Below are 288,358 nucleotides of genomic sequence, written 5' to 3'. Positions count from 1 at the left end.
ATATATGCTGTGCTTGCAGTTGCAATACAAACTATTGCTACTATTCATGGTAGTATTGGACAAATTTACAATTTCTTTTCCTTGCCTTCCCTACACTGGAACGGACGTGCGGGTGCGGTGTTACATGCTCTTCAAGGTAACACTTAGTTCATCCAGTGACCATCTACTCTCTCTAGATACACATGTGCTATCTAAGAGTCAGATAATACCATGCTCCAGGCATCCATCCATTCAAAGTATATGCACACATACAGTTTATGTTTCACCCACCCAGGCTGTTGTCTTCCACCCATCCTTGCTTCATCATTGACCCAGCCATGCCCCATACCATATTCTTTCCTTCCCAGCCACCTCGGGGGCCAAGCAAACACATATCATTCTTCTTTGCCAGCCATCATAAAATTTCTCGTCCTTCCACACTTACTTACACCCTTCTTTCGCTTTTCGAATATATAGCTTACCTGTGCCCGCCACCACCGTGTCAACCCTCACAGGCACATTGGTGTCGTCCGGCACTCGCACCGCCTCCTCCCCAGAAGTGTTGTCCTCCTCATCCACCACCTCCGCGCTGGCCCCACCACCAGATGTTCCACCTACAAAGTACATTTAAGAATGTTAGAATACACCACTCACTACTATATAATATTTGGTCTAGGAGGAATAAAGAAAGTTAAAAAAAACGAAATACAATGTAATAATTTGTAACTGTATACTCTACAGTAAAAATGTCCCTTTTTCCAGGGAAGGCTGTTGTCTTGCTGCACTTTTTGGCACAACTGATGAATGCTTGCTTTTTATTTTTAACACACAACACTTTTTCTCCTAACAGAAGCTTGACTTCTAAGAACACGATCAGGGTCAAGCTCAAGTTCAAACCAGGTGAGAGCCCAGCTCGACCACAAGAAATGTGTCCAATTAATCGTTGGCACTAAGCACTTTTCCATTTTCAGTTAAACGGTTACTTTTATGACAAAGTTGATTTTAATAAATGTGTTTAGTTTTAATAAAGCTTTTAAACTTAAATAGACTCTGTGGTTTTTGGTCCTCCAGACTAGAGTGGATGAGCTAAAGGTTTTGGAATTTTTGCAAGCATGAGTGCCTCTGACACTTCTTGACTGTGACTCCGTACTCTTGCCCTGCGTAGGATAATCTAATGATCATTGGGGATCAATCATCGGTGACTTAGGGAGCTAAATGACTCTGCCACACTATCTAGTCAGTAAGGAGATTGGGGGTTCTTCAAAGTCTGATATCACTGAGGTATGTGGAAAGAAAGTCTACCTGCGCCTATTATAATTGATAAACAATGCACTATTTAGTTTTCATAGTTCGGTTTGTGCAGATTTGTCCCTGATTGTCCTCCTATCCAAAACAAAAGTAAAGTAGAATCTTATTCTTTCTTGGTGGTCATTCACCTTTTTATTGTTGGCAATTGTCAAAGCATAAACATTTAGGAGACTTGAAAAGACATTATGGACAATCCCAGAAGACTGCACTCAGTGCATAGAGCTATTGCTGACTAGAATGGGAGTCCAATGGAATTGCCAAATGTGCAATCTTAGTTAGCTACACACACAGACTAATAATCTAGTAATACCACAGGGAGTCATAGTCGAGGCAGGATAAGAATTTAGATCCAGTCTACAAGAAGATCAAAGACGATTTAGAAAAAATCGAATGAGGAACGCTAGGAAAAAATAGGTACTCTTTATTAAAATTAAAACTTACTGGGGCCAGCAAAGGAGCCCTCGCCTGCCCGATCCTGGCCTGCATCCTCCTGAACAGCACCCTCCTCATGTGTCCTCTTGCCCTTGGGGGGAGCTGATGTACAACATGAAAGAAAGAAAGACCAGAAAACATGGATGAGATTTGTCAACCAAATCAAACATTTCAAAAGAACTATAACAAAATATTTTTGAGAAATAGCAAATAGATAGACAACTATTCCACGGGATATATTGACCTATCTCATGTGGTATACTACGTTATTCGTATTGCCTGATTTGCGGACCGTTGACTTTCAAAGTTCCTATGTAACTCAATAAACAGACTACTAAAAAGGTTTGCCTAGGCCTGGCAGGCAGCAGTCCGCAGCACGCAAAGTGACAGACAAAGTCCATCCTGCTTGCAGATCAGTGAATACTCAAACTATCAATCCACCGACCACCACCACTATTTCTTCTTATAGCCATGTGTCTTAAGGAAGGACTGGACTTCAGTCTGTTGGGGCTGATTTAGAAGTCCCTTGCGGCTCATTTTCCTCCATTGTTGCGTGACTTTTGTGACGCAGCGGCAGAACAAAAGAGTCGCCATGGTGCGACGTATATATTAAAAAAAAAACGCATATGGGAGATGCATCACGTTGTAAAGCCCTGCACCATCAGGGGGCGTTCCGGCGCAAGGGAGGGCGTTCCTGCGCAGGAACGAATCCTAAAAGTGGGTGAGGGAAATCTACAAGATGTCAATCAGTCACTTTTAGGACAATGATGCGTGACTCAAACCCTGCACCTGCTTGAAGCCGACGTACGGCTTGATGCAGCATTGGGGAGATAGGGCACCCCAGAGCATTGCTGGAGCTGCGCCATCGTTGGCACGCAACTCCAGCAATGCGCCGCCTTTACGCCACAGATGCGTAAGGCTTCTGTGACGTTTTGGGCCAATGGGTGGTGGTGGCATGGCGCACAATTACTGCCGCATCCCTGCTACTTTGCAGGGATGCGCCGGTAATTGAAAATATGACCCTTAGTGTCTAGCATTACGCAGTTCTTTACACTACACTCATACATAATTTCTCAGGTCAATGAAATGAACACAAAATACAAAACAAATAGGCATAGTAGCAAGCAAGGCTACTGAGAAGGAGAGCAGTGCACCTGAAATGCATAGAAGATTTTGAAATATAATTTACCTAATGTAATCGGCAGCATTATTGCTCTTGGTAAAGAACAAAGATTTGCAAATAACAGAGCCGGATAAAACAGATTAGTGATGAAATAGCTAGAAATGGCTACTACTACTCACAAAGCCCGGGGACCTCTACGCCGAGCACGTCCAGCAAGTCCCGTTCCCGGTCCATGACATCCGTCCAGCGGTGGGTGGCCTGGTTATAGGTGCGCCGGACCCCAGAGAGCTTAAACATGGCCCGGCACACCTTCTCCCACCGCTTCCGGCGCTCCCGGATGCCATTGCCGGTTGCGATCTTGCCGCCTCCCAGGATCGTCTTGGGGAGGCGGCGCTGGATGTGGAAGATGAGTGCGGCCACCTCCTCCACGCTAAAGATCTCCCGTGGCATCACTTGCTCCCCCCTCAAACGCCCGCACGGGAGCCGGGCACGGGGTGGCGGACCCTTCCCCTTCTCAGGGTGCTTCCCGGCTCCCTTTACCATGGTCTGGGCAGAAATGAGTTAAATAATAAAGAAGAAATAGAATAGGGAAGAAGAAAATAAAAGAGTTTAAAAAAGTAGTTTAAAATTAACAAAAAGTAGCAGAAAACACAAAAATATAGAGCTAGAAAAATAGAGGGATAGATAATAAGTAAAATAGATCAAATAGACTTCAAAAAAAGCAAAGGATGGCAGAGATTCAGGGAGGATACAGAAAGCATGCCCAGAACCATAGCAATGAATGAGAAACAAAATGGCCGCGCCCATTCACGACCGCGTGGGTAAGTTCGCGCGAGATTTTCCTCGCGATCACGCGCGAAATTGTACTAGCGAGCAGCACACTTTGCGAGATTACACATAGCGGCCGGAAACGGAATTACGTCACGCAAACAAGATGGCCGCGCCCGTGTACGACCGCTAGGGTAACTTCGCAAACGTATAGCTACAAGCGCCTTGCGAACACGCAAAAAATCACGCGAACATACACGCCGCAAAAATAAAATTGTATTCGCACGCATTCGCGGCTTCCGAAATCGATCTCGCACGGATTCGCGCCCCGCAAATCACGCGAAATTGCAGAAAAACGATTTTTGCTAAACTGAAAGCAATCAGCAGGTGCAAAAGTTCAAACTTAACATTAGTAACCATTCACTCTAGTGCTTCCTGAGGGGCCCCTCCAGAGTTCAGTTGCCTATTTGCAACTATTCCATGACCCTGCTATGACCCAAACAGCAGGCTCATAGAATAGCTACAAGTAGACCATAAAGGTCCTGTGAAAAAAAATTGCACTGCAACAGAAAGCAAATTACAGATAAGGAAGGAAGCAGGTGCCAGCCAGACTGGAAGTTTCAAAATTACTGACACATTAATCACCCCCAAATTAATTCATGGCAGTTGAAGAAGGGCAGGTGTGCTTGCTTTCACTGCAACAGAAAGCAAATTACAGATAAGGAAGGAAGCAGGTGCCAGCCAGACTGGAATTTTCAAAATCACTGACACATTAATCAACCCCAAATTAATTCATGGCAGTTGAAGCAGGGCAGGTGTGCTTGCTTTTTTTCACCCCCATAATCTACAGTGATAAACAAACCTAATGGGTGGCAGTGAGGATGTACCAGAGGGTGGCATGGGTGTACCAGAGGGTGGCAGTGGTGAAACAGAGGGTGCTGTGAACCTGTGATCATAAACCAGACGTAGAAACAACATAGTCGCCGCCGTTGCGAGCCGAAAAGTAAGTTCGCAATTGCGAAATGGTCCACAAATCCTCGCGAACGCTCGCCAACACAAAAAACGTAAAAATCCGCAAATCCGCGAGAGTTCGCGGATCTTGCGTATTGCGAATCCGTAAATACGCAAATTCGCGTACGCGAGATCCGCTAGATCCGCCCATGCTTACCAAGGACAATGTAAGAGGTGGAGACAGGACCTTACATTTAAGACAGATGGAATTCCGATGGATTTGTAGGCTTAGATGTGTGACACTTGGCCTTAACATCAATAATGAATTTCATTATTTCCTATAAGTAATTGTAACCCTTTGTCCTCAACGTTAATCATGAATTTCATTATTTCCGATAGGTGACAAACCTTGAGCTTTGAGATATATTGCTATAAAATGTAATGCGTCCATAGTGACTGATTTAATGTGCATTACCCAAATTTGGTTTATCCCAAGCGTTATTAATGCATGATGTATAAATTAAACATGAAATTTTAATTTTGTTTAATAATACTTGCTCAAAAATGTTGGCTTAGAGTGATTATATAATATAAACTACGCATATGTCCACTCTCTAAAACACGCCCTTCCTTTTGGTCTCTTGTATATATCAAGCCACTTTTCCTCCAAGATAGCGCACATAATATAAACAACGTATATATCCATTTCCTTTTACATGGACTCTTCGTATAAATATCTCGTTTTTATTTTCTTAAGATGGCGCCCACACGCGTCCATGTATAATAATATGGGTTTGAGACCAGTCCGGCGCACATAAACTTTTAGCGTGAGGATTCGTGCGTACATCATGCTCCATTTTTTAAGATGGCACCCATAAAATTTAAACAACTTATATGCTTGTTCTCGAAGCCACACTTCCTTTGTACATATATCACAATTAATTTCCTTACGTTGGCGTGCATACAATATTAATCAAAGTAATTTTGGTTTCTGAAATACATTCCTCCTTTTATCTAGACTTACGTTCAAATATCACGGTTTACTCTTCCAAGATGGCGCTCATGTACGTCTGTGTATGACGAAATGTTTGTGAGACGAGCTTGGTTTAAATCTACCTACTTACTACAGAATTCGCTGTACGTAAAGCAGTGTAAACAATTCTGATTGACTAGATGTGGGCCAAACTATATATTACTATTCAGGATTTATAAATCAAAATGGGAGTCCATCTTCGTTTACAGTAATTAATGTAATTGGTTGGACTCTCATATTCTTACATGCAAATAATATATACTAAGATAAGATAAGCGGATTGATGAACAATGGACACGAGAGCGTCCATAATACGGGAATTGCACAATAACAGCACCGCTTAAAGATGGCGCTGATGTTACTACGTCTAGTATACGAGCAGGTGAGCGGACAAAAGTACGGATTATTTCAATTGGTAAACCTAATTTGATAGTTTACCAATTAACTAACATATATGAGGACTGCCCTTTTGTGCAGTCCCTATGCACCATCCCGATTTTGCTGAGGGCTGACATTGCGGAGGACTACTTGGACTGGAACCACTTATCCGGGTGAGTTACAATAAGAAGTTTGTGTTCCTGAGTGGTGGTGGGGGTCCCGCACCAAATGGGGAGGCTGTACACACTAATGAGTTATTAGCTCATGTTTGACTTAGGCGGCCTTTTATTTTAACTACCGCCTGAATATATCCTCACGGTCTTTCTGCGCTAATGGCGCATTACTATACTGTTGTGCGCATTGCTGCGGTGTCCATATTATGACCGCCGCTCTGATGCGCCCTTAAAAAATGGCCACCAGTTTTGTTGTGTCTACAGTTGCTTAGAAACAATTGGAACCAAGTACGTCTTAATAAGAGCGGGCCTCTAGCGGTTTTATAAGTCTCGTTGTAAAACTTATGGAACCTATGTATTGACAGCTGCTTTTTGTTTTACTATGAATGCCGCTCCACTACCTGTTCGCAGAATGGCCACTCCTATGTTTCTGTGTGTTTTTGCCACAGTTCCCAATTTGATCATTGTTTTTAAGCACCATTTAAGTGAACCACTTTAAAACGGTTATTGCTGGCAATCGGCGTTCATAGTTAATCATTGTACTACTGTGTACATTGCTGCGGGGTGTTTAAGCTGATCGCCGCCTTCACAGACCCCTTAAAAGTGGCTGCCATTGTTGTAGTTACGGGGCGAGAAGTAACAACCAAGGCACTTGAGTAACGAATTGATAATATTGATCAAGGATTACACAAAAGGTGAAGGAATGTAAGTAGGTCTGAAGACAAATTTTATTACTATTTCGATTAAAAAGGAAAACACATACAATAATACAATTCATATATATCAAAAAGACTTTAAAATATTACATAATGGTTTTATAAAATTGTTTAAAGATGATAACTTTTTGTGAATAAGTTATAGGTCAGTATTATTTTTAAATTTGATTTTTTTCCTCCCTTTTTTGTTTTTAGCAAACAGGATACACGTGGCTACTCCAGAAGAAGGCGCTGGTCGCCGAAACGCGCGTAGAGAATTCATTAGTTAATGCCACAGTTTTATAAAGTTTTCCCATTTTATGTTTGAGAACTAATTTGTTTGAGATTTAATAATTATGTTTTGAATGTTTCTTTTTCTGATTCTATTGATTTGATTATGAAACAATGTCTTCTCCCTTTTTAAAGTCTTTTTGATATATATGAATTGTATTATTGTATGTGTTTTCCTTTTTAATCGAAAAAGTAATAAAATTTGTCTTCAGACCTACTTACATTCCTTCACCTTTTGTGTAATCCTTGATCAATATTATCAATTCGTTACTCAAGTGCCTTGGTTGTTACTTCTCGCTCTGTTAATCCCTGACCTAGGACTTACAATATCAATTTGTTCAGGGGGTCCTTGTTACCTTTACGCCATTGTTGTAGTTACGCACAGTTGCTTTTAGAAAGAAATGGAACTAAGTGCGATCTAATAAGAACACTAGCGGCTGTGGAAGTCGCTTTGCAAAAATTATGGAATTTGTGTACTGCCAGCCGCGTATGCTTTACCATGAACGCCATTCTACTGCCCCTTTGCAGAATGGCCATTCCTGTGTTTTTGTGTGCTTTGGCTAGAGCTTTCTAATTTGATAGCTGCTTCTATACACCCTTTAAATATGGCCGACATAGCAGTATGAATAAACGTTTGTCACCAATAGCGCTTGTAGAAGTTTAACCACGAAATCTATGGAAGGGACTATATTGTACACCCAAGGCTACACTGGCGGTCCCTGACCATTTATGTCGCAAATTAAAAGTGATTAAATATGATTATATTCAAAGTAGTTTGACACTTTGTTGTACATACTGTGAATACCATTGTTACCATTAGTCTTTCCTTAATAAGATTGTAGGTAACAAGGTAGATAAGAAGAGATTTGAGCTATACCAAACAATCAGTAAAAGATATGTGAGGATAGTGGCTTGATGAGGCTTCCCCGCAATGGCTATATATTAAATTATGCACTTGAATATATTATGGTATAACTACCAGCATTGAGTGATGTAAACTTGTTTATTTGTAGGATACGGTGTTTACTAAAGAAAAATTACCTGTTAAATCTACATGGAATATAAACCTATGGGGAGGCGCACAAACTGATTCTAAAAGTAAGTGGCTTGAACTTAACCAGATATGTCATAATATACCCAACATAGGTCTTCTGTTAACTAATTAGATATACAATTTTTAGCACTACATTACAGAACTACCCATCCCTAATACTTGAGGAATTATTACCACAGGACCCATCTTTTACTCATTATAAGGTGTGCCTCCTTTTGAATAAACGCAGAGTCTATGTCAAGGGTCGATAGATGGAGTTGTTCCTCCCTTCTCCATTTTGCGTTCAATCTCTTGATATGGTCTGGGTCTCAAAAATGTAACTTTATGAAAATGAAACAAAAGAAATGGGATACTGTTAAAATGGATAATTGTACATATATATATATATTGATACACTTATGAGAAATAACTTTTTCGCCCTAAAAAGTCGATGTTGGGAATTTTGTTTTAACTGTTTTTGTATAAATTGTAAATAGTTCTTTTTTATGTGTACTTTTGTAGCCCTGAAGAAGTCCCTGGATGGGACGAAACGCGTTCGCGGTTTCAAAAGTTTTTTAACAATGAAAAATAAAGGATGAATTGGAACATAACATCGACTCGTCTTTGAAACAACATTGCATTTCTTGACTGTATATTCATCACATTTCATGTATAAAGTGTGCTGGGCTATTTTTGTGTGTATATATATATATATATATATATATATATATATATATATTTCAGCTGTGAAACGGGATTGGAGGTTGATATTGGGCGGCAGGCGGCGCTGCATACTGACACGCCTCTCGTTCTGGAGCACCGCATCTTGCCGGCAACTGCTGGAGTAGTGCAGGATGTTGCACATTGCGGCGCCCCCCGGATGTAATACCTTGCGGTGATTGTGGCACTGGGGAGAGAGCAGCAGATGGACTGCTGGATGGGAAGTTTCTTGGTGAGGCAAATCACCATTTGATCCTGCCTCAGCGAGGAGTAGGCGGATCAACAGCTGACTTTGTCGGGATATTGTTGTGTGCACGTGCAGGTTACTGAACCTAGCTTGCAAATTTGGATTGCTTGCACCCGCTACTGCTAGGAGTTTGGACAGTATTTCAAAGCTGCACATCGGGGGCTTTGAAATACTATTGAGAACAGTACTATATGTGGGCTAAGACTCTCATCATCTGCTCTCAGTGATTGCATAATAAAGCTCCAATAGGATTGCAGCAGTTGGTATTTTAAAGATACCCAGTGAAAACCAAATTGGTAAATACGAAGCTGGCATTGAAAAAGACATTTGCCGAAACACGTCTGCCAGGTGCTTTCAACATGTAATGCATTCAATCTGCTATGCCAAGTGGTGAATTAAAATCTTACCTTGAGGCGACCCAACATGTGTCAGACCCGTTTTTCAGCTGTGAAGCGGGATTATAATATATATATTACCTACTGGCGGTCGCCAGCAGGTATATATAGTTAGGACCTAGTTTCAATAGGAAATCCCCAACATTCTATTGGGAATAACTTTGCCGCCGGTTGATGAATCTTCGCAAATTTCTCAAAGAAGATGGCCCGCTCCTTCCCTGAAAGTTTTGGGGGGATTCGTCAAGTGGGGGCTGAGAAAAAAGGGGGGTCCCAAAACGTGTTTTCCCCATGTTATTTTCCATAGGATGATTAGACACAGCTACAGCCCGAAGGGCTGAACGGAATTACAAGAAATTTGGCAAAATGGTAGAGTCTGATCCGCAGATCGCCCTTTTGTTTAAATGGTATAAATCCCTCCAGTAGTTGTTGAGAAAATCGAATTTGCAAAAAATGTATACATCTATAAGTGGGACCCCCTGAGCAGGCCTAGAGGGTCAGGGTGCTTCTACCCTGCCCCCTTTTTGAGTTCTACACGTTTGTTTTTCTGCTTTCCTGTGCCTAAGTCTACCGAGGCTAAAGATGGCTGCCAACAATTTCTGTTTTGGAGTGTTGACAGACAGTGGCAGCCAATCAGCATGCTTTCCAGAGAAAGCTGCATGCTCATTGGCTGTCAACACTTCAAACCTGGAATTGTTGGCATCCATCTTGTGCTCGGTAGACTGAGGCACAAGAAAGCAGAAAAACAAACATGTAGAACACAAAAAGGGGGCAGGGTAGACATACCCTGACCCCCTAGGCCTGCCCAGGTGGTCACACAAGGACCCCAAGGCCCCAATGTTTTTTTTTAAAAACCTTCCTGGGGGACAAAATCACGGGGGCATAGTGATAAAGAAGTGTGGGGGGTCCCCAACCCCCCACACTGCCCCGGTGACAGCCGCCCCCGGGGCAAAGCAACGCAGCCCCCTGGCGCATACTGGAGGCTCCTTGTGGGCAAGTTGGCACCCAGGAACCCCCAGTATGCAAGGGGAATTAGTTCCCCCTCTGCAAATGCGCAAGGGGGCTGCGTTGCAGACAGCTGTAAAAAGGGGCAAAGCCTCATCACACCTCTCTGCAATGCAGCCCCCTGGCGCATACTGGAGGTTCCAGGTGGACTAGTTGGCCCCCGGGGACCCCCAGTATGCAAGGGGAATTAGTTTCCCCTCTGCAAACGCGCCAGGGGGCTGCGTGGCAGAGAGGTGTATTTATATTAAAAATATGTAATGTAATTTAAAAAATAAAATATCTAAAAAAAAATGTTTTAAATAATGTAGTAAATCAGTATAAAAATATAACTATTAATACATTTAGAAATTATCATTTACAAAACCATTGAAATTCACTGAAAAAACCATAGGTTTCAGCCACGTTATAGTTAGGAATTACCATTTAAAAAACCTTTGAAATTCCCTGTAAAAACCATAGGTTTCAGCCACGTTATAGTTAGGAATTACCATTTAAAAAACCTTGCAAATTCACTGACAAAACCATAGGTTTCAGGCCTTATATAGTTAGGAATTAGCATTTAAAAAACCTTTGAAATTCACTGAAAAAACTATAAGTTTTAGGGGGGTTATAGTTAGCTGGACATTTCACTCATACAAAACCATTGAAATTGCTCCAATATAGTTAGTTGTACTAACTATATTTCGCGCACCCGCAATCCACTGCTGATGATGTCACATATTACATCATTCATGACATGGTCAGTGACATCACTGATGACATCTCAAATGACATCACTGATGACATCACTGATGACATCAACCACGTGACAATCACATACACCTTTTCATACACTTGTAAAATCTTTCATCACTCTTTGTAAAATACAGAGTATCATATTTGAATCCATTGACACAGCAATACAAGTATCTAAAAACCCACTAAGAGATTCCTAGTTGTTTTGGGAGAGATTTGCTGTGTGTGGCAGTCTGCTGAGCGGAGCTGCTCGTGAGCTGGGGCCTGCGCTGCCTGGGTGGGCCGGGTGCACTTCTCTGAAGACACTGCTGGTAATAGTGGCAATCAGTGGATGTACAGTGGATATACACAGCGACGGGACCGTACATATGAGTGTGTATTGCTGCCTCCGAACTTGAGAAACGGGCATTCTTAGTGGCTGGCTGGGGGCCTGTGCCGGTGCTGACTGGTCGATTTGGAGGTGTGCACGCATAGTGGCGTATAACTGAAACTGCTCGGCACGGGAATACTAGTTGGGTGCACTGAGTCCCCCTCTTGAGCACATTGCACAGCGGGCCGGGGGGTGATCTGCTACTGGGGGTCTTGGCGTTACCTCTGGCGGATACTCTACTCAATCACCGCGTGGGACCATGGGCAAGCCGGAGAAAAATCAGCCTAAACTCACCTTTGAGTTGCACAAAGGGAGTAAGACGCAACAAAACGCAGCTTCGGACTCTGAGATGGATTCTGCTACGCAGGCCCCATCCGCATTGGAGAAGACGCTCTCTGCCATTCAGGCTAGCCTGCAATCTATAGATGGCAAGATAGAAGCACTGAGTGGGCGAATGGACCATATGTCCGCTAAACTTGATAAGCAGGTGGCGCGCATTGGCGAGGCTGAACAACGTATTTCAGACACAGAAGATGGTCTCCAGCAAGTGGTGGCAAAAACCAATGATATAACGCAGCTCCTGGAAGTGATTCAGGCCAAAAATGACTACATCAAAGCGCGATCGAGGAGCAACAACATGCGCATTTTGGGTCTGCCGGAATCCACAAACGTTGGGAGACTGGAGGACTATGTGGAGTCAATGATTCAAGACATTTACGGGTCTGAGGGCCTCTCTTCCACATTCGCTGTCGAGCACGCGCACAGGTCCCTAGCGCCGCGTCCAAAACCTGAAGCCCCACCTCGCCCCATTATTGCGAGGTTGTTAAACTTCAGGGACCGAGACAGTATACTGCGTATCACCCGGCAGAAGGGCACTATCAATCACCAGGGCAACATCCTGTCCTTCTTTCCGGACTTCACGGCCACGGTGCAGGCAGCTCGAAAAGAATTCCAGGCCGTCAAGAAACTTCTTATGAAGGAGCAGATACCATATACCATGCTGTACCCGGCTAGATTGCGGATAGGCGCAGACCGTGACGCTAAGATTTTCTCGAACCCGAAGGTTGCCATGGATCACGCCAAACTGTTGAAAAGAAATCAACGCGCCCCTGTGCAGACATCGGATATTGATGAATGATTGAAACAGGTTTTCTTCTTCTTTGTTTCATATCATATCCTTTGTCCCCCTCAGGTGGTTGTATAATGACTAATGGCCTTGTGCTTCTTCTCTCCTTTTTTTTTTTTTGCTTCTATTTACTTCCCATTGTAGGATGATGTATGCTATGTTGGAGGTTTACTATTATGGCTGGGAAGTGTTTTGGGATATGCCATTTGATTTTGTGCATCTTGATGGCCCGGTGTAATTTAACGCAGCTAAGTTGTAACTGGCACCATCAGGCACACACAGGACCATCCGTAGCGCATTGGTGGCAATGGATGGCACGGACTTCCGGGACGCTACTTCCTTTTGATCTGCTTGTTTTACTGGGGATTCTGTAATGTCCTGTGTGACAGGAGGTTTCCAAACTGCTTTCAAGTTACACCGGTAGTGTTGGCACGGTGAATGAGTGGGCAAGGGCGACGGATCTTCTGGGGCGGCCCCTCCCTGGCACTGCTGGGAGTGGTTGCGGCGTCTGCGTCCCCTATTGTGTGTTCCCCACTACCACTGCTTTGTTCTGTAGTTTAAATATGTTACAGGGATATGTCTTTGGCAAGATTGGGTTGCTGGAGTGGGTGGGGGGTGTATTTGGGGGGTTCTGAGAATGTCATGTGTGTGAGCAGTGTGTGTGTCAAGGTTCTGTTTGCAGTAGGGTTGATCGGTGGGTGTAGCTGGCTGATTCCTCGACATGCACTAGGGTTCTTTGCAAATGGTAACGATGGGTGAGGAATATCGTTGCATGACATGGAATGTTCGGGGTCTTAACTCACCGAAGAAGATAAGGCAGGTACTAGCATACCTGGACAGACAGGCTGTGCAGATCGCATTACTGCAGGAGACCCACCTGAATAGACATGCCGAGTCCAGGGTGGCCTGTAGGTGGTCGGTGTTTCGTCTTGCATCATCATATTCTTCTTATGCGCGGGGTGTGCTTCTTTTGGTTAGGAGGGGTATCCCCTTTCATCCCACGTACACTTACACAGACACGGAACGCCGCTGCGCTATGGTACAGGGGAAGTTGGGTGTGACTACTCTAGCTATTATTAACATGTACGGGCCTGTGGTTGATGATCCAACTCCCTTCACACAGATGCTCACCATTCTGCGGTCCTGGCCCGAGACACTGGTGCTCTGGGGTGGAGACCATAATACACATCTAGATCCGCAGGTAGACAAGTCTAACCCGTCAGGGGCCCGCACACTTAAGATTGCCCAGTGTATTCGTGACGCCATGTCAGAATTAGGACTATTGGATGTTTGGAGATTGCGCAATGAACATGTTCAGGAAGGCACACATATCACTCCCGCCCGTAATAGCTGGTCCTGATTGGACTATTGGTTGCTAAATAGAGGTGCAAATGAATGGGTTCTGCACATACACACACTCCCCTATGCTCTGTCAGATCATAATCCGGTAGCTTTGCGACTGCGTATTCCTACCAACCCACACCGTCTGTTCACATGGCGCTTCCGCGCCGAACCACTGCTTGGTCCAGTTTTTAATGAGGCTATTAGATCTGCCATAGTTCACTACTTTGAGGAGAATACAGGATCTGTGGATAGTCAGGAATCCCTTTGGGAAGCGTTTAAAGTGACGATCAGAGGAGTCTGCATTGGCACCTCGTCGGGGATACTGAAGGATATAAGAGGACAACTCTCCATAGTGGAAAAGGAGCTGGAGGGACTGGAGAGGGAATATTGGACAGCAACGTCGACTGCGGTGCTTGCCCGCATTAGAAAAGTTTTGAAAAATTACAACGAAATGGCTGCAACGGAGGCGCGCTATAGGGGCGAGAAATATGTGGCCAGGGCGTTCGGAGAGGGGGGCAGACCCGGCAGGGCTCTGGCCACCAAATTGTTGTTTCGGAAGCAACATCTTCAGATAGACAAGATTTTGGACAGCAATGGTTCGGAACACTTCACCCCGCAGGCGATCGCAGACCAGTTCAGTGAATACTATGAGGCACTGTACACAACTCGGGGCTGTGAAGGGGAGGGAGCTATGGCAGACTACCTTTCAGATTTCGCATATGCGTGGCTCTCGGACATACATCGTAAATACCTCTCCCTTCCTATTGATGAGACGGATGTCAAAGATGCTATCCTTTCCCGTCCAAATGGCAAGGCCCTGGGGCCAGACGACTGAAGGCAGAATTTTATAAAGCGTACACCGGCCTCCTTGTGCCCCACCTTTTAGAAATGTATGCGGAGGCACACAAGACTGGGTATCTTCCCCCTCCCTTCGTCAGGCCCTGATTATAACGCTTTTAAAAAAGGATAAACCATCTACTTCTGTTGAGTCATACAGTCCCCTATCGCTCATCAATCTGGATATAAAAATCTTGGCAAAAATATTGGCCACCAAGATTCAGCCGCTTATGCCTCTTCTGGTGTTTTCAGATCAGTCTGGCTTTATACCAGTCAGGTCCACTTCCCATAATTTGCCCACTATATTCTCTATGTTTCATGTCAATGATCCGGATCTGCCTGCGGCCGCGGTCTTGCTTGACGCGGCAAAGGCATTTGACTCCATTGAGTGGGCATACATGTTCCACATATTATGTAAAATGGGGTTCCTTAGTGTTATACTGCAATGGATCAAGATTCTGTACACGGACACGACAGCCAGGGTACGTGTGGGCGGTCACACGTCGGTGCCGCTGAATATACTTAAACAACAGGGGGTGGTGAATATACAGCGTGGCACCAGGCGGGGTTGCCCTCAATCCCCCCTCCTTTTCGCATTGGTATTGGAACCGCTTGCCTGCAAGCTTCGTCAAAAGCAAAGAGCAACTGCCCTCAACTTTCAGCACAGACCGGTCAACATCTTGATGTATGCAGATGACATGGTCCTATTCATTAGACATCCCCAGCAGCATCCGTCCCCTGTCCTGCGCGAATATGTACGGTTTGGGCGGATGTCGGGTCTCATGATAAATTGGGATAAGTCGGTCATTATCCCGCTCACCACGATAACATCTCAGCCATCTTTAGACTATCCACTGCACTGGACAACAGACCCAGTTAAGTACTTGGGTATCTGGGTACACCGTGACCCTGAAGTAGTGGTCAGGGAGAATTATGGCCTGGCACAAGACACGTTGGAACAGCAGGTGAATAGATGGATGCTCATAACACAAATTATATCTAGGGGTCAAACAAATGTGACGCTCAACTGAACAAAACTACGACCACGATATGTCAAACAAAGAATAAATTAATAACCAGTTGTTAATTGTGATGAGAGAGCCCAAACCATGCACCTGTGTGTGACAAATGCTAAGTGAACTCAGGCTCAAAAGCATGGGGGTGAATTTTCCCATCAGTAGCCGTTCTGTACTGCCTTTGACCTCGTATTGAAGGTGTTAACGAATGTGATCCTGTTAGATTTTTCTTTAGGCATCGTTATTTCAAGCAGGGCCTCACGATTGGTATTCGATGCTCGCTTTTTTGATTGGCGGATTATTCTCTTAGGGTAGTTCTTATCAAGAAGTTGTTCTTCCAATCTCTTTGAGTGTGTCAAAAATGCCTCTTTATTAGAGCAGTTTCTCTGTACCCTAAGGAACTGGCCAAACGGCAAGTTGTTTTGAAGTGCCCTAGGGTGACAGCTCTCATAGCTCAATAAAGCGTTTCTTCGGGCGATGGGCTTCCGGTAGAGTTCTGATTCTAGACCTGTTTCTGTGGCTTTGATGGTAAGGTCAAGAAATGCTAGTTGGGTCTTACTATATTCTATGGTGAATCTTAAATAGATGTTTCGCCTGTTTAACCACTGGTGGAAAGCTAGTAGATCTTCTTCAGTACCACGCCAGACCACGAATATGTCGTCAATGTATCGCTTCCAGGTACGAAGCGATACAAAGAAAGGGTTAGTCGATGTCAAAACTTCTGTCTGCTCGAAATGATGCACATACAGATTATTATTATTTTTTTCCTGTTTCCAACCCTTTTAAAAGCTTTTTTTTTTTATTGAAATAAGCAACATAAATGACATTCCATCCATTTAACATGAATAATACACAATTATACAAACAAAGGGAACACTAAAGACAACTAAAGGCAAAAAATGAAAGGTAAGTTGACATCCCTATTTAGACAGATTCACGCCCCTACCGATCCCCCTATCGCAGCCAGCAGTCAACATACAAAGTCTATAACGTTACATAGCCCTGTAGCGACAGTGGGACCAGCGGCCACCTGGCAATAAACAGTATGATACCTTATCATTTCAATTAATTCAAAAGAAAAAAGCAAAATCTAGAACTGAAAAAAAAAGAAAATAAAGGCAATCCACAGAGAGGTCTGCAGTCATCTTGCTGGCACTGATGTCCCTTCCCGACCAACCAACCAGGACAAAATCCACCCCACCACTTTGAGATTATGGCAGTACTCAAGCTTCCCCCCCCAACTGTCTCATGGTTGTTGTGTCCCATCGATTCAGTAATTAAATACAATCTCAACGGTTCCCAGATGTCTCTCGGGCGTGACCGGACCGGCAGCTCCTCCACATACGTGGCAATGTTGTCTCTGCAGTAGACTAAGTCCGACAACCAAGACTTGAGCGTGGGCCTAGATCTGCCACCCCATGTGACCGTCACTCTCCGCACAGCAAGTAACAATGCAAGCCTCACAAAGGTACCAGTCACTCCACGAAGATGCAGAACATAGCAGAGCAGGCACACCAACGGCATGCATTGCACATCCACCGCTACCATCTTCCGGATGCCATCTACCACAGTGCCCCAGAACTCACCCACCGTCCGACAGTTCCATGCCAGATGCATAAAATCTGCTTCATCCTGACCACATCTGACACAGCAGGCACTCTCCCTTAACCCGTACTGAAACAGTCTCACTGGAGTATGATAAACCTGATGTAAAAACTTAAAATGGATAATCCGAAGATTACCATTCATAGAAAGAGTCCCTGTTAAGGCACAGACATGTATCCAATTCTCTTCTGTAATGGGATTCGGCAAACAATCATTCCATCGTTCCCAGCTTTTATCAGGTGCCACGACTGCCTCACCCCTAACCATCTTATACAATTTGGAGCCCAGTTTCTTATTAGTCGGTGTAGATTTCAGAAAATGTAGAGAGGTCAAACCAGGGGGCTCCTGCGAGCCTGTAGGGTAATGTGTCCGGATCGCGTGCCTCAGGCGATGTAATGCAAATCTGAAAAGAAGAGACTGAATGCTAATATATTGCAGCGCCTCCGAGTCTATAAGGACTCCCAGCGGGTAAATATCGCGCATACGCTCAAACCCAGCCCCCAGCGGCAATCTCATGGAGGGGGCCTCGTGTGTAACCGACAGTGCAGGGTGATGCTCCAGATGCATAAGCGACGCATAAAGCGGCAGCTTCCCCGCCAGGCACCCGATACTGCCCCAGGCCGCTATTGTGGCGTCCACTGCGTTAATTTCTGATTTCGGAGTACCTCGAGCACTATGTGTGATAATACTAAGAAGCGGTATCGGAGCAGCGTCACCTTCTTCAACTGCGACATGGGGCGTGAAGGCGTGCTGCCTGTACCAGTAGTAAGCATACTGAGCTTGGTCACTTAAATAATAGACATAAAAGTCTGGCGCATCAAAGCCCCCTTTGTCATAACACTTCGTGAGAACTAACCACCACACTCTTGCACTCTTGCCTCCCCATATCAGTCGAATTAACTGGCTTCGGAGGGACTTAAAAAAGGACTTGGTAAGGACTACAGGAATATTCACAAATATATAAAGGAATCGTGGCAACACTACCATCTTGACCAGCGCAATGCGGTCTGCCAGCGAGAGAGGCAGCCCGATCCAAACATCCACCCAATCTTCCAGTTTCGAGCACGCCTTGCCGTAGTTCTCGCGGACTACAACTACAGGGTCCCGGTGGATCCAGACTCCCAGATATTTGATGGGATCAGTTGTCCACAGTAGTGGAAACTCAAGGCTAGGCTTAGGCGTGCATTCCATTGGTGGGATGACGTATGATTTATCCCAGTTGATGTGTAGTCCCGATATATACCCGAACCGGACATATTCTCGGAGCAGTTGTGTTAAAAATTTGGCTGGCTCCCGCACGTAGAGAACCATATCCTCGGCATATAAGGATATCGCCACTGGCCTGTGATTAAAATTAAGCGCAGCTTCCCTGTGTCTTTGTCAGACCACACAAGCCAGCGGCTCCTGGACTATCGCGAACAGCAATGGCGACAGTGGACAGCCCTGCCTAGTGCCTCTCTTGATCTGAAATGGCTCGGACGTTAGCCCACCCACACGTACCCTCGCAGTCGGCGCTGTGTATAGCACTTTGATCCACTGCACGAAAAGCGGGGGGAAGCCCATGCGCCGCAACACTCAATACTGAATCAAATGCCTTGGCCGCGTCCAGCAGTACCGCCACCGCCTCCAGACTGGGATCTAGCACATGAAACATTGAAAAAATAGTGCGCAGGTTATGTGAAGTGGACCTGTCCGGACGAAGCCCGCCTGGTCAGGCAGCAACAGACCCTGCAGTAGAGGCTGCAACTTGTCCACCAGGATCTTGGCCAAGATCTTGGCATCGATGTTAATAAGTGATAGCAGTCGATAGGATTCACACCGCTCTGGAATCTTATCTTTTTTAAGGAGCGTGATGACTAGTGCCTCTCTTAAAGAGGACAGAAGTACCCCGCTCTCATATGCCTCTGCGTACATTTCCAGGAGGTATGGAGCTAGCAAATCGGCATACTTCTTATAGAATTCAGCTGTAAGTCCGTCGGGACCAGGAGCCTTGCCACTTGTCAGCGCAGCTATCGCCGCCTTGATATCTTGTTCATCTATGGGTAAGCATAAATATTTTCTCTGCATGTCAGAGAGCCAGGCGCATGCAATGCCATCCAGGTAGGTCTCAAAATCCTGTGTCATAGCCGAGCAACGCGACGCGTAAAGTCCTGCATAGAAACTATGGAACTGTTCCACAATATCTTCAGGTTTATAATGTTCGCCCCCCATGCCATCGACTATCCTATCCACTCTGGGCTGGTCCATTCTCTCCTTAATCTTGAGCACAAGCGTGCGACCCGGTCTACCTGCCTCACCATAACGTCTCGCCGTGTGTCTTCTAGATAAGTATTTTATCTCTGTGTTGGCTAGGTCTTCATACTCACTGACCAGCCCCTGTATGTTAACCAACATCACCTCCAGCATACGTAATTGAATTTCCACGCGCTGAAGCTGCGTGCGTGTATCTTTTAGTATGCCCGCCGCCGTCCCTATGCAAATAATTGTAACTTTGAAGGCTTCCCACAGGGTAGTGGTTTCTTTCACAGAGCCTTTGTTTAATGTAAAATACTGTACTATGGCCTCTCTCACCGCAGACTCAAAGAGTGGGTCGAGGAGCGCCTCGGAGCGCAACCTCCAAGTGAAGGGACGTCTGACCGCCCCGGGCACTGTCACCTCCAGGACAACCGGACTGTGGTCCGATAGCGTCCGAGCCATGGGTATCACCTCAGCCACCCAGTCCATCACGTCCCCCCCAACCAGCCAGTAGTCCAGACGCGACCAGCTACCATGAATAGGCGTGGCATGCGTGCCCTCTCTCGCCCGTGGGTGCCGTTCTCTCCAGGCGTCATAGAGACCAAATTCCGCCATGGCTCTGACTATGCTCCTGGCTACCTTAGGAGTTCTATGCGAAATTGGGCTAGATTTGTCTAACGTCACATTTAGAAAGGTATTAAGATCCCCTCCCCATATTACAGCAGAGGTCGGCCACTCACGCAGCTTACCACATTTGCGGTCCACACACACCGGATCATCTAAGATTGGTCCATACATATTGACAACAGATATCAGCGCACCATGTAATTTACCACACACCATAGCACATCTCCCTTCATCATCAGTATATGTGTGTAACGGCGTAAAGTCTGTCCCCCTCTTGACCAATATCAGCACACCTCGTGCAAAAGAGGAGTATGACGCAGCAAGTCGGAACACAGCCCATCTACGTGCCACCTCCCTCTCAGTGTGTTTAGTCAAGTGCATCTCCAGCAGTAAAGCAACATGTATCTGGTGCCTATTCAGGTATGCCACCACCTGCCGTAATTTTTTAGGCGAGTTGAGACCTCGCACATTCCAGGTTAATAACCTACAGCTACCTGCCATGTAGTAGGGTAAAGATCATAATAGAATGCCAACTGGTCAGTGCTTCAAGGACCCAGCCCAAAGTAGCGCCCAACATTGAATCCATCTCATTCAGACATCCAAGACCTGTGAAGTGCCTACAAACAAACATAACTAAACACAAAGCATACAACAATGCCCCTTCGCTCTCCATCCCATCCCGCCCGCCGCCTACTCCAACCTCCCAATCAGGTCGGAACCATTGACCCTCCCCCAACATAGTCGCCGTGCACCCAGTAGCCCCAGATGCCATATGGGGATCACCCAATTGGGGGAGAAGCACGGCACGTACGCACGCACCAAGGTGCGGTTGCCGGAATCACTATTGAACCCCCCTGCTTATCTCTTACACAAGTGATGCTAACAATGATAATGAACTTCCGCTAGTGACAGAGGAATCCTGTCCAGAAACAGTAACAGATCTACGGTCCCCCAACAGCCCTTTCACAACAAGGCCCCCCATGTTCTCCGTACAGCCGCTGAGAGTCCCCAGCCTGAACTGGAGGTCACCAATGCATCCCTCGTCCTCTCAGTCCGCATCCTCTAGACTCGACTCCAACATTGACAGTTCAGTGGACTGCTTCTTGGATTTCTTCTTGCATATGTGTTTAGTAAACTTTAGAGCCGATTTTGCATCTGTGAAAAAATGCGATTGTTCCTCATATGTGATGTTTAACTTGGTGGGATACAACATAGCATTCTCTCAGTATCTTTTTTGTCGGTACAAATTCTTTGCGCGCTGCTTGCGCCGCAGGCGTATAGTCAGGGAAACATGATAGTTTGTCTCCCTTGTAGATCACCGGTTCCTTAGCACGAGCCTCCCTGAGGATGACATCTCTGTCAGCGTAGTTTAGGATCCGTGCAATGATGGGTCGTGGAGGCGCTCCCGGCTGGGGCCGCGGTCCCAGCGAGCGATGGGCCCTCTCAACTATCATCACTGACGACAGGGCCGGCCCGAACAGTTTGCGGAGCAGTCCATCTACAAAGGACTCCATTCTGTTTATGGGTGTGGACTCCGAAAGGCCGAGTATGCGAACGTTGTTCCTGCGCGAACGCGCCTCCAAGTCCTCGTTCTAGGCACTTATCACCGCCAACACCTTCTCCATCTGGAGGAACTGTGTTCGCATATCAGCCTGCGTATCATGTCCATCCGACACTCTGTTTTAAAGTACGTCGAGCCAGTGTTCATGTTTCTCAACTTTCTTTTTCACGACGTCAAGACCTACTGCCAGGGCATCTATCTTGGTGTCTATTGTTTTCATTCCCGCCCGTAGTTCCAGAAGGATGGTTCTCATGTCATCTTCCGCCCCCTCAGCTTGGCCCGTGCCACTCGTGGTGTCCTCCGAGTCACCCGAACCATCCGCAGCTCTCGTCAGTCTCTTGTTCTCGAACTGAAGCTTCGCTTGCCTCGGCTCGGATTTGCCCATTGTGAATCAAGAGCAGGCCTCGTCCTCCAGTAGTGCCCCACCGCTGTTCCGGACTCAATGGGAAGCTCCAGCAGTCGGCGCACCAGGTGGCCCAGCACCTTGTCGTCCCCACAGTTACCCTCGCTCTCTCCGGCAGGGACGCGCCCCACTCTCAGCCAATCTGTGCCGGGAAGCTCTCTCCGCCGTCTATCTACGCGGTAGCGCTAGGGACTGTTATGACCCAGCTGGGCCCACACACGTGCAATTAGCAGGACCCCACCACCAGGGCCTCCTGAGGGATCACGGCTCGTGCCCCGGACCTAGAACTGCACCCCCAGCACCACTCCCATGTGAGGGACACCCGCCGGAACCCACCTCCCCACTCGTCCTATGGAAGGACAGCAGTGGGGCACAGTCGGCCCCAAGGAGCAACACCAGAGACGGGAGATAGCGCCAGGGCCCGCCAGTCGGGGCGTGGAGCTCAGCCAGAGCCGCCACCCGCAGCAGCCGCCCCACATGGACAGCCGAGGCACCAGCCCTCAACCGGGCCAAGCGCCCCGCCCAACCTACGCAGGCAAGGCCCACCAGGCACCGCCCGACTAGCTCCCTGCTTAACTCCGGCCAGCAGGCCCACTCAGCGTCAGGTAATCCAAGCCGGTCCGCCGCCGCAACTCCGCTCGTCCAGGACTTGATAGTCTGTGTCGCGGGTCCCCCGCAGAGCAGCACCACGGGCGTCCGCCCCTTCTAGCAACGGCAAGTGCACACCGATGTCCGGCGCGCCTCCGCTGATGCCGCGCTCGATAGTGTCCGTCGATTCTACCACTGCTTCAGCTAGTGATCTCAAGCCGTAGACCGGAGGGAGCCCACCAACGTCCAGAGGCCCCCAAGGGTCGTCACAGCCCTGCAGGCGCCGAGCCGGACCAGTCTGCGTCCGCCGCTGCTCCGCACCCACAGTCCGATCACAGGAGCGCCGCCATTTTCTGGCCTCACCCGCCTGAGCTTTCTTGGAGGTCCTCAAGGCAGAATACAGGGGCACAAGGCACCAAAGTTCATTTTTTTTGTCGCACTTTTCGGTTGGAAACACTTGGTGTGTGCACTATTTTCACCTCATTGAATGTGTTTAGTGTTGTGTTTGTTCAGTCTGTTTGACTATATGTTGGCTTAAGAGAAATTTATTATTTTTTCCTCCTCCCTTATGCTCCGTCCTGTGTGGGGTACACCAGGGCGTATTGTAAGCAGGCCCAATGATGAAGCATGTCACATACCTCGGTATGTGAGTGAGGGCAGTATTTTCAAATAGAGTGATATGCCCTATTGGGGCTTGCTCTATCCCTTACCGTATTAGTATATATGGTTTTATGATTTACTCTATCCACCCCTTTTGTGTGTACAACTATAGGTTTTCGGGGGTTCGGGGTGGCAGAGTTTAAACTTATTTGACCCTCGCCCCTTTTTTGTGATTGTATGTGTATACCAAAGTTCATCAGCCTGCTCTGTCGATCATCCCCAGTGCCTCGGGGGAAATTCAGCACCCGCAGGGGAGGGCGAAAAGGATGGTATTAGCTCCGGTAGAATTCCGGCATGCGGAGCTCGCTCAAATGGCAGCCATTCCGCAACGCGCCTTAGCCACGCACCCCGATGCACATACAGATTAGCGAGACTGGGAGCAAAGACACTACCCATGCTGGTCCCTGATGTTTGTATGTAGGTAGTGTCTTCAAATATAAAATAATTCTCCTTCATCGCTATTTCTGCCAGGCCCATGATGAATGGTACAGGCATTATGGATTGCAGGTCTCTCTGCTCCAACAGGTTACCAACCACTTCCAATGTTTCTGTCTGGGGTATCGAGGTGTAAAGTGACTCTACGTCAAAAGAGACAAGAATGTCAGTAGTAGAATCAAAATGTATCCCGGGCAACATCCTCAAGACGTCCTTTGCATCTTTAAGAAAAGTGGGCATTTTTCTGACCATCGGATTCAGGAAAAAATCAACAAAAGTGGATAGGGGTTCTAAAACAGAACCAATTCCCGAAATGATTGGTCATCCCACGGGAGGTCTTTGGGGTTTGTGCACTTTGGGAAGACAATAAAAGTAAGGGATAGTGGGATGAGAGGTCTGAAGATATTGACCTTCTTGTGATGTTATCCACCCTTCTGAAGTAGCCTCTTCCACTAGGTGCCCAATGGTGGTCTGTAATCGTTTGGTAGGGTCCTCCTGTCGAGGACGATAGGCATTGCGATCCCGCAATTGCCTAAGACATTCACTACGATAGACCTCAGTGTCAAGTATAACAATTGCTCCGCCTTTGTTGGCGGGCTTGACTATGATATTGTCGTTAGATGTTAATGTGCGTAAGGCGTCTTGGTCCTTCCTCGGTAAGTTCATGAAAGGCTTGTTAGGAGTATTAACCACTTGGCTGCTAAGGGGTGTGTGCGAGGTCCATTGACTTTCCATTGAAATCAATGGAAAGTCCATGACGAGTTACCCTTGTCATTAGCGCTGAAGGGGTTAAAGAGATTTTTCATGTCATTCTCAACAGCCTCTTCGACAGTTAAAACTTTCGTCGGCAAGCCCACTGCTGGTGGATTAAATGTAGACGGTTTCTTTAAACCTGTATTTTTATCCACCAATTCCATTTCTGTATTGGTTTCTTTGCCAAAAAAATAGTGGAGTCTAATTTTTCTGAAGAATTTGGCAAGTTCGATCTGTGCCGTGAATGGGTCTCCTGGTTGAGTGGCCACAAAACCTAGTTCTCCATTTAGAAGACTCTCTTCGTCATCAGTAAGTGTGTGAGAACTCAAGTTAATCACAAGACTGTTGTTTTGCTTAGTCCCGCTGACTCCTGTTGTACCTGAGGTACCTTCTTCCCATTCCGTAGGTCCATTGTCGAAGCTGGTCCCCAGTGTACTTGTTGCACCGGTCCCTGTCCTCTTCTTCTGCCTCTTGTTCGTCTTGGGCCAAACCCTAAAAAAGGATGTAAACTTGGATCTTGTTGCATTTGTGGCGGGCAGAAAGGTCCCATCTGCTGAGGAAAAGTCGGTCCCTACATCCATGGGTTGGGCTGCCACCATGGTTGGAACTGGATTTGATTTTGATTTTGGAAATTGCCCCTCCAGCTTCTATAGAATAGAATAGATGGATGCACCTGCCTCTGTCCCTAGCTTATCGCATTGCTGTGATAAAGATGGTTGTGCTGCCTCGTTTCCTCTACCTCTTTAGCAATATACCCATTAAAATAACGCAGCATTTTTTTAGAGCATTGAGGTATTTGCGACTGATCTGGGGCACGGGGCAGCCAAGAATTAGCTGGCAGACGCTGACGCTCTCCTATGATAGGGGTGGGTTCACAGCGCCAGATTTTTATGTGTACTATCTTTGCGCCCAGACGCAGTATGCTTATTACTGGGTCAGGCCGCCTGCCTTTACACCACACGTAGCAGTGGAAGATGGAGATGCCCATCCGACACCCCACCGGTAGCTAGACAAACTCTGACTGAAATTAATAAAATAGACATGACAGTAGCAGCTTGGAAGGCGATAGGCGCACGGACGGGGAAACTACCTCTGTACGCACCTGCACCTCTGTATGCACCTGCACTCCCGCTGGCTCATTACGCTACGTTGTCGGTCACCCGGGAGGCAGGGCCTATTAAGTCTCTCAAGGAGGCAGGCATCGCGCAGATGGGCGATCTTCACCCAGATGGGCAATATTTAGCACATAGCTACTTGGAATACGTACAGAACCCTACATCATTATTTTTGTATACCTGTTACCGCCTCAGACGGGCCATAAAGGATCACTACCCTGACTTCCCGGCGGAGCCTCCGACACTTAAGTTGTTGCAGTTGTTATTGGTACTACCCACAAAGAAAAAACTGATTACTAGACTCTACAAAGCTGTCCAGGAGGAGACTAACAGAGGCTCTGACAAGAGTCTGGATAAGTGGAACGCACTTTTAGACCCTCAAATTACTGGGGATGACCTCCAACGGGAATTTAGAAATTATTCATTTCAAATTTCTGCACCAGACATATCACACCCCCTCCAAATTGCTCTGAATGGGCCTCAGGGAATCAGATCACTGCAAGCGCTTTAAACTCCCAGGTGCAGACTTTATACATCTGGCCTAGAGTTGTGGCCCTGTTTGCAGGTACTGGGAGGAAGTGCTGAACCGTTTACACATCATGACCGGCACACTATTGCCATGTACACCATTGGTTTGCTTGTTGCACCACGTCACACACGTTAAAGGCATCATGGGTAGATGTGTTAGGGTTGCTCTTTTGCTAGCAAAACGCCGCATATTATTCACATGGGACAGTGCATTGACTCCCAAGCCAGATGATTGGGTGAAGGATATGGTTTACTGTAAAGAGCATCTCGCAACTTATGTCCAGGCCAAAAGACATCTGGGGCCCGCTTGACCAATATCTTGCTATTCCAGACCCCAGAGGTGATGATAAATCTATTGGTAGGTCTGAGTGAATGATGATTATGGGTGTGGTCGTGTCACCTGAATTGTGCCAGCGAGCATTTCATGCTATAGTTTTTGACATACCCTGTTTGTAATATTGTGCATGTACTGCTGTCACTGACATCTCATGTTTTTGTTTTTGTTTTGTTACAGTGCGCTGCCACAGTTGGCAATGAGGTATTTCATAATGTGAAACAATAAAAAGACATTAAAAAAAAACGATTCTCCCCACTGGCCTCCGGATGTAGGTGGTGGCTAATGTTCTATTTGCAAAACTTAATAAAAAAGATTAAACCATAAAAAAAGTTTTAAAAAGTGTTGCATGTTAGAAATGTATTTAATGTCCTGTGCTCTTTTAGACCTGGTATTTTGTTTGTGAGCGTTCTTTTGCTGGCTGTACACGCCATACATTTTCCACATGGGAAAAATCCCTTCATCTCTTTTAGGGTTCCCATTAAATTAGAGTTCATCTTGAGGTGACTGTGTACAAGACAATCTCTCAATGGCCTCGCTTTTTTTTAAGGTTATTTGGGGAGTTGCAGGTATATCTGGCCCAATGACACTATCCGTCTTAAGGATGTGCTAATTCTTCTTCAATATCGTCATAAGCTGGTTCGCATTCTCAGTGAAAGTTGTTATCATTCTGAACTGTGTTATGTTTTCATTTCCGCTTTTCTTGTCTTTGTCTTTCAACAGCTTTTCTCTGAAGATATTCTCAACCCTACACAGGGTTGTGTTTAATAGGCCCTCATCGTAACCTTTTCTTTTGAATCTATCATAACTTACTTGTTCTGCAATTTTAAAAGCACTGTCTATTTCTTTTTACCCATAAGAATTCTCGGTAAGATATACTCTTCATCAAACTAGGGGATGACTACTTTTCGCATGCAACGTTGAATTGCCTGCAGTAGACTTCCGATATATTGACATGCTTGGTGACCCCTCATTTATACTGACAATAAGATCAAGAAAATTGTCTGTCTCCGAACTTACGCCCCCAGTAAACTTTAAGTTTATGTCATTATTATTAACATGTTTAATGAATTCCATAGCCAATTCTGTGGACCCACTCCATGCTATACATAAATCATGAATATAGCAAGACCAAGATATTACATTAGCCATTCACACATCATTGTCTGGCGAGCTGGACACCTGCTTCTCCCACTAGCCCACAAACAAGTTTGTGTAGCTGGGGGCTAAGCGGGTGCCCATTGTTGTTCCAGAGACCTGCCTATAGCAGTCTTCTCCGAACACAAAAATATTATTCGTCAGACAGAATTCAGTAAATTGCAGTAACATTTTGTTATGCTCCATAAGTTTTAGTGATCTTTTTGACAAAAAGTAACTTACAGCGTGGAGACCATGATCATGATTAATGAAAGTATATAAACTTGTAATGTCCAAGACAATCTATTTGCAGCTGGTATCCCAATGCAGTGCTTCCATGCAACAAAGAAAGTCCTTTGAGTCTTTAATGTACGATGCTAGCTCGGTCACAAATTTGAATAAGACGTGATCGTTAAATATAGACTCGTTTTCAGTCTGATGACACTATTGGTCTTCCTGGCAGTTTTTCACAGTTCTTATGAATTTTAGGGATATGATAAAAAGTTGGAACAATTGGGTTGAAGCATCGGAGGAAAAGGTCTGTATCAACATCAATTTATCATAACAGATTTTTATCAATTCATGATATTGGGATATACTTTCTTCATAGACTTCTTTAGTTATCTTCTTGTAGCAAGTTTCATCCGAAAGTTGCCTGTGGGCTTCTGCACAATATTGTTCTCTAGTCTGGAGAACAATATTACCTCCTTTGTCTGAAGGTTTACATATGATCAACGCATCATATTGAAAATTAATCACAGCTTTTTGTTGTTCTTTTGTTACATTATACTCTCGCCTTTTTCTTGTTTGTGTTCTCAATATTAGAAGATCTTTATAGACAGCCTTCGAGAAAATGTCTATGGCATCCATCGGTAGTTGGGGTAGAAACTGTGATGTTGGCTTGAAAGGGCTAGAGCCCTTTTCTTGTACTATCCCTAATTTGACAGTTCTTTCTACAATATCTAATGTTGATTGTTCTTCCTCATTATTATCTGTTCTCAATGCCTCCATATCTTCCAAGGCTGCTAGATCGTTACCAGTTAATGCGTCAGTTCCCATATGTTTCTTCTGCGGCTTTACTTGTTTGATGATATTGGGTTTCAATTTAAAGAATTTATGTAGCTTTAATTTTCTTATCATTTTGAAGAGATCGATCCGGGTCTGAGGGTATTCTAATCTGTTGGAGGGACAGTGAATGAGGCCGAACCTTAACACTGACTCTTCGTTAGTTGTTAATAACGTAGGTGTAAGGTTTATAATGGTAACATTTTCTACTTCCATTTGTTGCCTCTCTTTCTGCACGTTATTCTTGGTGACATGTTTGTTTCTCCAGTTCCAGCCACCCCTTCTTGTTTTTCTGTTGCCCTCTCTGGTGGTCTGCTCTTTCCTCCTCTTAACCATATTTGGCACATCAGTCAAAATTCCTCCTGAAAAGCAGTCTTCCTTTGTTGTTCCATCGAGGTGCTGGCACTTTCATCCCCTGAAGACTCACTACCCGTCACTTCTGACTCTGATGTTTCAACCCGGTCTGCTGCAGAAGTTGTCTTTTTTGCTGTCAGTTCCCTTCTTGGTCCACCAAACTTCTTAGCAAAGGTTAAGACTCAACCTTGGGCATAATCACGCTCCTCTCTCTCGAATTTTTCTTGCTTTCTTTGCTTAATTGTCAGTTTGTACTTCATTAAAGTTTTTTCATTTGTTCTCTTAATTCCTCTGTTTTTGTTTTGTCCTCATCTTTTTCAATTTCACCTTCCAACTTTTCAATATTATGCAGAGCTTTGTCTAGATACCATCAAATGGCAGCAAAGCAAAGGTTCATTGAAAGAGGTTATAATCCTAACAAATTGGATATAGCGATCAGAAAGGCCAACAGCAAAGTTAGGTGGTTACTGTTGAGTGGTGATAGTAGAAAACAACATTAGATGTCTCTTTGGATAACACTGTGTCTGCAAATGTTTCATCCAATAGTTTGGAAACTACGCACTGTAGGCTAATAACCACCTACAGCAAGCAGGTGAACGCCATTCAATCTATTATTAATACACAATGGTCTATTGTTCTCACAGACACCACACTCAAGCAAATACTACCTGATGGACCTAATCTGACCTTTCACAAAGCATATTCCATGCACAATGACCTAGTCAAAACAAGTCCAGAAATTGACAAAAAAACGAGCTGGTTACCACACAAAAAAGGCTTCTACAAGTGTACTTCTTGTTGTGAGTGCAAATTTGGAATTAATACCTCCACATATTCCACTGATGTATCTAACGCTCATATAGAACTTGAAGGCCACTACACGATTAGATCCGAATATGCTACACTGTAAATGTGGGTTGCGTTACATAGGTAGCACAAAACTACAGGTATATGTACGCATACTACAACATCTATGTGCTATAGTGAATTCCGACCTAGCTTACCCATGGCTCGACACTTCAATTTGGAACACAATAACAATCTTGATTGTCATCAATACTTTGTGATCGACACTGTACCAGCTAGTAAGAGAGGTGGTAATCTAGAAAAAAAGTTAAGACAATTAGAATCAAGATATATTGTCGAACTCAATACTAAGTCCCCCCAGGGTCTTAAACTTCGCAAAGATTTACATAACAATCTGTAGTAGTATTCAGCTTTAGGCTACCTATTATATGATAAGTGGACCCTGATAAACATTTTATTGGTTGTTTTCTGATTTACAACATAATGCTCGAGCATGCAACCGATGAATATGTTAACTAGAATGTGGTTCTAATCAATAAGCACTTTACTGAAAGGGGCTCCCTTACGACTATGAAAATGAGTCAAAACACAACATCAAATTGTTTATATCTTTAAAAATGTTTTTCATCTTCAGCTGCCATTAGTATTTTCTTTTTCCTAGCACTTTTAGACACCAGCAATATTAGCACACTTTTGCCCTTATCTTGCACATTAGTTCCGCACGATTGACAATAATGTTTACATTGCAGTATTTGCACTGGGTATTTTATTGACATATTTATTTTTTAGGTATGAGACAAATTGGTAGTTTTTCTCTTAAAATAAGTGCTCCGGAGCGCGAACCGAGGCGCGAAGCGCAGCGAGCCGGAAGCGATCCGGGGCGCGTTCCGCAGCGCGTAACATAAGCGTAAGAGGTCATGTGACTTGTTAATAAAACTTTTCATTGGTTCATTTCACTTTTGGTTTCATAATGATGTAAGGTTAGGTCAGGTGACCTAAAAATAACACTTTTCATTGGTTTAGAACTATTGTTTTTCCCAAATGATGAAAACCCCTCCTTCTTTCCTCACTCTGACTTTCATCTTTGTGAGAGGAAGACCTTATTTCATACTTGAGCAATGGCTTCAGTAGTTGCTTCAGCTGGTGCACCCCCACCACCACCTCCACCTCCTCATGGGAAGAGAGGACCACCTCCCCAGGTCATCACCAACACAGAGGAGGAAGAGGAAGAACTAGAGGAAGAGGAGACAGAAGGACCACAGTTCTTGGAAGAGGTGCCCCGGGTTTCCCATAGGAAAGCCAGTTTAATTTGGCAGTTTTTTTCACTCCCTCCAGGGCAGAAGAAAGTAAATGCGAGGTATGTCACCTGCCTCATTTGCAAAGACAAGTTATCAAGAGGGACTGATAAAAAGTATAGCTATGGGAACTATACCATGCATCGGCACATGAACAGGTGGCATCCATTGAATTACAGCCGGGCAGAGATACGTGACCTGCAGGAGAACCCAACAACAACTCCTGTGGCCAGGTCAACTTCTCAAATATCGTTGTCAGGAGCAGAGGCACGGGAAACCGTGCCAAACATTCAAGAGAACTTAGCACACATCAAGTTCACCTGTTTGTATTGCGGTGCATTGCTTTCCTGTGGTAACATGAGCATAACGTTAATCAACGTAGCTTATGAAAATCATAATTGCCCTAACCGCCCCAGACAGTAATTTTTTTTTTGCTCCTGTTGAGCCCTTTTCAATGCCTGTTTTTTGTTGTTTCCCCCCCCAAAAAAACCAAAAAATATATAAAATTGTTCAAAAAATACAAAAAAAATAAAAAATGTTCAGAAAAATAAAAAAAAATATAAAACAACAAAAACATAAAAAAAGTTCTTTTCAGAACTACCTTCCCTTTCAAAAAAAATTGCTAGAATGTTTAGCACTCTGGCAAGCTCTATTTCTTTTGGTTCGCTTCCCCGTTCGCTTCCCGGTTCGCGAACCGGGAGCGAACCAAAAAAAAAAAAAAAAAAAAAAAAGAAGAGTAAGTATAAGGAAAGTAAACAGAGAGTGATGTTAAAAGAAAGACAGCTATAGGTAGTAAACCAGAGATACTGTTTAATAGATCTATTTACCGAAGAAAAGATGGAAGAGGGTATAATTGTGAAAAACAAAATAGATAAGGAAGTGAAAGAAAAAAAAGAGAGTAGAACAATAACAAAGAAGAGTTTCTTGGAGAATGTGAGTGAATGTTCAAAATAAGATTAAAACATGTGGAATAACAGAGAGAAAAAATAGAAAACAGAAAACAAAAAATAACAGAAAAAGATTAATTGAAACAGCAAAGAAATGTAAATAACATAGAGCCATATCATCAACATAGGCAATACAAGTTTTGCAGCTTTTATCGGCAGAAATATGTCACCAAAGCCGCTTTTGCGGCAGAAAACTGCCGCTAAAACCACTTTTGCACCAGTTTTCTGCCAATAAAAACAGCAATAATTTTATTGGCTGTGTTCATAATTTCCCCCGTTAGTGTGCTTCAACTACACAGAGAAAGCATTATGAACAAGTAGTGAAAGAGTGATCAGTCAAAGACACTAAGAGTAATAGAGACGGAGTGAGTGAACAAGAGTGAGGAACTATGAGAAGAGAGGGACTGAGAAAAAGAGTGGAAGGAGTTGAGTAAGAAGGTAATAGAGAAAGTAATGAGGAAAGTAGCAAAGGCAGGAAATTGAGGGTTAAAGAAATGAAGCTGTCGAACTACTAGTAGGTGAATGTGATAGAAATGTAACGAAAAGACTACAAAACATTTACCTTATAATTGTCGTTAAATTACTCACTTTTTTTTTTTATACTTTCAATGTGTGAAAGAGAGAACAAACATTTGAAAAATATTAAAACATGTATTTAAAAATTAGAAAAGACAAGGGAAAAGATTGAAGGACAAACAGTTTTTCAACAACTTTGACACTGACAGAAGCTTCTGCTTCTCCAGGCCCCCTACACAGTCCTAAAGATATACATTTTAAACTAACAGTATCTTGATGCAGATGAAGTGAGGCCTATCTTAAAACATGGTGCATCTTTTGCACTGCTGTTGTCTCACAAAAGTGTCGCAAGACACTAACATTTAAATGATTGCTTCAGGATGCCAATAAGATGTGTCCTATCCAGAGGTTTGTTTGAGGTGAGACCTACTACATGTGAAGGCCTAGCAATGAAGTAAGTCATGTCCACTTCACTCTTGAACAAAGGCCAGACCTCTTCTGTGTCCGTGGACAGACCTAAACTTCATCTGCACAATGTCATTCATAAACTTAGGAAACACAGGTGATGTAATTGAAAAATGTGGAGTTTCTTTTCCTCATTTCACAATCACATCACCTGTGTTGCCTTTGCTTAGGTATCTCATAGTGCAGATGTAGTCCAGCATATTAAACAGTACCTAGAAGTGCAGCACTGCATGCAACAACTTTGACACTTATAAAAGCTTTTGCTTCTGCATGCCCCCTACACAATGCTAATTATATACATTTTAAACTGATGGTATCTTGCTGGAGATGAACTGAAACCTATCTTGCAACATGGTGCATCTTTTACACAAAAGTGACCCACAATGGAGCAAAAGAGGCGCATGGCCACCATAAATCTGACCCTAACATTTTAAATGATTGTTTCAAGATGCCAATAAGGTGTAACCTATCCACAGATTTGTTTCAGGTAAGTCCTACTCAGGGTTGCAGATGGAATTTAGGTTTGTTGAAGAATACAGAGAAGATAATACATGTGGAGGCCTACCAACGAAGTGAGTAATGTCCACTGCACTCTTGAACAAATGTCAGACCTCCTCTGTCTCCAAGAACAGGCCTAAACCTCATCTACACAATGTGGTGTGTAATGTTAGGAAACACAGGTAATATAATTGAAAAATATGCAATTTTTTTTGCTCATTCCACAATCATATGACCTGTGTTTCCTTTGCTTAGGTATCTCATTGTGGAAATGTAGTCTATCATATGAAAGACTACGTAGAATATGAGCACTGTATGCAAGAACTTTGACACTTACAGAAGCCTCTCCTTCTCCATGCCTCCTACACAGTTCTAAATGTACATCATAAATGGAAACAGTACAGAATTAATTATACATGTTAAATGGTTTATTTTTGCTGTTCTCAGAATGTATAAAATTTCACTAAAAACAGTGACTTGAAGGTATTCATCATATAACAGCGGGGAAAAAAAACACAATAAAAATGATTGTGTTTAAAAAACCCATACAACATAACAAATCAGAATTCAGAACTCCTTAAAGTTAACTTACTTTCCATGACGTCGAAGGATGTCCTATGAACAGCTTACACTCTGTTGTGCTGTTATTACTTTCAGCCCGCCACTTTCTGAAAGAAAACCTCCATCGTTTTGAAAAACATGTTACATACAATAAATGACTTCTTGCTCTCTACCACAAGTTTCCACAAGGCCAAATCTTGTCAGAGCCATTTATAACTCTTGGATTTCTTGTAAGCCAATCCCGTCATTTGGCATTTCCGCAACTTTCAGAATTAAAATGTTGAAGATCATTTTCACAATCCTGGACTAGTAATATATTCCCCTTCTTCCTCAGTCATGTTCTACATTTCCTATGACACTGATACTGCTTACTATGAAGCAGATTTACACTACCTCTATGACTACTACAATTATTTAATTCTCTACATCACTTTTAATCACAAAGCAATATAAAACAGTAGACAGCATTGCAGACTTACATTCCCTCTACTCCATGTTTTGATTGGCTGCTTCAATTAGCTTATAAAAAGAATCAGTTTTTCTGAACTCATTCAAAGTGCAGTTATTTTTCGATGATGTCAACTGTTATGGTAAGAAGTTATGTCTCTGTACTACACTTATCCTCAAGGCCAAATTGTGTAGGAGCCATTAGAACTTCTTGAAATTCCTCAGAGCACATCCCGAGATTGTTTCCCTAAAATTTTGGTTTTAAAAACACCAGGTAAGAGTTTTTAAGGTACTATGGCAATTTTTTTGTGAAAATTAAAACAGAATCATTGCAGAATGACCAGCCATTTCTAGACTTTAAATAAGCTGTGTAATGTCCTGATGTTATTGAAGGACCGTCATGATATATAATTGCTGCAGTTACAAAAGTCCTTCCTGATATTGACAACTGTGAAGCCACAAAATTTTTAATTAAAGTTGTCAATTTTGTTCCATCAGGCCTACATCGTTGGAACATTAAAATGATATACTGGCCATATGTTCGTATAAATAATGTGGACATCATTTCAGATTTACATTGGCTACACTCCATGTTGTGATCAGCTGCTTTTACTAGCTTATTAAAAGAGACTGATTTACTGTCTGGCAAAGTTAAATATATAAATCTTTTTGAGTCTACACTAGTAGTACTTGATACCCTACAGTTCTCGCAGTCATGCTGCCATTGATAAGAAAGCCCAAACAGGTGATCTACATCTACACCTTCAGCATGCAATACATCAAGCATATACATTAAAAACTCCTGACAATCTTGCTGAATATTTTGAGAGAATTGTGTTTGGCCTGAACATCTGTCTAACAGATTTCGAATTTCAGACACACTTTCTATGTTTGTTCTATCAGTGCTACAGTTCTCTAACACAGAATTTAACAAACTGCAAAATCTTTGATCAGAATTGACTACAATCTCTTCTTTTACATTTTCTAGAGAAAACAAAACATTAACCACTACATTAGCATAGCAGTTGACACCAGAACTGTTTTCAAATTGAAAACCAACAACATCTTCAACAGAATCCTTTTTGTTTCTGCTTATAATTTCAGGTTCATCGACTTTTCGTCTTTTTGCTACAACCTCCCCAGTATTGGTCAAATTTCTTCGTTTCCGGCCTACCACACGTTTCTCAAACAAAGGATACTGAGGCAAATGTGGCGCATACTCTCTTCTTAACCTATTGTATTCCTTAACACAATCTAGATCCGCACAAATGTTTGTGACATCACACTCAATCAAGTACAATCCCGATAAAGTTCTAACTCGTGACAATGCCACATATGCCATACCCTCCTTGAACACAGAACTGCCAATATTCACCAATGCACTGTCTACACTTAAACCTTGCGATTTATGGATTGTCACCGCATATGCCAAGCAAACAGGAAACTGCTTACGGCGAACATATAAGTCTTTTACAAGCAAAAATCTAGCAGAACAACGACCAATTAGCTGTACTTCCTCAATGTCATCAAATTTAATTTTTAAAAATTCAATTCCATCTCTATTTCTGTATTTCACAAAATCAACAACATTACCCATTGATCCATTTACCAGACCTCTTTCAACATGTAAATTCCTTCTTAAAATTATACGGCAGTTCAAGCACACATTCAGAGTCTTTTCAAAACCTGCAGTTTTAGATATACTCTTCTCTAATGAATCCAATTTTGTTTTCAAATTCTCAGACAAAATAATTGTTGATCCCATATGCTCTACTCTGTCAATAGCTTCCAGTTTCACAATCTCTTGTTTTTCTAAATGCAACATTTTGTTGTTGAATTTGGCACATTCTGCAAGAGTTGGCATCAAACATATTCCAGATTTGTTCTCAGTAATTTTCTGAAAAATATTCTCATGCACAACATCTTGTTCTGGATATAAATTTGACAGTAATCGTGCATGTAAAGCTTCTTTCCCATGCTCTGTCACTTTTCCAATTCTAACATCTTGTAGAATAGTCTTGTAAACTTCATCCTTCGCCTGACGCATATTTTCATGCAGTTCAGCATAATTGAAGTTTAACCAAATATTGACGTTGCCAATGCTCCCTAGGCACTTCCTGGTATCTTCATGCGTGAGCATTTTGAACACAGGTTGCCCTTTCACTGGTGTCAGCTGCAGAAGATCTCCGAAAACAATGATGTGTTTGCCACCAAATAACACATCATACTCTGTTTTGAGAACTTCTTGCATTCTCAAATGCACAAAAGCAAGCATGACATTGGAAACCATGCTTACTTCGTCAATGATAAGAAGTTTCATTTTCCTCAAGACTCTTGAAACTTCACAACAAGCATCTCCAGATAGCTTGTGATATTGTAATTTGTTGTCATGCTCCACTGGCAGCATCAGTAAACGATGTAAAGTAATCCCTTTAATGTTATGTGCTGCCAGTCCAGTTGGAGCGGTGACAACACAAGACAGCGATGACTCTGTCCTTTCCTGCAAATAACATGAAATTGCTTTAATAAGGAAACTTTTTCCAGTTCCCGCTTCTCCACTCACGTACAGTCGGACAGGCTTCAACGACGTACATGAGCACTCTTTCTTGTCATGACTTAATCCATGATCAATTTGCATGGTAACTTCGTCATATATTTTCCTCTGCTCAACGTTGAGTTGTCTTTCCAACTCTTCTAAGTTAACCGCGTCCTCCTGAGCATGTGCCATGGCTCTTTCCACTTCATTCATAGCAGTGGCAGCTTCATTTTCGATAACAGGTCCTCCTAGTGGATCCTGACTCAATGAAGCAGAACTCTGACTGTCCTGAGAACTGTCTCTGGCAATCTCGGCTGCAATCGTTGCTTCCTGCTCGATTTCCACATTCAACATTTCTACATATTTGGGAAAAGCAGGACATTCTATGGTCTCCTTGGCGGCATTGAAAGAGTCTTCGTAACAGAGGAAATCTCCAAGCAGTTCCTCTTCTGCACGGCAAGGCTTGAAAAGTTGCAAAAGTGCTAAATAGAAAAACTCCTTTTTTTCAGGAGATTCGCCACTCAATTTTCGATGGTTTATCAAGTGGCATTTTCTTTGCTTGACCAGACATCCCTCACTTCCTATTACAGCATACACTCCTTTCTCAGTATCTTCTTTGATGTTCCTCTTGAATATGTAATTTTGAAGAACCTCATACAGACAAACATTCTCGAGGTGACTGCTTCGATTTGGATAATATGTATCCAACATGTTGGTCTTCAAAATGTCGGTACTGTTTGGCTCCTTTTCCGCCAAATACTCCATTTCCCGCACAGGTTTGAGAACTCGATTACGCGTTGCAGCAAGACCAAGACTCGCCCAAACGATACTCCTGGACTTGGCATAGAGACTTGCTGAAGACAACCGGTCAGAACATTCGTAAGCTCCGATTTCTCGATGCGACAACATCTTCAGACTGAAACTGTACAACTTCTTGCTGAGGCTCTTTTCATGGGAAATGTCCTCCCACATATCCTTCAATTCTGTCTTCTCTTTTTTGGTGATGTAAGATGTCACATACCGAGCCACAGCCATACAGTTATCAGCCACAAACTGTATATCCATGTTAGCATTCCACATGGACAAAATCACCGGGTTGTAGTCGTTAATGTACTTAGACTCTTCGTTCCTCTTCATATTGTATGTGTTTGTAGGTGATTTCTTCATCACATTATGTCGCAGCGAAGACATCAAACTGTTCACTCTTCCTTTAGAAATCACCGGTCGTGGAAAGCCGAAACGACATTTGGTGTAGAACTTGTCTTTGTTTCGGAATTTACGACGACAGTACTTTCCACATCGATGGCTTTGGAAACGTAGAACTTTTTCTCTTAGGCTTTTCTTCTCCTTTGCGTTTGGAACAGCACACGTAGAATACTGTTGTATGAAACTCATCACTGAGTCTTCTGGATCCGTTCCAAATTTAGGTGCATCCTTGATCCACAGCAACATATGTATATGAGGAGCACCTCTTGCTTGGTACTCCTTTCTCCAGAAGAAATCCAACACCTCTCCAAGAGGTGGATTCTTCTTATTCATGATGAAAGACATCATAGCTTCAAATCTATGATTGAAGTACCTACATACATTGACTGGATCCAAAGAGCACAGTTCTCCGGGTGTCTTGAATTCGATGTTTTCTACGTTAGCATTTGCCTCTCATAGAAATTCAAGTAAGTCTTCCCAGCCATACTCGGCACAGCTCAGAGTGAGGAACCATGTGGGAGTTCCTAAATTCCTCAGCATACATTTTAAATCACCATGACGACGGTACCAGTACTCATTAGTACCACGCTGACACGCCATGAGATTAATCAGGTGAGAATCCAAAATACTGTCTTGGACATTGACTTTATCCATAAAGTCACTTGCCGAGATGTTTTGCATGTGTATACCACTTTTCAAGATGTGGTTCACTGCATATGACAGTCCAGACAGATCGCTTTCAAACAGGAGATGAAACAAATAAGGAATGCATTTTCGAAACCTAGCATCTCCTGCATACAATCGCAAAGTCCGGTATTCAGAAGCAGGAATTTGATGAGGTCGCTCATCATATCTTCCTCCCTGACCTGTTGGAAAAAGCTGTGGGAAACACCGAGCTTCCAAACTTTCCTCCCAAACACTAATGGGACTCCCTTTGGCTTGTTTCATTTGAAACAACTCAATAGCATTCCCCATGACTTCCTTGGAATGCAAAGGATGAACACTATAATGTTCATATATTTCTTCACTAGTAGAGGGTTCTACTTTCTCAATTTGACCAGCACACAAATCACTATGCTCTTCCTCACTTACTTCCTCTTCTGCAACATATACATTCTTATAGTATTTATTATTTTTTTTCAAATACAATGTTGCCTTTTTAACTTTCCTAACATCCACTAAATCTTGCCATATTTTCTTATTCTTTGTCGGAACCCCATTAACTAAGATAACCAGAGGTTCCTCTTCCACTTTTTCTACTCCAATTGTGTTAATGTTTTTCTTCAAATCTAGAGGCAAATAAACAACTCTTCCCTTTAATCCTCTCTGTAAATCTGATGGAGGCAATTTCCCTGTCTTTGGCTCCATTCTTACAATAGCCTGAAAGGGATGGATACTTTGAATCAAAATAGATTCATAAGTATTTAAATCCTTCAATTCAGAAGGAATCTCAACCAATTCCAGATTATTATGAACTGCTCTAGCAGGCATCTGGTTTTTATTTAATTTATTACAACAATAAGTACACACACGTTGATCCTATCCCAAATCAAAACAATTTTCTACCATCAAGTATGTTGTGAAATCCTTCCATTCACTATTATTTTCCCTTTCACTTTTTGCATATAAATCCACTAACTTAGTCTGATTCTTATAATAAGTGCGTCGACAACACACACAAGTGAAATTTGGCCTCTCACTTGATTTGACCTGAAACGTCGCAATTTCCCTCTGGAAATTATCTGTACTGGAAACCTGTACACTATCTTCCACATTACCCGCTTCTTCTTGGTCAATTTCAACATTCTCCTCTTTACTTCCAAAGTAACAAAACTCAATTTCTTCACATATATTCTTCACATCTATTTCAGAACCATGCAAAAGAGCAGCGCATAATTGTTTAAGCATAATTGCTGGACTCTTAGCATAATACAACATTCTAACTAATTTCCTCACTTTATTATGATGCACTGCTAGCATCCTGAAATGATGAAAAACACTCTGGCATACTCTCCTGGAAAGACAAGCCAGTGAATGACCATGCAAACCTGTCACTTCTCTCACTCTGCAAGGATCTAATTCTTGCAACAACTTCATTTTCTGCTTCAAACTTTTCTTATTAAATGACCGTACAAAATCACAAAGCAAATTGATGGAATCCTGTCGCACACTGCAAATACTACTACACTTCCAGGTGTACACAGGACCCTTAGGACGTCTTCCTAAAACCTCATTACCTAACACCTCTTCTGCCTCTGTTGTCACAAGTTTTTCTTTTTCAACTGGACAACCATCTTTCACTTCATAAGCACGACCACTGGTGTCAACTGCATGCACCAAATCATTATCCTGGAAATAACTCTCCTCATTAAAAAATGCCTCACAGCTTGAACTATGCATCCATTCTCCAGAAAAAACTTCACGAAAATTACTACGATTAACTATTCTCTTCCATCTACTATTTCTTTTGAAATCATAAATTGCCTTGTTTAGCTTCCTAATTCTATTGATTATCAAAATAAATAACTTACGTTTAATTTCAAATGCCTGATCAATAACTTTCTCAACTATTTTTTTTCTCTTATAAAAAACCACTTTCTGTTGACCTTTCTTAATATTTTTTAACAAATTGCCAATTATCCTGTTGCGGAACATTCGTTTACGAATGTCCCTAAACTGTTGTTTCCTTCTACTATCATGCACAGAGTTATCTCTTGCTCTAGCAGTAACATTTTTCATTGGCCTTTCCTTTCCGTTTGAATTGCTTGTCTTTTTCTGGACTGAAACATTTTCTGTAGTAATATTTTTTTTACTACAGATATTTCTTATGAATGTTTTTGTACTCTTACCCGGTGCTTTCTTGGTGACTTGAGAAATCTTTTTGTTAGAGGACTGCTGCTTTTTTTCATTGACCTGCTGTCTTTGACGTTTTGCAGCCTTTCTCAGTCTTTCTTTAGTTGGCATGCTGAAATCTTGAAATGATCTGCAGTTGAATCTGTGGTAAAATATATTAAAAAATGTTATTAACCACTATTACCCAACAGTAAATCAATAACAGTAATCAAAAACTTAAAACACTACTTGACATTTTTACATAGAAGATTTTTTAGTGCTTGGCAAATTTAGAATACAGAAATAGCAGAAAAGAAATGGAATTCATATTCATTTTACCTGTGCTGTTTTATATGTGAATCTGATCTAATTTTATGAGCATATTTTAATATTTTATTGAAGACACTACACATAACCTGTTTTTGAAGGTGTCTTTATTTTTAAATTAAACGGTTTACATTTTTACTTTTTATTTATTATAAATTTTTAAAATAAATGTTTATAGTTCCATAGGCTCAAGCACGTCAGCTTCCCATCCTATGTCATACAATTCTGACAAATCTGCATCCTCATCACGTTCTTCTTCATCCTCAGGATTTAAATCATCCAAGGGATCAACATCCACTGATGTTTCAATTACGAGTTCAATGATGAGGTCGAAATCAACTGATTGCTGATTGTCGCTCATGTTGATGTTGTCTTTATCTTTAAAGAAAGATAACAACAATGAGATGTTGCAGAGTAAGAGACAAATCTCAGAGATTATAATAGTAAAATTGTTTAACAAGAGTAACATTTTGCAGCTATTATTTAGCCATGTCCAGTGATGCTGAGGAGGTGAAGCCTATGTCCAATTTTTCAGTGAACAGGACTCATCTCTTCTTAACCTTGGATAAGCCTCACCGACTCTGTGTCCCCTGCACATACTTAAATGTAAAGGGGCAGATTTATATTAACTGGCACATCCCCAGGGATGCACCAGTTAATGTGCACCGCTGCTCTGCCAGCCATGGTGTGCCGCATTTACAATCAGATAGGACAATGCTGCGTCAAAACCCTGCGCCTGCTTGAAACAGGCATAGGTCTTGACGCAGCATTGTGGAGATGGGGCACCCCTGAGCCTTGCTGGAGCTGCATCGCACTTGCGATACAACTCCAGCAATGCGCCACTTTTACGGCACAGATGCGTCACGCATCTGTGCCATTTTTGCCCCATGCTGCGCCGCATTGTAAATGCAGCACACCATGGGTGGCGGAACAGCGGCGCAGGATGACTGGCACATCCCTGGTGATGCGCCAGTCATCATAAATCTATACCTAAGCTTCTTATCTTGTTAGAGATGAACTGCCATATGTATCATCAAACTATTTTGCATTTCCTAAATAGCGAATTTTAAGGAATAAATAGCGATTCTTTACCATTCCTAATTTGCGATGAGCAAATTGCTAATTGCAAATTACCCATTCATTTCCATGGGCCAGGAGGCCCATAGGAATGAAGGTGCAATTTGCGATTAGCAATTAGCTCATCACAAATTAGGAATTTTTCCAAGGGTGCAGGAGTGTCTCAAGAACACCCTGCTGCACCCCTGAAAAAGAAATTTGGGGGCATATGGCGCACATACATGCCCTAAGGGCATTTATGGGCATCATAGGGCACCTTTTGTTTTTTGGAAAAAAAGCTTTTTCAAAAGAATTCGCAAATTACCACCAACTAGAAGTTGGTGGTAATTTGCAAATCCTTAATGGCATTTTTTGCATATTTTTTGTTTGATACATTGCATTTAAGAAATTGCAAAATTTGCAAATCCTTCAGTGCAATCAGAAAATAAGGAATAGCAAATTTTGCTATTCCTTATTTTGCATCAAACTTGTTTGATACATACCATTTGTCTAATTAGCATTCGCAAAGGCCGAAATTCACAGAATTTCGGCCTTTGCAAATGCTAATTAGCTTGATACATATGGCCCCAAGTGAGGCCTATCTTGCAACATGGTGCATCTTTTGCATCACTGCTGCATCGGTTTCATGTGGCATGGTGTTTTTTACACCATGACACATCTGCCTAAATGCATCAATTTGTAATTTTGTCGCCTCATAGCAAATCTTTTGCACCGCCGCTGCATCACAAAAGTGACGCACATTGGCACAAAAGAGGCATACACCTATCATAAATCTGTCCCTAGCATTTTAAATGATTAATTCAGGATGAGGATAAAGTGTGGCCTATCCAGAGGTTTGTTTAAGGTGAGGCCTACTCAGGATTGCAGATCAAAGTTACGCTTGATGAAGAATACAGAGGAGATAATACATGTAAAGGTCTACCAATGAAGTAAGTGATGTCCACTTCATTGCACCAGTCATCATAAATGTATCCCTAAGCTTCTTATCTTGTTAGAGATGAACCGCCATATGTATCATCAAACTATTTTGCATTTCCTAAATAGCGAATTTTAAGGAATAAATAGCGATTCTTTACCATTCCTAATTTGCAATGAGCAAATTGCTAATTGCAAATTACCCATTCATTTCCATGGGCCAGGAGGCCCATAGCAATGAAGGTGCAATTTGCGATTAGCAATTAGCTCATCGCAAATTAGGAATTTTTCCAAGGGTGCAGGGGTGTCTCAAGAAGACCCTGCTGCACCCCTGAAAAAGAAATTTGGGGGCATATGGCGCACATACATGCCCTAAGGGCATGTATGGGCGTCATATGGCACCTTTTGTTTTTTGGAAAAAAAGCTTTTTCAAAAGAATTCGCAAATTACCACCAACTAGAAGTTGGTGGTAATTTGCAAATCCTTAATGGCATTTTTTGCATATTTTTTGTTTGATACATTGCATTTAAGAAATTGCAAAATTTGCAAATCCTTCAATGCAATCAGAAAATAAGGAATAGCAAATTTTGCTATTCCTTATTTTGCATCAAACTTGTTTGATACATACCATTTGTCTAATTAGCATTCGCAAAGGCCGAAATTCACAGAATTTCGGCCTTTGCAAATGCTAATTAGCTTGATACATATGGCCCCAAGTGAGGCCTGTCTTGCAACATGGTGCATCTTTTGCATCACTGCTGCATCGGTTTCATGTGGCACGGTGTTTTTTACACCATGACACATCTGCCTAAATGCATCAATTTGTAATTTTGTCGCCTCATAGCAAATCTTTTGCACCGCCGCTGCATCACAAAAGTGACGCACATTGGCGCAAAAGAGGCATACACCTATCATAAATCTGTCCCTAGCATTTTAAATGATTAATTCAGGATGAGGATAAAGTGTGGCCTATCCAGAGGTTTGTTTAAGGTGAGGCCTACTCAGGATTGCAGATCAAAGTTACGCTTGATGAAGAATACAGAGGAGATAATACATGTAAAGGTCTACCAATGAAGTAAGTGATGTCCACTTCATTGCACCAGTCATCATAAATGTATCCCTAAGCTTCTTATCTTGTTAGAGATGAACCGCCATATGTATCATCAAACTATTTTGCATTTCCTAAATAGCGAATTTTAAGGAATAAATAGCGATTCTTTACCATTCCTAATTTGCAATGAGCAAATTGCTAATTGCAAATTACCCATTCATTTCCATGGGCCAGGAGGCCCATAGCAATGAAGGTGCAATTTGCGATTAGCAATTAGCTCATCGCAAATTAGGAGTTTTTCTAAGGGTGCAGGGGTGTCTCAAGAAGACCCTACTGCACCCCTGAAAAAGAAATTTGGGGGCATATGGCGCCCATACATGCCCTAAGGGCATGTATGGGCGTCATATGGCACCTTTTGTTTTTTGGAAAAAAAGCTTTTTCAAAAGAATTCGCAAATTACCACCAACTAGAAGTTGGTGGTAATTTGCAAATCCTTAATGGCATTTTTTGCATATTTTTTGTTTGATACATTGCATTTAAGAAATTGCAAAATTTGCAAATCCTTCAGTGCAATCAGAAAATAAGGAATAGCAAATTTTGCTATTCCTTATTTTGCATCAAACTTGTTTGATACATACCATTTGTCTAATTAGCATTCGCAAAGGCCGAAATTCACAGAATTTCGGCCTTTGCAAATGCTAATTAGCTTGATACATATGGCCCCAAGTGAGGCCTGTCTTGCAACATGGTGCATCTTTTGCATCACTGCTGCATCGGTTTCATGTGGCACGGTGTTTTTTACACCATGACACATCTGCCTAAATGCATCAATTTGTAATTTTGTCGCCTCATAGCAAATCTTTTGCACCGCCGCTGCATCACAAAAGTGACGCACAGTGGCGCAAAAGAGGCATACACCTATCATAAATCTGTCCCTAGCATTTTAAATGATTAATTCAGGATGAGGATAAAGTGTGGCCTATCCAGAGGTTTGTTTAAGGTGAGGCCTACTCAGGATTGCAGATCAAAGTTACGCTTGATGAAGAATACAGAGGAGATAATACATGTAAAGGTCTACCAATGAAGTAAGTGATGTCCACTTCATTGCACCAGTCATCATAAATGTATCCCTAAGCTTCTTATCTTGTTAGAGATGAACCGCCATATGTATCATCAAACTATTTTGCATTTCCTAAATAGCGAATTTTAAGGAATAAATAGCGATTCTTTACCATTCCTAATTTGCAATGAGCAAATTGCTAATTGCAAATTACCCATTCATTTCCATGGGCCAGGAGGCCCATAGCAATGAAGGTGCAATTTGCGATTAGCAATTAGCTCATCGCAGATTAGGAGTTTTTCCAAAGGTGCAGGGGTGTCTCAAGAACACCCTGCTGCACCCCTGAAAAAGAAATTTGGGGGCATATGGCGCACATACATTTTAACAACATTCCTTTACCTCAAAAACGATTTTCAAGTCATAATTTGAAAACACTGCACATGGGGAAATGACTTACAATGTCCTTAAGACACATGGAAACGTTTTTTGATTGCCTTTGCAGCATGTTTGGGTCACTTTTAACATGGCTATGTAACGCAAACATTCAAAATCTAAATTTGCCATGCACAGGTGTGAGCATATTTACAAGCAATTTGCTCCACAGGGAAAGGTCTTACATTAAAATGGGAAAAATAACATCAGAGACACTCAATTGCCTTATAAAGAAGCATACACCATTATGTCCTTGTCATAAATATTAAAACCATCCTTTTCCTCAAAAACGATTTACAAGCCATAATTTGAAAACACTCCACATTGGGAAATGACTTAAAATGTCCTTAAGACACATGAACGCCTTTTTTGATTGCCGTTGCAGCATGTTTGGGTCACTTTTAACATGGCTATGTAACACAAACATTCAAAATCTAAATTTGCCATGCACAGGTGGGAGCATATTTACAAGCAATTTGCTCCACAGGGAAAGGTCTTACATTAAAATGGGAAAAATAACATCAGAGACACTCAATTGCCTTATAAAGAAGCATACACCATTATGTCCTTGTCATAAATATTAAAACCATTCCTTTTCCTCAAAAACGATTTACAAGTCATAATTTGAAAACACTCCACAGCTCCTATGCGCAAAAAAACCCTGTCAGTACTAATACTTCACATTTTCTCCAATTACAATTTCTCAAAGAAACAAAATCTATTTGTAAAACAGTTGAGACTAAGCAACATTTTAAAAACACAACTTTCTTCATAATGTTCTCCTTAAAGCACACTATTCTTTATCTAAATTAAAGAAATCTTTTCTCACCTTAGCAAATACTTTGAGTTTCAAAACAGTCTCAGAAACACACCAATTTGTCTTCAGCAGAGCAAAAGGTATGCACTCCAGAGTCTGCAGCTATCAAAAGCACAGAAATGCTGTAATTCTTCACACATATCTCTCATGTCACCCAATCAAAACTCTTCCCTCACTTTTTTTCAAATCAAAACCCTGCCCCCCTCTGCCCTCTCTGCTTTTTTTGCATAGCAACCACCTCTTGGAAGACCTCTGGTGTTTGCAAGTTCACACAACAATGTTGCAATTGAACTCTGAACTCTCAGTGCACCTGCATATCCAGTGCATTCTTTCATTTAATGATTTTTTCTTGACCACTCAAAATACATCTTTCAAAGAACTCATCCATGCACCCTAACTTTCTGTTTTCAGCAATCAAAATCCACCAATCACTCTTACTGCTTCATTAACACAGAAACTCCACCGTTTTTTTCATTTTACACTCTTATTTTTTCAACTGCCATTTCATTGCCACACTTCATCTGACTGCAGCAGAACCTTCTCTCACCATGTTTTCTGTCTGGATTGTTGGACATAGTTATATCCACTGGGCTCACAGGTATGCTGAGAACAGAAATTTACCTAACCTCAATTTACAAGATGTGGAAATTAAGTGGTTTGGCCACAGAGGATTAAAATGTCACCAATTGATACCATTGGTGAAAACCTTTATGCATTTGCCAAAACCTGACCTGTTAATTGTGCACTGTGGAGGTAATTATTTGGGCACTTTGACTGGGGTAGGTCTGGAAATGCTTTTAAAGGACACCTTTGAGCAATTGATGGCACTTTTTCCTCAAACTGCCTTGGTATATTCAAATATATGCCAAAGACAGAAATGGAGGTGGTCAAACCAATTTTGTCCACAAATTGAGAAGTCGAGGAAGCATGTAAACAAATCTGTTTCAGATTACATGAGAGACCATGGAATGGGCTCCGTGTACAACAATAACTTGCGTTACTACATGCAAGATATCTACAGAGGAGATGGAGTTCACTTCTCAGATGAGGGCAACAGAATTTTCATTCTGAATTTAAGACTGTGCATTGGTACCTACTTATAAGTACCTAAATGTACCATAAACCCAAAAGCTCTTCTCAGAGCTACCCTACATCTGATCACTCACAATTATTATTTTTCTCTAACTTTTTTCACAAATTTTCAACAAAGTACGCTCCCCGGGGCGCTACCCGGTACGCGAACCGGAAGCTAACCTCGCGAAATTTAAAAAAAAAATGTTTTTTTTTCGCACATATAAGCCTCCTCAGCCACCCTCAGAAAACCTAGGGGGTCAAGATAAGTCTACCGTGCCCCCTTCTACCCATTCTGAACATTATTTGCCCTCCATCTTGTATCTTAAGTCGACCGAAACACAAAATGGTGGACTCCCGTAACGCTTAAGGTTCGCGTACCGGGGCGCTCACCAGTTCGCGTACCGGGGCGCTCCCTGGGAAGTGCACCATCAAAAAAGGTGGGAAATTAATTTACAGAAAAGCGACTGGAGACAATTTCACCAAATATAGATTAGCTCATACTACATACCAATCCCTACCATTTTCACAAATTTGATTGAAATTCCATTTAGCCATTTAGCCTGTAGACCTCTCTAAATACCCTGAGGTAAATTACTTCACAAAACACATCTGAAGTGTTGGAATTGACAACCAATGAAAATGTTACTTTCATTTTCTACTTTTTTTACCTGACATTTCATTGGTTATATACCTGAATATATATAAAGGAAGAGAAGGAAACACAGCCATTTTGACTACTACTTCCTGGTGTACATTTCAATAGGATTTTCACTAATCACTTCAACTTCTTTGTAAAGGTAAGTTATTATTTTAAAAACTGAAGTATATTGTGCACTATAAGTTAATATGGTAAACATTTTCAGATAGTTATATACTATGCCTCTGTAAGAGTTAGACATTGAGAAAGGCTTCTTTATTATAATTATGGATTGATTTAGGTTTCTGTGGTATAATTTTCACAGGCACTTTTTAATAGTACTACTTCACGCCTGAAACCATACAGTGCCCATAGATTACTTCCCTCTGTAAGAGTTAGACATTGAGAAAGGCTTCTTTATTATAATTATGGATTGATTTAGGTTTCTGTGGTATAATTTTCACAGGCACTTTTTAATAGTACTACTTCACGCCTGAAACCATACAGTGCCCATAGATTACTTCTCTGTTATAAACTCACTAGTACCTGTCTGAACTTAAACCCAACAGTGCCCTATCTCTACTGATATATTTATTTTTTATGCAAATTACAGCAAGAAAATGGAAGGAGAGCAGAATATTTCCTTCAAAATTGTTCTGGAGAACAACACAGAAAAAGATATTGAGGACAATGATGACTCAGATTTCATGGATGAATCACGGGACCATGAATTAGTTCAATGTGTAGAATCTGTGGATCATTTACTTCATTATGATGACGGTCAAATGTGGGAACTTATGTTCACTCAACAAGAGGACATATCGGACAGTCAAATGCTAGACGTTCTATTAAATTTTGAAAAACAATCCGAAAAATAAAATTGTATGTAATATTAAAAAATTGTTTGAGTCTTTAATCATTTTTATATGTAATTCATAAACTAGTTAAATGTTAGAAATGTTATTAAATTTTGAAACACAATCACAATAATAAATAATTGCTTAAAAAATAAAAAAATTAAAAAATAATCAACAAAACCAACAATCAATTAACATACAGTATTTGAAAAGTCTATCATTCTTTTTTCCTTATAGTACGCTGCCCAGAACGCTTCCCGTTTTTTTTTTTTTGCCCCGCGGGGCCCTTTTAAAGCCTCCACATCAAACCTAGGGGGTCAGGGAGGATCTACTATGCCCCCTTATGGTCATTTCCCCCTTTGTTTTGGCCTCCTCTTGTCTCTCAATCCTACCAAGAGACAAGATGGCGGCCGCTCCGGACTGTTTAGAATGTTGACAGAAACCGGAGAGCCAATCAGCTTCGCTACGCGAAGTTCCGTTACGCGTAAAGTACGCAAACCGGAGCGCTGCCCAGAGCGCGCTTACAGATATATATCTTTTTTTGAACGTTAATTTCTCAAAATCCACTGAAGCACATATATTGAGACCTAGCAAAGGCACATCGGGCTACCAGTCCCTACAATTTTGCCAAGTTTCGTGGAAATCCATTCAGCGGTTCGGGCTAAAAGTGAGGCCAACCGCCCTATGGAAAACTCAATGTTAAAAACACGTTTTGGGACCCCCCTTTTTTCTCGGCCCCCCCTTGACGAACCCCCCCCCCAAATTTCCAGGGGCTGCTCAGAAACAAAATGTTCCATTTTCCAGAAAATTTCAGCCAATTCCGTCCACAAACGCCAAAGTTATTAGACATAGAATTTTCAAAAATCCCATAGGGAAAAAATCCTAACTATATATACCTACTGGCGACCGCCAGTAGGTAATATATATATATATATATATATATATATATATATGGTCCAGTTGAAGGCATCCGCCGAAACGCGTTGACCGTCCTCTTATGTTGCACTAATGGTGTTGTAATGAAATAAAATACCTCAATTTTGAAGAAACGTCTGGATTCCGTCTGTACTGGTGGAGAATCTGGGCTGCTGACAGGAGCCTGGCTGGGTTCTTTCTTTGAGAATGTATATATATATATATATATATATATATATATATATATATATATATATATATATATATATATTCACTGAAAAAACCATAGGTTATAGACCATATATAGTTAGGAATTAGCATTTAAAAAACCTTATTTTACTCACACAAAACCATTGAAATTCCATATATAGTTAGTTGCACTAACTATATATCGCGCACCTGCAATCCACTGCTGATGATGTCACATATTACATCATTCATGACATGGTCAGTGACATCACTGATGACATCACTGATGACATCTCAAATGACATCACTGATGACATCACTGATGACATCTCATTTGACATCAATGACCACATCACTGATGATATCATTCATGTGACAATACAATGCATCTCCTCACATTTTAATATAACCTCTGTTTCACCCAGTGTTAAATACAGAATATAATTTTTGAAACCATTGACACACCAATACTAGTTACTACATACGCACTCACTGATTCCTACGTCTACACACACCTTCACTCATTCACCCATACTATCATTCATACATACAATCACTCATCTTTACAACACTATCATATGCACTCATACACCTATACAGACACTCACAGTCTGCCACTCATCCATGGAGTTACTCACACACCTAGTCAGTCCTGTAAAGAATCAATGACACTTCCATTTTCTTGTCTATACAGTTAAACATAGAGCACCTTACATTTTCAAACATATACTAACACATACTTACCTTGTTATACAATCATTGATACAAGTACACATTGATCTGCACAGAGTCACACACCTCCCAGCCAGCCACACACACACTCAGTCTCCCATACAAATACTTGGACAATCAATCAGTAACCCATATAGTTAATCATATAGCTACTGATCAAAACATGCAGCAGTTTACAGAACAACAGACATAATGATGCACAAATTAAGACACTTTAGTCACTAACCCATGCACTCAGTGAGACACATTTAATCACTCACTCATGCATTCAGTCATGCACCTACTAAATCCTTTGTCCAGACACTTATACTTCCACTCATTCTTCAATATGTAAGACACATTTTAACTTTACAGAAACATACAGTCACTGGATGTTGTCATCAGTGATGTCATCAGTGATGTCATTTGAGATGTCATCAGTGATGTCATCAGTGATGTCACTGACCATGTCATGAATGATGTAATATGTGACATCATCAGCAGTGGATTGCAGGTGCGCGATATATAGTTAGTGCAACTAACTATATATGGAATTTCAATGGTTTTGTGTGAGTAAAATAAGGTTTTTTAAATGCTAATTCCTAACTATATATGGTCTATAACCTATGGTTTTTTCAGTGAATTTTCAAGGTTTTGTAAATGCTAATTCCTAACTATATATGGTCTATAACCTATGGTTTTTTCAGTGAATTTCAATGGTTTTTTAATAGCAAATATCATAAGCTGTCGAATGTCAAGTACGTGGTAAGTGAAAACATTTTCGTGTTTATGCACACTGATCTGCTTTGAATGGTGCCCCCCCCCCCTCATTTCTATTAGGAGTACTCTCTCTTTGCAGATAGTGAAAGGTAGTTAACGCAGGTCTTTGCCCCCATTGTAATCCGTCGTGCCTGCTTCTCTCTCCATTTGATTCATTGTTATCCAAGTATTTACTGTTTTAGAATTAGTTCTCTTTGGTTCATTCTCTATTTACAAACAAACACAGAGTCGCAATACTCTGTTTAGTCTTTGCAGATAACGAAAAATCGTGTAAAAAAAAAGAAAAGGAATCGAGCAAAATCAGTAGGCCACTAATGGGATCTCTTTTTGACCTCGCTAAAATAGAAACATTAGGAACAACCCCTCATGACAAATACAAAACTAGTGAGATGAACTGAACTCCACACAATGATGGCTGCAAAACAGCTCGGCTCCGCCACCCACCCCGCCCAAAATAACGATAAAGAACGGCTGCCATGATTGGTTGCGGAATGACCACGACGGAGCTACGAAATGGTGCTGCTCTCCTGCTAACCCCAGCTTCAGTCTGAAACATCCAGAAACACTGTAGACTACCAATTCGATCAGTTCCGGTAGCGCCCCAATGTAACCCGGTAGAGAAGAACTAGCCCTCCCCTCTTTGACTGATGGTTCTTGTTGCCTGTCCCTTCTGTTGTCATTTAACAGAACTATTTAGCCTGCTGAAAGGGGTTGTGTTCCGACCGCTGGTTGGTGGAGACATTTTGACTATATTCTGTACCTGCGTTGTCGCGTAATGCGTCATATGACGCGCCGCGTTAGCGCATCCGGAAGTCATCCGGGGCGCGCAGCGCGTAACGTAAGCATAACAAGTCATGTGACTTGTTAATAAAACTTTTCATTGGTTCATTTTACTTTTCTTATTGTAATGATGAAAGGCTTGGTCATATGACCTAAAAATTACGCTTTTCATTACTTCCGAACATTATTTTTTCTTAAATATATGTTATAATGTTCCAGGCTAATGTACTTTCCCGGAAATTTTACAACTGTCCTGCAAGTAAAATATATTCTTTTTTCGAGAAAAAGAGCGTTTCTTCGTCCCATGACGGAGCCGTTGAGCAAAAGAGGGTCGACCTGCTGTCTTAGTCGCCGATACGCCTGAATATGAGATTCTTATCGATCACTTTATGTTGCAGGAATAGAAAACACAACAGCCCTTGACCATTTATCTTTACTGCGTTCCTTCGTATTATACCTTTTACCCTTCATGTAATTGGTCTGCTTTATTTCACTTGCCTTTTAATGATTCTAAAACAGTGACTATTATTAAAAACTTTACCAATGTATATACTACTACCATGTTTTCTTTTAAAAACCTTTATTGTGAAAATTTCATTATTCAAATACGAGCCTATAACCACGTGGGCCGGCCACGGAGCAAACTGTAATCGTATATGATGAATAGACATTTACACTGTAGAGGAACGTAACGGGCGGGCCATTAGGTTGCAAGAACTAAGGTGTCTAACAGTTACGGAATCGGTGGACGTACATTTTATAATTAAAATACGACAGGGCCAGTTACAATAAAATTATCTAGATATACATTTGCGGGCAAGTACCATGGGTGACGTTAATTCGAACTTTCAACAGTACAGTAATCAATAACACATCAGAACTTAATATCAATAGGGATGTCGAAATATTCAATCAATTCTCGTCCCCGCCCGCCATGTGCTTCAAAACTGCATACGTATCTCGTGATTTCAAGGTTCTGCAACCAGTACACAACAAGGAGTTACGAGTCCCATTTATTCTGGCGCCATTTTGGGCGAGGACGGGCAGGTCCAGGATATAGTCAAAATGTCTCTACCAACCATCGACTATGATGATGTTCATATGCTGTATTTATTAGAGTAACACTCATCTGTCCACATGAAATTAATTTGCCACAATCTAAACATGTCATTTTAATCTTTCCAAAGTTCTTCTAAATATTTGGGACCGTTTCCCTTGCCTCTGAAGCTCTCAGTGCCACTTCTTTGATGAATGTACTAGCAGGTCAGGGGTTCTCCTCCAAATCTCTCTTTTATGCAGCACTATAATTAATTGGTGCCACCTCTCCATATGACGATGCATGGTATAGTTACCACAACTATATTTTTTTTCGGTTCCTCTGGAGAGTTCATCGTGGCAGATGAAGCGTGTAACGTACCGGGCATTTACCTTTTTTTGCATGTACAGGAAAGGAAAAAAAAATCGAGCGTCCGAGTTCTAAGGTGTCCCAGGGCCATTTTAGTGGACCAGGCCCAAATCCAAAGAACAGGCCGCCATTTTGAGAGTCCTGTTGCAGCCGCCTGTCGCTGTAGCATCAAGAGCAGCCGAAACTCAGCTGAATGGCAACTGAAACGGTAAAGGGGCGCCCCACTACAGCAGACGAGCCAGGCCCAAATCCAAAGAACAGCTATCTCACAGGCTAATGGGGCGACCCACGCCGAGTTTCAGCATTGTAGGATGACCACACAAGTACAGCAACTTGCTAGACATCACCTCGGTGCCATCCGGATCTCGGCGCCCCACTGCAGATGAAGTGCCTCTCAACTATGAAACCACCACGGTGACATCCGGATCTTGGCGCGTTGTGCTGCCTTCGGCCTATTCGCACATCGGTCCGCTACTGACGCCATCTCACAGGCTAATGGGGCGACCCACGCCGAGTTTCAGCATTGTAGGATGACCACACCAGTACAGCAACTTGCTAGACATCACCTCGGTGCCATCCGGATCTCGGCGCCCCACTGCAGATGAAGTGCCTCTCAACTATGAAACCACCACGGTGACATCCGGATCTTGGCGCGTTGTGCTGCCTTCGGCCTATTCGCACATCGGTCCGCTACTGACGCCATCTCACAGGCTAATGGGGCGACCCACGCCGAGTTTCAGCATTGTAGGATGACCACACCAGTACAGCAACTTGCTAGACATCACCTCGGTGCCATCCGGATCTCGGCGCCCCACTGCAGATGAAGTGCCTCTCAACTATGAAACCACCACGGTGACATCCGGATCTTGGCGCGTTGTGCTGCCTTCGGCCTATTCGCACATCGGTCCGCTACTGACGCCATCTCACAGGCTAATGGGGTGACCCACGCCGAGTTTCAGCATTGTAGGATGACCACACCAACTTGCTAGACATCACCTCAGTGCCATCCGAATCTTGGCATCTCAACGCCTAGTGGTATCTTCCATACAAAAAATATTGTTACGCTGCCTTTGGCCCCATTCGCACATCAGTCCGCAACTTAGACATCACCTCGGTGCCATCCGGATCTTGGCATCTCAGCGCCTTGTGGTGTCAGTCAGAAAATATTGTTGTGCTGCCTTCGGCCTATTCGCACATCGGTCCGCTACTGACGCCATCTCACAGGCCAACGGGGCGCCCCACGCCGACTTTCAGCATTGTAGGATGGCCACACCAGTGCGGCAACTTGCTACACACCACCTCGGTGCCATCCGGATCTTGGCATCTCAGCGCCTTGTGGTCTCTTCTACACCGGAAATATAGTAGAAAATATTGTTGCGCTGCCTTTGGCCCCATTCACACATCAGTCCGCTACTGACACCATCTCACAGGCCAACGGGGCGCCCCACGCCGACTTTCAACATTGTAGGATGGCCACAGAAGTGCGACAACTTACTAGACACCACCTCGGTGCCATCCGGATCTTGGCGCGTTGTGCTGCCTTCGGCCTATTCGCACATCGGTCCGCTACTGACGCAAACTCACAGGCCAACGGGGCGCCCCACGCCGACTTTCAGCATTGTAGGATGGCCACACCAGTGCGGCAACTTCCTACACACCACCTCGGTGCCATCCGGATCTTGGCGCGTAGTGAAGCTGCAGCAGCTGCAAATAAGCTTCAGACAGTGTTACAACCGCTGCTCAGAACTCTCAACTATGACACCACCTCGATGCCATCCGGATCTTGGCGCGTTGTATTGCCTTCGGCCTATTCGCACATCGGTCCGCTACTGACGCCGCCTCACGTGCCAACGTATTTTCTCCGCATTTTATACCCTATGCCGCATAACAGGTCATGTGACTTGTTTATAAAACTTTTCATTGGTTCATTTTACTTTTGGTTTCCTAATGATGGAAGGCTTGATCATATGACCTAAAAACAACACTTTTCATTGGATGAAAACTTTTTTTTTCCCCCAAACGATGAAAGCCCCACCTTGTTTCTGGATGTTTCAGACTGAAGCTGGCGTCACCATGAGAGCACCACCATCTCGTAGCTCCGTCGTGGTCATTCCGCGAGCAATCATGGCAGCCGCTCCCCACCAGAAGCCTGCAGGAGTCGGGGCCCCCAAAACTTTTGATGAATTCTCAAGGCGGAGGGGACGCTTTCGAGAATGGGGTCCAAGACCTAGCAGACAAGCGTCCGATTTCCAAGGTGTCCCAGGGCCATTTCAGTGGACCAGGCCCAAAAAGGAAACAGCCTGCCGCCATTTTGAGAGTCCTGTGACAGCCGCCTATCGCTGCACCGCAAGAGTGGGCGCAACTCAGCTGAATGGCGGATTTTGACACAGTGGACCAAAAGCGGACGGAATGGCAACTGAAACGGTAAAGGGGCGCCCCACTACAACAGACGAGACTCCACCTGGAGAGGCCCGTTCACGCCGCCTCCCCCGGGGCGCTCCACGCCGTTATTCGGAGCAGCATTGTAGGATACCAAAACCAGTGCGGCAACTTACTGGACATCACCTTGGTGCCATCGTTCTGCTGCCTTGGAACTATTCGCACAACAGTTTGCTACTGATGACCCACCCCCCGCGACGCCCCACGCCGTTATTTGCTGGGTGGCAACTTACTAGACATCACTTTTGTGTCATCTAGATTTCGGCGCGTTCTGCTGCCTTGGAACTATTCGCACAACAGTTTGCTACTGATCACCCACCCCCCGCGACGCCCCACGCCGGAAATCTGGACGTTGTGCTGCGTTGGGACTATTCGCACAGCCGACCGCTACTTCGTTGTTTTTCTCTAAAAATGTTTATATGTTATTACTATTTTTGTTTTCTTGTATATATTTATAAATTATTAAAGTTTTATAATCTTACTACTTTGTCGGAGTGCTATATATTTTTAATGTGACACATAATTGTAAAAACTTTGATGTACAAAGAGTCATCCCTGGAATCTTCCGCTTCACGCTCGGTCCCCTCCCCAATCACAATACAGGATGGTTTTCAGATAATAGCAACGCTTCTGCTGTGACGGATCTCATCGAGTGTGGGCCTTGATCTACTATAACTCCTTTGAAGACGGGTGATTCTTTACAGCTGTGGCCATAAACTACATCTGCAGGGCTAGCTGATAGCCTAGGACCGGCCTGGACAATCGGACACAGAGGAAAAGGAGTGTCAGAGGGTGCGGTAGTGAATAGGGCGAAAGGGAGGTGTCGGGCGGGCACAGGGTGTGATTCTCAGGGAAGAACAGCGCAGATGGGGGGAGGTTTATTACCCATGCATAAAACAGAGAGCGGGGGTGACCACTGCCTGGGGGAGATGCTTGCGAGGGTGGGGAGCCATGCTAAGGATCGACAGCGTGCACAGAGTGGATCTGGTCAAGGCATCTAAAATGGCTGCCGTGCACGACAAAAGTGTGGCATTTGAAAAAAGACAAGATGGCGCACTCAATGTTTTTCAACAATTCCTGATTTCCTTCGAATCGAACGTTAACAGACGTTGGGGCATATTACCAAAGTTAAGCGATATTTATCCCTAAAGATGCATTGCAAAGATTTTTTTACCGTCAGAAATTATCGCAGATAAACCTTGCTATTATCAAGGTTTATCGCAAATACGATAAAAAACGAGCGCAATGCATTAATATCGCTGAAAACTCCGCGATATTCATGCATTACCGAGCTAATGCTCTTAGCCATGTTATCCACCTCCCATTGGATAACATGGCTAAGAACTGCTCAGGGCAGCTGTTACTTTTTGGAGATATTCGCGCTTATCTCGAATATTTCCAAAAGTTGATAATAGGAGATAGCGATGTTAGCGACTGTTTCCAGTCGCTAACATCTTGGCATGCCCACTTTGCATGTCATTAGTGATAAATATCACTCACATGCAAAGTGGGACCCAAGATGGTCGCTATCTCCTACTAGCCGTCGCTAACTGGTGTTAGCAACAGCTAGGTAATACACATATAATTTTATCTCCGCGAAGCGGAGCGCTGTTACAGATATATATCTTGTTTTTGAACGTTAATTTCTCAAAATGCACTGAAGCACATATATTGAGACATAGCAAAGGCACATCGGGCTACCAGTCCCTAATATTTTACCAAGTTTCGTGCAAATCCATTCAGCCGTTCGATTATTATTATTATTTTTTTTTTTTGCCCCGCGGGGCCCTTTTAAAACCTCCACATCAAACCTAGGGGGTCAGCGAGGATCTACTATGCCCCCTTATGGTCATCAGCCGTTCGATTATTATTAATATTTTTTTTTTTTGCCCCGCGGGGCCCTTTTAAAACCTCCACATCAAACCTAGGGGGTCAGCGAGGATCTACTATGCCCCCTTATGGTCATTTGCCCCTTCGCTTTGGCCTCCTCTTGTCTCTCGATCCTACCGAGAGACAAGATGGCGGCCGCTACGTACTGTTTGGAATGTTTACAGACACCGGAGAGCCAATCAGCTTCGCTTCGCAAAGCTCCGTAACGCGAAAAGTACGCGAAGCGGTGCGCTGTTACAGATATATATCTTTTTTTGAACGTTAATTTCTCAAAATCCACTGAAGCACATATATTGAGACCTAGCAAAGGCACATCGGGCTACCAGTCCCTACAATTTTGCCAAGTTTCGTGCAAATCCATTCAGCCGTTCGATTATTATTATTATTATTTTTTTTTGCCCCGCGGTGCCCTTTTAAAACCTCCACATCAAACCTAGGGGGTCAGCGAGGATCTACTATGCCCCCTTATAGTTATTTCCCCCTTTGTTTTGACCTCCTCTTGTCTCTCGATCCTACCGAGAGACAAGATGGCGGCCGCTACGGACTGTTTGGAATGTTGACAGACGCCGGAGAACCAATCAGCTTCGCTTCACAAAGCTCCGTTGCGCGAAAAGTCCGCGAACCAGAGCGCTAACCGGTCCGCTGTTACAGATATATATCTTTTTTTAAACGTTAATTTCTCAAAATCCACTGGAGCACATATATTGAGACCTACAAAAGGCACATCGGGCTACCAGTCCCTACAATTTTGCCAAGTTTCGTGCAAATCCATTCAGCCGTTCGGGCTAAAAGTGAGGCCAACCGCCCTATGGAAAACTCAATGTTAAAAACACGTTTTGGGACCCCCCTTTTTTCTCGGCCCCCACTGGACGAACCCCCCCCAAATTTTCAAGGGCTGCTCAGAAACAAAATGTGCCATTTTCCTGAAAATTTCAGCCGATTCCGTCCACAAACGCCAAAGTTATTAGACATAGAATTTTCAAAAAACCCATAGAGAAAAAATCCTAACTATATATACCTACTGGCGACCGCCAGTAGGTAATATATATATATATATATAATTACCTACTGGCGGTCGCCAGTAGGTATATATAGTTAGGATTTTTTCCCTATGGGATTTTTGAAAATTCTATGTCTAATAACTTTGGCGTTTGTGGACGGAATTGGCTGAAATTTTCTGGAAAATGGAACATTTTGTTTCTGAGCAGCCCTTGGAAATTTGGGGGGGTTTCGTCGAGGGGGGGCCGAGAAAAAAGGGGGGTCCCTAAACGTGTTTTTAACATTGAGTTTTCCATAGGGCGGTTGGCCTCACTTTTAGCCCGAACGGCTGAATGGATTTGCATGAAACTTGGCAAAATTGTAGGGACTGGTAGCCCGATGTGCCTTTTCTAGGTCTCAATATATGTGCTCCAGTGGATTTTGAGAAATTAACGTTTAAAAAAAGATATATATCTGTAAGCGCGCTCTGGGCAGCGCTCCGGTCCGCGGACCTTAAGCGTACCGGAACTTCGCGTAGCTAAGCTGATTGGCTCTCCGGTGTCTGTCAACATTCTAAACAGTCCGGAGCGGCCGCCATCTTGTCTCTCGGTAGGATTGAGAGACAAGAGGAGGCCAAAACAAAGGCGAAAATGACCATAAGGGGGCATACTAGATCCTCCCTGACCCCCTAGGTTTAATGTGGAGGTTTTAAAAGGGCCCCGCGGGGCAAAAAAAACAAAAAAATGTTTTTGTTTTTTTTTGCGTGGGGAGCGCCCGGTCCGCGAACCGGGAAGCGTTCTGGGCAGCGTACTGCAATGAAAAATGAATGATAGACTTTTCAAATGCTGTATGTTAATTGATTGTTGTTTTTGTTGATTATTTTTTATTTTCTTTATTTTTTAAGCATTTTTTTATTGTGATTGTGTTTCATAATTTATTAAACTCTCTAACATTTCATTGTCAGAAATTTCATAATTATCATTGAATATACATTGTAGTCTCTGAGGGTGTAAAATGTCCTCATTTTCAAGGAGGTTATCTACTGCTTGTACACATTGCAGTAGTTCTTTGTCTAAAGTTTCATCGAAAAATTCAATATCATTTTCATCATTGATTTCTTGGCTGCTCTCTTGCAGGACAATTTGAAATTCAACTTTCTGTTCGCCTTCCATTTTGCCTGAAATTTAGATTAAAAAAATATATATTAGTAGAGATAGGGCACTGTTGGGATTAATTTTGGGCAGTGTATAGTATCAGAGTGGAAGTAGGAATATAAAAAAGTGTATGTGATTTAACGTAAGTAAATTCATAATTATACAAGAGAAGCCTAACTCCATCCATAACTATAACAGAGAAGTCTATCTAAATCTATAACTACTACAGAGGGATAGTATATAACTATCAGAAAAAGTTTACCATATTAACTTATAGTGCACAATATACTTCAGTTTTAAAAATAAAAACTTACCTTTAGATAGAAGTTGAAGGAATTAGTGAAAATCCTATTGAAATGTACACCAAGAAGTAGTAGTCAAAATGGCTGTGTTTTCTTCTCTTCCTTTATATATATTCAGGTATATAACCAATCAAATGTCAGGTAAAAAAAGTAGAAAATGAAAGTAACATTTTAATTGGTTGTCAATTCCAACACTTCAGATGTGTTTTGTGAAGTAATTTACCTCACGGTATTTAGAGAGGTCTACAGGCTAAATGGCTAAATGGAATTCCAATCAAATTTGTGAAAATGGTAGGGATTGGTATGTAGTATGAGCTAGTCTATATTTGGTGAAATTGTCTCCAGTGGCTTTTCTGTGAACTACTTTCCCACCTTTTTTGATGGTGCGCTTCCCAGGGAGCGACCCGGTACGCGAACCGTTGAGCGCCCCGGTTCGCCAACCTTAAGCGTAACGGGAGTCCACCATTTTGTGTTTCGGTCGAATTAAGATACAAGATGGAGGGCAAATAATGTTCAGAATGGGTAGAAGGGGGCACGGTAGACTTATCTTGACCCCCTAGGTTTTGTGAGGGTGGCTGAGGAGGCCCATATGTGCGAAAAAAAAACATTTTTTTTAAAAATTTCGCGAGGTTAGCTCCCGGTTCGCGTACCGGGTAGCGCCCCAGGGAGCGTACTTTGTTGAAAATTAGTGAAAAATGTTAGAGTAAAATAATAATTGTGAGTGATCAGATGTAGGGTAGCTCTGAGAAGAGCTTTTGGGTTTATGGTACATTTAGGTACTTATAAGTAGGTACCAATGCACATTCTTAAATTCAGAGTGAAAATTCTGTTGCCCTCATCTGAGAAGTGAACTCCATCTCCTCTGTAGATATCTTGCATGTAGTAACGCAAGTTATTGTTGTACAGGGAGCCCATTCCATGGTCTCTCATGTAAGCTGAAACAGATTTGTTTACATGCTTCCTCGACTTCTCAATTTGTGGACAAAATTGGTTTGACCACCTCCATTTCTGTCTTTGGCATATATTTGAATATACCAAGGCAGTCTGAGGAAAAAGTGCCATTAATTGCTCAAAGGTGTCCTTTAAAAGCATTTCCAGACCTACACCAGTCAAAGTGCCCAAGTCATTACCTCCACAGTGCACAATTAACAGGTCAGGTTTGGGCAAATGCATAAAGGTTTTCACCAATGGTATCAATTGGTGACATTTTAATCCTCTGTGGCCAAACCACTTAATTTCCACATCTTGTAAATTGAGGTTAGGTAAATTCCTGTTTTCAGTGTACCTTTGAGCCCAGTGAATATAACTATGTCCAACAATCCAGACAGAAAACATGGTGAGAGAAGGTTCTCCTGCAGTCAGATGAAGTGTGGCAATGAAATGGCAGTTGAAAAAATGAGAGTTTAAAATGAAAAAAACTGTGGAGTTTCTGTGTTCATGAAGCAGTAACAGTGATTGGTGGATTTTGATTGCTGAAAACAGAAAGTTAGGGTGCACGGATGAGTTATTTGAAAGATGTATTTTGAATGGTCAATAAAAAATCATTAAATGAAAGAATGCACTGGATATGCAGGTGCACTGAGAGTTCAGAGTTCAATTGCAACATTGTTGTGTGAACTTGCAAACACCAGAAGTCTTCCAAGAGGTGGTTGCTATGCAGAAAAGGCATGAAATGGCAGAGGGGGGAAGGGTTTTCATTTGAAAAAAAGTGAGGGAAGAGTTTTGATTGGGTGACATGAGAGATATGTGTGAAGAATTACAGCATTTCTGTGCTTTTGATAGCTGCAGACTCTGGAGTGCATACCTTTTGCTCTGCTGAAGACAAATTGGTGTGTTTCTGAGACTGTTTTCAAACTCAAAGTATTTGCTAAGGTGAGAAAATATTTCTTTAATTTAGATAGAGAATAGTGTGCTTTAAGGAGAAAATTATGAATTATGTGGCGCAAATTGCTTGTAAATATGCTCCCACCTGTGCAAGGAAAATTTAGATTTTTAATGTTTGTGTTACATAGCCATGTTAAAAGTGATACAAACATGCTGCAAAGGCAATTAAAAAACGCTTTTATGTGTCTTAAGGACATTTTAAGTAATTTTCCCATGTGCAGTGTTTTGAAATTATGATTTGAAAATCGTTTTTGGGGAAAAGGAATTGTTTTTAAATTTATGACAAGGACATAATGGTGTATGCTTCTTTATAAGGCAATTGACTGTCCCTGATGTTATTTTTCCCATTTTAATGTAAGACCTTTCTCTGTGGCGCAAATTGCTTGTAAATATGCTCCCACCTGTGCATGGCAAATTTAGATTTTAAATGTTTGTGTTACATAGCCATGTTAAAAGTGACCCAACCATGCTGGAAAGGCAATAAAAAAACACTTTCATGTGTCTTAAGGACATTTTAAGTAATTTCCCTGTGGGCAGTGTTTTCAAATTATGAATTGAAAATCGTTTTTGAGGTAAAGGAATGTTGTTAAAATTTATGTGCGCCATATGCCCCCAAATTTCTTTTTCAGGGGTGCGGCAGGGTGTTATTGAGACACCCCTACACCTTTGGAAAAATTCCTAATTTGCGATGAGCTAATTGCTAATTGCAAATTGCACCTTCTTTCATATGGACATCCTGGCGCATGGAAATGAATGGGTAATTTGCAATTAGCAATTTGCTCATCGCAAATTTGGAATGGTAAAGAATCGCTATTTATTCCTTAAAATTCGCTATTTTGGAAATGCAAAATAGTTATATGATACATATGGCGGTTGATGTCTAACAAGATAAGAAGCTTAGGGATAGATTTATGATGACTGGCGCAATGAAGTGGACATCACTTACTTCATTGGTAGAGCTTTACATGTATTATGTCCTCTGTATTCTTCATCAAGCGTAACTTTAATCTGCAATCCTGAGTAGGCCTCACCTTAAACAAACCTCTGGATAGGCCACATCTTATCGTCATCCTGAATTAATCATTTAAAATGCTAGGGACATATTTATGATAGGTGTATGCCTCTTTTGCGCCACTTACAAAACACTGTCCATGGGGAAATGACTTAAAATGTCCTTAAGACACATGAATGTGTTTTTTTAAAGCGTTTGCAATTTTTTTGGGTCACTTTTAACATGGCTATGTGACTCAAACAGTCAAAATCTAAATTCACCATGCACAGGTGGGAGCATATTTACAAGGAATGTGCTCCATGGGGAAAGGTCTTATAATGTAATATGGGGAAAATGACATCAGAGACACTGAAATGCCTTATAGAGAAGCATACACCATTATGTCCTTGTCATAAATTTGCAAACCATTACTTTTCCCCAAAAACGATTTTCAAATCATAATTTGAAAACACTGCACATGTGGAAATGACTTAAAATGTCCTTAATTCAAAATTTGCTATTCCTTATTTTGCGATTGCACTGAAGGATTTGCAAATTTTGCGATTTCTTAAATGCAATGTATCAAACAAAAAATATGTAAAAAAATGACATTAAGGATTTGGAAACTACCACCAACTTCTAGTTGGTGGTAATTTGTGAATTCTTTTCAAAAAGCTTTTTTTCCCAAAAACAAAAGGTGCCATATGACGCCCATACATGCCCTTGGGGCATGTATGTGCGCCATATGCCCCCAAATTTCTTTTTCAGGGAGTGCAGCAGGGTGTTCTTGAGACACCCCTGCACCCTTGGAAAAATTCCTATTTTGTGATGAGCTAATTGCTAATCGCAAATTGCACCTTCATTCCTATGAGCCTCCTAGCCCATGGAAATGAATGGGTAATTTGCAATTAGCAAATTGCTCATTGCAAATTAGGAATGGTAAAGAATTGCTATTTATTCCTTAAAATTCGCTATTTAGGAAATGCAAAATAGTTTGATGGTACATATGGTGGTTCATCTGTAACAAGATAAGAAGCTTAGGGATACATTTATGATGACTGGCGAAATAAAGTGCAAATCACTTAATTCATTGGTAGGCCTTTACATGTATTATCTCTTCTGTATTCTTCATCAAGCGTAACTTTAATCTGCAATCCTGAGTAGGCCTCACCTTAAACAAACCTCTGGATAGGCCACACCTTATCGTCATCCTGGATTAATCATTTAAAATGGTAGAGACAGATTTATGATAGGTGTATGTCTCTTTTGCGCCACTGTGCGTCACTTTTATGATGCAGTGGCAGTGCAAAAGATTTGCTATGAGGCGAGAAAATTACAAATTGATGCCTTTAGGCAGATGTGTCATGTTGTAAAAAAAACGTGCCACATGAAACCGATGCAGCAGTGATGCAAAAGATGCACCATGTTGCAAGACAGGCCTCACTTGGGGCCATATGTATCAAGCTAATTAGCATTCGCAAAGGTCAAAATTCTGCGAATTTCGGCCTTTGCGAATGCTAATTAGACAAATTGTATGTATCAAACAAGTTTGATGCAAAATAAGGAATAGCAAAATTTGCTATTACTTATTTTGCGAATGTACTGAAGGATTTGCTAATTTTGCGATTCCTTAAATGCAATGTATCAAACAAAAAATATGCAAAAAATGCCATTAAGGATTTGCAAACTACCACCAACTTCTAGTTGGTGGTAATTTGCGAATTCTTTTCAAAAAGCTTTTTTACCAAAAAACAAAAGGTGCCATATGACGCCCATACATGCCCTTAGGGCATGTATGTGCGCCATATGCCCCCAAATTTCTTTTTCAGGGGGTGCAGCAGGGTGTTCTTGAGACACCCCTGCACCCTTGGAAAAATTCCTAATTTGTGATGAGCAAATTGCTAATCGCAAATTAAACCTTCATTCCTATGAGGCTCCTAGCCCATGGAAATGAATGGGTAACTTGCAATTAGCAATTTGCTCATTGCAAATTAGGAATGGTAAAGAATTGCTATTTATTCCTTAAAATTCGCTATTTAGGAAATGCAAAATAGTTTGATGGTACATATGGCGGTTCATCTGTAACAAGATAAGAAGATTAGGGATAGATTTATGATGACTGGTGCATCACCAGGGATGTGTCAGTCATCCTGTGCCGCTGTTCCGCCACCCATGGTGTGCTGCATTTACAATGCGGGGCATCATGGGGCAAAAATGGCACAGATGCGTGATGTATCTGTGATGTAAAGGTAGTGATTGCTGGAGTTGTATCGCAAGTGCGATGCAGCTCAAGCAAGGCTCAGGGGTGCCCCATCTCCACAATGTTGCGTCAAGACCTATGCCTGCTTAAAGCAGGCGCAGGGTTTTGACGCAGTTTTCTCCTATCTGATTGTAAATACGGCACACCATGGGTGGCAGAGCAGCGGTGCACGTTAACTGGTGCATGCCTGGGGATGTGCCATTTAACATAAATCTGCCCCTTTACATTTAAGTATGTGCAGGACACACAGAGTCGGTGAGGCTTATCCAAGGTTAAGAAGAGATGAGTCCTGTTCACTGAAAAATTAGACATAGTCTTCACCTGATCAGCATTGCTGGACATGGCTAAATAATAGCTGCAAAATATTATTCTTGTTAAACAATTTTACTATTATAATCTCTGAGATTTGTCTCTTACTCTGCAACATCTCATTGTTGTTATCTTTCTTTAAAGATAAAGACAACATCAACATGAGTGACAATCTGCAATCAGTTGATTTTGACCTCATCATTGAACTTGTAATTGAAACATCAGTGGATGTTGATCCATTGGATGATTTAAATCCTGATGATGAAGAAGAGCGTGATGAGGATGCAGATTTGTCCGAATTATATGACATAGGGTGGGAAGCTGACCTGCTTGAGCCTATGGAAATATAAACATTTATTTTTAAAATGTATAATTAATAAAAAGTAAAAATGTAAACCGTTTAATTTAAAAATAAAGACACCTTCAAAAACAGGTTATGTGTAGTGTCTTCAATAAAATATTAAAATATGCTCATAAAATTAGATCAGATTCACATATAAAATAGCACAGGTAACATAAATATAAATGTCATTTATTTTCTGCTATTTCTGTATTGTAAATTTGCCAAGGACTAAAAAATCTTCTATTTAAAATGTCAAGTAGTGTGTTAAGTTTTTGATCATTGTTATTGATTTACTGTTTGGTAATAGTGGTTAATAACATTTTTTATTATATTTTACCACAGATTCAACTGCAGATCATTTCAAGATTTCACCATGCCAACAATAGAAAGACAGAGAAAGGCTGCAAAACGTCAAAGACAGCAGGTGAAACAAAATAAGCAGCAGTCCTCTAACAAAAAGATTTGTCAAGTCACGAAGAAAGCACCGGGTAAGAGCACAAAATATTTCATAAGAAATATGTGTAGTAAAAAAAATATTACTACAGAAAATGTTTCAGTCCATAAAAAGATAAGCAAATCAAATGGAAAGGAAAGGCCAATCAAAAATGTTACTGCTAGAGCAAGAGATAACTCTGTGCATGATAGTAGAAGGAAACAACAGTTTAGGGACATTCGTAAACGAATGTTCCGCAACAGGATAATTGGCAATTTGTTAAAAAATATTAAGAAAGGTCAACAGAAACTGGTTTTTTATAAGAGAAAAAAAAAAGTTGAGAAAGTTATTGATCAGGCATTTGAAATTAAACGTAAGTTATTTATTTTGATAATCAATAGAATTAGGAAGCTAAACAAGGCAATTTATGATTTCAAAAGAAATAGTAGATGGAAGAGAATAGTTAATCGTAGTAATTTTTGTGAAGTTTTTTCTGGAGAATGGATGCATAGTTCAAGCTGTGAGGCATTTTTTAATGAGGAGAGTTATTTCCAGGAGAATGATTTGGTGCATGCAGTTGACACCAGTGGTCGTGCTTATGAAGTGAAAGATGGTTGTCCAGTTGAAAAAGAAAAACTTGTGACAACAGAGGCAGAAGAGGTGTTAGGTAATGAGGTTTTAGGAAGACGTGCTAAGGGTCCTGTGTACACCTGGAAGTGTAGTAGTATTTGCAGTGTGCGACAGGATTCCATCAATTTGCTTTGTGATTTTGTACGGTCATTTAATAAGAAAAGTTTGAAGCAGAAAATGAAGTTGTTGCAAGAATTAGATCCTTGCAGAGTGAGAGAAGTGACAGGTTTGCATGGTCATTCACTGGCTTGTCTTTCCAGGAGAGTATGCCAGAGTGTTTTTCATCATTTCAGGATGCTAGCAGTGCATCATAATAAAGTGAGGAAATTAGTTAGAATGTTGTATTATGCTAAGAGTCCAGCAATTATGCTTAAACAATTATGCGCTGCTCTTTTGCATGGTTCTGAAATAGATGTGAAGAACATATGTGAAGAAATTGAGTTTTGTTACTTTGGAAGTAAAGAGGAGAATGTTGAAATGGACCCAGAAGAAGAGGGTAATGTGGAAGATAGTGTACAGGTTTCCAGTACAGATAATTTCCAGAGGGAAATTGCGACGTTTCAGGTGAAATCAAGTGAGAGGCCTAATTTCACTTGTGTGTGTTGTCGGCGCACTTATTATAAGAATCAGACTAAGTTAGTGGATTTATATGCAAAAAGTGAAAGGGAAAATAATAGTGAATGGAAGGATTTTGCAACATACTTGATGGTAGAAAATTGTTTTGGTTTGGGATTTGATCAACGTGTGTGTACTTATTGTTGTTGCAAATTAAATCAAAACCAGATGCCTGCTAGAGCAGTTCATAATAATCTGGAATTGGTTGAGATTCCTTCTGAATTGAAGGATTTAAATACTTATGAATCTATTTTGATTCAAAGTATCCATCCCTTTCAGGCTATTGTAAGAATGGAGCCAAAGACAGGGAAATTGCCTCCATCAGATTTACAGAGAGGATTAAAGGGAAGAGTTGTTTATTTGCCTCTAGATTTGAAGAAAAACATTAACACAATTGGAGTAGAAAAAGTGGAAGAGGAACCTCTGGTTATCTTAGTTAATGGGGTTCCGACAAAGAATAAGAAAATATGGCAAGATTTAGTAGATGTTAGGAAAGTTAAAAAGGCAACATTGTATTTGAAAAAAAATAATAAATACTATAAGAATGTATATGTTGCAGAAGAGGAAGTAAGTGAGGAAGAGGATAGCGATTTGTGTGCTGGTCAAATTGAGAAAGTAGAACCCTCTACTAGTGAAGAAATATATGAACATTATAGTGTTCATCCTTTGCATTCCAAGGAAGTCATGGGGAATGCTATTGAGTTGTTTCAAATGAAACAAGCCAAAGGGAGTCCCATTAGTGTTTGGGAGGAAAGTTTGGAAGCTCGGTGTTTCCCACAGCTTTTTCCAACAGGTCAGGGAGGAAGATATGATGAGCGACCTCATCAAATTCCTGCTTCTGAATACCGGACTTTGCGATTGTATGCAGGAGATGCTAGGTTTCGACAATGCATTCCCTATTTGTTTCATCTCCTGTTTGAAAGCGATCTGTCTGGACTGTCATATGCAGTGAACCACATCTTGAAAAGTGGTATACACATGCAAAACATCTCGGCAAGTGACTTTATGGATAAAGTCAATGTCCAAGACAGACAGTATTTTGGATTCTCACCTGATTAATCTCATGGCGTGTCAGCGTGGTACTAATGAGTACTGGTACCGTCGTCATGGTGATTTAAAATGTATGCTGAGGAACTTAGGTACTCCCACATGGTTCCTCACTCTGAGCTGTGCCGAGTATGGCTGGGAAGACTTACTTGAATTTCTACGAGAGGCAAATGCTAACGTAGATAACATCGAATTCAAGACACCCGGAGAACTGTGCTCTTTGGATCCAGTCAATGTATGTAGGTACTTCAATCATAGATTTGAAGCTATGATGTCTTTCATCATGAATAAGAAGAATCCACCTCTTGGAGAGGTGTTGGATTTCTTCTGGAGAAAGGAGTACCAAGCAAGAGGTGTTCCTCATATACATATGTTACTGTGGATCAAGGATGCACCTAAATTTGGAACGGATCCAGAAGACTCAGTGATGAGTTTCATCCAACAGTATTCTACGTGTGCTGTTCCAAACGCAAAGGAGAAGAAAAGCCTAAGAGAAAAAGTTCTGCATTTCCAAAGCCATCGATGTGGAAAGTACTGCCGTCGTAAATTCCGAAACAAGGACAAGTTCTACACCAAATGTCGTTTCGGTTTTCCACGACCGGTGATTTCTAAAGGAAGAGTAAACAGTTTGATGTCTTCGCTGCGACATAATGTCATGAAGAAATTACCTAAAAACACATACAATTTGAAGAGGAACGAAGAGTCCAAGTACATCAACGACTACAACCCGGTGATTTTGTCCATGTGGAATGCTAACATGGATATACAGTTTGTGGCTGATAACTGTATGGCTGTGGCTCGGTATGTGACGTCTTACATCACCAAAAAAGAGAAGACAGAATTGAAGGATATGTGGGAGGACATTTCCCATGAAAAGAGCCTCAGCAAGAAGTTGTACAGTTTCAGTCTGAAGATGTTGTCGCATCGAGAAATTGGAGCTTACGAATGCTCTGACCGGTTGTCTTCAGCAAGTCTCTATGCCAAGTCCAGGAGTATCGTTTGGGCGAGTCTTGGTCTTGCTGCAACGCGTAATCGAGTTCTGAAACCTGTACGGGAAATTGAGTATTTGGCGGAAAAGGAGCCAAACAGTACCGACATTTTGAAGACCAACATGTTGGATACATATTATCCAAATAGAAGCAGTCACCTCGACAATGTTTGTCTGTATGAGGTTCTTCAAAATTACATATTCAAGAGGAACATCAAAGAAGATACTGAGAGAGGAGTGTATGCTGTAATAGGAAGTGAGGGATGTCTGGTCAAGCAAAGAAAATGCCACTTGGTAAACCATCGAAAATTGAGTGGCAAATCTCCTGAAAAAAAGGAGTTTTTCTATTTAGCACTTTTGCAACTTTTCAAGCCTTGGCGTGCAGAAGAGGAACTGCTTGGAGATTTCCTCTGTTACGAAGACTCTTTCAATGCCGCTAAGGAGACCATAGAATGTCCTGCTTTTCCTAAATATGTAGAAATGTTGAATGCGGAAATTGAGCAGGAAGCAACGATTGCAGCCGAGATTGCCAGAGACAGTTCTCAGGACAGTCAGAGTTCTGCTTCATTGAGTCAGGATCCACTAGGAGGACCTGTTATCAAAAATGAAGCTGCCACTGCCATGAATGAAGTGGAGAGAGCCATGGCACATGCTCAGGAGGATGCGGTTAACTTAGAAGAGTTGGAAAGACAACTCAACGTTGAGCAGAGGAAAATATATGACGAAGTTACCATGCAAATTGATCATGGATTAAGTCATGACAAGAAAGAGTGCTCATGTACGTCGTTGAAGCCTGTCCGACTGTACGTGAGTGGAGAAGCGGGAACTGGAAAAAGTTTCCTCATTAAAGCAATTTCATGCTATTTGCAGGAAAGGACAGAGTCATCGCTGTCTTGTGTTGTCACCGCTCCAACTGGACTGGCAGCACATAACATTAAAGGGATTACTTTACATCGTTTACTGATGCTGCCAGTGGAGCATGACAACAAATTACAATATCACAAGCTATCTGGAGATGCTTGTTTTGAAGTTTCAAGAATCTTGAGGAAAATGAAACTTCTTATCATTGACGAAGTAAGCATGGTTTCCAATGTCATGCTTGCCTTTGTGCATTTGAGAATGCAAGAAGTTCTCAAAACAGAGTATGATGTGTTATTTGGTGGCAAACACATCATTGTTTTCGGAGATCTTCTGCAGCTGACACCAGTGAAAGGGCAACCTGTGTTCAAAATGCTCACGCATGAAGATACCAGGAAGTGCCTAGGCAGCATTGGCAACGTCAATATATGGTTAAACTTCAATTATGCTGAACTGCATGAAAATATGCGTCAGGCGAAGGATGAAGTTTACAAGACTATTCTACAAGATGTTAGAATTGGAAAAGTGACCGAGCATGGGAAAGAAGCTTTACATGCACGATTACTGTCAAATTTATATCCAGAACAAGATGTTGTGCCTGAGAATATTTTTCAGAAAATTACTGATAAGAAATCTGGAATATGTTTGATGCCAACTCTTGCAGAATGTGCCAAATTCAACAACAAAATGTTGCATTTAGAAAAGCAAGAGATTGTGAAACTGGAAGCTATTGACAGAGTAGAGCATATGGGATCAACAATTATTTTGTCTGAGAATCTGAAAACAAAATTGGATTCATTAGAGAAGAGTATATCTAAAACTGCAGGTTTTGAAAAGACTCTGAATGTGTGCTTGAACTGCCGTATAATTTTAAGAAGGAATTTACATGTTGAAAGAGGTCTGGTAAATGGATCAATGGGTAATGTTGTTGATTTTGTAAAATACAGAAATAGAGATGGAATTGAATTTTTAAAAATTAAATTTGATGGCATTGAGGAAGTACAGCTAATTGGTCGTTGCTCTGCTAGATTTTTGCTTGTAAAAGACTTATATGTTCGCCGTAAGCAGTTTCCTGTTTGCTTGGCATATGCGGTGACAATCCATAAATCGCAAGGTTTAAGTGTAGACAGTGCATTGGTGAATATTGCCAGTTCTGTGTTCAAGGAGGGTATGGCATATGTGGCATTGTCACGAGTTAGAACTTTATCGGGATTGTACTTGATTGAGTGTGATGTCACAAACATTTGTGCTGATCTAGATTGTGTTAAGGAATACAATAGGTTAAGAAGAGAGTATGCGCCACATTTGCCTCAGTATGCTTTGTTTGAGAAACGTGTGGTAGGCCGGAAACGAAGAAATGTGACCAATACTGGGGAGGTTGTAGCAAAAAGACGAAAAGTCGATGAACCTAAAATTACAAGCAGAAACAAAAAGGATTCTGTTGAAGATGTTGTTGGTTTTCAATTTGAAAACAGTTCTGGTGTCAACTGCTATGCTAATGTAGTGGTTAATGTTTTGTTTTCTCTAGAAAATGTAAAAGAAGAGATTGTGGTCAATTCTGATCAAAGATTTTGCAGTTTGTTAAATTCTGTGTTAGAGAAATGTAGCACTGATAGAAGAAACATAGAAAGTGTGTCTGAAATTCGAAATCTGTTAGACAGATGTTCAGGCCAAACACAATTCTCTCAAAATATTCAGCAAGATTGTCAGGAGTTTTTAATGTATATGCTTGATGTATTACATGCTGAAGGTGTAGATGTAGATCAGCTGTTTGGGCTTTCTTATCAATGGCAGCATGACTGCGAGAACTGTATGGTATCAAGTACTACTAGTGTAGACTCAGAAAGATTTATATATTTAACTTTGCCAGACAGTAAATCAGTCTCCTTTAATAAGCTAGTAAAAGCAGCTGATCACAACATGGAGTGTAGCCAATGTAAATCTGAAATGATGTCCACATTATTTATACGAACATATGGCCAGTATGTCATTTTAATGTTCCAACGATGTAGGCCTGATGGAACAAAATTGACAACTTTAATTAAAAATTTTGTAGCTTCGCAGTTGTCAATATCAGGAAGGACTTTTGTAACTGCAGCAATTATATATCATGACGGCCCTTCAATAACATCAGGACATTACACAGCTTATTTAAAGTCTAGAAATGGCTGGTCATTCTGCAATGATTCTGTTTTAATTTAAAAAAAAAAATTGCCGTATGACCTTAAAAACTCTTACCTGGTGTTTTTAAAACCAAAATTTTAGGGAAATAATCTCGGGATGTGCTCTGTGGAATTTCAAGAAGTTCTAATGGCTCCTACACAATTTGGCCTTGAGGATAAGTGTAGTTCAGAGACATAACTTCTAACCATAGGACTGGACGTCATGGAGAAATACGTGCACTTTGAATGAGTTCAGAAAAACTGTTTCTTTTTATAAGCTAATTGAAGCAGCCAATCAAAACATGGAGTAGAGGGAATGTAAGTCTGCAATGCTGTCTACTGTTTTACATTGCTTTGTGATTAAAAGTGATGTAGAGAATTAAATAATTGTAGTAGTCATAGAGGTAGTGTAAGTCTGCTTCATAGTAAGCAGTATCAGTGTCATAGGAAATGTAGAAAATGACTGAGCAAGAAGGGGAAGATATTACTATTCCAGGATTGTGAAAATGATCTTCAACATTTTAATTCTGAAAGTTGCGGAAATGCCAAATGACGGGATTGGCTTACAAGAAATCCAAGAGTTATAAATGGCTCTGACCAGATTTGGCCTTGTGGAAACTTGTGGTAGAGAGCAAGAAGTCATTTATTGCATGTAACGTGTTTTTAAAAACGATGGAGATTTTCTTTCAGAAAGTGGCGGGCTGAAAGTAATAACAGCACAAAAGAGTGTAAGCTGTTCATAGGACATCCTTGGACGTCATGGAAAGTAAGTTAACTTTAAGGAGTTCTGAATTTTGATTTCTTATGTTGTATGGGTTTTTTAAACACAATCATTTTGATTGTGTTTTTTTTTCCCCGCTGTTATATGATGAATACCTTCAAGTCACTGTTTTTAGTGAATTTTGATACATTCTGAGAACAGCAAAAATAAACCATTTAACATGTATAATTAATTCTGTACTGTTTGCATTTATGATGTATATGTAGAACTGTGTAGGAGGCATGGAGAAGGTGAGGCTTCTGTAAGTGTCAAAGTTGTTGCATGCAGTGCTGCACTTCTGCGTATTCTTTCATATGCTAGACTACATCTGCACAATGAGATACCTAAGCAAAGGAAACACAAGTGATGTGATTGTGAAATGAGCAAAATAAATTGCACGTATTTCAATTACATCACCTGTGTTTCCTATCATTACGAATCACATTGTGCAGATCAAGTTTAGGTCTGTCCAGGGAAACATAGGAGGTTTGGACTTTGTTGAAGAGTGCAGTGGACATGACTCACTTCATTGGTAGACCTTCACATGTATTATCTCCTCTGTACTCTTCAACAAGTGTAAATCTCATCTGCAACCCTGAGTAGGCCTCACCTCAAACAAACCTCTGGATAGTAGACATCTTATTGGCATCCTGAAGCAATTATTTAAAATTTTAGTGTCTTGCGACACTTTTCTGAAACAACAGCAATGCAAAAGATGCACCATGTTTTAAGATAGGCCTCACTTCATCTGCATCAAGATACTGTTAGTTTAAAATGTATATCTTTAGGACTGTGTAGGGGGCCTGGAGAAGCAGAAGCTTCTGTAAGTGTCAAAGTTGTTGAAAAACTGTTTGTCCTTCAATCTTTTCCCTTGTCTTTTCTAATTTTTAAATACATGTTTTAATATTTTTCAAATGTTTGTTCTCTCTTTCACAGATTGAAAGTATAAAAACAAAAAGTGAGTAATTTAACGACAATTATAAGGTAAATATTTTGTACTCTTTTCGTTACATTTCTATCACATTTAACTACTATTAGTTCCACTGCTTCATTTCTTTAACCCTCAGTTTCCTGCCTTTGCTACTTCCCTCATTCCTTTCTCTATTACCTACTTACTCAACTCCTTCCACTCTTTTTCTCAGTCCCTCTCTTCTCATAGTTCCTCACTCTTGTTCACTCACTCCGTCTCTATTACTCTTAGTGTCTTTGACTGATCACTCTATCACTACTTGTTCATAATGCTTTCTCTGTGTAGTTGAAGCACACTAAGGGGAATATTATGAACACAGCCAATAAAATTATTGCTCTTTTTATTGGCAGAAAACTGGTGCAAAAGTTGTTTTAGCGGCAGTTTTCTGCCACAAAAGCAGCTTTAGCGACACATTTCTGCCAATAAAAGCTGCAAAACTTTTATTGCCTATGTTGATGATATGGCTCTATGTTACTTACATTTCTTTGCTGTTTCAATTAATCTTTTTCTGTTATTTTTTGTTTTCTGTTTTCTATTTTTTCTCTCTGTTATTCCTCATGTTTTAATCTTATTTTGAACATTCACTCACATTCTCCAAGAAACTCTTCTTTGTTAATGTTATACTCTCTTTTTTTTTCTTTCACTTCGTTATCTATTTTGTTTTTCACAATTATACCCTCTTCTGTCTTTTCTTCGGTAAATAGATCTATTAAACAGTGTCTCTTCTTTACTCCCTATAGCTGTCTTTCTTTTAACATCACTCTCTGTTTACTTTCCTTATACTTACACTTTTTTTTTTTTTTTTTTTTTTTTGGTTAGCTCCGGGTCCGCGTACCGGGAAGCTAACCCGGGAGCGAACCAAAAGAAATAGAGCTTGCCAGAGTGCTAAACATTCTAGCAATTTTTTTTGAAAGGGAAGGTAGTTCTGAAAAGAACTTTTTTTTTATATTTTTGTTGTTTTATATTTTTTTTTATTTTTTGAAAATTTTTTGTTTTTTTTGTATTTTTTGAACGATTTTATATTTTTTTTGGTTTTTTTTGGGGGGAAACAACAAAAAACAGGCGTTGAAAAGGGCTCAACAGGAGCAAAAAAAAATTACTGGGGGCGGTTAGGGCAATCATGGTGTTCATACGCCAGGTTGAGTGCATTGATGCTCATGTTGCCACAAGCTAATAATGCACGACAGTGCATACATAAGTGAATCATGTGCCCAAAATATTCTTGAATATTTGGCACAGTTTCCCGTGCCTCTTCTGGTGTTAGAGAAATCGGTATTGTTGGTCTGGCCACAGGAGTTGGTCTTGGATTGTCCTGCATATCCCTTATTTCCGCCCGGCTGTAATTTAGTGGATGCTTCCTTGTCATGTGCCTGTGCATTGTGTGATTTCCATAGCTATATTTTTTGTCCGTCCCTCTGGACAATTGTTCTTTGCATATGCGGCAGGTGACATACCTCGCATTGACTTTTTTTTGGCCACGAGGGATCGAATAAAACTGCCAGATGAAACTGGCTTTCTTTCTGGAAACCCGGGGCACCTCTTCTAAGAACTGTGGTTCTTCTCCCTCCTCATCCATTATTTCATCTTCCTCCTCAGTGTTGGTAATGACCTGGGGAGGTGGTCCTCTCTTCCCATGAGGAGGTGGAGGTGGTGGTGGGGGTCCACCAGCTTAAGCTACCAATGAAGCCATTTTCCAACAAGCAAAATAGGTCTTCCTCTCACAATGATGAAAGTCAGAGTGAGGAAAGAAGGAGGGGTTTTCATCATTTGGGAAAAACAATACTTCTCAACCAATGAAAAGTGTTATTTTTAGGTCACCTGACCTAGCCTTACATCATTATGAAACCAAAAGTGAAATGAACCAATGAAAAGTTTTATTAACAAGTCACATGACCTCTCACGCTCATGTTACGCGCTGCAGAACGCGCCCCGGTTAGCTTCCGGGTCGCTAAGCTTCGCGCCCCGGTCCGCGCCCCGGGACACTTCCGGGTGCGCTAACGCGGTACGTCACAAGACGCATTACGCGGCAACGCGATACGTCGCGTTTTCGCGACGCGCCGCGGATCGCTTTCGGGGAGCTGCGTTTCGCGCCTCGGTCCGCGCCCCGGGGCACTTCCGGGTGCGCTAACGCAGTACGTCATAAGACGCATTACGCGGCAACGCGATACCGTCACTATGTTGATTTTTTACCGGTTCGCGGACCGGGTCGCGGCATCAAATTGAGCTAGCGGGAAGCTTCCCGGTCCGCGGACCGGGAGCGAAACAAAAAAAATATTTTAAAAAAATTATTAATAAACATATAAAATATATTTTTGGATTTAAATAAGAATACATTTTACAGCTATAGATATTTGCTATTAAAAAACCATTGAAATTCACTGAAAAAACCATAGGTTATAAACCATATATAGTTAGGAATTAGCATTTACAAAACCTTGAAAATTCACTGAAAAAACCATAGGTTATACACCATATATAGTTAGGAATTAGCATTTTTTAAACCTTATTTTACTCACACAAAACCATTGAAATTCCATATATAGTTAGTTGCACTAACTATATATCGCGCACCCGCAATCCACTGCTGATGATGTCACATATTACATCATTCATGACATGGTCAGTGACATCACTGATGACATCACTGATGACATCTCAAATGACATCACTGATGACATCACTGATAACAACATCCAGTGATTTTATGTTTCTGTAAAGTTTAAATATGTCTTACATATTGAAGAATGAGTGGATGTATAAGTGTCTGGACGAAGGATTTAGTAGGTGCATGACTGACTGTATGAGTGAGTGATTAAATGTATCTCACTGAGTGCATGGGTTAGTGACTAAACTGTCTTAATTTGTGCATCATTATGTCTGTTGTTCTGTAAACTGCTGCATGTGTTGATCAGTAGCTATATGAGTAACTATATGGGTTATTGATTGATTGTCCAAGTATTTGTATGGGAGACTGAGTGTGTGTGTGGCTGGCTGGGAGGTGTGTGACTCTGTGCAGATCAATGTGTACTTATATCAATGATTGTATAACAAGGTAAGTATGTGTTAGTATATGTTTGAAAATGTAAGGTGCTCTATGTTTAACTGTATAGACAAGAAAATGGAAGTGTGATTGATTCTTTACAGGACTGACTAGGTGTGTGAGTAACTCCATGGATGAGTGGCAGAGTGTGAGTGTCTGTATAGGTGTATGAGTGCATATGATAGTGTTGTAAAGATGAGTGATTGTATGTATGAATGATTGTATGGGTGAATGAGTGAATGTGTGTGTAGACGTAGGAATCAGTGAGTACATATGTAGTAACTAGTATTGGTGTGTCAATGGTTTCAAAAATTATACTCTTTATTTAACACTGGGTGAAACAGAGGTTATATTAAAATGTGAGGAGATGCATTGTATTGTCACATGAATGATATCATCAGTGATGTGGTCATTGATGTCAAATGAGATGTCATCAGTGATGTCATCCGTGATGTCATTTGAGATGTCATCAGTGATGTCATCAGTGATGTCACTGACCATGTCATGAATGATGTAATATGTGACATCATCAGCAGTGGATTGCGGGTGCGCGATATATAGTTAGTGCAACTAACTATATATGGAATTTCAATGGTTTTGTGTGAGTAAAATAAGGTTTAAAAAATGCTAATTCCTAACTATATATGGTGTATAACCTATGGTTTTTTCAGTGAATTTTATATATATATATATATATATGTATATATATATATTCACGGAAAAAACCATAGGTTTCACACAAGTTATAGTTAGCTGCACATTTTACTCTTACAAAACCATTGAAATTCTCCCGTTATAGTTGGTTGTACTCACTAAAACTCGCTTGTCCACAATCCACTGCTGATAATGTCACATATTACATCACTCATGACATGGTCAGTGACATCACTCATGACATCACTGATGACATCTCAAATGACATCACTGATGACATCATCCTGTGAATGTGTGTCTTTCTGAAAAATAAATATTTTTTATATGTGTATATCTAAACGTCGATGGAAGAATAAATGGGTAAATAAGTGTCTAAATGGATATTTTTGTAAAAATCATTGGTTAACTGATTTATTAAGTGTATCTTAGTGAATACATGTATTAGCGAGTAATGTTTACATTTTTAAATATATGTATCTGTGTCTCACTTTGTGTATAAGTGGCTGCATGGGTTGGTGAGTAGCTACATAATTGTGTATATGGGTTATACGTTGTTTTTTTGTGTATCAGTATGAGTGTCTGTATGGTTCGGTGGACAATATTACTTAGCGCACAGATGCATGAATGAGTAACTCACTGTTTGTATGTGTTTTGAAGACAGCATGTGTGCAAGAGTGTATTAGGTGGATGATTGTATGTATGGGTGGGTTTGTGAGTGAATGATTGTCTCAATAGTATATTCATGTGTAACTACATATGTTTTAAACTAGTATATGTTAGTATTGATGTATATAATTGAGTAAATGTGAGAGTGAGAATTTGCAAGAGTACCTGTATAAATAAGTATGTGTTTTTATAATTGATTGTTTAAGAGAGTAAATATGTGTACGTTTCTGTAGTAGTATGTGTAGTGGTGTGTATACAGCAGTATAATCAAGTAAATTGATTTTTGATAGTTTATTTGCATGCGTGAATATGAGTGTGAGTAACTATATGGATGAGTATTAGTGTGTAACAGGATGTATAGGTGTATCAGTACATATGATGAGTGAGTTACCTAATAGATTGTTGTAATTGGTATTGGTATCTCCATTTTTTTGTAAATTGTAGTTTGCATTTTTGAATGTGTGTATCAAAGATAATATTAGGGTGAGAGGAGGTCTGCTACTCTTTCAGAAGGATGATGTCATCAGTGATGTCACCAGTGATGTCATTTGAGATGTCATCAGTGATGATATGAGTGATGTCACTGACCATGTCATGAGTGATGTAATATGTGACATCATCAGTAGTGGATTGCGGGTGCGCGAGTTATAGTGAGTATAACTAACTATAACGGGGGAATTTCAATGGTTTTGAATGAGTAAAATGTCCAGCTAACTTTAACTGGTGTGAAACCTATGTTTTTTTCAGTGAATATCTAAGGTTTTTTAAATGCTAATTCCTAACTATAACGTGTGTGAAACCTATGGTTTTTCAGTGAATTTCAAAGGTTTTTTCAAAGCTAATTCCTAACTATAATGTGTGTCAAACCTATGGTTTTTTCAGTGAATTTCAAAGGTTTTTTCAAAGCTAACTCCTAACTATAACATGTGTGAAACCTATGGTTTTTTCAGTGAATTTCAAAAGTTTTTTAAATGCTAATTCCTAACTATAACGTGTGTCAAACCTATGGTTTTTTCAGTAAATTTGTAAGGTTTTTTAATGTTAATTTGTAACTATAACGTATGTTAAACCTATGTTTTTTTCAGTAAATTTGCAAGGTTTTTTAAATACTAATTTTTAACTATATCAGGTCTGAAATATATTGTATTTTTTTGTGAAGTTCCAAAGTTTTTAACAGGCCAATTTCTGTTCAATTTTTATATGTTTTATATATTTATTTTTCACAAACTGCCTTTGTATATTATAATAGATTTCTCTCTTCCAGTAATATGCAATAGCACAGCTCATTTTTATGATTTGGTTAAAGTTGAACAGTATAGTCTACATCTTTAATCAACAATAAACACTCAAATTCGTTTTTTTCCTTTTTTTGGGTGATTTTTTTCAACGTGCGGGCACAGTGCGCACACCTCGCAATTTTTTTTTTTTTTTAAAACAAATGTTTTTTTTGTCCTTTGGGGTCCTTCAGGGATCGCCTGAGAACTTAAGGCCTTGGGGGTCAGGGAGTCTCTACCCTGCCTCCTTTTCACGTTCTCCACTATTGTTTTTGAGTGACTTCTGCCTCGACGGTGCGCTCAACGTGCGCGCACCTCGTGGTTTTAAAAAATAAATGTTTTTTTTGCACATCGGGGTCCTTCAGGGACCCCCTGAGAAGGCCTAGGGGGTCAGGGAGTCTCTTTCCTGCCTCCTTTTCATGTTTTTGAACTTTTTAGAAAATCGGGCAAAACGCCATTTTTATGCGCACGTAAAGTCATGTGACATGAAAACAACACTTTTGATTGGTTAATAGTAGTTTCTGTTCCAGAATCTTCAAAAACTCCACCCACTTCCCTCACTATCTCTATTGGTTTCCAGAGAGAAGGACCTCTGCTTTGCTACAGGTATTTGAAAATGGCAGCACAGCACCCTAAGAGCTCATCTGACTCAGATACTGTTGTGGTGGAAGAGGACCAACGTTCCAGGAAGCAGAAGGACTCCTTCATTTGGCAGTTTTTTACTTTTCCGGAGGGTGAAAAAAAAGAAAATGCTCGAAAAGTAATGTGTACCATCTGTGGGACTGTATTGTCTAGAGAAATCCCCAACAAGAAATACTCTTTTAGTATTTATACGATGATAAGGCATGTGAAGAACGTGCATCTGCATAATTATGCTCGTGCGAGCACTAGAGCCCTGGCCAGGGATCTTCCACCTGCTGTGCCTTCCACCTATACGCATCACAATCACCCACTACAAGAGTGCTGGACAACCGTTCAAATTTTTCTAAAGTACATATTTGTTGCAATGTTTGCAAGGACATTTTTTGCTATGGTGAGCAGAGTGTGGACTTGATAGATATTCGGATCTCACAGCACGTATGCCGCCGTAGTTATTTTTTTTCATTCATTATTTTTGTTCTAGTTGAACAATTTTTTGTTACCTGTTTACTTTTTTGGGGGAAAAAACCCCCAAAAATATGAAATTGTTTAAAAACTATAAAAAAATACAAAACAAAAAAGAAAAAAAAAGTTCTTGTCAGAACTAACCTCACTTCTCAAAGAAGAGCTATATCTTTTAAAAACTGTGTCATACTTTTTTGAATTAATGTGTAGTGTATAAATGAATGATTGAAATGACTGAGTGAAAAGGAGATAAGGATTGATGGAATGAGTGAGGAAAGGGTAGAATTGTGAGTGAGGAAAGGGGAGTCAAAGAGTGACTGAAACAAGGGGACTAAGGGTAGGGGAGTGAGGTAAGTGGAGAGAAAGAGTAAGGGAAGGGCAGTAAGAAAAGAAAATTGAGAGAGAAGGAGTGAGAAAAAGGGAGCATGGAACAGAGACACAGAAGGGGAGTAAGAGATGAAAAGGGAGAAGTAGAGCAGAGTGAAGGTAAGAGAAGTGGACTGACGGTGAGGGAAGGGGTATGAGGGTGAAGGAAGGGGGTAATGGAAAGTGAGAGATGGGAAGTGAGGGAGAGAGAAATGGTGTGAGGGGATGGAGGAACTTAGAAAAGGGGAGTAAGAGAAGGGGAGTAAAGAATGGAGTGAGAGAAGGAAAGCTAGGGGGAGTGAGGAAAAGGGAATGGGAAAGTGAAAGGGTGAAAAATACAGACAGGAGAAAGTGGAGTGGGGAAGGGTAGTGATGGTGAGTGAAGGGCAGTGACACTTAGGGAAGGTGTATGAGGGTGAGGGAAGGGAAAGAGAGAGAAGTAAGGAGATTAAGAGAGAGGAAAGGGGACTGAGTGATAAAGTAGGAGTGAAGGAAACAGAAAGAGAAAGACAGGAAAGGAGAGGGAGAGAAAGAGAAAAATACAGTGAGACAGAAAGAGAGGGAGAGCAAGTGAGTGACAGTGAGTGAAGTGGTTAGACTGAGTTAGACAGAAGGAGAGAGAAAAGGAGTGAAGGGGAGTGAGAGACTAAAGGAATGAGAGTTGGCAAAAGGGAATGAGGAAAAGGGAATGAGGAAAGGGGAATAAGGGAAGGGTATTGTCGGATGGAGTAAGTGAAAGAGAGTGAGGGTGAGTGAGGGAATACAAGTACGAGAAAGGGAATAGGACTGATGCACAGTGAGGAGAACATGAAGTGGGGGAAGAGGACTCAGATTGAATAAAGGGCAGTGACAGTGAGGGAAGGGATATAATATTGAGGGAAAGGGAGTGATTGAAAAAGAAGCATCTTTATGGAAAGAGAGAGAAAAAAAGGAACAGCAGTGAAGAGAGAGGGAACAGTGAAAGAGACAAACAGAAGGAGAGTGAGGGAGTGTGAACAAATAAATCAGTTACAATGACTGAGACAGAGGAAGATATTTAGACACAGATGGAGGAAAGGAGAGTGAGGGAGGGAATAAAGGAAGGGAACTGAGCGAAACAGAGTGAGGGAGTGAGAGAAGTGGAGTGAGTGAAGGTGAATGAGAGATGAAGTTATGGAAAGAGAGTAAGGGGGAGTGAAAAGAGACTAAGCGATATAGCAACACAAGGGTAGTGATGGAGGAAGATAGGAAAGAAAAGTGAGAGACAGACAGGGGAAAGAGGGAGTTGGACAAGGTGAGTGAGGGTGAAGAGAGAGTAGTGAGAGTGACAGAAAGACTGTAAAGGTGAATGAAGGGCAGTAATGAGACTGAGAAACGGAGACTAAGATGAGTAGAGGAAGGGGAGTAAGAGAGAGTGAAGTAAAAGTATTTTCTGTTTGTCATACTTACCTTATAAATAATGACAACTTAATAGAATATTTTTATATTGATATAGTATCTGTGGAAGACAAGAACACATTGAGTTATAATATATATTTCATAATACAAAAGAAGTAGAAGTGAAAAAAACAGAAATGGAAAGAAAGAAAGGATGAGGGAGAAACACAGAGGGAGAGAGTGAGAGAGAAAGAGAGAGAGGAAGTGAGTGACACAAAATGAAGTGGTTAGTCTGAGTGAGACAAAGAGAGAGAGTAAGAGAGAAATGGAGTGAAAGGAGTGAGAGACTAAAGGAATGAGAGTTACCAAAAGGGATTGAGGTACTGGGAATAAGGAAAGGGGATTGACGGATGGAGTGAGCGAAAGAGTATGAGGGAGAGTGAGGGAATGGGTGCAGGAGAAATAGAATGAGAGTGATGCAGAGAGAAGAGAACATGAAGTGGAGGAAGAAGACTCAGATTGAATGAAGTGCAGTCACAGTGAGGGAAGGGATATAAGGCTGAGGGAAGGGGAGTTATGGAAAAAGAAGCATATTAAGAGAAAGGAAAAAGAAGTAAGTGGGAGAGAAGGATTTATGGAAAGAGAGACAAAAGAAAAAGAAGACTGGTGGAGAGAGAGGGAGACAGTAAAATAGAGAAACAGAGGGAGAGTGACAGACTGTGAGGGAGTAAATCAGTTATAGTGACTGACACAGAGGAACAGCCTTAGAGACGGAAGGAGGAAAGGGGAGTGAGCTAAAGGGAGTGAGGAAGTGAAATAAGTGAAGTGAGTGAAGGTCACTGAGGGATGATGTGAAAGAAATAGAGTAAGGGGGCAGTGAGAAGAGACTGATTGATGCAGCAAGACAAGGGTAGTGATGGAGGAAGATAGGAAAGACAAGTGAGGGACAGACAGGGGAAAGAGGGATTAGGACAAGATGAGTGAGTGTGAAGGAAGAGTACTGATGATGAGAGAAGGAGTGTAAAGGTGAATGAAGGGGAGTAAGTAGAATGAGGGAAGAGGAGTAAGATGAGGAAAGGTAAAGGAGTAAGAGAGAGATTAAAGAATAGGAAAGAGAAAAAGAGAAGTAAGAGAGTGAAGTAAAAGTATTTTCTGTTTGTCATACTTACCTTATAAATAATGACAACTTAATAGAATATTTTTATATAGATATAGTATCTGTGGAAGACAAGAAAAAATTGAGTTATACTATATATTTCATAATACAAAAGAAAGTAGAAGAGAAAAAACCAGAAAGGCAAAGAAAGAAAGGGTGAGGGAGAAAGGCAGAGGGAGAGAGTAAGAGAGAAAGAGAGAGAGAGAGAGAGAGGAAGTGAGTGACACAAAATGAAGTGGTTAGACTGAGTGAGACAGAGGGAGAGAGTAAGAGGGAAATGAAGTGAAAGGAGTGAGAGACTAAAGGAATGAAAGTTACCAAAAGGGATTGAGGTACGGGGAATAAGGAAAGGGGATTGACGGATGGAGTGAGCGAAAGAGTATGAGGCACACTGAGGGAATGGGTGTAGGAGAAATAGAATGAGAGTGATGCAGAGAGAAGAGAACATAAAGTGGAGGAAGAAGACTCAGATTGAATGAAGGGCAGTGACAGTGAGGGAAGGGATATAAGAGTGAGGGAAGGGGAGTGATGGAAAAAGAAGCATATTAAGAGAAAGGAAAAAGAAGTAAGTGAGAGAGAAGGATTTATGGAAAAAGAGCGAAAAGAAATGAAAGACTGGTGCAGAGAGAGGGAGACAGTGAGAGAGAGAAACAGAGGGAGAGTGTCGGACTGTGAGGGAGTAAATCAGTTATAGTGAATGACACAGAGGAACAGACTTAGAGACGGAAGGAGGAAAGAGGAGTGAGCGAAAGGGAGTGATGAAGTGAAAGAAGTGAAGTGAGTGAAGGTCACTGAGGGATGATGTGAAGGAAAGAGAGTAAGGGGCAGTGAGAAGAGACTGATCGATACAGCAAGACAAGGGTAGTGATGGAGGAAGATAGGAAAGACAAATGAGGGACAGAGAGGGAAAAGAGAGATTTGGACAAGATGAGTGAGTGTGAAGGAAGAGTACTGATGGTGAGAGAAGGAGTGTAAAGGTGAATGAAGGGGAGTAAGTAGAATGAGGGAAGAGCAATAAGATGAGGAAAGGTAAAGGAGTAAGAGAGAGATTCAAGAATAGGAAAGAGAAAAATGAGAAGTAAGAGAGTGAAGTAAAAGTATTTTTGTTTGTCATACTTACCTTATAAATAATGACAACTTAATAGAATATTTGTATACAGATATAGTATCTGCGGAAGACAAAACAAATTGAGTTATAATATATATTTCATAATACAAAAGAAAGTAGAAGTGAAAAAACAGAAAGGGAAAGAAAGAAAGGGTGAGGGAGAAACACAGAGGGAGAGAGTGAGAGAGAAAGAGAGAGAGAGGAAGTGACTGACACGAAATGAAGTGGTTACACTGAGTGAGACAAAGGGAGAGAGGAAGAGAGAAATAGAGTGAAAGGAGTGAGAGACTAAAGGAATGGGAGTTACCAAAAGGGATTGAGGTACGGGGAAAAAGGAAAGGAGATCGACGGATGGAGTGAGCGAAAGAGTATGAGGGAGAGTGAGGGAATGGGTGCAGGAGAAATAGAATGAGAGTGATGCAGAGAGAAGAGAACATGAAGTGGAGGAAGGAGACTCACATTGAATGAAGGGCAGTGACAGTGAGGTAAGGGATATAAGGGTGAGGGAAGGGGAGTGATGGAAAAAGAAGCATATTAAGAGAAAGGAAAAAGAAGTAAGTGAGAGAGAAGGATTTATGGAAAGAGAGAGAAAAGAAAAGGAAGACTGGTGCAGAGAGAGGGAGACAGTGAGAGAGAGAAACAGAGGGAGAGTGACGGACTGTGAGGGAGTAAATCAGTTGTAGTGACTGTCACAGAGGAACAGACTTAGAGACTGAAGGAGGAAAGGGGAGTGAGCGAAAGGGAGTTGAGGAAGTGAAAGAAGTGAAGTGAGTGAAGGTCACTGAGGGATGATGTGAAGGAAAGTGAATAAGGGGAAGTGAAATATGGAGGAAAGGAGAGTGAGGGAGGGAATAAAGGAAGGGAACTGAGCGAAACAGAGTGAGGGAGTGAGAGAAGTGGAGTGAGTGAAGGTGAATGAGAGATGAAGTTATGGAAAGAGAGTAAGGGGGAGTGAGAAGAGACTGATCAATACAGCCAGACAAGGGTAGTGATGGAGGAAGATAGGAAAGACAAGTGAGGGACAGACAGTGGAAAGAGGGATTTGGACAAGATGAGTGAGGGTGAAAGAAGAGTACTGATGGTGAGAGAAGGAGTGTAAAGGTGAATGAAGGGGAGTAAGTTGAATGAGGGAAGAGGAGTAAGATGAGGAAAAGTAAAGGAGTAAGGGAGAGAGTGAAGAAATGATAGAGAGAAAGAGAAAGAGAAGTAAGAAAGTGATGAAAAAGTATTTTTTGTTTGTCGTACTTACCTTATAAATATAATATCTGTAGAAGAGAATAAACAATTGAGTTATAATACATATTTCACAATACAAAATACAAAATAATTTGTACAATATGTTTCATGTTTTATTTTGCTGTTCTCAGAATATATTGAATTTCACTAGAAACAGTGAGTTCAATACTACTCATCATATGACAGCTGGCAAAAAAAACCACAATCAAAAAGATTGTGTTTAAAAAACCCATACAACGTTTCAATAAATAATGTAAAAATTAGAAAAAAACATATCTTAAATGTTTTCTTCCAAACACCAATTTCTTACGTAAATATCAACAATCACAAAGTAATAAAACATTATTACTTGTTTTTATACTCTCAAAGTAAACTTATGTAGAAACATATATTAACAACATTTACCCGAAATACTCATTTTTGATTGATATACTTTTCTACATGGCCAAATAGTATATGGAAAGTCCTTTGTTGGAAGTCATGTGGTATGCTGATGACACTCTGCTCATCCTTTATCTTAGCAAGGAGCTGTATACCATTAAAAGAAACTCATTTAAGAGAATCAAAAATGTCAACAACATCTACAAGAACTATAAAAAACCTAGGAGAAAGGGTTTTTTAGGGCACAGGGAAAAACTAGGCGCACTGCTCACGTTAGTGTACAGGAATGTAGGTGCGGGTGCAAAAAGGTGAGGGGACAAAGACCCTAAACCCCTCCAAGTGTGTGCAGGGCACACGCAGTAATAAGCAAAAAACAAATACCAATTGCACACCAAATTACAGTAAAGACAGAGATGCCTCAATGGACATGAAGGAGCAAATGAAGTGGTCGAAACAGATGAAGAAATGGATGTTGGATGACTCCTCTTTTATTACAGTGCTCCAAAATCCTGGAGTGCGTGGTGCCACTAGATGATACGGGCATTCACATGGAATATGCAGGTATGTATTCCCAGTTGTGGCAGACGATAGAAAGTCAGATTGCAGTAGAATCCGAAGTCTGGATGCTGATCAGAAGGGAGGGTGCTCCCAAGCAGCGGTTCCGGGCACTGTCTCCGTCATTGAGCATTCCCCTTTCTACAATCCGTCTACTGGATCTGGAGCTACATCTTACACCCGCAAACCTACAACCTGGTCCTGAGCTAGGGCCGGGTCGGAAGTATCACCGGCCAAGCGACCTGTGGTCCTTCCCCTCCGAGTCACAGCCCTGATGAGTCGTGCAAGTACTGTTACAACTTGACGACGAAACACGTGTCGGCTGGCCATCCATACAATAAAAGAGGAGTCATCCAACATCCATTTCTTCATCTGTTTCGACCACTTCATTTGCTCCTTCATGTCCATTGAGGCATCTCTGTCTTTACTGTAATTTGGTGTGCAATTGGTATTTGTTTTTTGCTTATCTACAAGAACTATAACTAGTCTAAAACACCTCTACCTCACTCATGATCAACATTTCCTGTAATACTCATATCACTCACTATGTGATATACTTACACTACCTCTATGACAAGTACAAGTTTTTTTTATCTTGATCACCCTCACTCACAAAGTAATTATCAACAGCTGACTACCCTTTTTTAACCGCACTAATCTTCCTAGGCCAATTATTTTCCCTAAAATTTGGGTTGTAAAAACATTAGGTAAGAATTTGGTAAGTCAAAAGGCAAACGTTGTTTAAAAGTCAATTGAGTATCATTACAATGAGTCCAGCCGTATGGACATTTTAAATAAGCTGTGTAATGTCCTGATGTTGTAGAAGGACCATCATGGAAAATAATTGCTACAGTTACAAAAGTTCTTCCTGAAATTGATAATTGAGAAGCCACACATTTTTTAATTAAAGTTGTCAATTTTGTTCCATCAGGTCTACATCGTTGGAGCATTAACATTACATACTGTCCATATCTTTGTATAAATAATGTTGATAACATTTGAGAGTTACAATGGGTACAGACCATGTTTTGATTTGCTTCTCTAACTAGATTATTAAAAGACACTGATTTGCAGTCTGGTAACGTCAAATATATAAATCTTTCAGTGTCTATTTTAGTACTACTTGAAAACGAACAATTGTCACAGTCATGTTGCCATTTATAAGAAAGGCCAAAAAGATTTCAATATCTATACCTTCATCTTGCAATACAACAAGCATATAGAGTAGAAATTCCTGACAATCTTGCTGAATATTCTGTAAAAATTGATTTAGACCAGAACATATGTCTAAAACATTTCGAATATCAGAAACACTTTCTATTTTTGTTTTATCACTGCTACATTTCTCAAAGACAGAATTCAACAAACAACAAAATCTTTGATCCCGATTTTCAACAATCTGTTGTTGTAAAGTTTAAAGAAAAAAAACAACATTAAGCACTACATTAGCAAAGCAGTTGACACCAGAACTGTTTTCAATCTGAAATCCAACAACCTCTTCAATACTATCCTTTTTCTTTTTGCTTACAATTACTGGTTCATCTACTTTTTTTCTTTTCTCTACAACCTCGCTACAATTTTTCACATATCTTCTTTTTCCACCTACCACACGCTTTTCAAATAAAGGATATTGAGGTAAATTTGGAGCATATTCTCTTCTTAACCTATTATACTCTTTCACACAAATTAGACCTGCACTAATCTTTGTCTCATCAAAATCAATCAAGTATAATCCAGATAGTGTTCTGACTCATGATAAAGCAACATATGCCATACCCTCCTTGAACACAGTACTTCCACTTTTCACCAAAGCACTATATACACTTAAACCTTGAGATTTATGAATAGTCAACAACTCAATTGTTGTACTTCTTCAATTTCATCAAATTTGATTTTCAAAAATTCAATGTTATCTCTATTTGGATAATTCACAAAATCAACAACATGACCCATTGCTCCATTTACTAAACCTCTTTCCACATGTAAATTACGTCGTAAAATTATCCAACAATTTAAACATGCATATAGATTCTTTTCTAAACCAGCCGTTTTAGATATTGATTTGTCTAAAGAATCCAATTTTGACTTCAACTTTTCTGACACAATAATAGTAGCTCCTTCATGCTCTATTCTATCAATAGCTTCCAGTGTTATCATTTCTTGATTTTCTAACTTTAACATTTTTTCATTGAAGATTGGATATTCTTGAAGAGTTGGCATCAAGTGTAGGAAGGTGGATATCTGACTATGGTTACCCCCAAATTTTTTGCCTAGTGTATAGCTGGTTTTTGACTTAGTTGGCCTGGGATCCTGCTATTCAGGGCCCCAGGTTAATTGCTCTCTCCTTAAAATGGACTCCATGTACCTTAGGTAGGTGGTTCCAAGGCCTACCAGGGGCTGCAGCATGTATTGTGCCACCCCTGGCCTGGCTTCCATATTTGACACAACTGGCTGATCACTCAGCTGGGGTAAGTCGGTGTAATCACCCCTTACTTAGGTATAGTATGCCTATATCTAACCTAAAATGGACACATATGTTCCTATCAGCCACTCCTATGGAAGGCCTCATCAATCCTGGAGGCAGAGTGCTTGGAAATATGTGAGATGGTGCTCTAGCATGAGCTGAGCCTGTCTGCAGCTTTCGGAACCACGTCCTTTAGCTGTTCCATGATACTGCCATACCATATACTCTTAAGTGCTTTATGAACCTCGCGGTTAAATGCTATCTTTGGTTTGGCTTTATCAAAACATGTCGAGTAAGGTGTCATAAGAATTGGAATACTACCCCCTCACCAGTTCTGGTGACGGGGGTAGCATTCCACCCTTCTAGAGGGACACGACATGTACATAACCTAAAAACCGGGTAAAGTTAAACATGAGCCTCAGCATCACAAAATGGATGCTGCGACCACAGACACAAGTCTGACCTCCTGCTGCTGGGAGTCCTTCCAGCGAGGGAGGCTTGGACAAAGGGTTTCCTGCCTTGGGAGGTACTAGCACCACCCCAGACAGGGTTTGTGTATTGTGTAGGACAGGGCTGAATATAATGAGACATGCCTGGGGCACACAAGGTGTCCCTGTGCATAAGCCAGTCCAAACCAGTGCTGGGGCTTCACAGCCCCAGTCTTGGCGCGGAGATGGACAAAGGAAAGGGGGTGTAGCCACCCCCCCTCCTGGTCCCACCCAGAGGAGGGACCTAGCAGGTAATCCGGCCCCTAGATATGGAATAAGAGTAGGAGCTGTGTCCCAAGACTTCAGATCATCCTGAACTCGACTTGAAACTAAGAAGAAAACTATACTTCGACATTCTGCTGCACAGAAGACTGAAGAGAATCTCCCTTGTGGCCAAGGAGTGAACACCCTGTGAATACAGGCACCAACCAGCAACTTGACGTCTGCTTTGCCGCCGCCTCCCGCCGGAGCCCGAGCCCAGAGCCCCCGAGAAGCTGACTGCACCGATGTGAATCTGTAAATAAATGATAACAAAAGTCATAAGTACGATTCACAAATGACAGTGGTACACGATCGTGTGCAATAGTACCCACGAAGTACGTATCCGTGATGGTGGCTTACCGCGATGTGCTCAACAGAATCCGTTTGGTGTTCGCTGCTCCGATATTAGTCCCGGCAGTATCCAAACTCTGTTTCTTGCCTTCTAAACAAGTGTACGTGTAGTGTAGTAAAGTTTATTTACAGATTCACATCACCCCGTGAACTTCCTAAAACGAAATAGATCAGGTCAGATGCGTATATTTTCAAAGTACTGCATGTCACGTACTTTGAATGTTGAAAATCACGAGCACACCTATAAATTCGTCACGCACCGTATGCACTTTAGAATCGCTACTTGCAGCAACTGCTAACCGTTTTGCACTATCCCTTACACATCATTTCACGCACCGAATCACCTTTTGAAACTCCCAATGTCTCATGTGCATGTAGATAAATGAACCATATGTGAGGAATGTATAAATTGTGTTCTTGTACCCATTTGTGTTAAAACAGAATCTAAACGAATCGTTGTACTTCGTCACTTTCAGATACTGTATGGCCCCTGAAGAAGGGCGATGCCTGAAATGCATTGGGCCACTTGCATTTACATTATGAAATTAATAATGTGATGAACACATATCTACAATCAATTCAAAATAAAGAAAAACATATGTAACAACAGAAGAGAACTTTGATTCATTAATTTTTTGAACAAACCAAGGAACTTATTCTCAGAGTGCTCTGGGGGGACACTGCTCTAGAGGGAAACAGTGCTACTTCACGTATAAACCACCCCAAGTACAGGGGGTGCTACCCCATGGGCACCACCGAACTGAATGGACAATTAAGCAACTTGTTACACTGGTGTGCGATTCCTACAAGCCGCTTTTGTAAAGCTTCTTTGCCATGTTCACTCACTTTTCCAATTCTTATATCTTGAAGAATACTTTTACAATCAGCATCCTTTGCTTGTCGCATATTTTGAATGAGTTCTGAATATTAGAAATATGACCAAATATTAACATTTCCAATGCTTCCCAGGCCCTTTCTGGTATCTTCATATGTAACGGTTTTAAACACTGGTTGTCCTTTCACAGAAGTTAGCTGTAGTTGATCTCCAAAAACAATGACATGTTTGCCTCCATATAACACATCATACTCTATTTTAAGAATTTGTTGCATTCTTAAATGCACAAAGGCAAGCATTACATTTGATACCATGCTTACCTCATCAATAATGAGAAGTTTCATTTTTTTCAGAACTCTGGAAACTTCACAACAAGCTTCTCCAGATAGCTTGTGGTATTCTAATTTATTTTCGTGCTCTACTGGCAGCATCAATAAATAATGTAAAGTAATCCCTTTAATGTTATGTGCTGCCAACCCAGTTAGAGCGGTAACAACACAAGAGAGTGACGACTCAGTTCTTTTCTGTAGATAAGTTGCAATTACTTTAATTAGAAAACTTTTTCCAGTTCCTGCTTCTCCACTCACGTACAGTCGGACAGGTTTAAATGACGTACATGAGCACTCTTTTTTCTCATAACATAAACCATGCTCAATCTGCTCTGTCACTTCATCGTATATTTGTTTTTGCTCAACATTTAGCTATTTTTCCAATTCTTCTAAGTTTATTACATCCTCCTGAGCTTGTTCCATTGCTCTTTCCACCTCATCCATGGCAGTGGCTGCTTCATTTTGGATAATCGGTCCGCCTAGTGGATCCTGACTCAACGAAGCAGAACTTTGACTGTCTTGAGAACTGTATCTAGCAATCTCTGCTGCAATTGTAGCTTCTTGCTGTATTTCCTCGGTCAACATTTGTAGATAATTAGTAAAAACAAGACATTCTATAGTATTTTTGGTTGTGTTGAATGAATCTTCATAACTGAGAAAATCTCCAAGTAGTTCCTCTTCTGTACGCCATGGCTTAAAGAGTTGCAAAAGAGCTAAATAGTAAAATTCCCTTTTTTCAGGAGTTTCGCAACTCAGTTTTCGATGATTAATCAAATGTCCTTTTCTTTGTTTCACCAGACATCCTTCAGATCCAATCACAGCATATACACCTTTATTGATATCTTCTGTAATATTCCTTTTAAAAGTATAGGTTTGCAGACAAACATTCTCAAGATGATTACTTCTATTTGGATAGTATGTATACAACATATTTGTCTTCAAAATATCTGTACTGTTTGTTTTTGCTAAATACTCAATTTCTTGTACAGATTTCAAAACTCGGTTTTGTATTCTTGCAAGACCTAAACTCACCCAAATGATTGTTCTAGATTTGGCATATAGACTTGCAGATGATAAGCGATCTGAACATTCATATGCTCCAATTTCTCGATGAGACAACATCTTCAAACTGTAGCTGTACAATTTCTTACTTAGGCTCTTTTCATGAGAAATTTCCTCCCACATTTCCTTTAGTTCTGTCTTTTCAGATTTCGTAATGTAAGATGTTACATATCGAGCCACAGCAATGGAGTTGTCTGCAACATATTGAATATCCATGTTTGCATTCCACATGGACAAAATGACTGGGTTATAGCCATTTATGTATTTTGACTCTTCATTTCTTCTTAAGTTATAGGTATTTTTCGGTGATTTTCTTGTGACTGTATGTCGCAAAGATGACATAAAATTGTTCACTCTTCCTTTTGATATTACTGGTCGTGGAAATCCAAAACAACATTTTGTGTAGAACTTGTCCTTTGATTTGTATTTTCGACGACAGTATTTTCCACACCGATGTGTTTGAAACCGTAAGACTAGATGTTTTCAATTCTTTTGTTCTGTCATTTTAGGAAAAGCGCATATAGAATACTGTTCAATAAAACTCATCACTGTGTCATCCGAATCTGTTCCAAATTTGGGGGCATCTTTGATCCATAGCAACATATGTATGTGAGGAGCACCTCTTGCTTGACACTCCTTTCTCCAAAAGAAATCCAGAACCTCTTCAAGAGGAGGATTTTTTTTGTTTGTGATAAACAACATCATAGCTTCAAATCTATGATTGAAATACCTGCATACATTAACTGGATCCAAAGAGCACAGTTCTCCAGGTGTCTTTTATTCTATATTTTCTATGTTTGCATTTGCCTCTCAAAGAAATTGAAGTAAATCTTCCCAAGCATACTCTGCACAGCTTAGGGTAAGGAACCACGTAGGAGTTCCTAAGTTTCTTAGCATACATTTCAATTCCCCATGACGACGGTACAATACTCGTTAGTACCACGCTGACATGCCATGAGATTTATTAGCTGAGATTCCAAAACTGTGTCTTTCTGTTGGACTTTATCCATAAAGTCCCTTGCCGAAACATTTTGCAGATGTACTCCACTTTTTAGTATATGGTTCACTGCATAAGAAAGTCCAGACACGTCACTCTCAAACAGAAGATTTAACAAATAAGGAATACATTGGAGAAAACCTTAAATCTTCTGCTTATAATCTTGATGTCCTTTATTCAGATGCAGGAATCTGCACAGGTCGGTCATCATATCGTCCACCTTGACATGTTGGAAATAACTGAGGAAAACAACAAGCTTCCAAGCTTTCTTCCCATACACTAATGGGACTTCCTTTTGCTTCTTTCATTTGGAATAAGTCGATAGCATTCCCCATTACTTCTTTGGAATGCAGAGGATGAACACTATAATGTTCATAAATTTGTTCACTTCTGGACACATCCACTTTTTCAATTTGCTCATCTAACAAATCACTGTCCTTTTCTACAGTTGTTTCCTCTTCTCCTACATTTACATTTTTGTAGTATTGATTGTTTTTTACCAAATACAACATTTCCTTTTTCACTTTCCTAACATCCACTAATTCTTGCCAGATTTTCTTACTATTTGTAGGAACGCCATCAAGTAGAATAACTAGAGGTTCCTCTTCCACTTTTTCTACACCAATTGTTTCAATATTTTTCTTTAAATCTAGAGGCAAATAGACAACTCTTCCCTTTAATCCTCTCTGTAAATCAGAAGGAGACAATTTCCCTGTCTTAGGCTCCATGCCAACAATAGCCTGAAATAGATGCACACATTGAATCTTAACAGACTCATTGGTATTTAAATCCATCAGTTCAGAAGGAATATTTACCAACTCAAGATTATTATGTACAGTATGTATGTTATCATTTAATTTGTTATAACAATATTTACAAATATGTTGATCAGAACCCAAATCAAAATAATTCTCTACCAACAAATAAGATGCAAAATCCTTCCACTCATTATTATTTTCCTTTTCACTTATTACACATAAATCAACTAACCTAGTCTGATTCTTATAATGAGTTCGTCGACAACACACACAAGAAAAGTTTGGCCTTTCACCTGAAATGACCTTAAACCTTGTAATTTCTTGGTCAAAATTTTCTGTACTAAAATTCGGTACATTTTCTTCCACATTTTCTTCTATTACTGTATTCATTTCTGCACTGTCCTCTTTTTCACCACAGTAACTAACCTCAATTTCTTCACAAATGTTTTTTATATCTAATACAGATCCATGCAAAAGAGCACTGTTTAACTGTTTTAGCTCAAGTGCTGGACTTTTTGCATAATACAACGTTCTCACTAATTTCCTCACTTCAGTATGATGCACTGCTAACATCCTAAAATGGTGAAAAACACTCTGGCATACTTTTGTACAAAGACAAGCCAGTGAATGCCCTTGCAAACCCGTTTTTTCTCTCAGTCTGCAAGGATCTAATTCTTGCAACATCTTCATCTTTTGTTTAAGACTTTTCTTAGTATACTTACGTAAGAAATTGCGAAACAAATCAATTGAATCCTGTCGTACACTACAAATACTACTACAATTCCAAGTGTACACTGGAGCCTTAGGACGTCTCCCTAAAACTTCATCTGCTAACACCACTTCTGCATTTCTAGGCACAATTTTCTCTTTTTCAATCAGACAACCGTCCTTCACCTCATATGCTAGACCACTGGTGTCAACTGCATGCAACAAATTATTAGTCTGGAAGTAAGTCTCTTCATTAAAAAATGGATCACAACTTGAACTATTCTTCCATTCTCCAGAAAAAACATTACAAAAATGAGTTCTATTAATTAGTCTTTTCCACTTACTTTTCAATTTCAAAACATTGATTGCCTTGTCTAGTGTACGAATTCTATTGATTACTAAAATATACAACTTCTTTTTCATTTCAAAAGCCTGATCAACTATACTCTCAATATTTTTCTTTTTCTTATAAAAAGCTTTTTTCCTTTTACAATTCTTTACATTTTTTAATAAATTTAAAACTACTCTGTTATAAAACATTCTCCTGCGAATTTGAACAAACAGTTTTTTTCGTCTATTACTGTAGAGAATATGATCGCCACATACTTTTCCAACATTTTTTGGGGGATCTGCTTTTTCTTTGTAGTTACAGATGACATTTTTTTCTTTTGCACATTATCCACATTTTTACTACATTGGGTTAATTTCCTTATAAAATCCTTTGTTGTCTTACCAGGAGCATTCTTCTTTTTCTCCGTACATTGTTGTTTAGATAAATCTTGTAATTGTGTTTTCTTGGAAAAGGAAGCCTGTTTATATTTTTTCTTTTTGCGTTCTTAGTAGGCATGTTGGTTTTTCATTCTGTAGATAATTTCAGTCTGTTGTGAAGAAAAAAGAACATGTTATAGACCACTACTGACATACTACATAGCAATTACAACCACTAAATGATATAAACACTGGTTTACTTCATAAGTAAGTTTAAGGCACAGCAACTGTGTCTGAGCAGAGTAGGAAATCATGCAGTGAATGCTGTTTCAGAGTTTATGGCAGTGCAGTGGTGTTTCAACATTATAGGGTAATTTGCTGAGAATGGTGTTTCAGGGTTCAGAACAGTGCAGTGCTGTTCGGACATTGTAAGGGTTCGTGGTGAGATTGATATTTCTGAGTTTAGAGCAATACAGTTGTGTGTAGGCAGTGTATAGTATCATACAAGGGCTACAAGTAAAAAGCACTGGATGTCCTAAAGCCTATCTCATTCCATGAGTACATGTATTCCCATGTCTTAACACAGATACACCGAGCAAGTGATTCTGTCCCAATCTTTAAAAAAGACACTGACTCGCATTGTGAATGAAAACAGATAGAAATATGCCTTGCAAATCACTGAAATGATCACTACATGTTACAGAGAGAATAAGTATGGCATTTCTACAGCACAGCTAGGATCTTCAGTACACAACATGGAGACTATTTGCGAATTAAGAAGCCTGACAGATGTACTGCATAGCAGTTTCTAGCACTACATATCCTAAAGCCTGACTCACTTCATCAGAATATGTCTTCCCATATTTTTAAACACATCAACTAAGCAAATTATTACAATTGTATAAAAAGACTCTCTCGAATCATTTGTAATTCAAAATCATAAAGTTATTCTTCAAACATTTCATAATGTAGCAAAACATCCAGCATGATTTCATCTGAGATTTCGTTTCCATTGTCCTCAACTTCAAAATGTGCAACTTGAAACTCAATCTCTTCTACTGCTTCCATCAACTCAATGTCCAAACTTTCATCAAAAAAATCACTGCTTAAATCTCCTTCTCCATTATCATGTTGATCAATGTCATCCTCAAAAGGTACATTTAAGTCTTCTATGAAATCAATGGAAATTTCAAAATTGACTTGAATGTTGTCCTGATTTTGATCCATTTTATCAAGTTTAATGTTGCTGGACCTTGCAAAAAAATATAAACACTAAATTATATCAATTCAATTCAATTCAATTCAAGAGTCTTTATTTCGATTAATAAATCATAAAAGACGTTTACAACAGCTGAGCATATTCCATAGTAAAAATTTAAAGTAACCCTCCAGTAACAGCTAATGGCAATCACAATGCGCCGCATCAATTATTGGACATCCATCAAAAATTTAAACACATGGATTAAATGCATATAAGCAAATGTTCAATTATTAATTAAGACAGGTTAAAAACATAAATATACAATTCATATACATATATATATATATATATATATTACCTACTGGCGGTCGCCAGTAGGTATATATAGTTAGGATTTTTTCTCTATGGGATTTTTGAAAATTCTATGTCTAATAACTTTGGCGTTTGTAGACGGAATTGGCTGAAATTTTCTGGAAAATGGAACATTTTGTTTCTGAGCAGCCCCTGGAAATTTGGGGGGGGTTCGTCAAGGGGGGGCCGAGAAAAAAGGGGGGTCCCAAAACGTGTTTTTAACATTGAGTTTTCCATAGGGCGGTTGGCCTCACTTTTAGCCCGAACGGCTGAATGGATTTCCACGAAACTTGGCAAAATTGTAGGGACTGGTAGCCCGATGTGCCTTTGCTAGGTCTCAATATATGTGCTTCAGTGGATTTTGAGAAATTAACGTTTAAAAAAGATATATATCTGTAAGCGCGCTCTGGGCAGCGCTCCGGTTCGCGGACTTTACGCGTAACGGAACTTCGCGAAGCGAAGCTGATTGGCTCTCCGGTGTCTGTCAACATTCTAAACAGTCCGGAGCGGCCGCCATCTTGTCTCTCGGTAGGATCGAGAGACAAGAGGAGGCCAAAACAAAGGGGGAAATGACCATAAGGGGGCATAGTAGATCCTCCCTGACCCCCTAGGTTTAATGTGGAGGCTTTAAAAGGGCCCCGCGGGGCAAAAAAATATTTTTTTTTTTTTTTTTTTTGCGTGGGTAGCGCCCGGTTCGCGAACCGGGAAGCGTTCTGGGCAGCGTACTATAAGGAAAAAAGAATGATAGACTTTTCAAATACTGTATGTTAATTGATTGTTGGTTTTGTTGATTATTTTTTAATTTTTTAAATTTTTTTAAGCAATTATTTATTATTGTGATTGTGTTTGAAAATTTTATAACATTTCTAACATTTAACTAGTTTATGAATTACATATAAAAATGATTAAAGACTCAAACAATTTTTTAATATTACATACAATTTTATTTTTCGGATTGTTTTTCAAAATTTAATAGAACGTCTAGCATTTGACTGTCCGATATGTCCTCTTGTTGAGTGAACATAAGTTCCCACATTTGACCGTCATCATAATGAAGTAAATGATCCACAGATTCTACACATTGAACTAATTCATGGTCCCGTGATTCATCCATGAAATCTGAGTCATCATTGTCCTCAATATCTTTTTCTGTGTTGTTCTCCAGAACAATTTCGAAGGAAACATTCTGCTCACCTTCCATTTTATTTCTCTATGGGATTTTTGAAAATTCTATGTCTAATAACTTTGGCGTTTGTAGACGGAATTGGCTGAAATTTTCTGGAAAATGGAACATTTTGTTTCTGAGCAGCCCCTGGAAATTTGGGGGGGGGTTCGTCAAGGGGGAGCCGAGAAAAAAGGGGGGTCCCAAAACGTGTTTTTAACATTGAGTTTTCCATAGGGCGGTTGGCCTCACTTTTAGCCCGAACGGCTGAATGGATTTCCACGAAACTTGGCAAAATTGTAGGGACTGGTAGCCCGATGTGCCTTTGCTAGGTCTCAATATATGTGCTTCAGTGGATTTTGAGAAATTAACGTTTAAAAAAGATATATATCTGTAAGCGCGCTCTGGGCAGCGCTCCGGTTCGCAGACTTTACGCGTAACGGAACTTCGCGAAGCGAAGCTGATTGGCTCTCCGGTGTCTGTCAACATTCTAAACAGTCCGGAGCGGCCGCCATCTTGTCTCTCGGTAGGATTGAGAGACAAGAGGAGGCCAAAACAAAGGGGGAAATGACCATAAGGGGGCATAGTAGATCCTCCCTGACCCCTAGGTTTAATGTGGAGGCTTTAAAAGGGCCCCGCGGGGCAAAAAAAAAAATTTTTTTTTTTTTTTTTTGCGTGGGTAGCGCCCGGTTCGCGAACCGGGAAGCGTTCTGGGCAGCGTACTATAAGGAAAAAAGAATGATAGACTTTTCAAATACTGTATGTTAATTGATTGTTGGTTTTGTTGATTATTTTTTAATTTTTTAAATTTTTTTAAGCAATTATTTATTATTGTGATTGTGTTTGAAAATTTAATAACATTTCTAACATTTAACTAGTTTATGAATTACATATAAAAATGATTAAAGACTCAAACAATTTTTTAATATTACATACAATTTTATTTTTCGGATTGTTTTTCAAAATTTAATAGAACGTCTAGCATTTGACTGTCCGATATGTCCTCTTGTTGAGTGAACATAAGTTCGCACATTTGACCGTCATCATAATGAAGTAAATGATCCACAGATTCTACACATTGAACTAATTTATGGTCCCGTGATTCATCCATGAAATCTGAGTCATCATTGTCCTCAATATCTTTTTCTGTGTTGTTCTCCAGAACAATTTCGAAGGAAACATTCTGCTCACCTTCCATTTTATTGCTGTAATTTGCATAAAAAATAAATATATCAGTAGAGATAGGGCACTGTTGGGTTTAAGTTCAGACAGGTACTTGTGAGGTTATAACAGAGAAGTAATCTATGGGCACTGTATGGTTTCAGGCGTGAAGTAGTACTATTAAAAAGTGCCTGTGAAGAAGCCTAAGTAAATTCATAATTATACCACAGAAACCTAAATCAATCCATAATTATAATAAAGAAGCCTTTCTCAATGTCTAACTCTTACAGAGGGATAGTATATAACTATCTGAAAATGTTTTCAAATTTATAAAATAATATCTCACCTTCTAAAAAGAAGTTTAAGTTGTGAGTGAAAATGATCTTGCAATGTAGTTCAGGAAGTAGTAGTCAAAATGGCTGTGTTTCTCTCTCTTCCTTTATATATATTCAGGTACATAGCCAATCAAATGTCAGGTAAAAAAAGTAGAAAATGAAAGTAACATTTTAATTGGTTGTCAATTCCAACACTTCAGATGTGTTTTGTGAAGTAATTTACCTCAGGGTATTTAGAGAGGTCTACAGGCTAAATGGTTAAATGGAATTTCAATCAAATTTGTGAAAATGGTAGGCATTGGTATGTAGTATGAGCTAATCTATATTTGGTGAAATTGTCTCCAGTCGCTTTTCTGTAAACTACTTTCCCACCTTTTTTGATGGTGCGCTTCCCAGGGAGCGACCCGGTATGCGAACTGGTGAGCGCCCCGGTACGCGAACCTTAAGCGTTACGGGAGTCCACCATTTTGTGTTTCGGTCGAATTAAGATACAAGATGGAGGGCAAATAATGTTCAGAATGGGTAGAAGGGGGCACGGTAGACTTATCTTGACCCCCTAGGTTTTCTGAGGGTGGCTGAGGAGGCCCATATGTGCGAAAAAAAAACAATTTTTAAAAAAATTTAGCGAGGTTAGCTCCCGGTTCGCGTACCGGGTAGTGCCCCAGGGTGCGTACTTTGTTGAAAATTAGTGAAAAATGTTAGAGTAAAATAATAATTGTGAGTGATCAGATGTAGGGTAGCTCTGAGAAGAGCTTTTGGGTTTATGGTACATTTAGGTACTTATAAGTAGGTACCAATGCACAGTCTTAAATTCAGAATGAAAATTCTGTTGCCCTCATCTGAGAAGTGAACTCCATCTCCTCTGTAGATATCTTGCATGTAGTAACGCAAGTTATTGTCGTACAGGGAGCCCATTCCATGGTCTCTCATGTAAGCTGAAACAGATTTGTTTACATGCTTCCTCGACTTCTCAATTTGTGGACAAAATTGGTTTGACCACCTCCATTTCTGTCTTTGGCATATATTTGAATATACCAAGGCAGTCTGAGGAAAAAGTGCCATCAATTGCTCAAAGGTGTCCTTTAAAAGCATTTCCAGACCTACCCCAGTCAAAGTGCCCAAATCATTACCTCCACAGTGCACAATTAACAGGTCAGGTTTTGGCAAATGCATAAAGGTTTTCACCAATGGTATAAATTGGTGACATTTTAATCCTCTGTGGCCAAACCACTTAATTTCCACATCTTGTAGATTGAGGTTAGGTAAATTCCTGTTCTCAGCATACCTCTGAGCCCAATAGATGTAACTATGTCCAACAATCCAGACAGAAAACGTGGTGAGAGAAGCTTCTCCTGCAGTCAGATGAAGTGTGGCAATGAAATGGCAGTTGAAAAAATAAGAGTTTAAAATGAAAAAAACTGTGGAGTTTCTGTGTTAATGAAGCAGTAACAGTGATTGGTGGATTTTGATTGCTGAAAACAGAAAGTTAGGGTGCATGGATGACTTGTTTGAAAGATGTATTTTGAGTGGTCAAGAAAAAATCATTAAATGAAAGAATGCACTGGATATGAGGTGCACTGAGAGTTCAGAGTTCAATTGCAACATTGTTGTGTGAACTTGCAAACACCAGAGGTATTCCAAGAGGTGGTTGCCATGCAGAAAAGGCATGAAATGGCAGAGGAGGGAAGGGTTTTGATTTGAAAAAAGTGAGGGAAGAGTTTTGATTGGGTGACATGAGAGATATGTGTGAAGAATTACAGCATTTCTGTGCTTTTGATAGCTGCAGACTCTGGAGTGCATACCTTTTGCTCTGCTGAAGACAAATTGGTGTGTTTCTAAGACTGTTTTGAAAGTCAAAGTATTTGCTAAGGTGAGAAAAGATTTCTTTAATTTAGATAAAGAATAGTGTGCTTTAAGGAGAAAATTATGAAGAAAGTTGTGTTCTTCAAATGTTGCTTTGTCTCAAGTGTTTTACAAATAGATTTTGTTTCTTTGAGAAAATGTAATTGGAGAAAATGTGAAGTATTAGTACTGACAGGGTGTTATTGTGCATAGGAGCTGTGGAGTCTTTTCAAATTATGATTTGAAAATCGTTTTTGAGGAAAATGAATGGTTATAATATTTATGACAAGGACATAATGGTGTATGCTTCATTATAAGGCAATTGAGTGTGTCTGATGTTATTTTTCCCATTTTAATGTAAGACCTTTCTCTGTGGAGCATATTGCTTGTAAATATGCTCCCACCTGTGCATGGCAAATTTAGATTTTGAATGATTGTGTTACATAGCTATGTTAAAAGTGACCCAACCATGCTGCAAAGGCAATCAAAAAACACTTTTATGTGCCTTAAGGACATTTTAAGTCATTTCCCTATGTGCAGTGTTTTCAAATTATGATTTGAAAATCGTTTTGGGGGAAAAGGAATGGTTTGTAAATTTATGACAAGGATATAATGGTGTATGCTTCTTTATAAGGCATTTCAGTGTCTCTGATGTCATTTTTCCCATATTACATTAAAAGACCTTTCCCCGTGGGGCACATTCCTTGTAAATATGCTCCCACCTGTGCATGGCAAATTTAGATTTTGAATGTTTGTGTTACATAGCTATGTTAAAAGTGACCCAACCATGCTGAAAAGGCAATCAAAAAACGCTTTCATGTGTCTTAAGGACATTTTAAGTCATTTCCCTATGTGCAGTGTTTTCAAATTATGATTTGAAAATCGTTTTTGGGGAAAAGGAATGGTTTGTAAATTTATGACAAGGATATAATGGTGTATGCTTCTTTATAAGGCATTTCAGTGTCTCTGATGTCATTTTTCCCATATTACATTAAAAGACTTTTCCCCGTGAGGCACATTCCTTGTAAATATGGTCCCACCTGTGCATGGTAAATTTAGATTTTGACTGTTTGAGTTACATAGCCATGTTAAAAGTGACCCAAAAACTTGCAAAGGCTTTAAAAAAACACTTTCATGTGTCTTAAGGACATTTTAAGTCATTTCCCCCCGGGTGCAGTGTTTTCAAATTATGACTTGAAAATCGTTTTTGACGTAAAGGAATGTTGTTAAAATTTATGTGCACCATATGCCCCCAAATTTCTTTTTCAGGGGTGCAGCAGGGTGTTCTTGAGACACCCCTGCACCTTTGGAAAAATTCCTAATTTGCGATGAGCTAATTGCTAATCGCAAATTGCACCTTCATTCCTATGGGCCTCCTGGCCCATGGAAATGAATGGGTAATTTGCAATTAGCAATTTGCTCATTGCAAATTAGGAATGGTAAAGAATCGCTATTTATTCCTTAAAATTCGCTATTTTGGAAATGCAAAATAGTTTGATGATACATATGGCGGTTCATCTCTAACAAGATAAGAAGCTTAGGGATACATTTATGATGACTGGCGCAATGAAGTAGACATCACTTACTTCATTGGTAGAGCTTTACATGTATTATCTCCTCTGTATTATTCGTCAAGCGTAACTTTCATCTGCAATCCTGAGTAGGCCTCACCTTAAACAAACCTCTGGATAGGGCACACCTTATCGTCATCCTGAATTAATCATTTAAAATGCTAGGGACAGATTTATGATAGGTGTATGCCTCTTTTGCGCCACTGTGCGTCACTTTTGTGATGCAGCGGCGGTGCAAAAGATTTGCTATGAGGCGACAAAATTACAAATTGATGCATTTAGGCAGATGTGTCATGGTGTAAAAAACACCGTGCCACATGAAACTGATGCAGCTGTGATGCAAAAGATGCACCATGTTGCAAGACAGGCCTCACTTGGGGCCATATGTATGAAGCTAATTAGCATTTGCAAAGGTCGAAGTTCTGTGAATTTTGGCCTTTGCGAATGCTAATTAGACAAATGGTATGTATCAAACAAGTTTGATGCAAAATAAGGAATAGCAAAATTTGCTATTCTTTATTTTGCGATTGCACTGAAGGATTTGCAAATTTTGTGATTTCTTAAATGCAATGTATCAAACAAAAAATATGCAAAAAATGCCATTAAGGATTTGCAAATTACCACCAACTTCTAGTTGGTGGTATTTTGCGAATTCTTTTCAAAAAGCTTTTTTTCCAAAAAAACAAAAGGTGCCATATGACGCCCATACATGCCCTTAGGGCATGTATGTGCGCCATATGCCCCCAAATTTCTTTTTCAGGGGGTGCAGCAGGGTGTTCTTGAGACACCCATGCACCCTTGGAAAAATTCCTAATTTGCGATGAGCTAATTGCTAATCGCAAATTGCACCTTCATTCCTATGGGCCTCCTGGCCCATGGAAATGAATGAGTAATTTGCAATTAGCAATTTGCTGATTGCAAATTAGGAATGGTAAAGAATCGCTATTTATTCCTTAAAATTCGCTATTTAGGAAATGCAAAATAGTTTGATGATACATATGGCAGTTCATCTCTAACAAGATAAGAAGCATAGGGATAGATTTATGATGACTGGCACAATGAAGTGGACATTACTTACTTCATTGGTAGGCCTTTACATGTATTATCTCCTCTGTATTGTTCATCAAGTGTAACTTTGATCTGAAATCCTGAGTAGGCCTCACCTTAAACAAACCTCTGGATAGGCCACACCTTATCGTCATCCTGAATTAATCATTTAAAATGCTAGGGACAGATTTATGATAGGTGTATGCCTCTTTTGCGACACTGTGCGTCACTTTTCTGATGCAGCGGCGGTGCAAAAGATTTCCTATGAGGCGACAAAATTACAAATTGATGCATTTAGGCAGATGTGTCATGGTGTAAAAAAAACGTGCCACATGAAACCGGTGCAGCAGTGATGCAAAAGATGCACCATGTTGCAAGACAGGCCTCACTTGGGGCTATATGTATCAAGCTAATTAGCATTCGCAAAGGCCTAAATTCTGCGAATTTCAGCCTTTGCGAATGCTAATTAGACAAATGGTATGTATCAAACAAGTTTGATGCAAAATAAGGAATAGCAAAATTTGCTATTCCTTATTTTGCGATTGCACTGAAGGATTTGCAAATTTTGTGATTCTTTAAATGCAATGTATCAAACAAAAAATATGCAAAAAATGCCATTAAGGATTTGCAAATTACCACCAACTTATAGTTGGTGTTAATTTGCGAATTCTTTTCAAAAAGCTTTTTTTCCAAAAAACAAAAGGTGCCATATGACGCCCATACATGCCCTTAGGGCATGTATGTGCGCCATATGCCCCCAAATTTCTTTTTGAGGGGTGCAGCAGGGTGTTCTTGAGACACCCCTGCACCCTTGGAAAAATTCCTAATTTGCGATGAGCTAATTGCTAATCGCAAATTGCACCTTCATTCCTATGGGCCTCCTGGCCCATGGAAATGAATGGGTAATTTGCAATTAGCAATTTGCTCATTGCAAATTAGGAATGGTAAAGAATCGCTATTTATTCCTTAAAATTCGCTATTTAGGAAATGCAAAATAGTTTGATGATACATATGGCGGTTCATCTGTAACAAGATAAGAAGCTTAGGGATACATTTATGATGACTGGCGCAATGAAGTGGACATTACTTACTTCATTGGTAGGCCTTTACATGTATTATCTCCTCTGTATTCTTCATCAAGCGTAACTTTGATCTGCAATCCTGAGTAGGCCTCACCTTAAACAAACCTCTGGATAGGCCACACCTTATCGTCATCCTGAATTAATCATTTAAAATGCTAGGGACAGATTTATGATAGGTGTATGCCTCTTTTGCGCCACTTACAAAACACTGCCCACGGGGAAATGACTTAAAATGTCCTTAAGACACATGAAAGTGTTTTTTTTAAGCCTTTGCAACTTTTTTGGGTCACTTTTAACATGGCTATGTAACTCAAACAGTTAAAATCTAAATTTACCATGCACAGGTGGGAGCATATTTACAAGGAATGTGCTCCACGGGGAAAGGTCTTTTAATGTAAAATGGGAAAAATGACATCAGAGACACTGAAATGCCTTATAAAGAAGCATACACCATTATGTCCTTGTCATAAATTTACAAACCATTCCTTTTCCCTAAAAACGATTTTCAAATCATAATTTGAAAACACTGTACATGGGGAAATGACTTAAAATGTCCTTAATTCAAAATTTGCTATTCCTTATTTTGCGATTGCATTGAAGGATTTGCAAATTTTGCGATTCCTTAAATGCAATGTATCAAACAAAAAATATGCAAAAAATGCCATTAAGGATTTGCAAATTACCACCAACTTCTAGTTGGTGGTAATTTGCGAATTCTTTTCAAAAAGCTTTTTTTCCAAAAAACAAAAGGTGACATATGACGCCCATACATGCCCTTAGGGCATGTATGTGCGCCATATGCCCCCAAATTTCTTTTTCAGGGGTGCAGCAGGGTGTTCTTGAGACACCCCTGCACCCTTGGAAAAATTCCTAATTTGCGATGAGCTAATTGCTAATCGCAAATTGCACCTTCATTCCTAAGGGCCTCCTGGCCCATGGAAATGAATGGGTAATTTGCAATTAGCAATTTGCTCATTGCAAATTAGGAATGGTAAAGAATCGCTATTTATCCCTTAAAATTCGCTATTTAGGAAATGCAAAATAGTTTGATGATACATATGGCGGTTCATCTCTAACAAGATAAGAAGCTTAGGGATAGATTTATGATGACTGGCGCAATAAAGTGGACATTACTTACTTCATTGGTAGGCCTTTACATGTATTATCTCCTCTGTATTCTTCATCAAGCGTAAATTTAATCTGCAATCCTGAGTAGGCCTCACCTTAAACAAACCTCTGGATAGGCCACACCTTATCGTCATCCTGAATTAATCATTTAAAATGCTAGGGACAGATTTATGATAGGTGTATGCCTCTTTTGCGCCACTGTGCGTCACTTTTGTGATGCAGCGGTGGTGCAAAAGATTTGCTATGAGGCGACAAAATTACAAATTGATGCATTTAGGCAGATGTGTCATGGTGTAAAAAAAACAAGCCACATGAAACCGATGCAGCAGTGATGCAAAAGATGCACCATGTTGCAAGACAGGCCTCACTTGGGGCCATATGTATCAAGCTAATTACCATTCGGAAAGGTCAAAATTCTGCGAATTTCGGCCTTTGCGAATGCTAATTAGACAAATGGTATGTATCAAACAAGTTTGATGCAAAATAAGGAATAGCAAAATTTGCTATTACTTATTTTGCGAATGCACTGAAGGATTTGCAAATTTTCCGATTCCTTAAATGCAATGTATCAAACAAAAAATATGCAAAAAATGCCATTAAGCATTTGCAAACTACCACCAACTTCTAGTTGGTGGTAATTTGCGAATTCTTTTCAAAAAGCTTTTTTTCCAAAAAACAAAAGGTGCTATATGACGCCCATACATGCCCTTAGGGCATGTATGTGCGCCATATGCCCCCAAATTTCTTTTTCAGGGGTGCAGCAGGGTGTTCTTGAGACACCCCTGCACCTTTGGAAAAATGCCTAATTTGTGATGAGCTAATTGCTAATCGCAAATTGCACCTTCATTCCTATGGGCCTCCTGGCCCATGGAAATGAATGGGTAATTTGCAATTAGCAATTTGCTCATCGCAAATTAGGAATGGTAAAGAATCGCTATTTATCCCTTAAAATTCGCTATTTAGGAAATGCAAAATAGTTTGATGATACATATGGCGGTTCATCTGTAACAAGATAAGAAGCTTAGGGATAGATTTATGATGACTGGCGCATCACCAGGGATGTGCCAGTCATCCTGCGCCACTGTTCCGCCACCCATGGTGTGCTGCATTTACAATGCGGCGCAGCATGGGGCAAAAATGGCACAGATGCGTGACGCATCTGTGCCGTAAAGGTGGCGCATTGCTGGAGTTGTATCGCAAGTGCGATGCAGCTCCAGCAAGGCTCAGGGGTGCCCCATCTCCACAATGTTGTGTCAAGACCTATGCCTGCTTAAAGCAGGCGCAGGGTTTTGACGCAGCTTTTTCCTATCTGATTGTAAATGCGGCACACCATGGGTGGCAGAGCAGTGGTGCACGTTAACTGGTGCATGGCTGGGGATGTGCCATTTAACATAAATCTGCCCCTTTACATTTAAGTATGTGCAGGGGACACAGAGTCGGTGAGGCTTATCCAAGGTTAAGAAGAGATGAGTCCTGTTCACTGAAAAATTAGACATAGGCTTCACCTGCTCACATCGCTGGACATGGCTAAATAATAGCTGCAAAATGTTACTCTTGTTAAACAATTTTACTATTATAATCTCCGAGATTTGTCTCTTACTCTGCAACATCTCATTGTTGTTATCTTTCTTTAAAGATAAAGACAACATCAACATGAGCGACAATCAGCAATCAGTTGATTTCGACCTCATCATTGAACTCGTAATTGAAACATCAGTGGATGTTGATCCCTTGGATGATTTAAATCCTGAGGATGAAGAAGAACGTGATGAGGATGCAGATTTGTCCGAATTATATGACATAGGGTGGGAAGCTGACCTGCTTGAGCCTATGGAACTATAAACATTTATTTTTAAAATTTACAATAAATGAAAAGTAAAAATGTAAACTGTTTAATTTTAAATTAAACACACCTTCAAAAACAGGTTATGTGTAGTGTCTTCAATAAAATATTAAAATATGCTCATAAAATTAGATCAGATTCACATATAAAACAGGACAGGTAAATGAAGAAGAATTCCATTTCTTTTCTGCTATTTCTGTATTCTAAATTTGCCAAAGCACTAAAAAATATTATATGTAAAAATGTTAAGTAGTGTGTTAAGTTTTTGTTGACTGTTATTGATTTACTGTTTGGTAATAGTGGTTAATAACATTTTTTATTATATTTTACCACAGATTCAACTGCAGATAATTTCAAATTTTGAGAATGCCAACTAAGGAGAGAATGAGAAAGGCTACAAAACGTCAAAGACAGCAGGTCCATCATTTACAGCAGCAGTCCTCTACAAAAAAAAATCGTCAAGTCACCAAGAAAGCACCGGGTAAGAGTACAAAAACATTCATAAGAAATATTTGTAGTAAAAAAAATATTACTACAGAAAATGTTTCAGTCCAGAAAAAGAGAAGCAATTCAAACGGAAAGGAAAGGCCAATCAAAAATGTTACTGCTAGAGCAAGAGATAACTCTGTGCATGATAGTAGAAGGAAACAACAGTTTAGGGACATTCGTAAACGAATGTTCCGCAACAGGATAATTGGCAATTTGTTAAAAAATATTAAGAAAGGTCAACAGAAAGTGCTTTTTTATAAGAGAAAAAAAAAGTTGAGAAAGTTATTGATCAGGCATTTGAAATTAAACGTAAGTTATTTATTTTGATAATCAATAGAATTAGGAAGCTAAACAAGGCAATTTATGATTTCAAAAGAAATAGTAGATGGAAGAGAATAGGTAATCGTAGTAATTTTTGTGAAGTTTTTTCTGGAGAATGGATGCATAGTTCAAGCTGTGAGGCATTTTTTAATGAGGAGAGTTATTTCCAGGATAATGATTTGGTGCATGCAGTTGACACCAGTGGTCGTGCTTATGAAGTGAAAGATGGTTGTCCAGTTGAAAAAGAAAAACTTGTGACAACAGAGGCAGAAGAGGTGTTAGGTAATGAGGTTTTAGGAAGACGTGCTAAGGGTCCTGTGTACACCTGGAAGTGTAGTAGTATTTGCAGTGTGCGACAGGATTCCATCAATTTGCTTTGTGATTTTGTACGGTCATTTAATAAGAAAAGTTTGAAGCAGAAAATGAGGTTGTTGCAAGAATTAGATCCTTGCAGAGTGAGAGAAGTGACAGGTTTGCATGGTCATTCACTGGCTTGTCTTTCCAGGAGAGTATGCCAGAGTGTTTTTCATCATTTCAGGATGCTAGCAGTGCATCATAATAAAGTGAGGAAATTAGTTAGAATGTTGTATTATGCTAAGAGTCCAGCAATTATGCTTAAACAATTATGCGCTGCTCTTTTGCATGGTTCTGAAATAGATGTGAAGAATATATGTGAAGAAATTGAGTTTTGTTACTTTGGAAGTAAAGAGGAGAATGTTGAAATTGACCAAGAAGAAGCGGGTAATGTGGAAGATAGTGTACAGGTTTCCAGTACAGATAATTTCCAGAGGGAAATTGCGACGTTTCAGGTCAAATCAAGTGAGAGGCCAAATTTCACTTGTGTGTGTTGTCGACGCACTTATTATAAGAATCAGACTAAGTTAGTGGATTTATATGCAAAAAGTGAAAGGGAAAATAATAGTGAATGGAAGGATTTCACAACATACTTGATGGTAGAAAATTGTTTTGATTTGGGATTGGATCAACGTGTGTGTACTTATTGTTGTTGCAAATTAAATCAAAACCAGATGCCTGCTAGAGCAGTTCATAATAATCTGGAATTGGTTGAGATTCCTTCTGAATTGAAGGATTTAAATACTTATGAATCTATTTTGATTCAAAGTATCCATCCCTTTCAGGCTATTGTAAGAATGGAGCCAAAGACAGGGAAATTGCCTCCATCAGATTTACAGAGAGGATTAAAGGGAAGAGTTGTTTATTTGCCTCTAGATTTGAAGAAAAACATTAACACAATTGGAGTAGAAAAAGTGGAAGAGGAACCTCTGGTTATCTTAGTTAATGGGGTTCCGACAAAGAATAAGAAAATATGACAAGATTTAGTGGATGTTAGGAAAGTTAAAAAGGCAACATTGTATTTGAAAAAAAAAAATAAATACTATAAGAATGTATATGTTGCAGAAGAGGAAGTAAGTGAGGAAGAGGATAGCGATTTGTGTGCTGGTCAAATTGAGAAAGTAGAACCCTCTACTACTGAAGAAATATATGAACATTATAGTGTTCATCCTTTGCATTCCAAGGAAGTCATGGGGAATGCTATTGAGTTGTTTCAAATGAAACAAGCCAAAGGGAGTCCCATTAGTGTTTGGGAGGAAAGTTTGGAAGCTCGGTGTTTCCCACAGCTTTTTCCAACAGGTCAGGGAGGAAGATATGATGAGCGACCTCATCAAATTCCTGCTTCTGAATACCGGACTTTGCGATTGTATGCAGGAGATGCTAGGTTTCGACAATGCATTCCCTATTTGTTTCATCTCCTGTTTGAAAGCGATCTGTCTGGACTGTCATATGCAGTGAACCACATCTTGAAAAGTGGTATATACATGCAAAACATCTCGGCAAGTGACTTTATGGATAAAGTCAATGTCCAAGACAGTATTTTGGATTCTCACCTGATTCATCTCATGGCGTGTCAGCGTGGTACTAATGAGTACTGGTACCGTCGTCATGGTGATTTAAAATGTATGCTGAGCAACTTAGGAACTCCCACATGGTTCCTCACTCTGAGCTGTGCCGAGTATGGCTGGGAAGACTTACTTGAATTTCTACGAGAGGCAAATGCTAACGTAGAAAACATCGAATTCAAGACACCCGGAGAACTGTGCTCTTTGGATCCAGTCAATGTATGTAGTTACTTCAATCATAGATTTGAAGCTATGATGTCTTTCATGATGAATAAGAAGAATCCACCTCTTGGAGAGGTGTTGGATTTCTTCTGGAGAAAGGAGTACCAAGCAAGAGGTGCTCCTCATATACATATGTTGCTGTGGATCAAGGATGCACCTACATTTGGAACAGATCCAGAAGACTCAGTGATGAGTTTTATACAAGAGTATTCTACGTGTGCTGTTCCAAACGCAAAGGAGAAGAAAAGCCTAGGAGAAAAAGTTCTGCGTTTCCAAAGCCATCGATGTGGAAAGTACTGTCGTCGTAAATTCCGAAACAAGGACAAGTTCTACACCAAATGTCGTTTCGGCTTTCCACGACCGGTGATTTCTAAAGGAAGAGTAAACAGTTTGATGTCTTCGCTGCGACATAATGTGATGAAGAAATCACCTAAAAACACATACAATTTGAAGAGGAACGAAGAGTCCAAGTACATCAACGACTACAACCCGGTGATTTTGTCCATGTGGAATGCTAACATGGATATACAGTTTGTGGCTGATAACTGTATGGCTGTGGCTCGGTATGTGACGTCTTACATCACCAAAAAAGAGAAGACAGAATTGAAGGATATGTGGGAGGACATTTCCCATGAAAAGAGCCTCAGCAAGAAGTTGTACAGTTTCAGTCTGAAGATGTTGTCACTTCGAGAAATTGGAGCGTACGAATGTTCTGACCGGTTGTCTTCAGCAAGTCTCTATGCCAAGTCCAGGAGTATCATTTGGGCGAGTCTTGGTCTTGCTGCAACGCGTAATCGAGTTCTCAAACCTGTGCGGGAAATTGAGTATTTGGCGGAAAAGGAGCCAAACAGTACCGACATTTTGAAGACCAACATGTTGGATACATATTATCCAAATCGAAGCATTCACCTCGAGAATGTTTGTTTATATGAGGTTCTTCAAAATTACATATTCAAGAGGAACATCAAAGAAGATACTGAGAAATGAGTGTATGCTGTAATAGGAAGTGAGGGATGTCTGGTCAAGCAAAGAAAATGCCACTTGGTAAACCATCGAAAATTGAGTGGCGAATCTCCTGAAAAAAAGGAGTTTTTCTATTTAGCACTTTTGCAACTTTTCAAGCCTTGGCGTGCAGAAGAGGAACTGCTTGGAGATTTTCTCTGTTACGAAGACTCTTTCAATGCCGCCAAGGAGACCATAGAATGTCCTGCTTTTCCCAAATATGTAGAAATGTTGAATGCGGAAATTGAGCAGGAAGCAATGATTGCAGCCGAGATTGCCAGAGACAGTTCTCAGGACAGTCAGAGTTCTGCTTCATTGAGTCAGGATCCACTAGGAGGACCTGTTATCGAAAATGAAGCTGCCACTGCTATGAATGAAGTGGAAAGAGCCATGGCACATGCTCAGGAGGATGCGGTTAACTTAGAAGAGTTGGAAAGACAACTCAACGTTGAGCAGAGGAAAATATATGACGAAGTTACCATGCAAATTGATCATGGATTAAGTCATGACAAGAAAGAGTGCTCATGTACGTCGTTGAAGCCTGTCCGACTGTACGTGAGTGGAGAAGCGGGAACTGGAAAAAGTTTCCTTATTAAAGTAATTTCATGTTATTTGCAGGAAAGGACAGAGTCATCGCTGTCTTGGGTTGTCACCGCTCCAACTGGACTGGCAGCACATAACATTAAAAGGATTACTTTACATCGTTTACTGATGCTGCCAGTGGAGCATGACAACAAATTACAATATCACAAGCTATCTGGAGATGCTTGTTTTGAAGTTTCAAGAATCTTGAGGAAAATGAAACTTCTTATCATTGACGAAGTAAGCATGGTTTCCAATGTCATGCTTGCCTTTGTGCATTTGAGAATGCAAGAAGTTCTCAAAACAGAGTATGATGTGTTATTTGGTGGCAAACACATCATTGTTTTTGGAGATCTTCTGCAGCTGACACCAGTGAAAGGGCAACCTGTGTTCAAAATGCTCACGCATGAAGATACCAGGAAGTGCCTAGGCAGCATTGGCAACGTCAATATATGGTTAAACTTCAATTATGCTGAACTGCATGAAAATATGCGTCAGGCGAAGGATGAAGTTTACAAGACTATTCTACAAGATGTTAGAATTGGAAAAGTGACCGAGCATGGGAAAGAAGCTTTACATGCACGATTACTGTCAAATTTATATCCAGAACAAGATGTTGTGCCTGAGAATATTTTTCAGAAAATTACTGAGAAGAAATCTGGAATATGTTTGATGCCAACTCTTGCAGAATGTGCCAAATTCAACAACAAAATGTTGCATTTAGAAAAGCAAGAGATTGTGAAACTGGAAGCTATTGACAGAGTAGAGCATATGGGATCAACAATTATTTTGTCTGAGAATCTGAAAACAAAATTGGATTCATTAGAGAAGAGTATATCTAAAACTGCAGGTTTTGAAAAGACTCTGAATGTGTGCTTGAACTGCCGTATAATTTTAAGAAGGAATTTACATGTTGAAAGAGGTCTGGTAAATGGATCAATGGGTAATGTTGTTGATTTTGTGAAATACAGAAATAGAGATGGAATTGAATTTTTAAAAATTAAATTTGATGGCATTGAGGAAGTACAGCTAATTGGTCGTTGTTCTGCTAGATTTTTGCTTGTAAAAGACTTATATGTTCGCCGTAAGCAGTTTCCTGTTTGCTTGGCATATGCGGTGACAATCCATAAATCGCAAGGTTTAAGTGTGGACAGTGCATTGGTGAATATTGGCAGTTCTGTGTTCAAGGAGGATATGGCATATGTGGCATTGTCACGAGTTAGAACTTTATCGGGATTGTACTTGATTGAGTGTGATGTCACAAACATTTGTGCGGATCTAGATTGTGTTAAGGAATACAATAGGTTAAGAAGAGAGTATGCGCCACATTTGCCTCAATATCCTTTGTTTGAGAAACGTGTGGTAGGCCGGAAACGAAGAAATGTGACCAATACTAGGGAGGTTGTAGCAAAAAGACGAAAAGTCGATGAACCTGAAATTATAAGCAGAAACAAAAAGGATTTTGTTGAAGATGTTGTTGGTTTTCAATTTGAAAACAGTTCTGGTGTCAACTGCTATGCTAATGTAGTGGTTAATAATTTGTTTTCTCTAGAAAATGTAAAAGAAGAGATTGTGGTCAATTCTGATCAAAGATTTTGCAGTTTGTTAAATTCTGTCTTAGAAAAATGTAGCACTGATAGAACAAACATAGAAAGTGTGTCTGAAATTCGAAATCTGTTAGACAGATGTTCAGGCCAAACACAATTCTCTCAAAATATTCAGCAAGATTGTCAGGAGTTTTTAATGTATATGCTTGATGTATTGCATGCTGAAGGTGTAGATGTAGATCAGCTGTTTGGGCTTTCTTATCAATGGCAGCATGACTGCGAGAACTGTATGGTATCAAGTACTACTAGTGTAGACTCAGAAAGATTTATATATTTAACTTTGCCAGACAGTAAATCAGTCTCCTTTAATAAGCTAGTAAAAGCAGCTGATCACAACATGGAGTGTAGCCAATGTAAATCGGAAATGATGTCCACATTATTTATACAAACATATGGCCAGTATGTCATTTTAATGTTCCAACGATGTAGGCCTGATGGAACAAAATTGACAACTTTAATTAAAAATGTTGTGGCTTCGCAGTTGTCAATATCAGGAAGGACTTTTGTAACTGCAGCAATTATATATCATGACGGTCCTTCAATAACATCAGGACATTACACAGCTTATTTAAAGTCTAGAAATGGCTGGTCATTCTGCAATGATTCTGTTTTAATTTTCAAAAAAAAATTGCCGTATGACCTTAAAAACTCTTACCTGGTGTTTTTAAAACCAAAATTTTAGGGAAAGAATCTCGGGATGTGCTCTGAGGAATTTCAAGAAGTTCTAATGGCTCCTAAACGATTTGGCCTTGAGGATAAGTGTAGTTCAGAGACATAACTTCTAACCATAAGACTGGACGTCATGGAGAAATAAGTGCACTTTGAATGAGTTCAGAAAAACTATTTCTTTTTTATAAGCTAATTGAAGCAGCCAATCAAAACATAGAGTAGAGGGAATGTAAGTCTGCAATGCTGTCTACTGTTTTACATTGCTTTGTGATTAAAAGTGATGTAGAGAATTAAATAATTGTAGTAGTCATAGAGGTATTGTAAGTCTGCTTCATAGTAAGCAGTATCAGTGTCATAGGAAATGTAGAACATGACTGAGGAAGAAGGGGAAGATATTACTAGTCCAGGATTGTGAAAATGATCTTCAACATTTTAATTCTGAAAGTTGCGGAAATGCCAAATGACGGGATTGGCTTACAAGAAATCCAAGAGTTATAAATGGCTCTGACAAGATTTGGCCTTGTGGAAACTTGTGGTAGAGAGCAAGAAGTCATTTACTGTATGTAACATGTTTTTCAAAACAATGGAGGTTTTCTTTCAGAAAGTGGCGGGCTGAAAGTAATAACAGCACAACAGAGTGTAAGCTGTTCATAGGACATCCTTTGACGTCATGGAAAGTAAGTTAACTTTAAGGAGTTCTGAATTCTGATTTGTTATGTTGTATGGGTTTTTTAAACACAATCATTTTGATTGTGTTTTTTTTTCCCCGCTGTTATATGATGAATACCTTCAAGTCACTGTTTTTAGTGAAATTTGATACATTCTGAGAACAGCAAAAATAAACCATTTAACATGTATAATTAATTCTGTACTATTTCCATTTAAGATGTACATTTAGAACTGTGTAGGAGGGATGGAGAAGGAGAGGCTTCTGTAAGTGTCAAAGTTCTTGCATACAGTGCTCATATTCTACGTAGTCTTTCATATGATAGACTACATTTCCACAATGAGATACCTAAGCAAAGGAAACACAGGTCATATGATTGTGGAATGAGCAAAAAAATGTGCATGTTTTTCAATTATATTACCTGTGTTTTCTAACATTACACACCACATTGTGTAGATTAGGTTTAGGCCTGTTCCTGGAGACAGAGGAGGTCTGACATTTGTTCAAGAGTGCAATGGACATTAATCACTTCGTTGGTAGGCCTCCACATGTATTATGTCCTCTGTTCTCTTCAAACAACTCGAAATTTCATTTGGAACCCTGAGTAGGTCTCACCTCAAACAAACCTCAGGATAGGACACATCTTATTGGCATCCTGAAGCAATCATTTAAAATGTTAGTGTCTTGCGACACTTTTCTGAGACAACAGCAGTGCAAAAGATGCACCATGTTTTAAGATAGGCCTCACTTCATCTGCATCAAGATACTGTTAGTTTAAAATGTATATCTTTAGGACTGTGTAGGGGGCCTGGAGAAGCAGAAGCTTCTGTCAGTGTCAAAGTTGTTGAAAAACTGTTTGTCCTTCAATCTTTCCCCTTGTCTTTTGTAATTTTTAAATACATGTTTTAATATTTTTCAAATGTCTGTTCTCTCTTTCACAGATTGAAAGTATAAAAACAAAAAGTGAGTAATTTAACGACAATTATAAGGTAAATGTTTTGTATTCTTTTCGTTACATTTCTATCACATTCACCTACTATTAGTTCCACAGCTTTATTTCTTTAACCCTCAGTTTCCTGCCTTTGCTACTTTCCTCATTCCTTTCTCTTTTACCTACTTACTCAACTCCTTCCACTCCTTTTCTCAGTCCCTCTCTTCTCATAGTTCCTCACTCTTGTTCACTCACTCCGTCTCTATTACTCTTAGTGTCTTTGACTGATCACTTTTTCACTACTTGTTCATAATGCTTTCTCTGTGTAGTTGAAGCACACTAAGGGGCATATTATGAACACAGCCAATAAAATTATTGCTGTTTTTATTGGCAGAAAACTGGTGCAAAAGTGGTTTTAGCTGCAGTTTTCTGCCGCAAAAGCGGCTTTGGAGACATATTTCTGCCGATAAAAGCTGCAAAACTTTTATTGCCTATGTTGATGATATGGCTCTATGTTATTTACATTTCTTTGCTGTTTCAATTAATCTTTTTCTGTTATTTTTTGTTTTCTGTTTTCTATTTTTTCTCTCTGTTATTCCCCATGTTTTAATCTTATTTTGAACATTCACTCACATTCTCCAAGAAACTCTTCTTTGTTATTGTTCTACTCTCTTTTTTTTCTTTCACTTCCTTATCTATTTTGTTTTCCACAATTATACCCTCTTCTGTCTTTTCTTCGGTAAATATATCTATTAAACAGTATCTCTGGTTTACTCCCTATAGCTGTCTTTCTTTTAACATCACTCTCTGTTTACTTTCCTTATACTTACTCTTTTTTTTTTTTTTTTTTGGTTCGCTCCCGGTTCGCGAACCGGGAAGCGAACTGGGAGCGAACTAAAAGAAATAGAGCTTGCTAGAGTGCTAAACATTCTAGCAATTTTTTTTGAAAGGGGAGGTAGTTCTGAAAATAACTTTTTTTTTAATGTTTTTGTTGTTTTATATTTTTTTTTAATTTTTTGAACATTTTTTGTTTTTTTTGTATTTTTTGAACAATTTTATATTTTTTTTGGTTTTTTGGGGGGGGAAACAACAAAAAACAGGCATTGAAAAGGGCTCAACAGGAGCAAAAAAAAAATTTCTGTGTGGGGCGGTTAGGGCAATTATGATTGTTGTAAGCTAGGTTTATTGAATTGATACTCATGTTGCCACATGATATCAATGCACCGCAGTGCAGACAAGTAAACTTCATATGCCCAAAATTATCCTGGATGTTTGGCACGGTTTCCCGTGCCTCTGCTGCTGTCAAAGAAATCAACGAAGTTGACCTGGCCACAGGAGTTGCTGTTGGGTTCTGTTCCATGTCTCGTATTTCCGCCGGCTGTAATTGAGTGGATGCCACCTGCTCATGTGCCTATGCATGGTATAGTTCCCATAGCTATACTTTTTATCAGTCCCTCTTGATAATTTTTCTTTGCAAATGAGGCAGGTGACATACCTCGCATTCACTTTCTTCTGGCCTGGAGGCATTGAAAAAAACTGCCAAATGAAACTGGCTTTCCTATGGGAAACCCGGAGCACCTCTTCCAAGAACTGTGGTCCTTCTCTCTCCTCTTCCTCTATTTCTTCCTCTTCCTCCTCTGTGTTGGTGATGACCTGGGGAGGTGGTCCTCTCTTCCCATGAGGAGGTGGTGGTGGTGGTGGGGGTCCACCAGCTGAAGCTACCATTGAAGCCATTGCTCTAGTATGAAATAAGGTCTTCCTCTCACAAAGATGAAAGTCAGAGTGAGGAAAGAAGGAGGGGTTTACATCATTTGGGAAAAACAATAGTTCTAAACCAATGAAAAGTGTTATTTTTAGGTCACCTGACCTAGCCTTACATGATTATGAAACCAAAAGTTAAATGAACCAATGAAAAGTTTTATTAACAAGTCACATGACCTCTCACGCTTATGTTACGCGCTGCGGAACGCGCCCCGGATCGCTTCCGGGTCGCTGCGCTTCGCGCCTCGGTTCGCGTACCGGAGCACTTCCGGGTGCGCTAACGCAGCGCGTCATAAGACGCATTACGCGACAACGTGATACGTCGCGCTTCCGCGACGCGTCACGATGTTGATTTCTAACGCGGCAGTTGCGCTAACGGAACGTTTACCGGTTCGCGGACCGGGTCGCGGCATCAAATTGAGCTAACGGAAAGCTTCCCGGTTCGCGAACCGGGAGCGAAACAAAAAAAATATTTAAAAAAAAATTATTAATAAACATATAAAATATATTTTTGGATTTAAAGAAGAATACATTTTACAGCTATAGATATTAGCTTTTAAAAAACCAATGAAATTCACTGAAAAAACCATAGGTTATAGACCATATATAGTTAGGAATTAGCATTTACAAAACCTTGAAAATTCACTGAAAAAACCATAGGTTATAGACCATATATAGTTAGGAATTAGCATTTACAAAACCTTGAAAATTCACTGAAAAAACCATAGGTTATAGACCATATATAGTTAGGAATTAGCATTTAACAAAACTTATTTTACTCACACAAAACCATTGAAATTCCATATATAGTTAGTTGTACTAACTATATATCGCGCACCCGCAATCCACTGCTGATCATGTCACATATTACATCATTCATGACATGGTCAGTGACATCACTGATGACATCACTGATGACATCTCAAATGACATCACTGATGACATCACTGATGACATCTCAAATGACATCACTGATGACATCATTGATGACATCTCAAATGACATCACTGATGACATCACTGATGACAACATCCAGTGACTGTATTTTTCTGTAAAGTTAAAATATATCTTGAGTGGATGTATAAGTGTCTGGATGAAGGATTTAGTAGGGGCATGACTGACTGTATGAGTGACTGATTAAATGTGTCTCACTGAGTGCATGGGTTAGTGACTAAACTGTCTTAATTTGTGCATCATTATGTCTGTTGTTCTGTAAACTGCTGCATGTGTTGATCAGTAGCTATATGATTAACTATATGGGTTATTGATTGGTTGCCCAAGCATTTGTATGGGAGACTGAGTGTGTGTGTGGGTGGCTGGGAGGTGTATGACTCTCTGCATAGATGTGTGAGCAGTTGATTGACTAGATGTATGGGTTCAAAAGTGCATGTGGAAACAGCTGTATGGGCAGTTGACTGTGTGCATGAGTGTATTGGTGAGTGAATGGATATCTCAGTGCTACATGTTAAAGTAAGTACATATGTAAAATACAGTACATGTGAGAGTTGACATATATAAATAACTGTGCATAAGAGCCAGTGAATGTGTGAGTGGCTGTATGGATCATTGTGAACTTGTATCCAGGATTGTATAAGTGAGTAAATATGTTTTAGTATATGTTTGAATAAGTAAGGTGTGTATAACTGTATAGTTGAGGAAATGGAGGTGTGATTGATTCTTTGTATGACTGACTAAGTGTCTGAGTAACTCCATGGATGAGTGACAGTCTATGAGTGTCTGTTTACACTGATTGTATCTAAGGTTATATTAGAGTCTGAAGAGGTTCATCGTATTATCACATGAATGATGTCATCAGTGATGTGATCAGTAATGTCAAATGAGATGTCATCAGTGATGTCATCAGTGATGTCATTTGAGATGTCATCAGTGATGTCATTTGAGATGTCATCAGTGATGTGATCAGTGATGTCATTTGAGATGTCATCAGTGATGTCATTTGAGATGTCATCAGTGATGTCATCAGTGATGTCACTGACCATGTCATGAATGATGTAATATGTGACATGATCAGCAGTGGATTGCGGGTGCGCGATATATAGTTAGTACAACTAACTATATATGGAATTTCAATGGTTTTGTGTGAGTAAAATAAGGTTTTTTAAATGCTAATTCCTAACTATATACGGTCTATAACCTATGGTTTTTTCAGTGAATTTTCAAGGTTTTGTAAATGCTAATTCCTAACTATATATGGTCTATAACCTATGGTTTTTTCAGTGAATTTTCAAGGTTTTGTAAATGCTAATTCCTAACTATATATAGTCTATAACCTATGGTTTTTTCAGTGAATATATATATATATACAATTCATTTCATTTTACAGATATTATTTTAAAAAAACATTTATATTATTATAAAATTATGATTTTATAAATTCATAATTAAACACATTCTATAATCTCAGGTGACATGAGTCCATGAAAAACCATTTTAAAAGAGCCACTAAAATGTCACTGTAGGCTCATTTTACGAGCCCGGATGATCCACATCCAGTGGAGGAACTTAGCCACAGCTTTAACCAGGGCCTGGGAATTGTCAGTTCGAAGGATCCTGACAGACTTGCAACGTGTTTTGAGACCTAACTGAACACAAATGGGTTTTAACCAAGATATCCTAGGAACCTTATATTCAGGGCAGGCAAATAGTATATGCCCAATGCCTTCCCGCTGAGTGGGACAGAAGGGGCATACAGAGCCTTGTCCCCCTCGCCACCTCGCAGTGAAGGCATTGAGTGGTAGTGTCCCCACCCTGAACTGATGATATTTCTTCCTGACCCCCGGGATAGTAATCCAGTCCCAATAGCCCTCAAGGGCTGGAGAATGTTTCATTCCTAGGAATTCCGCCGTAAGTGTTGGTTCAATAGAGCGGCCAAATCTTTTAACCTCAAGCATGTTCCAGTACAGGTCTCTAAATGTTTTTCTAGGTGGAAAGGAATTCCCTGTTGGGTCATCCCACAATGGGGATAGGCCCATAGCCATATATATTGCTTTTACCTCCCTTAACCATAATATTTTGTGAGCCCTATCAGTGTCTCTAACCTCCAGAAAGGCTCGAGCATACTGGGAGAGTTCTGGAGTGACCCATAATCTCCTCCAGTAGGCAACTGATCTATATCTGGCCATATCTTCGAGGCATTGAATTCCCAGGTCGTAGCGGAGAGGAATCAGCGCGGTAGAAGCCGGGAGGCCTGTAATATTGCGCAAGAATTTACTTTGCGCGCCCGTCAGCTTCTTTAAGTCACTAAGTCCCCACAATTCCGCCCCGTAGAGGACTGCCGCGCCAACTTTGGCATCATAGATCTTTAAAACCGGGGTAATTGGCCTAGTATGTGACAAATAAAATTCCTTGGTGAGTGCTCCCGTCAGATGTGCATGCTTCGTAACCAGCTGGTTAGTGTGATGTCTCCAGTCTAATTTGGATGATAGGGTGATACCCAAATAGGTAAAGACTTGGGTTTGTTCCAGTTGGACCCCATCCATAACCACCTTCCCTCTGACATGTTTGCTTTTATGTAAGACCATGAACTTAGTCTTAGTTGTGTTAATGACAAGTCCATGGTCGTTGCAGAAGACTTCAAAAACATCAATGTCCTTCTGAAGGCCCTGCTGTGTTTTGGAAATTAGTAACGTGTCATCTGCAAACATCAACAGGGGGATCAGCTTACCATCCAACTTCGGTGCATCAGTTGGTTGCTGATCATAGTAGCTGATCACCCTGTTGATGTATAGTGAGAAAAGTGTAGGGGCTAGTACGCACCCTTGGCGAACTCCCCTTGCGATTGGAAATTTATCAGTTACACTCCCCTGCTGGTTCCAACGGACTCTGGCAAAATGTTCCTCATGTAGTCTAATTAAGAGAGACAGGATATCTAATGGGATGCCCTGATCTTGTAAAACTGCCCACAATTTTGCACGTGCAAAGCTGCAAAGAGCATAGCCCCCCCTAGTAGAACTACACGCCAGTATATTAAAACAAATCTAAAAACTTGGTCAACCGTACTGGTATGGCTGCGAAACCCGGGCGATAGGACATTGTTTGCCTCTATCCAACCCTGGATACGCTGCAATAGAAGCCTTGCCACCACCTTTTGTATGCATGCTATGAGGCTGATTGGCCTGTAATTTCCTGGGTCCGAGCATTCCCCCTTCTTAAAGATTGGAATAATCTCAGCACCCTTCCAAGACTCCGGTATAGGTGAGCCCTTAGCAATGCCGTTGGCTAACAAGTGGATATAAGAAGCCCAAAGATCTTTGTCATGCATTAAGAGGTCCGCTGGAACTAAATCTAGGCCTGGAGCTCTAGCTTTAGGGATACTGTTCAAAGTCTTGATAACTTCTATTCTGGAGTAGGAAAGGTGATTTGTGCCCTGGGTTATATTAGAAAGGACCTCACACTCATCACCATTTTTATCAGTAGACGCAAACTGGGATGCATAGTGAGCAACCCAGGCATCAGGCGAAACATAATTAATAGGTTCGCCCCTTTTAACCCCCCTTGCCCATTTGACCATATCCCAGAAGGAGCACATTGATCTTTCTCCACTGACACTCAGCAACTCCCTCCAGTATTCATCATCCCAATCACGTTTTGCCTTATATTGGGTTTTCTTATACATGACACGGGCAGTCTTGATCCTGACTATATCTTTGGTTTTAACTGCGTCGGATAGGGCCTTATACGCAACCCTACAAGACTTGCCATACCATTAGTCTTCCTTCCTTCCTCACTGGCCTACTCTGTTTTTTAGTCACCTTTTTAACAAAGTAACATCTTAACTGATTAAAAAATGTATCATGGATCAGGCCAGTATTTGATACGACTTCCTCCACAGTGGGGTTGTTCTGGAGTTCCACTATAGCCTGGACTGTTAAATCCCTCATTGCAACTATATTTTCTTCATTCATTGCACAGTTAGCCCATCTTACTCGTCTATATTCGTTTGAGAGGGCTATTTCCACACAGTCATTATGGCCCTTGCTTTTGGATAATTCAAATAGCCTGAATGATAGAATTAATGGGTCATGGTCGCTCTCTACCCGTACCACTATCCGCATATCCTCAATGCTGGCCCAATTCTCTTTATTAGTGAGGATATAATCTATACGGCTATGGGATACACCATTGTTAAAGGTAGAAGCGCCCTGTTTGTCGGAACCCGTTCTTCCATTTGTAGCACGTAAGCCGTGCTATACGCATAGGACTTTAAGTTGCAGCACGGCCTCAGTTCATCTTGTACTGGGTGGTATTGTCAACTGAGGGGTATTCCAGATATAGTCCTCTTCCACCGCTAGGTCTATGTCATAGCTGTCTAGAGGTTCGAAACAACAATTAAAATCTCCAGCTACAATAATATTACCCTTTGGGCAGTAACGCTTAAGAAGAGCGTCTAGTTGGTCTACTGCTTCAGTGGGTTTACCACCTGGCAGCCCCCTAGAGTAAATAATAAAAATATATAAATCCTTATGATCAATACATTTAAGTTTGATTAACAAGATACCTGGGCTGTTAGTAGCCAGCTGGGTAGTGGAATACCTACTATCCTGCTTTACCCATGTAAGTAAACCTCCCTTTGGTCTCCCCCGCAAGCTAGGGCTAGGTAGAATATAGAAATTTAAATATCCTTGCTTAAATTCCGGGGTTACCTGCCATGTTTCCTGGAAAAGAATTATATCCCTGGAATCTAAAAATGCTAACCAGTCCAGGGATGTTACTTTACTTCTTAGTTCTGCCACATTCCATGAAACCAAAGTGGGTACATATGGGTGGTTGGTATTGTTAGATTGGACAGGGGAACCAGTACCCTCCATACCCTCCTCTGTTAATACACCCCCGAATTTGGAAGCCTTTTCTATCTCATGATTTGGGTCAGTTCTGTTCTTTGCTAAGCCATCGATCCCAAAAAAGATAGGATCTTCCAATGAGATATTTACCGAGGGGCAAAGTTCTGTAGCATTTCTAGATAGCCGTGATTTCTCGTGGTCTCCCCCCTCAGTTGGAGGGAGTCAATCATTCATATCTAGAGAGTTAAAAACCTCAAATCTATTACTTAGCGGTAGGGTACTGCTTAAAGGGACAACCAATGGCAAACCCTGGTCCTTTGTAAGTGTTCCTACTTCGGGACATGGGAGGTAAAAATAACCCAATGGAAGGACATTTACAGAGTCGTGACGAATCCTAAACGATCCGGTCTGCCTAAGAATAAGTCTGACCGATTCTGGTGAGCCAAAATTTACAATAACGCAGTCCCCCTGCATCCCCTTGTTTAGATGTCCCAACCAAGATACTCTACGAACCATCTTGAAATTGGCATATAAATGTTCTCCCAAAACAGTTTTAATACTCAAGAAATGTAAGGCCTTATTTTTCAATGCTGACCAATGCTCTACCTCACCATCTGGAAGTTTGGGGACATTAGCCAATATAACAGTATAGGGACAGGCCTCCGGGGGTAAATGAAGGGTGACTTCCCTTGAAGAATTTTTTTACATTTGGGAATAATCTCCCACTCGGGCCCTTAGGGGGAGACTTAACTGGGGGATTTATGGTTGGAGTAACTAGAGGTAGCCCCGGGACTGTAGGGACTTAAGTACTAGTAGTCTTCGAGCTCCCTAGATCATTAGGCTTTTTACCTACGGGAACAGGAATATTTGTAATTGGTGCTAATGTTTTCTGAACCCCTTTGTCAGGCTGACGGTCACTTCTAAGATGGCTTTCCATAGAATCCAGCCTGCGTTCTATTATCTCAAGTTTCTTCATTACTGGACGAAGAAGGGCTCCAAATACCTCCTCAATATGCCCAATCAACTCGGGCATAGTTCCTTCAGTAGGACCATTTGGAGGAAGAGACTGTGTATCAGACCTGAGATCGGGTGCTGAACAAAACATTTGAGGAATAGAAATTTCTTGATTTTCACCCAACCCGGTTGCAGAATTTTTATTTCTGGCTAGCTTTGCTTGTTGGCGACTACCTTTCGGGGGGCCATGAGCTTTTCTCTTCACTGGTTGATCTTTCTTTCTAGCCCCAGGAGGTAGTCGTGGCTGCCTGGTACATGTAACTGGAGGGGAGGGTGAAAGGCTATGTGTAGACGAACCATCTGAATTTAGAATATGCAAAACTGCCACACTATCATCCAAGGGGGGCGGTACCGGCACCTGTGAGGAATCAGAGTTTGGGCATATATTATCAGAGACATGTGGGGCCGCAACTAAATCAAGGTTATAATGTGAACTTTGTAACGCTGTAGTGAGAGTCTCCTTTCAACTAGTGCTATCTCCTTATTAATTTCCACTTCAGCCCGTTTTAAAAAAGCGTCCATTGTCCCAGCACCACCACCACCCCTCAGCATAGTTTTGCTCATTATTGGTGATAATAACAGCCTTCCAGAACCAAATTAATTAATTGGTGAACCCTCCTACCCCAAGTTAAAACAGACGAGCAGGACTCTTAGATTAACAATTATACTGTCATATCAAGAATATCACAATGTTAGGGAGGTGGTCCGTCCCGTCCTCCTCCGTCCCCGGACAGCCACAGCCTGCCCTTTGCCCGGGCTTAGCCCGGTGCAGACCGTGCGCGGGCCTGCGACGCGGGGGCTGTCCGGTATTTCAAGCGCCTCAGATGGCGTGGTGACTTCCGCCGCTGGGGAGCCACTAAGGAGCCTGGGTCTTGTGGTGCTCTTCTCGGTGGCCTGCTCGGGTGGTAGGGAGCGGTGGCGAGAGGACCAGCAGCGTAAGGAGCCCCCGAGTGCCAAGTAGCAAGGAAAGGTAAAGCAGTCAAAGCCCCCACAGTCTTAACAGTAAGTGCGGTAACCATTAAACCACTAAATTATATCATTTTCACTAATAGATAATACAAAACTAGCTTTATCAACTGCATAAGTACATGTATTGAATGAATGAATGGGGGACTTGTAGGGCGCAACTTAGCCCAAGGGCATCAAGGCGCCATCCACAACAAGATGGAGGAATAAAAGGCATATAGACTCACAGCACCAAATCCAGGATCTACGGATAAGCCTCCAAGAACAGCCAGGTTTTTATTTGCTTACGGAAAAGCCCCGGCGAGGATTGACCAACCAGCTCTGGGGGGAGGGAATTCCAGAGCTTGGGCGCCAGAGTGGAAAAGACTCTGCATCCCCATTTTGCCTTTGCAAATCTCGGAACCAAGAGAAGATTTTTAGAAGAGGAGCGGAGAACTCTACTGGGACTGTAGGGTTGAAGGAGAGACCTAATGCCTTCAGCTCCCAAACCATAGAAGGCCCCATGAGCAAGGCAGAGAAGTTTGAAGGAAATCCTTGGCTTAAACCGGAAGACAGTGAAGATTTTTCCAGGCCAGTGATATTGAGGAGAGCCAAGGAAGATCCAAAACAATCCTGGCCGTGGCGTTTTGTACCATCTGAAGACGGTGAACCGAAATCTGATTCATACCCCAATACAAGGCCTTACAGTAGTCCAGCCTCGAAGAGACCAGAGCCACTATGGCTTGCTTCCGGGCGGCAGGAGAAAGATAGGAAGCAATCTTTCTGAGGATCCTGATGATACCACAGCAGGTGGAAACAGTCCTACTGACTTGAAGGTCAAAGGAAAGTGACGTATCATTCAGGACCCCCAGATTTCTGGCCGAGTGAGAGGGAACAGGGCAGTCCCAAAGGGAGGGCGGCCAGCAGTCACTGGACCAGATGTCCTGTTTGCCCACGAACATCAGGACCTCCGTTTTTTTTCCATTAAGTTTTAAACAATTTCGGATCATCCACTGCAAGACCGCTTCCATACAGGCCCTAAACTTAGAAGCAGAATCAGCCACCGACTGGGTGAGTGAGACCATGATTTGGGTGTCATCAGCGTATGACAACACCTCAAACCCAAAGGATCTCACAACCCTAGCAAGGGGGGTCACGTAGACGTTGAACAATATGGGACATAAAGAAGAACCCTGGGGGACCCCACATTGCACGGCCTTGGTAGGAGACAGTAACTCACCCAGCTTGACAACAATGTCAAAGAATCCTTCAAGATCAATCCACAGAACTTTTGAATTCTTAACAAACCTGTCTACCTGACGATACCATTCCACAGGTTTTTCTCTCAGCCGAGGAAAATCATTTGTAAACCGTAAAATATCCTGTCTTGACCAAGGAACATGCACATATCCACCACCAGCTATTTCTCTCATTAGAAACTCATTTGCTACTTCACCTCTTTCTCTTCTGTCTTCCTCTCTTTTCTTTGTCCATTTCACTCTCCACTTACTTAATTCACGTAATCTTTTTAGGAAAACAATTAATTATTTTATGTGAATAATTCTTCCTGTGGTATTCATGTTCTCAATGTCTTTTTTAGAGAAATCCGCTCTATAATGTTTCTGCAAATTTGTCTGCCTACTTAAATCTATTTCTAATTCAGCAGCCATTTCTTCTAATAGATCATACTTGGTTTTCGTTTTCCATTGAATGCTTTTGCAAATGAACAGTAATTCATCATCCTGATATAGCTTTAAACTGTCAGGTCCAATTGTGCCAATAATTAATTCCTCCAAATCTGCTTTCAGTTTTGCAACATAAAGTAATTTAAATTCTGGCCTTTGTGGAGAATGCGTTAAATCTATGTTATTAATGCTCTTTTCCGGAGTTCCAGAATCAGATTCTGCACCAGACGGAGTTTTATTCGAAAAGCTTTGATTGAAAGTTAAGTCAGGCATCATTGTTTTGTCTCAATAAATTTCTATTAAATCTGAATAAAATTTTTCAGCTACTTTCTGAATTTCTGCATTTAATGGAATAGTTAAAGCTGAGTGTCTAACTTCTCTTTGATCAAATACTGGTTGAACGGGCCCAAACGTTACTGGTACCGTTACTGCTTCCATGCTTTTAGTTAACTGCTGTATTAATTCATCTTTTGTTCGAAAATATTCTGAAGTATTTGGCATTTCCCCACATCCTTCTGTTCTCATTACATTTCTTGGGGCTTCATTTCTACGAACTGGGGTTTCAGCATAATTTCTGTTTTCACCAGATATACTGGAACTAGATCTTGTTTCTACTCTTTCAGGAGTTTTTGCATTATTCGGATATAATCTGGGTGATGCCTCATCAATAATTTCTCTAGGAGGAGCACTTGGATTAGTTCCTGGAGGAACCATCGGGGAAGACCATGTACAAGCTGGTTGATAAGGAGTCTGTTTCTGTTTTGTAATATAAATTTCTTCTAAAACTGGATCTTCTAATTCACTTTCTTCAGCATTATTATTTTTCTTTTGAACATAATTTTGACTAGTTGCCTCACCAAATCTCGCTGGATACAGACCATCACATGCACTACGTCTCCATCGACTCATTCTATCCTCATGAGTTTCCCGATTAAGGTCTAATCTGGTACCTCTTGTTATACCTTTGTTCTCTCGTTATAATTCAAACATCTCATCCTCCCATTCAGAAAATGCCTCAAATTGTGTAGGTCTAGGCTTTGGTTCAAGAGTCATCATCTTGTCTCTTAAGTTTTTCATAACCTTAATGTTAAACGATCCATCTTCCGGCCATGCTAAAACACCATCATTCTTGGTATAATCCATCCAATTCTCAATCCAAAGGCAAGTATGATAACCATATTCAACTTGCATGTAAGCTGCAGGTGTTTTGTACTTATGAAGTAACTTTCCACTTCGCGTTTCAATTTTCTTGTCAGATTTCAATTTATTTTTCAATTTCTGAAACCATGAAAGCTTCTTTTTCTGTTTAATATAATAATAATCCATGTTTTAAATCTGTTTCCCTTGCTTCAGTAAAGATCGTAACAAGGAAGTTAGTATTCCGTTGTACCAGTCAATCCGTGCGCGAAACTCACTAACAAGCCAATCAGGTTAAGCTACGTCACCACCTTGCTCAACCAATAGAAACACTGCTTTGAGGATGAACCAATCAACTGTCAGCTCGTCTTAGTCACGGGAACCAATCAGCGCGCTTGCTGTGACGTATGTTAGCCAATCACAGCGCGGACCCTGTGACATACACTGCCGCTGCAGCTTCTCGTCTCTCGTTCCTTGAGCTCACCCCTCCTTCATAAAATATTTTCGCAGCGCCATTTTAACAAAAACTTTTCAATTGAATTCAGTTAGTAACTCCAGAAAAACAAACCATTTGTCTGTTTCGCTAAAATAAAGTGATAGCTTTTACAGTCACTCAAGTATTCTTTTGCGTGAAATAGATGACGCTATTTTCACAGAATATTTAGTTTCGTCGATAAAGTAAGGCTACTCTACCCTTCTAGCAGGTAATGATGAACTTGTTTCTCACCGTATCCACATATAGTTACAATTCAAAGTTAGACTCAATCGAATATTACAGAATCATTTACGCACATTCAAACAGAAAAATCCCTAACCATGTATACATGAATCTTGGTAGGACTTTAACCAACCATAGAAATCTTCTCTCGCCAGTAAGATTAGACAACACTTCCTTACCCTTCACTCAAGCTTGGATAAATTCTACTACTCTTTTCACAGTGAGTTTTAAAACAGGCTCCAAGTCCCTATACTCAAAATCTACAATTTCATAGACAATCCTCACTATACATTTTACCAAGCACACCTAGAATCCCTAAACTTGTGCTGTACGACCACAACACTAGTGATATATGACAATACCACTTTTTTGAAACAGAACAAATGCACTGTGCAAGTTCACCTATTACACTACTCTTGCCGGCACAACTAGGAATTTTCACACTGCTGGAAAAAACCTTTCGACTACAAATAACAATTGAACAAACTCAACAAACTTAACATATCTTAAACATCGATCCTATGTAATTACCATATAGCATGACAGTTACCACAGCAACCGTAACTCTGCTACCAAAGAATTGATTCAGCGCCCCTATAGAAAATCTGTCTCAGCAACGCTACCCAACACCATGATACTCACCATTAATCATAAATCACTCACAAGGCCCATAAACCAACAAGACAAATTTTGGGCAACTGAATAATGTGACCTAATTAATCACAACTATTCACAATATACATTTACATATTTATTGTAACTGCAGTTTATCATTTCTTACCATGTTTTTTTAAACATATATCATTCAATTAAGTCACTAAGGCAAATGGATCAGCTAATGGTAACTAGACCATGAATAAACAAGACCAGCTTGTCGTTTCAAAATCTAATTTTATTAACTTTATCAATCATAGAAAGAACATTTTCTTTAATAAATCATTATTTTATTAGCAAAATAGCAGCATTTTAATGAGGAATGAGCAATTAGTCTGATATTTCAAAGCATATTCAGAAAACATGACTATTAATTAATAACAGTTTCCATTCCCTATAGCTATTTCCCTGACTATTCTCACTCCACCTAGAAAGGAAAAACCAATTATCTCTGCTATCCTTACGTGAGCAAGAAGTCCGACAGCATGTCACGTCACCCGGGATCTGGAAAGTGAGGAGCACCCTCCTGCCCGTGGGACCAAGTTTTATACCTTTTCTGTCCAGCTAATCTCACTAAATTGTATCATTTTCTTCGCCATCCAGTGTTCTTATTGGCTGACAGATGTCAGTCCATGTCAGCTCATCACGTTTCCATACCAAAATCTAGCCTTTTCTTTGACTCCATTGTCCAACTAAATACTTGTCTTTTGGCTTCCTCGGAAATGCAACATTCTACGAGTAACAGTCCGTTACTTCCTTAGCTTGGCAGATTTGCCGCATCCTGTCCTTGAATTTGTCACTCTCAGAGCTCGTCTTGCACAAGTTATTCATCTGTATTACTTTGACAACTGTCGATGTGGTAAAAGTTTCCACTTCTGAATACGTGCAGGGCTCCACTCTGGACAGGATTCTAAACACCATCTTTAAAACGCTAGGCCTTAAGCCTCTCCCTTGGAAACTAGTATTCAAACAAACACAAGACATTAATTAATTAAAGTATTGAAACCCATTCTGTTACCCACCCCCTTTGCTAATTATTAACCCATTAATCTATGTTACCTAGCTGAAGCACACAAAGCAGCGTGTTTGTATCTACCATCTTCATTTAGGCAGCAAAGAATTCTCCACGAACTGATGCCACATAAAAGACGAAAAGACATAACATAAGCACACAAAATAAGCACATGTCATTTAGTGTAACAGCCGCATTTAATACTGACAAAGACAATAGACAAGGTTAGTTTATTATTTTCTACGCACTTGCAAATGCAACATAGAGCACATAAATTAGTCCCTCGTGTTTGTGTATATGCATTTTAAACTAAGTTGGTTAATATTTCAACATACACTGATTAATACGGTTATGGTTTTATGGAAGTTTAACTTTGCGAGTCAGAACAAAATATTATTCTAAACCTCGCTCCATCAATGCATATATTATTGAAAGGGCTGCCCAGCCCTAATGGCAGAGCACAAAAGTCTGTTAACAGTTGTTTATTAAAAATACTCTGCAAACATGTCAGCAAGCACTAAAAGCCTGTCTTCAAGGGGACAATTTGATATTTGGTGGAAAATTCCTGAAATTCATATCTAATATTAAGTCCAAATTAGCAAAGAGTGATCTGTAAAGGTAGTGTGCAGGAGGCCTATATAAATTGTGTTTAGAGAATTAAGTGAAACTTAGGAAAAAACGGAAAAACATGGTGATATAAAGTGGTCTTAATCGGTATGAATTTTAATGGTTTTACCCCGAACAATAAACATTATAGTTGTGTACGATTGATAGTGCTAAACCAGGTTGTCTTTTTACTGTTGTCATAAGATAGTCGTAAAATGAAATAGGTCATTTATTAAAGGCATGTAGCACTTTGTTTCGACTACTTTGCACAAATTAGTCACTCAGGGCCATATGTATCAAGATATCCATTTGCGAATCTCAAATAGCGATTTTTAAGAAATCGCTATTTGAGAATCGGAAATGGGTTTGTATGTACAAAATCGCATTTTTTTTGCGATTTCCTAAAATTCCTTAATTGCGATTACCAAATTGCGAATCGCAATTAAGGAATACTTTCACATTCATTTCTATGGGTCAGGAGGCACATAGGAATGAATGGGAAATTATTCTCAATTTGCAATTCGCAATTTGCTAATCGCAGATTGAGAATAATTTCAAGGGTGCAGGGGTGTCCAAAGGACACCCTGTTGCACCCCTGAAATATGCATGGGTGCACATGTGGTGCACATACATGCCCCAAGGGCATGTATGTGTGTCACCTGGCACTTTGAAAAATGCAAAAATGTGCATTTTTCAATTTGCGATTCCTTAAGGACATTTTGAAAAAAATATTTGCTTCATACATTGCATTTAAGGAATCGCAAATTTTGCGATTCCTTATTTTGCACCAGATTTTGCTTAATACATACCATGTAGCAAATTTGCATTCACAAAGGCCGAATGCAAATACGAATTTGCTTGATACATATGGCCCTCAGTGTTTTAACACTGTTTGTAGGAACTCTATAAATGTAATCATGCTAAGATGGTGCATTAAGGTCCATGATCTGTAATATTTGAATATTGATGTCCTCCTTACTAACTTTTAACTGGGCGATGTTATGAGGGTTACTTTTCATAGTGGGTGGTCCACTGTGGATCAGTATTACAGGACACTTTTGACTTAGGCTAACAATTTCTCACTCGAGGCCTAATGACTTAAACCCAGTAAGTTCAAATCGATTGAAGATGGATTGTATGATGTTAACTATTGATGATGCTTTAATTGGTAATTATATTGTAAATTTTAATTAAATGAACAATAACGTTTTTACTTACTCACTGTTAACTTTGACCCAGTCTCGCGTGGCTAGATGTCCGTGTTTGGCGCTTTGATCTTTTAGGTGCTAGTTTTTTACTAAAAACATTAACAATTCCTATCTCCGGTTCCACTGACTGAATTTTTTGTCAATTTGGTGTCAAATAATTTACAAAAATGCACTATAGATTTCTAAATTTGTGTGGGATTTGTCTTCTGTTGTGTTCTCACTTTATTACTGTTTGTGTGCTGCATAAATACTTTTTTTTTAAAAAACCTTTATTGGTGGCAAGGAGAATCTACACAGCCAATTGCCTACAACCTGACTACCGCAGGCCGGCAGCGATCACACTTCAAGCTTGTACGGAGGCGCATCAATGTTGAAAAGCAAGTCGGTATTAAAGACACAGCAAGTCGCCTACAACCCATAGGGCCGGCCGCGGTGCAAAGGCTGAAATAACTGTTAAATTTTAGTACAACAAGCCTACAAGTTGGCCGCCCACAATCATAGTCTTATGACGTGAGGTTTCATTTATCTAGTAATGCAGTCAAAGAAAGCAACAAAAACGAAAACAATCCCAACTGTGATGACCCAATCATTTAAGTGTGATGTAGGGGGTGTCTAGGGGGTGCGAAGTGGCGTACGAAGGCATAAGGAGAAGGGGGGGGAAGCCGGTGAACCCATTTAGATAGCAGTAGCACATGACTTAACGAACTGGACACCTCACGAGGCTTGGGGAGTGAGGCACGGACGCGGCAAAGACGGGGAGCGGTGTCTGCGCGGCTTCTGCGGGAGGGGGGAGGTGGGGGGTGGGGAAGTAGGCCCAACTCGTGAATACGCGCCCTGTGGAAGTGTGTCCAGAATAGTGGTTGTAGCCTATCCCAAGTGTTGGCAGCTATCAAACAGTCGTGCAGTAGGGCAATGCATGGGGGGGGGGGAGACGCAGGGGCGAATTACGGACCAAGGGAAATAGCGCCTCTAGCAATCACCCTCAGCTCCTCCAGTCCGGGGGTCACCTATCTCTGACAGCGATAGGAGATACGTGGTCAGGGGGGTCCAGAGATCCTTAGGACGCGACTTCGGTGGTAAGAGATCGGCATATGTGTGGAGATGTTCTTGCCACGTTGACATCGTAGAAAGCCATACCTTAAATTTGGGTGCGCGACCCCTACCCCAACGGCACGCCACATGTCTCTTGGCCAAGAGGAGGCTCAGCGCAAAAAATTTCCGATGCACCCTGATCGAAGGCGGTGGCAGGCCCAGCAAAGCGATCTTGGGGCATGGCGCGACGTCCACGGCGACCATATCGGACAGTGCTTGAAATATTTCCACCCAATATGCAGCAACAGCCGGGCACGACCAGGCCAAGTGGAGGAAGCCCGCCCCTTCGGAACCACACCTCAAGCACCTGTCGTCATCGCGCAAGCCAAAGCGGAGTAGTTTGGCGGGGGTATAATAGAGTCGGTGTAAAAATTTATAATGAGCAAGCCGGAGGCGCGCGTTACCTGTGACTGCATTTGTGTGAGAGCAGCTTTCTTCCCACTGCTCGTCCGACAGTGGCTCATCCAGGTCTCCATCCCACTCACCGCGCGCTCTGAGCGTCGGGGGGGAAGGGGGTGCCTGGGTGTGTTTGTACAGCATAGACACCACATGTTTCGGGGGGTCAGGATGGAGTAGAGCATGTAGCGCAGCCACTGTTTCCGGCTCAGATGGGAAATCGGGTGTGACCGACTTGACATTCTGTCGTAGCCGGGTATAGAGGAACGTGTCCATGATCGAAGGGGTAAGGTCCCCAAAGAATTGGGCCGAGGTGCGAAACTGCCCCTCAAGATACAAGTCTCCCCAGGTATGGAACGCGCATTTCGTAAGCAGTTTACGGCCTATCTCCTCGCAAGCAACACTTAATCTGGGGTCGTGCGCTAAGAGCATACGTGGCGAGTATAAGAACTCGACCCCCATCTGAGTCGCAATACGACTTCAGGCCCGTACCGTGCAATCAACCGTGGTAGGGTCCCGGTCAGTCGCCCGGGTCGGGATATAGAGGTACCCCGATGGTTGAGCCGGCCTCATATAGCCGTCTTCCACCGCAAGGTGAGCCATGAAGGGAGGGGGATGCAGCCAGTACACAGCAAAGTGACCCTGGGCGCATTCGTAGTAGCGCTGAAAATTCGGGACGTCGAATCCGCCCTGGTGGTACGGCAACATAAGCGTCGTGAGACCGAGCCTCGCTTGTTTGCCACCCCAGATCAGTCTAGACAGCTGGGAATTCAGGACACGAAAGAAGCTGGCCCCTGGAGAATACGGTATGTTAGTAAATAGGTACAGGAGCTTGGGGAGAACCACCATCTTGATAAGGGAAATACGGCCCGCCATCGAGAGCGGAAGGTGGATCCATCTGGTGATGGTGTCGGTCAGCTTGTCTATAGCAGTACCATAATTAGCTCTGATGAGGGCTTCCCGATCCCTGGTCACAATTACACCAAGGTATTTTATTTCGTCAGCTTCCCATACCAAGGGGTAATCCAGCGGGAAGGGGACGGTCTTGTCCGTCAAGGGAAACAGGGCCGATTTTGACCAGTTAATCTGAATCCCAGATATGGCCCCAAACTTAGTTATTTCCCGCAGCAGAGGGTTAAGGTTCTCGCGTGGGTTGTCTACGTATAGGGTCACATCGTCCGCATATAAGGCGACAAGCAACTGCCTCTCCGGGTAGATCAATGATCGGTGGTTATGGTGCTGCCGGAGTTTGGCCGTCAAGGGCTCAATGGCAATCACGAAGAGGACCGGCGAGAGCGGGCAGCCCTGCCGGGTGCCCCTATGGATCACAAACGGGGCAGAGCGAGATCCATTCAATAATACGGTGGCCTGGGGTCTCCAGTACAGCAGCCTGATCCAATCAAGGAAGGAGAAGGGGATCCCCATTCGTTCCAGGAGGGCCAGAAGGTAGTCCCACTCTAGAGAGTCGAACGCCTTCGTCGCGTCCAGGAAGACGGCCGCCGCCTCGCAGCGTGGGTTGATGTCCTGCAGGACAGCTTGTAGGGTGCGCAAGTTGTGAGACGTCGCACGGTTGGGGACAAACCCAGCTTGGTCTGGTAAGACCAGACGCTCCATCAGTAAGTTCAGGCGTGTCGCGAGCACTTTTGCCAGAATTTTCACGTCTGTATTAAGCAGCGACAGGGGTCTGTAAGAATCACAGAATTCCGGAGGCTTACCAGGTTTCAGCAAGGAAGCAATAAGGGCTTCCCGCATGGTGGACGGCAGCGTACCTTCCTCCAGTGCAGAGTAGTAAACCCGTTTCAGCAGGGGAGCAAACAAGTGTATATAGGCCTTGTAAAAGTCTATTGGAAGCCCGTCCGACCCAGGCGCTTTGCCGGATTTCATAGACATGATGGCGTCTTTAATTTCGTCCAGTTCAAGTTCGTGATGTAGAAATTTCTGTTGGGAGGGGCCGAGCCACGCGACCGCAGTGTCCTCTAGATAGGATTGCAAGTCGACGGACGCCTGACGGTGCGAAGTGTAGAGGGTAGAGTAATGGTGAGTCAGGATTCGCATTTGTACCTTAAGGTCTCTCTGTGGTGCCTGATGTTCGTCCATTAGGGTCGAGATATAATTGTGATATTTCGCAGGCCTAACCGCAAAGGCGAGGGCCCTGCCGGGCCTGTCGCCCTCGCCATATAAACGGGCCGTGTACGGCTTCCCAAGGAATTTGCATTCCTGTTCGGCAGCCTCAGCGTATTCATTTAGCTTGTCCCTTAGGAGGGCCTTAGGAGTAGGACTTTGTGGGTCACGGGTCACGTCGCGCTCGAGTATCTTGAGTTCAGCCTCTAATTTGTGTAGTAGCCCACGTAGCGATTTAAGGACACCACCACCTTTCGCCATACACCAGCCTCTAACAGTAACTTTAAAGGCCTCCCAAACCGTAGTGAAAGAAGTGACGGAGCCAGTGTTTCGGTCAAAAAAATCCTGAATGTCATGTTCAAGTTCCCCCCTGAACGCTGAGTCAGTGAGGTGCGCGGGGTTGAGGCGCCAGCTCAGGTACGGGGAGGTATCAATGGGTATGCTCATAGTAAGGAGGACTGGTGAGTGGTCGGAGAAAGTTCTAGCGAGGTGAAGAGCACCAGCCAGCCAAGGGAGGAGGCCAGCCGAAAGGAACACATAATCAAGCCGTGTCCAGGTAGAGTGTACCGCTGAGTGATGAGTACCTTGATCCAGAGTGGGGTGTAGGTGCCGCCATGCATCAATGTAGTGGTGGTCCCTGATCAGGTCAGTTAACGTGCGTTGGGTATGTGTGTAATGGAGTGTCTGGGGGTGGGATCTGTCGCAAGTCGGTGTCAATGCCGTGTTGAAGTCTCCTCCGAGTATGACGTGGCTGATACCTAGCGTTTGAATCTTACCCCACATCGTAAGGAGTGCAGAAGTGTCATCCGTGTTAGGGCCATAATAACAAGCTAGGAGGATCGTGTGCGAGTGTAGTGTCCCCCACAGCAAGCAGTATCTCCCGCCCGGGTCTGCCTCAGTGCCAGCAGGTAGGAAGCGCAACCCTCGCCTAACTAAGATCGTAACCCCTCTGGCATAATTAGAGTAAGAGGAGAAAACTTTACAAGAAGCCCATCTAGAGGCAAACATAGGGGAGCTGTCCGGCCGCAAGTGAGTTTCCTGAAGCATGGCGATAGAGACCCCCTGTCTGTCCAGGTAACTTAAGATTTGTCTCTTCTTTCGAGGGTCATTCAGCCCCCTAACATTCCAAGTCGCTAGGCGGAACTGCTGTGTCGGGTGAGGCGGCATTACGTCACCCATGTGTCAGAGTGTAAGCGCGTGTAGCGTAGTAATGACTCAAATCGGTTCACTTCATTATTAGGTGCATGAAAACAACATTTCCCCCCCTTCACCCACCCCGCAGTCAGGTCCATCCCACCCCACAACCCCCCAGCATCTATGGCTTTGTAAAACTGGAGCATCAACCCACCCACAACGGCTATCCCAACTCGCCGTGTAGTAATTCCCCACCCCCCCTCCATTAACCCAAACACAACTAGAACAAAAGCCAAGAATATGGCATCGTAAGCCTCAACCCGCAGTGGGGGAGAGGGAATCTGGGGGATACCCATTGGGGGTCTGAAACTAGGGGCACCAGAACCTGCCAACCACCTCCCTACTCACACCCGTTTACAACCAGGTCGGCCCGGTCGAAACCACGGGACGGAGGTGGTCAAGTGAGCACACAGTATACATTTAGACCAGTTACATGTGCAATAAATCAAAGACCTCACCGGGATATAGAGGAGTCGATGCGCTCAGGGCCTTTGCACAGGGAATAAGAAGTTCAAAGGGGCCAACGAGCAATGTCACGTGTCAGTCTTGTTGGGATAGTGGAGATTGCGATCTGGAGCGGCGGCGGGTGGACTCCTCTCTGAGCTGGTCCTTTTTGCATTGTTTAAGGTAGTCTTCCACCTGCTGCGGATTCTGAAAGAAGCGGTGTTTGCCCTGGTGAGAGAGTTTTAACTTGGCCGGGTATAACATGGCATAGGGAATCTCCAGGGATTGCAATTTTTTCTTCACCTCTGTAAATTTGCGTCTTGCTTCCTGGACAGCAGGGGTGAAGTCAGGGAAAAAAGAAAGCGTCGTGTTCTCATAGCGCACTGTCTTCAGTTCCCGCGCGCGGCGCAACACTGCATCCCGGTCTCTGTAGTTAAGAAAGCGCGCTATGATGGGTCTAGGCGAGAGACCGGGGGGAGGTGGGGCAGCCAGGGAGCGATGGGCCCTCTCAACAATAAGGAGTGGGGAGAAGGAGTCCTTACCAAACAGGTCTGCAACGAGATTTTCAACGAAAAGTTCCATCTTCCCCGTGTTGGTAGTCTCCGCAAGGCCCAAAATGCGAACATTATTCCGTCGCGATCTCGCTTCTAAATCTTCGTTCTTGTCCGCGATGATTTTGAGCAGTCTGTCCATTTGGGTAATGTGGCGTTGCGAAGAAGTAGCGTTGTCTTCCAGCCCCGAGATCCTCTCCTCAGCCTCCTTTATGCGAGTGTCGTGATGTTCGAGTTTCGCCACCACGCCGTCCATGTGCGCATTAATGGTGTAAATTTTTGTGTCAATCGTCGATAGGCTTTGCTTCATGCCTAGTAAGAGCGTTTTCCAGTCCTCCGGGGAGGGCGAGGTCGAGGGACTCCCACCGCCATCTGATGTTGTCTTGGAGGTCCTCTTCGATTCAAATGGGATTTTCGATTGCCGTGCATCAGTGCGTCCCATGTTGCGCAGCTGCGTCTGGTTCACTGCAGAGGAGATGGGCGCCAGGCCTCGAGAGGGAGCAGGTCAGGAAGAAGGACGGAGCCAGGAGTCGTTGCCAGTAAGTTGTGGGCGATCGCCCTCAGGGTGTCGACGACAGCTCGGGGCAAGGAGTGTAGAGGGTGAAGACCCTTCCCTAGGAGCTAGAGACAGTTGCGCTGGGGAGGCAGTGTTCCAGGGCCAATCAGCAACAGCATAGGTGGTGCTATCGAGTCCTCCCAGGGTTCACACGAAGGAAGGAGAATTCAGCCAAGGCCTGTAATGGAGCAGCGCTCCGAGATGCACAGAAGCAACAGGAAGACAAATGTGACCAGCAACTCCAGGGGGTGCAAGTACAGCAGCAGGGCGAGCTCGCACAAAATGTCAGCCAACAAGGCACTGCCAGCCGAGGTAATGGCGGGGAGGGTCTGTTCAAGCCAGAGAGGAGTTAGCCGCCGTCAACATGGGGGGCAGCCGTACCAACACGGGTACAGCAGGAAGCATGTAGCATGCGAGCACCTCCCGCAGCGTCAGATTCTGTGCCCGGGGTCCGCAGCGGCCGAGACCGTCAGCGCCACAGGTGCGCGGGTGTGACAGGGCCCGCAGCGCGACCCGCAGCAGTCCAGGCGCGTGGCCGCCCCCAGCACGCAGAAGAGCCCGGGGGCAGAGCGTAGATCAGCAGCGCCGGCAGTGCGGAGCTGGCGGGGGAAGCAGGCACTCACGAGGCGGGACCACTCAGCAGGTAACGGGGCGGCAATTCCGGCCTCACGCGATGCAGGGCCTGGGACTCCTCCGCCCAGGGCCCGGAAGCCCCGGGCTTTCCCAGCCTGGGTGACCAAGAGGGGTGATGGGGTGGCAGAGCGCCAGGCGCCGGCCGCGAGGTCCGGGCCGAATTCCGCCAGCCCCGGTTGAGCAATGCGGTAGCAGCAGGCACCGGAGCGGTCACAGCGCTAAGGCGGTCAGGATGCCGCCGCTCAGAAGGCAACGAGACTGGTCAGGATGGGCTAAAGGATGGCGATTAGGCTCAGCAGAGCGAGAGCCTCACAACAGCGCGGCCATCCTGGTCTGGCGCCACCTAGCGCCCCCGTGCTGCATAAATACTTTACACATTGCCACTAACTTAAGCTCGGCTGTTTTTGTGCCAAGCTGTCAGAGGGTTAAGCGTTGGTTAGTTTAGTGACTATAGTGGGTCACCTTGACAGGGATTGTGGCTGTTGCTTGATCTGGGTCAACATCCCAGTCGACAAACAACACCCTTTCTCACAGTGTTGGTCTCAAAACTTGACAGAACACCAGTGGCGGCCGGCATGGATCGCGGATGGTGAGGCGGGATGCTGGTGTGGGGGGCATGCAGGTAGAGGGGGTGCATTGTAAACACATTTTCTAAAAAAATTAAAGACTTACCTTGCCGCCAGGTCCACGTCCCTGCTCCTGCTCTCCGCGGCAAACTCGATGAACAGGAAGCACAGCCAGGCTCTCCTGAGCAATCACAATGCTGCAATTCTGCATTATGTTTGGTAAGCACCCAATTTCCCCTGACCAATATCCACGCTGCAATGCAGCATGGTGATTGGTCTGAGCACCCTAGTTCGAAGTTCAGCCAGGGAATGGGAGCCTGGGCATGTTTTCCACACAGGTTGTAATGCAGCCTGCATGGAGAACAGGGAAACAGGGAAAGTGTGCATGAGACGGCCGACCAAACAGTCATGTGCACTTAGGAGTGAGCAAACCACTCCTCCACTGCCCTGGTCCGACACCAGAGCAGACCCGCCCGCTGGCCACACAGCACAGAAAAATAAAATGATGCTAACTCAAAGTTATTATCATTTATGTTTCCTTTACTTTGTAGTGCTTAAAAGCAGTAGGGCGATGCTCCTCCACCATAGTGGATGAGTCGCCACTGCAGAACACCCAGCAACCTAATACCTAAAAAGGACTGACCCACAGCCCATCTCTGCATCTATGTTATGTTGTATGTTGCACGTTGTGTACTGAGATGAGAGCTGGGGCACAGTCAAAACGTTTGGGCCAGACTTAGATAAGACAAGTAAAAATAAACATATGCGCATGAGTTTTGTAGCTTTTAAATCTTTCCACATTTCATTTAATCATTATTGCTGCTATAACAAGAGGTGCATGATGCTATAATTTTCCTGCCACAAATATTTGAAGCCGCTGGCGAGACATTATCAGGATGATTTCACCAAAAGTGATGAAGGATTCTGAAAATAAAGGAGCTTCACATAAAAAAAACATTTTAATTAACTAGAGGCTGTAAACTACCGCAGTAAATTGAACTTTGTGGGTGGTGAGGTTAATGGGGGAAACTGAATAGGTATATGAAAAAGCACAAAAATCGTGGAAGAAAGTGCATTCTTAAAAGATTTCATAGCCTATTTTTTAAAAGTCTGCAGTACATCAAATCTATGTTCCTTCTCTTCTGGCTCAAGCAAGGCTGTGGTCACACATTAAATGAAGGTAGGTTTATGATCATTTTAGTGATACTATAAAGACGGCGTCAAGGACAATATCCTGCTGTTTGACCTGGTGTAAATTAAGTTCCTTCTAGGAGGGTTTTGGCTTTGCATGCAATCTAATCTCTGTGCAGCAGAGTAAAGGATTGATGCATATATTATTGAAAGGATGGCAGAGGGTGCATTTGAGTATGTTACATATTGTGATACCAATCTTTCCCATCTTGACGCTTAAACCGAGAGCGGAGTATCTCTGCAAATCGCTCCTTTTATTTCCTTATCTTGTGTTGCTGCCCTTCAGCAGTTGGAGTGCACGTGTTTCCTTTTCACATTCTCCGTATGAAGTCAGTCTTGGAACTCGTACTCCAATCGTTAATCCATCTGTATTCGCATGCTGGCTGAAACAGTGGCAGGTCCATGAACATTACTTGCTAACCCAGTCTACACATTTTTAGACTGGTCCTCAATGTTCTCCAATGCCAGCTAATCAAAAGGAATAAATAACGAGCAATCTTTAAAAAAAACTCGAAGAGAATACAAAATCACCGTAGAACAACTTTCACTAGGAAAATGAAAGTTGCATTTCATAATAACCCTCGCACTCTGCCCCACTCTACATGCATACATCATTTTTACCCCCGCGGTTGTTTCCCCTCCCGCCAAGAAAAGCCACTACACTTCTTGTCTTGTGGTGGTCATTTGTTGGCCGCAGTTTATTAGGGTTACAAGGAAACAGTTATATTTGTACTTTGCATGTTATATCATTCTACATTTCCTTGTGATCATCTCTTGGCTCTTTGGGCCGGTTCTTTGGTAGGTTGGATTTTGCGGCATCTGAAGGTGAATGGACCTATTCTGGCGCACCGCCCTCCTGTGTGCCTCCGTACCAACCGTTCTGAGCGTAGCCCTTCGCCACATAGTTTGCCCTTTACAGCCCTGCGACATCGCTGTTCCTTTGGTGTGGGTGGGTGCGACAAGCTCTTCGCACTTCCGTCGCGCTGCTCCTCCGCTCCAGGATGCTAGCAGCTTACCTGGGGGAGCCGCGCTTTTAAGCCCCCCAACTGCAACTCCGGGGTTTGCACCACTTTGGGGATTTGAACCCCGCGCGCCCTCCCGATTGGCCGTTGCCCCGCCAGGGGGGGGGGGCTGAGTGGGGGACACCTTGCCTGGCACCTGCCTTTTCGCGCCAATTCGTGTCCCCCTCCCCTTTTCTTCCCGGGGGCTCTGCCGGGTTATGGCGCCGGCTTCTGAGCCCCTTCGGGGGTGCGCCTCTGCGATAACCCTCGCACTCTGCCCCACTCTACATGCATACATCATTTTTACCCCCTCGGTTGTTTCCCCTCCCGCCAAGAAAAGCCACTACACTTCTTGTCTTGTGGTGGTCATTTGTAGGCCGCAGTTTATTAGGGTTACAAGGAAACTGTTATATTTGTACTTTGCATGTTATATCATTCTACATTTCCTTGTGATCATCTCTTGGCCCTTTTGGGCCGGTTCTTTGGTAGGTTGGATTATTCTATGCACCTCGTATGCGCGGGGAAGGGGGTAGCCTTTGTCCCCAGAGTTAGGCCGCCTCGCTACCTTGTCTGACTTTGTTGTGCCCTGCCATCTGGCGGGGGCTGGGCTGCGAGCGCCGTCTCTGCTTGCTACCCCTTCCCTTTTGTAGCAACGAATCCCAGCCGTAAAGCATCCCAAGGTCGCTTTCCTTAGTCCACCTCACCCAGCCCTGCGGCATCTGAAGGTGAGTGGACCTATTCTGGCGCACCGCCCTCCGGTGTGCCTCCGTACCAACCGTTCTGAGCGTAGCCCTTCGCCACGCCGTCAGGGAGGCTGCCGTCTTCCTGCGGCTCCCCCCCTACGTCCTGCTTTTTACTGACACCCCGCCAGTACCATGGCGCCCCACTGGTTGGCCCAGAAGATTCTCATGCCCTCCTCAGAGAGGTGCACCCAATCGCTGACGTAGTACTCTGGGCGGCCCGTGTGTATCAACCCGTGCCTGACCCATCCCAGGCCGTTTATCCTGCAAAACTTGCTAACTGCGAGGTTCAACTTTTTCCTTGAGTTTTCCACCCCTTTGTAGGATTCTGCTCCTCGCCATTCCATTCTACTGATTAGCTCGGACCATACTATTGCTGTGCGCCCAAAAACCCTGACGTATCGATTAGGTCTTTTTGTATCCCAAGGAGCAGCGCTCTCCGCCCCATCCCGGCTAGGTCGTTCCCTCCCAGGTGTATGATCAAGACGTCTGGGTGCCGGCCTGCGTCTTTGCGTAGGCCTTTGAGGGCTGCCGCCAATTGTTCCCAACGCATGCCTGACCGACCGAACCACCGGATGCATGTGTGTGTCGGTCTGTTCCCTAGTGAACGCCCCGCTGTTTTCCACCACGCCTCCATTTGTCTGACAAATGAGTGGCCCACCACCCAGACTAGGTGCGGTCTGTTGCCTGTTGGAGCAATGAAAACACGGTCGGTCACTAACAAGGCTACCCCGCGCGCCCTTTGGTCATAGCAGCTGGGGGCGTACGTATGTTTTGTATGCTTGCGAGCGCCATCTTCCTACCGCTTGTATTCCTGCCTCGGACATCCCATGTTGTGCAGCGGTCGTGGCCGCCCCTATACAGAAGGAGTGGGATCCAAAGCCCCCCAGCGGCAGGCCTTCCCTGCTGAGCGTTAGGCGCAATACTGCCGTGAACTGGAATTTGCTGAGGTGCGTGCCGTCCCTGTGTTTGAACAGTGGCCCCTCCCCCGCTGGGCGCACCGCTATGAATGCCCGCAAGCAGCACACGGCGCAGTGTTTCTGATCCTGAATACAATGTAACCTGATTAAGGCCCCTTTTCCTGCCTGGTCTGTTTTTGACCGCCTTAGGACCATCTCTACTCCCTTCGCCCTGGGCGTCACATCGCTGGCCTGAATGCAGTGCTCGGCCAGCCCATCTCTGGCCGGTGCTACTAACTCGCTGATGCGGAATGCCCCGAAGAAGGCCGTGGAGAACGCGGCCCGGAAGAGCAGCCGCTCGTACCCGTCTGTTGTTACGCCCTGCAGAGCCTCTAGTAGCACTCCCAGCTTTTCAAAGTCTATTGGGCGTCTTGTGTCCACCACCTTTCCTTCCTTCCTTCTCCACCCCTTCATTGCTGCCTTGATGTAATGGGATGCACAAGGGTTGTGCCCTGTTTCTAGTTTTGCGTAGTGTGACACGGCTGCTAGGTGGGCCTGTGCCCACGAACTAGATTTCCCTTTCCTGTAGGCCCAGCCAATGAACTGTTCCGCTGCCCTGTTGGTGGCCTCGTTGTTAGCTAGGGATTGGATGCCCCCCACTCTCATCACTGTCTCTATGTTTTTACTGTAGCGTTTGGCTGCTGCGGGGGCAAGGGCGTGTGTAATCAGTTCTGGGTGGACTGGGAGCAGGCGGAACGCTGACTCGGTATCTGCCTTTGCCATGAGGGTGCCGCTGCCTGTGGTCTTTATCAGGTCTATTGCGTCGTCGATCGTGGAATACGTTACTGAGCACACCTCAGCTTCAATTCCATCGTTCACTGACCTGCCTTCTGGGAACGGGAGATGGTGGATCAACCGGAATTGCCCTCGCTCCTTTTTCTGTACCACTCCCAGCAGTGATATGATCAGTTCCCTCCCCCTTGTGGCTGGGAGGGGGCCCTCAATCCTGCCTAGTTGTCTCTCCTTCTCTATCTTCTTGGCCACCACCCCCGGGTGTAGCATTGCTGACTTCAGGTTTTTCTCACAGGCGGGGGGGTGGGGGCCGCTGAAGGGGATAGGAAAGCCATTCTTAAAGCCGTGTACTAGTGTCTCCGCATCTGATTTGTTGTGGTAACTATTGGCTAGCGTCCTTAATCTCTGTGTGTTAATGGGGGACCACGCTAGCGGGGGGCTGTCATGTTCCTCCTCCCCCTCTCCGCCCCTTCCACTTGCCTCATTGCGTCTTTTTCTCCCTTTTGTCGCGTTTGGGGTCGTCCTTGCGCCTACAGCTTGCTGTGGGGTGCCCTCCCGCGCACGTGGAACATGTGTGTTGGAATCTACATGCCGACCCATATGTACATTCCCCAGCCTCAAATTTCCAGCATATAGCTGGTGGCCTGTTGGTGTGAGCCCCTCTACCTGCGCTGGCGTGCTTATGCTTCTGAAATGGCTGAAAAGGCCTCCCTCTTCCCTTCTGAAAGGGGGGCCAAAAGGAGTGATTGCTTTCCCCCCCATGTCCTGACCTCTTTTGCTACCATCATCTTATGGATGAACCCGGATACGTCCTCCTCGTTCCATTCCATCTCAGGGTGTATCTGCATTTTTTGCCTGAAGCCCTTGTCATATTCTAGCCATGCGTCGCCCTGAAACTGTCGCTGCGCGTTGTGTATGTTGGCTTCGTACAGCCATAGATCGGCCGCACAGCGCAGGAACTCTTCGACTATAATGCATGCCATGATCCTGAATGCATCTAACCAATTGTCAGATGTCCGCTGCTTTCGCTCCCTCCTTCTCTCCTTCCTATCTTCCTCTGTCTTATCACACGTTGTTAAATCCAGCCCTTCTAACTGAATCTCCAGCAACGAGAATATATCTATAAACTCCTTCCTCCAGATCCTTTCTTTTACTGCTAGGGGTATGAGGCTAGCCAACCCCGTGGCTCTGGTGGTCAAGGATGCCGGACCTGGCGAGGACCGCGCGTATGTTTCTGGTGATGGCCCTAGACCCGGGGGCAAGACTGCTGGCGGGGCAATACCCCATGATTTTGCATGAAGAAAATGACTGTGCTAAACTGCTTTGACTGTAAACACCCCCAAAACACTATTGTAGGTAAAGCATTCCAACATTATGGACTCAATCTGCAAAGATTTTGCTATGATTAGATGCGAGTTACTCTTGTAATACTCCACGGTCACCCCTGAATTCCTTAATGTCACTTGTACTCCTGGCTTGCACTTGCGTTCTAAAATAGTAAGTAAATCCATCGCCGGGACCTGTCCTGTTCCTTGCCCTCAATACAGCTTTTTATAGTGTACTTGGAAGGAGGTGGGAAATGACCACTTCACTCTTGCTCCTCCTTCCAATTTGCTATCAGTCTCCAAGGGTATGTGCAAGCTAGAAAGTAATTACTCATCCATAATTCACAATTCACAATCAACAAACAGGGGGAGGAGTTGGCCTAACGGCTAATGTGGTCGACCTCAAATCTGGGAACTGGGTTAGAGTCTCGGAGAGAGCCTGGGATGGACACTTGCTGGATGCAAAGTTGCCGGACTTATGGCAAGTATGTTTTACTAAACTTTATTCAGTGGTTAAATCTGCTGCACTAAGAAAGAACCATTTGTTTTACCTTGCATAGAATTTACTGAACCCCACAAAAGCTGGCAAAGATAAGGGGAAATGGTGACACCAAGTGTAAGCAATGTGGTGCAGGAGCGGAGGATAATCTGCACATAATTGCCACATTTCCAAGACTGCAAGAATGTTGGTTAGCTGTGGGTAAGGCTATTGTGCCCTCCACAGGAATAAATGTTGAGGTAAGCACTGCTTTAATAATGTTTGGGATATTACAGTAAGATGAGGACAATCTTAAGCAGCAAGTAAAGTGTTGTTGCCTGATCTTTAATTTAACCCCTTGGCTGCGGGGCCGATTCCTCCCGCTGTGCTGGGGGAGGGGGGAGCGCACAGCGCCCCGGTGCTTATGACGAGCTCAGCTTGTCATGAGCCACGTTTTTCGTGTGCTCATGACGAGCTGAGCTCGTCATGACCACACCTGTTCGTTAGAACGCCCAGCACAGGAGGGGAATTAGCCCCGCACCTGAGCGTTCTAACGGTCATGACGAGCACACACGAGAACAGTGGCTCATGACGAGCATGGGAGGGGTTAATCCTATCAGCGAGAAGAGAAATCTGTAAGCTTTGGACCCAAGTTATGGTCCCTACCCTGAAATCTGGGAAGAGAGTGGTGGCCTATTATAAAGACGTGGACAGAAGAAGTAGTAGGAAGGGAAACAATGGGTTTTGGGATTTTGTTAAAATTGTGACTAGATTTTTTTCGTTCAATGAATATTCCATTGCAACCAAGTAAGCAGGCGAGGTTGTGACTACTCGATATAATCTAGTAACTCTGACAGAACTGGAGAGCGATATTGAGTACCAGGGAAGGGCGAATTTGGTTGGTGCTTATTAGTATCTGTGGTGATATGAGGACAAAAAAAAGAACTGGAGTTCTGCAAGTTTAAGAAAAAATAACACACTAGTTGTTGCATTTTCCTCATTGCACAACTCTTTAATAGGACAGTCCCTCAAGCCACTCCTTCAAGTAATGACCATTAAATATGCCTCTTCACTGATGTATGGTGTCGAGGAAAAGCGGATTAAATATTAGACAATGCAATTGCAGGAACCCATCGTTGCCTGTTTAATTTACCTCAGCAGGCTCATATCTACTTTGAGTTTGGCCTTAGGAGACAGTGTATAAGTATTCTCGGTGCGTACCTGAAATTCTATTATAAGCTAAAAAATTATCCAATATCTATGCATTATTGTTTTGGACGCAATAAGTGACCCTAGAAACATTGAGGCACATGAATATTTTTATTTGGCCCTATTCACTTTCAAGGCTGAGGAGCTTTGGGCTTTATTCCTTTCTCAAGCTACTTTTAACAGAGTTATAAATGGAACTGGAGAAAAAAATCATCCATAAAGATAGAGATGTGCTGTCTGAAAGAGCCAATGCAGGCATGAATAATTTGCCTCATATGAACTTTTAAAATACCACTCATATATAGGAGAGTTGAACGGATTAATACCAAAATTAAAGCTGTTGCACTTCCAAATCTGAATTTTGCATTCACCCTCTTGTCGTAGATTGTCCAAAAAGAAATCATGTTGCCTTTGTGAGTTTTTTAGGGAGACATTTGTCATATTGTCTGTTGCTGCCCACCCTAATGGCAGAGCACAAAAGTATGTTGATAGTTGTTTATTAAAAATACTCGTCAGCAAACACTAAAAGCCTGTCTTCGAGGGGGCAATTTGATATTTGGTGGAAAATTCCTGAAATTCATATCTAATATTAAGTCCAAATTAGCAAAGAGTGATCTGTAAAGGTAGTGTGCCGGAGGCCTATATAAATTGTGTTTAGGGAATTAAGTGAAACTTAAGAAAAAAACGAAAAAACATGTTGATATAAAGTGGTCTTAATCGGTATGAACTTTAATGGTTTTACCCCGAACAATGAACATTATAGTTGTGTACGATTGATAGTGCTAAACCAGGTTGTCTTTTTACTGTTGTCATAAGATAGTCGTAAAATGAAATAGGTAATTTATTAAAGGCATGTAGCACTTTGTTTCGACTACTTTGCACAAATTAGTCACTCAGGGCCATATTTATCAAGATACCCATTTGCGAATCTCAAATAGCGATTTTTAAGAATCGCTATTTGAGAATCGCAAATGGGTATGTATGTACAAAATCACATTTTTTTTGCGATTTCTTAAAATTCCTTAATTGCGATTTGCAAATTGCGAATCGCAATTAAGGAATATTTTCCCATTCATTTCTATGGGTCAGGAGGCCCATAGGAGTGAATGGGAAATTATTCTCAAATTGCGATTCGCAATTTGCTAATCGCAGATTGAGAATAATTTCAAGGGTGCAGGGGTGTCCAAAGGACACCCTGTTGCACCCCTGAAATATGCATGGGTGCACATGTGGTGCACATACATGCCCCAAGGGCATGTATGTGTGTCACATGGCACTTTGAAAAATGCAAAAATGTGCATTTTTCAAGGAATTAGCAACTTACCACCAACTTCTAGTTGCGATTCCTTAAGGACATTTTGCAAGTTTTTTTTTGCTTCATACATTGCATTTAAGGAATCGCAAATTTTGCGATCCCTTATTTTGCACCAGGTTTTGCTTAATACATACCACATCGCAAATTCGCATTCGCAAAGGCCGAATGCGAATGTGAATTTGCTTGATACATATGGTCCTCAGTGTTTTAATACTGTTTGTAGGAACTCTATAAATGTAATCATGCTAAGATGGTGCAATAAGGTCCATGCTCTGTAATATTTGAATATTGATGTCCTCCTTACTAACTTTTAACTGGGCGATGTTATCAGGGTTACTTTTCATAGTGGGTGGTCCACTTCTGTGGATCAGTATTACAGGACACTTATGACTTAGGCTAACGATTTCTCACTCGAGGCCTAATGACTTAAACCTAGTGGGTTCAAATCGATTGAAGATGGATTTTATGATGTTATCTATTGATGATGTTTTAATTGGTAATTATATTGTGATATATTGTAAATTTTAATTAAATGAACAATAACGTTTTTACTTACTCACTGTTAACTTTGACCCGGTCTCCGGTGGCTAGATGTCCGCGTTTGGCGCTTTGATCTTTTAGGTGCTAGTTTTTACAAAAAACATTAACAATTCCTAACTCCGGCTCCACAGATTGAATATTTTGTCAATTTGGTGTCAAATAATTTACAAAAATGCACTCTAGATTTCTACATTTGTGTGGGATTTGTCTTCTGTTGTGTTCTCACTTTATTACTGTTTGTGTGCTGCATAAATTCTTTACACATTGCCACTAACTTAAGCTCGGCTGCTTTTGTGCCAAGCTGCCAGAGGGTGAAACGTTGTTTAGTTTAGTGACTTTAGTGGGTCACCTTGACAGGGATTGTGGCTGGTGCTTGATCTGGGTCAACATCCCAGTCGACAAACAACACCATTTCTCATAGTGTTGTTTTCAAAACGTGACAGAATACCAGTGGCGGCCGGCATGGCTCGCGGATGGTGAGGCGGGATGCTGGTGTGGGGGGCTCCTGCTCTCCTCGGCAGACTCGATGAACAGGAAGCACAACCAGGCTCTCCTGAGCAATCACAATGCTGCAATTCAGCATTGTGTTTGGTAAGCACCCAATCTCCCCTGACCAATATCCACGCTGCAATCCAGCATGGTGATTGGTCTGAGCACCCTGGTTCGAAGCTCAGCCAGGGAATGGGAGCCTGGGCATGTCGCGCAAGAACTCACTGTACACAACTTCTTAGTAAGCAAGAAAGGCCACTTTTATTAAGACAGGTGTGAAATAAACATCTGAACAACACATTTTATTTATTTATTTAATAACCAAACTTCTTTCAGCTTAACTTAGCATCCTTACCAAATAGTAAAACCCCCCACCAAGTTAACCCTAATGAACCCAGAGCAACTAACTCTTTTAGCTACCCCCTCATTTCTTTTAACTGCCCTTTGAGGATGGACCAACCCGCTCCAGGCTGCCCACCCCCACTAAAAACCCGCCAACCAGGAAAACCTTTAGAGTTTTCCTGCCCCACCAAAAAAGCGAAAAATTAAAGCTGACTCTGAGAGCACCATAACTGAACATCCAATACTTTGGTGATTAAATCTCGTAATTCTAATAAATAAAACGATTGACCCAACTGGGAAAGGTGGATCCCATCCTCACGAAATAAATGACGTTCAGAAACCTGTAAATGAGGGTGAGCCAAGCTATAAACATTGATGTCCTTACAAAAAATTCTCATAGATCGGTTCAGCTTCCTTCTCACTCTGTCCATAGCTGTGTGATTCTGTGCCCCAGTCCAGTGTAATCGTGGTACAAACTCCGTCCAGATCACCATGGTGCTCGCCCAGGCTACTTGGATGACTTCCAGATCCATCTGCATCGATTTTATCAGAGTCAAACCAGATAAAGAAACCAGATCGTTCTCACCCAGGTGAATGACTAGCAAGTCTGGCGGGCCCCCTTTTTGTGACAAAGAACAGACAAAAATGGAATTGCATCCCCCCTTTACCATATCAAAAAACCTTGTGCGTGAAACTGCTGAGGCCCAGGGATCTCCCACAAATTAATCTTTCTGCAGAGACTATGGCCCATTTCACGAAGGAATGTCCAACTATCCATACCCTCCGCTTAACTCTGTCGATGCTGTGCAAATTACCTAGGAGAAAAACAAATATTAACAGGAGACAAAAATGATCTACTTTCTAACATACTTCTCGCAACATCTCGACTTCCATCTCCCAATTCTGCGTATCTGAGACCAATCCCACCCCAACCTGGCGGCCTCAGTTGCCGCCCCAATCCGAAATGAATGAGTGCCAAAGAGAGAAGGATTCTGCCCCAAAAACAACAACACCTTTCGCAAAACTGCCAATAACTGGGCAACAGAAATCGGGCTGCCATCAGCATGGCAAAAAATGACACCCGGCTTAAAAGAGGAAGACTCCCTGAATAGCTCCCATTCTTGAACTGGGCAACAAGAAATCAAACCGCTCCTACCCAAGAAAACCCATTTACCCCAACCCAACTGATCTGTCTTAGAGACTCGCAGCCAAAGGCGCAGCCTATCCCGCTCTACAGCAACTTCATCACTGGTCATGCCTGACCTGTTGCGCAAACCCAACAGCTCAGAAGCCCGAAATGCCCCAAAAAATAACCACACAAAACACAACCTAAATTTAAGACACTCAAAAGCATCGTAACAGCAAGAAGGCAACTGGGAGAACATCTGCTGAAGTAAATCAAAAGTGACCGGCTGCCGCAATCGCTTAGAACTAGCCTGTAGCCTACCCAAACCCTTCAAGACCTTTTTGACCAGTACCCCACAAACTGGATCCCTACCCCACCGCAGCTGCCCATAAAAAGAAATTCCAGCCAGTTTCCCAGAGATAGTGGTGTGAGAAAGACCTTTGTCAACCAAATGCAAAACAAAACTCAACAGAAACTGTTCTTCAGTCAAACCCCCTTGTGGAAAATGAAACACCTCACCAAAATTAAAAAATTCCCACCATCCTTGCAAATAACTCTGCCAAGTAGAAGCAGCTACTGAATTCTCAACCAACTGGGCGACCCTCACTCCTCCCAGGGCCATACGTACTGTGGGATCGGTGTTTGCTCGAGATCTGCCCCAGGAGCCAGTCTGCGGAATTCCTTCCACTGAAATCGAGATAAAGCGTCTGCTATACGATTAGTGGCCCCCGGGATATGTCTCGCTTTGAACACAATATTCAGCTGTAAACACCGCAACATGAATGCACACAACAATTTCAGCACTCGCAAGTCCTTTGCTTTCTGCTTGTTAATCAATTTGACCACTGCCAAATTATCCACATGGAATAACACTGTCCTGTTCCTGAATTCATCACTCCAAATGTACAGTGCCACCAGCAGGGGAAACAATTCTCGAAATGCAATACTGCGGCCCTGACTCAGCCAGTGAACAGGCCAGCTTGCAGCACACCAGCGCCCCTCCCAAAATATGCCAAATATGCCAAAGCCGCGGGCACCAGCCGCATCTGTGTAAATTTGCACCTGCCAAATCATGTCCTCATCCGTAAAAAACAAGGACACGCCATTAAAATCTTTCAAAAAGGTCAACCAAATAGACAGATCCGCCCTAACCGCTGCTGTGATGCGCACCCGATGATTTGGAAGAGACGCCCCAGACAACGACATACCCAACCATCTACAAAATGTCCTGCCAGCTCGAACCACTCAACATGCGAAATTCAAATATCCCAGCAATTTCTGAATCTTTCTGAGTTCCAACTTGCGTTCTCCCATCACTAGCAACAAAAATGCTGACATTTCTTGAACCTTTTTAGTGGGCAGCCGCGGCACCATGTGCGTGTCGATTTCATTCCCCAAAAAAGTCATTGAGGTACAAGGACCCTCTGTCTTGTCAAGAGCCAAAGGCACCCCCAGCTCCACAGTCATTGTTTGAAAAGTCTGCAATGCCGCATGACACTGACTGGACTGCCGTTCACCTATGAAAAGGAAATCGTCCAAATAATGACAGACCAGCCTATGCCCACTGATGAAAGTGAAACGCCACTGCAAGAAGCTACTGAAAGTTTTGAACAAAGCACAGGACACAGAACACCCCATTGGCAAAACTCTGTCCACGTAGAACTGCCCTTGAAAGTGCATTTCCAACAGGCCAAAATCAGAGGGGTGGATAGGCAAAAGCCATAAAGCCGACTGAATGTCACTCTTCGCCAACTGTGCCCCGTGCCCGGCAGATCGCACCAACCCCAAGGCATCATCCACAGAAGCATACGACACACTTGAATCTTCTGGGGCAATGAAATCATTGAGGAGGAACCTTCAAGCCAAGACAAATGATGTATGAGCCGGAACTCACCCGCTGCCTTGTTGGGCACCACCCCCAGAGGGGAAACAATCAAATCAGGCAAAGGACAGTACATGAATGGACCAGCAACCCTGCCCGCAGCAAGTTCTGCATCCAATTTCTTTCGTACAACCTGGGGGCTCTCTTTAGCAGATTTCAAATTATCCGACCACCTACCCTGCCGCGGCACCCTGTAACCAATCTTGAAACCCACCTTGAAACCCCATAGCAAGCGTTTCGCCGCATCAGCGTCTGGATAATCCGGCAACCAATGTTCCAATACATCAACCTTAATAGGAGTGGGAGCCCTTTGGGACAAACTGATAAGACTGGCCTCTGCTCCCTTGACCCCTCCCTTGATCTCCAAAACGCTTTCCCGGGAAGCATTGGGTGAGAGGATGCCTACCCCCACATTGCGAGCACTCATGTTTATATTTGCAGTATTGTCGGGTACAAAAACCTTTGTTATAGTGCCAGCATGCACCGGACGTAGTTGTCTGCCCTCTGCCCACGACTCCCGCTCCAAACTGGGCGGGACAAAATTGAAAGGGATGATATGTTATCGGCAAGCCGCTAGCCATGTGCGTAGTCGCCGGCGGCTGGGCAGAAGCCATCCACTGCAACCACAGCTCAGCATCCACCTCTCCCCAAGAACGCTCAGGGAACAAACTCATTCTAGCACGGAACTCTTCATCGTACGAAAGCCAGGCATAGCCTCCAAAATAACTGTGCGCTTTCCTAATGACGTCCACGTATTTGAAAACTGCCACCGCCTTCTCCGGATGATGCTCGCAATAGACACTAGCATATATCAAGAATGCAGACGTCCAATTCTCAATTGACTTCGGGACCCGGGGGCTCCGAGCCAACTCCCACTCCTCTTCTTTAGACCCCTCCTTGGCCTGAATATCACAATGAAGCAATTTAAAAACATCAACAAACTCATTAGGCCAAATCCTACATTTCGTCTTTTCTGACAAATGAGAACCCAAAGGCATACCAATACCAGTGTCAGGCAATCTTTTATGGATGTTCTTATCATCTTCAACTGAATCCTTGGAGTTAATAATGTCCCCTGCCTTCCCACTTGAAACATTGGCAACTCGCCCACCAGAGGTATCACACTCAGTAGCCTGCCGCACCGGCAGCGTGGTAACAGCAACTTGCTCCCCAATCACCGCATTCCCAGTACCAATAGATCGAGTACTTTTAAGTGTAAGACTCTCCCCTGGTTGCCAAACAGACCACCAACCCACCTTACCTTTAGGCAACTGTGACAATTTCTGTTGAAAGACAGCCGAGTCCCCTTGTCGTGACTTGCTCGTGGAGGATATTCGTACTTTTGCGTGGTCCGCACTTGACTACTGCAAAATACTAAACACATTGGATTGGCCCGCCCCACCCGACTGAACAGTTGTAGTAATATTCCCCACATCGCCATCATGCAATTCACCTTCTTCCAGGTCATCATCATCAATATCCAAAGGTATGACATTACCATGAATGAAATCCCCACTGCCACCTGGCAACTCGCCATTACCAACTCCCCCATCATAAAATTCCCATTGAATATCATCATCGCGCACTGCGCCAATCCGAAAAGCAGAAGAAGAAGAAGAGAAATCCGCTCCAGACCCTCCTCCCAACCCCCCCAGACTGAACCACCACCTGTTCAGCCCCCAATTTCCATTTACCAGTCAATGACCGGTTTGCTGCCGCTGTGTTCTTGCCATTAAAGTCGCTCCAACTGTGTCATACTAACAGACCCCACCGCCCCCACTGCGCCCTGGGCAACAGGCGCCCCATCCGAAACCGGCCCAAGCCAAACCCATCGGCCGCACCCCTGTCCCAAACCCAGCTCCTGACCAGGTGTGTCCAAACTCGACACAATGGGCACAGGTAAACGCGCCTGTGGATAAAGGATGCAGGTACCTGGTAAAGCCCCACCAGACAACTGGGCAGGATGGGGCTGTGAAAAGCTCTGGGGGTTGGGAGGGGGCGCATGAGAGGGAGCGAAAGGGGACTAAGAAACAGCAGAAAATTGTGCAGGAGGACCACGGGGTTCAGGGAACCTGAACTGCCCTGAAAACTGAGCGGAAATGCTGCACGTGGAAACACCCTCTTGCCCATCCACTAAACAAGCTTGGGGGACAGCCTGACTATGGAAGACTCCCTGCGTCTGAACAGCAGGCGAGGACAAAAAATAATTCTGCCCATTGAATTGCAAAAAATGGGACAAGTCATTACTGGCAGCACCGAGCAAAGTATCCTGGGCTACCTTGTTGGGGGCATTGGGGGCAAACGAGCACAAACCGGAGTTTCCAGGCTCCTACCACGCCTCCCACGAGCTTTAGCTAACAAGCAGGGAGGAATGGAAGAGGAAACCCCACCCCACAAGCCGGCAGGCCGCCCACCAGCCCGCCCCCGCCGCCCACCAGCCGCTCCCATATTGTAGGCAGCTCCTGTAGGAACCGGACATACCTGCAGGGGAGCGCCCGGCAAGGCGGAGGAGCCAGCAGCAGTAGGGGCCGGTCCTGTCTCCACGTCCAGCCCAGGCTCCGGCATGGCAGCCTGGCCGTCGTCCTCCTCTGCCCCGACGTCAAACAGGCAGAGACAGCCTTAGACACGCCGCCAGCGGGCTTCCTGGCCGGACGCTGCGTCGCCACCCCCACCGCGCCTAAGACACCAGGGGTGAGAAGGTCCTCTCGACCCGCCTCCCGCAAGAGCTGCAATGCTCTCAGGACGGCCGGTGATGCCTCCATGGCGGCACCAACTCGTACGCAACAAAAGCTCCCGCTCATAAAACAAAAACGACCTCTGTAGCCCGCCTCCCTGCAAAAAAGCCGTTACCCACCCCGCGCCGTCCCTATATGAAACCTCGCGCCCTGATTACCACCTGTCCGTGGCCAGCCTTGCGCGAACCTACCCAGGGAGAGACCGGCCCCTGCACGGCTCTCCCTGGGTCCCCCCTTCTCCACACAGGTTGTAATGCAGCCTGCATGGAGAACAGGGAAACAGGGAAAGTGTGCATGAGATGGCCAGCCAAACAGTCATGTGCACTTAGGAGTGAGCAAACCACTCCTCAACTGCCCTGGTCCGACAGCAGAGCAGACCCGCCCGCTGACCAAGCAGCACAGAAACATAAAATGATACTAACTCAAAGTTATTATCGTTTATGTTTCCTTTACTTTGTAGTGCTTAAAAGCAGTGGGGCGATGCTCCTCCACCATAGTGGATGAGTCGCCACTGCAGAACACCCAGCAACCTAATACCTAAAAAGGACTGACCCACAGCCCATCTCTGCATCTATGTTATGTTGTATGTTGCACGTTGTGTACTGAGATGAGAGCTGGGGCACAGTTAAAACTGTTCGGCCAGACTTAAATAGGACAAGCAAAAATAAACATATGTGCATGAGTTTTGTAGCTTTTAAATCTTTCCACATTTCATTTAATCATTATTGCTGCTACAACAAGAGTTGCATGATGCTATAATTTTCCTGTCACAAATATTTGAAGCCGCTGGCGAGACATTCTCAGGATGATTACACCAAAAGTGATCAAGGATTCTGAAAATAAAGTAGCTTCACATAAAAAAAATGTTTTTTCATTAACTAGAGGCTGTAAACTACCGCAGTAAATGGAACTTTGTGGGTGGTGAGGTTAATGGGGCAAACTGAATAGGTATCTGAAAAAGCACAAAAATCGTGGAAGAAAGTGCATCCTTAAAAGATTTCATAGCCTATTTTTTAAAAGACTGCAGTACATCGAATCTATGTTCCTTCTCTTCTGGCTCAAGCAAGGCTGTGATCACACATTAAATAAAGGCAGGTTTATGATCATTTTAGTGATACTTTAAAGACAGTGTCAAGGACAATATCCTGCTGTTTGACCTGGTGTAAATTAAGTTCCTTCTAGGAGGGATTTGGCTTTGCATGCGTTCTAATCTCTGTGCAGCAGAGTAAAGGATTGATGCATATATTATTGAAAGGATGGCAGAGGGTGCATTTGAGTATCTTACATATTGTGATACCAATCTTTCCCATCTTGACGCATAAATCGAGAGCTGAGGTATCTCTGCAAATCACTCCTTTTATTTCCTTATCTCTAGGCCTTGTGTTGCTGCCCTTCAGCAGTTGGAGTGCACGTGTTTCCTTTTCACATTCTCCGTATGAAGTAAGTCTTGGGACTCGTACTACAATCGTTGAATCATCTGTATTCGCATGCTGGCTGAAACAGTGGCAGGTCCATGACCATTACTTGCTAACCCAGTCTACACATTTTTAGACTGGTCCTCAATGTTCTCCAATGCCAGCTAATCAAAAGGAATAAATAACGAGCAATCTTTAAAAAAAACTCGAAGAGAATACAAAATCACCGTAGAACAACTTTCACTAGGAAAATGAAAGTTGCATTTCATAAAATCACTTAGAAAACGACAAAGCCGCACACGCTTCTTACAGTTGCATTCATTTGTGTAGTTGAAATTCACAAAGGTGCTGTTAACATTAAAACATTAGTAGAAAAGAATATACATAATTTAAGTATACGTAATATTAATATACTAATTGATAAATGAAAACATAAGTGTTTTTTAGGGAAGATGTTCAAAATATCATTCAGTTTCAATGAATGTGTGTACAAACGCTTACGTCTTTTCCAGCGAGAGAACATAATGGTGCAAACATATCTTAAGTCACACATTGAAATCAAAGGAAACAAAAACATAACATTCATATAGCAGTATTCTATCATGAAACCACATGATGTATTATTCGGTGCGACATGCAAAGGATTGCTTCCTGATTTTTGTTCTCTGACTTGAGAGTAATTGAGTACAATACATGATTTTGCATGAAGAAAATAACTAACAAAAAAATAAATTTGTCCTCATGTAACGCAACTGGTGCTATGTAAAGTGCTTTGATACTCGCTGCCTTTGGGTCAAGTTTGCACTTTATAAGTCAAATAGGCTGTGATTAAGCAAATTCCAGGCCTTGCTACCACAGAACGTGCATCAGGACCTAAACCTGTTGCTCATCAATCTTGTTTTACCAATGCTTAACCATAAACAAAAGACAACACGGACAAATGTGACCCAACACTCATGACCCATAATAAGGATGTTGCATCAGGAAAACTCATGCTCAGGAAGCATGGGTTTATGAAAAAAAGTCAAGGAAGAAGCCCAGATATCAAAACACAAATCTCCAACAAAACCTGCTTCTAGATTCAGGTAGAAGCAACAGTTCTGAAGTTCTGATACAGGAACATCACTGGAAATTAAGACCAAACAAAAAGTAGTCTACTGAATTAGTTAACATGAACCACGGGATGGGGTAACATTTGTTGGAAGATGGGTTTTTGGGAAGGGTAGGTAGGAATCTACCACCAGCAACAAAGCCAACAACACGCTACTGTATCCTAAATATGGTCTCTATAAATGAGTCCCTTGCTCAACCCTAGGCAGCTGACACTGAGCAATACGGCTTAACTTAGGAGACACCAATTTATATAAATAGGAACTATTTCTATCTTTACAGTGTCACCAAAACCATGATTATCCAGTGAGGAGAACTATAGATATACATTTGTAAATAATACATCCTTTCTAGTGCTTAGAAACTAATAGCAATAATCCTGGACAACTGGGCTGCTTAATCGTGACAAAGTCAAATTTTGAGGCTGACAACGATGGAGCCCTGCTCAGATAACGCAAGTAGGTAGGCCTCAGTCAGAATTTTATGTTCAGACATAGGCACTTTTCTTGAGCTTTTTCCACCAAGGGCCCTCGCTGCTCTCCACCAGTCTGGATTCGGTTAGGGTTTGCTGGCTTACTTTCAGCGAGTTTACAGTAAAACTCTGGAAGGTGGAGCTCTGGAGCTCTGCAGGGAGGCAAACCTGGAATTTAGGCCAGTTTGCAGTTGAATAAGGCCTGCTTGGCTCTTGCGGTCAGATCTGTTACCTCCTCGAGCTTTTCTCCCAAAAGTTTCCCAAACTTTCCCAACGTTGTGACTATACTCCCAGAAGGTGTCCTGCTGGGTTTCAAGTATCCAAACAAATCCAAGATCTCCAAGATGGTCATTGGCAAGCCTGGACTTCACTTCCTACAATGTACTCGGTCATCCCCATAAAACTCCACTAGACACACTTCAGTTAATCTATGTTAAACTGTAGATGCTGGGAGTCCACTCCTTATGCCTTCTTGAAGCAAGCCAAATTCCTCAGAGCTATAGTCTCAGATAGTGCAGCAGGCGTAAACTTCACCTGGCAGGCCCTTGGGTGTAGATCAGGATTCCAGCAGGACAATCCTCGTTCTTCTTGTACTTTCAGGCAGCAGAACTGAGAAAATATGCACTTCTCACATATTTAATCTTAGCATCTGGACATCAAGCGGGGGGGGGGGCAGCCCTGACCAATTGACTGCAGGGTGCCACAGAGGCGCAAGACCACGTCCTTCAAAGTGTGGCTTCTTCTTGCCCCAGAAAGGACTATTCACCAGAATCCATCATGGCTGAAATCTCAGCAGAGCAGCAAGAGTTAACTAAACCAACTTTCAGTATGGCCATTCCCATAGTTCTCCAGCACCTAACATCTGCAAATTCATTTCTCAAGCCTGCTAGCTGGCTGGAGCCCAGCAGACTAGGGGTACGTAGGCCTGGCATTCCCTGCCTGCCCTATCCTTCTTTGAAGTCTCATGCTTTATGTCCCCTCTCACCTGCCCTGACACTCCAGTGTAGCTGCAGAGGTCTCTCCATCTAAAAGCCTCTTCCCTGGATAGACAATTACCACCTAATCAAGGCAGCCTAGCTAAGCCTGTTAATACTGACCAATCAGGAAAGACCACAGGAAGGCTGGATTTTGGATTATAGACAAGAAAGTGTTATAACTTCTTTTATGTATAAGTTAGGATACATTCAGCAACTGCAATATGTTTGATTTATCAATATCATTCTGTTAAGTCTTTGAAATATATTTTTGATACTTTCCGAGCAATAGTTATGCATCCATAAAATATTGCAATATTAGCCTATGAGGCCAAGTATCTTCTTTGGGAAAAATGAAATGTGCAATTTCTTCCTCTCCAGGGTTTATAAAATCTTCTTTTATAAAGCCCTGGCTGATAAGTGCAAGACCTCAACCTAGGGGAGACCTGTGTGCTACCTAATATGCAAAAGTGATTTTGGTTATTACTTCACAGTGCCCACATCACCAAAGTCGACTTTGCAGTGAATTTGCTGCATTGGGGAAAAATAAAATGGGCAGCTTTCACTCTCCAGAGTTCATAAAATATATTTTATAGGAACCCTGCTTATAATTACATGACTTCCTACCTCTGGAACACCTAGGGTAGACCTTGGGGGTACCCACAAAGTAAAATAAAGGTGATAATCACATTTAAAGTTCCCATACCACCAAAGTTGAGTTTGCAGTGAATTGTACTTTCAAAAGCAGTGCTGCCACACAGGGCTCTCAACAGTGCACACATGCAAGTGCAACAACGACTGTTGGCCTCTGAACTGCGATGCCCATTTATCTACTAGGGACTTGTAAGGTAGGGCATGCCAATTATAAGTGTACCACAATGTATGTGTTTGTGTTTAACATAGTACTGGTCCTGACCCTGACTAGCAGAGCCCAGGAAAAATCAGAGTCAGCTACCACCATTCAGCACAAAAAATGGGGGTTAACCGGCCGAAATGGGTGACTTTCTAACAACAATCAGGACCCTTCTCATCATCAAGCAGTTCCATACACAAAAATAGAAAACAAATGAGTGCTACATCAGGGCAAAAAATGAATATTCACAGGGGTGGACCACATTGTCACTAGAGGGGCAGTAATGTGTAAAAATAGGGAAAACATATCCTATTCCTGCATGAAGGTAGTGTTCCTAAGATGTCTGCCGATAACAGGCAGAAGGTACATGGTGTGAAGAAAGGGGGAAACATCAAAACCTGAAGTCCCAGCTGACCTTTTAACAAACATAGCTGTGCCTGTAGTGGATGCTTAATCACAAAATATTCATAATGTGGCTGCAGTCATCAAGTGTAACTAAATTGCAGAGTAGTTCATGAAAACCATGAACATCAGCTCCATCAGTGTGTATTGGAAAAAAAATCCCCCAGGAGCGAACACTTTAAAAGAAACTGAAACAACAGAAAATGAACACAGCAACCAGGATTCAGATTATTCAAATGCCCACACCAAAGTGTAGTAAATACAACAGAAGGCGTGTATTTCAATGACCGTCCATCATTGTAAAAGAATCACAAAAGCAAGTTTGTTGCAACTAACCTGTTGGTAAAGACTACACCTTTAACCCTTATGTTAATAAAAGACAACAGTAAATGGAAACCATTCAGAAACAGGGTTAAAACGGGGGAGTGAAACCAAGATTTGTAAACCCAATAAGCAGTAAGACGACATAGTCCCTCTAAGTTAAATTTTCCAAATACATACAGAGGTAGATGAGTTGAGAATGTTGAAAACAATTATCGTCAGAACTTGAATGCCTGAATAAGAAACACAAAAATGCAGGGTACAGTAATCAGGAAACAAACATGTTCATTATGTTCTGAACAAGTGTGCTGCATTGGAGTGCAATCAGAGTGGTCAACAGACCACACTGAATGCATTTGGTGAATTACATATACACCCAGAGACAGCAGGTCATTCTTCCATACTAGAATTAGGTACCAGAGGTGTAGGATGCAAGCCCCATAGTTAGTTATCTTTGAGAGCTCACTCCAATTCATGGAGCAGGAAGCATCTAAACTGACATGGAGAATAGCAAATAAGAGGTGAGAGATTCCGAAAAGGTATGAAGAAAGTGCTCATCAAGATCAGCAACATATCCGTATCTAGCATTTTGCTCTTCTGGGGATTTAGGCAAACAGGACTTTGCTGTGTACAACTAACGAAGGAGTAAATATTGTTCTTAGCAGCAAGCAACATTACCAGTGTCCTAGATATTTATTGTCAAATAGTACAAACTGTAAGAGGAAGATTGATAATGTAGTAAAGTAATATGACTAGTAAAGTAATATGACTCTTCTGCTAACTAATGGAGGGAGCAGTGATCAGAGTTCCTTGTGAGCAAGACAAAAATAGATTTTCTCTTGGGCCTGGCCTTTCCTCTAGGGTTATCCCATATTTTTTGCATTCTTTTTCCTATTTTTCTGATCTTTTTGTGGTTTTTGGACTCCGGGCACTTTATTGCTGCTAAGCAGTGTTAAAGTACATGTGCTCTCTCCTCTAAACATGTTACGATATTAGTTTACACCTCTTTGACATATTTGATGTACTTATATGCCCTTTATGAAGTGGTATACCATATACTCAGGGCCTGTAAATTAAATGCTACTAGTGGGCCTGCAGCACTGATCGAGCCACCCACAGAAGTAGCCTTTAAACCTGTCTAAGGCCTGCCATTGCAGGTCCTGCGTGCGCAGTTTACTGCCACTTTGACTTACCATTTAAAACTTCTTTCCAAGCCTACACATAGGTCACCCCTAAGATTGGTCCTAGGTAGCCCTATGGACTGGGTGGTGTATACAAAATAGGTAAGACATGAACCTTTAAGTTTTGCATGTCATGGTATTGAGGAACAGCCTATTTTCTTTTTCACTACTGTGGGGCTTACTCCTCCCATAGGCGGCTAGCATTGGGAATTCTCTTAAATACTTTTAAGGGTAAACATCACTTACAACGAAACTTTTACAACGCACTACCATTACAACGCGGTCATTACAACGCAAACTATTACAACGCATTGCGCTGGGGGGGGCGCTCTAGGATAGGGAATAGGTTAATTTACTATCCAATAACGTTCCCTAGTGTCCACGGGGACTGGAGTTGGAATAGTAAATTAAACTATTCACTATCCAACACCCAAAAGCGCTATGCGTTGTAATGGTATGCGATGTAAAAACCGCGTTGTAAAGGCAGGCGTCGTAATAGCCTGCGTTGTAACGTCATACATCCACTTTTAAGTGGTAATTCCTGATCATAAAGTACTGGTGCTGCCATGTTTAGAATGGTAGTGATAAATTCTACTCACTGGTGAATATGGATGTGACATTACTGTTTAGAAATGTCACTTTAAGAATGTGGATGTTTCTCTGTACTCATAACTCTTTATGCTTTGCAGCCTGTCTCTAGGTGTCAGCTTTTGTCCAGACATCCACAACACAGGAAGGGCAGGGTGTGACAGGGGATTCAACTGCATTAATCTGCATACTAGTAGTGTTCCTGGGCAGGGAGAGGGAGAGGTCCTTCACTCTTAAATTTGAATACGTTATGTCCTGCCTTCACACAAAGGGCTGATTTACCCTTTACTGATCGTCTGGAGCCAGGTATGGACTGAAAGGAATTGTTGTGCAATTCTGAGGATTCTTTTGGAGTCACCCCCAACATCAAGCGCATTTTTTAGCATAAGTCCAGGGGCTCTGACCCCCTATCCTTAGTCACAGCGTGGGACTTGAAACCAGACACTGCTGACTCTGCCAGAGGACTGCTGAGCTCCCAGGAGGGACCGCCATTTTGCTAACTGATCTACTGTGATGGCCTGCTACCTGCTGAATGCTGGACTGCAGGAGGGACGACCACTTTTGCAACTTGCCTTGATGTGCTGGCCTGCTGCCTGCTACTTTCGATGTGCCCCCAAAAGTGTTCTCCAAGGGCTTGATGGCTTGTCCACTGTTTTCTTGGAATCTCAGGGCCAACAAAGATTCCTGCCTTTCCTGACTGTCATGGGACTTGAGAAGAAGTGAGTCTGGCAGTTGGGACAGACAGGAACCAGTACTTCCCTTGTGCTTAGAACAAGCACTTTGCTCAGCTACATGACAGCTGTTGTGTAGAATGTGTCTCTAAAAGCTGTGTTTCAAGCTGTGTGCAAGAAAGCCATATTCCTGCTAAACACGTTGCCTGGGCAACATGGACAACGGCTGTGACATCAGCAGTGCCGTCGCAAGGGAAAACCAGTGCAGTGTTTTCGTTGGGCTAAGGAGCTGACTGGAAGAGACCATCAGCCCAAAGGTCCATGTGCTGACCAGCGGACGGCCGAGGCTGCCTCCACCAAGTGAGGTACAGCTCATTACGGTCCGTCTGCTTCCCAGCAATAAGGTCCTTTCTGAAGATTGAAGCGGACTGGACCTCTGCTGGCACTAAGTAGGGTACTTTTGTCCCTGGCATCAGACCTACATGGTACTGCTCGCCATCCTGCACCCTAGCAAGCAACGGAGAGTTTGTCAGTTCCCTTTTCCTGGGGGAGTTGTACAGCCATCCTGGGCACCCTTCACAGGTGGCTCCATTTTCCTTTGAACAAAACGGACAGGACCCGGGTGACAACGAAGGGCTTGCCAAAATTTGGGGACCATTGCTCTTCTTGAACCGAGTTCAGCTCACGGGACTTACCATATATTGGAAGCGCAGGTGCACCCTGTTTTCTTATTCATGCAATAATTTATGATTTCCCTGAAATGCATGAGATTATTTCTAAAGTCTTACATTTATTGCAAGACATACAAATGATGTTTATCTTTTTGGACTTATGGTTTCAGGCCCAATGTGGTAATATATTTTTATATAACTCTGTGTGAGTCTCTTTTGTGGTGTATTCACTGTGTTACTGTGAGTGTGTTGCACACATGCTTTAGACATTGCCTCAGTAGATGAGCCTGCCTGCACTGTGCCAAACTGACAGAGGGTGAGCACAGGTTATCTTGGTGTGTATCTTACTTACCCTGACAAGAATGGTGGGTTCTGCCTGGCTGTGGTGCATACCTTGGTCAACCAGAAGCCCCATTTCTAACAGTTTCCTCATGACTACTTACATCTCTCACTTTTTTCAAGGGCGTCCACTGTCAGTATTACTAATAGTCCTGCATGTTCTTCTTGGCTAATTTATAGTATATCTGTCACAGGGGAAAGTGCTGCAGGCTGAGTAAGAGAAACGTCAGACAAAAAAGTATCCTTCTGCCTGATGAGGAAAATTACAGTAGAGTGTGCCAATCTTTTTTTAGTTACCTCACCCGCTCTAGTAGTGGCATGCTCCATCATTGGGTTCACTCTGACTCCTAAAGGTCAGGGAGGGCTCAAAAGGATTCCAGGGAGCTCTTTGTATATTGCTAGTCAGGGGACTTATAATTACTACTAGAGTGGATTAGGGTTGTAAATAAAAAACGTATTATTTTTCATTTTTCTCACTTTTTACTGAAGTGGTGTTGAGTCGTGACACACACACGCCACTGCACTTTTCCTCATCAGGCAGAGGCATGCGTTTTTCAATTGATATTATCCAGGGGTATATTATCTAGAGAGAACGTATCCTCTGCATCCCATAAAATACATAAAGAGCTCCAAACCCTTCTGATGAGTGGGTCATCTGCCCTTCAACACTGTAGTTTAATGAATGAGTAAGAGAAATGTCAGCTAACATGGATTTGAAGGAATGCTAAAAGTTAATTTTATTGTAATTGCATTTATATAGTGTTTACTCTCACTGGTGAGGTGTTGAACCGCCTTACACTGGGAACAGCACGCTATTCCCGAACCCAAGGTTTAATGGTAAGTTCAGTGTTAGTAGTTACTGTTAGTTATTGGGTTTAGTCATGTTCACTCAGAGCAAGCCATTCCATGCAATCATCTCAGTTTTTTATGGTAGACTAACGTAATAGTGGTTGGTTGTCTACATGAGTTAGAGTAGATTAGGTATTGATGGGTTGCATAGGTATGTCTTTCAGCGGAAGGGGGAGAGATTGTGATCTTGCAAATGAGTTGTGGGATATTTGCTGAAATAGAGAATAATCAAAAATGCATGTGTCAGAGTAGGTTGTGCTCAGAGAGAGGAGGCATGCAGAGGATGGAAGGGAGGGAAATGCACATTGAAAGACAGAAGAAAAAAGGAGAGCCGGTGTACAGAAATTTTAATGAAAGGACAGTTTTTAATGCCAGGTTTAAGGAATGTAGTGAATATTTTTGAGACAGTATGCAGTTTAAGGATTCAAGAATGTAGAAAGAAACAACACTATTTACTTGTGAAGATTGGGCTATATTGGAAATTTTCAATAAGTATTAGAATTAGGTAAATTATCTCTCCAATCCTAGGCTTCAGCCAGACTACCAATCCATCCACCTCAGTTGATCAGTTTCAGGGCTGAAAGTGAACAATAATGGCTGGATGCATATGTTTAGAAAATACATGGGAAATAATGTGCACAATGAAAAGGGGATGCTGCTGTTCATCCTCAGATTTGACTCAATATTAGTTTTGGCAGGGTATGCCCAGATGGTTTGTCCCTTGCTCACTTTGCCACTGGATTCAAGCTAGCCTGGCTGATGAGAGGTGTTACCCCCAAACTGATCCCAGGATGATTGTTTCTGGTCCTGGGAAGACCTGGCTTGCCAGTTCAGGCTGGACTGTTCCCATGAGGTATAGGGTCAAGACTGATTTTCATATGGCTGGTTCTGAACTCGGGTGGCGAAGTGAGCTAAAGAACGGTGATGGTTCAACCCAGATCTGTAACTGGGGGTGAGTGTATGCAACGTTTCAGCGCTGCGTCCATCATTTTTATTGTGTTTACTTTGTTTTACCTCAGAGTATTAATTATACCGCAGAGAGTGATACATTTAAGTGTCTCTGGTTTGCATTGGCACCAGATAGAAGGTGAGGACATCTTCCCAGACAGTGGAAGTGTGTTACCTGCATTCCAATGGCTGGAGGGCAAGGGATGCAAACACTGGTTTGAGGGAATGGTGAAAGGGCCCCCTTTACAAAGTGCTGCTGATTAGACTTCATGAAGTTTTGCCCTTTTTGTAGATGCTATGGGTGAGTAGGGGTGGAGCTGCAGGTTGAAGAGAACGCTTTAGATGAGGCCAAGCATTTGTTTACCTTGATCACACTTTTAGTGGAGAGCCCTCACACCTCTTTGTGCCTTTGTTGTGGGTGCTCCAGGCTGAAGACAGCTCTGCCATGAGGGGCATCACTAGACAAAGGCTATGCCAGGAGCGCACCCTGGAAGACATTTGAAATGTAAAAGTGTTGAAATTTACCTTTCCTTTTTCAGGAAAGGTAGCTGCCTCAGTTCTCTTGTTTTTTGACATGGACATTTTAGGCAGGAACACAGTGTACAAACATATGCAAAATACATTCAGAACACCCTAGCACCAACAAATGCAGGAAGTCAGCCCAAGAACCTCTGCACATTGCGCCTGCAAACTGCGCACAAACTTCCACAGGCAAGCAAGTGAAGTACCAGACACAAAGGGGCATATTATCTAGAACGGCGTTAAAATTATCGCCACTAAAGCGGCGATAATGGACTTGATAATATGCTCTTGTGAATTCCCATAGAAGTCCATGTTCACACCAGTTTCCTGCTGCTAAAGTGGCGATAATTTTAACACTATTCTTGATAATATGCCCCAAAATATCTAAAATATACTCAGAGCACCTCAGCACCACAGCATTAAAATGCAGTACACTCCACAGCACGAATGCAGGGCAAACTGTTGTTTACGTGGCTGAAAAGAATAAGTTCCCAGTGCCCATCAACTGCTTAACTCAAAACAATAAGCTGAACAAATAAAACACCTTCCAGGGAGACAGTGCACACCAACTTCTACTGACCACACTGTTACTGTTAATTTGCACTCACATCTGTTTTCATGCACAGAGTCACAGATGAGTCCTCATTGTTTGTTTTGAGGGTTCACTAGAAGGAATGCCATCTGAACTATACATGCGGCTGCAGCATTATTTTATTCGTATTACACGAAAATCAACCGCCCTGTCCCATGTCTTCCTGTCCACAGCATCCCACACCATGCCAGCCACCCTTCTCAGCAGATTTCATGGGTGACTTTACAGGTCAACAAAAACATATGATTTTTTCAAATAAACAACTGAAAGGTGGACTGCTACATTTGTATATGTAAGAGGCTCATTGAGGACTAGCTCTTCTCCAGATGCAGGAATGTGCACCACTTGGAGCAGCATCCACAGTGTACAGTCTACTTATCTAATAAGGGATCGCAAAGTGCATAACAAGTCAGGTTACTTCAGGTAGTTTTTGTCCACTGCGTTAACAAGGCGCTACCCAACTCTTTAGTTCCCTGAACATAATGTTGGCCAGCGCGTGTGTGCTTCGAGCTGCCTGCAGAAAATATGTTGGTGCGGTTTGATTTATCTTATAACACGCCTTGAGAACAGCCTTGTAAAGTGGCACCTTTGTGGCCAAGGTGAGTGAACGATTTTAACGTACATATGTAAATATAAATAAACAAATTAAGACTGTGGGTCTTAATAAGCAGCCTAGCCGGGTGTGGTGCAGATGCCAAGGTGCATTTTACCCTCCCACTCCCGCCCACAAGAACAAAACATGCAGGTATGAGGTATGCACAGCGATAGATCCACTGTCCAAAAGCAAAAAGTGGAGCAACATAAATCCAACTTAAGAAAAACGAAAACTTACCTACAGCTCACACTACAAAGGATGCACCAGCCTTGGCAGTGAAAAAGGCGTATCTGCCACAAAAATACACGTATCGACAAACATCAAATCCTGCTCTGAGGGTACGGACGTGCGCCACAAACTGCTCGAAAAAAGCATGTGCTTATGAACACCATGGCCAGAGATTAATACATCTGCTACAACAATGTCCACACCCCCTAAACCAGACACAACCAGGCAAACCCTCTATACACGCGTGTGCATACCATTCACCACAAAATGATGTATTCAGCAACCACAAAAGCCCACCTCCAAAGAAAAATGTTTCATTGTACCTCATGCAGTTGTGAAAGGCAAGAAGAACCATTGTCGCGGACTGCACATCCTAATTCAAAATTTTCAAAACACCTCACACTCAACAGTGCATTAGGTCACGTGCCCCTTCACTAGGAACAAATATATTTTTGCAATAGGTGACCTCTCTCACAATTGCTACAAAAGATACTGGGGGGCCTAGGCAAAAATAAAAGTAGAGCAGCGGATACAGTGCGTGTCTGACTTGGCCCTTTTTGCAAGGTCATCCCTGGACTTTTTGCCTTCCTCCTGTGTTTTGTCTGACCTGTTTTTGTTAGTTTTACGATGCTGGGCACTTTACCACTGCTGATTTGGTTTACTTGTCAGACCCTACTACAGTGCATTGCGTGTGCCCAGGGCTTGTAAATCAAATGCTGCTAGTGGGCTTGCAGCACTGGTTGTGCCACCTACAGAAGCAGCCTTGTAAAATTTTCATTGCCCTGCGTGTCGCATCTTAAGGTACATTGACTCAAAGTGTTGCATTTTAAGATCTAAAGAGAACCAAGCTAAACCTACCATTTTAAGTATAGTATTGTGGATTTTTGTCATTTGTGGTCTTGTGTTAAATCTATATATATATATAACAAATACTTATTTTTAAAATACAACTTGTGTGGTGTCCATCTGTAGTGTTGTCACTTGATTACTGTATGTGTTCACAAGTGCTTTACACACTGCCTCTGAGATAAGCCTGTCTGCTTGTGCTAGGCTACCAGGGGGTGAGCAGGGGTTATTTTAGGAGTGTACCCCCTTACCCTGACTAGAGGCAAGGGTCCCTATTTGTCACAAGTACCTACATGTGCCAACTACAGACCCCCAGATCTAACATTGGTGGTCAGTTGTGAGGATTCTGGACTTGCATTTGAGACTCATGTACAGTGATTTGTGAACACTACTAGTGAGTGCAGACCAAAACGCAACCACATACGTTTGGTAGATTTCTTTTTGGGATTTTCTATTTTTGAGAACTGCCAAGTTTAACCATCATGTATAGAGCAGATTCCATAGTCTCTGTTGATTTTTATTGGGAAGAGGAGAAACTAGAAAGCTACAAAGTAAAACAGCTGAAGCACTTCTGCAAGAAATGTAATATCTCCCTTATTGGGCTCACCAAGAAGAAGGAGTTCTACAAGGCGCTGAGGGCCTGGGTAGTAGCAAGGAATACCCCTGCGAATGAAGATAGTGGTGAGAATGTAGATATGCAGCTGGAAGGGCCATTGTGTCCAGGAGGAAGGAGAGCACCTTCCCCCACAGGTAGCAGTGTTTCTGCCAAGAGTATGTCTCCAGAGGGGCTGGGGGACAAAGAAAGATGTAGGGGGCATGAGATGGAGCTGACAAAGCTCATGTTAAATGGGCAATTGGAATGGGAAATGCAAACTAGGAAGTTGGCCCTAGAGGAAAATAAAATACAGTTGGAGCATAAGTTAAGAATGAGGGAGCTTGATTTGGAGCTCAAGAGGCATGAGGCCATGAGTGTCTCAGCCCAGAAAAAAGAAATGTGTGTAGCTCAGGAAGTGAGCTTTGCTGAGTTGGAGGTGTTTCCAGCTCAGATGGTGGCAGCAAAATTGAATTTTCCAGTGCTGAGGGAGTAATACATATACCCAGAGATGTGGTGCCTGACTTGGAGGGGGTTAACATACACCAGGAGATTCAAGGACATGAGGTAGCTCCAGTAGTGTGCAGTGTCCCTGAGGAGAATGGGGTAATTGACACTGGGGTTCATGGTCCTAGTGGTGGGAGGGACACTCTACTGGCTCTAGATGAGAAGTACAGGGAGAGGGGTTCCCCTCTCGGGGGAGTACGTGTGTGAGGCACTGGAAGGTGAGGTGAAGGGTAGTTTAGTTAACCCCTGTAGGGGGCTGTCTGATCCAATTGTGGGAGAACATATTGTAAGTCCCTGTTTTCCAGAGCTATGCCAACACCTGTTGGAGAGTGAGTTCTGTGAGCTCACTTTAGATGCAGACCTTTTGGTGGATTTCAGAGGGTCTGAAGAGGCATTGGGGAATGACTCTGTGGGTGGGGCTTGGGCATCTTCCAACCCTGAAGTGGTGCAGAGTAGCCCAGCTAGGTCTCATTGTAGTGGGATGGGTGTAGGGGCACATGTCATGTCTCTGTAGAGAAGGAGTGAGTGTGGGGCTGCGTGTTTCCAGGTGCCAGAAACCCAGTCTCAGAGCCTGGATGGTTCTTTAAGGGAACACCAGGTGGGGAGCCTAGGCTGTCCTGATGGGCCGCCCATTGAGGGGGATCCCTTAGTGTCTGGTGAACTGGGAGTGTCTTTAAGCAGGCCTCCATCAGTTCTGGTGTCTGGTGTCGGGCAGTGCCACTCCTGAGTGGAGGGGGCAGGAGTCCAGACTGAAGGGTGAGAGGGGGAAAGAGTCCCCAGTGGAAGAACCAGTGGGTCAGGGGCCAATCAGAAGGGCTGCGTCACCAGTGAATGACCATGGTAACACCACTTCTGTACTGGGGGATCTACGCGCACTGTCAGATGCACAGGGTTCTAGAGATCTGCACCAGGCGGACTATCACACAACACATGAGTTATGTGTTACCCTCAGGGGGGGCATGCATGCTCCCAAGGAAGTCCTGGTACACCTCGCAAGTGTTTAACTGCCGGGTTTGGTCCCTGGGTTAGGAAGCCAGGTTCAGGTGTTGTCTGACCTGGAGGAAGAGGCAACTGTAATCAATGTCCTGACTAAGGTAGCTTCTAAGGGTGCCACTCCAGTTGGGAGGGTGCAGTGCTCTGGAAGGGGGTGCAGAGGGAGGGAGTCCTTGCCTGTGACCCCGGTTCAACTGGAGGGTTTAGGTTTGAGGGTCAAGTTCATGATGTCCCCCTGACCTGGAAGCCAAGTTGCAGGATAGAACCCCTGAACTGGTAGGGTAATTTTGTAGGACACCTGCTACAGGTACCCTGACAATTTTGGAAGAGGGTACCACTCCAGGTGGGAGGGTAGAGAGCCCCAAGGAAGAGGACCAGGTGTGGGAGAATCCACCCCAATCTCTTGTCCAGCCACTGGGTTCAGGCCTGGGGCTGGTGGGTCAGTGTCAGGATGTCATGCCGGACCTGACAGGAGGAAGAGTGAACAAAGGGTGTCAAGCAGCTGTGGCTACTGCCCCCCGCTATCTGACGCCACAGAGGTTTGAGAGCCCCGAGAGGCATAAGGCCTGGGTCGCATCCCTGACTACTGTCAGTGGCCATTGTTACTTGCTGTCTGTCTGTTGGGACACACCTGTGAGCAAGTTAAGGTTAGATGCTGCATAGGTGGTGTCCACAGGTGAAGAGAAGGGTTCCCCATGGATTAGCTTGATGGACCCTGAGAGTAAGGACAGAGGGATTGAAATGGGTTCGGATTGGCGTAGAACTGGAATATGCCCCTGCTGTTGTAGGGCAGGTCCATGTTCAATCGTCCAAAGCAGAGAAATCCATCAAGGTAGTGATTGGACTACCCTGTGTTTTGGCTGGAAGGGGGTTGTGCTGGACTTGGCCCTTTTTGCTTTTTGCAGGGTTATCCCTGGACTTTTTGCCTTCCTCCTGTATTGTGTCTGACCTGTTTTTGGTGGTTTTATGACTCTGGGGACTTTACCACTGCTGATCAGTGCTAAAGTGCATATGCTCTCCCTATTGTAAATCGATGTATGGATTAGTGATTGACTGATTTGGTTTACTTGTCAGACCCTAGTACAGTGCACTGCATGTGCCCAGGGCTTGTAAATCAAATGCTGCTAGTGGGCTTGCGTCACTGGTTGTGCCACCCACAGAAGGAGCCTTGTAAAATGTGTCTAAGGCCTGCCATTGCAGAGCCTGTGTGCAGTCTGGTACTGCCATGCTGACTGGGCCAGTCCCTAAACCTTCCCTTTTCTTCATATCAGACACCCCTATGGTAAGCCCAAGGGCAGGGTGCATTGTAAGTATAAGGTAGGACAGGCCCTTGTGTGTGTGGCATGTCCTAATAGTGAATTACAGACATTTTAATTTTTCACTGTTGCAAGGCTACCTGTTCTCCATAGGCCAGAATGGGCAGTTAGATTATTACATCCTATAATCCTAACTGGCCCAGGGAACATGGTAGAAATTCGAGTTTAGTACGCCTGAACTCAGAATGATAAAATGCATCTTTTACTGAAGTTGGTTTTAACATTCTGTGTTTGAAAATACCACTTTTAGAAAGTAGGTATTTTCTTGTCTAACTATCCAAGCCTGAATCTGCTAGGTTGTGTATTCCTTGTCTATAATTTGAATGACAGGGCTGGGGGATTCCAGGAGACAGGGGTAGTCAGCCCAGAGGTGAATAGAGAGATCTGCATCTAGATGGGAGGGAGGAGTTGCACCTGGGACCTGAATAGGGCTGTGCCTTCCCTCCACAATACTGGCTCCACCTCCTGTGGTGCATCTGATGCCTCTGCCTTGCACTGTGAAAGGAGAGAAAGAGTAATATCACCAGAGTGCTCCAGGGCTGTATCTTCCCTCCACAATTCTGTCTCCACCTCCTGTGGGGTGTCTGATGTTTCTGCCCTGCACTGTGAAAGGAAAGAAGGAGTCATGTAAACAGAGGGCTCCAGGACTGACCAGAACTGTTTGGATTAGGCAAAGGCCCTTCTGCCCTCAGATGACAACGGATTTGAGGGTATAAGTATTGGGACCCTGATCCCAATAATTTAGATCACTTTTGAACAACAAGAAGAAACCTTTGCTGAGGAGAGGAACCTGAAAAAACTGCGGAGAGACTATCCCTAAGCAGAAGTGTTGCTTGGGGGATTGGCCTGCAGTGGTGGCCTGACTGCCAAAGAAAGGAGAAAGGACTTTGCCTGCTTTATTCAAGTTGTAAGGATTTCCCAGGGGTTGAGAAACGAGCGTGCCTCCTGCTAAAGTACCAGGGACAACAGACTTCAAACACCAGCTCACCAAGAGTTCTTTGGAAGTGCCTGCTGCTATTTTGGGCCTTCTGAGGGACTGCGTGTCGCAAGGAGCTGGAAGCGCGAATCAAGAGGAAGAAGCATGTCGCGGCTGCTGCGGTTGAATCGTGGATGTCACCGCTGTAGCTGTCGCATTGCACCGCATCTCAAGAAACGTCCCGCAACCCCGAAGAAGCGTGTCGCCGTTGCAGCTGTTGCATCGTGGATGTCACCGTTGTAGCTGTCGCATTGCACCACATCAAGAAAAGTGTCTCACAAAGAGGATCAAGCTTGTTGCCGCCGCAGCCGCTGCCGTCGCATCGTTGATGTCGCCGCTGTAGCTGTCGCATTGCACCACATCAAGAAACGTGCATCGCATCCACGGAGAAGCGTGCCACCGTCGGAGCCACTGTTGTCGCATCAGGGAACAAGGGTGTCGCCGCTGTAACTGACGCATAGCGTCGAGACTTCTCGCATAATCAGAGAAGCGTGCTGCATGAAGAAGAAAATGACGTCTATATTTCTTTGCACCGGATCTTTGCCGCATCTCCATCTTTGCAACACTTTTGTTGCCCTGCGTGTCGCATCTTAAGGTATATTGACTCAAAGTGTCGCATTTTAAGATCTAAAGAGAACTAAGCTAAACCTACCATTTTAAGTACAGTAGTGTGGATTTTTGCCGTTCATGGTCTAGTGTTAAATCTATATAAAGAATACTTCTTTTTAATATACAACTTGTGTGGTGCCCATCTGTAGAGTAGTCACTTGATTACTGTATGTGTTCACAAGTGCTTTACACACTGCCTCTGAGATAAGCCTGTCTGCTCAAGCCAAGCTACCAAGGGGTTGAGCAGGGTTTATTGTAGGAGTATACCCCCTTACCCTGACTAGAGGCAAGGGTCCCTATTGTCAAAATTACCTACCTGTGCCAGCTAGAGACCCCCAAATCAAACAGTGTTAATATATGAAAATGTCCGCTTTTCTCTACAGCATTTGGTGCAGGCAAGCATGTTTCTATGCACACATTCTGACAAATAAGAGATTTAGGGGCATATTAACAAGGTCATTATCTCTGCTTTTTTAGCTTTAAAAGCCAAAAAAGCGGCGATAATCTTTTCACCCTATTTACAAGTGGGTGCTAACATGCATTAGCGCAAATTACCACCCTTTTACCGGACGCCTCCCTTTGCATATCTAATGAGATGCAAAGTGGGCGTCACTGGGCAGTACAACCTTGCAAATATTGCGATATTTACAAGGCTGCACCAGCATTTAAGCAGACGTTAGTTTTTGGAGAAGACCACTGTTTTTGCCAAAAACAAACATCTGCTAAAATGCAGACATACCTATCCCTAACATTGGGGGTGGAGTACGCTGATACCACCGCAGGGTCGTATCAGCAAGGTTATCGCCGTTTTGCAGGGAACATCACTGGAAAACCAGCGATGTTCCCTGCAAACCGGCGATTTCCCCGCTATCGCTGGAATTTTTATCGCCCTGGAGAAACATGTTATTATTAACACGCTACCAGAGCGATAAATACCAGAGATAGATGGCAATAAATAAAAAAGCGACGAGCGCGCTTTGTGTTATTTATCGCCATCCCTTGATGATATGCCCCTTATTTTTCATTTATGTAAACAACTATATGGCTTATTAACAAGGACATTGTCCCTGCTTTTTTGGCTTTAAAAGGCAAAAAAGCAGAGAAAATCTTTTTGCTCTATTTACAAGTGGGTGCTAACATGCATTAGCGCATGTTAGCACCTTTTTACCCAACAACTCCCTTTGCATCTCTAATGAGATGCAAAGGGCGTCACTGGGCAGTACAACCTTGCAAATATCGCTGTTGTGCACATCATGATATTTGCAAGGCTGCCCCAGCATTTAAGCAGACGTTAGTTTTTGGAGAAAACCGCTGTTTTTGCCAAAAACGAATGTTGGCTAAATTGCAGACTTACCTATCCCTAATATTAGGGTGGATTATGCTGATACAACCACAGAGTTGTATCAGCAAAGTTATTGCCATTTTGCAGGGAACATCACTGGAAAACCAGCGATGTTCCCTGCAAAACGGCCATTTCCCTGCTATCGATAGAATTTTTATCGCCTTTGAGAATGCGTTGTTAATAACGTACTGCCAGGGCAATAAAATCCAGATATAGACGGTGATAAATAAAAAAGCAATAAGCGCGCTTTGCGTTATTTATCGCTGTCCCTTGATGATATGCCCCTTTATCTGTAAACAAGACCCTCAAACAGAGCAGCAGAGTATCCTGAATGGCAAAAACTGCAAATATGCTTAGGCCCCAGCTTAAATTGAATAACTACAAGCAAGAAATAACTCCAACAGTGGGGCCTGCCCCTCAAGCCAGGTATTATAACAACAACAAAGAGCCAATACTATCATTCTCCATTGGCCTGCCAGAGGTGGACAATGCAGACGAGAAGAGTGATACAACACATCGTAAGGTCAAAGTTCGGGTTATACTGGCACCACCATCAGTGTTCCTTCCGAGGCAGACCTGTGTTTGCCAATTACCAGAAACTACCAGAAGCTCAAGTCCAACAAGCGCCAAAGCTGCCTCGAAATGCACTGTGTTTGATCCAATGCCTCTTTCAGAACAGAATCGGGGGGTATCGGGAGCACGCGACGACACATGTAGTGGTTACCTTTCCATAGTTCTGGGTTTCTGCCCAGTACGGCCATGGCGGGACTATCAAGCAATGGGCAACGATGTGTAAACAACGGGCTGCACTGCTGGGCGTCCAGTGGGATACCATTACAGGTTCCAGCACATCTAAGTCTCTGTACTCTGATACCCGTGAAAGCAGAAGTGGGAGAGCCAGCATAAGCCAACACCACTCATGCATACAGGGCCGGCCTTTAGCATGAGCGAGGAGGGCCCATGGCTCATAAAATATGACCTCAAAAACACAAAAACCCTAAAACGAATTGCCTGGGTTTGGAGGGGTCCATGATACTTCTCCTGGCAACTACAACCTTTGCAGTTTCTCCGGACGCTAAAACTCCCATCCTGATCATTACTAGCCTGAAAGCACAAGTAATCACATACTTGTGGGAATGTAAGCAATTAGTAAATTACCAGAATCTAGTATTGTTCAATAAGGAAAACATTTGACTGCTACTGATTCCCCTGAAATAAAACAATTGAACACATAACTTTGATTCTATTTTTCACATTAGATGGGAATTCAGTGTGTGGAGATATCAGGCAATATGTTTTTTTAAAGCCTAAGCACCCGATTCGAAAAGCTTTGTAGAGGCAACACAAGTCACAGTCTCTATGCCATATCCAATGCAGATTCACTTGGTAATTATTATGACTGGTAAGGCATGCACGTATTTGATACCATCGTCATCATCATGTGCCACATTAATATTGACTATATGTCGCGGTCACGTTTTATTTCATAGCATATCGATGTATTACAATTTGCAAGAACCCAGGTTTATTTGGTAGCTAAATGTATATGAATCGTCTGTTAAAATGTGTAGCACGGGAGGAATCGTACATATAACTCTCAACTTGAAAGACACAGTTCTTACTCATAATCCTGAGCAGATTTATTTGGCCTGAACTCAAATTGCGCTGATTTTACGTGTAGTTTGAGTTCACCAAATACTCAGTGATTAGGACACAGATACTTGTGATAGTTGAAGCCTTTTGGAAGTTTCTGTAAACACAGACCTAAAGAGTGTTACTTGCAGGGCTAATGACCTTTGGGTTCTGCTTCATTTGATCTCTTACACAAATGAAAATATAACATTTATTTTATGTTTAAACAAAGGGCATCCTCAAAAGAGAACCACTTTAGGACTGCATGTAGTTCGCAAGATGTATAATTTATTAGATCTGTTTTTTAGCCAACAACACTTTGTGTCCGGTATCTTGTAGTTTCGAAGTTACACAAATTCGTTAATCAACATTAGCATACTTGCTGTTTGCTATAAAGGCTTGCCTTGATTAAATGTGGCAGACATGACTAGTCTGCACATGTGTGGGAGGAGATTCTAGTTGCAAAGAAAACTACAGTTAAAGAAAGGTGTAAGGATTTTCGGGAAAGAGGATAGGCGGGTGTAAGACTATAAAGCAGATGAAATGAAGAGTGTAAGCGAGAAGGAAGACTATTGTAATAAGAAATCAAGCATATGCAATGGAATAGGTCTCGCTCACACGAGTTTGAGCTATTGCCATTGTAAATGACAATGCCTTTTATTTATGTTTTGGGTTTTAAAACATAAATAAAAGGCATTGTCATTTACAATGCTAATAGCTTAAACTCTGGCAAATGCATTGCAATAATGGGCCTTCTCAACCGCTTGTTAGATTGTAAATGTGAGAGGAAGAGACTCGCCTGCTACGTCTTCAAGGTAGTGATGAATAGTGCAGTGAAGAAGATGTGTAAGTGTTGTAAGTTGCACAGACACAAAGTGTGAAGTGAGGGTTACACATGATCCGAGCTATAAACACTAACAAAGCGCTCCATCCCCTTTCGCTCTGTGATTACACTGTCACGGATCAGGGGAAAGAGCAGGAGGGGGCTATTTTCTGCCATCTCTGTGATTTGAGTGTGCAGTGTGGCATTGCGAAATGTCATTGCTATCTTTGGCCTAATAAAAAGCACCCCAGCTGTAGTAGGGCCAAGGCTCTCCTCCTGGTGCAGGGCGGGCTGTGCTTTATGGCAGGCATGATGGGAGGGAGGAATGGTGTCGGCTGCAGCTCCGGCCTCGTACAGTGCCCTGTGCTATAACTAGTGAGCGAGAATTGCTGAGGTGGTCGTATTGATATTGGTGGTGGTGGTTGTGGAATTAGTACTGGTGGTATTGGTGGTGATGGTGGTATGGGTGGTGGTGGTATTAGTATTGGCAGTATTGGTGGTGGTGGTATTGGTGGTGCTGGTATTGGTGCTATTAGTAGTGGTGGTATTGGTGGTGGTATTGGTGGTGGTGGCATGGGTGTTATAGGTGGTGGTGTGGGTATTGGTGGTGATGGTATTGGTGGCAGTATTGGTGGTGGTGGTATTGGTATTGCTGGTGGTATTGGTATTGTTGGTGGTGGTAGTGCTATTGGTCGTGGTTTCTGTGGTGGTGTTGGTATTGGTGGTATTGGGGGGGTGGGATTGGTGGTGGTATTAGTGGTTGTGGTGGTATTAGTGGTGGTATTGGTGGTGGTGGTGGCATTGGTGGTGGTGGTATTGGTGATGTTATTGGTGGTTTTGGTAGTGGTATTAGTGGTGATGGTGGTATTATTGGTGGGGGTATTGGTACTGATGGTGGTATTGGTGGTGGTGGTATTGGTGGTGATGGTATTGGTATTGGTGGTGGTGGTATTGGTGATAGTGGTAGTGGTAGTATTGGTAGTGGTGGTATTGATGGTGGTATTGGTGGTGGTGGTATTGGTGGTAGTGGTATTGGTGGTGGTGCTATTGGTGGTGGTGGTGGTATCTGCGGTTGTGGTGGTATTATTGGTGGTGGTATTGGGATTGGTGCTTGTGATATTCGAATGGTGGTGGTGGTGGTATCGGTGGTGGTTTTGGGGGTGATGGTATTGGTGGTGGTGGTATTGGTGGTGGTAGTATTGGTATTGTTGGTGATTGTATCGGATTGGTGATGGTGGCATTGTTGGTGATGGTGGTGGTTGTGGCATTGGTGGTGGTATTGGTGGTGGTTGTGGCATTGGTGGTGGTATTGGTGGTGGTGGTGTTGGTGGTGATGGTGGCATTGTTGGTGGATTTGGTGGTGGTATTATTGGTAGTGGTATTGTTAGTCGTGGTATTGGGGTTGATGGTATTGGTGGTCATAGTATTGATGGTGGTGGTATTAGTGGTGGTGGTGGAATTGGTCGTGGTAGTGGTATTGGTGGTGGAGGTATGGTTGGTGCCGTTCTTGTTGTTAGAAAACAGGTTTTTGAACACAACACTGTTAGGTGGCTGTAGTGCAGATGAAGTAACACAGATGTGCTGTTGTCAGCTTCAGCCCATTACACGATTATGCAGTTCACATGACTAAATCCATTTTACATGGGGAGTTGAAACAGACACAAGATAATGCCAGGTTAAATTGACGGAAAGCGGGCACCCATGTTACGGGGCAGCCTTGCTGCTTAAGAAACACAAGCAGTTTCAGCTGAAGCAGCACATGTCCAGCCTGCACTAAGAGAAACTCAAAAAGTAAATAGTGCTTACAGACTAAATACCAGGTCCCATGTAACAATCAAATTAAAGGGACCAGTAGCCATTGGAGGGAACAAATGAAGACAAGGCGATACTAAGGAGGGACTAATTAGCCTATCAACGAATCTGAAGGCACCATTTATGCAAGACATTAATACAAGCCAATGAAAAATATTGGTGGAGGGTGGGCGATGGCTTCTCTCCCATACTCTAGTACAGCAGTCTAGCAGTGCAAGCAGTATGTGCGGTCTGCTGCTAGGCTCAACCTAAAAATATGGGTGACTCAGGCCTAGAATTGCTGGATTATGCAAGTGTCAAATATGCAAATCTGCTTCATGATGGAAAGTTTTCAAAGCACTACACAAAAATCAGTTTATTAACTTTACTTAGAACATCATGCGAATGAGGGCAGACAGGGGCGACTCAGCAATTCTAATCCTGCTGGACCTGTCCGCCGCATTCGATACGGTGAGCCACAATATTCTGCTGACAAGGCTGGAAACCTTTGGAGGGAAGGGAATGGCGCTCAACTGGTTGCGTTCGTACCTATCAGATAGATGGCAGTCAGTGGCACTCCCTCCATACCAATCTGAATTTGCCAAAGTTCCACATGGGGTTCCGCAGGGATCCTCCATCAGTCCCATCCTATTTAATGCTTACATGAAACCCCTGATGGGCATCATTAAGGCTTATGACATCAGCGTGATTAATTACGCTGACGACACACAGCTTATGTTTTCCCTTAATGGCGCTCAGGCGGACTCACTAGAGAGTTTCCATGCCTGCATGCATGAAATGGGGGCATGGCTAAAGGGAAACTCGCTCCAATTCAACAGCGGAAAAACAGAGATCATGCGGTGCAAAGTGGGGAGAATTGCCAAAAGCCTGCCTGCAGACATTTGGCCTTTAGCCTCGGACGGACCGCTGACACCAGTAAAGACGGTGCGGAATCTGGGGGTCAGCTTTAATGAAAATTTAAATCTGGAGACCAACGTCAATAAACTGGTGGGCAGGTGCTTCTCTTTAATGCGAGGCCTCCGAAGGCTGCTGCCTATTCTACCAGTACAGGCAAGAACAACTGTAGTCAGGAGTGCCATCCTCAGCCGCCTGGACTACTGCAACGCCTTATTACTGGAATCACCTGGATATCTGATTTCCAGACTACAGAGTATCCAGGCGGCAGCAGCTAGGTTGGCACTCTCACGAGCCCGTAGATCCTCTACAACTCTAGCGTTGGCTGACCTGCACTGGCTCCCAGTGCCTCAGAGGATCCTCTTCAAGTCCCTATGCACCGTCTTCAAACCAGTACATGGTCAGGCCCCTAAACCACTCCAAGACAAGTTGGAGTGGTACGAGCCCGCACGGACCCTCCGCTCCTCGTCCACTAACCTTGTCAGAATACCTAGGATTAGGAAAGCGACCCAGGGTGGCAGAGCTTTTAGTGAAGCAGCAGCCCGCCTCTGGAACAGCCTTCCAATCGAGATCAGGAAAATCAGCAAATTACTGCTGTTCTGCAAAAAAATCAAGACCTGGCTCTTTCCTAAGGGATAACACCCCCCCCCCGCCTCCCGGGGTAGCAGTAACAGACTCTCATCGAGAAATCCTCCTCTTACTCTCAATACTGATTGTTCTTAGTTGCACATTTGTTAAGCGCCAGGTTCCCCGCAGGGTTACAGCGCGCTCTACAAATGGTATAAATAAATAAATTATCCATCAGATATTAGGACCTGTTTGCAGTGTCCCTCACTTTTTGACCCCAATTATGACTACTAAATGCTGGCTTTCTGACTTTGATTGTGCCCTGTGCTATGCTAACCAGACCCAGGGCCTGTGCTCTGATTAAATGTACATGGTCAGGTATACTTCTAATTGGCAATGGCAGACCCCTAAAAGCCCCTAGTATATAATAGGGCAAAGGGCATTCAAACACCCTATAAGTCTCTAGTATATATTAGGGCAAGGAAGTTTATTGAAATAAAGCTGCTAACTCATTACATCGTGCGGAGCTCGACTATCATGAGAGATTTAACAACCCTAAACAGTTCCTTTAGGGAAGTTGTGGCCTGATTTTCAAGAGATATTCCCTACACCCCAGAATCTTGACTCAGTCAATGTAGAGGAGTGCCTGTCCCGTTTTAACTCTGTAATTAAAACTAACCCCGGGCGGTAAAATCCACTCCGCTAGCGGAATTTTTGAACTACTGAAAATTCTGCGATCCGCGGCGTAGCAGAATTATTTTCTTGTTCGCTCTTTAAAAATGTGTTTTTGGTGCATGCAATAGCGACTTACCTGGATCCCTGCGTTCACCGACGAGTTTTCCTATCCGTTCGAATGCACCACAAGATTTTGGTAACCGGCCGCGCAATCCCGCAAGAGTGTGCGATCGCAAACATGTCATTCCAATGCGCCACCGGACATACAGCAAAAGTTTGAAGCTCGCGATTCCTAACACACAAAAATTGCATACTGGAGAAGAAGAATATCTCGAGCAGCATAAAACCTTCTCTAAATGATGATTTTGATTAAAAAAAACTCCTCAGATTGTCATTTGGCTGTACTTTTTTGTGCAAGGAGTCCTTTTTTTTTAGAGGAAGGAAGTGCCTCTGATTCTCCATTTTCCTGTTCCCGTCTAGCAGGCTCCTCCCAGTGCTTTGTCCATCTCCTGTTCATTTTTCATTTGGATTTGGAGCTGGAGGATCACTCTTTGTGTCTGCGGCATCATATATCATTGGATTTGAGGACTTTTGGATTTCAGATTTTACAAGTAAGTTGGTGTTCTTGTTTGTTTGATTGTGGCATTGCAGTTGCTGTAACTACAATTTTGGTACTTTTCATCATGTTTTTATAACATTTATTGTGGGCAGCCAGTATGCCCACAGCTAGTCATGGGTGCATGATGAAACAACTGTTCCTTTGGTGTGTGTTCAATTTATTTTAAACATCATTTAGGGCATGGATGGCATTGGATTGAATTGCAAACTGTGTAGTTTTTGGGGTATATCAGTTTTTGGGTGTGTGTTAAATAAATGCCTTTGTTGTGTGTGTGTGTGTGTGGTGTGTTGTGTACCTTCCTTACACACCTTGTTTATATCTATACATTTTCGTTTTTGCATTTTATTACATTAAAGCTGTGTTGTTTAGCATGCCTCCTCTGCCTGGCTATTATAGACTTATTTCAGTTTATTTTTTTCCAAGCCTCCTGCTTGTTGCTTGTAACTGTAAGTGTCTGTTTGGCTGGTGGTCATTTTGTGGTGGTAGTTTTAAGTGTGCTGCTTTTGCCATATAGGCCTACATGTGTTTCCTTTGTTGCTTTTTGGCCTAAGCTTCTTGTTGTTGTGGGCCTGGCCATGTGGCTGGTGGGCATTTTGAAGCCAGGCAGTGTGCTTTTACCATATGCCTGCAGTGTCTGTCATTGCTTTCTTGTTGCTGTTGTGGGCCTGGCTATGTGGCTAGTGGCCATTTTGAAGCCAGGCAGTGTGCTTTTGCAATAAGCCTGCAAGCTTGTGGCCTATTATGCCAATAGGCCTTTCATCCAGTAGGCTCAGAGGTAGTCATGGGTGCATAAAACAACTGTTTCCATGTGTTCTGTTGAATTTAAACATCTTTTAAGGCATGGATGGCATTGGATTGAATTGCAACATGTTTATTTTGCCGTATTTCACTTTTTTGGTGTGTGTTAAATAAATGCCTTTGTTGTGTGTGGTCTGTTTGTTGTGTACCTTGAACACCTTGTTTAGCCCTGTGGATTTTCATTTTTGCATTTTTTTATTGCATTAAAGCAGTGTTGTTAAGCGTGCCTCCTTTGCCTGGCTACTATAGGCCTGTTTCAGTTCATTGTTTTCTAGGCCTCTCGCTTGTTGCTTGTGACTGTTGATGTGGATGGTGGCCGTTTTGTGGTGATAGTTATAAGTGTTCTGCTTTTGCCAGATAGGCGTGCATGTGTTTCCATTGTCGCTTTTTGGCCTAGGCTTCTTGTTGTTGTGTGCACGGCCATGTGGCTGGTGGCCATTTTGAAGCCAGTCAGTGTGATTTTGCCATTGGCCTGCAAGTTTTTCCTATGTTCCTCTTGTCTTACTGCTTCCATCCATCCCCTTTGCCAGCTGCAGCTCCCTGAATGACTTGATGAGCAAATACTTTAATGCCTAATAAAGAGGTTCCACTTCGATTACATTTGTATTTTTGTTTTTGTTCTTCTTCTTTCCTATCCTTCCTTAGTGTACACAGTATACCATGAAAGCCCTTGGTGTCAAAGTCTCACAAATGGCTACACTGTTATGTTATTTTTTATAACTTAAACTTTAATAATATAACACTTTAATAATATAACACTAACAAGTGTGAGCAGCACACACTAAGTTATATATTATATTTGTTTGTTTGTACTAGTAGTAATTGAACCACAGTAACAAATGCAACATTTCACTGATGTTGTTCTCCTCGCTTCTTTGCTTTTAGGTGCTCAAAAAAACAGAGGAGGAGGTGCCATCATCACCCGTTGTACTGCCAGACAGAAGTCCCGCTGCACACAACGGCACATGACGTGTGGCCACAGACATCTCTGCAACGTGTACAACAGCATCCTGCTGACATCTGAAGAAGATGGCCCCAAAGAAAGTTGCCAGGTTCTCCAGTACCAAGAAAGTTGCCAGTGAGAAGAAAGAACAGAAGAAGGAAGTGGCACTTGCCAAGACTGGCGTTCCGTCCTTGTTGTTTTTTGGGAAATAAAAACTACGCCTGCAGCAGCAGTTTCCGGCGGGGACCAAGCTGGGAGCAGCACCTCTGTATCAGTGGGCCCAACCCACCAACCTAGGTCCAAGCCCATGAGTGTCGCAGAGGTAGCCAGTCTACTAACGAGCAGTGATGTTGAAATGTCATTATCGCAAAGTGGTAACCAATCAATGCAGGTGGAAACTAAGCCGATAAGTGGGCAATAACAGCCGCAACAACAGCCGCAACAACAGCCACACCAACAGCCACGACAACAGCCGCAACAACAGTTCACAATAGTAGTTGTTCCTCCTGAAGTAGTGGCAGTTCAGGAAATAGAGCTTCCTGCAGATGAAAAGGAGCAAGCCACTGTTTCAGAAGATCCATTGTCTTCCAGATCCCCAGCAAGGAAAAGGAGAGTTAGTCCATCAACTTTTTTTTTGAATCCCCCGCTTCTGATGATCTAGATGCCACTTGGATTCCACCGGCTCAGTCTGAGAGTGATGCATGCCACAAGACAAGGCTAGTGAAAAGGAAGGTTCCGGAAAGCCTTAGAGTTATGGAGGTAGATGTAGAAGAGGGGGATGATGATGATGATGACGAGCCAGTCATCAAGACCAACATTATTACCCTATCCAAAACCGCTGCGAGGGATGTAGCACAGACTCCACCAAGACAGGTAACACCACCTTCAGCTGCCATATTTACTTTTGCTTAGGCCCGTCAGGGACCTACATCAAGCTCAACCACCACCTCAGTCGTTAGTGGTATTGTAAGTGCACAGAGTCAAATTCCACTCCCACCTTCCAGTTCATCTGGCATTGAAAGTGGCACCTCCAGCAGCACCAGAAAATACACCTCCCCAGTTTGGGACTTCTTTTCGGTTAGCACTATGGAGAAGAACTTTGCTATATGCTCAATTTGTCGAGACGCTGTTAGGTGTGGTAAGCGTGGTACAAACTATGTTACCAGAGGCCAAATAAGTCATCTAAAAAACGTACAAAAAAGTAAAACTGCATCCATTGCTGTTAGTGTGGATGAAGAAGTAGAAGAAGATATGATCGTGGTGGAAGGTAAACAAGAGGGACACATTTCTAGCCCTGTCCCCAGCAGTGTATAGGTACCACCAACATCCTCAGCACATCTCAGTGACACCGTAGTAAGAAGAGGCATACTCAGAGTCAAACTGAGACACCAAGGCAACCGAGTACTTCAATGAAAAAAAGTGCGTCGTCGTTGAGCCTAACTGGGTACAAGAAGACAGCTGCACCACAAAGGAAAATAATCCAGCCTACCATTGACAGCATGCTTAGGTCAGAGGGGCAGTATCAACGTAACCACCCAACGGCAAATTTGTACAATGCGGAGCTGACTAAAATGTTAGCACTGGACCTTTTCCCTTTTTCTTTCGTGGAAGGGGTGAGTTTCCTTGAATTTTTGTCAGCCACCTGCCGTAAATGGAAGGTTCCCAGCCGATCCTATTTCACCACATTTGCTGTTCCAGCACTACATCACGATGTGCTGGAATTGCTTGGACAAGCTTTGCAGCAGAGTGCTGTTCACAATATCCACCTGACAACAGGCATGTGGACCAGTTGCCAAGCCACTGATTACATGTGCATCACTGCACACTAGGGGCCAGATGTAGGTAGCCAATACCGGTCGGTAACAGCCGAAAGTACCGATTTTCGGCCGTTTCCGACCGGTATTGAGCATTTGGGATGTAGGAGAGTGAAAATCGTCAGATTCGGTAAATTTACCAAATCGGTAAATTTACCGAATCGGTAAAGTTACCAAATTGGAAAATATTCAGAATCGGTAAAATTACCGAATCGCAACGGTTTGTGAATCGGTAAATTTACCTAATCGGTAAATTTACCGAATCGGTAAAATACAGAATCGGAAAATAAGAAGTGGTAAAATTGAATTTTGAGATGTAGGGAAGCTCTTAAGTACCGAATTTGCTTGAAATTCGGTATTTAAGAGTCGGTATTTACCATGGATTGAAATCAGGTGGTAACAAGGTACAGCCAATAAAAAAGGACCCAAATGCATTTTTTTTTCACAATGGCGGCATTCTATGTCATTGCGAGACGGCTACGGCTACAGGAGGAAGGAGAGAGGGAATGGGAGAGACAGGAGCAGGTCTACAGACAGAGGATCACCTTGTTCATGCTCACAGAGGCAGAGATACTCCAGAGGTACAGGTTGGACCCAGACACCATCTTGGACCTCATCAGGGACCTCCAACCACTGTTGGAGCACACTACCCCAAGGGCACACACCATTCCACCCCAAGTGCAGGTGCTGTGCAGCCTACACCTGCTTGCGTCTGGGAGCTACCAGAGTGTGGTTGCTGCGGTAGGTGGGGTGACCCAGAGCAGCCTGTCATGCTTTTTCCACAAATTCATAGATGCCATGTTACAGAGGATGGACCATTATATATCATTTCCTGCAACCCATGCTTAACTGCTCCAAACAAAATCAGACTTTTATCAGATGGCGCGTTTCCCCAACATCATTGGCTGCATTGATGGCACACACATTCCCATTTGTCCCCCTGCTGCCACAGAATACATATATAGGAATAGAAAGTCCACCCACACCATCAATGTGCAGGTGATTTGCAATGCCAAGTGCACCATCACTGACATTGTGGCAAAATTTCCTGGGAGTACCCACGACTACTACATATTTCAAAACAGCGGTATATATGCACGGCTGACAGCAGGGGAATTTGGTGAAGGATACATGCTAGGTAAGACACAGTGTACGACCCCATTAACACCTATTGCAGAAAGATGTACATGTATGCATGTGAGTAATGTACTCCCATTTCCTTTTAGGAGACAGTGCATATGCCCTCCGCTCCTTCATACTCACCCCCTACCTCAACCCCTCAACACCCAGTCAAAGGAGATATAACAGGGCCCACAAGAGCACAAGAAATATTGTGGAGCGTACCTTTTGTATATGGAAGAGCAGGTTCAGGTGCCTGCATAAGAGTGGAGGTGCCCGGCAGTATACCCCCATCACCTGCTGTAAAATCATTGCTGCCTGTGCCATGTTGCATAACCTTGCTGTGAAGAAGGGCACAGAGGTGGAGTTGTCAGACTTTGAGGATCATGACGACGAGGTTGCTGTGCCTGAAACACAACCTGCTGGAGTGTCAACACCAAGTGATGGCAGATACAGACGTGAGGATATCACACGCAACTATTTCTGAGTAAGTAATGAGACTGAGACCTATGTTGAATACACAAAAATGTGTTTAATTTTGTATATATCTCGGTATGTTAAAGAACAAAAGTGCACCAGTAAGCATTTCACTGCAATGCTCATAGTGAGTAAACACACACAGACAGGTGTTGAATGCACCCACCGTAGTTGTATATTGTCACTACGCAGGTTTCAAAGGCACAAATGTGCAACACAAACTTTAAAATTTCTAAATTGTATGTTCAATGTCAGTAGCCCATACTATTAACTGTTCATTTGCGTCCACGCTTCGCACATGCCAGATGTATGTGGCTCACTCTGTTTACTGGGCGTTTGGCCTGTAGCCTCACCTTGTCGCCTGCTGCTCCTCCTTGTCTCTACAACAAGGGGGCTTGCCATGATGCTCCTACTGGTGCTTCCTTCACTCTCAGGCACTTCAATAGCAGCAGTTTGTGCTGTTTGAGCATTAATTAGAGCCTCTAGCGCACCGGTCATTCCGGCTATGCCCCTTGTTAGGTGATTGCTGTTTTGAGTCAAGACCTCCTGACTGTTCATGCTACGCCTGCATAGCAGGGATGTGGCTGTGGCCAGGCGGTGAATTGCTTTGTCAGTTCTCTGTGCACGCTGCTTCTCCCTGCGCCTTGATGATATTTCTGAGTCCAGTTTTGTGCACAGTTGCTGCATGGATTGTGTCATGTCATGTATCCCTGTAGCCATGTTCTTGTTTACTTCCACCAGTTCCCTGATGCCCTTTCCCATTTCTTTCATATTGATATTGAGGTTGCGCATTTGTCGTTGACAGGACATGATGCCCTTACTCTGCATCCTCTGAATCTTTACCATGGATCCCTCCAGGCCTTGGAAGACACTGGACCCTTCCCCATGTGCACCTACACTCCTTCCTTGTACTGTGCGGCGTCTTGTGGTACTAGGGACAAGCTTTGCGCTGGGCTGCAGTGTGGCAGAGATGTCAGCTCCAGGCAAGGTGTGTGGGTCTTCACCCACCATTTCACCAGCATCTCTCCATTTCCATCAGTGGGGGAACGACATGCCTCCTGCTAGGTTGTGCTGCAGGTGTTTCAATATCCAGTGATGCTGGCATTTCTGGTGACGACAATAATAGTGGGGACTGTGAAGGTCTTGGGGATGCCTGCATTTCTTCAGTGATGTCAGGTTCTTGGGAAGGTGGCAGCCCACTCGGTACACCTGTGTCCTGTGATGCACTGGGACCTGGCTCATGACTTTCATCTCTCTCGGGTGCCGTGCCTTCTGCCTCCTGTGACTGCCTTCTGGATGTGTGACCTGTGGACATATGAGCGTATATCAGTTAGGCGCAAATGTCTCACAGCCACTACAATAAAAACGTTTGAAATTGCACTTTTTACATGTTGCCAGCCCTTCATTATGTCTGCAATCATTTGCCTAACTTGGTGGTTACTGTGCTGTATGACATGGTCTTTCATTAACTGACTACATGTACAATGATGCATTGCTACTGTTTGGCGCAGACACACTGGGACCGGGGTAACTTAGCTTCAAGGGGTGAGGGAAGGATGAGGGTGTGAGGGGGATTGCTGTGCATGCATCTTACCTTTTCTACTTGCAGCTTTGGCCGAGCTGTCCACTTCTCCCAGCCGCAAACGCTTTCAGGCTCCAAGGTTGTGGCCACCATCTCCTCCAGGTCAGTGAGGGGGGGTACTGTGTTCTTTCCTCCACCTGTATGCGAGGCCTGTTTGTGGTGGTCTGCTAATTTTTTTTTTGTGAGGCTCCTCAGGTCATAAAACCTCTTTTTTAAATCTTCTGTGACTCTGGTGGTCACTCCCACAGCATTGACTTTGTCGAGGATATCAAGCCAAATCTTACATTTTGCAGATTCAGCCACAGAGAGGGACTGCCTTCCAAAATATTTGTGGTGCACCTTTACCACCTCCTCCACAAGGACCTGGAGCTCCATGCTTCTGAATTTCAGCTTTCTTTTTCTTTCTGTTTGCTCTGTGTCTTTGCTGGTTGCCATGTTTAAGGTTTTAAACTGCACAAACTCTGTCTGCTGCTGCTCCCAGTCTCTCTGCTCCAACTGTCTCTCCAGAACCTTCTAATTAGTTGCAGCTGCCTGTGTAGTCACTTCCTGGTAGTGAGGGGGAGGGTGGTTGCACCTGATTGACTGTTGTCTTAAGTTTCACTTTTGCTTGCTTTCCGATTCGGAATTTACCGATTCGGTATTTACCGAATCGGTATTTACCGAATCGGTATTTCCCATTCAATCCTATGGGCCTTTTGGCCCATAGGGATGAATGGGAAATACCGATTCGTTAAATACCAATTCGGTAAATACCGAATCGGTAATTTCCGAAAGTCCGATACCGAATTTTACCAATTCGGAAAAAAATACAGATTTTTTCCCTACATCTCATTTACCGATTTTTGAATACCGAATCGGTAAAATTCGGTATTTAAGAATCGGTAAATGACATTTACCTACATCGGGCCCTAGATCTCTTTTGTGGGGGTTAGAGAAAAGATATCTGAAACAGATGCTGTTGACACTGCAGAGATTTTTAATGTTACTCAGAAACATGCAACTGCAGCCATGTTCACCATGGAGAAATTTCATACTGCTGCAAACATTTTGCAAGAGTTTAACAGCAAGGTCTTTGAATGGCTGCGCCCAAGAGGACTTAACATTTGTTTTGTTGCCACGGTAATGGCAGTAATGTACTTAAGGCCATGGAGGATGGTGCCTATTTCAGGGTCCCGTGTTTGGTGCACTGCCTTAACATTATTGTTCAAGAATTTCTGAAAAAAGAAGCCATAGTCAACAACTTACTGACCACCTGCCAAAGATTAAGCACACATTTCAGCCATTCTATTAAAGCCCCGGAAGCAGCTGAGGATCATTCAATGTGAATATAGAATGCCACTCAAAGCACTCATCCAGGAGGTGGCAACACGTTGGAACTCAACTGATTACATGCTTGACCGTCTGTTTGAGCAGTACAGACCAATCAATGAATATGTCATGCAAAGAGGGGATGCTACTGTGAAAGGCATGACCCGTCAGGAGGACCAATGGTGCCTAGGTAAATACCTGACAGAGATGCTTCTTCCTTTTGAGGTCTTCACATGTGAAGTCAGCAATGAGGACTGTAATATGGGCCGAACTATCCCATTGTTGCACATGCTACAGCAACTGCTGAAGGAGGCGTCTGAAGCGTACATAGGTATGGATAAAAAAATTAAGCATATGAGTTGGTAGAGAGCTTATCCCGTGACTTAGCTGAAAATACAAGGGTGCAAACTAAGATTATGTCAGAAAAACAATTATTTTGTGCCACAATTCTGGATCCACGGTACAAATCGGCATATTGCAGTTGCAGCTGTTTGCATTTCACTGAAGTCCACTCCTCCGAGTCCTGCTCCTCCATCCTCCTGACTCGCACTAAGTCCATTTCCTTCAAGCCAGATGATGATTGGATATAGAATAGAAGAAAAAAGAAAATGTTGCCTCGATGAGTCCCTCCAAAATAAGTGAAACATGATGACTACTATAGCTATTCTCCTTTCCGAGCCGAGAGGGACTGCCCCTTAACTTAAGATGAGAAGGAACAGGTAATGAATGATGGCATGCATTGGACCCTGGCTGACTGAGTGATTTGTGTTGTTGTTGTTTGTTGTGCATGAAGTGAATTCATTGTGTACTATTATTTAACCTACACACTAAAAGTAACACAAGTCAATGTTTCCCTTCTTGTTTTTTAATAACAAAATTGTACTTCTACTGCAGGCCGATCCATTGCATTTTGAATTTGTAATGTGGACTCACTCTGTACACTGCATACTGAGTTGGACAACACCATAATGATGACCACAGTGACATAATATCTTTGCAGCCACTCAGTAGTATCAGAGATGATTGATGGAATAAGTCAGGGTGTTTCATGAGTTGTGTAAAAGGTAAAAAAGTCAACAACAACCACGGCAGACCTACATGTCTGTGTAGTGGTGGAGTTGAGTCGAGTATAGTGGTATGACTGACAGCAGTGCTTTGATTTAGTCACTCAATTTGTAAAATGCTATGTTGCTATATATGTGCTTTGTCTGCCTCTGTGAAAAAATGTATGCTAAATGGAGGATGAGTCACGGGTGCCGTGGGCCTGATCTGTCCTGTTGTTGTTGTTGTATGTTAATGCAGGAACAGAGTAGACATAATGTATCCATGCCACCACTGAAAGTGTTCTTGTTGCACTAAACCGTAATTTATGCATTTTTTTCTCCTTGATTTTTCATTATCCCTTTTGTTTTTCCATCTACAATAACAGGCCCTTACCATGTGCTATACTGGGAAAAACAACTCACACTTACCTTACCAATCCATATCTGCTAGGCAGGCAGTGGCGTCACCCACGATTGAGCGTCCATGGAAGGGAGGACCAGGAGGAATGACAAGATGCAACTCCCCATTTTGACCAGGATAACAACATACAGTAACAGTATCAACATTCATCAACTTTAAATAATTTGATTTATTTTTTATCTTCAATCATTATGACTATGTGTTGTTGTTATTATGTTTGCTCTCTGCTTTAAATTCATCCAACAGCTATTTTTTAATTTTCTTTGCTATCATCAAAAGTAAGCCCGGTACAGCAGAACAGAAACTGTATGTAATTTGGGTCTCTCTGAGGGCAGACCCGCAAGGCACATTGCATAATATACTGCTGCCCTGTACTGTCTAATTGTCTAGTAGTAGTTAGTAAGCACTACTTATCATTAGCCATCAAGTTATCAATTTCATCATCATGCATGCATTTCCTTTTCCTCCCTTAACATGGATATGGTCGTCTGCCAAGATTATGTTTTGTTGTTTGTCCATGTGTAGTGTTTTTCTTTGTCAAACCTTTCCCCAAACCCCCCTTCCCAACCATTCATCAAACCCTAACCCTCTTCCCTCGGGCTGTGTGAATTGATGAGGTGTGACTAAATTAAATTAAATGTGCACCAATAATTGATCACACGCTTGCTGGTTGACTCCACACAATTACAGTTTGTAACGTGTTGTACTAGGCTATCCCCACCACCATTATGTTTTATTTTATTTTGGCATATTATTGTTTGGCAGGAAGTTCTGTACTGTACTTTATTCTACTACTCCTCCCACAGCCTCTCTCAGGCGACTGACTGTCTCATTTTCTTATTTTGCAAATGCCACTGTCAGTGTCTACTACTACCACAACCATGGCATGTTGTGATACCAAACCATCATCACCATGCATCCATCGCTGTGCCTAAGATAAAGCATCAAGCATAAGTAATAGAAGAAGTTTGGGGAAGGCATAATTAATAATGGATCTATTTTCATTAATTCACACACCCCTTGAGTCCAGTTGCAGAATGCATAGACTAGGAGGAGAGACTGACAGTACTAGTAGGGCAAGTCACTCAGTGAGGGGTACCGCATCTATCTGTTTGTGTCTTACAAAGTCAGCCGATTATTTAAAGCAAACACTGGCTGTGGCCCTGCAGCAGGAAGGAAACAGTGTGACGTAAAACAGTAACCCCACCCACAAAACATTAACGACATCGTATATAAAGTATAAATATATTTTAATCTCTTAACAATAATAAACTATTTAAAAAATCCCACAACAACACCTGTCCCACCCCAACCAATGGCTGAAATGAAAAAGTCCAATCAATTGTCCATGTTCATAATAAACCCCAATGCCTAATTCCCACCCACAAAAGAAGCAATAAAAAAGTGGCAATCAAACAGGGTCTCAACTCATTTGCGGCTCTTTAATGCGCAACAATTGCATTCACAGGGGGGAGCAGTGCTAGATAAAGAAGTGCAGCGACGGGCAGCTGCTAGATGGTGGTGCCATAACACTGGAGGGGGCATTGGAGGAGGCTGCAGCAGCTGCCGTCTCCTCCTCCTCCTCCTCCAAAACCACAAGCCGCCGGTATTCTGTTTGTATGGCCTCCAGCTTCTGGCGCCGGGTTATGGCTGCCAACTCCATCCTGTCTGGTTTCGCTTTGGAAGTAGTAGCTTTATCAAGAAGAAAAAACTAGACTATTGTAACAACATACTCCTAGCAAAACAGTAATACACAAATTAATTCTACACATAGTGGCACAGTACCACTAGCAAGCACAGTACATAACATTTGTGGTATGTATCTATCCTCCCACTTCCTCAGCCTCTTACATGTGTGGGAGTTTCAGGCATTCAACCACCAATGCATGGGATTCCTAACAGCCACCTACGCATGTACGCATGTATCCCACGTATCCTTCTCTGCTAGTCATAAATATTACATCTCGCCCATTCTTCCTCCTGCCACCCTTCTTTCCCTTTTCGTTCAACCCAACCATCAAGTTCATCTGATCTGACTTTTAGTCTTCTCCATAAAACTTTCACAGCTGAGTTGAAGTCAGGTAGAGGAGGCCATTGGTTACTGAACACTCCCGCCCATAATGCTACTGCTAATGCTAAGTAAAGGGTGTCTTCTTCAATGGTTCACAACAACTTCTCACTTACTGAGTTTCAACAGTATAGTGTTCACCTGTGCAGCGAGTGTTATGTCAATAAGTAAGGAATATAACTTACCACTGTCCGCCACTGCTGTTGGCTCACCCCCTACAGTTCCTCCTGCAACTGCTGCATCTCCTTCTGCTCCCTCAGCGGTCACATTGCCATCACCGCTGGTGGTCGGTAGTATGCCTAGATGCCATATACACCTCCCCCTATTTATTCTTTTTCACTAGCAAGATTGAAAAAAAAGTTAATATACATATACAACATACATCACTACTACAAATCAGGTAGTAGAGTAGACACTAGTAGTGTTATATGGTCCATAGGCTCATTCAAGTCTTTGCTAAGTTAGCCTGAGCCATGCAACCATTTTAGCTTTGTGTCTTTTATTCCCAGCTTGTTGCGTAAGACACCTTTGAGCCTACATGAGCTACTGTCTGAGCCCTGCGTACAAGGTCGAAAAACATGCCACTTTGTTATGGAGTTATGGTGTTAGCCATAAAAATGCGACACTTTTTGGCACGACTGAGAAATACTTGCAATATACTAACGTGCACCATTTTTCTCATAACAGACAGAAGATTTCCTTCTACAAACCAGAGCTTTGCAGAGCTTATGATGTAACCAGTACTAGGTTCTTCTAAGGTGAGGGGTCCCCGCGAATTTGCTTAGAGATCTTCATTTATAATTTTATATAAACTATATTCCTACCAAGGGGAGGGTGGTTCTTCCAACACTGTTCAGTTATCATGATTTCGCCTTTTGTCTTTTATGCTGTTGGTGCTGGCTCATATACTGCATTATAGAACAAAGTACAGAGCTTGTCAGTTGAAAATAAACCTTTTGAACTTACATAGACTATGTGGTATTTGGTGTGGAGTTACACAGGTGAGAGATCGAAATGGTGTGCATTGCTTCCGCGACTGAGAGGTCGGGAGTGTTATGTTCAGGGTTGTCTAATCATTGGGTATCTTGGGGGGGGGGGTTCGGGAAGCTAATGAGACTCTATCGCTTGATGTAAGGGGATTGTGTGGGTTCTGAGGTGTGAAGAAGGTCCAACCTCCCATCACCAATGTCCTATTTTCTGGTGCAAAGTTCTGTATGTGCAGAATCCCTACAACAGTAAGGATTACTTTTACTTTTTAATGCCTCTGATTTGGTCTCTAAATTGCCCCTAGGTGGTTTGTAAATACTGGGATTGTAATTGCTCGAGCTACCTCAGATTGCTTGCACCTGGATTTTAAAGGCTAACGTCTCTGCTTGTACTTTAACATTGTGCTTGGACAAAAATACTTGGATTATATTGCTCGAGCTACCATAGATTGTTGGCACCCGGATTTGAAATGCTAAAGTCTTGCTTGTAGTTTAAGGTTATGCTTGAACTATAAATGATTGGATTTTAATTGCTCGTACTTCCTTAGATTGCCCTACACCTGTTTTTTGGGGGGGGGGGGTTGAAGAAAAAAAGGGGAAGAAAGAAGGAAAAAGAAAGGAAAAAAGGGAAGGAAAGAGGAAAGTGAAAAAAGGAGGGAATAAAGGGGAGAAGAAGAAGGGAAAGAAAAAAAAAGCCTTTTACTTGGTCTCTTAATATTAGAGCTCTCCTGGATGTTGTTTCAGCAGAAGGGGAAAATCTAACACCTGATTTGGCATCGTATCTTTCATCTGTGATCTCCATACCTGCATTTAATACCTGCTAGTAGCATATGATCATCGTTCATTCTATGGGCTGATGCAAGGCGTGCACTACATGAGGAACACTCCCCTTGCTAAGGCTCTCACTTCATAGCTGATTTAACCCTTCTGGTCTCGCCACCACGACTTCCGCATGACCCACTGCGAGTCCTCAGGAGATCCTTGCCTGTGTTTTTCACCTCTGTCCAGAATGGAGATAAGTCCCGACACTAATGGTCTAGAAGCCTTCATCAATAATTACCCAACTGGCCTCTCCAAGAACGCGGCAAAGAAATACAAACATCGCCTACTCAAAGCTAAGCCAGAAACCTTAATCTCTGATCACTATTCCTGCAACAACATAGGTTCTGTGGTTAACAACCTCATTTTTTATACTAGAAAGCGGGCCTGCTGGCGGTCTGTGCGCTACGTCAAGCTTTGAATAACTGGATCCCAGAAAACTGCACATGGCCTCAAATTAACAACGTCTCCCTCCTCCTTTCTCAAAGCCACCCCTACTATCACCCTCTACAATAATGGTATCATCCTAATCCAAGGCTCTAACATCAGCCTAGCAAACATAGCGAATATTTACCCAACTCTCAGGAAAGCGGTCTATAGTGACTCCCCTGACCCTATGTCAAACACCACATCCATGCTGAGCCTGAATATTACTATTCCTTCAACATCATTAAATACCCCAGTCTCCATTAACCCCTCACCTCCTTCTACTGAGTCCATAGCCTACACATCACCAATAGGATTACCTCAACTCACTAGAACACCCTCTTTAACGGTCATGACCACTCCACTTTCCCTATATCCCACTCACTTAACTACAGTGTCCCCAGTCGGATCCCATCATCTCATTATTTCACCTCCCCAACAGGAGGACGTACCTATGGCCTCTATTTCTTCACTGACTGTCACCTCAACAAATAAGGACCTCAGAGTGGAGTTACCTCACCAAGTCACTCAGTCCTCCTATTTAATTGATATTGCCCCTTTCACCAACCCATTAACTCTGCCCTATACTAGTCTTGAGTCAGGACTTCAATCCCCCTTACATGCCCCAATGGCCTCTTCTTCCTCACCTTCGGTTAGCTTATCATCTGTTGACTTTAGAATGGAGTTGCTCCATTGAGTCCCAATGGCTTTAATCTCTTCTCCTACTGCCAACTTGATACAGGAAAACGCTAGAGTGGAGTTGATCTCTCTATTAGTACAGCCCTCACTTACCGCAGATGATGCCCCCCTCCCCTTCCCTATAACACTGCTGCACACTAGTAGTGAGCCCGGGCTTCGATCGCCACCTCTAGCCCTTTCTGGCCTTCCTCAAGGTCCCCCATTGCCGATCGCTCTTCCCCCACTCTCACCTCCCTTCGCCCAACACTCTGACTTGACTTCACGTTTTGATGATATATCTCTACAGCGACACCTTCTCTCCTCTGAACTACACAAGTTGAAAGTCCTATCAACAGATCTCGTCCCTAGGATTATTTCCCTTCTCTCTTCTACGAGCAGGCCCAGAGAGGCCTCTTGGACTATGGATCACATGGTCCGGCCTTTAGGTCCCTACACATCCGAAACGATCCCCCTAGTCAACATCAATGCCTGTTATATAGGAGATGAGGTGCAACCTTCGACCACTGATCCGCGTGACTCGCTCAACACTAACGCGTCCTTTTCCAAACTTAACCAATGACCTAACGCCTGTCACAGTGAATTTGAGTCCCACTTTTCGACCGTTGATCCGGATGTCTCTCACAACGCCAGCAGGACTTTGTCAAAATCTCACCTTGACCCTCCGAGACAATTTCCTTCCATTCCATCTAACCCGTGCAGAGAACCCCGTCACAATCTTAGTTGCAGTAACACTAACAACCTCACTAGTGTAAAGATCTCCCTGTCGTCTACCTCCCCAAATCCACCCCGTCTTAAATGTGTACTACTAAACTGCAGGTCCGCTAGTTAACATGCCATGGATATCTACGACATCAACCAACACAACGATTTAGACATTATCATCCTTACTGAACCTTGGTTAAATTCAGCTTCCACTCCCATCTTAGACCTCCTAGTACCTCCCACTCATGATATAATTAGGCTTGACAGAGATCTGAAACTGGGTGGGGGGACTAGCATGTATTCACAGAAACACACTTTCGGTCTCTCAATCAGACTCACTGAAGCCTACCTCCTGTGAATACTTCTGTCTCACTATATCAAATATGAACCTACTTGTCTGCAAACTTCACATCTTTTATCACCCCCTGGGCAACAATCTCCCTTTCACTGAGCAACTAATGGAAATCATCTCTAGTAATATCGACTCAGCGGTATCACAAATCTTCCTTGGTGATTTCAACCTTCATTGGTCTAACACCAACGACCCCGCTGTATCCTGCATTAAATCTTTCTTAACTGATCAAGATTTTACTCAGCACTGTATCCAACCTACTCATAACATAGGAGAAACGTTAGGCCTCATTATCTCTAAAGAGCAGTATATCTCCATTGAGTCCATCACCCCCTGTGACTGGTCCGACCACCACTACATCCTTTTCTATATAAACAGGGAAGTATTGATGAGAAAGGTTCAACCTAAATCTAAGATCTTGAAAAAGGACTTAAGAGCTATAAACTCTGACGATCTATCTGCCCACTGTAAATGTGCCCTTTCTTCTCAAGCGGATATATTTGAGGTGCAATCACTCACCAACGCCTACAACTCAACCATCTCCAACATCATGGAGAATATTGCTCCATTTCAACTAAAAAATGCCTCAACAAAAATATCCAAACCTTTGTATAATGAAAACCTAAACTCAGAACGCTGCAACCTTAGGGTATTTGAACAGTCATGGCGAGTCAATCCCCTCCTCGGACCAACTAAAACTCCTTAGAGATGCCAGGAGCTTATACAACAAGCAAATCAAGTGTGCTAAGGTGACCTACTTCAGACACCAATTGGTTCAAGCTGCAAACCGTCCCAAGAGACTCTTCGAACTGGTCAAACAACAATCTGTCGTTGGGTCTAACCAATCTGATCATGGTGGCAACCCACTTTCCTGCGATGATCTTGTCGCTTTCTTCACGGAGAAATCTCGAACCATCTCCATTGACCTAGCCGCTAAGAAGGCTTTACTTCCGTCTCCTATTACTACCTCACCCATTGACTCCTCTATGAGGTTTAAACCGACCTCCACAAATCCCAAGAACAATGCATCATGGTGCACCTTTACCAACTTTAGCGAATATGATACCTTCAAGATTCTTCAGAATATCAACCCTTCCAACCACTTCAGCGACCCATTGCCCCCTTCTATTTTCAACGCCATCAAGAATGCTCTGATCCCCACATGGACTAGGATTGTTAATGCTTCCCTAGCACAAGGCATGATTCCTGAATGCCTCAAAGCAGCTCAGGTAACACCCTTACTAAAAAAACTAACGCTGACAAATTTGATCTCAATAACTTCCGCCCCATTTCCAACATCCCCACCTTAGCGAAACTACTAGAAAAATGTGTACAATCTCAACTCTGTGCCCACATTGATAACTACCAACTCCTAGACCAGCACCAATCAGGCTTTATTTATTATTATTATTTGAGCTTATTAAGCGCGACAGCTACCCAAAAAGGGTTTCCCGGCGTTAGAACAGGCAAGATACTTGGGAGTCACCAATTCGACAATTACTAGAGATTATTGATTAAAAAGCCAGGTCTTAACGGCTCTGCGAAAACAGACATAGTTGGTTTCCATACGGATACTCAAGGGCAAGGAGTTCCAGAGAGTAGGGCCTAAGAAAGCAAAAGACAGGCCTCCCATTTTGGCAAGTCTTACTCTGGGAACAATAAAGTAGGCCAAGTGCGAGGATCTAAGATTACGTGCTGGAGTGTAAGTATGACCAAGAGATTGCAGGTAATGGGGAGCTGAGCCAACTTTGATCTTGAACATGTAGCTCAGGGTTTTGAATTTCATACGACTCTCAACCCTGAGCCAATGTAGATCACGGAGGGGTCCTGAAATGTGGCTTGATCTGGGAATTTTACACAGCAGTCTTGCCGCGGCATTTTGGACTAGCTGTAGACGTCCTGTTACCGCCTTGTTAGCCCCGAGATAGAGAACATTTCCATAATGCAGCCGAGAGGTTATGAGGGCATGGACCACGGATTTTTGGGTGTCACAAGGCAGCATCCAGATAATTTTCTTAAGCCATCGCAATATAGTGAAGCAAATGGCCGAGACCTTTTTAACCTGGTGTTGCATAGTCAGAGCATTGTCAACGGTAAAACCGAAGTTGCGGACATGATCAGAAGGGAGAGGGAGGGGACCCATCTCAGAAGGCTAGTGTTTAGAACACCACCGGTTGTGTTTTTGACCCAGAATTAAAACTTTTATCTCCGTTTAATTTCAATAGATTGTAGTTCATCCAGTCAGCAATTTTCCGCAGACCTGACTGCAGGAGAGATGTAGAGCCCTGGTCAGGATTTGAGAATGAAAATGCGATCTGGGAGTCATCGTCGTAGGTGGACAGCGTGAGACCTTCTTGCTCTGCTAAATAGGCCAAAGGTTTGACGTAAAGATTAAAAAGAAGGGGACTAAGCACAGAGCCCTGGGGTACTCCATAGGGAGAAACATACATTTTGGAGGAAGCTTTGTTGGAAAAGATTTGAAACGTACGGTTGGTGAGAAAGGAGACCAGCCAGCTCAGAGCAGTGCCGCCTATACCCATAGAGGTTAGTGTCTCTATGAGTATGGTATGGGAGATGGTATCAAATGCAGCACTGAGGTCCAGTAATATCAATTCTACTGTGTCCCCTCTGTCTAAGACCTGGCGTAAGTTCTCCGTAAGTCCCAGCAGGGTAGTTTCGGTGGAGAAACCAGGGCAAAATCCAGATTGTGAAGGGTGTAGGATTTGATTGGTCTCAATGAAATGAGCGATATGAAAATGAATGTGCCTCTCCAGGATCTTGGAAAAGGCTGGTAAAATAGAAATGGGACGGTAGTTTGAAGGGACATTTGGGTCGGCCGTAGATTTTTTCAAAAGAGGCGTCACCATGGCGTGCGTCCAACTGGCTGGGACAATAGCGTCTCGCAAGGAGAGATTAAGGGTTTTGCAGATCATGGAAAGTTGGGAGATGCTAAGTTGTTTGAGTATTGGAATGGGAAGCGAATCATTCGGTGAGCCCGATTTTAGATTAGCTAAAATGTTGGTTAAGGCTTCCTGACTGAGATGGGGCCTTGCAGTCAGGGATACCTGGGTATGAGACAGTTGAGGAGATGTCACGCAGTTAATGCTATTCAACATGGGAGACTGTAAAAGCTGTGGTCTATTACAGTGATGTTTTGCTATGTCCTGATAGATTTTTTCTATTTTTTGTGTGAAGAATTGAGCTAGTTCTTCACATTGATTGCTGCTCAGGGGAGGTGGTTTTGCTGTGGTTTCGGAGCCCGCAAGCTCTTTAACCAGTACAAAAAGCATTTTAGATTTGTTTGTGGCCTCTGAGATGGTTGTGGCTACATGGCTGGCCCTAGCAGTGGCGCATGCCTTATGATATAGTTTTAATTCTTTTTTGTCGATGTCACCGGCCTCAGGGGAGTAATTTTTCCTCCAACTCCGTTCCAGTCGCTTACACTTGGTCTTAATAATTTTTAGCGAATCATTGAACCAGGGAGCTGGAATTTTGTGATAGTTGAATTTTTTTTGGGACAAAGGGAGACATGCGTTAGTGGCATCTGTAAGCCAGATGTCTATCTTTTTAGATGTGTTTTCTATATCTTCCTTAATGGCTAAATCAGGAGGAAGAAGAGCATCTAAGGTATGTTTAAAGGTATTTATATCTAATTTTTTCCAGTCTCTTTTATATGTGTTAGATCTTGTACAAGAGGGGACTGTGGCAACAGGAGGAGTGATATTAAATTTCACTAGAAAATGATCTGACCAGTGAAGGGGAAGTGCTGGGGAATAGTGTATATGGGGGATATTGGAGAAGATCGGATCTAGTAGATGTCTGGCTCTATGCGTGGGACCTGAGTTGCAGAGCAGGATGTTCATGGCAGCTAAGTCAGCAATAAGGTTGCTGCTTGTCAAGTTCTGAGTGTCCTCAAGATATAAATTGAAATCACCAAGAACAAAAAAATTAGGTGAGTTCACGAGTAATGAGGCTGCGAAGTTCGACAATGTGAGGCCCATGACTGCAGGGATCCCGGTGGCCGATATACTAGTAGACCTGTGAAAGTGAAATTCGGGTGTAAAGAGAGTTTGAAAAAAGCGACCTCACTGTTCTGTACATTGAGCAGATCAAACTTGCATTGGAAAGTGTTTTTAAAGACTATTGCAATGCCTCCACGATTTTATTTTTTCTATCTGCTCTAACAATCGCGTAATTGGATGGCAGAGCTTCGGCGATGTCAGGGACCGAGCTATCGTGAAGCCATGTCTCCGTGAGAAACAGAGCATCAGGACGTTCGTTTGTCAGGAGGTTGTACATGTCCCTTTTGTGTTTGGGGAGTGAGCGACAGTTTAAACTGAGAAAGGAGAAATTCAAGGTAGACTTTGTTACCAGCAAATATCTGCGGCACATTTTAGGAGGACTCAGGAAAAATTCACAATTTAAGCATGAACTGGGACAATGACTATACAGATCGAGTATGCTACATGGGGCCTTAGAGCATAGATTTGGGAGGAAGAGTAGGCTATCTGTTTTGTGGGAATTTGAACAACTAATACTAATAAGTAACTAAACCTATCAATTCACCACTGTCTCTTCATAGTGGCAGGAGGACAAAGGAAGGACTAGAGTCTCAAGAGCATTACCTAACTTAAGTTCTCTAAAGTAAACTCTTACATAATCAGGCCAAGCGAGCGCAAAGTTGCAAACAAGTAAGATTAGTAGCGCCGAGCACCTGTGTCATAACTATCACAGAAGATTTTTAAACTCAATTTAATTGCAATATAAGCAGCAGCTTTCTTGTTGCTCGGAAAAAATATATATTTGCAATATATAACACAGAGCAGAAGAACACAAAGTAGTAATATTAAATAGCTACTCACCAAGCCCCGGGATCTCCACTCCTAGCAGGTCCAGCAGGTCCTGCTCCCGGTCCAGGATATCGGCCCACCGGTGGGTCAGCTGGTTATTGGTGCGCTGGATACCAGAGCAGCGAAACACTGCCCGGCACACCTTTCCCCACAGCTGGCAATGCTCCCGTAGCCCGTACCCAGACCCAGGCCTGCTGCCAGGGGGTAAGGGAAGGTGGCGCTGATCAAAAAAAGACAAGTGCGCCCACCTCCGCCTCACTAAATAAGGCCTGTGGATGCACCTCATGTGCGGAAGGCGGTTGCGACTGCGAGCAACCTTGCCCTTTCCCTTGCCCTTTGCCATGGTTCTGGGAGTAGCCGGGGGTGGAAGGGTGGAAAAGGAAAGGGAGGAATTAGAAAAGTAAGAAAAGGAAATGAAAAAAAGCAAGTTACAAAAAAAGAGTGAAAAAGTAGTAGAAAAAGTCACTAAAAGTAAAAAAAACCTCAAAATATGTAATCAGGAAAACAGAGAGATAGATAATAAATAAAAAAGATGTAAAAAAAAAGTGTGCAGAAACAAAGGGTTGCAAAGATAGAGGTAGGATAGAAAAGCAGGCCCAGAACCATAGCAATAGAGTGGAAAATAGATGGCCGCGCCCATTGTGACCGCATGGGCAAGATCGAGAGATACTTCTCTACCGAGCATGCAAAAAGCATCGCAAACACTTAATACGGGGTCCCGAGCAGAAAATACTCATCACAAACGGGCGGGAGCACGCAATACGTGACCCGCAACATGAAACAAGAATCGCAAGCTGGCGGACAAGTGAAAAACAAGATGGTCGCGCCCATTAGCGACTGCATGGGCAAATTAACGATTTATTTCCCAGCGAGCATGCAAATACACATCGTGAACGGACGGGACAAGAAATTCCGTATGTTCGCGGAATTTCCACACTCTCTCGATAGTCAGACCTGTTCAAGGACCCAGCAGTTTGTAGACTGGCCTCAAGACAAAGGGTAGTGGACACATTCCTTTTAAATGCTCAATATAACCATAGGGAGAAGAACTACAGTAAAAATGCAGTCAGTCCTCACCTACCAGTTCGTTCCTTCCATCTTAGAGGGAGGATACTTCTACTTAGAGGATGTTCCAAAAATACAACATAAATTTAGATTATTTCGATATTGCATAAATATGATACCTCTGCTGCTTGGGTTCCAGCAAAAAGGTTTAACCATTCAGAGCTGTCCCTCTGTACCTGTGACAGGAATTCACCCCAATCTGACGTCCATTTGATATTGTTCTGTGTATTCTACCCTTTAATTCATCTTAACTTGTATTTTAACCTGTCATCTGTGAGTCTACATATTGAGTTCCATAATGAATTTATTATCCATTCAATAATTCTTTGGTATTCCTGGAACCTCTGTAATGTCATAGTACGCCGGCTGCCAGTGTCATTTTTAGATTTTATCTGGGGTTTATTTTACATTTATGATCTTATTTGATAATGATCTAATAAAGTTTTTCTGGAACTGGACTCTCTATAGTCCTCCGTCCCTTTTCCACCACACGTTCCATCTTTGAACAATTCCACATACAAATCAAATGCAATTGCCCCAAAAAAGGTCTCAATTCAAAATTCCTGGCTTTGCAAAATTATGTTCTCTAAGGTAAAAATGGTCATATATGTATATATACTTATATGTATATTCACTGAAATAACCATAGGTTTTAGGGGTGTGATAGTTAGGTGGACATTTCACTCGTACAAAACCATTGAAATTCCTCCGTTATAGTAAGTTGTACTAACTATTACTCGCGCGCCTGCAATACACTGCTGATGATGTCACATATTACATCATTCATGACATGGTCAGTGACATCACTGATGACATTTCAAATGACATCACTGATGACATCATCCAGTGAATATGGTTTGGTTCGATATTTAAATAAGTATTATATATATAGCAATCTGCATTGAAGACTGAGTGGATGTATAAGTGTCTGGATGGAGGAGTTAGTAGAACTATGATTGACTGTCTAAGTGACTAATTTAAAGTGTCTCAATAAATATATGGGATAGTTTTTTTTTTTGGGAGGGGGCAGTGTGGCCCCCCTCCTGAGGTCTATTATGGCCAGGGAACCCCATCTCCCGGGGCGGGCCTGCCTCATTTTAATTTTTTTTATTTTAAGGGGACTGGGACCGCATGGCCCCCCTCCCAGGCCTCTTGTACCCAGAGAACTCCATTCCCTGGGCTGGCCCTCTTCGTGGGGGTCGTGGGGGGTCCCCAATCCCCCCACCATCCCAGCTGGCTCCCCACCCCCTGCGGGAGCAGGCATTGCTTTTCCACATGGGGAGCAGCTAACATGCTGCTCCCCATGTAGAAAAGCAATCTGCTGTGCTTCATTGAAGGGAGAGCAGGGAAACCTGCTCTCGCTTCAATGAAGCAAAGCAGTTTGCAATGAAAGGGTGGGAGCCTCGAGGCTCCCGCCCTGTCATTGCAAACAGCAGTGTTCCGGGGGTGGGCAACCCGGGACACTGCAGGAGCCGGCCCTGGGTGGTGGCAGTGCCCAGGGCCATCATTGTCTCTAGGAGAGGGGCCGCGCTGCCCCCTCCTCACAATTTCAAAGCCCCGGGGGTGGTGGTCCCCGGGGTTGGGTGGTCCGTCACGGACCCCCAATCTAAATATTGTGTGAGCCCCCCCAAACAGGGTATTGTTTTTAAAAAAGCCCCGGGGGTGGAGGTCCCAGGGGCTGCGGGGAGGCAGTGTGCCCCCCTGCAATCAAAATTAAATTGAGCCCTGGGTGGTGGCGGTCCCCCGGGGCTGTGGGGGTCGTAAGCCTCCTCGCCATTGTTTTCTGAAAGCCCTAGGGAGTGGCGGTCCCTGGGGCTACCCCGCCTACATTAAATTATTATGCCCCGGGGGTGGTGGACCCTGGGCCAACAAATCTAAAACACTTCTGCCTCACTGATGATCAACATCTCCTGTGATAGCCACATCACCCACTATCTGATATACTTACACTACCTCTACGTCAACAACAAGAATTTTTCGAACCTGATCACCCTCACTCACAAAGTACTTTTCAACACCGGACTACCCTTTCTTAACAGCAGTCATTTTCCCAGGCCAATTATTTTCCCTAAAATTTTGGTGGTAAAACACTAGGTAAGAATTTGGTAAGTCATAAGGCAAACGTTGTTTAAAAATCAACTGAGTATCATTACAATGAGTCCAGCCTTTTGTACATTTTAAATAAGCTGTGTAATGTCCTGATGTTGTAGAAGGACCATCATGGAAAATAATTGCTAAAGTTACAAAAGTTCTTCCTGATATTGATAGTTGAGAAGCCACAACATTTTTTATTAAAGTTGTAATTTTTTTTCCATCAGGTCTGCAGCATTAACATTACATACTGTCCATATCTTTGTATAAATAATGTTGATAACATTTGTGAGTTACATTGGGTACAGCCCATTTTTTGATTTGCTTCTCTAACTAGATTATTAAAAGACACTGATTTGCAGTCTGGTAAAGTCAAATATATAAATCTTTCAGTGTTTATTTTAGTACTACTTGAAAACGAACAATTGTAATAGGCATGTTGCCATTTATAAGAAAGGCCAAAAAGATTTTCAATATCTATACCTTCATCTTGCAATAACACAAGCATATACATTAGAAATTCCTGACAATCTTGCTGAATATTCTGTGAAAATTGATTTAAACCAGAACATATGTCTAAAACATTTCGAATATCAGAAACACTTTCTATTTTAGTTTTATCACTACTACATTTCTCAAACACAGAATTCAACAAACAACAAAATCTATTGTCCCGATTTTCAACAATTTGTTGTTGTAAAGTTTCAAGAAAAAAAACAACATAACCACTACATTAGCATAGCAGTTGACACAAGAACTGTTTTCAAACTGAAAACCATTAACCTCTTCAATAGAATCCTTTTTCTTTTTGCTTACTATCACTGGTTCATCTAGTTTTTTTCTTTTCTCTGCAACCTCGCTACAATTTTTCTCATATCTTCTTTTTCGACTTATCAAACGCTTTTCGAATACTGGATATTGACCTAAATTGGGAGCATGTTCTCTTCTTAACCTATTATACTCTTTTACACAATATACATCTGCACTAATCTTTGTCTCATCAAAATCAATTAAGTATAATCCAGATAAAGTGCTGACTCGAGATAAAGCAACATATGCCATAGCCTCTTTAAACACAGTACTTCCAATATTCACCAAAGCACTATCGACACTTAAACCTTGAGATTTATGAATAGTCACCGCATATGCCTAACAAACAGGAAACTGTTTTCGGCAGACATATAAATCTTTTACAAGCAAAAATCGAGTTGAACAACGACTCAATTGTTGTACTTCTTCAATTTCATCAAATTTGATTTTCAAAAATTCAATGTCATCTCTATTTGGGTAATTCACAAAATAAACAACATTACCCATTGCTTCATTTACTAAACCTCTTTCCACATGTAAATTACGTCGTAAAATGATCCGACAATTTACACATGCATATAGATTCTTTTCTAAACAAGCAGTTTTAGATATTGATTTCTCTAAAGAATCCAATTTTGACTTCAACTTTTCTGACAAAATAATAGTAGCACCTTCATGCTCTATTCTATCAATAGCTTCCAGTTTTATAATTTCCTGATTTTCTAACTTTAAAAAATTTTCATTGAATATTGAACATTCTTGCAGAGTTGGCATCAAGCATATCACTGATTTCTTTTCTGCAATTTTTCTATATATATTCTCTGGAAGAATATTTTTGTTTGGAAACAAATTTGTAAGTAATCGTGCCTGTAAAGCTTCTTTGCTATGTTCACTCACTATTCCAATTCTTATATCTTCAAGAATACTTTTATAATCAGGGTCCTTTTCCTGTCGCATATTTGTAATGAGTTCTGAATATTTGAAATATGACCAAATATTAACATTTCCAATGCTTCCCAACGCACTTTCTTGTGTCTTCATGTGTAACTGTTTTAAATACTGGTTGTCCTTTCATAGGAGTTAGTTGTAGTAGATCTCCAAAAACTATGACGTGTTTGCCTCCAAATAACCCATCATACTCTGTGTTAAGGATTTGTTGCTTTCTTAAATGCACAAAGGCAAGCATTAAATTTGATACCATGCTTACCTCATCAATAATGAGAAGATTCATTTTTTTCAAGACTCTAGAAACTTCACAACAAGCTTCTCCAGATAGCTTGTGGTATTCTAATTTATTTTCATGCTCTACTGGCAGCATCAATAAACAATGCAAAGTAATCCCTTTAATGTTGTGTGCTGCCAACCCAGTTGGAACAGTAACAACACAAGAGAGTGACGACTCTGTTCTTTTCTGTAGATAAGTTGCAATTCATTAATTAGAAAACTTTTTCCAGTTCCTGCTTCTCCACTCACGTACAGTTGGACAGGTTTAAATGATGTACATGAGCACTCTTTTTTTCTCATGATATAAACCATGCTCAATCTGTTCTGTCACTTGATCATATATTTGTTTTAGCTCAACATTTAGTTCCAATTCTACTAAGTTTATTACAACCTCTTGAGCTTGTTGCATTGCTTTTTCCACCTCATCCATGGCAGTTGCTGCTTCATTTTGGATAATTGGTTCTCCTAGTGGATCCTGACTCAACGAAGCAGAACTTTGACTGTCTCGAGAACTGTCTCTAGTATTCTCTGCTGCAATTGTAGCTACTTGCTGTATTTCGTTGTTCAACGTTTTCAGATAATTAGTAAAAACAGGACATGCTATTGTATTTTTAGTTGCGTTGAATGAATCTTCATAACTGGCATAACTGTCAAAATCTCCAAGTAGTTCCAGTTCTGTTCGCCATGGCTTAAAGAGTTGCAAAAGAGCTAATTAGTAAAATTCCCTTTTGTCAGGAGTTTCACAACTCAGTTTTCGGTGATTAATCAAATGTCCTTTTCTTTGTTTCACTAAACATCCTTCAGATCCAATCACAGCATATACTCCTTTATTGATATCTTCTGTAATATTCCTCTTAAAAGTATAGCTTAGCAGTACTTCATAGAGACAAACGTTCTCAAGATGATAACTTCTATTTGGATAGTATGTATCCAACATATTTTTCTTCAAAATATCTGTACTGCCTGGTTCTCTCTCTGCTAAATACTCAATTTCTTCTACAGATTTCAAAACTCGGTTTCGTGTTCTTGCAAGACCTAAACTCACCCAAATGATTGTTCTAGATTTGGAGTATAGACTTGCAGATGATAAGCGATCTGAACATTCATATGCTCCGATTTCTCGATGAGACAACATCTTCAAACTATAGCTGTACAATTTCTTACTTAGGCTCTTTTCATGAGAAATTTCTTCCCACATTTCCTTTAGTTCCTTCTTTTCAGATTTAGTAATGTAACATATCGAGCCAGAGCAATGGAGTTGTCTGCAACATATTGAATATCCATGTTAGCATTCCACATGGACAAAATGACTGGGTTATAGTCATTTACGTATTTTGACTCTTCATTTCTTTTTAAGTTGTAGGTATTTTTAGGTGATTTTCTTGTGACAGTACGTCGCAAAGATGACATAAATTTGTTCACTCTTCCTTTTGATATCACTGAACGTGGAAATCCAAAACGACATTTTGTTTAAAACTTATGCTTAGATTTGTACTTTCGACGACAGTATTTTCCACAACGATGGGTTTGAAACCGTAAAGACTTGATGTCTTAAATTCTTTTGTTCTGTACTTTTTGGTACAGCACATGTAGAATATTGTTCAATAAAACTCATCACTGTGTCATCTGAATCTGTTCCAAATTTGTGGGCATCTTTGATCCATAGCAGCATATGTATGTGAGGAGCACCTCCTGCTTGATACTTCTTTCTCCAAAAGAAATCCAGAACCTCTCCAAGAGGAGGATTTTTTTTGTTTGTGATAAAAGACAACCTAGCTTCAAATCTATGATTGAAATACCTGCATACATTAACTCCATCCAAAGAGCACAGTTCTCCAGGTGTCTTGTATTCTATATTTTCTATGTTTGCATTTGCCTCTCGAAGAAATTGAAGTAAATATTCCCAAGCATACTCTGCACAGCTTAGAGTAAGGAACCATGTAGGAGTTCCTAAGTTTCTTAGCATACATTTCAATTCCCCATGACGACGGTACCAATACTCATTAGTACCACGCTGACATGCCATGAGATTAATTAGCTGTGATTTCAAAACAGTATCTTTCTGTTGGACTTTATCCATAAAGTCCTTTGCCGAAACATTTTGCAGATGTACTCCACGGATGTATGACGTTACAACGCAGGCTATTACAATGCCTGCCTTCACAACACGGTTTTTACATCGCAATCCATTACAACGCATAGCGCTTTGGGGTGCTGGATAGTGAAAAGTTTAATTTACTATTCCAACACCAGTCCCCGTGGACACTAGGGAAGGTGTTGGATAGTAAATTAAACGTATTCCCTATCCTAGAGCGCCCCCCAGCGCAATGCGTTTTAATGGTTTGCGTTGTAATGGTAGTGCGTTGTAAAAGTTTCGTTGTAAAGGTTGTTCACCGTACTCCACTTTTTTTTATATGGTTCACTGCATAAGAAAGTCCAGACAAGTCACTCTCAAACAGAAGATGAAACAAATATGGAATACATTGGCGAAACCTTGGATCTTCTGCATATAATCTTGATGTCTGGTATTCAGATGCAGGAATCTGCACAAGTCGTTCATCATATCGTCCACCTTTGCCTGTTGGAAATAACTGAGGGAAACAACAAGCTTCCAAGTTTTCTTCCCATACACTAATGGGACTTCCTTTCGTTTCTTTCATTTGGAATAACTCAATAGTATTCCCCATCACTTCTTTAGAGTGATGTGGATGCACACTATAATGTTCATAAATTTCTTGAGTTCTGGACACATTCACTTTTTCAATTTGTGCAGTTGACAAATCACTGTCCTCTTCTACAGTTGTTTACTCTTCTCCTACATATACATTTTTATAGTATGGATTACTTTTTACGAAATACAACGTAGCCTTTTTCACTTTCCTTGTCATATTGATACGCATTGCCTATATGCTGTGTTAAGTTAGCATGAGCTTATTAGAAGATTAAACGCCATTTTTTTCTGTCTACTGCTTTTGCACACGACACATAAACTGTTGTTATAGCTTTGAGCCTAGTAGAGCGCTTTGGATTCACACAAGAATAATATGTTATTACTCTGATATAAGCTTTGCTTAGTGAACTGTGTCTGTACACTGAGTGCTGAAGCCTTCAAGGATAACACGACACAGTGGTTGTTGTGAGGTCTGATCTTCGCACCTTCCTAGACATAACATACATACAGCGGCAGCCAAACACTGGCTTTAGGCATGTTTTATATTACGTCATGCAGCGCACCCACACACACTTGATGGTGCTTCGCATGCAGAGAGCTGGTGGAAGATAATGTGATCCCTTACCACTAGGATCTTGAGGTATGGGGCCGCCCTGCTAAAACCCAATGAGACCTTCTTAGATATAATATAATATGCTAGGTAGGGAGGGTGAGAATCAGGAGCTGTTAAACCTGATTCATTTCAACATTTTAGCATGTTGTCACTATGTGTATTTTATGGACTAGTAAATATGTTGATTATTTTGCTTCTTATAATATGTTTGTTGGTATTATCTAAGATACTGCGTTTGAGAACCCTGCATTAGTGAATAAACATATCAAAAATGCTCGTGCCTTCATTTACTCCTTGTTTGGAATTGAAATGATTGCATAACGAAAGAGTGTTCATGTGTTCCACGTTACCTGAGGTAATTTAAGTCCATGTTCTGGTTTGTCTAAATATTGGGAGTTTGTAATGACCAATAAGACACTGTAGCTAGTCTGGTAAGGGGATTTTGGGTACTAAGGTGAGTTTTGGCACACTCTAACTTACTGAGGTTCCAAGTCTCTATGCACAGTTCTGTAGGAGAACAGGATCCCTGCTACATGGCGCCCATACGTTCTGGTGGCCTTAAACATGACACTTGAGTAGTTCATCTTTCAATCCTTAACCCCTTCACTATCGTTTCCGGAAAACGGTGGTGTCGGAAAAACCTACCTATTTTTGTAAATAGGTCTTTTCAAGCTTGAATCTTTCGAAACGGTTTCCTTGGATTACAACCCAGTTGTGCTGCAAAGTTTACTTTGTCCTTTTTACTTTCTGTGTCGTTCTGGCCGCTGCCGTGGACATTCCGCAGCATAGTCGCATTGCGGTGCGCAACCATTTACAGCAGTATAATGTCCATGTGGATGGCATGGCCGTAATACTGGTGGTGATGTAGTGTAGTTCCTATTATCCCAATAGGCTCTGCGCATTGGAATAATACCTTCAATAGTATAGGCCTAGACCAGACGTTAACTAGGTCTACTACTGTCGATATTAGACTTAAAGTTTTGGGTTTGCCAGCTAGCTCAGAGTTCACTAGAAACTTTCTCGAATAGGCAAGGAGGAGTTGAACCTCCCTGGATAGACAAGAAGGGATTTCGTTTCTGACAACCATAGAACATGACAACTTTGCTCTCCCCTAATCAAGAGTGTATCTCGAGAGTCGTGTGAAAACAAAAGACGACTTATTTTACTCAGTCAGTACGTGCATTCTTAGTCTCACCAGATTGTAGAGAAAAGGAAGAGACGGGCGTGTTCAATAAAAGATGTTATTTATTGATCAGTCTCTTTTCTCATACAAGAGAAATGGATCGATATTATTGCAATACTTATGGTTAAGTAAAGTGCATACATTAAAAGCAGAAGTATAAAATAATACTGTAAAAACATTGATATGGTTTCTAAGCCATATGAAGGTTTAAAATGAATAAAATAGATACATACATATATACATTTGACTAATCGTACTCAACTGGTGTTTCTAACTACGCCTACCCCGTGTACCTGACCTAAGCCTAATACGTGGGCGGGAATAGAAAGTTACAGTTTAAGTTAAGTTTGTTTTGCCAAGCGACTGACTATGGAATTCTCTGTTAGGGGTTATTCAGTTCTGTACCTGGAATCTAGGATGAATGAGGGATGGTATCTCTCGTCTCTGGTCTCGATATTCCAGGCTGCCTGCGAGGGCTACCCGGAAGCGCCGGAGCTGGATTTCTCGGCAGGAGAAAAGCAGCGCGTTGTTCTCAGCGCGTCAGGAAGGCGGGGCTGCGCCAGCGGGGTCTTCTCTGCTCTGGGCTTCGGCAAGTCTGGCTGCTCCGATCTCGTCACCACCGCGTGTGTTTGCATAGGGCAATATCGGTTATATTTATACCTTTAGGGTGCCGAGATTGACGTAAGGATGGACATAGATACGTCAATAAGGATGTCATACGACTTGGTCGTTAGCACATTCTTTTGCTGAAGTTCTCGATGAAATCAAAACAATGGCCGCAGGGTTTTACCCAGGTTGTCATAGGTTTGATTTGTTTTGAGAACTCCGTATGCCTTATCAGGGGCTGGAGGAATATCGCTTGTCTAATTAGATGGCAAGCGTTATGACCTAATCAGATAACACGTTCCTGTGCCGTAGTGTGGCTTTTTCAGATAACGGTTTCTGCATCATGGGGGTTTTCTGCCTCATGGGATGGCTGCTAGTTAACTTGTTAACCAGAATAGGGTCAGGAATAGGGGGATCGATACAGAACCTATAGGAATACATCACACCCACTCCACGCTAACTATGGACATATTTACTAATCTAGGCATAGTAAAACATACTGTAGAGTATAGTGTATACCTTACCACCCCAAAATACATGAATGCATTTTGAAATTATCAAATATACGGAAAAAAGGCAGTCATATGTAATATATGCACTCAAGCTGTAGAATAATGCTAAAGTAATCACGCATATGTATACATTATTGCTAATTGGTATATGAGAATTTACACATGAAACGGCTCTTAATACAGAAAAAAGGTTCGAGACCATTTCATCACAGAATAAAATAATTATGAACATACCAGCGGGCAGCTAATGTCTATAAAGTATCTAAAAATAGAAATTTTAGTTCTCTAAGAATAGTTCTTACTTTAAGCAGAAGATAAGTGTCCCGAAAAAATCGTAAAAATATTTTTGGGGCTGCTGAAAAAAATTGCTGTCCGTGAACTGGAGGGAAAATTGTTCATGGTATTCTGTTATTAAAGTTGAAGGCCAAATTCAGGGAACGCCGTGTGCGAGCTTGCTCAAAAGTCTCTATTTCTGCTCTGGAGAGAACATCATATCATTTAGACTGTCGAAAAAGCTGTCAACAGCTTCCTGGGAGAGTTCCACTAACTCGGAAAAAGGGGTAACCATGCATTCGTTCGCATGATTGTCTCCACTGGCGTATTGATTTGGATTGATGACAGAAGGTCGTACCTGATCGATGATGCTTCCACCTTGAACTTCACTACCCCTTAATCGTGATGGTGAAGCTTCCACGAATGCCGTCATCAGGATTGGTAGCCGTTGAGGGCAGCACAAAGCATGAGCCTTTATTGGACTCAACAATGTTTCTGCATCCATTGGCGCATCCGATTGTAGCGTCAGACAGGTGTCTAACACGCATTCTTCTCCGCATAGCAGGCACCTTAATACAGGTAAAACACATCGATGCCACATTGGTCGAAATGATAGAAACCAAGTCATGTTCAGGTCTCTAAGCCGGGATAGTCCCAGGATTTTTGATATCCGGTCCCGGTATCCAATGGCTCAGGTTGTTTCTTCCCTTGTCGCAGGTGTTTTGTCTGTGACATGGTGTGCCATAACGAAATATTAGGACCAAGAATAGGATTCCTGCAATTAGTCCCAAAATGAGGGGAAGTCCGCCAAAAATCGAATGGACGAACTCTGGAAAAATACCCAGTATGGCTTTGAATGGTGTTAATGCCATCGAAAATACTGTCTTAAATACTTGTGAGACTCCACTGGTATCAGAAATATTTAAGATTTCATTCAGGATTTCTGCGAAATGTATGGGGGAATTAGTTGATAATAAAGAGTGTATCTCTGCAGTCGTCCTTGCGACTAGGAGATCATACGTTTCTTTTGATGACGTGAGCCTGGTCGGCGTCTGAAGAAGCACTGTTTTCATTCTGCTCAAAGTATCTATTCGAATAGAAGTAATTTTCAAGTTGGGCCATGCCCTTGCCTCCCTGTCTGGAAAGGAGCTGGGGAACAATAAGCGTCCACAGCACTTGACCTTCGCAGTCGTAGTTACGAGATAAGGAGTCCCGGGCATAAGACTACAGCATCTGCCATCTACAATTAGAATGTAACTCCCATTGTAGAGTCTTTGAAAGAATGGTTCTATCTCTGTTGCAGGTGCGCCTTGCTGGTGACATGAAAGGTTTCTTGAGTTCCCTTCACAGGCTCCATGCAAACTAATTCCGTTACACAGAAGTGTACCGCTTAGTGACATCGCACAATTATTGCCACTAAGAAACACTTTCTGTCCTTTATTACTGACACATGCATGTGAATAGGGCAAGTTCCATGTTGTTTTAATGTACCCTTTTCCCAGCTTTTCGTACATGCCAGCCTGTATATATTTTTGGCAGTATTGAAACCTGAAGGTTGATATTGGAATATTAATTATCCCGTGTATTATCCATTCACTGACAGGTCGTTCTGACATTGTCACTGGTAATCTCTCAAGTTTCTCAATGCTCAGGCTTGTATAATCAGCACCCTTCTGTGCCATACTGATTTGTTTATCAGTAAGGTTAAAGATATTGAAAAGTGACGTTGTGTTGATTAAACGCCAAGGCACATAGCCTGAACGCAGATTTTGTAACGTCCAGCCAAGCTGTACAATAGAACGCAATTGAGACTGACCGCGTTGTAACAACAGTAAGTCTTGCGATATTATGTCGATTGCTGAAGACACAATGCTGTCCAAAGAAAAAATTCTGGAGGACAGAGTCATTAACCCATTGTCCACTACAGAAAGTGATTTTTCCAAATTAATACGGTCAATTTCCCGTATTCTTTCTGCTGTTTCAATTTGAGTCACCTTCCAGGCCTCGTTGTATGCTGCATATACAGAGGCTGCTATGAAACGTTTTTGACGCTGTTTGCGCGGTCCCATAATGAAATCACGCAAGTCAGCACCATCAGTAAGTAAAGTTAGGTGTTGCTTAATTTCTGCCAGTGTGGAAGTTTGTAGCCATTGAAGGCATAATTTGCCCACACTGTAGGTGGTTATTATTCCTGGGTGTTGTCTTTGGGAATATCTAGGGTCTGGCCTGGTCATTTTGAACCCCTGTGTTTTGTTCAGGAATCTGTCTTGACAGTTATTAGTATCTGTGGGCCAGATCAACCACTGTTTCCAATCTGGATGTGTTCTGTTTTGGTTTAATACATAGTTTACGTCTATTTCCTCATCTGTAGAGTTATTGCTGTACATTGTTGGTTTTGGAATAGACGGTTTATTTAAGTCTTTGATTTTGGCTAGGCCAAGACAGGTGGTTTGTTGAACAGTGTCATTTAAAAATATAATTTGTTCTGGGATCATGCAGGCTCTAAACAAAGATTCTATACCTTGTACTTGCCATTCTTTCGTACCCCAAACACTTTTTACTTCAACATGTTTGTCCCAATAATCAAAACCAAAAGTATTCATTTGTTCAAAGAATGAGTCTGAATATATCAATTTCGTGTTTGTTATCATGGTCTTTGTCCCTGTCTTATTTGACAATTTGAAATAAAATGTTTCAGCATTACTTGTGTTAAAACCTGAAAAATATGGATATTTGTCATAAAAGGTTCTTGAGCTTCCTTTTGGAGGGGTTGCACAATGTTCCCATTGATTATAATTTAAAACATTTCTAGGTTGTGCAGATTTATGTAGAAAATGGTTACCATAGTGGTTATAACAGTACATACTATCATAATTTGTAGAACCCTGCAAATAATCATGTTTGGTAAATTTAGCAGACATCACTAGGTCAGACATCATATTATTTATACTTTCGAAGTCCCAATCATCAGCAAATGAGCTTGGTTTTACAAAGTCACTCAATGAGATCTTAATTTGGTGTGGATATTTCAGGATTTCAACCGGACCATAGATTTCGTAGTCAGTGTTGTCCCATGCTACCCCACCCAGTATAGGATTGGCTGTGAAGTTGACTGAAGAAAGTTCTCTTTTCTCGACGTGTGAAGATGTGTGTGGTTTGAGGATCAAGTTGATTTTCTGACTTGCTGTGTCCATTTTGGCATATTTTCCCTCAATGAAGCGTCCCAAAGTTAGTACCATGATGAGCCAAAGTATGAGGATAAATGCACCAAAACCCACCCAAAATTCAATCCATGGGGAAATCAGATATGTTTCTTTCAGTTGTTTCAAAAGTTCTTTAACTTTATCTTTAAAGGTTTTTGTTGATGGCTGTGTTTTTGATTCACTTAGGTCTTCAGAGGAATCATCGAAGTTTATGAAGTAGCCGGATGCAGTTCTGTCAATTGTTCCAATTGCTTCAGGATTATTGTTTCTTGCATATTCGTTTGTTACTTCAGTGTAGGTTGGTGTGTCTCTGCTAAATGTTTTTATTTGGGTTTTCAGAGGTTTAAGTTCCATTGCATTGTTGCATAGTCCTTGTTGTAGTTCTGTAGGCCTTTCGAATGTGATTAGCCTCTTAGATTGAACCTCTGTGTTTGTAGCAAATCTTGGTGTTCTACTACTTATCGGGAGTCCACTTGGCCTACTATTTGTTATCGGCCACATGATTGTGGTTTTACCAGGTCGATTGATACAACTCGGTTCTCCTTTTTACCAGCAAGGGGCGGTAGTACAACTGATCTTGTCCCGTTGATAGACAAGACAGGAACTGCTTTTCTGTAAGAAGGCCCAAATTCCTTCTTCACCGCGATCTTCTCTCTGACTAGATCCCCGACTTTTGGAATCCAGACAGGTCTTGCTGGGACAGGTGGTGGTTCTTCAGTGGTTGTTGGCTGTTGTTTCAACTTTATGTTGCTCAGGTCTTTTCTTGTTTCGTTTAAGTCCTGAAAAATAGCCAAACGGTCTTTGATATCAAAGCTTTTTTCCTTCACCACTGAAGTCTGACTGTCGAGGTCAGAGATTAACATCCTAGTTCCAAATAATAATTCGTACGGACTGAATCCCTTCAGAGAATTTCTTGGCAGGTTATTTAGACTACGTTGGACACTTATTAGATGTTTGACCCACCCAGCTCCCGAACCTAATATCCTTTCAGTTATAGATTGCTTTCTGCCTTGGTTTTTTCTTTACACCATCCCGTATCCCTCAGGAAGGAAGTGAGAAGAATCCCGCTATGCTATGCTCATTTGGCCGAGCTTTCCCACAAGCTTGAGGGCTAAAGTGAAAACATTGGTCAAACGTAGCATGCTCCTAGCGTATATGCCATTTAGACTCGCAAATCTTTGTATAACAGTCCAGACGTCAGCCGAGTGCTGAGGATCTACATTATAAGTGGAAACTAGCCTGTATATGTTAATCGGACGCTTTGCTTTTTACTGTTGATTTTTTCTGGTGTGAAACGCCACGGTAGTATACCGTTTCTCTCGCCACTGCGATCTCTGTTGCAGTTTGGGCATTTTTTTACAAAAATGTCATGCTGCAGGCTCATGCCTGGCCACCAGTACATTGATTGTAATTCTTCCAGAGAATCTTTTAGTTTGAGGTGTCTGAGACCCTCGCCCATATGTGCGTCTGCAATTAACAAGGTTCTCCTGTCCATGTTTGGAATCACTCTAGCCCCCACTCCAGGGATTCGAGCAAAAGGGACGGAGTTTGCATCGATTATGTACGTATAATTGAGTGGATAGTTGATCGGTAGCGCTGTGCAGTCGCCTTTTGATGACGTTTTCACCGCCAGCACTGTTTCACCGTCAATGTATTTTACTGTACGCTTTTTTCTAGCTACGGAAGCCGATTTAGTTGCTGCCGCTGTGGCTGTCTCAGCCAATGAATTCCCTGCAACGTGAACGCCATCACGCTGATGACTCAGTGAGTGTATCACGTGAGTCTTTGGTAGTTCTCTTAGTAACAGAATTATTTGTTCCCAAAGCAGTTTTTGCTTTATTGTTGCACCTGTGTCATCCTTGTAACCGTTTTGAATCCATGTCTTCAAATCCTTGTTATATGATTTGACGCAGTAATATGAATCGGACACTATAAGTGTCGGGAATTCGCGATCCGCATTATCTAGCGCCATTTTCAATGCTAATATTTCAGTTTGTTGATCTGAATTAGTTTCTACTGAGTGTGTTTTTGTTAATAAAGGTCTTAGTTTGCCTCCGCGCCACACTTCTTTTGTAATCTCACATGTGGGGTTGTATGCTTGTTCTCCCCAAACGGAGGGTTGAGCATGTCCGTCTGTATAGATTACACAGGCGTACTGTCGTAAGGGCAGAATGTCGATTGGCAGAGGGAATCTTCTTTCATATTCTAGATTTTTTAATTCTTTTAATTCTGGATCAAAATAGTAGTATAATTTGTCCGTTGTAATTGAATTCACCCATTGTATCCACTTTGGATTCAATGCTGTGGTTGGTAAATTACATGGTGTTGTTAATGCCTCAAAGGCTGATTCTGCTGTTCCGACTCTGATATGTCTACCGTCAGCTTTATCTTTTTCTCTAGCTATTGCGGTTTGAACTGCATGAACAATTTTTTCTGTAATGCTGAACTTCTTTTCAGCTTCTGTGTACAAGTGTGATTTGAATGCAATTGGTACCTTTTCTCCCTCATTTGAGGTCAGGTATGTGAATCCGCATCTTCCTGGGATGACTCGAATCACAAGATTGCGTGTGTTATCACGTGTTTCTAATTTTGTTTTAATTAACATGTCTGTTTGTAAAGATCTCAGAATTTCTGTGTGTATTTGATTCCAATTGGTTCTTTTAAAATCTGGTTTTATTAGATCATAAAGGGGTTTGACCCTTTCTGCGTAATTTGCAATGTATGTTCTTCCGAAATTTAGGAAGCCTAGAATTGACTGTAGGTTTTTTAGTGTTCTAGGTGCTTGGAGTACGGCACATTTCTCTAGGAAATTGTCAGCCAGGCTTTTGCCTTCACTTGATAATTCATATCCTAAGAACAGGACTGTCAGATGGGCAATTCTGGATTTTTTAAAGTTGAATTTGTAACCCTCTGCTGCGAACCCAAGTATTATGGTGTTCACTCTTTTCAAGTGAGTATCCAAGTCATCATCTGTTAGGTATATGTCATCGACATAAGATAATGCTTCGTCATCATATGTTTGTAGTAATTCTGTTACTCTCGCTGAGAATACTCCCGGGCTGTTCTTGTACCCCTGGGCTAACCGACAGAATTGTTTTTGAGTGCCATTTATTGAGAACGCACACAAATATCTGCTCTCTGGTGCTATGTTTTGACAAAAGAATCCATTAGAGATGTCTAATGTTGTTTTGTATTTTTTGCGCACTATGTTATTCATTAGTGCAGCACTATGCGAGTTTTGCACTGCAAAAGTTTTGCAACATGAGTTAAGGTGTCGGTAATCCAAAACTAGACGGTATGAATTGTCTGGTTTGGAGACCGGAAACAAAGGGTTGTTCATTTGTGAGGGTGCAAGTTTCAATCACCCCCTGGTATTCTAGCTGATCTAGGATTTCTTTTACCTGTTTTTTAGCTTCTTGCTTAATTGGGTACTGCCTTTGTGCAGTAGGTTGTGATTTTAACTGGATTTTGTGAGGAGGAGAGTCCTCATCCCATCCTACGTGATTTTTATATAAAGCAGGAGCTTGAGCCACTGCCCACTTTCTAGCAAGTGTGTATTTTTTATGAATTGGGATATGATTTGAGAAGGCCGGCATAATTATTTCTTCGCCATGAGGGCACTCCCTGACAAACTCTGGTGGCCAGTCTTTTTTAGCTAGAAGGATGTCATAGCCCTTGGAGAGATTATCCCAAAATAGTCCCCTTATTTTTCTAGTCTTATCCCCCTCTATACATAATGTTATTTCATATATTTTGTGAGGTTTGCTAACTCTGGTGTCTGCAGTTTCCACTTGAAGGTATTCATTCGTGTCCACTGTCTCCAGATGATTCATAAGGACTTTGCGAGCTATGCTCACTTCTGCTGCGCTGTCTAGCACTGTCTGAGCCCATTCTCCGTTTTTCAGTTGTGTCCTCAGTATTCTTGGCATTGTTAACTATTTTAATGCTGGCTACCTTCTTTTTTGGAAATTGTAATTTCTTTTTCAGATGAGCAGGTTCCTTGTCTTTGGACTTGGCGTTCTCTTCTCTTTGTTCTGATCGTCCTCTTCTTTCCGATTTCTGCGAGCAAGTCTGAAAAGATTGAGAGGGACGTGTATCAATGTCTTGATATCTATCAGGCTTTTTTATATTATCCCTATTTCTAAGGTTATATCTTTTCCCAGAGGGATCACTTTGGGGTGACCTATGTCTTTGGTTCGGAGATTTTTCTCTCCGCCTAGGAGACCTTCCTCTGGACTGGAATTTCTTTTCTTTAGGATTGGATTGTTTGTTTCCATCCCAGCTCTTTTTTTGTGATGTTGAATTATTATTAAAAAATACTTTTTCGGGACTTTCAATCAGTTGTGGTTTCACTGGTATTTCACCTAAACTATCTCTACCTAGTTCCTCATAGGATTTTTCTATGATTCTGGCAATTTCAGCTGGTTGGTCTGCTATATCTGTCTCTTTTAACCTCTGGCGGATCGCCACGTTTGCTGCTTCTCCCTTTATGTTGGCTAATAATATAGCCGAGACCTGCTTGAAGTCTTTTAGTAATTTCATACCAAGAGTTAAAGCGGGTTCTGGACCGTATTCATCTTGAATTTGTTTTAGCACATCTGGTATTACCGAAATGAATGGAACACCGTGCGTTTTTGTGTAGATGGAAGCAAAGACTGTACCCCAAGTGTCACAGTCCTCCACGTGTGGTGCGATTCCCATTGGAAGACAGATAGACAGAATCCTGTGTTTTTCTAACGGGGTGGTGTCTGGAAACACCGCCTCTATTTGGGTGATTTTTTGTGCTAACCAGAATGGTATTTGTTCCCGTTTAGCCGGTACTTTACCTAGGCAGGACTGTATGTTCTGTGGTGTAATTTTATTTGTGTTCCCCTGGTGAGGGGTCAGCTGTGGAATTTTAATTGCTGGTTGTATTGTTGAAGTCCGCATCACATATTGGACTAATTGTCTATATACTTTTATTAATTGTTTTAGCTGTGTTAAAAGCTCTGGTGCAGGCATTCTTTCGATGTCTGGATGTGGTGTGTATCCGGCTAGGACCGGCCACGTTGCTCCTGGTCTACCTAAGGGACCGAGCCTGGTGATGTGATTGTTATGTTTTAGGGCGCCATTAAATAAGAGCAGATGCTCTTGAAATTTAAGTGGTACTTCCACCTCCTCGAAAGGAGTGTACTCCTCAGGAGGTTCCTCTGTTTTGTAATAGTGGAAGTACTTTGTTACAGCATTTGCTGCTGGAAAGTTTATCCATGTGTAGAATACCTCTGTCTGCCGATATTCGTGTGCCTCAATTACGAATATGACTGTGCCACCTCTAGGTGTCAGTCCATTTTCTATAAGTTTTAAAGTTATAGATTTTCTTTTGATGACCGGGATGAGTATTATATCCTGGTCAGCGTCTTGCAGTGCATTTTCTGCTGCTGCGAGTTCAGTTGCTATCCTAACTGCCTCTCTTTCATCATCACTGTCTACCATTTTACCGACAGGAAGGTTATTTCTTTTGTTTGCAGATCAGGTTTCTTATGGAAACAAAGATTAGATGCACAATATTTTGGAACAGTGTATCCTTCAACGTTGACTAAACCAAGAACCATACATAGGAGTTCCCTCCTGCGAGGTCTGGCGGATATTACCTTTCACCCACTCCAGACGTCTTTGGAGTATTATGGGAAAAAGGGGTCTGAGTGAAAAAGCACGACTGAGTTACTCTAAATGTCTTACGTTAGTTTTATCGCCCTTCCAAACGCGTTGGGCGCCATGTAGTGTAGTTCCTATTATCCCAATAGGCTCTGCGCATTGGAATAATACCTTCAATAGTATAGGCCTAGACCAGACGTTAACTAGGTCTACTACTGTCGATATTAGACTTAAAGTTTTGGGTTTGCCAGCTAGCTCAGAGTTCACTAGAAACTTTCTCGAATAGGCAAGGAGGAGTTGAACCTCCCTGGATAGACAAGAAGGGATTTAGTTTCTGACAACCATAGAACATGACAACTTTGCTCTCCCCTAATCAAGAGTGTATCTCGAGAGTCGTGTGAAAACAAAAGACAACTTATTTTACTCAGTCAGTACGTGCATTCTTAGTCTCACCAGATTGTAGAGAAAAGGAAGAGACGGGCGTGTTCAATAAAAGATGTTATTTATTGATCAGTCTCTTTTCTCATACAAGAGAAATGGATCGATATTATTGCAATACTTATGGTTAAGTAAAGTGCATACATTAAAAGCAGAAGTATAAAATAATACTGTAAAAACATTGATATGGTTTCTAAGCCATATGAAGGTTTAAAATGAATAAAATAGATACATACATATATACATTTGACTAATCGTACTCAACTGGTGTTTCTAACTACGCCTACCCCGTGTACCTGACCTAAGCCTAATACGTGGGCGGGAATAGAAAGTTACAGTTTAAGTTAAGTTTGTTTTGCCAAGCGACTGACTATGGAATTCTCTGTTAGGGGTTATTCAGTTCTGTACCTGGAATCTAGGATGAATGAGGGATGGTATCTCTCGTCTCTGGTCTCGATATTCCAGGCTGCCTGCGAGGGCTACCCGGAAGCGCCGGAGCTGGATTTCTCGGCAGGAGAAAAGCAGCGCGTCGTTCTCAGCGCGTCAGGAAGGTGGGGCTGCGCCAGCGGGGTCTGCTCTGCTCTGGGCTTCGGCAAGTCTGGCTGCTCCGATCTCGTCACCACCGCGTGTGTTTGCATAGGGCAATATCGGTAATATTTATACCTTTAAGGTGCCGAGATTGACGTAAGGATGGACATAGATACGTCAATAAGGATGTCATACGACTTGGTCGTTAGCACATTCTTTTGCTGAAGTTCTCGATGAAATCAAAACAATGGCCGCAGGGTTTTACCCAGGTTGTCATAGGTTTGATTTGTTTTGAGAACTCCGTATGCCTTATCAGGGGCTGGAGGAATATCGCTTGTCTAATTAGATGGCAAGCGTTATGACCTAATCAGATAACACGTTCCTGTGCCGTAGTGTGGCTTTTTCAGATAACGGTTTCTGCATCATGGGGGTTTTCTGCCTCATGGGATGGCTGCTAGTTAACTTGTTAACCAGAATAGGGTCAGGAATAGGGGGATCGATACAGAACCTATAGGAATACATCACAGTGAGTGCAGAGTTGGCTTACCCATACGAGATATTTTACCTTCCCGGCTGTGGACGGAACTTCAGGTGTGTTCCACACATACACTCCCACTCCTGTGCCAAATGAATATACGCAGTACAGGGCACAGGAAGTACCTATAGATACTTGGCAGCATCGCATTTGGTTTGGTGGCGCCCTCCCCCATTCTTTGACAGCTCCGAGGTTAGGTCCTTTGTCCATTCTGGGCACAAATTGGCCTGTTTTGGCTGGATTTAGTCCTCATCCTCAACACGGCAATTGTATCGTTGTTGAGCTAAGACGACTACATGTAGTCGCAATTAGCGTTATTTGGTCGTTGGTACAATACATTACCCGTAATCTCCTGGGCGGAGCCCCGGGTGGTGCGGTGCTTCCGGCAGGACAGGGCGGAATGAAGCTCAGTCCCGTTATGGTCAATGCAGTGATGGGCAAGCGTCCCCTGGATAAGGATGATTTTCCTTTCTGGCTTGCTGAGAAATTTGACCAGCTTGAAGCTGTATTTCCTAGCATACTCCTGGTGAGGAACACAGGATTCTAACAATAAGCTTACCTAAAGACTTGGCCCCTGAAATCGGTGACTGCAAGACCTGGGGTAGAACATGTGCGGCGGTCTATGCGAGGTGCTACGGCACTCCGTCTGTGACTGTACTGCCTACGGTCCTTAAGCGTGTTCAGGACGAACACGGACCTGAGGCTGTGGTTGAAATGGGTATGCGCCTATGTGGCACCTTTGATGTAGTTTGCGATCTCGTACTTGCTAATGTCAAGGGAGATGCAGTGAACTTTCAGGCAGCCAATGCTTTGCAGGCACTCCCCGATGCCGAAAAACCCCGTCAGTTAGCGAGGATTATTGTGGCGGCTTATAAGACCGTGGGCCGCAATAGTAGGAGCCTCAAGCCATTTTCTACTAAAGAGAAAACACAACCCCAAGGACAGAAGTCGAAGACTGATGTCCAGCCCAAGACCAAAAAACAAAATTGGCCTAGGAAACAAATACAGGGAAAGCAACAGCAACAGAAACAGGAGTCTCGTCCGCATCTCCAGTGCCTGCCCCCACAGAACGTGTTTATGACTTGCGCGATCGCGCGAAGATTAAATCACCTGATCGATTTCAGGTTTCTGATCACCGCTCTCCTCGTTCTTTTCAGGATTCATCGGCCTCGGCGACCGGTGGTGGAGGAGGCGGCAGGGGTCGGGTGGCCAGCAGGGACGCGACCAGCCCCGCCCAAAAGACGGTGCAGGAAAACAGGACGGCTCTACGCCTCAGAGACCCCAGTTTCAGAAGAAGAAAGTCGCCGCATTAACAGCGAGATATGCCACAGATAGTGAGATTGCGGCTTCGGAATCTGACATGGGCTTTGACCTTGCTGGACAGCGCGGCGGAGATTACCATAGTACGAGAGGCCCTGCATCCACTACTGAAGGTGACAGCGACTGACCGTTATGTTGTTGTGTAAACAGCTGATACTAGAGTTGCTCCCCCTGATATACTCTATGAAATTGTCCTTTTGATAGAGGGTGTCATACAGCGTACCATAAAAGGGATATTTTGGGAAGATCTTACGACTACTTATGACATTTTGTTAGCGGAGGCTGACTGGCCCCCACCTTTTGTGCTCGCAGCTCCGCGAGGGGAGGAGGTAATCCTCCCTAGTTTCGCACACACAGTCTCAAAGGAACATGTGCTGAATTTTGCAGAAGAGTGGGCTAAGGCTCTGGCGCCGGCTCTGTACCGTACACATTGTGGGTGGGATACATTTTCCCCACGCCACGAGATTCCTTTGCGGTCTCAGCCACAGCCGCAACCCCAATATCCCATTAGACGTGAAGCTAAGGCTTCCGTTGCGGAAATCCTTGACCAATTAGAATATCACGGAGTGATTGAAACATGTTTGTCACCAATGAATAACCCTCTTTTTACTGTGACCAAGCCTGACGGTTCGTACCGTTTTGTCTTGGATTACCGGCATTTAAACTCGCATTGCCGTACCTGTGCAGAACAGAATACTCAGAGCTCTGCATTAGTGGATAGTCTTGTGCGTAAGCGGTTTAAGACCACGCTTGACATATCGAACGTTTTTTATGCCCACCATTTGGATGGTCTGAGTTCCCAATGGACCTCCTTTACTTGCGGCGGTGTCCAAAAACAATTTCGGCGTTTACCTATGGGCTATAAAAATAGTCCTGGGATTTTTACTGCCCGCATTGTCTCTCTCTTAGAGAGAGTCGACCCTGATGCTTGTTCGTATGTGGATGACATTTATCTCACAGACGACTAACTTTGGGAGCATCTGTGTCGAGTTGATTGCTTAATTTGTAGCTTTGCAGATATGGGTTACAAATTCAATTTTGCAAAATCGCACATTGCAGAATATACAGTGTTGTTGCTGGGCTACGAGCTCAACAATGAAGGTAGAGGATTGGCTCCTCACTTCTTGGAGAAATGTGCACAACTGCGCGCTCCTACAACTCTGAAAAAATTACAGTCTTTGCTGGGATTCTTGAACTTCGGGAGAACATACATTCCTGATTATGCCCAGCGTATCAAGCCTTTGTATGCTTTGATACAACCTACTTTATCCAAATCATGCTGGCTGCCTGAGCACTCAACTATCCCTCAGTCTTTGCAGGCTGATCAGCTCACTTCTAAATACTTACTGACTCGTGACAACCACACCAACCTGGTGATAAGAATCATCCCTGGGACGGTGGGTTTCACTTACCTAACTTTTAACGAAGGAGACACAGTACCTATTGCTTACAAGTCACACTTGTACACATCGGCTGAAATGCGGTTTTCCACTGTGGAGAAAGTTTTGACGGCTGTACAAATGGCGATTCTTAAAGAACGTGCTCTGTCACAGGGAAAATGCATGTTGGTTGTTACCCCGTGTCCTGCTTTGGAGGCAGGCACGAAAGCCAGTTACCTAATTCAAAAGCTTTGCACCCTCGGTGGATACAATAGGCTGCTTCCTTGACGTCCCCGGACGTCACGTTTATCTTTGACACCTCATTACGGTCTCGGGACTACTTACAGTATGAATTCGTTCATCCAGCTCCATTAGCTATGCGACCTTTGGAGTATTTCCATTGCATCATTTACACTGATGGTTCGGCGCAGGTTGCGCATGGCTCTAAACATGCCTACGTTTCCACATGCGCCATTGTGGTCGGTGCCATGGTGAACGATGAGTTCAAGTCCAGTGTTGTGCACACGCAGACACTAGGGGACTGCACTGCACAATTGGCAGAGCTTCGTGCTCTGGTGCTTGCATTGGAGTACGCTGATCCTGGTGTGACGACTCTTATTGTGAGTGATTCTTACTACTGTGTCCAGTCTTACAATGAGGACTTGTTCTTTTGGATTCAGAATGACTTTCGTGATTCCAAGGGTAGCACAATAAAACATAAAATGATCAGGGTCCGAGTGGCTGAGCTTAAAGAGCGGTTACCACTCGTGTTTGTAATTCATACTCTGGGTCATCAGCGCGTTGGAGTACACGCTGTTGGCAACTCGCTTGCTGATGAAGCAGCGAAATCTGCTGTATCGACATATTTGGTTGCAGCAGTTACACGGTCCAAAAGTAAGATTGATGATGATATCTTGGCGGCTATTGCTGTCACTGAGAAGGGAGGTAAATATCCTATGGGGTTCCCTTCTAAGTACACATACCACTTAAGTCCCGATAAGGTTGCTTATGTGAAAATTCCTGAGATTGGGTATAGATTGATTCCCAACTCGGATCGCACACATGCATTGATCACAGCTGCGCATGAAGGTGTTGCGTCTGCGCATGCGGGCGTATTGGCGACTGTGACTTATTTACAACAACGTTTTTGGTAGCGGGGACTGTACAAACAGACACGCGATTATGTCCTTCAATGTGACATTTGCCAGCAGATTAAGCCTTCGACTGCTGCACGTCTGCCACAAACACAGTTGTACATCTCTAATAAACCACTGGGATGTGTTTATTTGGATCACTGCGGTCCTTTTTCTTCTGATACTGCATATAAGTATATCTTAGTTGCAGTTGATTCATGCACACGCTTTGTATGGCTCTAGCCCCACCGCAGCGCTGATTCACGGACTGTCTTCAGGGATTTGCGTGTCTTTGTAGGGGTTTTTGCCTGTGGTACCTTTCATTCGGATCAGGGTCCGGCTTTCGTCTCTAAGGCGTATAAGGATGCCATGATTTCGATGGGAGTCCAAGTCAAGTTTTCGTCTCCGTACAGACCTGAGGGTAATAGTGGAGTGGAGCGAATGAACCGTGACTTAAAGCAATCTTTGACAGCCCGAGTTATAGGCACTGGTAGGAACTGGCTGGCCCATCTCAATGGCGTGCAGCGTGCTCTTAATATTCTCCCTAGAAGGTCTCTGGGTGGGCCGACCCCATACGAAATGCTCTTTGGTATCAAGATGTTTGTACAGGACCTTGACGTCTAGACTCGGAGGCTAGCGCTACCTCCTTTGACGTAGATGAACATTGCAATGTTTTACAGACTCTACAAGAGACGAGAGACAGTCTTGCAAAGGAACATTTGCCCTCCACTTCGGATGATGCGTTGCAGATCCTGGTAGTTGGCTGGCTACCCCAAGCTGGAGAACTGGTTCGGGAGAAGATCAAGAACAAGAAAGAATTTGGTCCCTCCTACCAAGCTCCAGTTCCTGTGCTTGGTGTGAAGAGCACAAGAACAGTCATTTTGCCACCACTTCCAGGTCGTAAGGAAAACATGTTTATCTCAATTGACAATGTCAAGATACACAGAGTGGCAGATTCTTCTTAGTATGACACCGGCAGTCTCCTGTCCTTCGATTGTGAGAAATTCTGTTTTGGCCATTGCTTCTAATCCTGAGCCAGAGGTGGCCATCGAGATGCCTACAATTTCCAGTCCTTTATTAAGTAATTTGCCTGGTACTAATGTTGATGAAATTGATTACACTTACCCTACTGATTTATCAATGCCTGATTTACAAACATGTTTGGCCACAGAATCCAGATTTTCATTTGACACTGTCTCGCACACGTCAGGAAAGCCCTCTCGGATTGTAGTACATACAAGTTTCTTTAAAAAACATTTTTTAATTCCTCCTTGGACATATATTTGGCTGGTGCTTTTTTCAATTTACCTTTTTATGTCAATTGGTTTTGTGTTTTATTTTTTCCGATTGGTCAACGGACACTACGTTGAAGAGAGGACATGCATTCGACATCTAAATGGAACATTAGGAACCCTTTCCTCCTCACATTCTGCCCACAGACTGAAGAGAGACTTGACATTTGTTAACATCACTGCTTGGCCTGTCCTTGATGGGATTTCATGGGATCCTGTTAAATTTCAAATCCATGGGCCTACTGAAGTCATTATTGTCCCTAATGTGCTTAGAGTTAACATGGGGGCTGTAGTGAAACAAAACATACGTTCTGATGATTGGGATGTTCAGGCCGTGGAAGCATTGTTTTCTGATTTGAAGTATTATGCTGCCTTTCATGCTGAGGATTTATATTTAGATTCTGCTAATTATGGTGATTTATATTGCTTCCAACATTTTGGCAACCACTTTTTACACAAAACTAGTTCCAGAAGAAATACTGTAAATTATACACAGTGGGAGCATTGCCTGGCTCCTATACAAGGCAGTTCAAGTACATTTTTGAAAAAGTACACTTATTTTACCGACTTTAATCAGTCTCATCCCGCTTCATTTTATTTTAAAATGACAGGAAAATCCATGTCCAAGGTTAGACTTACCGATACTAAGTTATTGTATTCGAAGTCCTTCCTCGACCAGTTAGCTGTTGGAGGCTACGAGTTGTGGAAGGAAACAATTGACCTTAAATCAATTTGGGGTTCTAAAAGTTGGCAGTTGCAAGGCGATGAGGCTTTGCACCGGGCATGCCTCATCCCAAATCATATGTTATTTTTTAATTCTACCATTTCTCAGACAACATGCTTTGGATTGGCTTTTCTAAAAAATGTAATTCTCCTTCCATCCCTGATTTAGAAGAATATTCAGGTTGGGGTAACTTTACAAAATTTTCCATTAGGGAATTGCAAACTCTGTTGCATAACTCGTCCTTTAACATATCCAGTTTGGATCCCAAAGGTTGGCTGATGTGGCACAGAAGTGCTGATTCGTACCAACATTGTTTTCTGGGTTTAGCTGATGGCTTCAAACAAATAAGGGCCGATCCCCGTTTTGAGAATGATCATTCTGTCACCACTTATTCAATAGGCAAATTATGTCAGAATTGGCTTCAACATTCTACCTTGGCTTCAGTTAAACTGCATCTCTCGAAAATGATGGGTGATGTTGATTTAAATGATTTTATAAAAGGCCCTGCTAGTGGTAGAACAAAAAGATGGATATATGTTGTTTATAATGAAATTTGGAAAATATCACAGATTGAAGAGGCTACCCGCCTTAGGGCTATTGATCAAGCTAACTTGGAGAAAGTGCTTGCAGTTGTAGATAATAGCATTAACACGCTTTCTTCCCGCATTTACACATTATATAATATTGTATCGTCTGTTGTTGATATTGTACAAGATGAAATGTCTGTGTTATACCATGGTCAAAATCAATTGCGTTCCATTATGCAGTTTGCATGGACCCTACAGACGCTTAAAGCCGATAAAATGCCTTGGTCCTACATGAATGTCCCCTCTCTTTTTTGCCCCTTTTAATTTGACCGAAAAGCAACGTTTGCTTTCAATGAGAGATGCATCTTTTTCCATGTTACACATTGAAAAGTTGGAGTCTTTACCATTCTCTGTGGCAGAGAACACGGCTACGACTTGTCTTATCCACGGTTTAATTACGTTACCGTTTGCTTTATTTATATTTACAAACTGTTTAAAATATTTGGCCATTGGTAGATACAAACCACTGGGTAGTTCATACCTCCATGAAGCCTGGTTGCTTCCTTTTACTTACAGATGCCTTAGAGAAAGGAGGGAAGTCTATCTCAAGGGTGAAGAGTGCACGGAAATGCCTGATCACTCATTAATGTGTAGACATATCCAATTGCACGGTTCTTGCAACCAAGAACAGCCTAATTTAGCCTGTGTTTTGAAAGGTACTCCCATTCCCGCAATAGTCCAGACTTTCACTTTACTGGCAAACGGCAGCTATTCACTTTTAAATAATTAAGGTTGTTGTGGGCTAGTAAAAGGCGACGCTTATGTGGTTACAGTATCTGAACGTGTGGTGTGCTGTAAAAATGTTTTGTATCCTCCTCCGCATGGGAACTTAGATGTTTCCATCTGGCCGAGAATTCCAACCTTGAGAGCAGAGTTCAATGGAATGAGTAGAATAAGAGCCCTATTGTCACAAAAAGAGGTTGCTCTGACTTCGGCTCGTGAAACATTTGTCCTTCACATTGCCAACACCCGCACAGAGGTGCAAGCCTTATTATTTAGTGGAGAAGTGTGGCTCAATGGTTAGAGCGGCAGACCCTGATGCAGAGGTCTAGCCCGGGACCAGGGTTCAATTCCCGCCTTGGCGGGTCTTGGACTCAATTTCTTCGGACCTGATAATTCTCTCCTTGGTGCCTATTCTAATCATGGGTCCCAGTCTGCAACTCTGGGCAATAGCTTGCTTAATCTCCACAATGGCCCCCACAACGCTAGGATGCCTGGCTTCACATTGGGGGTGCCCAGGAGTGGGCACTTCACAGGAAAAAAGCGAGGAAGGGTTCCACAGCGGTATTCGTACAAGCACCGAGATACCCCAGCTGGGGTTGATTCGTACGCTATACAAGTACACTACATTCACACTTAAATACTGACCTACCGTTGCATATCAGTGAGCTGATTCACACAATCTTTAACGCGTCCACCACTTCAGGCCTTGCACATTTTTTTTAAATAGTTAGCAGCGGTCTTGTGACTTCATTTGAAAAAATATTTTGAGTCATTCCTGGTTTCCTCAATTCAATCTTTTCAAGCCTGTTTGGTGGGTTTCCTGTGTTAATAGCATTGGCTGCTGGCATTCTGGTGATATTTTGTTTTGTAAAAAATGGATGCCCGTCCTGCGTTTCAAGACGCTCAGTCCTGCCTGGCACTGTTTCGGAACAGAATGCTTGAATACTATGGTACGCTGTCGCTTGCCACCTTAAGTGCAGCGTATGGATTATCGTTTCGATTTTCCTATTTTTCGAGTGTCCAGCCTGTCTTTCATTGCCTGAGCTGCGATTTCGATTGGTCCCTGGATTTGTGTCTCTGCAAGATGGTTTCTCCGGACGTGGATTTTAATCATCTCATGAGTCCCTTAGTTACTCACAAGTTACTTTGTTCCGACAAAAGGATTATGGCCTTGGCAGCGATGCATGGAGTACTTGGTCGTTGGAATGTATTTGTAGCGGCGCAAGATTTCTTGGCACACAGCTTCATTGAAAACCCACCAAGATGTCCTCTGATGGTGCTGGAGGCTCCTGTAATTGAAGAGCATGATTGTTCTTTCCCGCTATTGAATTGGATGGCTGATTTGTTTTCTGATGATAACAGTGACTTCCTTTTGGAAGCTGTTGCTGCTTATCTTGCATATTCCTTGGCTGAAAGCAATCGAAGCTTTTATTAACATTTAACTTTTTTCAATTTTTTTTTACATAATTATGACTAAATTTACATGTCCCAGAACTATTGACTTTGACAACGTTGAATTTTTTCAATTTTTAAATTTTTTTGAGAGTTATGTCCCATTTTGTTCTTTTCCGAGAACTATTGACTTTGCTCAAATTGTCAAGAGGATACAAATTTTTTTTTTTTTTGAAGTGATGAGAATCTTTTTTCTCACTTACTCAAATTTGAACTGACTATCGTTCTTGAATTCTGCACTTCAACGTTGAGCCCCTTATGTTATTTTGTCTGGTCCGGGCTCGGATCATGGGGGGATGTCATATTGATACGCATTGCCTATATGCTGTTTTAAGTTAGCATGAGCTTATTAGAAGATTAAACGCCATTTTTTCCTCTCTGCTGCTTTTGCACACGACACATAAACTGTTGTTATAGCTTTGAGCCTAGTAGAGCGCTTTGGATTCACACGAGAATGATATGTTATTACTCTGATATCAGCTTTGCTTAGTGAACTGTGCCTGTACACTGAGTGCTGAAGCCTTCATGGATAGCACGACACAGTGATTGTTGTGTGGTCTGATCTTCGCACCTTCCTAGACATAACATACATACAGCGGCAACCAAATTCTGGCTTTGGGCACGTTTTGTATTACTTCACGCAGCGCACCCACACACACTTGATGGTGCTTCGCATGCAGAGAGCTGGTGGAAGATATTCCCATATTTTTAAACACATCAACTAAGCAAATTATTTTGCCACAATTTTCTGAAATGAATACTGACTCACGCTGTGATCTTAGACAAATGACAGTATCCCTTGCAATTCAGTAAAATGATTACTACAGTGAAAGAGGGTCTTGCTGGGAGTGCTGTTTCAGGGTTTAGAAAACTACACTAGTATTCACCCAATGTAGGGGGTATAGCAGGAGGTGTTCTTTCAGAGTTTAAGGCACAGCAGCAGTGTTCGGGCAGTGTAGGAGATCATGCAGGGAGTGCTGTTTCAGGGTTTAGGGCAGTGCAGTGGTGTTTCAACATTATAGGGGCATTCACTGAGGATGGTGTTTCTGGGTTTAGAGCAGTGCAGGAGTGTTGAAAGAGTTTAGCAGGTTTTGCTAAGTTTAGAGCAATGCAGTTGTTAGTGGGCGGAGTATGGTATCATGCAAGGGCCTGGACTATAAGGCACTGCATGTCCTAAAGCCTGACTCACTTCATGAGTACATGTATTCCCATATTTTTAAACACATCAACTAAGCAAATTATTCTGCCACATTTTTCAAAAAAGAATACTGACTCACACTGTGATCTTAGACACATGACAGTATCCCTTGCAATTCAGTAAAATGATTACTACAGTGAAAGAAGGTCATGCTGGTAGTGCTGTTTCAGGGTTTAGAGCAGTGCAGTAGTGTTGAAAGACTTTTAGCAGGTTTTGCTAGGGATGGTGTTTCAGGCTTTAGGACAGTACAGTGGTGTTCAGGCAGTGTAGGGGGTCAAGGTGGGACTGATATTTCTGAGTTTAGAGCAATGCAGTTGTGTTTGGGCAGTGTATGGTATCATGCAAGTGCTAGGACTATACAGCACTGCATGTCCTAAAGCTTGACTCACTCCATGAGTACACGTATTCCCATATTTTTAAACACATCAACTAAGCAAATTATTCTGCCACATGCTACTGAAAGATTTTCTATGGCATTTGTGCAGCACACCCAGAATGTTTATTAGACTGCAAGGAGACTATCTGAGAATTCTAAGCCTGATATACAAGTGTGTAAGTGGTTAGACCACTTCGCGTACACACTCTACATTTTTAACAACAGCACTGTACTGAAAGAAAATATCTCCTCAACCACATTAACATACCAAATGCACCTATCGCAATGTTTTTCTCAAAGCAGACAAATTCAGAATCAGACGCTATACAAATAAACTCCTGCTTCTACTTTAGAACACATTTTTCTTATTAACTTAAAGTGCACAACATAGATCCCTTTACAAAATGACAACTCACCTTTAATAATCCTTTTGAAGATTTAGAACAGTGCCAATCACACACCAGATTTTCTTAAGCTGAATCTCTGAATTGTTGCACCAGTCACTTGAACCATAGAATAGCATTGCTTCCCTCTCATTTTCCACACATATTCATGTAGATACCCAATGAAATTTCTTCCCACATGAATTCAAAACCAAACTAACATTTTAATTGGCTCTACATTGCAACACTTTCAATCTCACATAATATTCAACCTTCCTCCACTGCTCTCTCTGCCTGTTACCATGGTAACACTCCATAGAACACCTAACTGAACACAAAGGTGAAAAGTTCATCTGCAAACCAAACCAGCAAGGGTGTTTGACTTCTCAATACACCAGCTTATCCTGTGCAATGTTCCTTTCAATGACTTTTTCTCAACCATTAGCATTTCTCCTTTTAAAAAACAGTAGCATGCACCATAGTTTTCAATGTTGAATTTTCAGACACCACCAATCATTTCTTTATTTTCAAGTGCACTGAATCGCATCCACATTTTTTTCTAAACTCCTACTTTTCAAACTGCCATTTCATTTCCAGAGCCCATCTGAGTACAACCAGATCTCCCTTCAAGATGCTTAGAGTGTGGATTGTAGGACACAGCTCTCTTTTCTGGAGTGAAAGGTATGCAGCAAATAGATGCTTTCTCAACCTTGATTTACCAAATGTGGATATTATGTGGATTGAGATGTCACCAATTGATGCCATTGGTAAAATCCTTTTTGCATCTCCCACACCCTGACCTCATAATTGTGCACTGTGGTGGCAATGAACTAGGCACTTTGACTGGGGTAGGTCTGGAAATGCTTTTAAAGGACACCTTTGGGCAATTGATGTCACTTTTTCCACAAACTGCCTTTGTATATTCTAATATAAGCCAAAGGCAAAAATTGAACTGGTCCAACCAATATTGTCCACAGATTGAGAAAGCAAGGAAACATGTGAATAAGTCTGTTTCTGTATTCTTCAGAGACTATGGTATGGGTTCTATATACCACAACAACTTGCGTTACAACATGCAAGGTATTTATAGAGGAGATGGTGTACATTTCACAGATGAGGGAAACAGAGTATTCCTCTTGAACTTTAGACTCTGGATCGGTACTTACTTGCTTCAACACCCTACGTATGCTTCGCAAGATCTTCCGCTGGATCCCGACCGAGACCAGGAAGACTGTCACCCAGGCACTCGTCACCAGCCGACTGGACTACGGAAACGCCCTCTACGCCGGAACCACAGCCAACCTACAGAAAAGACTCCAGCGCATCCAGAACGCCTCCACCCGACTCATCCTGGATGTCCTCCGACGCAGCCACATCTCCAACCACCTGAGGGACCTGCACTGGCTCCCCGTCGACAAGAGGATCACGTTCCGGCTCCTCACCCACGCACACAAGTCTCTCCATGACCTGGGCCCCAAGTACCTCAACGACCGCCTGACCTTCTACACGCCCACCCGCCAGCTACGTTCTACCAGCCTCGCCCTCGCAGCCCTACCACGCATCCGAAGAGCAACCGCCGGAGGAAGATCCTTCTCTTACCTGGCTGCCAAGACATGGAACTCCCTCCCCATCCACCTTTGGCTGACCCAGGACCATCTCGCCTTCAGGAAACAACTCAAGACCTGGCTGTTCGAGCAGTAGCATACCCCCTCCCCCAAGCGCCTTGAGACCCTCCCGGGTGAGTAGTGCGCTATACAAATGGTATGATTGATTGATTGATTGACTTGTAGGTACAAAAAAACACTCAATGAACACAACAGCTCTTTTTAGAGCCAACCAACATCTAAACACTCAAACTTGTTATTTAACTGTATTTTTTTTGCCGACGTACACGCACCGTGCGCGTACGGGTGCGTGCATCGTTCGCGCACATCGCGTTTTTTTGGGTTTTTTAAAAATGTTTTTTTTGCCCTTTGGGTTCTTTCAGGGACCCCCTGAGAAGACCTAGGGGGTCAGGGAGTCTCTCCCTGCCCCCTATTCACGTTCTCCACACTTGTTTTTGACTGTATTCTGCCTCGAGGGTGCGTGCAGCGTGCGCGCACCTCGCAAATTTCTTTTTTTAAATGTTTTTTTTGCCCTTCAGGGTCCTTTAGGGACTCCCAGAGAAGGCCTAGGGGTCAGGGAGTCTCTACCCTGCCCCCTTTTCTCATTCTCCACTTTTGTTTTTAACTTTCTTCTGCCTCGAGGGTGCACCGTGCGCGCACCCCGCGATTTTTTCAAAATGGCGGCCAACACTTCCTGGTTTCCACCGATTGGAATATTGACAGACGTCTAACAGCAAATCAGAATTCCGCTCACGCACACCCGATAGATATATATATATATTTTCTTTTGATTTTCTCAAGAACTACTGGAGGGATTTACACCATTTAAGCAAAAGCGTGATCTGCAAATTTCTTGTAATTCCGTTCAACAGTTCGGGCTGTAGCCGTGACTAATCGTCCTATGGAAAATAACATGGGGTAAACACGTTTTGGGACCCCCCTTTTTTCTTAGCCCCCACTTGATGAATCCCCCAGAACTTTCAGGGAACGAGCAGAGCGGAGAGGGTCATCTTCTTTGAGAAATTCGCGAAGATTCATCAACCGGCGCCAAAGTTATTCCCAATAGAATGTTGCAGATTTCCTATGTGAACTAGGTCCTAACTATAACTACCTACAGGCGACCGCAAGTAGGTAATATACATATATATATATATATGTATATATATATATATATATATATATATATATATATATATATATATATATATATATATATATATATATATATATAAATATATATATTCCTGGATTCTCCTCGCCCCCCACTTGTTGGCAGAAGTCACAGCACAACAGCAGGTACGTTTTTCAAAACTTCTTTATTATTCACACACCATGTGCAGGATGCAGCTCATCAAAAAACTGACGGCCTACGCGTTTCGGCTACTCTAGCCTTCCACTGGACCATAGAGTCCCAGGGATCTAGACCTTAACTTATAGTGAAATGTGAAAGTACCCTCTTCCATGTCTATTAAAAATCTAGACCAGCAACCTCGCTCATTTTACATGGTTTCATTTGAGCGCCATTGTTGCTCAACATTCCTGTGAAGTACACATTTTAACAAAAAGACTGGGCTTATGTATAGATATATACATATATCTAAATATTTACACACATTGCATTCAATTTGAGAACAAGCCATATGTTCCTCATGTCGCCTTAGTAGACTCAAACATTGTTGTTGGACATGATGAGGATTTACCCAGATTTTGAACCAATTATTTCATATAATTTTCATTTATGTCTTCATCATGTACAATATTTGTTTTTATGAGGGTTAAACTTAGGCCCATTATTCTCAGTAAAGTACCTGAATACATTTCCACAATTTCTCAAAATTGTCTCCTTCAAACATGATCATTTTTCCTTTGTAGTCCGCAAAACGGTGCAACCTATATATACACTATTTACAATTCCCAAGGCCAATTAATGACCCCAAGGTATTTACATCCAGGATCCTCAACAATATCGTAAGCTAAAAGTATATCTGTTGGGTTGAACATTGTTATTAGAGGGTCTAAATTGTTTCGTTCCGGTAAAGTACATTCAATATTTCATGATCCCTGAATATCTTGAACTCATTTAACCCAACACCAGATCCAGGTGATGTTTTTACATAAATTTACATTTACAGACTAAGGATATTTATACTCATCCATTTTTGATGTTTTACTCATGTCCCAATGTCTGCCCATGTGTGCTACATGTCCCTTTATGACTTATCTTGACTTCTCAAGTTTGACGCCTATTTACAATTATTTACATGAATGGAGCCAAAATGTCACTCTCAATTAGTTCTAATATTTTCCCATAGTTTGGAATTTCATAGCAGATGTACAAATAGTTCAGCATCCAGATTATGTCCATCTGGGTATTCAGTTCCCATGCCAAGAATCATCCTGGACTCCAGTTTTCGCAACTGTAGAGTACGATCACCACCCCTCTCCGATGGTTTGCTCAGTTTGATCCCTGGGTATCTTAGCAGATCTGGATTGCTATTGTGGCATTTGGCAAAATGTGTGGCCATAGGGTAGCTTGGGTCTCTGTTCCTAATTGCCCTTAGATGTTGTAAAATCCTCAATTTGAATTTGCTGATTGTGCTCCCTATGTAAAATTTCCCACATGGGCATGGCAGCCTATAGATCACACATTTAAATTCGCAGGTTATATGATCTCTTATTTTTTCAATTTTGCCATTCCGTAATTTGTACTCTTTGACGTTTGTGCCATGCTCACAGGTCTTACATTTGGCACACTTCCAAAAGCCCGGGGTTGTCAGCCATGTAGATTGATTTTTTTGGGGGTTGTTCCTTCAGTGTCAGATGGCTTTGGGTTGAGATGTCATGCAATGAGGCAGTTTTCCTATATGTAATGCTTGGATATTGAGTTAGTTGTTGTTTTAAGGTATTATCCAGGAGCAGTATGTTCCAATTTTTCCGTAGAGCTATTTTCATGTCCCTACTCTGATTGTTAAAATCCATGATCAATCGTGTCTCTTCATCGTCTCTGGTTTGCTCATCACTACCACGATCCTTCCTGCTGCCACCAGGAATCAAAAGGTCATTCCTGTTCTTTTGAACCACCCTGCTTTGTGCGGTGCTAATGACTTCCTCGGGGTAGCCTCTTTCCCGGAAGCGTTGAGCCATCCTCTCAACCTCATCTCTCATGTCGTTCTCTTCTGAGCAATTTTTCCTTGCCCGCAGCATTTGTCCATACGGGATACTCCATTTTAAGTTAGCTGGGTGTCCATTATTAGCATGGAGTATGCTGTTCCATGAAGTTGCTTTTCTGTGAATTTTGGAGCACAGCTTGTTATCGCTCACATACATTTTAACATCCAAGAAGATGAGGTTGGTCGAGCTGATTGTGTAAGTGAAATGGAGATTATATTCATTTTCCTCCAACGAGTCAATAAATATTTGCAGTGTTTCCTTTTCTCCATCCCATACGATGAACAAGTCGTCAATAAAACGACACCAGAGTTTGATTTTTGATCCATGCTCCTTCTCTTTGTCCACTACTGCTGTTTCCCATGCTCCCATCAGGAGGTTCGCATATGTGGGCGCAAATGATGTCCCCATTGCGGTCCCCTCTTTCTGGAGGTACAGTTGTCCCAGAAACAGCAATGCGTTATGCGTCAGGCAGTAGGTTAACATATCCAAAAGCATTGTAGAATGTTCCAAATGACTTATGGACCTCATTTCCAGAGTTTTTTTGACAACTTCAACACCATCTTTATGGTGTATTGAGGTGTACAGAGAGGCGACGTCAATGGTCGCCATTAGATAGTTAGTTTTCCATTCAATCTTTGAGATTTTATTCAAGAAGCCCATTGTAAGCATGGGCGGATCTAGCGGATCTCGCGTACGCGAACTTGCGGATTTACGGATTTGCAATCCGCGAAGATCCGCGAACTCTAGCGGATTTGCGGATTTTCCCGTTTTTTGTGTTGGCGCGCGTTCGCGCCGATTTTGGGACAAGTTCGCAATTGCGAACTTACTTTTCGGCTCGCAACGGCCGCGACTATGTTGTTTCTACGTCTGGTTTATCATCACAGGTTCACAGCACCCTCTGTTTCACCACTGCCAACCTCTGGGACACCCATGCCACCCTCTGGTACATCCTCACTGCCACCCATTAGGTTTATTTATCACTGTAGATTATGGTGGTTGAAAAAAGCAAGCACACCTGCCCTTCTTCAACTGCCATCAATTAATTTGTGTTTCATTAATGTGTCAGTAATTTTGAAAGTTCCAGTCTGGCTGGCACCTGCTTCCTTCCTTATCTGTAATTTGCTTTTTGTTGCAGTGAAAAAAAATTTTCACAGGACCTTTATGGTCTACTTGTAGCTATTCTATGAGCCTGCTGTTTGGGTCATAGCAGGGTCATAGAATAGTTGCAAACTCTGGAGGGGCCCATCAGGAAGCACTACCTTGAATGTTACTAATGTTAAGTTTGAACTTTTGCACCTGCTCATTGCTTTCAGTTTAGCTAAAATCGTTTTTTTCTGCAATTTCGCGCGTTTTTTGGGGCGCGAATCCGTGCGAGATCGATTTCGGAAGCCGCGAATACGTGCGAATACAAAATTGTTTTTTTTGCGACGTGTATGTTCGCGTGATCTTGCACGTGTTCGCGAGGCGCTTCTAGCTATACGTTTGCCAAGTTACCCTATCGGTCGTACACGGGCGCGGCCATCTTGTTGGCGTGACGTAATTCCGTTTCCGCCCGCTATGTGTAATCTCGCAAAGTGTGCTGCTCGCTAGTACAATTTCGCGCGTACTCGCAAGGAAAATCTCGCGCGAACGTACCCACGCGGTCGTGAACAGGCGCGGCCATCTTGTTTCTCATTCATTGCTATGGTTCTGGGCATGCTTTCTCTATCCTCTCTCAATCTCTGCCATCCTTTGCTTGTTTGAAGTTTTTTTGATCTAATTTTACTTATTATCTATCCCTCTATTTTTCTAGCTCTATATTTTTGTGTTTTCTGCAGCTTTTAGTTACTTTTAAACTACTTTTTTAAACTCTTTTCTTTTCTTCTTCACTATTCTATTTCTTGTTTATCATTTAACTCTATTTCTGCCCAGACCATGGTAAAGGGAGCCGGGAAGCACCCTGAGAAGGGGAAGGGTCCCGCACCCCGTGCCCGGCTCCCGTGCGGGTGTTTAAGGGGGGAGCAAGTGGTCCCGAGGGAGATCTTCAGCGCGGAGGAAGTGGCGGCACTGATCTTCCACGTCCAGCGCCGCCTCCCCAAGACGATCCTGGGAGGCGGCAAGATCGCGACTGGCTATGGCATCCGGGAGCGTCGCAAGCGGTGGGAGAAGGTGTGCCGGGCCATGTACAAGATCTCTGGGGTCCGGCGCACATATAACCAGGCCACCCACCGCTGGACCGATGTCATGGACCGGGAGCGGGACTTGCTGGACGCGCTCGGCGTAGAGGTCCCCGGGCTTGGTGAGTAGTAGTAGTAGTACATTTACTACTCTGTTTTATCCTGCTCTGTTATTTGCAAATCTTTGTTCTTTACCAAGAGCAATAATGCTGCCGATTACATTGAGGTAAATTATATTTCAAAATCTTCTATGCATTTCAGGTGCACTGCTCTCCTTCTCAGTAGCCTTGCTTGCTACTATGCTTCTTTGTTTTGTATGTTGTGTTCAGAAGCATTTCATTGGCCTGAGAAATTATGTATGAGTGTAGTGTAAAGAAAAGAACTGCGTAATGCTAGACAGTAAGGGTCATATTTTTAATTACCGGCGCATCCCTGCAAAGTAGCAGGGATGCGGCAGTAATTGTGTGCCATGCCACCACCACCCATTGGCCCAAAACGTCACAGAAGCCTTACGCATCTGTGCCGTAAAGGCAGCGCATTGCTGGAGTTGCGTGCCAACGATGGCGCAGCTCCAGCAATGCTCTGGGGTACCCTATCTCCCCAATGCTGCATCAAGCCGTACGTCGGCTTCAAGCGCGCAGGGTTTGAGTCATGCATCATTGTCCTAAAAGTGACTGATTAACATCTTGTAGATTTCCCTCAGCCACTTTTAGGATTCGTTCCTGCGCAGGTACGCCCTCCCTTGCGCCGGAACGCCCCCTGATGGCGCAGGGCTTTACAACGTGATGCATCGCCCATATGCCCATATGTGGTTTTTTTTAATATATAAGCCGCACCAACACCATGGCGAGTCTTTTGTTCTGCCGCTGCGTCACAAAAGGCACGCAACAATGGAGGAAAATGAGCCGCAACTTCCGCAAGGGACTTCTAAATCAGCCCCAACAGACTGAAGTCCAGTCCTTCCTTTAGACACATGGCTATAAGAAGAAATAGTGGCGGTGGTGGCGGGTGGATTGATAGTTTGAGTATTCACTGATCTGCAAGCAGGATGGACTTTGTCTGTCACTTCGCGTGTTGCGCACTGCTGCCTGCAGTGCCAGGCCTAGGCAAACCTCTTTAGTAGTCTGTTTATTGCGTTACATAGGAACTTTCTAAGTCAACGTTCCGCAAATCAGGCAATACGAATAACGTAGTATACCACATGAGATAGATCCCGTGGAATAGTTGTCTATCTATTTGCTATTTTTCCAAAATATTTTGTTATTGTTCTTTTGAAATGTTTGATTTGGTTGAAAAATCTCATCCATGTTTTCTGGTTTTTCTTTCTTTCATGTTGTACATCAGCTCCCCCCAAGGGCAAGAGGACACAGGAGGAGGGTGCTGAGGATGCAGGCCAGGATCGGGCAGGCGAGGGCTCCTTTGCTGGCCCCAGTAAGTTTACATTTTAATAAACAGTACCTATTTTTTCCTAGCGTTCCTCATTCGATTTTTTCTAAATCGTCTTTGATCTTCTTGTAGACTGGATATAAATTCTTATCCTGCCTCGAATATGACTCCCTGTGGTATTACTAGACTATTCTTATTAGTCTGTCTGTGTAGCTAACTAAGATTGGACATTTGGCAATTCCATTGGACTCCCATTATATTCAGCAATACCTCTATGCACTGTCTCCTTACTGACTAGATAGTGTGGCAGAGTCATTCAGCTCCCGAAGTCACCGATTATAGATCCCCAATGATCTCTAGATTATCGTACGCAGGACAAGAGAGTAGTACGGAGTCACAGCACAGTCAAGAAGTGTCAGAGGCACTCATGCTTGCAAAAATTCCAAAACCTTTAGCTCATCCACTCTAGTCTAGAGGAACAAAAACCACAGAGTCTATTTAAGTTTAAAAGCTTTATTAAAAGTAAACACATTTATTAAAATCTACTTTGTCATAAAACTATTTAACTGAAAACGGAAAAGTGGTTAGTGCTGACGATTAATTGGACACATTTCTTGTGGTCGAGCCGAGCTCTCACCTGGTTTGAACTTGATCCTGGTCGTGTTCTTAGGAGTCAAGCTTCTGTCTGTTAGGAGAAAAAGTGGTGCGTGTTAAAAATCAAAAGCAAGCATTCATCAGTTGTGCATAAAAGTGCAGCAAGACAACAGCCTTCCCTGGAAAATGGGACATTTTTACTATGGAGTAGACAGTCACAAATTATTACATTGTATTCTGTTTTTTTAACATTTCTCCTAGACCAAATATTATATAGTAGTGAGTGGTGTATTCTAACATTCTTAAATGTACTTTGTAGGTGTAACATCTGGTGACGGGGCCAGCGCGGAGGTGGCTGTGTTGGACCAGGACTCGGAGGCCTCTGGGGAGGAGGCGGTGCAAGAGCCGGCGGACGGTCCTGTGGGGGATCAAACGGTGGTGGCGGAAACAGGTAAGCTATATATTCCTTACTTATTGAGATTGAAGACTGCATAGTGTGCTTCCTGCACGGGTGTATTACAATTACAAATCAACCAGGTAGTAGTAGCCTCCTCGAAATGTACTTCGACTTAGCTGTGAAGTTTTTGGTGAGAAGAATCCCAATAAGTTCTTAGACGAACGTGATGGATGGGATGAACGAAAAGCGAAAGAAGGGTGTAAGTAAGTGGGACGCGAACTTGTATGATGGCTGGCAAAGAAGAACGATATGTGTTTGCTTGGCCCCCGAGGTGGCTGGGAAGGAAAGAATATGGTATGGTGCATGGCTGGGTCAATGATGAGGCAAGGATGGGTGGAAGGACAGCAGCCTGGGTGGGTGAAACAGAAACTGTATGTGTGCGTATACTTTGACTGAATGGATGCCTGGAGCATGGTATTCTCTGACTCTTACATAGCACATGTGTATCTAGAGAGAGTAGATGGTCGCCAGGTGAAGTAAGTGTTACCTTGAAGAGCATGTACCACCGCACCCGCACGTCTGTTCCAGTGCAGGGAAGGCAAGGAAAAGAAATTGTAAATGTGTCCAATACTACCATGAATAGTAGCAGTACTTTGTATTGCGTTTGCAATCACAGCATATATCTGGTTATTACGGTGGACACTCCGTACTTCTCTTAATAACTTTAGTTTACTTGTAGTACGTCATTCATGTGTGGGTGTATCACTGTTCACTCAATATTAAGCAAAGCACCTAAAGTCATCTCATCTGTCATTAAATACGTCCCATGTGAAGTGATAGATGATCAAATTAGTTAGCTTCTTCATTTTCCTTTTCTAGTACTCATTTGCACTGTAGGGTGAAAGGTAAATTAATTAAGCAGTAGCCCTTGTAACAGAGTATTCTCAGTGCCACCCGTAATAGAAAAGTAATAGCTTCACCACCTGCATGTACTGGACCGGTACAGTAACGCAAGTCTGTCTCACTCATCATGGTGTGCAACTTTTTTTCTCGGGTGCAAGTTCACTGTGCTGTCCATGTCATTCTGCCGGCTTGCATAAGATAACATACCAATTTCCCTAAACAAGAGAGAAGAAGAAGAATAAGACTGGTGTACTGTCATAGTCGACTGTAATGGAAGTCCATAGTGGTCGTAGAATTTGTTCATTAAACTACCACTAATGTTAGAGCAAGGATGCAGAAGTTGGAGGTTACATAGATACTGTCCTCAATAGTTATGTACTGTGCTTTCAATTTGCTACTTGTACTCTGTGACCCAACTTTCGGCTCAATCACTTTGTGTTATTAATAAGGAGCATTGGTTACAGACTATGTCTTTCTTTCTTCATATAGTTGCTCCTTCCAAATCAACAACAAGGAGGGAGCAGGCTAGATTGGCCCGGCAACGGAGGCTGGAGGCCACAGTCGCCGAATATCGGCGGCTGGTGGCCCTGGAGGAGGAGGAGGACACGCAGTCGAGCGGGGCAACAACGACATCCTCGACTGTGACCACTGCATCCTCCTCCGTGACTAAGCCAGCGGGACCGAGCCGGGCTAAGAAAGACGACCGCCACCGCCAAGCAACCGAAATACCAGCTGCCCCCCACAGGAGCTGCAAGGACCGCCAACGCCGCCTATGAGTCCGCATGTCCAACCTGGAGCAGGAGGTCCTAAAGTATAAGAACTTGGTTAAGGGCCTCCGCTCCGAGCTTGCCACCCTCCGCAAGGAGTATGATGCCCATGCCGCATCATGCACCAGCACCAGCACCCTCCAGTAGTGGAGTGTCCCTTGCCCTTTTTTTATAGACTTTTGGGGGGTGGGATTTGGGAGTTGGGATCGTTTTGGGACGTTTCAAAGACTATCGTTGGGGTTAGGGTGGGTGAGGGAGATTATTTTGTTAGGGCTAAATAAATATATTTTTAAACTTTATCTGACCATACCTGTTTTTTACTGCTTTTCAGTCTGGTGGGTGGGGGGTGGGGGTGTAACAGTAACTTTGTTTTCCTGAACAGTCGTAGGACTTTAGTAGTACAACCGTCAATCTCTTGTCTACTCCGAAATAATACTCCATTATACTACCTCCCACCAAACGCTTATCTTACCTGTAATTTGTGTTAGAAATTAGGGCTAGGCCCAGGGCTGGCTCCAGGTGAAATGGGGATTAACGTTGTCAATCCTGGGCGGGTGACATTTCCTCATTGCGGTGGTACTAGTGGTGTGACACAGTGGCAGTTGCATGCCTATGGAAAAAAAGAAAACGAAACCTTGTTTGTCCTCCTTACTGTAGCATTACAACGGTTACGGTACGATCGAGAAAATAGCAGGTGACAGTACACTAGAACAGTGCCATAATGTAGCCTAACAAATGGTAAAGTATTTGCTTGCAAGTATAACTAGTACTTGCGTTGAATTTATTTGACATTGGCTACTACTACTAGAAGATATAGTACTGAAGCTGAGTAAGTCTAGAAGATATCCTCGTATTCCTTCACCAGCCTGTTGCTGCTATGACCTTATCCTCCCCAGCAAGTGTGTGGAATTATTGATGTCATTTTAGTCAGACATCAAGCAAAACAACACAGCCCGGGGGAAGAGGGTTAGGGTTTGTAAAATGGATGGGAATGGGGGTTTCTTTTTGGGTAGGTTTTGTTGAGAGAAGAAAAAAAAGCAGAGCATGGACAAACAATAATTGAAGATACAGACAATCTTTGGTTACAAACTAAAGGTAAGCACATGCAGTCACACTCATAGAATAAAAGACAACAATGGATACTGTATCTGTATTGCGTATGTTGTTGGAGTTGTCCTGTTGAATTTGGTAAGTAAGTTGCATGCAGCAAACAATTCCTCTTATTGGCGGCACTCCTCCATTCCAGCTGACGCTTCGTCCATCAATGTGGTGACCACTGACAGAAGACACCCTGTCCACTGCCTGCCTGGCGGATGTTGACTGAAACCCGGCCTGTAATTATTGAACGGAAAACAGGAAGTGCTATTACAATACCACTGATAAATAAATAAAAGGTATGTACGCTGTGTGGTTCAAAAAGTGACACTTTGATTTCCCTAATAGACAGTACAATATTTTTGAAATTGCGTGCTCTGTCTGAGTCACCTTTTTAAGGATCAATAAGTATGGCCAAAATATTATAGCGGATCTTTCCCCTCAAGGTAGGTGTACTACTGTGTTTTAGAACAAAATTTGACCTTCCCAGCAATGCTCCCACCAAGACCCTTACTAAAGCCAGTCGCAAAAATGTAGAAGAACCCCAATCATATCTCCAAAAACGATGCCTAGCAGAAAAATGGTTACAAAACGTACTTTGAAAGTAACAGTAGGCCCAAATACAGACCGTGGATTGTATTCAAACCACTTGCAAGCAAGCAAAAGTATCCATAGCCAGCATCGCTCCAACAGTGCTCTACAACAACAGAACCGCGTTGCAATAGAACCCCCCGAAACACATGCAATCCTGCTGCTAGGGCTAACCCTAACGAACCCTAACTTACAAAAAGTGCCATAACTGGTGTTTCCTTATGGATTTTGTCCAACAAACTTCTAGCCGGTATTAGACCTTCCCAGGAATGCCCCAGGCAAGACCCGCCAACCCACCCGCAAAAAAACACCCGACACAACACCCCCAAACAGCGAAAAAGCTAAATCTCATACTTACAATGTCTCTCGGCCTTCGGTCCAAACGCGGCGCTGTGCAGCTAGGTCATCATCATCATCAATCATCATAACTCCTGTTTTCCACCACGGATTTCCTGAAAAGCAAATGCAATCAAGATTAGACTGTCGCAGCAGTGCTTCGACAGAGACCCCGGCCGCAACCCACCCACGAACAGCAGGAAGCCCCCCAAAACGCTACATTGAGCAAGATGTCAGAAGAAATAGCAAAAAAAAGGCTGTTCCTTATGGATTTTGTCCAAAACACTTCTATCCGGTATTAGACCTTCCCAGGAATGCCCCAGGCAAGAGCCGCCAACCCACCCGCAAAAAACCACCCGACAACACCCCCAAACAGCGAAAAAGCTAAATCTCATACTTACAATATCTCTCGGCCTTCGTTCCAAATGCGGCGCTGTTCAGCTAGGTCATCATCATCATCAATCATCATAACTCCTGTTTTCCACCACGGATTTCCTGAAAAGCAAATGCAATCAAGATTAGACTGTCGCAGCAGTGCTTCGACAGAGACCCCGGCCGCAACCCACCCACGAACAGCAGGAAGCCCCCCAAAACGCTACATTGAGCAAGATGTCAGAAGAAATAGCAAAAAAAAGGCTGTTCCTTATGGATTTTGTCCAAAACACTTCTATCCGGTATTAGACCTTCCCAGGAATGCCCCAGGCAAGAGCCGCCAACCCACCCGCAAAAAACCACCCGACAACACCCCCAAACAGCGAAAAAGCTAAATCTCATACTTACAATATCTCTCGGCCTTCGTTCCAAATGCGGCGCTGTTCAGCTAGGTCATCATCATCAATCATCATAACTCCTGTTTTCCACCACGGATTTCCTGAAAAGCAAATGCAATCAAGATTAGACTGTCGCAGCAGTGCTTCGACAGAGACCCCGGCCGCAACCCACCCACGAACAGCAGGAAGCCCCCCAAAACGCTACATTGAGCAAGATGTCAGAAGAAATAGCAAAAAAAAGGCTGTTCCTTATGGATTTTGTCCAAAACACTTCTATCCGGTATTAGACCTTCCCAGGAATGCCCCAGGCAAGACCCGCCAACCCACCCGCAAAAAACCACCCGACAACACCCCCAAACAGCGAAAAAGCTAAATCTCATACTTACAATATCTCTCGGCCTTCGTTCCAAATGCGGCGCTGTTCAGCTAGGTCATCATCATCAATCATCATAACTCCTGTTTTCCACCACGGATTTCCTGAAAAGCAAATGCAATCAAGATTAGACTGTCGCAGCAGTGCTTCGACAGAGACCCCGGCCGCAACCCACCCACGAACAGCAGGAAGCCCCCCAAAACGCTACATTGAGCAAGATGTCAGAAGAAATAGCAAAAAAAAGGCTGTTCCTTATGGATTTTGTCCAAAACACTTCTATCCGGTATTAGACCTTCCCAGGAATGCCCCAGGCAAGACCCGCCAACCCACCCGCAAAAAACCACCCGACAACACCCCCAAACAGCGAAAAAGCTAAATCTCATACTTACAATATCTCTCGGCCTTCGTTCCAAATGCGGCGCTGTTCAGCTAGGTCATCATCATCAATCATCATAACTCCTGTTTTCCACCACGGATTTCCTGAAAAGCAAATGCAATCAAGATTAGACTGTCGCAGCAGTGCTTCGACAGACACCAAAAATTACCCACAAACCCCCGGAACCCCGCCAAAGAGCACCTCAAAGGCAAGCAAGTCAGCAAAAACGGCAAGAAATTTCCACCTCATATTTGGTCCAAAACACTTTTGTCCATTATTAGAGCTTCACAGCAATGGGCCCAAATCCGTCAACTCACCCGCAAAGAAGTACAACACCCCCACAAGTGCTGAGTCTTTCTTCATTGGGCGTAATCCAGCACTCTGCTTGGAGGGAAATCGCAGTCTGGAGGAGGAGGATAGAGGAGCATGTTCTTCAGAACTTGTGAACCTGAGGAATGTAGACTGCGGCACCTTCAAATCAATAAGCAAACAAGTGAAGACAGTTCTGATGATGGTCTTGTTTTTGGGATTAGGTGATTAAAGTTTGAATTAAATTAACTGTGCAAAACAAAGAAAGAGAGACACAAAGCACACAGGAATAAAAGTGAATAAGGACGAAAAAGAAAGTTCTTGATTGATTGTCTAATTTTCAGGGCTCGGTGTCAGGGAATAAGAACAAGATTTCGTCATCATACTCTGCGAATTCAGGCTGGATGAGGTCAGTGGCACCGAACAGAGAAAAAATCCCCTCATCTACGTTGCTGTCCTCCTCGTCTTCATGCGGCGTGCTTTCTCGTACTTTGTAATCTGGTGGTAGGAGGTGCTGATTCATCTTGATCATTGTCAGCCGCTCCACATTTTTGGGCGAGAGGCGGCTCCGTTTGGGAGTTACAATGCCACCAGCAGCACTGAAAACACGTTCAGAAGACACACTTGCGAGTGGGCAAGACAAATAGTTTATAGCCAGGTTGTAGAGCTGTGGCCACAATTGTTTTTTGCCATGCCAATACTGCAATGGCTCATCATTAAGAAAGACCACTGTTGAGTCATTCATATAGTCCTGCACCATCGACTCAAGGTCATCAACGGTTCCTCCACTTTGCTTACTTTTTGCTGTGGCTGTGACATTTTTTCGAGAACCATACCCAAGCAAACTTAGCCAATCCTCTACAACAGCCACTGTTTTTGTTGTGTGTGGTGCAGATGATCCAGTTGCCGGTGTCTTTAACGGCTGAGAGGTCACTTGTGCCCCAGCCACCGGTGCAGATTCAGAAGTGGATTCTTGTGACTGGGGATGGCCTGCTGATGCTGATGCTGATGTACTGGCTTCTCCTTCAATAACCTGCCGTTCTTTTTCAAACCTCTTGGCTGACCAGGCTAACCAATGTTTGTACTTTTGAACATCTGCATCAGCAAAAGGAAAGAATGCTTCGCCTGCCAGAGCCTTTTTGTAGCGTGGATCCAGAATAGTAGCACAAATGTAATGCTGATCTGACTTGATCTTTTGAAGACGTTCATCACCACGTAGGCGATGTAATAATTTCTCAGACAAAATGAAATGTTTTTTTTTTTTTTCATCTTTTTCAAACTCAGAAGACACCGCCATCAGTTGGTGCTCCAGCATGCACAACAATGGGATAGCTTTTCCCAAATTACAGTCCTCCTGGCTGACTGCACGCGTGAAGAACTCAAAAGGACGAAGCATGTCTGTCAGGCTTTTAACTATGTCCCATTGCGCCGCACTCATCCGCAGGTCCTCCTTCTGAGATGTAGCCTCTGTGAAGAAATAGTGATCGAGTACCGTATACTGCTCATACAGACGCTCAAGCATGTAGAAGGTTGAGTTCCAACGTGTTGCCACCTCCTGGATGAGTGCTTTCACTGGCATTCTACGTTGAAGTAGCAGTCTCCGCAGATGCTTCCGGGCCTTAAAAGAATGGCTGAAATGGTTGCACATTTTGCGGCAGGTGGCCATTACCTCGAACGCTGGACTCTGTTTATCACTCAAGAATTTTTGAACTACCAGGTTGATACAGTGCGCCAAACACGGCACTCTAACATGGTCACCCATGAACATGGCCTTAACTGCATTGGCGCCATTATCCGTGGAAACATAACCAATCTTGCGTTTTAGGGGGGATAGCATTGTCAAGACCTTTTTGTTAAACTCTTCCAAAAGGTTTTCTGCTGTGTGACTTTTATCCAAGCCAAACATGGCTAGTGTTGCATGTTTCCGAGCAGCTTTGAAAACTTGGTCCGGGTCAACACCTGCGTTTAGCTTTGCTTTAACACCTGAAAAAGAGACCCAGTGTGCAGTGATGCACATGTAATCATCGCCTGGGCCACTGGTCCACATGTCTGTTGTCAGATGTATTGTGTGAACAGCACTCTTCTGCAAAGCTGCCCCAATCGCCTGCAGCACATCTTCATGTAGTGCTGGAACCGCAACTCTGGCAAAATAGAACCGGCTCGGAACCTTCCATTTAGGGCAGAGCGTTGCCACTAATTCAAGAAAACCTACCGCTTCTACAAAAGAAAAAGGTAGAAGGTCCACAGCTAGCATTTTAGCCAGCTTAGTGTTATACAGACGCGTCAGTGGGTGGTTGCGTTCATATGGCACGTCTGAAGTAAGCATTGTTCTAATGTTGCCCTGGACCAAGCATTTACGGGCTGATAATGACTTTGTTGACCCAATTTTGCTCGCTGGTGAACTTTTGTGCGTTGGTGTCTCACTCGCTCCAACACTCTTAGTGTGCCTCACATTGGGTGTGCTGCTGACAGGGGTACTGGGTGTAAGGGAAGTGTTTGACACGTCTTCTTCCTGCTCGTCATCATCAGATGAAACATCAACGTTTCCTTCAATTTGGCCTTTCTTGATCGCATCTAGGTGCGCAAACCATTTGACAGTGTGCTTTCTCTCAAGATGACCTCTCTGGCCGCCGGTACCATAGTTGGTACCTGACTTACCACGACTAACTGCAAGCTTACAAAGGGTACAAATGGCAAACTTTGGATTTTTTGGACAAACAGTAAAGAAGTCCCAAACTGGGGACTTGAAGTGTCTGTGGGACATGGAGGAGGCGGCGATACTGGTGGTGGTGGTCATGAAGCTAATGCCAGATGAAGTGGAGGATGTGGATTGCCCAACTTTTGTACGTTTTGCACTTTCACCGCCACTAATTAAGGTCGAGGTTGACGGAGGTCTCTTCTTGCCAGAAAGAAATATGGAAGCGGGACGAGTTGGTGTACTACTTAACTCCAATGATTGTGGTGTTTCCACTGCCTCCTCATCGACAACATCATCATCACGCTCAGCAGCTCTTCGGGCTAGGGTCAAAATGTCTGTTTGCTGCATGCCCGCTGGGGCTGCAGTGACCTTTATGATGACTGGGTCGTCGTTGGCAGAGTCTTCATCAGCAGCAGTATCCGCCACTTCTTGTTGAGACTCATCACACTCCATAACTCTGAGACTTTGGACGAGCTTCCTTTTACGCTTAACTACCTTTGTTTGTTCCCAAGTTTGATCCGTATCATCAGAAGGAGGTGTGCTTGAAGAGGATGTAGACACCACCCTTGATCTCTTCCTTGCTAGGGGTGTGGAAGACAATGAAGGATCATCAGGAGGAGTGGCTTCCTCAAATGATACCTCGCCTTGATTGTCGATTTCCTGATGTGCCCCTACTTCGGGAGGAACAACTATTGTGGGCACTTGTTGTGACCCTCCATGCACCTCTGCTTGCGCATCTCCTTGCGCTGCCTCTCCTTCCACATGTACTTGGGCTTGTACTTGCACATGTGATTGTTGTTGCGGCTGTGGTTGTTCAACACTCGTCAGATGAGCTACAACAACCTGTGTTGATTGAGGGACATTGCTGCTGCTTTCTTGCGATGAGCCAACATCACTGGTCGATGGTGATTGAAGAAGTATACTGGCTGCCTCTGCAGCACTCAAGGGCTTGGACTTAAGTTGGCGTGGTGGTGGTGGTGGCACTGAGCCCAATGGAGCGGGGGTGCTGCTGCCAGCTTGGTCCCCAGCAGATCCCGCTGCAGCTGCTGCAGGCATACTTTTTTTTTTACTCCCAAAAAAAGGGGCGGGCGGCACACCAGTGTCCTTGGTAACTTGCTTCTTCTGCTCCTTACTGGCACCTTTCTTGCTAGAGGAGCTACGGGTTACTTTTTTTGGGGCCATCTTCTTCAGAGCAGGTCAGCAGGCAGCAGTTGCACGAGTTGCAGAGGGTTCTGTGTCCAGACGTGACGTCGCGTGACGTTATGCTGCACACACCGCTGCAGGACTTCTTCCTGGCACTGGTGGTTCTATTGAGTCTTCTTGTGCACCTAAAAGCAATGGAAGACAGAGGAACATCAGTTCAGTTATACACCCCAAAAAATCGACAAAACACAGAAAAATTAGCACAATCCCATGCCATCCATGATGTTTACATTGAAGACACCCCACAGAACGACTAGGGACATGCAAGTATGCAACACTCACTACCCCTGGGCATAAGGGATGAAAAGTAGGCAAAATAAGTGCAGGCCTCAGACACTGCCTCTCCTCAAAATGGCCCCCTTACACCCCAAGCACATGTTGCCTGTACCAGCCAGCACTCAAGATGGCCACCACCACCACCCACATGGCCAGTCCACATCAACAGTACACCCCCAAAAAACAGAAAAACAGCCAGAAATCACCACAATCCAATGCCATCCATGATGTTTACATCAAAGAGAGTGAGACCACACCACAGGCACACTCAGTCCATACACCACCACCACCCCTGGGCAAGCAAAAGGCCACACCAGCAGCCCCCCAAAAACGACAAAAAACAATAAAATAAGCACAATCCCAGCCCATCCATGGCCTCAATTATGTTTAAATTCAAGAAGACACCCCACAGAAAGACTAGGCCCATGCAACACTCACCACCCCTGGGCAAAGGGCCACACCAGCAGGCCCAAAAAAACGACAAAAAACAATAAAATCTGCACAATCCCAGCCCATCCATGGCCTCAATGGTGTTTAAATTCAAGAAGACACCCCACAGAAAGACTAGGCCCATGCAACACTCACCACCCCTGGGCAAAGGGCCACACCAGCAGGCCCAAAAAAACGACAAAAAACAATAAAATCTGCACAATCCCAGCCCATCCATGGCCTCAATGGTGTTTAAATTCAAGAAGACACCCCTCAGAAACACTAGGCCCATGCAACACTCACTACCCCTGGGCATAAGGGATGAAAAGTAGGCAAAATAAGTGCAGGCCTCAGACACTGCCTCTCCTCAAAATGGCCCCCTTACACCCCAAGCACATGTTGCCTGTACCAGCCAGCACTCAAGATGGCCACCACCACCACCCACATGGCCAGTCCACATCAACCGTACACCCCCAAAAAACAGAAAAACAGCCAGAAATCACCACAATCCAATGCCATCCATGATGTTTACATCAAAGAGAGTGAGACCACACCACAGGCACACTCAGTCCATGCACCACCACCACCCCTGGGCAAGCAAAAGGCCACACCAGCAGCCCCCCAAAAACGACAAAAAACAATAAAATAAGCACAATCCCAGCCCATCCATGGCCTCAATTATGTTTAAATTCAAGAAGACACCCCACAGAAAGACTAGGCCCATGCAACACTCACCACCCCTGGGCAAAGGGCCACACCAGCAGGCCCAAAAAAACGACAAAAAAACAATAAAATCTGCACAATCCCAGCCCATCCATGGCCTCAATGGTGTTTAAATTCAAGAAGACACCCCTCAGAAACACTAGGCCCATGCAACACTCACTACCCCTGGGCATAAGGGATGAAAAGTAGGCAAAATAAGTGCAGGCCTCAGACACTGCCTCTCCTCAAAATGGCCCCCTTACACCCCAAGCACATGTTGCCTGTACCAGCCAGCACTCAAGATGGCCACCACCACCACCCACATGGCCAGTCCACATCAACAGTACACCCCCAAAAAACAGAAAAACAGCCAGAAATCACCACAATCCAATGCCATCCATTATGTTTACATCAAAGAGAGTGAGACCACACCACAGGCACACTCAGTCCATGCACCACCACCACCCCTGGGCAAGCAAAAGGCCACACCAGCAGCCCCCCAAAAACGACAAAAAACAATAAAATAAGCACAATCCCAGCCCATCCATGGCCTCAATTATGTTTAAATTCAAGAAGACACCCCACAGAAAGACTAGGCCCATGCAACACTCACCACCCCTGGGCAAAGGGCCACACCAGCAGGCCCAAAAAAACGACAAAAAAACAATAAAATCTGCACAATCCCAGCCCATCCATGGCCTCAATGGTGTTTAAATTCAACAAAACAGTTGTATCATGCACCCATAACCAACCCTGGTCCTACTGGATACTGTGGCTACCCACAATATAATTTATTTAATTTTCTGAAAAAGTTCCAAAATTGTACTTGCAGCAACTGTAATGCCCCAAACAAACTTACTTGTGAAAGTTGATTTCTAATCCAAAAGTGATCCAAAGACAGTCAAAAGGCCTCAAATCCAAATATCCAGCAGCACCCACAAAAAGTAATCCTTCCAGCTCCAGATCCAAATGAAAGTGACCAGGAGATGGACAAAGCACTGGGAGGAGCCTGCTGGACAGGAACAGGAAGTTGGAGACTGTGGGGCACTTCCTTCCTCCCCCCCCCAAAATGGACTCCTTGCAAAAAAAAAGGCCATGCAAATGTCAACCTGAGGAGTGATTCTGATAAAAATCATAATTTTCTGAAGGTTTATCCTGTTTGCTGGTGATTTTCTTGTGCGAAATTGCAAAATCTCTATTTCGCAAGTGCGAGATTGTTCCTTTCCGCCGCAACTACGTGTTCGCAATTGCGAACTCTCGCGAGGTGTGCTGTGCAAGGTGGCAAGCCGCGAGTACGTATTCGCGGGCGACAAACTCCCGCGGGAACACGCAGCAAGATCTAAAATGGCGCGTCACTCGCAAAGAAAAACAACTCGGCAAACGCTAAAATGACGGAAAGTGAACGCCGTGCACCACGCCGCGCGCCGCAACCAAGCAAAAAATCCGCCGCGAGCGGATTCACGGATTTTGGACTAATTCGCGAGAGTTCGCGGATTGCGAATTTGCCGAAAATCCGAAAAATCCGCGAGCGGAGCGGATTTTACGCCCATGCTTAGCCCATTGTATCCCTCAGGTAGGAAGGTAGGACAGTTACATAGGTCATTAAAAAGATGTCTATAAATCTTGACGTTGTTTCCAACAATGACCCCATGGAACTGACAATAGGTCTTCCTGGTGGTTTACTGAGGCACTTATGTACTTTCGGTAAAAGTATATTGTAGCGGTACTAGGGTTGTTAGTTTTCAGGTATAAATATTCATTGAAGTCTATGAGACCTCTCTCCTTCCAACCTAACAACAGAGAGTGATATTCATTCATCCAGTTTTCAAGTGGATTCACCTCTAGTCGTTCGTAATGTTCCTCATTTTCCAATTGCCTATTAGCTTCATCAATGTAGTCTGTCACGTCTTGCACAACCAGATTTCCCCCTTTATCTGATGCTTTTATTATTAGGGTGGGGTCATTCCTCAGTTCAGACATTGCTCTGTACTCTTCTGCTGTTAAGTTTTGAGTTTTGTCCTTTTCGATCTTGTGGTTAAGAGATTTGCCAGCAATCCTTGTTGTCTCTTCTATCATGACCTCATGGAAAAGGTCCACTTTGTTTCCTGGGGGAAGCTGTGGACAAAATCTTGACTTCCTCTTTAAACCACTCTCACCTCCTACATTAGTCGGGGTTCCTGATTCTTGGCAAAATTCAATATCCTTTTGGACTGTGCTTGTATGGTCCTTTTGACTCAAGGAGACTGTGTCCTTTATTGTTGCTAGTGTGACAATCGCTGGTAAATCCTTATGTCGGATGGCAGATGTAGTTATCTTTGGTCGTACGTACTACGACTTTTTCTGGGGCTTTTCTGTGAAGAATTTTTTTAACTTCACTTTTCTGCAGAATTTGTATAAATCAATTCGTGTGTTGGGAACATCCATATTTTTATTTGGGCAGTAGGAAAGTCCTCTGTTTAAAAGTTTCAATTGTGTATCAGACAACTCTTTACTTGAGAGATTAATCACTATGTTGTCTGATACTGTTTGTTTTTTTGCAGCTACTTTTGCTTTCCTTTGCCTCTTTTTGCTTTGGCTCCTCTTACCGCCCCTTCTTGTTGTGGCTTTGGTAGGGGTTTCTTTTGGAGTATTTGCTGTTCCCTTCCCCACGTATTGATTCTTCCTCTTCCCCTTTGCCGCGTGACCATTTGGGCCAACTGCATCTCCCCACGAAAATCCAAGGGTGTGGTGTTGATTTCTTCATCATTTGAGCTTAATTCTGAGCTGTCCACTACCTCTGTGTGCTCCGGTCCAGTCTTCATATCCATTGCTACATGACTCCTCAAGGTATCGTATTTCCGGGCGAATGTATATATTCGACCATTCGCATAGTCCAATCTATCCCTAGTGAATTTGTTGGCCTTGCGTTTCTCTACCTCCAGTTAATGCTTTGCTACCTTCTTTTCCATGTTTTCAATGGTCTCCTTGTTTTCCTCCGATGAGGGAATGTCTGCTAGTTCTAGTTCTTGAGCTTCAATGATCGCTGTTATTTTCTCAAATTTTCTTTTCCGCGTGGATAATGAGAGTTCTCATTAATTTAAAAGAACATTCATTGGTGTCAGTTTGCCACAGTTTTATTAGGTCTGCATCCAAATCATTTAGCGTGGGCATAATGAGTATTCGCAGTCCCCTTGGGACTCTCTTGTACTCGATATACTTTTCCAGAGTGGTTTTCTCCCACCATTTATTTATTTCTAATATTTTCTGTTGTTGCAGTTCTCGCACTATGGTTATGACTGTCCTGTCCTTTTCTTTTTCCCCCGTGTTGCCCCTTTGGTTCATACTCTCTGCGGGGAGATTTTCATCATTTAATAGCTCGCTTGCCCTCATCAGGCGACTTCTTGATTTGTCTGCCATGATCTTAGAGCTTGGTTGCGATCTTTATTCTGATTGATGTAGCCGTTCCTGGTTAGGTGTGCTTTTTTATTTCGTTTTTACCCTGGTTTCACTGTCTCCCTACTCCTTAGGTTGGCAGGTTACCAGGTTTATCTGGTGCTCCTCGAGAACACTTAGTGTTCAATCGGCTCCCAAAATGCTGCACAGGCCCTTTAAGATATGCGGCATACTCTGCTTCACTAAAATTACTACGCACTGAACTGGTCCGTGTCCGAGAAGTCTTTGGCGGCAGGGCGGGAGCTGCTTGTTGCCTGTACTAAGACGCGGTACTTCATGATTGATATATATATATATATATATATATATATATATATATATATACATATATATATATATATATATATATATATATATATATATATATATATATATATATATATATATAAAAGCATTGCACCCTGAACTGCGCGGGCCTCAAAGTAGGGGCCACCAGCCGTCTTCCTTGGACTGACCACTTCTTGATTCCTTTCACTTGGACTACATACAAACCCTTACCTTATACCCCTACCCCTCAAAGAACGAGAAACTGGTCCAGACTTCCTCTGAACCAGTGGACCAGTACTCTCGTAACCTCTAGGCCCTCACTCAGTTGGGATCCCTTATTAAACAACAAGGAATACGACAATTGGATTTTGGAGTCACTTGACTCCATACTTCCTCTCCGTAATACCAGCTTAAGAAGGCAGTGGAACACTGCACCCTGGTACTCGGAAGAGCTTAGAGGCAAAAAACGCCTATGTAAGTAGCTTGAAAGGAGATGGCGCCTGGGATACGCTGCCATGGATAAAGCTACATACAGGGAGGCTATCAGAGCCTATAAGTCAGAAATAAAGCCAACACAGTCGGTTTACTATAGTGAGAAAATCATGTCGGCCAGATCACAACCTAAAGAAATGTATCAAATTGTAAAAAGTCTGACCAGGCTCCCACCATCTGCGGCTGCCAGTTACATTCCATTATCCCGATGCAATGACTTAGCGGAATTCTTTTACCAAAAAATAAATAAAATTTACTCATCATTTTCAGATAAGGAGTTAGATCTCCCTACCCAAGAATCACACCTCCCCAGAGAAGCTGAGCATCTGCATCATAATACTTTAGATCACTTTCCCCCGTTGGATTTAGAAACACTTGAGCCTCTGATGTACCAAGTAAAGTCAGGCTCCCCCTTTGATCCTGCACCCCGTGTACACTGGTTCTATCCAGCCAAGCTATCCTCCCTACGATCATGGAACTTCTCAATTCTTCCATAGCGACTGGCAATGTACCACCCACCTGGAAACATGCCATGATGCGAGCACTCCTAAAGAAACCTACCCTCGACCCCGGCAATCTCAACAACTACCACCCGATTTCCCTACTCTCCTGGGTGAGCAAACTCCTCGAGAAAGACATTAACATCTATCTAACTATGTTTCTCTATGTTAACATCTATCTAACTATGAAGCCCGTCTGGGTGACATCTGCTCGATGTCACCCAGACGGGCTTCTGTTCCAAACATGGGACGGAAAATGCCTTGTTGGCGGTAACAGAGGAAGCCAGGCCGCTCTTGGATCAGGGGGGGATCAGTGGCAGTTATCCTCCTTGATCTGAGCGCCGCATTTTACACGGTGAACCATAAAATCCTCTTACGCTGTCTCTACAGTCTAGGAGTGTCAGGTAAAGCTCTGGCTTGGTTTAAGTCCTTTCTAAGTGACAGGACTTTTCAAGTCTTTGAGGGAGCTTCTGTTTCTTCAAGTAAGCCCCTCGGCTGTGGGGTACCGCAGGGCTCATCTTTGAGCCCTACGCTATTCAATGCGTATATGAGACCACTGGCTGAGGTCTTCCGTCCTTACGGCATTAAGATCATTACATATGCGGACGATACTCAGCTAGTGGTCTCTCTCACGCAAAAGAACTGCCAGCAAGCACAGATTAGTCTGACTACCTGCTAGGAACAGGTCAAGACCTGGATGATGAGGTCGTGTCTCAAGCTCAACGGGGACAAAACTGAGCTCATGCTTCTCGGCCCACCATCTCTTTCTTTCATTGACCTCTCATGGCCCACCAGCTTGGGGATGCCCCCCACACCCAGAGACCACATAAAAAGTCTTGGGGGGTGGCTGGACAAATCTTTGACCTTTAACACCCAAGCAACCAAATTATCAGCGACTTGCTTTGGACTCATCAGGATGATGAAGAAAATTTTTCTGCTTCTACCTTTTGAGGCCAAGCAAGTTGTTATGCAGGGCTTAATTCAATCATGCCTTGATGTTAACAGTGCCTTGTATTTAGGGGCACCTGAATACTGTCTGCAAAAACTTCAGCGTATTCAGAACTGTGCAGCACGCACATTGCTCAGTCTTCCACGTAGAGTCTCGGTGGAGCCTGGGCTGAGAACTCTGCACTGGCTCCCTGTTAGGGAGAGAATTAAATTCAAGTCTATGTCTATCTCTCACCAAGCATAGTGGAAATCTGGCCCAGAAATTAGCCACTCCTTGATTACCCCTCACCGTTCCAAAAAACAGCTTCGCTCCACCTATGCCTTTTTGGCAGCAGTCCCCTGTGTCAGGAGATCCAGAGCTGGAGGCCGATCTTTCTCCTATAACGCAGCCAAGTTATGGAACTCACTCCAACTTTACCTAAGATCTAATCTTAATTTGATGGCCTTCCGCAAGCAGCTTAAAACCTTCTCTTTTAATAGATCAGACTAGCCTCTGGGCTGACCACACTGGGAGGTACTAACCTGGATCTTAGCGCTTGGACGCCCCAAAACTCCTTTTCATTTCATTTCATTTCAACTGACGTGAATTTACGCTTTTGGTGCATTATGGGTAAGGAAGGACTTTTGTATTTTAGACATTCAGAGGTATGCATCTTTAAATCTGACCACTTGGCAACATAACCAACCCTCCAATGATTAAGGCTAATTAGCCAAAACGTGTCTGGAAGCGATTCTAATCTGACGCCCTTTCTCGGTCAGTGGCCCCTCAGTAAGGAGAAACTTTGGTGATTAAAATTCGGGGCATGACTCGCCCGCCTCATCCAGAAATGGAACAAAGGATTTAACTGAAAACAGTGAAAGGTGAGCAAGGGAGTTTTGAGAAGGGTATTCCACCACTTCTCGATGACATCGGAGACCGGAGCTCTTGTGGACTTTCATTAACTGTGGCAGTGCTGAATCAAGAGCACCTTGGGAGCGTGTATATGGAACAGTTTACAAAGCGCAGGCACCAAGCCAACAAAGTATTTACTTTGAAAAGCATTGCACCCTGAACTGACGTGAATTTTTGCTTTTTGTGCATTATGGGTAAGGAAGGACTTTTGTATTTTAGACATTCAGAGGTATGCACCTTTAAATCTGACCGCTTGGCAACATAACCCACCCTCCAATGATTAAGGCTCATTACCCGAAATGCGTCTGGAAGCGATTCTAACCTGCCGCCCAATGTCTAATAAAGAGCACTGCTGTTCTCTGATGTCGAGTCTTGGCATTTCCTTGAGCTGGTGTACAGAATCAGGTTGCTCCTTTTCCTGTGATGCCGAGACCGCCCTGTCTGGGTCGGTGGCCCCTCAGTAAGGAGAAACTTTTGTGATTCAAATTCGGGGTATGACTCGCCCCCCTCATCCAGAAATGGAACAAAGGATTTACCTGAAAACAGTGAAAGGCGAGCAAGGGAGTTTTGAGAAGGGTATTCCACCACTTCTTGATGACATCAGAGACCGGAGCTCTTGTGGACTTTCATTATCTGTGGCAGTGCTGAATCAAGAGCACCTTGGGAGTGTGTATATGGAACAGTTTGAAAAGCGCAGGCACCAAGCCAACAAAGTATTTACTTTGAAAAGCATTGCACCCTGAACTGACGTGAATTTTTGCTTTTTGTGCATTATGGGTAAGGAAGGACCTTTGTATTTTAGACATTCAGAGGTATGCACCTTTAAATCTGACCACTTGGCAACATAACCCACCCTCCAATGATTAAGGCTAATGAGCCGAAACGCGCCTGGAAGCGATTCTAATCTGCCGCCCTATGTCTAATAAAGAGCACTGCTGTCCTCTGATGTCGAGTCTTGGCATTTGCTTGTGCTTGTGTACAGAAGCAGGTTGCTCCTTTTCCTGCGATGTCGAGACCTCCCTGTCTGGGTCGGTGTCGCCTCAGAAGGAGAAACTTTGGTGATTCAGATTCGGGGGCATTACTCGCCCGCCTCATCCAGAAATGGAACAAAGGATTTACCTGACAACAGTGAAAGGCGAGCAAGGGAGTTTTGAGAAGGGTATTCCACCACTTCTCGATGACATCGGAGACCGGAGCTCTTGTGGACTTTCATTATCTGTGGCAGTGCTGAATCAAGAGCACCTTGGGAGCGTGTACATGGAACAGTTTGCAAAGCGCAGGCACCAAGCCAGCTAAGTATTTACATTGAAAAGCATTGCACCCTGAACTGACGTGAATTTTCGCTTTTGGTGCATTATGGGTAAGGAAGGACTTTTGTATTTTAGACATTCAGAGGTATGCACCTTTAAATCTGACCACTTGGCAACATAACCCACCCTCCAACGATTGAGGCTAATTAGCCGAAACGCTTCTGGAAGCGATTCTAATCTGCCGCTCTATGTCTAATAAAGAGCACTGCTGTTCTCTGATGTCGAGTCTTGGCATTTCCTTGTGCTGGTGTACAGAAGCCGTTTGCTCCTTTTCCTGCGACGCCGAGACCGCCCTGTCTGGGTCGGTGGCCCCTCAGTAAGGAGAAACTTTGGTGATTCAAATTTGGGGGCATGACTCGCCCACCTCATCCAGAAATGGAACAACGGATTTACCTGAAAACAGTGAAAGGCGAGCAAGGGAGTTTTGAGAAGGGTATTCCACCACTTCTTGATGACATCAGAGACCGGAGCTCTTGTGGACTTTCATTATCTGTGGCAGTGCTGAATCAAGAGCACCTTGGGAGTGTGTATATGGAACAGTTTGAAAAGCGCAGGCACCAAGCCAACAAAGTATTTACTTTGAAAAGCATTGCACCCTGAACTGACGTGAATTTTTGCTTTTTGTGCATTATGGGTAAGGAAGGACCTTTGTATTTTAGACATTCAGAGGTATGCACCTTTAAATCTGACCACTTGGCAACATAACCCACCCTCCAATGATTAAGGCTAATGAGCCGAAACGCGCCTGGAAGCGATTCTAATCTGCCGCCCTATGTCTAATAAAGAGCACTGCTGTCCTCTGATGTCGAGTCTTGGCATTTGCTTGTGCTTGTGTACAGAAGCAGGTTGCTCCTTTTCCTGCGATGTCGAGACCTCCCTGTCTGGGTCGGTGTCGCCTCAGAAGGAGAAACTTTGGTGATTCAGATTCGGGGGCATTACTCGCCCGCCTCATCCAGAAATGGAACAAAGGATTTACCTGACAACAGTGAAAGGCGAGCAAGGGAGTTTTGAGAAGGGTATTCCACCACTTCTCGATGACATCGGAGACCGGAGCTCTTGTGGACTTTCATTATCTGTGGCAGTGCTGAATCAAGAGCACCTTGGGAGCGTGTACATGGAACAGTTTGCAAAGCGCAGGCACCAAGCCAGCTAAGTATTTACATTGAAAAGCATTGCACCCTGAACTGACGTGAATTTTCGCTTTTGGTGCATTATGGGTAAGGAAGGACTTTTGTATTTTAGACATTCAGAGGTATGCACCTTTAAATCTGACCACTTGGCAACATAACCCACCCTCCAACGATTGAGGCTAATTAGCCGAAACGCTTCTGGAAGCGATTCTAATCTGCCGCTCTATGTCTAATAAAGAGCACTGCTGTTCTCTGATGTCGAGTCTTGGCATTTCCTTGTGCTGGTGTACAGAAGCCGTTTGCTCCTTTTCCTGCGACGCCGAGACCGCCCTGTCTGGGTCGGTGGCCCCTCAGTAAGGAGAAACTTTGGTGATTCAAATTTGGGGGCATGACTCGCCCACCTCATCCAGAAATGGAACAACGGATTTACCTGAAAACAGTGAAAGGCGAGCAAGGGAGTTTTGAGAAGGGTATTCCACCACTTCTCGATGACATCGGAGACCGGAGCTCTTGTGGACTTTCATTATCTGTGGCTGTGCTGAATCAAGAGCACCTTGGGAGCGTGTATATGGAACAGTTTGCAAAGCGCAGGCACCAAGCCAACAAAGTATTTACATTGAAAAGCATTGCACCCTGAACTGACGTGAATTTTCGCATTTGCTGCATTATGGGTAAGGAAGGACTTTTGTATTTTAGACATTCAGAGGTATGCACCTTTAAATCTGACCACTTGGCAACATAACCCACCCTCCAATGATAAAGGCTAATTAGCCGAAACACGTCTGGAAGCGATTCTAATCTGCCGCCCTATATCTAATAAAGAGCACTGATGTTCTCTGATGTCGAGTCTTGGCATTTCCTTGTGCTGGTGTACAGAAGCAGGTTGCTCCTTTTCCTGCGACTCCGAGACCGCCCTGTCTGGGTTGATGGCCCCTCATTAAGGAGAAACTTTGGTGATTCAAATTCGGGGGCATGACTCGCCCGCCTCATCCAGAAATGGAACAAAGGATTTACCTGAAAACAGTGAAAGGCGAGCAAGGGAGTTTTGAGAAGGGTATTCCACCACTTCTCCATGACATCGGAGATCGGAGCTCTTGTGGACTTTCATTATCTGTGGCAGTGCTGAATCAAGAGCACCTTGGGAGCGTGTATATGGAACAGTTTGCAAAGCGCAGGCACCAAGCCACATTGAAAAGCATTGCACCCTGAACTGACGCGAATTTTTGCTTTTGGTGCATTATGGGTAAGAAAGGACTTTTGTATTTTAGACATTCAGAGGTATGCACCTTTAAATCTGACCACTTGGAAACATAACCCACCCTCCAATGATTAAGGCTAATTAGCGGAAACGCGTCTGGAAGCGATTCTAATCTGACGCCCTATGTCTAATAAAGAGCACTGCTGTTCTCTGATGTCGAGTCTTGGCATTTCCTTGTGCTGGTGTACAGAAGCAGGTTGCTCCTTTTCCTTCAATGCCGAGACCGCCCTGTCTGGGTCGGTGGCCCCTCAGTAAGGAGAAACTTTTGTTATTCAAATTCGGGGGTATGACGCGCCCGCCTCATCCAGAAATGGAACAAAGGATTTACCTGAAAAGAGTGAAAGGCGAGCAAGGGAGTTTTGAGAAGGGTATTCCACCACTTCTTGATGACATCGGAGATCGGAGCTCTTGTGGACTTTCATTATCTGTGGCAGTGCTGAATCAAGAGCACCTTGAGAGCGTGTATATGGAACAGTTTGCAAACGGCAGGCACCAAGCCAACAAAGTATTTACATTGAAAAGCATTGCACCCTGAACTGACGTGAATTTTCGCATTTGCTGCATTTTGGGTAAGGAAGGACTTTTGTATTTTAGACATTCAGAGGTATGCACCTTTAAATCTGACTACTTGGCAACATAACCCACCCTCCAATGATTAAGGCTAATTAGCCGAAACGCGTCTGGAAGTGATTCTTATCTGCTGCCCTATGTTTAATAAAGAGCACTGCTGTTCTCTGATGTCAAGTCTTGGCATTTCCTTGTGCTGGTGTACAGAAGCAGGTTGCTCCTTTCCCTGCGATGCCGAGACCGCCCTGTCTGGGTCGGTGGCCCCTCAGTAAGGAGAAACTTTTGTGATTCAAATTCGGGGGTATGACTCGCCCGTCTCATCCAGAAATGGAACAAAGGATTTACCTGAAAACAGTGAAAGGCGAGGAAGGGAGTTTTGAGAAGGGTATTCCACCACTTCTCAATGACATCGGAGACCGGACCTCTTGTGGACTTTCATTATCTGTGGCAGTGCTGAATCAAGAGCACCTTGGGAGCGTGTAAATGGAACAGTTTGCAAAGCGCAGGCACCAAGCCAACAAAGTATTTACATTGAAAAGCATTGCACCCTGAACTGACGTGAATTTTCGCTTTTTGTGCATTATGGGTAAGGAAGGACTTTTGGATTTTTTACATTCAGAGGTATGCACCTTTAAATCTGACCACATAGCAACATAACCCATCCTCCAATGATTAAGGCTAATTAGCCAAAACGCGTCTGGAAGCGATTCTAATCTGCCGCCCTATGTCTAATAAAGAGCACTGCTGTCCTCTGATGTCGAGTCTTGGCATTTCCTTGTGCTGGTGTACAGAAGCAGGTTGCTCCTTTTCCTGCGACGCCGAGACCGCCCTGTCTTGGTCGGTGGCCCCTCAGTAAGGAGAAACCTTGGTGATTCAAATTCGGGGGCATGACTCGCCCGCCTCATCCAGAAATGAAACAAAGGATTTACCTGAAAACAGTGAAAGGCGAGCAAGGGAGTTTTGAGAAGGGTATTCCACCACTTCTCGATGACATCGGAGACCATAACTCTTGTGGACTTTCATTATCTGTGGCAGTGCTGAATCAAGAGCACCTTGGGAGCGTGTATATGGAACAGTTTGCAAACCGCAGGCACCAAGCCAACAAAGTATTTACATTGAAAAGCATTGCACCCTGAACTGACGTGAATTTTCGCATTTGCTGCATTTTGGGTAAGGAAGGACTTTTGTATTTTAGACATTCAGAGGTATGCACCTTTAAATCTGACTACTTGGCAACATAACCCACCCTCCAATGATTAAGGCTAATTAGCCGAAACGCGTCTGGAAGCGATTCTAATCTGCCGTCCTATGTCTTAGAAAGAGCACTGCTGTTCTCTGATGTCGAGTCTTGGCATTTCCTTGTGCTGGTGTACAGAAGCAGTTTGCTCCTTTTCCTGCTACGCCGAGGCCGCCTTGTCTGGGTAGGTGGACACTCAGTAAGGAAAAACTTTGGTGATATATATATATATATATATATATATTCACTGAAAAAACCATAGGTTATAGACCATATATAGTTAGGAATTAGCATTTAAAAAACCTTATTTTACTCACACAAAACCATTGAAATTCCATATATAGTTAGTTGTACTAACTATATATCGCGCACCCGCAATCCACTGCTGATGATGTCACATATTACATCATTCATGACATGGTCAGTGACATCACTGATGACATCACTGATGACATCTCAAATGACATCACTGATGACATCACTGATGACAACATCCAGTGACTGTATGTTTCTGTAAAGTTAAAATATGTCTTATATATTGAAGAATGAGTGGATGTATAAGTGTCTGGATGATGTATTTAGTAGGTGCATGACTGACTGTATAAGTGAGTGATTAAATGTGTCTCACTGAGTGCATGGGTTAGTGACTAAACTGTTTTAAATTGTGCACCATTGTGTCTGTTGTTTTGTAATCTGATGCATGTGTTGATCATTAGCTATATGACTAACTATATGGGTTATTGATTAGTTGGCCAAGTATTTGTATGGGAGACTGAGTGTGTGTGTGGGTGGCTGGGAGGTGTATGACTCTGTGCATAGATGTGTGAGCAGTTGATTCACTAGATGTATGGGTTCAAAAGTGCATGTGGTTTACTGTGTGCATGAGTGTATTGGTGAGTGAATGGATATCTCAGTGCTACATGTCAAAGTAAGTACATATGTAAAACACAGTACATGTGGTAGTTGACATATATAAATAACTGTGCATAAGAGCCAGTGAATGTGTGAGTGGCTGTATGGATTATTGTGAACTTGTATCAGGGATTGTATAACAGAGTAAATATGTGTTATTATATGTTTCAATAAGTAAGGTGTGTTTAACGATATAGTTGAGCAAATGGAGGTGTGATTGATTCTTTGCAAGACTGATTAGGTGTGTGAGTAACTCCATGGATGAGTGACAGTCTGTGAGTGTCTGTTTACACTGAGTGTATCTACGGTTATATTAGAGTCTGAAGAGGTTCATCGTATCATCACATGAATGATGTCATCAGTGATGTCATGAGTAATGTCAAATGAGATGTCATCAGTGATGTCATCAGTGATGTCATTTGAGATGTCATCAGTGATGTCATCAGTGATGTCACTGACCATGTCATGAATGATGTAATATGTGACATCATCAGCAGTGGATTGCGGGTGCGCGATATATAGTTAGTACAACTAACTATATATGGAATTTCAATGGTTTTGTGTGAGTAAAATAAGGTTTTTTAAATGCTAATTCCTAACTATATATGGTCTATAACCTATGGTTTTTTCAGTGAATTTTCAAGGTTTTGTAAATGCTAATTCCTAACTATACATGGTCTATAACCTATGTTTTTTTCAGTGAATTTCATAGGTTTTTTAATAGCAAATCTTTATAAAAATAATACATTTTAAATCTAATTTCATATTGTATAATTTTTTTATTTTTTTTAATATTATTTTTAGTGCGCTCCCGGGGCGCGGACAGGTGAACGCACGGGTAAGCGCAATCTTGCGGCGCGCCCCGGGGCGCGTACTAATGCGCGTCCCGGAAGCGCTATTGCCGAGAACGAAAACAACATCGTGACGTATCGCGTAGCCGCCACGCCTTGCGTCATAAGACACGTATCGCGTAGCCGCGAGATGCGTCTTATGACGCACCGCGTAAGCGCACCCGGAAGCGCATACGATCGCGCAACGTAAGCGCCCCGATGCGCTTACGATACACGTCCGGGACGCGCCCCGGGGCGCGTAGCGTAAGCGCGTCAAACCATGTGACTTTAAAATAACACTTTTCATTGGTTCAGAACTTTTTTTTTCCAAATTGTGTGAAACCCACCCATTTCTCTTACTATTGCTTTGTACTTGGAGAGAGCAAGAGCTGTTGTGTCTACTCTATCTCCTACTTTTCTGATCTCCAGCAATGGCTGCAAGAGAGTCATCCAGCAGTGATTCAGAGGGATTTTTAGATGAGGACCCTCCTCAGCAAAAGAAAAAACCCATTTCATCTGGAAATTTTACGAAATCCCAGAAGGACAGAAAAAAGTCAACGCTCCCAAAGTAACATGCAAAATATGTGGGAGTAGTTTATCCAGAGGCAATCCTCTGAAAAAATATAGTTTTGGGAATGCTAATTTGATCCGGCATGTGAAAAGAAGACACCCTAACAACTTTGCCAGGGAGAGTGTCAGAGAGCTGGCACGGAATGTACCCACAGATGGCGGCAGCACCTCCACTGGTGGAGCAACACCTTCGGGACCACCCCGTGGAACAATGGTCCCTAACATTCAGCCGGTGTTTGCGGGCATCAAATTTTTGTGCACAGAGTGTGACGAACTGCTCTGCTATGGGGAGCAGAGTGTTGAACTGATTGCCCTAAAGAAACAGCAACACCGCTGCTCTTCCAGTCCCTAAATTTTCAATTTTTTTTGCTCCTGTTGAGCAGTTTTGGAATCCTTGTTTTTGTTTTTCCCTTGAAAAAAATCCAAAAAAAATATAAAATTGTTTTAAAAAGTCTAAAAAAATATAAAACAACAAAAACAAAAAAAAATATATAAAACAACAAAATCAAAAAAAAAGTTCTTTTCAGAACTACCTCCAATTTTTAAAAAGCAGCTTTATTTTTTTAAAAGTCTGTCATTTTTAATCTCCATGGTACGCTCCCCGTACGCTCCCCGGTGCGCGTACCGGGCGCTCACCCCCGCGAAAATCGAATTTTTTTTTATTTTTTTTTTCACCCGCGGGAGCCTTTTATGGCCCCCACATGAAACCTAGGCGGTCAGGGGGTGTGTACCCTGCCCCCTCTTGCTCATTTCCCCCTTTGATTTTTGCCACCTCTTGTGTCTCAATCCTACCGAGACACAAGATGGCGGCCGCTGCGGACTGTTTCGAATGTTTACAGACACCCGAGAACCAATCAGCTTGCCGTGCGCAAGTCGCGTGGCGCGCCTGGAGCGCTCCCCGGTACGCGTACCGGGGAGCGCTCCTGGCGCGGCTCTAGATATATATCTTTTTTTGAACGTTAATTTCTCAAAATCCACTGTAGCACATATATTGAGACCTACAAAAGGCACATCGGGCTACCAGTCCCTACAATTTTGCCAAGTTTCGTGCAAATCCATTCAGCCGTTCGGGCTAAAAGTGAGGCCAACCGCCCTATGGAAAACTCAATGTTAAAAACACGTTTTGGGACCCCCCTTTTTTCTCGGCCCCCCCTTGACGAAACCCCCCCAAATTTTTAGGGGCTGCTCAGAAACAAAATGTTCCATTTTCCTGAAAATTTCAGCCAATTCCGTCTACAAACGCCAAAGTTATTAGACATAGAATTTTCAAAAATCCCATAGGGAAAAAATCCTAACTATATATACCTACTGGCGACCGCCAGTAGGTAATATATATATATTCACTGAAAAAACCATAGGTTTCAGGCCTTATATAGTTAGGAATTGCCCCGTATGGGGTTCCTGATTCTACCCTGGAGCACTCAGAACCGGTTGTAGCAAGTACTATGGACTCTGGGGACACACACATAGAGTCACTTATTCCAAAATCTGCTCCAATTACCAGAGAAACTCTTATATGTCCAGCATCTGATGATTGTGTGAGCCTAATCTCGTGGAACATAGCTGGCTTGGCCGACAAGATATGTGACCCAGCCTGGGTATCATTTATCAAAAAATTTACTATTGTGTGCCTTCAAGAGACTTGGGTGGAGGATAAAAACGTCCACATTGAAGGTTTCCTAAGCTTCATCACTCCAGCGGTTGCCTCGACTAGGGGCAGAGCAAAGGGTGGCCTGGCTACCTTTATTAATTTGGGCTTGCTTTGCAAAACAAGCATCTGTCACAATGATAATTTGAACATCCAGATGCTTGACATAAAAAATGGCAAGAATGTTTTGACCCTGGTTAATTTTTATAATGCTAATAGCGGTAATGGTGTTTGTGACATTGCATCCCTAACAGATTTAATGAGTAAAAATGCATGCACTGTATCACGGAACATAATGATAGTAGGCGATTTTAATGTTCACCCATGTGGTAATCCAGGCTCTACCCCAATGGGCTCCCTGGGATGTAACAGTGTTGAAGGCTTCCACTTTTCTCATACTAGGGGAGGAAAGAACTTAAATGACTTAGTGAATGATAATAACTTAACTGTAGCTATGTCTATGGTCCCTGATTCAAATATTTTTGACGCTCCAACCTTCAAAGGACACGGCCAGGGATCCTTTATAGATCATATATTAGTATCTTCAGATCTTGTACATCGGGTCTCGCAATTTACTATCCTTCTCAGTGTTTACAGCGATCACAACCCCCTAGTTATTAGTTTGGGTGGGTCTTTACTCACAAAACGAATGTCTCGCAATGACCGAGGCACGCTGAGTTGCATAAATGGTAGACGCCGCATTAAGTGGACAATGATAAACCAAGACACTTTGTATTCCAAAATAAACAGTGCATGTGAGGAGGAGCTGTCTGCATGTTCATCTTTTGACTCATCTCCCGCGAATATCTTGACCGGGTTTGCGGGGTTGATTTCAAAGATTGGTTCTCTGCTAACAGCTCCGACAAAGGGGCAAAGTGGAAAAAATTCTAAATGGTTTGACCACAATTGCTCAAAGGCAAGTAGGGATCTGAAGAATGCTCTAAAAATTAAACCTAGAGACCCTGACCTGATAAAAAGTCTTCGCCTGACTTACAGGAAGGCATTAGCCGATAGAAAAAAGGAAATTAAGGTCAATATCATAGAATCCCTCCTCGATTCCTCAGTGTTGGAGAACAGCAGCAAGTTTTGGCAAATTATCAACAAACCCTTGTTTGATAACCCTAATGACACAGTACCTGGTACAAATATTTCAGAGGGGGAGTGGGTGACTCACTTTAGTACAATTTTTAAGAGTAATGAGCACTGTGCAGAAAATGCTTTTTTAATATCATCTGTGAACCCAATATGCTTTACAGTTAACGAGGTTGCAAGGGGGATTCAGGGTCTAACTAGCAACAAGGCCCCAGGCCCGGATGGTCTGCCACCGGACCTGTTCAAGTCTAGTATCCCCTTTTGGGCCCCTGTTCTCACGGCGGTAATAAATGCAGCAGTGATAACGGGGTGCCCAAATATGTGGGGTCTATCGACTATAGTCCCCGTTTTTAAAAAGGGCGATCGCAGCAGTCCATTATGTTACAGGCCGATTTCTTTAATAAATTCAATAGCTAAAGTAGTAGGGGGGGTAATTCTTAACAGGCTATCCACATGGGCTAAAGATAACAATATTCTATTACCTATACAATATGGGTTCAGACCTGGCCATTCGACTATTACACAGTGCCTGAACCTATATTTGATATTAAGCAAATATACCCTGGCTAGACAAGGAACCGTCTACATGGCATTTATGGACTTGTCGTCCGCTTTCGATTGTGTGGACAGGAGCTTATTATGGGCTACCCTGTTGAGAATGGGTGTAGAGAGGAATCTTGTCAACTTCTTAGCCGATCTGCATTCGGATACTAGAGCTAACGTCCGTTACACCCAAGACCTTAAAGTAACGGACGAATTCAGAATAAACCGGGGAGTTCGTCAAGGATGCATTTTGGCCCCATTCCTCTTTAACCTATATATTAACGAATTGGAGGAATTTCTTTTAAATACTGAAGCAGATTACCCCTTTGTTGAGCGCAAGGGGGTGCCCGTGTTACTTTATGCAGACGATGCTGTTCTTATATCTAGGACAGCAATCGGTCTTCAGAAGTTATTAAATTCCTTCTTTAAATTTATGGAGTCACGTGGCCTAAGCATTAACAACTCCAAGTCCTATGTCATGAAAACAGGAAAGGGTACCCGGAAAACTGATTCCTTTAGTATAAATGGGGAGAAAATCCCCTCAACTAATTCCTTTTCATACCTTGGGGTCCTCTTAGATCATAAATTATCGTGGGGCCCCGCAGTGTCTAAAAAGAAGGGCGAAATATCACGGGTAAATGCGGCCATTCTTGGCTTTGCAAAAAAAATCGTTAACTGCCCTACGGCCGCATTGCTCAAACTGTACCAGGCAAAAAGTGTTGCTGTTGCCTGCTATGGAAGCGAGCTCTGGGGCTATTGTAAGATAAAAGACCTAATGGTTACAGAAAATAACGTCCTGAAAAAGATACTGAGGTTGCCAAGGGGTATTGGGAACTACTCTGTACATGAGGAGTTGGGGGTCCCCTATTTAGGTGATAGAATAGCAGTAAGCCCGGTTCTGTGTTGGCTGAATTGTTGGCTTAATACCGACATTCCACTCACACATGCCCTGCTGAAAGAAGCCTTATTGTTAGACGGGAGGTTTAAAGTCCCGTGGGTGAAGTATATAAAGGATTGTTTGACGGCAATTGGCCGTTCTGATTTGTTTTATGCTCCCAACTTGATTACAATATCCGATGTTACCTCGGTAAAAAATGCTCTATTATTGTTAAGATGTACTGACAGAGAAGAGGTTGAGATACAGAAGGACAGTGTTAGGAAACACTTACTACTTAAAACCAGTCCACAAATGGAACCTTATTTGACATGGCCTATGACCAGTTATGAACAGTTTTTTGTTAATAAGGTTCCGTTTTGATTTATATCATCTCCTACTGGCGGTACCAAGTGGGGCACAACGGGGTGAAGTGTTGCCAGCTTGTGGCTGCGACGGAAAGTCTCCTCAAGATCTGGCCCACTTTCTTTTTATCTGCCCCTATTACTCCACCCCACGGAAACTATACCTTATACCGTGCCTTAAAAAAACTGAATTTTGTACAAATCAAACCTGCACTTTACTACTTACAACTACTGAATTGTGACTGTACCTTATTTGTCTGTAACTTTTTTAAAAAAGCCATCTGTTTTAGGAAAAGTATGGATGGATAATTATGCTGCGAATGTTTTAGGTGCTTTTAAACAATATAGTAATTTATGTTTTTAACTAAACACTGCTCATGCCTTTAGTGCCCGCTGTACGATCTTTTTCTTTGTACTGTATACTGTGTCTCTCACTTGCCACATGAAATGAATTGTCCGGAATGTTTTTAAATGTGTACTTATGAATTGTACTTTTATGATTGTATTATCTACAATCGAATAAAGATTTTTGAATTGAATTGAATTGAATAGTTAGGAATTAGCATTTAAAAAACATTTAAAATTGACTCAAAAAACTATACGTTTTAGGGGTGTTATAGTTAGCTGGACATTTCACTCATACAAAACCATTGAAATTGCTCCTATATAGTTATTTGTACTAACTATATTTCGCGCACCCGCAATCAACTGCTGATGATGTCACATATTACATCATTATTGACATGGTCAGTGACATCACTGATGACATCTCAAATGACATCACTGATGACATCACTGATGACATCATCCAGTGAATGTGGTTTGCTTCGTTATTTAAATATGCATTATATATATATAGCAATTTGCATTGAAGAATGAGTGGATATATAAAAATAAATATTTGGATGGGGGATTTAGTAGCAGTGTAATTGACTGGTTACTTGACCAATTTATAGTGTCTCACTAAATATAGTGGATAGTGACTAAACTGTTTGAACATCTGTATCACTTTGTCAGTTGTTGTGTAAACTGGTTCTCCAGTTGGTTACTAGCTATGTGAAAGTCTATATTATTTATTGATTAGTTAACTGAGTATTTGTATGGGAGAGTGAATGTGTGTGTGGTTCGGTGGGGGGTTTGTGACTGCCTAAAGATGTGTGAATAGTTGATTCACTAGATATATGAAGTTAAAGCTACATGTTCTAACAGTTGTTTGGGTGAGTGAATATCTTTATGGGTGTGGTGATGAGTAAATATATTTCTCAATTGTACATGTCCAACAAACTAGAAAAATAAAAGGCAGTGTATGTGTCAGTTGTTGTATATAAATAAGTATACATAAGACTCAATGATTGTGTGAGTGACTGTATGGATAACATTATACTTGTAATAATGATTTCATAATTCACTAAGTATGACTTACTATCTAAATGAATAGAGGAAGTTGTGTTTGTATAAGTGTGTAGCTAAGTAAATATGTAAGTATGATCCATTGTTTGCATAAGTGAGTAGGATGACTTCATATGTGAATAGGATGTGTGCTGGTGTGTAATGTCGATTTAGGTGTATAAGTATTTTTGATAGTGTTCTATTGTTTATTGACAGCATGTATGAGTGAATCTACAGGTAAGTGACTAGATGTGTGTATACATCTATGAATCACTGAGTGGGTTTTTAGATACTTGTATTGCGGTAACAAGGGATTCAAATATGATACTCTGTATTTTACAAAGAGTGATGAAAGATTTTACTAGTTTATGAAAAGGTGTAAGTGATTGTCACGTGGATGATGTCATCAGTGATGTCATCAGTGATGTCATTTGAGATGTCATCAGTGATGTCACTGACCATGTCATGAATGATGTAATATGTGACATCATCGGCAGTGGATTGCGGGTGCGCGAAATATAGTTAGTACAACTAACTATATAGGAGCAATTTCAATGGTTTTGTATGAGTGAAATTTCCAGCTAACTATAACACCATTAAAACTTATATTTTTTTGAGTGAATTTTAAAGGTTTTTTAAATGCTAATTACTAACTATATAAGGGCTGAAACCTATGTTTTTTTCAGTGAATTTCAAAGGTTTTTTAAATGCTATTTCCTAACTATATAAGGCCTGAAACCTATGGTTTTTTCAGTGAATTTGCAAGGTTTTTTAAATGCTAATTCCTAACTATATAAGGCCTGAAATCTATGTTTTTTTCAGTGAATTTCAAAGGTCTGCATTGCAGAGAGGTGTAAAGAAGCCATGACCCTTTTGTCACCTCTCTGCAACGCAGCCCCCGTGCATGTTTGAAGAGGGGGAACTAATTCCCCTTGCATACTGGGGGCCCCTGGGAGCCAACTAGCCCACCTTGAACCTCCAGTATGCGCCAGGGGGCTGCATTGCAGAGGTGTAATGAGGCTATGCTACTTCTTACACCTCTCTGCAACGCAGCCCCCTGGCGCGTTTGCAGAGGGGGAACTAATTCCCCTTGCATACTGGGGGTCCCTGGGGGCCAACTAGCCCACCAGGAGCCTCCAGTATGCGCCAGGGGGCTGCATTGCAGAGAGGTGTAATGAGGCCACACCCTTTTTTACACCTCTCTGCAGCACAGCCCCCGTGCATGTTTGAAGAGGGGGAACTAATTCCCCTTGCATACTGGGGGTCCCAGGGGGCCAACTTGCCCACCTGGAACCTCCAGTATGCGCCAGGGGGCTGCATTGCCCAGAGGTGTAATGAGGCTATGCCCCTTTTTACACCTCTCTGCAACGCAGGCCACTGGCGCGTTTGCAGAGGTGGGACTAATTCCCCTTGCATACTGGGGGTCCCTGGGTCATATCTGCCCAAACGCCGATATTCCGAACGATTGAAAATGACTTTTCTTGAGAAACATTTGGATTTGGATTATCATGTCCTATACTTTGGAATTTTTGAAAGACTGACTTTGAGGATGCTTTAAATTACTCAAGTCTGCCCGAATTGTGCGGGTAAAATTGATACCTAGTCACTTTGAATAAGAATGTACTTACATCGCGTCTAACATTTGGAAGAAATATCTAGTTATATGACAACAGGTTACCGACATAACTTGAAGGAAATAAGAACGCCCTGAAGAAGTTCTGTTGTACAGAACGAAACGCGTGGGCTGGCTGTGATACATAAACTTAAGGAAAATAAAAGCATTTGAATATACATCAAGATTCAGCGCTTCAATAAGGACTCTAAGTGATATGATTTGATTGGACTTATTGTGCAAGTGGTGCTGTGCCAAACTTTGGAATATTCTCCACTACTCTCTACTACTTACTCTCTACTACTCCACTACTCTCTAATACTCACTCTCTACTACTCATTCTCTACTACTCTACTACTCTCTACAACTCTCTCTCTACTACTCACTCCCTACTACTCACTATATACTACTCTCTACTACTCACTCTCTACTACTCTCTCTCTACTACTCACTCTTTACTACCCACCCTCTACTACTCTCTACTACTCACTCTCTACTTCTCACTCTCTACTACTCTCTACTACTCACTCTCTACTACTCTCTCTCTACTACTCTCTACTACTCACTCTACTACTCACTCTCTACTACTCTCTACTACTCACTCTCTACTACTCTCTCTCTACTACTCTCTACTACTCACTCTACTACTCTCTCTCTACTACTCTCTACTATTCTCTCTCTGCTACTCACTCTCTACTACTCTCTGCTACTCACTCTCTACTACTCACTCTCTACTACTCTCTACTACTCACTCTTTACTACTCTCTACTACTCACTCTCTACTGCTCTCTACTACTCACTCTACTACTTACTCTCTACTACGCTCTACTACTCACTCTCGACTACTCACTCTCTACTACTCTCTACTACTCACTCTACTATTCACTCTACTACTCTCTACTACTCACTCTCTGCTACTCTCTCTACTGCTCTCTAGTACTCTCTATTACTCACTCGCTACTCTTTATTACTCACTCTCTACTCTCTACCTCTCTACCTCTCTCTACTTCTCTCTCTACTAGTCTCTACCTCTCTACCTCTACCTCTCTACCTCTACCTCTCTACCTCTACACCTCTACCTCTCCACCTCTCACTACACGCACACATATACACATATATATATATATGCATATCAAACACGTTCAAACCAGCGTATCCCCTCCTTCGCTCGTGGACAGGAAACACACAGGAGCCGTGGCCTCTATTATTTTGTGCAGGTTTATTCAAACACAACGTCCTACGCATTTCGGAGTGATTCTACTCCTTCATCACAGGCAAAGTTTGTGCATTTCAATATGGATAATAAAGTAAAATAATGTATCACGTGATAACAAACATAAACAAAATACTTCGTCCTCTTAAATCTTGCAGTACTTCATTTCAGATATAACTACATAGTATGAATTACATTTTAAGTTTGTTAAAATGATAGCTACATGCCAGATACACATTCATAAGAATATCAGCGACCCAAGCATTTCATTTCACATTTCTGTGTATTAACTTGTTATATTGTTTGACAATGTATCCAAATGATGAAATCATATAAATTATGGTTGCCCAATACATTACTGTATTAAATAGATAAACATCCTATTTTAACAAAATTCGGCAACTCCAAGACACGAACCTACGGTCTCAAAAGACAGCGCTTCCGTGAAGCCTATTAATCACTTGAGCTAGTCAGATTCAACATGCTCGATCTATGAATTACGTGATATCTTCATATTTATTGAAATTGGGTATTGAAAACCCTTCTCATGATATAACTGTGGTTATTGTCATTAAACGAATGAAAGGAAATTCTGCCCTAGTGGGCCCGGTCTGCTCATATGAGCAAAAACAAGTTCATCAAAACTGAAATGCAGTTGTGTCCAACTTAATTTTGCCCCAGTGGGCTACTACTCTCCTGGTCATCTGCGTAGTTCTTCATCAATCAATCTTGTATGTACATCTGTAATAAATAAGATAACAGAGGCAAAGTCCTGTTAAAATCTTCATAGCCAAAAAGTGGTTTATGAAGAAAACACACAAAATTCGAAAAACAGCAATCAGAAAGTTTCATAGCAGCAAAATTATGTTCAATGTTACAATTAAGTTAATGTAAATGCACTGACAGTTCCTCGTCCTTATTTAACCCATGGGGCACCATGGTGTTAAATCTGATAATAAATTTGGACTCCAATTTTCTAAGTTCCAATAATCTATTACCACCTCTCATGTTGGGAGAAACACAGTCAATAACTGCAAATTTAACAAGATTAGCGTTGCTTTTGTGATGCTCATGAAAGTGGCGGGCTACCGGGTAAGTTTTATCATTTTTGCTAATTGCCCTCAGATGTTCTAACACCCGTTTTTTACCTTTGTGAATGGTACTCCCAATGTAGTACTTTGAACATGGACATTTAAGAGTATAGATGGCATATTCAGTATTGCAATTTAGATGTTTTTGTATGACCCATGGAGCTTCATTGTTGTTAAATTTTAAGGATTTAATGCTACTGCTAAATTTGCAGGCCTTGCATTGGTTACAATATAGTGCATATGCATTTATATATATGTATGTGTATATATACATACATATATAAACATATATAATCTGCATATCTATATAAATACATATATAAATGCATGCATACATATACATATATGCATACATATGCATGTTATTTACATGAAAGTTTTAAAAACACTAATAAAAGCAAAGCTAAAAAGCCACCTCATTACAAACAGAATGGCTTTAACTTAAACGAGGGCGAGATCTATTGCATTTTCAATGCTTGTTTACTTTGGTTCCACAAGAAGGCATTCAGATGTGTCACACATTTGCCATGAATTCTGAATGTTAGCACTCTAGTTGCTCATTAGATCACTGTAGTAAAGCTACTGCTCACCGGGGAAGTCTGCTGCTGGTATGCAAAGTGCATGTTTCAGTCTGCATGTCAGAATTTCTTTAATGAAATAGAAGAGGATTTGAGAAGTCACTCAAAATGTGCCCTAATTTTTCTTTCTGAAGCACTAATCATACTTTCTTTGGCAAAATGAACCCCCTCATTTTGTTCCTTTTTAAATTAAATGTTTTAAGAGTTACCACTTTATTCCAATCAAGATGGCTTCAGGTGTGCCATACCTTTGTAATAAGTAGGACTGTTAGCGCTCTAGTTGTTCTTTAGAACACTCTAGCAGGCTGCAGTAGAACACAAAGGAATCAACTGACAGTCTCTGTCCTTGTTGGATGTACATGTTATACTGAGAATGTCAGACTTCATTCTCACATGACTGAGAACGATAATGTGAATTTACAGAAAATATGCTTTCAGTATAGCTTATAGATCCCCTTCCAAACCACTGTGGGAAAAGCATGAGATAATAGTTTTCTTTCAAACATGATTCATGATATCCCAGCAGAAGGCTTTTTCACATGGTAAAATCACCTTAGAACACACCATAATTCCTAAAATGGGTATGGTACCATCAACAAATGATTTATAATGTAACTAAAGTCATTAAACCCTCTATAAACTACAATGCTTTTTAATGAGGTGCTATCATGTATATTGGTCCCAAGATGGCTGCCAACACTTCTTGGATGAAGTGCTGACAGCCAATCAGATCTCACGCGTACCCCGCGATTTTTGTGGGACCCCCTGAGCAGGCCTAGGGGGTCAGGGTGCTTCTACCCTGCCCCCTTTTTGAGTTCTACACGTTTGTTTTTCTGCGCCTCAGTCTACCGAGGTACAAGATGGCTGCCAACAATTTCTGTTTTGGAGTATTGACAGACATTGGCAGCCAATCAGAATGCAGCTTGTACTCGGGAAGGTACAGAGTACAGTAAGCTTACAGTAAGCTTACAGTAAGCTTATATAGATATATATGTGTTTTTGAAGTTAATTTTCATAAAAACCACTGGAGCAATATTCACTAAATATAGAAAAGACACTTCTGCGTACCAGTCCCTACAATTTTGCAAAGTTTGGTGGAATTCCATTCAGTGGTTCGGGCTGTAGCCGTGTCTGAACGTCCTATGGAAATTAACATTGGGGAAAACACGTTTTGGGACCCCCCTTTTTTCTCGGCCCCCCACTTGACGAATCCCCGCAAAACTTTCAGGGAAGGAGCAGAACTGAGCTGGCCAAAATGTTGGAAAATTTCACGCAATTTCCTCAATCGACGCCAAAGTTATTAGAATAGAATGTTGTGGATTTCCTATGGAAACTAGGTCCTAACTATATATACCTACTGGCTATCGCCAGTAGGTAATATATATATATATATTTATACATAAACTACTAGCGGTCGCCAGAAGGTAGTTATAGTTAGGACCTACTTTCCATAGGAAATCCGTAACATTCTATTTGGAATAACTTTGGCATCAGTTGACGAATCTTGGCGAAAATTCCCAAACTAATTTTTATCTCTGGTCTGCTCCTATCCTGAAAGTTTCGGGATGATTCGTGCAGCAGGGGTTGAGAAAAATGGGGGGTCCCAAAACGTGTTTTCCCCATGCAATTTTCCATAGGACCTTTTGACATAACTACACCAAGAATGGACCAGGGTTCAATTCCCTGCCTCGGCGGGTCTTGGGCTCAAAAATTCCACGGACCTGATAATTCTCGCCTCGGTGCCTATTCCAATCATGGAGTCCCACTCTGCAACTCTGGGCAATAGCTTGCTTAATCTACACAATGGCCCCCACAACGCTAAGGATGCCTGGCCTCCACCTTGGGGGTGCCCAGGAGTGGACACCTCACAGGGAAAGCCAGGATGGGTCCCACAGCGGTATTCGTACAAGCGCCTTGAGACCCTTGCGGGTGAGTAGTGCGCTATACAAGTATCAATTTACATTTTTACATTTTACATTTACACCAAATTTGGAAAAGAGGTAGTCTACAGTTCAGACTCGTGCCTTTTGCTTAAATAACGTCAATCTGTTCAGTAGTTCCTGAGAAGATGACAGTTAAAATCATTTATATATCTTTGGCCCCGGTGGATCGCCGCACCCTGAGCGCACCATGAGCGCACCATAAGCACACCCTTCCGATCACGTGCTGAATGCTAATTGGCTGTCAAGTGGTTGTCAACATTCAAAACCAGGAACTGTTGGCAGCCATTTTGTGCCTCGGTAGAAGCGAGGCTGAAAAAGTCAGAGGAACAAGTGTGCAAAACGTATAAAAGGGGCGGGGTAGAAATATCCTGACCCTCTAGTCCTGTTTAGGGGACCCCCAGGGCTAAAAATTCTTATTTTCAATTTTTTTTAAAGAACCCGGCAGGTGCGCCAGGGTTCGCAGATTCTGCTGTAAAAAAAATATATATATAATGGGGCTTCTTTTATAATAAGTCCCGGGGAGGCCAAATCCAGGGGGCAAATTTTAAAAATGTATGGGGGGCCCAGAGGGGCCCCCTAGCCCCGAGGACCACAACCCCCGGGCTATAAAATAAATGGTTTGGGAGGCTCCAAAGCCCCAACCGGCAAAACTAGTGGTGGGGGGCCTCAACGACCCCCCCAAGCCCAGGGGACCACCACCCCTGGGCTTTTTGTATTGTGGGAGGGGGGCTGCGTGGCCCTCCTCCTGGAACCTGGGGACCGGCACCCCCCCCCCCCCCCCCCCCGGGCCGGCTCCTGCAGTGTCCCGGGATTACCTAACCCGAGACATTGCTGTTTGCTATGAGAGGGCGGGAGCCGCGAGACTCCCTCCCATAGTAAACTTGGTTTGGATTTTGAAAGAGCGAGCAGGGAAATCTGTTCTCTCTTTCAAAATCCAAACCAGATTGCTTTTCCACATGGGGAACTGCATGTTAGCAGCTCCCCATGTGGAAAAGCAAGGCAGGCTCCTAAATGCGTAGAAGTTGTGCACCAAACGCGCTGGAGTCGGGCACCCTACAGATTTTGAGTCGTGCATTAATAGAGCACTATGAAATGCACTTATACACATATATAGACATTGACACATCAGAAGTCATCTTATTGGGTTATGCAGTCATCCTGCTCACTCATGAAAAAAATTAATCACACTTACATTTACTCACTTACACAATTATACACACAACACCTCATTTATTCAAACACATAGTAACTCATAGTTAATGTTAAAAAATCCCCATTACAATTATACACTCATTCATATAGTTACTCTCACAATCACTGACTATTACATATACTTATTTATATACACCAAGTGTCACATACAATGCTTTTTATTATTTTACTTTGTTGACGATGTACAACTAAAACATATATTCGGTCACCAACACCCAAATAAATACACTCAGTCAACCAAACAAATTTTTCCACATACACTCTTAAACCTATACACCTAGTCAATCAACCATTCACACATCTATGCATATATTTACACACAGCCCATCCAACCACATACACAAACTCAGAGTCCCATACAAATACTCACCCAACTATTCAATTACTATTATACACACTCATGTAGTTAGTTACCTACTGATGCAACATGTTATACAGCAACAGAGACAGTGATGCACACATTCACATAGTTTAGTTAATAATCCATGTATTAAGTGAGATACTTTTAATTACTCACTTAAACAGAAAGTCAGACAGCTAGTAAATCTTCCATCCAGACAGTTATATACCTTCTCCATCTTCAATACAGATTAGTATATATATAATACATATTTTAAATTTTAGACTAAACCACAGTCACTGCATTATGTCATCAGTGATGTCATCAGTGATGTCATTTGAGATGTCATCGGTGATGTCATCAGTGATGTCACTGACCATGTCATGAATGATGTAATATGTGACATCATTAGCAGTGCATTGTGGGCGCGCGAGTTATAGTTAGCAGAACTAACTATAACGGAGGAATTTCAATGGTTTGTATGAGTGAAATGTCCAGCTAACTATAACACCCCTGAAACCTATGGTTTTTCAGTGAATTTCTAAGGTTTTTTAAATGATAATTCCTAACTATAACCTGCTTGAAACCTATGATTTTTTCAGTGAATATGTATATATATATCTATATTTTGTGAAGTAACAAGGGCCCCCTGGTAAGGATGAGAATCCTGGGTCAGGGAACTGCACCATTACCAAAAATAAAGAACTTAAAACCATAACACAAACAATCATAATGATATCAAAAATAGTGTGTTTTAATAAAAACAGGGATACATTTTTACAATGTAGTTATACAGTTATGATGAATTGTTGATAGAAAGTGATGTATTTTTATATTAAAAAAACATAAATTAAAAAACATTAGAAGGACAGTGATACATGTCCTATCTATTGTTGCTGTGGCTGTTGTATGTGAGTCAACGCGTTTCGACACGTCGTGGTGTCTTCCTCAGGACTTTTATAGTTTCAGCCAATTTATCTATAAAGAACAAAATGATATTAGTTCTCATTTTTTTCTTAAAAACAGTGTCACAGTTTACAGTTTCATTTTGATTCATGATTGATGATAACGAACCCCAGAACAATTATTCATTTCATTTCTGTTATTTAATTCACTTCAGTTGGCCTGGAGGTATCTAGTGCAGTTCGTTATTTTATCTAGAATATTACTTAATACATAGCATAGTGTACAAGGGATACATTATTACTGGAGGTAACCTAAGGTGAACAGGCCTAGAACATTACAATTTTGATATGTTCTATTTTATCTACAACGTACAATTGTTTCGCTGTTGTTATTCTTTAAAAATCCTGTTCAAATTCCATTCAATAACATCAAGTTTTTAACCTTCTATCAAGAAAAAGAGAGAGAAACCCAGAAAAAAAGTTTATGCAGCAAGATAAGAGAAAAAAGATTTTGCAGCTGCAGAGATATAAAGGTTCAGTCATATTTTTCAAAGAAATTCAAGTGTTAGCCTTGACTCCGCCTGCAACTGGTATCCTATCCTATATTTTTTCCACGTTACTAATACTATGTTTCTATTCTCGCCAACACTTTGTTCCATTTAAATCTGTGTATACCTATTCTTATTGTCCCAGAATGTTAAACTTCCCATGTCTTTACCTGACATAGAACTCTGTTTAGACGGTTCGTCTGTAGATTTCTTCAATTAAAAACAGAATAAGTGAGGCACCGTTATTTTCTTCCTCTAAAATTGGCATGTGTAACCTGCAGAGGACATAATTTTGTGTTTTGTAATCAAAATTCTGTTTATTTCCTTGGCACAATAGAGAGCGGCATCTAAATATCCTAATTTTTCTCTTTATCTCAAGTCGCCTACCTCAGTGTTAAGGATCCACTGCTCCCATCTCACTTAGCCTGTATTCACACTTTCAGTGGTTTTCTTCAAGTAAACAAATGCCTCTTGGCTATAGATAAAAACATTTAAACTAAACGTTATGATGAGACATAAAGCTCTTACTAGGATACGATTAATTGGGCTTATAATGGTATCTTTCTCATCACGTATC

Source organism: Lissotriton helveticus, chromosome 2_1 (genome assembly GCF_964261635.1).
Source record: "Lissotriton helveticus chromosome 2_1, aLisHel1.1, whole genome shotgun sequence".
Taxonomy (NCBI): Eukaryota; Metazoa; Chordata; class Amphibia; order Caudata; family Salamandridae; genus Lissotriton; species Lissotriton helveticus.
The sequence above is the reverse complement of the archived record's forward strand: the minus strand, read 5'-3'. Positions refer to the sequence as shown.